The following is a 265,260-nucleotide window of genomic DNA, read 5'->3' as shown; positions in this document are numbered from 1 at the left end:
GCCGGTAGCCATCAGCCAACCCCTCTGCCTGCGCCGTCTGTGCCGCCACCACCAGCAAGTGGCCCAGGAGCTGCGGGGGGTGGGGGGGGGGGGCGACAGGGTCAGCACCGTGTGTGTGTGTGTCCCTCCATGTCCCAGGGACCCCCCAGGACTCACCTCGGTGTCCTGGGGACCCACGCGGCTGAGCCGGGGGATGGGGCGCTTGGGGATCACCAGGAAGTGGACGGGGGCTTGGGGGGCCACATCGCGGAAAACCAGGCACTGCCGGGGAGGAGGGGGGGAGCAGGGTGAGCCCCGCGCCCGGGGGCGCTGCCACCCGCCCCGCCCCGGGAGGGGACACGCGCGCTGCTGTCCCCGCTACCTTGTCGTCTTCATAGAGGATGGCGGCGGGCACGCTGCGGGCGATGATCTTGCTGAAGATGGTGGGGGCCCCGCCCGCCCCCTCGCCGGCCGCCGCTGCCCGCCGCGCCTCGCCCACCTCCCCGTCCTGCCCGCCGGCCGCCGCCACGCACCGCTGGGGGGGACACACGGGGCCTTAGGGGACCGCGGGGACGGCGCGGCGGGGGGGACACGCGTGGAGGGGGGTGTGCGGGCGCGGGGCAGGCGGGGGGGACGGAGGGGGCAACCCGGAGTGGGGGGGGATGCACACGGTGCTGTGCCGAGCCGTGGGGGTGCGCTCGGGGGGGGCTCACGGCCCCCGCGGACCTTGCCCGGGGTGGGGGAAGCAGCAGCGAGCGCGGCGCAGGGCGAAGGCCCGGCCGGGCCCCCCCGTCCGCCCCCCCATTCTCCCGCCGCTGGCCCGTGTCCCGCCCCCGGACCCGTCCCATTGGCGCCGGCCCCCGCGTCACCACCGCCGCCATGGCCGCCGCGTCGGCCTCGCCCCGCCGCCCCATTGGCTGTCTCTACCGTCACTCCCGCCCGACACACCCACCTCCTTCACGGCGCGTTAAAGCGCCCGCACGCGGAGCCCCAAGACGGGGAGTCGGGGGGTGTCGTGACCCCGCCCGGGCCGCCGCCGCGCCTCTTCCCCCGCTCCCGAGGCCGCCGGGGGGGGTCGTTGGGCGCTCAGGAGCTGGCTCTGGGAGGGGGGCGCAGAGCGGGAGGGCCGGGGGGGCTCGGCCCGCAGCCCCAGGTGGTCCCGCAGCGGGGCTGCCGTCCCGTGCCGAGCTCTCCCGTGGGAGCGCGGGGGGGCAGCGGGGGGCCCGCACGGCTCAGCCCCGACGGCTCGGAGCGGCGGCTGCGGGAGCAGATGGAGCGGCCGAAAGGCTGCCCCGGCCCCGGGTCGCTTGTGCCGCCGCTCCCGCGGCCGCTGCGCCATGCTGAAGCTCGTCCTCCCTCCCACCGCCGGGCCCGGTCCCGGACCAGGCCGCCATGAGGCGGCTGCTCGGGGGGTCCCCGGGACACCCCGCCGGCTCCGGGGGCTGCGGTGGGGCCGGGGGGTCCCGGCGCTGGGTGCGGCCCCTTCCCGCATGGCCCGGCGCAGCCGCTGCCGTGCCCGCCCGTGCAGGGCGCTGGGGCCCGCCGGCGCCTCCGGCTCTTTGCGGGTGCAGAGGCGATTCCGGCTGGGGAGGGGGCACCGGGCGTGCCGGGGGGGCTCCCCGCAGCCCTCGGGAAGACCCTTCAGCCAGCGGCCGGACCGCAGGGCCACGGCAGGGCCGGGCACCGCTGGGGAGGGCCGGCGGCTGGGCCAGCGCTCCCGGGGCGGTTCCGCTTCCTCCGGGGCCGCTGCCGTGCCCGCTGCCGCCTCCGCCTCCTCCTCTTCCTCCTCCTCCTCCTCGCCTTCATAATTGGCTCACGGTCGGACGGCTGGAAATTTTGTTTTTCCTCCTCCTCCCCTTTGATAATTACCCACGGACGGAGATAAAATACTTGTTTTGCGTGCTCCGCTTAGATAATTACCTCACGGCCAAACAAAAGATATGTTTTGCCTACTCCTACTCCTGCTCTTCTTTCCCTTCTCCCTCGCTGCCCGGGACCAGCCGGCCGCTGGCTGCAGCCTCGAAGAAGGGGAAGAGCCGGGGGCTGCCGTGGCCTCGTCCCCCACCACGGGCACAGGGGCTGCGCTGCCTCGTGGCTCGGCCTCTGGCAGAAACATCCCCGGGCTCGGAGAGCTGGAAAACCAGCAGGGACTCCTGCAGCCTGTCCTCCTGCAGTGCGACGGCCAGCCCTGCGGGGACAGGGAGACATTGCCACCGGGGGCCCTGCCCTGGGGCCTGGCCAGCAGTGGGGGATCCCTCCACCCCCAGGTGCACTCACTGCTGGCTCCCACCCCCTTGTCGTTTTCTGGGCCATGAATCTCTTGCACAGGGTTGTTCAGGGCTTGGCCTTTGCTGTTGCAACCACCAACCCACCAGGGCACAGCAATAGCTGTACCCACCCCACCCCCCCTCCCCAGGACCTGCTGCACCCCAGGGTGACAGGGGACATGGCTCAGAGGGGCTCACCCCAACATGCCGGGGCAGCCCCACTCAGTCCCCCACAGTTGCTGGGAACTAGCACTGTGCCAGGGTGTCCCTCCTGGCCCTGGCTGTCCCCCAAGGTGTGTTGAGACTCCCCTGGGTCGTGACAAGGTGCTGGGAGAAGTGAGCCTGTTACTGATTTATTATTACTTTGACCTGATTCTAATGATGGTGATTTGGATTTAAATAAGGAATGATTTAGAGTAACCATACAACCAGTTATGCTGCTACAAAGCCCTTTGTAAAGTCCCAGGCTAAGGCCGCGTAGGCTGGTAATAATCATTAACCACATTTCTATTCAAAGAATAAGACTCATGAGAGGTACTATTGTTAGGCTGTATTGCATTTAGGGTGAGAATAAATTTAGTAAAAGCTAAATCCCCTTGCGTTCAAGCCAGTGCTCAGAGATTAGAGGCGCTAGGGGCGGCTGGACTTATCTCTTAATAGGTATGCCAGTTGGGGCCGTAACTATAGGTCTGACCCGGATCCCTGAACAGTCCATATGCTGTAGGTGCAGTTGCATTCAAAAGAAGCCGTCAGATTCACGAATAGTGCGGATTAGTGGCCGTCGCTATAGGTCTGACCCAGCCCAAACAGCCCATACACTGTAAGTCTGGTTGCATTCAAGAGAAGCAGTCAGATTCACAAATAGTACAGTTTGTTTTTATGCAACATCTACAGATTCTTTAAGACTGCCTACGATAAATGCACAAACTGCAGGTTGGCTATAGAGCACTGCACAAAAAAACCCCAATTGCAATCACACACACTTAGTGTTAGTACACACTTGGCGTGGCCGAGGAAATCTTACCAAAAGGTGTCCCTTCTGGGGGGGGGTGAGAGCACAAACCCGTCGATCTGTCCCTCTGATTTGGTGTTGGATTATCATCCCTCCAAGTTAGGTACAAACTTGGGGTAGTACTTATCTTAGTTTGTATGTGTGAGTGGGTGGGACTGTAGTCAAGCCATTATCTTTTGAGTAACGACACAGCACATTCTTTGGTACCAGGGGTACAGCTGGTTTTTTGGGGAAAAAAGGGAGGATGAGAAATAAGGTCAGCTTGATGCAAGGGGTGCAGCTGTTTTTTGTGAGAAAAAAGAGAGGATGAGGAACAAGACTGGCAGGCTACTGCAAAGAGCAGGAGATAAATCTGTCCTTGAAATGAAAGAATGGGACCACGCGGCCTACACCCCGCTTCGCATTCCTCCTTGGTGCCACGACAAACACAAATCACTGGACCTCCATCCCGTCCTGTGCTTGCTCTGGGCACCCTGTGTCAAGGAAATACGTGTTTGACAGATTTCTCACTGTTTTGCTTTTCTCACGTTTCCAACACCTAACACTTCCACCCCGTGACTACAGTCACACCCACACACTTGAATGTGGTCTCTAATTAAGGTTGTCAGGACCAGGGATATCAATTGGGTTCTCCCCTCTAAAGGGATATAGTTAGTTAGTTGAATCATTCTTATGTTAACAGTTTTCATTATGGTTGATTTTATGCAACTTACTGCTATGCCTAAGACAACTACAAGCACAATGAACATTTATATATGCTGTATCAAATTTTGGATCCAGCCGGTAACACCAAGTCCAAAAGAACTGAACAATTTCGAAAGCCAGCTGTCATTCATGGATTATTGTAGCTCTCGGGTGTCTTCTGCTACTTGTTGTATCTTCGTTAGCTGGATGTTGAGGTCTTATGTAACATTAGGGATGTAAACACAGCAGTCAGTACTGGAGAGGTTCAAATAGCCACAGAGTCCATTTTGATGTATGAGCATTAAGTCTAGTACCATGTGGTTCTGCAGAGCTAACGTTGAGGTGGCTTGTAATTGATTGTTGAGCAGATGCAGACTAGCGTTGGTAGCATTAGCTAATTTCTCTACTTGATAAGCTAATTTGCTTAACCATGTTTGCATTTGTGTGGTGGCATATCCAAATGTCCAAACCCCTTCTAGTCCCCAGGCTAGGCGAGTGGCCACCCCTGGGTCTTGCCATCCTACATTTCCCTCTAGTATTATTCTTGCCCCTAAGCCATGGGTGGTTTGGATAGGTGCAGTTGTTCATCATCAGTCTGGGGTACTGGCAACCTGCAAAAACAAAAGGAAGAATTGCTCGGTTTATATGTAGCCGGCGCACAGTGGGTTAAAAAGAGGGCATTATCCATCTGGTATTGATTCGATGGATTTTCCCAGACTTATCCTTTGCTTCTCAAGCACAGAGATTCTTTGGAGTGGTTAGTACCATTGCTACCATTCCAATCTGTGGTAGCTTGACTAACACAGGTTGTCCTGCGTGGAAACCCACAGGATATTCTCCAGGTTTCTTATGCACCTGTGGTGCTATAGTTGTAGCAGTAACACAAAAAGCTCTCATCTTGGGCAGCCATTTCCACTCCATCTATTGTTTAATTGATAGATGGCATTAGAGAGTCCTAAATGCCATCCAGTCTCAGGGGTTTTAGCAAATGCTTGACTAGGCCGTTTGAGTATACCATTAGCCTTGGGATAATATGGAGTGTGAAATACCCAGCGGATACCTTCTTCTTTTGCCCATTCTTGTACTGTTGCAGCAGCAAAGTGAGTCCCATTATCACTTTGAATCTCTTCTGGAAGGGGTAAGGTGCTAAACCATTCTCTCAGACTATGGACTGTATTTTTCCAGTGGCAGCAGTGACAGCTGTGGCCATGGTAATTCCTGAAATAACTTCTACTTCCACCAGGATATATTTTTTTCCTCCTGAGGGTCGTAGAGGGCCTATGTAATCTATTTGCCAGGTGTGCCACAGCGTTTTCCCATCCCAGATGTGTAAGGGAGGTGCTTTACCCGGATGATCTTTGCTGAGCTGTAAGCAAGAGTGTGAACAGGCAGTTACTATTTGCTCACATAATTTTACAGAAACAGGCCATCCGCGGGCTATACCTTCCCGATATAGATCGGCTTATCCAGTGTGGTCTCATTTTATGTGTAGTCACTTGAGTAAATGTTCCCATTCACAATCATCATTCACGATGTCCACTTGTCGCAACCTGGTAAGGCTGTTGACTTGCTGATTAAATCGAGCAGCTATTGATGTTGCTGGATCACGTCCTTTCACCCATCCGATATGTAATGTTCGCTGTTCTACTATTTCTAACAACTGTTTTCAGCTGTCAGTCACTTGCCAGTTGTTAACTGCCCAGTGGCCTATTCCATCTGTTGCTCCTTTAAAGACTGCGTATGAGTCAGTATAGATATGATCAGCACCCTGCCGTGCTGCTAGTAGGACTGCCCTGAGTTCTGCTACTTGTGCACTCCCTTTGCCTGTTTCGCTTAGCCTGTGTCCTGTAGCCACATTCAGTGCCACTGCCTTGTAATTATTTTGTCTGTAGGATGATGCATCAGTGAACCATACCCCTCTAAGGTCAGCGTCCTCCTTTAATGGAGGTGCCTCCTTAATGGGAGATGGTCTGCTTGGGGGGGTTTGAAATAGCAGATTGCTATCTATATCTTTTGGGGGTTTAGATATTTTGATGTTACCCTCTGTACAAGGCATGAGTTCATTAATGCTTTCCAAGGAAGCATACCACCTACGGACTGTTGGTTTCTGAGCAATGCCAGCGGGTGGCGCTGCGCCCTTTCGGATTACATCCAAAAGGCGGAAAGGTCCCCTGATAATTACACGTTGTTTCCGTCTAATCTGCTCTACTCGATTCAGGGCTCGTGCCAGTGATAACAGACCCTTCTCGAGATCTGAATACCTGGTTTCAGTATCACTGAAGGACCGAGAGCTAAATTTTAATGGCCTCTCTGGTCCTTCTGGTCCTCGTTGCCATAGATTGCAATGGGAGCCATGTTCACTGAATCCCATGTGGGTTGAATCACCTGGGTGTACAGGGCCTAGTTGCTGGAAAAGCCTTAATCCTTTAATCAGTAAATCTAATGCAATCTCATGTTGTTCAGTCCACTCCCATGATCTGCCCTTATTGAGTAGGTTGTACACAGGATGAGCAATAATAGAGAAGCCAGGGATGTGTTTACACCAATAACCTAAAGTCCCTAAAACTTGTTGTAATTCCTTTTTACTAGTGGGATTTTGTCCATTTTCTATTTTTTCTAAGGTGTCAGGGGGAACAGAGGCAGCTCCTTTAATCCACCAGACTCCTAGGAATTTAACCTCTTGTACTGGCCCTTGACACTTGGATGGCAGAATGTGCAGTTCCAGAGCTGTCAATCTTTGCTGTATATTTTCCATGGCATGCCTGATTTCGTCAGGGTTTTCCCCTCCTATTAGTATATCATCAATGTATCGATACACTGTAACACCTGGCAGATGAGAGATGTCTGCTAAATTTTTTGCCAAGACATTATGAGCAATGGTGGGGGAATGTTTGTACCCCTGAGGTAACCTGTTAAAGGTATACTGTATTACTTTCCAAGTAAATGCAAACTGATCCTTATCTTGTTCCCAAAGTGGGATCATGAAAAACATATCTTTAATGTCTAGTGTTGCCATCCAGGAATGAGATGCTCCCTGTATCTGAGTCACTAGTTCTGCTCTATTTAGCGCAGTGGCTATCAGTGGGGCAGTGTTAGCGTTCAGTCGTCTGTAATCGACTGTAAATCACCACTGTCCGTTTGGTTTTTCTCACTGGCCACACTGGAGAGTTGTAGGGGGAATGAGTGCAGGTAATAATATTTCTTTTTTCTAGGTCTGCAATCACCCCGTCAATATCAGAGTGTGTAGCTGACAGCAGGGGGTATTGTTTGACATTAGTAATTTTTGATGGGGGCAGAGGTATAGCTCTGGCAGGCACGGACCTGCGTTCAGTCAGATGGCTAGATTTATTTCGTTCTGATTTTTGTTCTAATACTCAAACCAGAGCTTGGAGCTCAGCTGTAGTCATGCCATTTAAAAGGTAACACGGTGCTCCTAAGGTTAGAGCTTGTCGCCATAAAGCATTCCGATCTGGATCGGATTGCTTCTTAAAGCCTGACCTCTGTGTATTAGCGTGAGTTTGATGGACTCATGGGGGACCTCAGGGGGTTTCCCTAAGGTCGGTCCAATCCCCCCCATACGGCGCTGGTAGCTCACCAATTCCTGAACAAATTCACTCCAGGTCAGTATATGAAGTTGCTCTCTAGGGGGCTGGGCTGCTGCAGCCACAGCATTCATAGCCTGATGTGCCTGAATACGATCTTGGACATTTGATACATGTATTTTCAGACTGTCTGGAAGGCCACAAATGATCCTATGGATCAATAGGAGCCGGCATTGGGGATCGACGTAATACATTCCCCTCATACACTGCTTGTATGCATGCTGCCTTTTGCACAGAGGCTGCCAGATCTGAAAATCCTGAAGTTGTAATCCTGAGAGAATCTCCCCTCTCCTGCGGGTCTATGCCACCAGCCCAATAAGCAGCTCGAGTAGTTATGGAATAATTATGATCTCCTGGAGTGGGAGTTAGGAAAACTCCAGGTCCCCAATAGTCTTCTGCCTCTTCTTCACTTAAGAAGACTCAATCTCCGCCCGTGAGGGAAACTCACCACACATACTCTGTTTCTGTTTCATCTGGGCATCTAGAATATTTTTCTTGTAATTTAGCTAATTCAGCGGGGGACAAAGGTATGGTACATGTGGTAGTTTGTGGCTCCCTGTCTCCATCATTAATTAACTCAGTCTTAATTACTGCCTGAACCTTTATAGGCTCTGAAATAAAGTCAGTGTCTTCTCCGAAATCACTGTCATCACACCAATTGTCCCAAGCCTCAGTACCATCACAGCGGGCTACTTTGTGAATGTGTTGGACTGAATTGAAATTGGAATATGTTTGATCAAGTAATTTATCGAACCTTTCCTGCAGCCGTTCCTCTTGTTTCCCAGCCTCAGCCAATAGCTTTTCCAGAAGTTCTGTTTTACTTAAAAGTTCATCTATCCCTTTTCCAATTTTCCCCGTGTCTCTCTCTCAAAAGCCAGTGATGCTTTAAGCACCTTATTTTCTGATTCCATAGACTCATATTCTACATTTGCAATCTGCCTGGGGGAAGGGGACCTTTTGATTTCCTGTTGTGCACATGATAAACAAGCCCCCAAATTGGCAAAAATAATTCCTTTGCCTTTTCTGAGTTTTATTTTTTGTTGATTCTTACACTGCAGTATTCATTCTACTATTTATCCTCATCCTTCCAAAATTTCTGGGCCTATTCCACCCCTGCCGGGGATGGAGCACACTTATGATCCTGCAGCAGTTTATCCATGGCAATCCTGTCCATGACGCCAATTTAATGTCGCATTTAGGGTGAGAATAAATTTGGTAAAAGCTAAATCCCCTTGCGTTCAAGCCAGTGCTCAGAGATTAGAGGCGCTAGGGGCGGCTGGACTTATCTCTTAATAGGTATGCCAGTTGGGGCCGTAACTATAGGTCTGACCCGGATCCCTGAACAGCCCATATGCTGTAGGTGCAGTTGCATTCAAAAGAAGCCGTCAGATTCACGAATAGTGCGGATTAGTGGCCGTCGCTATAGGTCTGACCCAGCCCAAACAGCCCATACACTGTAAGTCTGGTTGCATTCAAGAGAAGCAGTCAGATTCACAAATAGTACAGTTTGTTTTTATGCAACATCTACAGATTCTTTAAGACTGCCTACGATAAATGCACAAACTGCAGGTTGGCTATAGAGCACTGCACAAAAAAACCCCAATTGCAATCACACACACTTAGTGTTAGTACACACTTGGCGTGGCCGAGGAAATCTTACCAAAAGGTGTCCCTTCTGGGGGGGGTGAGAGCACAAACCCGTCGATCTGTCCCTCTGATTTGGTGTTGGATTATCATCCCTCCAAGTTAGGTACAAACTTGGGGTAGTACTTATCTTAGTTTGTATGTGTGAGTGGGTGGGACTGTAGTCAAGCCATTATCTTTTGAGTAACGACACAGCACATTCTTTGGTACCAGGGGTACAGCTGGTTTTTTGGGGAAAAAAGGGAGGATGAGAAATAAGGTCAGCTTGATGCAAGGGGTGCAGCTGTTTTTTGTGAGAAAAAAGAGAGGATGAGGAACAAGACTGGCAGGCTACTGCAAAGAGCAGGAGATAAATCTGTCCTTGAAATGAAAGAATGGGACCACGCGGCCTACACCCCGCTTCGCATTCCTCCTTGGTGCCACGACAAACACAAATCACTGGACCTCCATCCCGTCCTGTGCTTGCTCTGGGCACCCTGTGTCAAGGAAATACGTGTTTGACAGATTTCTCACTGTTTTGCTTTTCTCACGTTTCCAACACCTAACAGGCTGTTCAGGTAAGGACGATTTATTGCCCTGTAGACCAGGTGTTCTAAAAGATACAATGTGAAAGGGCCCCGAAGCATGTTAAAATTGTAATGTGAGCCAAAGTCCTTGAGACAAAGACATTGGAGGGCCTTTCTCAAAAGTCAGTAGTCTGTAGTGGTCACAAAAGCAGTCCCCCAACTCAATTCAGGACTCAAGTGCGCATGACTGGAAAGGGGTGGGAATAAGAAAATGAGTCATGGGAATTATCATATTTATGTATGAGAACTTGTTTATTATGTATTACTGTATCCTTTATAATCAGCACGCCACATGAGTTAGATGTGCGCTGTTGGTGAGATGACTCCCCTACGCACCCCGGCCGTTAATGAGGAGTGTCTGCTTATCTACATCACATTGGTGTCGATAAGCTCTTTTGTCCTGAGTGGTGACAAGCCCTGCCCAGGTACATTGGCAGCACCACACGCTCGCCCTGCTGACAGCCGGCTTCCTCGCCCACCTTGAACAACTCCAAGTGGTATCTCTTGGGGGCCTGCAGCAGCAAATTGGGGTGCCGTCAGCACCCCGGGCTGGGGGACCCTCTCCCCTGCCTGCCGTCAGCCCTGTGGTTGGCACAGCTTAGCATCTGTGGGCGGGCGGTGAAGTGACTTCACATTTACTAGTGGCCATGGTTAATAACTGTGCTAGTAGCCATAGTTACCACGCATATGGGAACAATTGTGAGGTTTTGAAGTCTGGCAGAGCAGGGCTTTGAAGCGTGGTCAAGTTGACCTTGATCAGTGATAAGAAGTTTTTTAAGAACAAGCTTTGATCTCCAAACCCTAGAAAATAAGCAGAACATCCTGGACCATAATAGAGAATATCTGGGATTGTGTTGATGATGAGTTATTTGACAATCTGGCAAAGCTACTATCCGATCACTTATCTTAGCAATGAAACTAACTTCTGAGTATCCTGGAAGTGAACTACCTTCATTAGAATACTAAAAAACACACACGCAGGTCAAAAAAGCCCCTGCCCAAGTTAAGACCGTTCCCCTGAGCATGCATAGTAGTAGAAGCATTAGTATTATAACTGTATGTTCATCATTAACCAAATGCTATCTCATAGGTATGCTTGCAAAAGTACTACCCTCTGATTTTTGTGTATAAAAGGAGCATGAGAACCTGCTGTTGGTGTGCTTGACCAGTGGAAAAGTCCACTGAGCACCCAGGCCTAAATAAAGGACAGGCTGAACAGGGACATGGACTGGGGACAGAGATAGGAGGCTGGGGGCCTGGGGCATGGTAGCTGGGGACAGACACACAGGCCTGGGGGCAGCAATATGAGGCTGGGGGCCAGGGGCCGGGGACAGTGATAGGGGTCTCGGGAAAGAGATATGAGGCTGGGGGACAGGGATATGGGGGCTGGAGACAGGGACATGGTCTGCGGACAGGGGCCTTGGGATGGGGACAGGGACACAAGGCTGAGGACAAGGATACAGTCTGGGGCAGGGATAAGGGCTGGGGTCAGGGACACAAGGCTGGGGGACAGGGGACATGGAGCCGGGATGCAGGTGGCCATGGGGTCCACAGGCTACAAGGGTGTCCTGGGTTTGGCTGCAATAGAGATAATTGGGGGTTTTTTCCTTCCCTCTTACTAGCTAGAACAGTGCTGTGTTCTGGATTCAGTCTGGGATTCGCTGTGAGAAGAACATTGACAATGTACTGATGGGTTTAGTTGTTGCTCAGAAATCCAGGACTTTTCAACTTCTCACGTCCCGCAAGTGCGCAGGTACACAAGAAGCTGGGGGGGGAACACAGCCAAAACAAGACCCCAGCTGGCCAGTGGAATATTCCACATCACCTAACGTCATGCTCAGCGTATAGAGAAGGGTTGGTTGGGAAGCTCCACTCAGGTGTTCAGGACGGTGGTTTCAGGATTCTCTCCTCTCTGGGATCACAAGCCAGGAATGGGCTGGGCATCGGTCAGCGGGTGGTGAGCAATCACATTGTGCATCACCCATTTGTATTTTCTATTATTATTATTGGCATTATTACGGTAACTTTATTTCAATTATTACATTGTTCTTATCTCAACCTCCGAGTCTCCTTACCCTTACCCTTACCCTTACCCCTCCCCTCCCCTACCTTACTCCCTTCCCCATTCCCCGGGGGCAGGGGAGGGGAGTGAGCGTCTGTGTGTGCTCAGTTGCCCTCTGGGCTCACACCGGGACAGCTCTGCAGGGCTGAGTTTTGCCCAGTGGTGCGGGCACAAGGGGGGGGCTGGGAAAAAGTTAAACAATTTAGTTACTATACAAACAAGAAGCCCCTGTGTATAATTGTATAAACTTTGTCTCAGCTTTGAAGGCAAGGCAGTCTGCGTGCCAAACAGACAAGGTGCAAACTAAACCGTAACAGGCCCCACTGTATAAACTTCATATAAACAAGGTCAATGAGGCTGCGTGCCTAACGGTGATCCAAACCAGGAATTACCATATATGGGTCTTTACCTAAAAAAGTCCACCAGAGACTACCAGAGACCCTTCCCCAATTTTAGTATGCTTGTGCAATGTCTTTACATATGCATTAGACTTAGGCTGCTACTTCCCGAAAATTACATGAATCTGTATTTCTTTTAATGTCTATAGTGAATGTGCCTTTGTCTTTCAGTGTGCATGTTAGGAGGAACAATCCCCTGTGTACCTGGTGCCCACCAAATAAAGTAATGCCTACTTTCTAATGCTAAACTGAGTGCTGGAGAGTTCTACATTTACCAGGATTTGTAACAGTTCTGGCAACCCAGATGGGACTCTGCATCTGAGACTACGTGGATCGACAGGACAGTGAGATCTCCAGTGCGCACCGAACGGTTTTCAGGGAGATCCCCCACTCTGTATAACCCCTGGGAATGGGTAAGGCATTACTTGGGTGATTTAAAGGGGAAGACATTTCTCAAGAGGATAAAGAACGGGAGGAAATATAGGAAATAGAATCCCTCTGGGAAGGGATCAGTGTGCAATCTGCAAGGAAAAGGGACTTTGGAAAAATGAATGCCCAAAGAGACAATCAGTTAATTGGGTACCCCTGTCTGCACCCGTACCGGAGGCAGACTTCCTTATGATTGGTACGGAAGACTTGGACTGACGGGGACTGGGGGTTGAGCAATTAAGACTCCCCAGCCGAACCCCTGGTTTCAGTTAAACTGGGGAATGAGACAGTTGAATTCCTAGTTGATACAGGGACAACATACTCTGTACTAAACAGTTGTAAAAGACCCAGGAGCAAATTCTCTGACAGTGATGGGTGCAGAAAAAAAAATCAGCCTTTTTACAACCTTTGAAGTTTGGAATTGGGAAAAGGGTGTTAACCCATCAATTTCTCTACACACCAGATTGCCCTATGCTGCTATTAGGACAGAATATATATATTAAGTAAACTGAATGCACAAATCACTTTTGAAAAAGGGAAAATCCAAATCCATGTTCCTGAAAATAAAGCTTTGGATGCCCAAGTCTTTATGTTACAGAAGGAAGCTGAGTTACAGGAGATACCAGAAGAATTTGAAAACACTGTAACACCTCTCGTATGGGCTTAAGGAACACCAGGGCAATCCCGAGCTGCAGAACCAGTAATCATCCAGTTGAAACCAGATGCTAAACCAGTAAGACAAAAGCAGTATCCAATTAAACTAGAAGCAAGAAAAGGACTAGAACCATTAAGAGAACAATTTATAAATTTGGGTTATTAAGAGAATGCCAATCAGAATACAGTACCCCTACACTGCCAGTTAGTTAAAAAGCCACATTTAGAAGAATATAGATTGGTTCAGCCCTTAAGGGCTATAAATCAGGTTGTGTAGGATGTCCACCTGGTAGTGGCAAACCCATATATTCTCTTGACCACCCTGAAAGAAACAGATAAATGGTTTACTGTATTGGATCTGAAAGGTGCCTTCTTTTGCCTCCCACTAGCAAATGAGAGGCAGGAGTTGTCTGCTTTCGAATGGGAAAGCCCTAAGACTGGTGGAAAAACTCAATTGTGCTGGACAGTATTACCGCAAGGGTTTAAGAATAGCCCTACAATCTTTGGAAATCTATTGGCCACAGAATTAGAAGACTGGCAAAAGATGCATGAGAATATCACCCTGCTGCGAACATAGATGGCGTAACTGCTAGCAGCAAGTAAAAAGCAGGATTCCACACAAAGGACAATAGACCTCCTAAACTTTTTGGGGCTGGCGGGGTACAAGATGTCCCAGAAAAGGCACAGATCACCCAGCAGAAAGTGACATATTTGGGGTTCACAATTTCCCAGGGCCAGCGTAGTCCTGGAATAAAAGGAATGAGGCTGTTTGTCAAATCCCCCAACCCCAATCAAAACAAGAGCTTAGAGCATTTCTCGGAATGGCCGGATGGTGTCGTCTCTGGGTAACGAATTGGGGACGCACGGCCAAACCCCCGTATGAACCTCCTCGTTTGGACTCAGGAGTGCAGAAATGCGTTTACAAAACAGTCCTTGATGAGTGCCCCGGCTCCAGGCCTCCCGAATTTAGAAAAGCCACTTGAACTAGTTGTACATGAGACACTGCATATTGCCTTTGGAGCGTTGACCCAGAGACTGGGATGGTGGAAAAGACCCGTGGGGCACTTTTCAAAACAGCTAGACAATGTCTGCGAAGGATGGCCAGCATGTTTCCGAGCAGTGGTGGCTACAGTACCACTGATCCCAGAGGCTCAAAAATTGATCCTCGGGCAAAAGCTAACTGTATTTGTGTCCCATGCAGTTACAGCAGTTCTAGAACAAAAAGGAGGACAGGTTGTCACTCAGGGGGATGCTGAAATATCAAGCTGTTCTTTTGGAACAAGACCACGTGAAGCTGAAAGTAACCACGATCCTGAATCCACCGACCTTTCTAACCACTGATCTGGTGTGGTGGTGCAATTCCCACCCCCCTTCCCCACTCCTGGGCCACATACCAACCTGCAGAGATAATGACTGCTGATGGCAGTACTCAGAGCGTTAAGATGCCCTTTTGAGGAGCCTGGCTCTGCCCTCCTTGTCACTTGGAAACTGTAACAGCCCATCACCTTGGAGAACAATAACAGAACTGCACACCCATCAAGTTCTTGGCAACTGGTCAGAACACCTCATTGTCTGTGCTGGGCCAGAGTGATAAGTATATAACAAAAGTGAATTATGGCCCCAAGCGAGACCCTTTGAAGCTCTCCTGGACCTCAGGGCTTGTGACCAGTATCTCCCCTGAGCTGGGACGCCTCTCAGGCATTAACTCCTCCAGGGACCGTCCACTGATAGAGCCAAAGGAAGGGCAGGGCAAAGTCGACCCGTTTGAGTCTCAACTTTGAGGAATGCCGATGCATTGTGAGTATTTAAACTCGAGGAGAGGGAAATTTTTACTTTGCCATAGCTTCTCTTTCACCCATCCGCTCTCTGCTTACCGATGTGTTTAGGTGTGCACAGGTATTTTTACGAGTGTGGGGACATACATATTTTACTGGACCCAAATACTTTTGTCTGTGTGTTTGTACATTTTGTATTTGTGAACACGCACGTATATATGTATAAAGTACCATATAGTAAGTTAGCGTGAATCTTGTCATCTTTGAATCTGTAGTTAAGTCGCTATTTCAATCATAACATATTTTACCAAATTATTTTGTAAATCTTTAAACTGGTTAATGATTAAGTGTTGCTAGTCATTAATAAATCTTGATTTGCTGCTAAATCATTACCCTGTTGATACTTTCATCTGCGACATCTGGGTGGAGAATTAACTCACAACTCTTTGCAAACGATGGAGCAGATATACTCCAGCAGAGCAGCCTTGAAAGACATGCCAATGGAACATGCAGACTGGGACCTGTTTAAAGATGGTAACAGCTTTATGCGGGACAGAACATGGAAAGCAGGATACGCAGTGGTAACCATTGAGGAAGAAATTGAGGCCAAAGCTCTGTCCTCTAACACTTCAGCCCAGAAAACAGAGCTCATAGCCTTGCTGAGAGCATTAGAGCTGTCAAAGGACAAAACTTAAATGTATGGACAGATGTTAATGTATGGACAGATTCAAAGTTTGCCTTTGGGGCAGTCCATGCTCATGGGGCCATTTGGAAAGAAACGGGATCCTTAACATCTCAAGGATCCCCAGTCAAATATGGGCCATGACTCATTACAAGCAATTAATCTGCCTAGACTATTGGCAAACAGACGTCTCCGAATTACCACGGCAAAATGGATACCAGTATCCTTTAGTAACGATAGATACATTTTCAGGCTGTCCCACCAACGAGGCAAAAGGACTATTAAAACTGTTACTTAAGGAAATAACACCGAGACTTGGGGTACCTATAGGACTATCTTCGGATAGGCATCCACACTTCATAGCAGAAGACGTTCAAAGTTTTGCTAAAGCATTAGTGGTAAAATGGGATCCCCACACCCCATGGAGACCTCCATCAAGTGGAAAAGTAGAAAGAACGAATCAAAGCCTAAAAAGACAGATAAGTAAAATTTGCCAAGAGGCTCAGATAAAGTGGCCAGATGCTTTGCCCTTAGCTTTGCTATGAATACGCATCCAGCCTAGAAATAAAGAAAAAGTTGGTCCCTTTGAAATCATATATGGTAAACCTTATCAGGTGATGGAAACCTACTTAATCCTGAAATCCTAGAGAAACATTACCTGAAAGAGTATGTTATCTCTCCAGGAAAGGTTCTGTCCTCTCTCCACAGGTATGTCACTGGGAGCTCACCACTATGCCTGGATGTGCCTGTGCATCCAGACCACCCTGGAGACTGGGTGTATCTGAGGATGTGGTCAGACAAACTGTTGAAAGAGAAACGGAAAGGACCTTTCCAGGTTTTACTCACCACCTACAGAACTGTTAGCTCAAAGGAGTCACTCCATGGACACATCAGAGCAGGATCAAGCCAGGCACCAGAATGAATTGTCCAACAAGAAGGACCTTTACACTTAAAATTAATCTGAGAATCATGAAGTTCTGGGTTATATCTCTTGTGGTGATCTCGGGAGGTGCAGAAGTTGATACAGACGGAGGGGCCGACACAGACTTAGATGGAAGCTTGATTCTAACTGTAATACAAGGGTTTGGTAGAATGTGTAATCTTACCAGTCTTACAGCATGTATCCCAATTCCTCATTCAGCAGGTCAGCCTGTCCCGTGGGGTATTATACCAATGAATTCACCTTTGTTAGGGGAATAAGATAACATCACAGCAGCCTTTAAACAGGCTAACGTTTTCTATTATTTAGACAAAGAGAAATTTGACGTGGCAAGTAGAAACTTTTGTCAAGAGCCACTCAAAAGGGGTTCCAAATTCTTAATAAACAGGTCTAAGCTAACACTAAAATGCCTTTACAAAATGGGCCAGCCTTAGACTTGCTACGAGTTCAAGAACAAGGGGGGTGTGGGTATCTTAAACTAGACAAGGAACACTGCTGTATTCACATTCCAACATCACTGGTAACCTGCAAGAACAATTAGACAGAATGAGAAAAGTAACAGAAGATAGCAGAGCAGAGAGGCAGTGGAAAATAATTGGCTCAGCAAAATCCTCCAAGGATTAGGTGGATGGTCTCTAAAACGATGGTCAGCCACATTGTTGGAAGGAATAATTTATGTGGTGGTATAGTCGTTATAGGAATCTGCTAGGTTCTGCTAAAAGAATCACTGAGAAAGATATATGGAAGTAGTAAGAAAATCTAACAATTTCCAAAGGGGGGATCGACACCAAAAACTTAGACAATGTACTTAGTATACAAACAAGAAGCCCCTGTGTATAATCGTATAAACTTTGTCTAAACTTCAAAGGTAAGGCAGTCTGTGTGTCAAACAGACAAGTGTCAAGGAGCAAACCAAACCATAACAGGCCCCGTTGTATGAACTTTGAAGGTCAGTGAGGCTGCGAGCCAAAGGGTGATCCAACCCAGGAGGTACCAGGGATGGGTAAACTGAGTTAGGGTCTTTACCTCGGAATGACCCCCAGAGGCCACCAAGACCCTTCCCCAGTTTTAGTATGTGCATTTGATTTCCTGGAAACAGGTGGGTAAATCTCAGGAATTACATTAATCTTCACTTTTTTCCTGTACACAGTGAGCACCCTTGTCCCTCGGTTGGGCATCAAGGGAAATCCCCCACACGCCCGGCGCTGTAAAAAACCAAGGTCGGATTTCTAAACGCTCCTTGGTTTTGGGGAGATTCCCTGGGGACAATTTTCGGTAACGTCCCCCGCGAAGGCCCGGCCCGGTCCCGCCCCCAACTCTGACCCCCACCCTCCCCGCTCTCTCCTCCGGTTCGTGTCCCGTCACCGGCCCAGCCCCATTCCCTGCTCCCCCCCCCGCCCCGTCACTCCCATCCCTGACACACCCGCCCACCACCCGGCGCCTCAAAGCCGCGCAGTTATTGTTTTAAAGGCGATGCTTTCGAATCTCGGGAATGGGAAACAGGGAAGCCAACTGCACGCGAGCGGTACAGGTTATGTTTCCAGAGAGGTTCCCCGCGAAGGGTCAGACAGGATAAAGGGACTGTTGGAAAAGTGAGAGAGCGGCGGCGGCAGAGGCGGGGGGCCCGCACGGCTCAGCCCCGACGGCTCGGAGCGGCGGCTGCGGGAGCAGATGGAGCGGCCGAAAGGCTGCCCCGGCCCCGGGTCGCTTGTGCCGCCGCTCCCGCGGCCGCTGCGCCATGCTGAAGCTCGTCCTCCCTCCCACCGCCGGGCCCGGTCCCGGACCAGGCCGCCATGAGGCGGCTGCTCGGGGGGTCCCCGGGACACCCCGCCGGCTCCGGGGGCTGCGGTGGGGCCGGGGGGTCCCGGCGCTGGGTGCGGCCCCTTCCCGCATGGCCCGGCGCAGCCGCTGCCGTGCCCGCCCGTGCAGGGCGCTGGGGCCCGCCGGCGCCTCCGGCTCTTTGCGGGTGCAGGGGCGATTCCGGCTGGGGAGGGGGCACCGGGCGTGCCGGGGGGGCTCCCCGCAGCCCTCGGGAAGACCCTTCAGCCAGCGGCCGGACCGCAGGGCCACGGCAGGGCCGGGCACCGCTGGGGAGGGCCGGCGGCTGGGCCAGCGCTCCCGGGGCGGTTCCGCTTCCTCCGGGGCCGCTGCCGTGCCCGCTGCCGCCTCCGCCTCCTCCTCTTCCTCCTCCTCCTCCTCGCCTTCATAATTGGCTCACGGTCGGACGGCTGGAAATTTTGTTTTTCCTCCTCCTCCCCTTTGATAATTACCCACGGACGGAGATAAAATACTTGTTTTGCGTGCTCCGCTTAGATAATTACCTCACGGCCAAACAAAAGATATGTTTTGCCTACTCCTACTCCTGCTCTTCTTTCCCTTCTCCCTCGCTGCCCGGGACCAGCCGGCCGCTGGCTGCAGCCTCGAAGAAGGGGAAGAGCCGGGGGCTGCCGTGGTCTCGTCCCCCACCGCGGGTGCAGGGGCTGCGCTGCCTCGTGGCTCGGCCTCTGGCAGAAACATCCCCGGGCTCGGAGAGCTGGAAAACCAGCAGGGACTCCTGCAGCCTGTCCTCCTGCAGTGCGACGGCCAGCCCTGCGGGGACAGGGAGACATTGCCACCGGGGGCCCTGCCCTGGGGCCTGGCCAGCAGTGGGGGATCCCTCCACCCCCAGGTGCACTCACTGCTGGCTCCCACCCCCTTGTCGTTTTCTGGGCCATGAATCTCTTGCACAGGGTTGTTCAGGGCTTGGCCTTTGCTGTTGCAACCACCAACCCACCAGGGCACAGCAATAGCTGTACCCACCTCCCCCTCCTCCCCAGGACCTGCTACACCCTAGGGTGACAAGGGACATGATGCCATGTCAGCCCCCCTCAGCCCCCCACGGGCACTGGGAGCCAGGGCTGTGCCAGGGTGTCCCCCCTGGCCCCTGGCTGTCCCCTCACTGAGACTCACCTGGGTGGTGATGAGGTGCTGGGAGGGATGAGCCCTGCCCAGGTACATTGGCAGCACCACACGCTCACCCTGCTGGCAGCCGGCTTCCTCGCCCACCTTGAACAAGTCAAAGTGGCATCTCTCGGGGGCCTGCAGCAGCAAATTGGGGTGCCGTCAGCACCCTGGGCTGGGGGACCCTCTCCCCTGCCCGCCGTTGGCCCTGTGTCCACCCTCCCAGGCTCACCCGGCCGTCCAGGCACCGCAGGCCGGTGCGGTCAGCACAGCTCAGCACCCGCGGGTGGGCGGTGAAGTCGCTCCAGCGCCAGGGCGAATGGTCCCGAAAAAACATGGTCTGGGGGTCATGGCGGAGCCGCTGCAGCCTGTGGGGAGAAGGCAGCGCTGACAAGGTGCAGAGCTGCCCCTCTTGCCTGGGCCCCACCCAAACCATGACCCAGGGGTCTGCGTGAGCCCCCTCCTGGCCCCGAGTGCCCCTTCTCACCCCGTCTCGACGTTCCAGAGGTAGACAGCTCCGCTCTGGGTGCAGACTGCCAGCTCCCCGGGGAGGTGAGGGCTGTGGGAAGGGGGCACAGCCTCACTGCGGGGGCGAGAGCATCCTCCGCAGTGGGGAGAGCTGCAGAGGCAGCAGAGCTCCCTCCTCGCAAAGCTCCGTTCCCTCAGCGCCTACCTGACGGTGAGGCAGGAGGCTGGCACGTCAGTGCGGATAACCTGCAGTGGCGTGGGGGCCGCCCCCGTCCTGCCAGGCACCCTCCAAACACCACAGTGATAGTCCGAGCGCACGCCGACGAAATCTGGCAGGGGACAGGAGGCTGCATGTGAGATGGCAGCACCCCAGGGGCTCCCTGCTGCCCTTCCACCCCACACCCTGCCCACCCCACGGTGCGGATCCCGGGGTACGGATCCCGCGGCTGCCTCACCTTCCCCATCCACCCGGGCGGCAGCCACTTGCCAGACGCGCCCGTTGAGCTCAAACTGCACCGGGGGGCCCTGGGCGCGAGGCAGCTCCTCCAGCACCACGTCCTGGAAATCTGGGGTGCTGGCTAAGGGCAGTGCAACACGAACCCCCCCTTCCCTCCCCAGGGCCACCCCGTGGGGAAGGATACAGAGGTGGTTCATGGCCTGCCCTCCGGGGCACCCCCATGTCTTCAGGGGGCAGCCAGGCCAACAAAGACAGTGGGGAGGCTGAGGATGTGCAGATGTTGGTCCCAAAAGGGAATCAGGTAAATGTAGAACGAAAGGATGGAAAAAACAAATCACAGGATGGTAGCGATAGTGAAGATGAAGGCCAGCTCACTTCCAGCTCAAAAGCAAGAAGTGAGACCTTTAATGTGTACAAAATTAATAGCTTCTATGCTGATTAACCGCAGGCAATGTCCGACACAGATTGCACAGGTGGGAGGAATGTCTGTATCATGGTTGATATAAAATAGCTTCAAGGTTTACAATAACAGAGATGAGAGAGAAAAGAGGGGGAAAGCATAAAGGACTAGAATTACAAGCCTGGCGGCTGGCAGCAACAATCACTGGGAGCCCCAACAGAGGCGGAGGATGCGGCCGAGTTGGAGGGAGAGGTAAATGGAATGGAGAAGGAGGATGGTTACCTCCTCAAACTGTATGCTTGTGCGTGATAATCTGTGGACTTTTTGCAGGAAAAAAGGCATGGAAAACATGGATGCCCACAGAGAAAAAAAATGATTTACTGAATCCTCAGGAAAAGGGGAGCCAGAATCAGATATTAAACTGATTATGCTAGGGACATCTGATACCGAATGAAGGGGATGGGGGGAGAGTATCAAGATCTCCACAGCTGATCCCCTGGTTCCCTGGGGAAAAAAGTTACAGATTTCGTAGTAGATAGTGGGCAACCCATTCAGTGGTAACTACCTGCAAGGGACCTTTAAGTAAAACATCTATGCCAACTGCAGTCACAGAGAAGCGAGCTTTAAGGCCATTTTTAAAACTTATCGAATGTACAGTTGTAAGTACTACATTAATTCATGAATTTCTACATGTGCCAGAATGCCCCCTCCCATTGCTGGGACATGACGACTTACAAAAATTGAGAGTGCAACTAACATTTTCTGATGAGTCTATTCAGCTACATGTGCTGGAGGAGACAGCATGCAGAGGCTGCAGGCCAATGTCTGCTCCTCTGGTGACCTCTGTGGGTGGCAGGGGGGCAGCCCTGCCATCTCACCATGGGATACAGGGGAGGTCTCTGCTCCGACACAGCTCCCCCCCCTTCCTCCCACTGACCTTGGCGTTCGCATAGATGCCCTTCTCCTAACGCCTCCTCACAAGTCCCACACCCCTCTCAGGTTGCCCTTCTTAAATATGGAATCAAAGAGGCGCAGTCACTGTCGCTAATTGGTGTGGTCTTGGCCAGAGGCAGGTCCAATGTGGAGCTGGGGGAGGTTTCAAGAAGCTTCTCACAGGGGGCTCATCGCTGTAGCCCCCTCCCCCACTACCAAAAACCCAGCCATACAAACCCAGCATGACTGGTGAGGCAGATTGTAAAGACGCTCAAGTGACTTGCAGCTGAGGGACCGAAAAACACGTATGTCACACTAACTGTAGCTTAGCCCTGTGTGCTTGATGGGTAGAAGATCTGCGTTTAGAGAACACAGACCTGTGAGAGACTCACAGGCACCTTACTGAACATCCTTGAGATTCCTGAGCTGCCGTGGGAAAAATCAAAGCACAGCGGAAAAGTATGCCTGCAAAAACCCCTGATACACACAGGCAAAAGCAGCAGGTTCAAGATCTTTCTCCTTCTTGCCTTTCTGGCTGGCAAGGACCGAGCTCCGTGGTGCCTGCGTCCCCGCTTGCGCACCTCTGCTCAGGTGCTGCTGCGGAGATCCCCCAGGTTGTGAGGTAATGGGACTAAATTTACTCTGAATTTCATCCACGGTTTTGCAGTTGTTCCAGCATCCTGCCTGTGCCAGCTCACACACCCAGAAACTAACCTTGGGACAATCTATCAGTTTTTGTACCACGGCAATGACAGCCATTAAGTCATGTTCTGATTTAGATTACATTCAAGGACTGGTTCCTCTGGTTTGTATACTGTTCACAATATTAATTCCTTTTGTGAGATGTATGTTTAGAAATGTCTATCAAGAACAAAGCGGGATTAGTCTGGGTGATACAGTACTGTATGGTAATTTTTCTGACTCAACAGGAACCAGGAAATCAGTGGGATCAGAATTTACATTTCGATCTGATTCAGAGGACCTTACAATTGCAAACTGATCTGATTGCTGGGTTTGTGCTCATTTTCCAGAACATGGCCAAAAGCGGATTCCTTTAATAGGAGTACCCATTCCTGCAGATATGTCATGGCAAAATCTGTGGAGTAATATTTCAGCTGCAATTGATAAAACTGGAAATGAGACTTCCAATGCTCTAAAGGCCCTGCAAGAAGAAGAGTCGGAGTTAGCTAAAACTGCTTTACAGAACAGGATGGCTCTCGATATCATGCTGACCTCTCAAGGAGTATGGACAGTTTTAGATACAAGCCGCCGAGTAGACGTAGCTCAAAGTGGAAGGATTTCCACTGATTTAAATGAAATTTGGAAACAGACTAATAGGCTTCATGAGATACAAAAGGTTAATACTTCTCATGGATTCGAAGAAACATTCAAATGGTTAGTTTCCCAGTTCCCTGATTCAGGTCTGTGTGTAAAGAAACACTTATGAACTTTAGTTACAATAATAACTGTGTTTGTATGCCTTTATGTACTCACCCAATGTACACGGAGATGTTACCTGTGTTTGGGTGGACAAACTGTGGGAAAGATGACACTTACCCAGATGAATTTAAGTTCTCTAGATGGTCTCAAAGGGGGGAATTGCAGCCCATACAAATATTCCTCATCAAGCACAAGGACCACTAATCACTGGTTCTATTGTGGAAGCCTGATCCTATCCAGGCCTTGCTAACGACTTCAGCAGTGAAGAAGAGCCAAGAGATTGGTAAGAGGAGAACCGCCTGCCCCAGAAGGCCACAGAGGCTAGATGATTGCCCAAGAGGTGTGAAGTCATCAAAAATCTGTGGTGAGTGGGGGAGCAGTAAAGGCTGCAGGGGGAGATTGTGACCACCAACTCAAGACCGAAAAAACTTGCCCACATCAACTTTAAAGCATCCAAACATGTCTGCGCCCCCATGTGACACATGGGTGGCACCGCCAGGTCCTCTGCAGGCATCCACATGCAGAGCCCACTCTGGGGTGGGGGGGGTGCGTGACCCGGTGGGGGTTATGGGCGCTCAGAAGCCCACGCGCGGGCGTTTGCGGTGGGGCTGAGAGGCGGAGGAGAGCTGGCTCTGGGAGGAGGGGGTGCAGAGCTGGCTGGCCTGGCTGCCAGGGGGCTCTGAGGGGTCAGGGGGGGCCTCAGTCCACAGCCCCAGGTAGTCCCGCAGCGTCTTCCGCCGCTCCTTGGGGATGCCGCGGCGGCGCAGGCTCTGGGAGGAGAGCAGGGCTTCGTCAGTCACTGGTGCTGCCGGAGGGCTGCTGTCCCGTGGGGAGTTCTCCCATGGGAGCACGGAGGGGCTGCTGGGGGAGAGCGGCGGCGGCGGTGGGGGGGCCACATCGCTCAGCTCTGACAGCTCAGACTGATAGGTGAGGGAGGAGATGAAGCTGGACGAAAGGCTGCACCGGCCCCGGGCTCGCTTGTGCCGCCGCCGCCGCTCCCGCAGCCGCTGCGCCATGTTGAAGCTCGTCCTCTCCTCCCACCACTGCCCCCAGTCCCCAGACCAGGCCGCCATCAGGCGGCTGCTCAGGGGGTCCTCGGGACACCCCGCCGGCTCTGGGGGCTGCGGTGGGGCCGGGGGCTCCCAGTGCTGGATGCGGCCCCCTTCCCGCATGGCCCGGCGCAGCCACTGCCGTGCCCGCCCGTGCAGGGTGCTGGGGCCCACCGGTGCCTCCGGCTCTTTGCGGGTGAAAAGGCGATTCTGGCTCAGGAGGGGGCACCAGACTTGCCGGGGGGGCTCCCCGCAGCCCTCGGGAAGAGCCTTCAGCCAGTCGTATGACCGCAGGTCCACGGCAGGGCCGGGCACCGCTGGGGAGGGCCGGGGGCTGGGCCAGCGCTCCCGGGGCGGTTCCGCTTCCTCCGGGGCCGCTGCCGTGCCCGCTGCCTCCTCCGCCTGCACCTCCTCCTCGACCTCCTTCTCCTCCTCGACCCCCTTCTCCTCCTCCTCCTCGACCACCACCTCCTCCACCTGCTCCTCCTCATCGATAATCACCTCGAGGTTGGACAAATAGAAGGTTTGTTCTTCCTCCTGCTCCTCTTCATTTTCTTCTCCCTCGCTGCCCGGGACCAGCCGGCCGCTGGCTGCAGCCTCAAAGAGAGGGGAAGAGCCGGGGGCTGCCGTGGCCTCATCCCCCACCACGGGCACAGGGGGCTGTGCTGCCTCGTGGCTCAGCCTCTGGCAGAAGACATCCCCGGCCTCGGAGAGCTGGAAAACCAGCAGGGACTCCTGCAGCCCGTCCTCCTCCAGTGCGGCCGCCAGCCCTGCGGGGACAGGGGAGACATTGCCACCGGGGGCCCTGCCCTGGGGCCCCTCCCGGGGCCTGGCCAGCAGTGGGGGGCTGCCTCCGCCCCCCAGGTGCACTCACTGCTGGCTCCCACCCCCTTGTTGTTTTCTGGGTCATGAATCTCTTGCACAGGGTTGTTCGGGGCTTGGTTTTTACTCTTTCAACCACCAGCCCACCCAGGGCACGGCAAGGGCTATACCCCCTGCCCCTCCTCCCCAGGACCTGCACCCCAGGGTGGCAAGGGACACTCACCAGCAGACGGGGTGCCGAGGTGCTGCCAGAGCAGGCGGTGGCGGTGTGGGAGCTGGGTGGGCAGGTGCTGCAGGCAGCCAGTGACGCTGTGCAGCTTCTCCGGAGGCCCCGCCAGCTGGCAGGCTGACTGGCTGCCCCCTGCAAAAGGACACGCCAACAATCGGGCAGTGAGCACCAATGCTGGGGCGGCAGCTGGTCCCAGTGGTGAGGAGACGCGGGCACAGAGGAGATCTGACCCCGCAGCACCCCCAAAGCCACATCTCTCACCCCGGTATTGCAGCAGCAGCAGCTCCTGGGTGCAGGATGTGCCAAGCAGCACCTTATGGCTCCTTCCAGGGCCACCCGGCAACAGGTGGGCAAAGAGAGGTGGGGCCTTCATCATGTGCGGCCACTTCAGCATGGGCACCAGCGGCAACCGCTCGTCCAGCACGTACACTGAGAACTGGGACGGAGGGACACAGCTCAGGGGTCTCAGCCCAACATGATGCCATGTCAGCCCCCCTCAGCCCCCCATGGGCGCTGGGAGCCAGGGCTGTGCCAGGGTGTCCCCCCTGGCCCCTGGCTGTCCTCTCACTGAGACTCACCTGGGTGGTGATGAGGTGCTGGGAGGGATGAGCCCTGCCCAGGTACATTGGCAGCACCACACGCTCACCCTGCTGGCAGCCGGCTTCCTCGCCCACCTTGAACAAGTCAAAGTGGCATCTCTCGGGGGCCTGCAGCAGCAAATTGGGGTGCCGTCAGCACCCTGGGCTGGGGGACCCTCTCCCCTGCCCGCCGTTGGCCCTGTGCCCACCCTCCCAGGCTCACCCGGCCGTCCAGGCACCGCAGGCCGGTGCGGTCAGCACAGCTCAGCACCCGCGGGTGGGTGGTGAAGTCGCTCCAGCGCCAGGGCGAATGGTCCCGAAAAAACATGGTCTGGGGGTCATGGCGGAGCCGCTGCAGCCTGTGGGGAGAAGGCAGCGCTGACACAGTGCAGAGCTGCCCCTCTTGCCTGGGCCCCACCCAAACCATGACCCAGGGGTCTGCGTGAGCCCCCTCCTGGCCCCGAGTGCCCCTTCTCACCCCGTCTCGACGTTCCAGAGGTAGACAGCTCCGCTCTGGGTGCAGACTGCCAGCTCCCCGGGGAGGTGAGGGCTGTGGGAAGGGGGCACAGCCTCACTGCGGGGGCGAGAGCATCCTCCGCAGTGGGGAGAGCTACAGAGGCAGCAGAGCTCCCTCCTCGCAAAGCTCCGTTCCCTCAGCGCCTACCTGACGGTGAGGCAGGAGGCTGGCACGTCAGTGCGGATAACCTGCAGTGGCGTGGGGGCCGCCCCCGTCCTGCCAGGCACCCTCCAAACACCACAGTGATAGTCCGAGCGCACGCCGACGAAATCTGGCAGGGGACAGGAGGCTGCATGTGAGATGGCAGCACCCCAGGGGCTCCCTGCTGCCCTTCCACCCCACACCCTGCCCACCCCACGGTGCGGATCCCGGGGTACGGATCCCGCGGCTGCCTCACCTTCCCCATCCACCCGGGCGGCAGCCACTTGCCAGACGCGCCCGTTGAGCTCAAACTGCACCGGGGGGCCCTGGGCGCGAGGCAGCTCCTCCAGCACCACGTCCTGGAAATCTGGGGTGCTGGCTAAGGGCAGTGCAACACGAACCCCCCCTTCCCTCCCCAGGGCCACCCCGTGGGGAAGGATACAGAGGTGGTTCATGGCCTGCCCTCCAGGGTACACCAGGCGGCCTGTGTGTGCCCCCATGTCTTCGAGGGGCAGCCAGGCCAGCGCCCCCCCCGTAGGGCTGTCATCAAATAGCAGGTCGGCCCACTGCAGCAGCAGCTCCTCGTGCACGCAGTCCGCCAGCAGCCCCAATGGCACCTCAAAAAGCCAGTTGCGGCAGAGGTGGGAGATCCAGCGCATGTGGCAGGTGTGGTGCTGCCAGGGGCAGCTGCTGTGGGGGTACAGACAGTGTCAGGCTGGGGGGAGCGAGCAGGAGCCTCCCTCAGCCCTCTCTATGGCAGGGAACATAGGGACACTTACCATCTGATCTGCAGACCGTTGACTTTCTCCTTCAGAGCTGTCATCCGAATGGTGCTGTCCTGGCCCTGTCTCTGCTGGGACAGGAGGGAGCAGAGGTTGGGGCTGGCAGCTGCAAGGGGAGGGGTGGGGGACAGCATTGTCACCCCTGGACAGACACTGACCCTCAGCCTGGAGTTGCCCAGGTAGATGTTCTTGTGCAGCAGCTGCCCCAGGGCGCCAAACGCATCTTCGGGGTGATCCACAAAGAAGTGGCCCAGCTGTGCGGAAAGGACAGGGAGGGGCTGGGACGTGCAGGGATCCCATGCCATCCCCCAGGTCCTCGGCGGGACACAGCGCTCCAGGCCCTACCTGTCTGGTGAAATTCAGAGCAGCCCCGGACTTGCCTGCCCGGAGCTTCATCCGCAGGGCACCGTGGTAGAGGATGTCCTCAGGTGCGAGCGAGGGGACCCAGCAGCCTGTGGGGAGAGGGCAGGGGCCGGCCGGTACCGCACACGTCCACCGCTGCAGCACCGCGGGGCAGCGGCTGGCCCATCCCGCTCCCTCCTGCGGGAGCACCCCCGGGGGGAGCCATGCCAGCGCGGTGCGGAGGTGTGTGTCCCCTCCCGGGGCAGCGTACCCCCCTCCCGCCCCCCGCAGCCCTCACTCGCGCAGGGAGGCAGGAAGGGCACGGCAGCCCCGTCGGCGGCTTCCCAGCTCTCGCCCGTCCCGCCGCGCCGGAGCACGAACGTCGACGCGGCCTGCAGGGAGAGAAAGGGGCGGGGGGGATGAGCGGGGCCCCCGCTCGGGCTCCCGGTGCCCAGCCCGATCTTCCCCCTGCCCCCCGGGCCCGGGCAGGGCGGGCTGCGCCAGGGACTCACCTGGCGGCGACTGGGGCCGGCTCCCAGCACCTGCCTCTGCTCGCCCCAGCCGGCGGCCCGAGAGGGACCCCCCTCCTCCCGGGGGGGGCCAGCGCTGAAATAGGAGGGGAAGAGAGAAGCCGGGAACTCCATGGCCCCAGGGGGGCGCTGGTCCCGCGTGGGGCGGGACAAGCCGGGTCCGGGGGGGTCCGGGGGGTCCCGGAGCAGCCGCTGACCGGTTGCCACTCGGGACCGGCGTCACCACGCGGCCGGGCCACGGGAGCCGCGAACGAATCAGCGCCCGGAAGGGATCGGGACAGAGCGGCGCCGCGGCGGCGGGGGGTGTCGGGGCACTACCGCCCCCTGGCGGCCGGAGGGACCGGGCGGGGGGGGGCGGGGGGCGGGGCGCGGTGGCGGCGGGGCAGGGGACACCCCGGGTCCCGCTGCGGGCACACCCCGGCCTGCAGTGGCTGCTGTCCCTCACACAGCGCTCGCCACCCGCTGTGCAAGAGCCAGGCTCGGCGCAGAGCAGAGAGAGCGGTTTGTTCCATGGCTGTGCAGAGGTGGGGGCTCGGTGGTAATTCCACAAAGCTGGCACAACACACAAGGGAACTGCAGCCATTTTTATTATGTGAATAGTAAAAACCTAAGTTTACGCTCCTTGGTCCGTAATTACCGTTCCATCTGCCATTGGTTGGTTCTATTTAAATTCGCCTCGCTTGCTGTGTAAATCAGCACGCAGGCACCTTGCAAGTGTTGAGGGGCAAGTTTTTTCGGTCTTGAATCGAGTCGGTGGTCGGGATGTCTCCCTGCTGCCTTTACTTCTCTCCCAGTTTCCACACATTTTTGCTGACTTCACGCTTCTGTGGCAATCATCCAGCCTCTGGCACCTTCTGGGGCAGGATGCTCTAACCTTATCAGTCCTTTATCAACGCAAGGCCTGGATCCTATGAGGCTTACACAACAGAGCCAGCGATTAGCAGTCTTTGTACTTGAGCAGAAACATTTGTACAGGCTACAAGGCTGCGTGGCCGTGGGGCACCCCCATCTGTGGGATGTGGGGCAAGGGGCAACCCTGTCCCCGCAGGGCTGGCGGCCGCACTGGAGGAGGACGGGCTGCAGGAGTCCCTGCTGGTTTTCCAGCTCTCCGAGCCCGGGGATGTTTCTGCCAGAGGCCGAGCCACGAGGCAGCGCAGCCCCTGCACCCGCGGTGGGGGACGAGACCACGGCAGCCCCCGGCTCTTCCCCTTCTTCGAGGCTGCAGCCAGCGGCCGGCTGGTCCCGGGCAGCGAGGGAGAAGGGAAAGAAGAGCAGGAGTAGGAGTAGGCAAAACATATCTTTTGTTTGGCCGTGAGGTAATTATCTAAGCGGAGCACGCAAAACAAGTATTTTATCTCCGTCCGTGGGTAATTATCAAAGGGGAGGAGGAGGAAAAACAAAATTTCCAGCCGTCCGACCGTGAGCCAATTATGAAGGCGAGGAGGAGGAGGAGGAAGAGGAGGAGGCGGAGGAGGCAGCGGGCACGGCAGCGGCCCCGGAGGAAGCGGAACCGCCCCGGGAGCGCTGGCCCAGCCGCCGGCCCTCCCCAGCGGTGCCCGGCCCTGCCGTGGCCCTGCGGTCCGGCCGCTGGCTGAAGGGTCTTCCCGAGGGCTGCGGGGAGCCCCCCCGGCACGCCCGGTGCCCCCTCCCCAGCCGGAATCGCCCCTGCACCCGCAAAGAGTCGGAGGCGCCGGCGGGCCCCAGCGCCCTGCACGGGCGGGCGCGGCAGCGGCTGCGCCGGGCCATGCGGGAAGGGGCCGCACCCAGCGCCGGGACCCCCCGGCCCCACCGCAGCCCCCGGAGCCGGCGGGGTGTCCCGGGGACCCCCCGAGCAGCCGCCTCATGGCGGCCTGGTCCGGGACCGCGCCCGGCGGTGGGAGGGAGGACGAGCTTCAGCATGGCGCAGCGGCCGCGGGAGCGGCGGCACAAGCGACCCGGGGCCGGGGCAGCCTTTCGGCCGCTCCATCTGCTCCCGCAGCCGCCGCTCCGAGCCGTCGGGGCTGAGCCGTGCGGGCCCCCCGCTGCCCCCCCGCGCTCCCACGGGAGAGCTCGGCACGGGACGGCAGCCCCGCTGCGGGACCACCTGGGGCTGCGGGCCGAGCCCCCCCGGCCCTCCCGCTCTGCGCCCCCCTCCCAGAGCCAGCTCCTGAGCGCCCAACGACCCCCCCCGGCGGCCTCGGGAGCGGGGGAAGAGGCGCGGCGGCGGCCCGGGCGGGGTCACGGCACCCCCCGACTCCCCCCCCCCCCAGCCCCGGCGGGGCCAATGGGGCGGCGGGGCGGGGCCTGCGCGGCGGCCATGGCGGCGGTGGTGACGCGGGGGCTGGCGCGGGGCTGGGCGGCGCGGGGCGTTCTGCGCGTGGGGCAGGTGGGCACGGGGGGGGGGGAGGGTCACGCGTGGGGGGGGACAGGGATGGACACGGGCCAGCGGCGGGAGAATGGGGGGGCGGACGGGGGGGCCCGGCCGGGCCTTCGCCCTGCGCCGCGCTCGCTGCTGCTTCCCCCACCCCGGGCAAGGTCCGCGGGGGCCGTGAGCCCCCCCCGAGCGCACCCCCACGGCTCGGCACAGCACCGTGTGCATCCCCCCCACTCCGGGTTGCCCCCTCCGTCCCCCCCGCCTGCCCCGCGCCCGCACACCCCCCTCCACGCGTGTCCCCCCCGCCGCGCCGTCCCCGCGGTCCCCTAAGGCCCCGTGTGTCCCCCCCAGCGGTGCGTGGCGGCGGCCGGCGGGCAGGACGGGGAGGTGGGCGAGGCGCGGCGGGCAGCGGCGGCCGGCGAGGGGGCGGGCGGGGCCCCCACCATCTTCAGCAAGATCATCGCCCGCAGCGTGCCCGCCGCCATCCTCTATGAAGACGACAAGGTAGCGGGGACAGCAGCGCGCGTGTCCCCTCCCGGGGCGGGGCGGGTGGCAGCGCCCCCGGGCGCGGGGCTCACCCTGCTCCCCCCCTCCTCCCCGGCAGTGCCTGGTTTTCCGCGATGTGGCCCCCCAAGCCCCCGTCCACTTCCTGGTGATCCCCAAGCGCCCCATCCCCCGGCTCAGCCGCGTGGGTCCCCAGGACACCGAGGTGAGTCCTGGGGGGTCCCTGGGACATGGAGGGACACACACACACACGGTGCTGACCCTGTCGCCCCCCCCCCTCCCCGCAGCTCCTGGGCCACTTGCTGGTGGTGGCGGCACAGACGGCGCAGGCAGAGGGGTTGGCTGATGGCTACCGGCTCGGTGAGTTGGTGGCCCCTGCTGTGCCATGGGGCAGGACCCTCACCGGTGCTCCCAGGGGTGTGGGGGTATTTCCTGACCCCTTGTCCCTCTCCCGGCAGTGATCAACGACGGGAAGCACGGCGCCCAGTCCGTCTATCACCTGCACCTCCACGTGCTGGGGGGGCGGCAGCTGGGCTGGCCCCCAGGCTGAGCACCCCCATTCACCTCCCCCTCAATAAAGCATCTCCCTGGCGGTGTCTTTGGTGGCTGTGTGTCATGGTGGCCCTCCTGGGGGTGGGGGTAGCCATCCTGGGCAGGGGTGGCCTCATGTGTCACAGCAGCAGGGGGACACAGGTGGGACTTGGTGCCCTGCTACTTGGATGCTTGGGGGGGGCTCTGGTCTGCCCACTTCCCAACCTGCCCATGCTGGAGATACTCTGGACCCCCCCAGTCGGAGCAAGAGGTTTTTGGCAGGCTCCAACATCCCACAAACAAAAGGCCCATGCTGGTGCCAGGTCGGGGGAGCAGGCTGGATGCCGCAAGGAACATCTCAGAATTGCCAGCAGCACCCCATGCCCCGGCTGCCCACCCAGCCCCACTGCCACCACCCAGCCCCAGCACCCCGGCTGCCCCCCAAGCACCCCTGTGTTGCTGCCAGAGCCCCACGCTGGGCACTGCTGTGTTTCTGCCTTGGGAAAGCCAGCTAATGGCACTAAATTGAACTACAAGCACTAGTTGCACTCTTATTGCTCCCCACCCCAAATACCATCCCACAACTCACTTCCCACACCACCGGCGCATGCATGCGTGCAAAATGCACTGCGCTGCACAGCCCAGGCCCCCCGCGCTTGCACCACTGTGCAAAACACTGTGCTGGGCTGAGCAGGGTGGCTCGGGTGGTCACGGGCAAAAGACAGACTCCTTAGGGGAAGTAAAAACTTCAATTTAATTCAAACACCACCACTTAACAGAGTAGGAGAGTGAGAAGCATTCCCACATCTTGGAAACACCTTCCCCCCACCCCTCCCTTCTTCCCTGGCTCCGCTTTGCCTCCCCATTTCTCCACCTCCCCATTTCTCCACCTCCTCACCCCCAGAGGCAACAGGGGGCAGGGAATGAGGGTTATGGTTAGTCCCACTGCTCCTTCCTCCTCGGGGGAGGACTCTGCATTCTTTCCCTGCTCCAGTGTGGGGTCTCTCCCACAGCAGACAGACCTCCATGAACTTTCTCCGACATCTTTCCAATGGGCTGCAGCTCTTCCCGAACTGCTCCAGCGTGGGTCCCTCCCACGTGTTCCAGTCCTCCCAGCACTGAACTACAACAGCAGGGCTTCCCACAGAGTCCCGACCTTCTTGGGCAGAGCCCCCTGCTCCAGCGTGGGGTCCTCCACGGGCTGCAGGTGGGCATCTGCTCCACCGGTGATGTCCATGGGCTGCAGGGGCACAGCCTGCCCTCTCACCATGGGCTGCAGGGGGGTCTCTGATCTGGCACACCTCCCCCCCTACCTCCTTTCTTCACTGACCTGCACAGGTATCTCCCTCACAACTCCTCCTTACAACTCCCACTCCTCCCAGGCTCCCCTTCTTAAATAAGTTATCACAGAGGTGCAGCCACCCTTGCTAATTGGCTCAGCTGTGGCCAGAGGTGGGTCTGACTTGGAGCCAGGAGAGCTTCAAGAATTATCATTCAAATCTATATTCATTATTGTTACGGAGGCTCCCAAATAAACAACAATCAAAAATTAAAAATTTATTATCAACACAATTAACTGGCCCCCTGCAACCATTCAACAGCAGGTTCGAATGCCTGTAAAAGGAGAACAAAACACCACTCCCTAGGGTTTAACAATCCCAAAACTCTCTATCACTCGCCTAACAATGAGGACTCTCAACCTCGAGGAACTTCTCAGGGCAGCATCCCGACCCATAGAAACCTCAAGGAGCTTCCTTGGGCAGCATCCCAACCCAAGGGGAGAGTCCTTGACCGCAGCATCCCACTCCAGGGGGGAACTAGCTCAAAATGGTTCCCCCAGGGGACTCCATTTATACCCATCCAGATCTGATCTGTGGTCAGTAGCGGCTCCCATTAGCCAAAGGCCCCAACTACCGTGAAGCCCCGAGAACAAGCACAATCAAGTAGCTGCTACACTTCAGCAGCCAAGAAGCCCTGTTTTCACTGGGGGGGTGCACCTGCCATACGATCCACCTCATGACCACAGTCATGATTTGGTTGGTTTCCTTGAAGTGGTGGTGCAGTCACCTCTTGCCTCCAAGGCTAAAAGGGAGCACAGTCCAGTGAGTTTCAATACTCCTTGTGGATCCTCATTCCTAGATAATTATAGAAACAAATCTCAGATACACCCATACTCTAATAGGACTCTACTACTTACACACTGATACAATCTATTACAATCAAAACTGTAGGAAGCTAATTAACCATTCTAACAAGGAAGATTCAAATATATCTAATCAACCAATTAATGCTTAATACAGTAACAATCGCCTCAAGTCTTTTGCCACTTCTTCATTTGTTGACCTAAAGTGTCATTAACATAACCCAAACATAAATACACTTTCCTCCCCCAATAGCACCAATAGTTCTGAAAGGTGCTAAGTTCACGAGATTCATTCACCACCACGTTGTCATCCAATCTTGGTTGTCCATCACCAGTACCAATCACGATACCAAAGTCATCTGTTTCTCCAAGATCAAAAAAAACCCAAGAAACAACTAGGCCTCAGATTAGAACCCGGGCATCAAGTTAAAAGTCAGGGATCATACTCTTTGTGTGCCCACTCTTGGACCACCCCAAGAAGTAAAGTGACTCCCCTAATCCAATTGAATTGTTTTGGGTGTGAGCAGGTAGCTAAATCATCGGTTTAACCCCTTCACCATATTTTCCCCAGTAAAGAACAAAACAGGGCTAGTAAGACAATACACATAATGACCCACTCAACAACCAAAACATAAGTCCTATGGTGAGCTTCTGAAAACCTGCAAAATACTGCTATAAACACAAACAGCGGGACAATTCACCAGGTATGAATTCGGTGATCCTTCCCGTGTGTGTCACTCACTGGCTTTCCACGGTTGAATGAGCTTTTCCAAGGCCATAGCAGGCATACAGTCTATTAAATCCTGGGAAATCTCTTTTTCAATTCCCTCAGCCCATAAGAAATTCCTTAAGTGTAGGGGTTGATCCTTAAGAGGGTTGTGCTCTCCTAATTGAGTGTGATATAAGCTACATGCTGAAATAATGGTGCTGCACAATCCCCTGGTTACAGACCATCCTCTGCTCGCTGCCTCTTTAAATAAATCTTTGCTCCCTGAGTGACCTCCCTTACCACTCTAGTAAGTGCTCCCATTTCTCTGCTTCCTTTGTACTAACTCCCCCACCCCAGCACTTCCCTCCCCTTCCGTCACCATTCCATCTCCTGCATTTCCACACCTTCCCCTCTCTCCTAGAGGACGCACCAGTGAACCACCTGGTTTTAAGGTGGGGCTCGAACGGAGCAGCAAGTTTTATGCATGAGGGAGGAGGCTCTCTGTCTGGGCGAGCAGAGGGCAGATCTTCTATTTGGAGCACTTCGGGTGTTCCCTCCCCATCTGCCCCGTGTGGCAATAATGATATAATAATGATATAATTGTACATTCACTGCCTGACTCCCACAGGAGGGGGGGTTCCAGGTATTTTAACCCCTTCTCCAGGCATGGTTTTGGGGAGCTCTTGAGCCAGTGCCTAGTGAGCAATTGTTGGCAAGTGCCGATATCCCTGGGGGAGACGTGTGACTGTAAACTGCACGCCTTCCCATGGCAGAGCAAAGCCATCTCTGTTTGCTTCCTGCAAAGGGGACCCCAAAGAACTCATCCCCCCATCCCAGGCCTGGTGGGCACGCTCCTGCAGAGCTGCACCCAGCCCAGCCACGCCAGGCCCCTCGGCGGCCAAAGGGCCTGGATGGGCATTCAGCCACCAATAAACAACTGGTAATCACCACCTTTGGTTTGGTTTGCCAACTGGCCACACTGGAGAATTATAAGGGGAATGTGTATTATTCATAATCTCTCTTTTTTCAAGATCATTAATCACCTCTACAACACCTCCTTTGGCAGCAGTTGGCAATGGATAGCAAGAGACACAGGTCACTTTAGATTGTGGTATTAAAGGAGCAACCTACAAAATTCTTACCTGAGTAAGCCCTGTCCCCTTACCTCCAAAATTCCACACTCCGCTGTCTGGTAAACACCACTGTTTACCTGCCAGAACATCAAACCCTAATATATTTCATTTTTAAGGACTTAAAGTCACCTCCACCGTTGTCATCCTCTTTTTCCCTGGTAACCAAAACTGCATTCACACTATGTGACATTTTTCTACCACCCTTGTCTCATACATCACCCAATGCAAGCCACCTTTTGTACTCCCTCCACCAATTCCAACAACCCCTTCACCTTAATGGTAACAGGTTCCTCCCCCTCCTTAGGGTGCACACCCCCAGCCCAGTAAGCCACTTGAGATGTCACCAACTGACTACCCGCTGGTCTGTCACTCCGGGACCCCAGAACCCTCCCGCTTCATCATCACTCAACAGAATTCAGCCCCCCCCCCATTAAAGAAACCCTCCACAAACACTTGGTTTCAGTTTCACCTGGCTTATGTGAAAACAACCTGAAGTTCGCTAAGCTTGGGTCCTGTCCAGAGGGTTGTACAGACAGTGGTCTGGGGGTTCTCATCCTGTGGGCCCTATGCCTTTCTGTTTTAAAGAGAGGTCCCACATTTCTTTCCTCCAGTTCCTCGATTTCCTCCAAAATACTTTCATCAGACTCTCCCCAGATGACTCATGCCATTCCTCAAAGCCCGCACTCATAATTAACTTTAGAACCTGAACAATACTAGGAGGCCTTTTGCTCGTGCCAACATAATTTCAACTTTTTTTTTTTCAATAACCACCTTCTCTCACTTTCTTGTAACAATTCTATCTTCAATCAATTTCCAACCACTTCTCTAAATTATCTTTCTTCACTACGACAAAGTAATCCTGCGCCTGAATCAAACAGCACCTGAGATGGCACACATTTTTCCTTCAGTTCGCCATCCCAAAAACTTCTGTGGCTCTGTTCCAACTTCCTCACAACTGTCACCAGATCCAACCACTTCTCCTTCACCCATCACACATCTGGGGGAGAATTGACACAACTATGCTTCTGTAATAGCTCCTCTATCAGCATCAACATATGACTACACCAATTAGTATGTTACAGAGGCTCCCAAATAAACAAACAACAACCAAAAATTAAGTATTTATTATCAACACAAATAACTAGCCCTCTGCAACCATTCAGCAGCAGGTTCAAATGCCCGTGAGAGGAGAACAAAGCACCACCAGTCCCTAGGGTTTAAGGACAACCCCAAAACTCTCTATCACTCACCTAACAATGAGGACTCTCAACCTCGAGGAACTTCTCAGGGCAGCATCCCGACCCATAGGAACCTCAAGGAGCTTCCTAGGGCAGTGTCCCAACCCAAGGGGAGAGTCCTCAACCACAGCATCCTGCTCCAGGGGGGAACTAGCTCAAAATGGTTCCCCCAGGGGACTCCATTTATACCCATCCGGATCTGATCTGTGGTCAATAGCGGCTCCCATTGGCCAAAGGCCCCAACTACCGTGAAGCCCCGAGAACAAGCACAATCAGTAGCTGCTACACTTCGGCAGCCAAGAAACCCTATTGTCATCGGGTGGGTGCACTTGCTGCACACCTACACGTGTTGGGGGGGCAGCATCTGGGCTGGCCCCCAGGCTGAGCCCCCCCTACCCACCCACCCCCCAATAAAGCATCTCCTTGGTGGTGGCTTTGTTTTAAGGGGCCTCAGACAAGAATGCACCCAACTGTGATAGGTACATCCTGGGGAGGGCAGATAAACCATCAGACACCTGTTGAAATCAAGATAAGGAATTTGAGAAACTCTACAAACAAAGCGATGAGCCAAGACAAAATTTTATATGAAAGAAAGACTTAAGAGTTCATGGAAAGCACACTAACAGACACCTCTTCAACAACCACTAGGGACCACCAGAGACCACTGAAGACCCCCATGGAAGACCCTTCAGAGACCCTTCCCCAAAGTTTAGTACTTTTGTGCAATGTATTAACATATGCATTAGATTCCTTGGAAATAGGTGGGTACTTCTTGGAAATTACATAAATATTAATTTTTTAAATTGTATATAATGAGTGTGCTTTTGTCTTTCGGTGTGCACGTTAGATGGAGCGATCCCCCCTGCATCCAGCGCGGCAATAAATAGAATGCCTGCTTCTGAATGGTACGCTGGTGTTAAGATGTTCATTCCTGATTTCAGTGACAGCTTTGGTGGCTGTGTGTCGGGGTGGCCCTTCTGGGGGTGGGAGTAGCCATCCTGGGCAGGGGTGGCCTCATGTGTCACAGCAGCAGGGGGACACAGGTGGGACTTGGTGCCCTGTTACTTGGATGCTTGGGGGCGGCTCTGGTCTGCCCACTTCCCAACCTGCCCATGCTGGAGATACTCTGGACCCCCCCAGTCGGAGCAAGAGGTTTTTGGAGGGCGCCCACATCCCACAAACAAAAGGCCCATGCTGGTGCCGAGCAGGGGGGAGCAGGCTGGGTGCCACAAGGGTGTCCCTGAGCTGGGGAACGTCCCAGGATTGCCAGCAGCACCCCATGCCCCGGCTGCCCACCCAGCTCCACTGCCACCACCCAGCCCCAGCACCCCGGCTGCCCCCCAAGCACCCCCATGTTGCTGCCAGAGCCCCACGCTGGGCACTGCTGTGTTTCTGCCTTGGGAAAGCCAGCTAATGGCACTAAATTGAACTACAAGCACTAGTTGCACTCTTATTGCTCCCCACCCCAGTGGGCCCTGCACACCCACATACCACTGTACCACCCACAACTCACTTTGTTAAAGGCTTTCACCAGACTGTGGGTACCTCTAGCCTGGCTTTATTAACAACTGAGTTGGGCCATCACCTCGGTGAGCGGCAACAGCTAACAAAAAGCGCCCTCTCTATACATGAACTAACATACAATACAAAGAGTCTTTGGTGATTTTCCAGGAACTTTCAGCTCTCGATTCATCATCAATTTCAAAAGTCCATTGTATTCCACAGTTTCGACTAGTTCTTATCGTTCCATTCTAATTTCTCTTTGGACACCACTGGTCATTGATGCAGTCTTTGGTCATCGTGGTTACTTATCTTCTGAACAATCTTCATCATAATTCACTTCTAGACTTCTGAGAAAAGACTCAAAATGTTCTATTTAACATATACTTAATCTATGTCTAGCTTTTCATTACCTAGCCTTTCTAAGTTGCTTAAACTGTCAGTATTGTTCCTAGAGCACCTGTGCTCTATTAATTAAGCCTATAAAACTATATCTATTTATTGATTATTCCTGCTATTAATAATATCCTAAGAGAAAAGAGTTTTCTAAAGCTTGGTCCTTTTACAACTTGCCACACCACTGGCGCATGCACCCCCGTGCAAAATATGCTGTGCTGCACAGCCCAGACCCCCCATGCTTGCACCACTGTGCGAAATATTGTCCTGCACTGAGCAGAGCCCTTGTGTGTGCACCACTGTGTCAGACAGTGCTGCAGACACCAGAGTCCCTGTGCATGCACCCCTGTGCAAAACACGCTGCGCTGCACAGTCCAGGCCCTGTGTGCTCGCACTGCTGTGCAAAACGTTACACTGCCTACAGCAGAGCCCCACGCGTGCACTGCTACACAAAAGGCATTGCACATCCCAGGCCCCCCCTTGTGCCCGCACCACTGGGCAAAACTCGGCCCTGCAGAGCTGTCCCGGTGTGAGCCCAGAGGGCAACTGAGCACACACAGACGCTCACTCCCCTCCCCTGCCCCCGGGGAATGGGGAAGGGAGTAAGGTAGGGGAGGGGAGGGGTAAGGGTAAGGGTAAGGGTAAGGAGACTCGGAGGTTGAGATAAAAACAATGTAATAATTGAAATAAAGTTACGGTAATAATGCCAATAATAATAATAGAAAATACAAATGGGTGATGCACAATGTGATTGCTCACCACCCGCTGACCGATGCCCAGCCCATTCCTGGCTTGTGATCCCAGAGAGGAGAGAATCCTGAAACCACCATCCTGAACACCTGAGTGGAGCTTCCCAACCAACCCTTCTCTATACGCTGAGCATGACGTTAGGTGATGTGGAATATTCCACTGGCCAGCTGGGGTCTTGTTTTGGCTGTGTTCCCCCCCCAGCTTCTTGTGTACCTGCGCACTTGCGGGACGTGAGAAGTTGAAAAGTCCTGGATTTCTGAGCAACAACTAAACCCATCAGTACATTGTCAATGTTCTTCTCACAGCGAATCCCAGACTGAATCCAGAACACAGCACTGTTCTAGCTAGTAAGAGGGAAGGAAAAAAAATCCCCAATTAGCTCTATCTCAGTGGAAACCAGGACAAAACACCAGACCACCCGGGCGTGCACCACTGTGGAAAACATTGCTGCTGCACACCCCAGACCCTTTGTGCACGCACTGCCGTGCAAAACACATTGTGTGGCGCACCGCAGACCTCCCCCCGCCCTGTGCGTGCAAAACACGGGCAGCGCTGCCCACACGCAGCAGCACTCACACACACACACACACACACACACACACTCTCTCTCTCTTGTTTACACATGTGGACCGCAGACACGTGCCTGCACGTGGCCATGTCCACCCCGTGAGGGGTGCACACACACACACATGGGGGCTCACAGGCACGCAACCGCGCGCTCGCTGCCGGCGCACAGCCATCCTGCTCGCTCCCTGCCCCGTGCCCCTTGTCTCTGCCGGCGCGCTGGGCCGTGGCCGAGAGCTGTGGCTATATTTAGCGGCGGGGGCTGGTGTTGGCGCTGTGCACGTCCCACCTGGCACCGCCGGCGGGGCCACCTGGGCCCCCGCCAGCCGCGCAGGGGACCGCAGCCCGCCGGGGAGAATGGTGGCTCTGTTTAGCCTCCGGCTCGGTGGCGCTGGCGGCGGGGGCCCCCCGGGAGCAGCGTGGGGCTGTGGCAGAGCCCTGTCGCTTTCCCCCCCGCTGCCAACACCCAGGATAGCATGGGGAATGTTTTCGAGGTGCAAATGAAGCTTAAAAATGTTGGATGATGCTGCTTCCCGCCTCTGAGACCTGCTTGAGCCTCAGCATGGGATGGAGCCACTCTTGGACATGGGACAGACTTGCCTCGGGGTTGGGGGCCCCAAAGAAGGGCTGAGGGTCCCTGGGGAGGTGAGGACTCCGAAGAAGGGCCAGGGTTTCCCAGCCCATCATCCCCCAGGGCTCACCTGGAGCAGACCCCCAGGGATGCCGTGCTCAGCGGAGGGCAAGTGTCAGCACACGAGATCAGGGGATGGACGTCTGCAATCACATTTCCTCCTGAGCCAGGTTTATTTTGTCAGTCCCCGAGCAGCCCCGGGACAGCACAGCGCTCACAGCCCCACGGGATTGGGCTGGGGTGGGGGGGACGACAGGGGCCAACGGCTGTTTTCATTCCTCAGCCAAAGACTATCACAAATGACGCAAGTTCCCAAAAGAACCGGGCAGGGGCGCGGCGGGGGATGCGTCAGCTGGTGAGAGGCAGCCAGATGTGCTCCAGCAGCTCCAGGGCTGCTGCCCCACGGTGATACTGCCAGGTTGCAGCCCCACAGCAATGGCCTGTGGTTGCCCTACAGTGAGTGCACACCCCAGGGCTGTCATTGCCAAGATCCCTGTCCTACTTGTGGTGCCTTCAGTGTCCCTTCGGTGTCACCCAGACACCCATGCTGGCTGCCCTGGGGACAACTCCACTCGTGTCTGGCGGGGAATCTGGGGATGCTCCTGTTCGGCAGCAGGGCTGCTGCGGGCCCACCATGGAGGGCCCCCTCTTTGCAGAGCCTGCGCTCTGCGGCACGTCTCTCCCTTCTCCCCGCAGCTGCGTGGCAGATGGGCTCAGAGGATCCCCTGCTTGGCGTGGGGCCGAGCGCCCGGAGGGAGGAGCAGTCCCCACTGGGGGCCCCAGCTGGCCGAGGCCAGAGGGGCCGGGCACATCCCCAGCCAGAAAAAACAAGAGGCCCCCAGGGCCGAGCACGCAGTGGCCCCGGCGGCACGCACCGCAGAGCTCTGGAATAACAGCCCTCGCGCCGGAGCATGCCGCGCGTTATCAAAGGGCCCTTCTTCTGCCCGGCCTCCGCGGGGATGGGGCCGGGGGCCCAGCGAGGGCGGGCGGCAGGGGAGCGGCTCCACACCTGCGGGGGAACCGACTGTGCCCAGCCAGGCACCGGGCCCGCCCCGCCCCGTCCCAGCCGTGGGGGTCCCTGGGGCAGGGGGCACACCCGAGCGGGCGTCACTCGGGTCGAGTCACGGGGAGCGGCGTGTCCCCAGGTGCCCAGTGCAGGGCACGTCCCTCCTGCCGCCCCAGGCGGAGAGCCTCTGGGGCCACCCCTGCCCCCAGGCCAGGCCCTGCGACCTCTCGCTGGGCTCAGAGCTCCTCCCCGGCCCCCGCCGGTGGCGGCTCCAAGGCAGCCCGGGGCGAGGGGGGGACACGGACCGCCCAAGAGCGGGGACACACGGCCCACGGCCCCCCCGCCCCCGATCCCATCCCGGGCGCAGCCCCGCGCCATACGCCTTCCCCACTTCCTGCCTTGGCCACGCCCCCTGCCACGCCCCGCCACGCTAATCCTCCCATTGGCCCCGCCCCGGGGTGGGCCATGACACGCCCCTTCAGGCTCTCCGCCAATGGGAGGTGCGCACGCACCCGGCGCCACCAATGAGCTTGCGGCCGAGGGCGGGACGCGGGCGGTGTTTACCGTCACCATGGAGACGGAGCAGGGTCAGCCCCGCTCAGGCGCCGTGGAGCCGTGAGTGCGGCGGCGGGGTGCCGAGACCCCCCGAGGGTGGGGGATTAAGGGGTGTAGGGCCTCAGGGTGACCCCCGAGGGAGACAGTTGCCGGGCAGGAGGCTGGGGGGGGTTGGGGGCAGAGCCTGGGGAGCACTGAGCGGACAGGGGGGCATTAGAAGATGGGGTTCGAGGTCATGGCGTGGTGGGGGGGGTCGCACCTGGGGAGGAGGTAAGGGGCAGAGCCAAGGTAAGGGGTGCTGGGGGTGCAGGGCCCCGGGGGGGGGGCACGGGGCGGGGGGGTGGCACTGGGGGGCAGAGCCTGGGCTGGGGACACTGGGGGGAGGATGTTGCTGGGGGGGGGGGGGCGAGCAAGGGGGGAGCCGGGAGTTATGGAGGGGGAGACCCCTCTGGAGCACAGACCCAGCAGCAGGCGCTGCGTCTGCCCCCCAAAGGGAGAGGAGTCACTTGTCCCCCACCACGGGGTGGGGGTGACACTGCAGGGGACCTGGGATCCCCAGCCTCAGCCTTGCCCACACTGACGAGGGCTGAGGACATGGTGGGCAAGGTGGGGGGTGTGTGAAGGATGTTCCCCACCCCCTTTCCTCAGGGACTGTCCCCACCTGCAGGGTGGCTCTGACCAGGCCATACATGTCCCATGTGCCCTGGGGAGACACCACCGTGCATGTTCAGGAGCAACATCCTCCTGCCTGAGGTGCTCAGGGAGAAGCTCCCGTGCCACAGGGAGACACTGACAGCCACAACCGAGGTACCCCAGGAGATGTCAGCCACAGCTGAGGTGCCCCAGGAGATGCTGTCAGCCACGGCCAAGCTGCCCGCTGAGGTCCTGACAGCCATGCCCAGCACAGTGCCACCCACTGAGGATGGGAAGGATCCCTGTGGGGTTGAGCAGCTGCCCTGCCCTGGAAAGTCGGGGACTTGCCCCAGTGAGGTGCCCCCCATCGTGGTGCCAGTGCTGCCTGCCTCCCTGCAGATGCCAGCAGAGCAGCACAGCCGGTTGGTGCCTCGGGGGAGCTGCTTGATCCACAACTGGCAGGAGGAGGTAACTCCCCACGACTGCCTAGGGAGCCATAAAGGGAAATGCCCCTCCAGACCTGCCCCATCATATCCCACGTGCTGATCCTGTGAAGACCCTCCACTCCTAGGCAGCCCTCTCTCTTTAAATAGCTGCCCTTGGCTTAGCTAGCGCTTGCTGGATGACCTTGAGCCCAACAGGATGGAAAAGGGATGAAATTCAATAGCATAAGAGCATGAGCAGGCATGTGGGGAGTGATGGCAAGGCTTTGGGAGGGGAGTGGGGAGCTTGCTGCTAGGGCAGCGGGAGCTGGGTGTCACAGCCCATTGCAGGGATGTGGGGATGCCTGCTTGGGCAAGCCAGGCTGGGGGGAACATGAGCCAAACCATGCCACAGCCTGAGGAACACGGTTTGTTCAAGTGCTGTAAGGGTGCTTGCCCAGCTGTAGGGCAGCCTGGGCACTCAGGGGTTGGGGCAGACGTATGAGGCTGGCTGACCCTGGGCAGGCAGGAGAGGTCAGCCCTGCCCAAGCTGCAGGTACCCCAGCTCCAGCTTTCCCGGGGAGTTGGCTGGTAGCACTGTCCCCTTCTTTTTGCAGCTTGTGCCTCCGCAGCTGCTCCCAGGGCTTGTGTCAGGCACCTGCCTGTGTGACATGTCCGTAGGTATGGGGCAGTGCCCCTAATTTGCGGATGCTCATCAGGAGGGGGTGACTCACCATCACCTCCCAACCCTGCCCAGAGCCCCATGGGACTATCAGAAGCCTAAAAGCCAGGAGTGGGCAGAGGCCACTGCAGGATGGGCTCCTGCCCCCTTCCCGCAGCTCCCACTGTTCATCCCCAGAGAGCCATGAACCACCTGGACTCCATACCAGGGTGGGAGCCGGGCAGCGAGGGCTTCACCTACCGGCATGGCCACCATGGGCTGCTGGTCCACCAGCTCCTCTCCTGGCCCACCGACAGCAGCACCACGAAGGACACCTACCGCCTGCCACACAGGGCCCTGCTGCTGGGGCGAGGTGAGGCTGAGCCCCCTCACCCCTCCGAGCTGTGTGACCCCCCCCAAAAGGCAGCAAGGGGATCCTAGCTGCGGGGCTGATGGCACCTTCCTCCCTGCAGGGCAGCGGAAGGCCATGCTGGAGTCCATGCTCTACCAGAAATACAGGCAAGCCCGCACCCCTGCGTGCCACCTACCTCTGGAGCCATGCCCCGGACAAGGGGACCCTGCTGCGGGTGCCTGCCCGGGGTGGGGGGAGACTCCAGCACTGAGGGGTGCAGGGTCTGTTCTGGCAGGAAGGAGATGCTGGAGAAGATCTGTCCCCAACGGATGCCCATGGAGTCGGTCTCCACCACACACCAGGACTACCACGCTGGGGGCTGCCAGTTCATGCCACTGCCCACCACCCAGGTACAGGCAGGGGACAGCACCCCCCTGCCCCCAGCTTGCAGCAGCCCTCAGGGAGCCTGCAAGGCTCCTGTGTCCCCCCTGTCCATGCTGTCCCCCCTGCCCACTGTCACATTGCTTCCACCTGCAGCCCCACAACTACTGCACGGAGCAGCCCTGCAGCTTCTGGCTGGAGCAAGCCCACCGACTGCCTGTAAGCACCCTGGCACCCTGCCCTGGCAGCACCCAGGGGACTGGGCTGCCGACAGGGACCTCTCCGCTTCCCTCCCCTCCAGGGTGTCACCAGCATCCGCAGCGGGGACAGTCCCTTTCGGAGGAATGCAGCCTTCTCTACTCCCATCACCGAGTACCTAGAGCAGCCCCTGCCCTGTGTTCCCCTGAGCAGCCAGCTCAGGCCCCAAAAGCAATAAAAAGCAGGGGGGCTCAGGTGGTCCCAGCGTCTTTGCCGTCCCAGGGTTGTCCTCAGGCTGGGTGTTGGGAGGGGGAACACGATGTCCCTGGCATCCTGATCCCTGTAGGGCCATGCAGCTCAGGCGTGGGGACACCCTCCAGCCCCTCTGCAAGTCACTGCTGCCCCAAAACATGCCATGGCCCCAAGCCTCCCTCCTTGGGCAGGGAGGGAGAACCGCTGGCACAGCCCCATCCCCCAGGCCGTGTCCTCTCCCGGTGCCCGAAGCGGGTGACTTGTGGCCCCCTGTAGCCAGGCACAGGTGGCTTCCAGTAAGAGGCAGCAGCATGGCCAGAGCATGAGCTCAGAGGAACGCACCGCAGTCCTCACGCCAAAGCAAACCCCGCCGCGGCGGTGCCTTCCCAGCACCGCCCCGAGCCCTCACCAGCCGCTGCTGGCTCCCCGTCCCCGCACCCCCACCCCACGCCGCAGCTGGACCCCTGGGGTACAATGCTCTGGGATGCTCCAGGCAGCCGTCCCCCACCCAGGCTGAGCTCGATGTTGGGGTCCTCCCCCACAGCTCCCCACCCCGCTTGGCGCTCCAGGGCAGAGCAAAGCAGAGGTCGGGGGACAGAGGGATTTGGGGAAGTTTGTATTTCAACAAAATAGTTTGCAGCGACTCCTATATTTACACCTGGGGGAGGGGGGGTATTTACATGACCCGGTGGGGCTATATACAGGGGAGGGGGAGACTGGGGAGGGGGGGAGCCGCGGCACTGAAGCCTGTCCTGGCCAAGGGGTCAGTCCTGGCAGGAGCCCCCGTTTCCCCCCTGCCCCGGGGAGGGGGTGACACAGGCACAACTTCTGCCAGGGGCCAGGTACTGAGAAGAGACGGCAAAGTGCCCTGCGGGGCAGCCAGGCCCCGGGGAGTGGCTCAGAGCCAGCTGAGCCGCGGGGGAAGAGGGCAGGGGTGGCAGGACCCCAAAGAGTTGGGGGATAGGGGGTCCTCCCCGGGCTGGATCGGGGCCAGATTTCCCCCCCTCCAGCAGAGGCTGCGGGGGGAGGTGGGCTTTGCTGGTGCCGATGGAGGGGGTCAGGCGGTGCCATGGCCGCCGGCCCCCCATGCCCAAGCCCTGCTGAAGCAGGGGGGCTGTGGTGGTGGTGGGGGGCTGCAGTGACAGGGGAGGTGCCGGTGCATCCCAGGGGGCCAGGCGCTGGGAAGCATGGTGGCCCCATTGGGGTTGGGGATTCTGCCACTGCCGCCGGGCTCAGATGACTTTGGGGTCTTTCCTCTCACCCAGCAGCCAGTATGTCCGCATCTTCCCCTTGCCCTGGGGGGTGGAGGGGGGCGTTGAGACCCTCCCCACCGCTGGTGCTGCTTCTTGAGTGCCATCCCCAGCACCAAGGGGGACAAGGGTTCCCAGCCCCAACACACCCACCCATCATGTGCCTGCCCCTGCGGCAGGAAGGGCTGGCACTCCACCAGGGTCCCCATGCTCTCACCTTCATCTCCACATCCCCGCGCAGCTCCAGCTCAAAGCAGCCAAACTCATCCAGGACCTCCTTGGTGGTGGATGAGACGTGGATCTTCAGGGCTGGGTGGCACAGAGGAGCAAAAAGGACATGGGTGGGTCCAGGAGTGGGGCATGACCCATGGCACCAGAGCAGACCCCAGCTGCCAGCCCCATGGCTCACCCTGGCCATTGGACTCCATGCGGGACGCGGTGTTCACCGTGTCCCCGAACAGGCAGTACCGTGGCATCTTCAGACCCACGACTCCGGCGCACACAGGACCTGCGGGCACAGAGATGCCCAGAGCTGCTGTAGGGTGGGTGGGCAGGCGAGCACCCCCCAGCCACAGTCCCGGCTGGCGCCAGGGCTCACCAGTGTGTATGCCGATGCGCAGGTGGAGCTGGTCGTTGGGCCGGTGCCGGATCTTGAAGGTTTTGACGGCCTCGAGCAGGGCCAGGGCCATACGGACGATCTCACGGGCATGCAGCTTCCCGTTGCGCACCGGCAGCCCCGACACCACCATGTAGGCATCCCCAATGGTCTCCACCTGCAGGGTCAGGGGAGCGGGTACACCCCAGGCTCCTCGCTGTCCGCCCTCACTTCGGGGGGCTGCACTTGCTCACGCCCCCCCCTCACCTTGTAGACATCAAAGTTGTCGATGATGGCGTCGAAGCAAGTGTAGAGATCATTCAGCAGTGTCACAACCTGGATGAAGGAAGGGTGTGTGTGGGGCTGGGAGTAGGCATGTCCCCCCAGCCCAAGGGACGGCACTGCCGGGGTATGAACCCTGCTGCCAGCCCCACAGAGGGGGTGGCCTCCCAGCCCTGCTCTCACCTGCATGGGCGTGCTCTCTGCCGAGAGGGCGGTGAAGCCCACAATGTCGCTGAAGTAGATGGTGACGCTGTCAAAAGCCTCGGCCCGCACGGTCTCCCCACGCTTCAGCTGCTCCGCCACGGAGCTGGTGAGGACAGGGGGGATGGTGGTGGGCTCCCACCCCAAACCTCCTGCTCCCCCTGTGTCCCATGCCCTACACCAGCATGGAGAGCTGGCAAGGGACCCCATGCTTGCACAGCAGCAGGTGCACGCTGACCCCATGCCAACCCCCAGACCCACACGCTCCCATCTCTCCCCCTCTCACTGGGGCAGAATCTGGTAGAGGAGGTTCTCTGCCTTGCGCTTCTCCTCCAGGTAGGCCTGTGTCCGCTCTTCCACTAGCTTCTCCAGGTTGTTGGCGTACTGCTCCATGCGTGACAGCAGGTTGTCCAGAATGCTGGTGCTGCCCTCCCTGCAGGGGTGCAGGCAGCTGACACCGTGGGAAGAGATGCCCTCCAACCACTGCCCCCATGGCTGTCCCTGCTCCTGCCCAGGGCCACCTTCCCCACTCGCCAGCCACTCACTTGTTGAATCTGCGGATGAAGATCTTGATCTGGCTGAAGTCGGGGCGCTCGGCCGGCTCCTGCGCCCAGCAGCGCTCCATCAGCACTGCCAGCTCCTCGCTGTGCACCCCGATGTCGATGGAGGGGCGGAAGAAGGGCTTCTGGCTATTACGCACCTTCTGCACTATCTCTGCCGGGGGTGGACAGTGGTGAGCACTGGACCACCCCTGTGGGGACAGGACCACCCTCCCTGCCCTCCACCCTCACCTTTGGGGCTCAGGTCCATGCCCTCGATGTAGAACGGTCCGTTGCGCAGGGCGACCTCCTGCACGATGATGCCGAAGCTGTAGACATCAGCTTTCTGCATGCCGGGGGTGGGCAGCCGCCCCTTCTGCAGCAGCTCTGGGGCTGTCCACAGCTTCTCTGGTGGGACACAGCCATGGGGTGGTGAGGCAGAGCCACCCCATCCCCCAGTGCCCCTGAGCAGGCACTCACTGGCATAGAGGGCATGCGTGTCCTCGCCATCGCAGGGTGAGCGGAAGCTGGCCAGCCCATAGTCGGTGATCTTCAGCACAAAGCGGCTGTCCACCACGCAGTTGGATGACTTGAGGCTGCCGTGGTGGCCGATGATGCTGTTGTGCAGGAAGGCCATTCCCTGGGACGGATGGACATGGTGAAGCTGGACATCTCTCAGGCACCTCCCCCAGCCCCTCATGCCCCTCGCTTGGGTACCTTGACAATGTCGTTGATGAGGGAGTAGCGAAACATCCAGTCCAGGTTGATGCTCTCATTCTCCAGGACATCCTGAGGCAGGATATTGAGTGGATCCCGCCAAGCACCCAGGGAATGGTGGCACCAGCACCAGCCTCACCAAGCACCCAGCTGCGGGGGGGCTCTGCAGCACCCACCCCCTCCCCTCCACCAGTCTCTGATGCCTGTTTGGGCAGCTCTGCTGTGAGTCATCTGGGGTTTGGGTGGCCACCAGCATCTACAGTCCTGTCCTCAACACCCAGCCCAGCAGGGTCACCAGGAATGTCTAAGTGTCACCCCTGGTGCCCCCAAGCCCCCCTACCTGCAGACTGCCCCGTGGGCAGTACTCGGTGATGATGCAGATGTTGGGGGGGTCGATGCATGCCCCAATGAAGCGGGTCAGGTGGTTGAACTGGATGTCCCGCATCTGGAGGTGGAAGTGGAGCCAAGATGGGCTTGAGCTCAGAGGGGACAGGCTGCTGCTCTCACCAGCCCCCCCCCCCTGCTAGGACCAGTCCCTGCACCCCCAAGAAGGGTGCCCACCCCGGCCCAGACCCCAAACCTACATGTTTCAGCTCGAAGAGCACCTGTCGCGTCAGCTCGATGCGCTTCTTGTTGATGTGCTTGATGGCCACCACGTTGCCCTGGGGTACCAGGAAGAGAGAAGAAGTGGTCAGCACACACCGGGCAGATTTGGGGAGGGGAGGAAGGTCCCAGCATTCTGTAGGGCTGGGGTGCAGCCAAGGGGGAGCACTCCAACAGAGCGGGGGGATTTCAGGAAGAGAGCTCAGCTCCCTGCCTGCTGCACTAACCTTGAAGTGGCCTGTGTTGGCAAAGATCTGGTACTTGCCATGGGTGGTCATCAGGGAGCCGTAGCTGGAGCCACGCTGCGGGGAAGGAAGGGGTTAGGGATGGGGACCCTTGGGCAGGGGGTGACAGACACCAATGGAGCAGGGCAGGGATATCCAGGGCTGTGCAGGGGATGGTGCAGACAAGCTCTGAAGGGTCAGGACAAGCTCTGCATGCTTGTAGGGAGGGTGAAGACTATAGGATGAGGTATGGTGTGCTGCAGGGGAGGTAGGGGATGGATAAGGTGTGGCTGTGTAGGGGATGGAGAGCCACGTAGGGGCTCGATGAGGTATGGTGCTCTGTAGGGGATTCAGGGCTGTGTAGGGGATGGATCAAGAGTGGCCCTGCAGGGGATGGAGACTCACGCAGGGGACGGATGAAGTGTGGCTCTACTGGGGATGGGGAACTGTGTGGTGCTGTGTGAGGCTGTGGCTCTGTAGGGGATGGAGGGACACATAGGGGATCAACAGGGGAAGAGTGTCATGCAGCGCAGGGGCACGGGCAGGAGGAGGGTGGTGCCCCCAGGCTGGCAGTTCTCACCAGGGACAAGGTGAGCCGGCTGCCTGCTGCCTTATGGTACCGTTCAGGACTCCCGAATTGCAGCTCATCCCAGCGGATCCTCCAGAGCATGCTGGCAAGCTCCTTCTCCAGCATCAGCTTCCTGGGGGGCACATGGGGGTCAGGCCCCCATGCCCCTTGCACTGTCTGCCCCCCCACCTGGCTGAGGGCACCAGGCAGAGGCTCCCCCAGCCCCAACTGACCTGAAGATGAGGAAGCTGGAGATGCCAAACATAACGAAGGTGAGGCCGGTGCCCAAAGCCACGATGGCCAGCATGGAGAGAGGGGCTGCAGGCAGGAGGGGATGTCAGCGTGGCCAGCTAGCCACAGGTACCAGGCTGCCATGCACCCACATGGAAAGGTGCTGGGGACCAAGGGATGTGGGGACCAGAACACCCACTTTTATCACAGGAGGGGTCATCCACATCAAAGACGCAGGGTGGGTTGTCCAAGGGGGGGGCCCCCTTCACCCAGGGGATGGGTCGTCCCAGCCAGTGGATCTGCTTCTCCACACCCGAATAGTGTCCCACCACCTACGGCAGAGAGAGCTCAGCCACCCCAGCCCCCAGCATCCCATCTCCCACCCCCAGCTGCCGGAAGGATCCCAGTGCCGGCCCCCACCTCATATTGTCCGCTCTCAGGGTCGCCCATGGCCCATAGGTTGAAGTCGGTGTCCCGGTCATTGTTGCTGTCCATGCTCACCAGCCCCGTCACCCCTGCGGGAAGAAACAAGACCCAGGTGGGACAGGGACCGGCTTCCACTGTCCCTGCAGCACCCAGCTGTCCCTGTCCCACCATTACCTTGGAACTTGCGGTCCCGCATCTTCTCGATGATGTGGGTGGCATTTTTCTTGGAGCCGCCCTCCCGCAGGGTCTCATTCAGCACCATGGCGTACAGCAGCATCCCATCATAGAAACACCCCGCCACCAGGTTCATCTGCCGGGGGGAACCTCAGCACCCCCGCAGCCATGTGCACAGGAGCAACCCAGCCCCAGGACTCCCACACCAGGGCCAAGCACCCACCCATGGGCCCATAACCCCACTCCGAGGCCAACACACACTCTACGGGGATGGCAGTGCCTGTGGCTGTTCCCACCAGAGACAGCCCCTCTGGCATTGCCTGTGGCCATGTCCCACCCTCTGCATCCTGGTGAGGTGCCACAGCCCGGTGGAGAGGGTCCCCACCACCCCATCACACAGAGGGACTCACTCACCAGAGAGTAGTTGAGCTGCACCCCAAATTTCTGCTTCGCTCGCAGGATGAGCTGGGTTTGGAAGTGCTGGTACTCAGGGTTTTGGGGCTCATAGTAGGTGATCACCAGTACCATCTGCAAACCGAGCACAACACCTCGGATCACACAACGGGGTCAGGCCGAGGAGGTCCCCATCGCCAGGCAGGCAGGCACAGCTCACCTGGAAAGCCTCGCGCAGCCCCGAGTCCTGTCCTGGGCTCTGCTGCCAGGGCTTGAATGGGTCATGGGAAGAGTCACCCCGCAGGCTCTCCCCGAAGACGTCCAGGTAGAAGAAGACGTAGTCGCCGTTGGTGAGGTTCTCCCGCTGTGCCAGCTGCATGATCTGCTGCAGCATCTCCGGCGGCCCGCAGAGATACACCACTGCCGGCAAGACGTGGGGCGTCAGGTGGGCAATGCCACCCCACCCCAGGGCACCCCACGCAGGTGTGGGGAGGGCCGCTTTCCCTTGGGGTGATGGGGCAGAGCAACTCCAGGGGCACAGTTGGTGGCTGAGGGGAGGATGGAGCAGGCGGATGGGGCAGTGCTTGGCTCACCACCTTCTCGTGCCACATGCCCCAGGGACACAGAGCCCACTCAGCCCCACTGCCCTCGCTGTCCCTGACCTGCTCTTGCCACATCAACCACCTTCGGCTGAAGGGGTAAAGGAGAACAGGGGAACCCTTCCTCGAAAATATGAGGCAGACACCCCACGCACAGACCCCACGCGCCCTGCTCCAGCATCCATGCGCACCCTGCTCCAGCAAAAGCCACCCATGGGATGTCTTCCCCATCATCTTCCCCAGCTGCTCCCCATCAGCCCAAGCCAGGGGCCGGGGGGGGCCGGGAGAGGCATCGGGGCTGTGCTCCAGAGGCCCCTGGGGAACTCAGGCTGGGGAATGGGACAAACCCATGTTTGGGTTCGCGGCCGGCCAGCCCTGCGGCAGGAATGCGCAGGTTCCCGGATTCCAGCACCTTCGGCGGCCGCCGGCGTTAATTGGAAACAGAGCATCTCGCTGGTGCGACCCACACGGCAAGGGGGTGCCCGGGCCCCGTCTGGCCGTCCCGCATGCCCCCAACTGCTGCTGGGAGCTCATCCAGCTCTGATGGGATGCCCACCCGGCGTGCTGCGTGGGGCTGGTGTGGGGCTGGCACAGAGCACCACAGGCCGTGGGGACGGGTGCCTGAGAGTGTCCGAAACCCCCCCGAGCAGGGGCCCTCCTTGCCCTTGCTGAGGATCCTGCCACTGCCTCCTCCCTCCCCCCGGAAAACCAGGGCCCCTGCTCCAGCCAGCCTGGCTGGGAACCCAGGATTGAGCAACGGAGGAGGCGGCGGCGGCGGCGGCGGGTGCTGGAGGAATGTCACGCTCGGGCGCTGGCCCCAGCACACAGCCCTTCTGCATGGGGCCCAGCACCCCAGCCAGATATGGAGCACGGGGAGAGGGCTGGGGACAGCAAGGAAGCTCCTGCCCTGGGATGGGGTCTCTGCTGCTGGAGGGCACCCAGCCATGCAGGCAGGAGGGCTGACAGGGTCACCCACAGGGGCAGAGAGGCAGCCCGTGGGTGGGAGAAGAAACACAGCAGAGCCACCTTGGGCACGGGGAACCCACAGTGATGTGGGGAGCTGCTCCTGGGCATGGGGAGAGGGAAATCACAGCAGCTTGGGCTGTGCATGAGCAAAAGCCCGTTTCAGGGTCTGAAATGGTTTCCCTCTGAGTGCTGCAATACCTCAAATAAACACTCTTGGCTTCCTCACTTTGCTAGTCCCACACCCAGAAATGTGCCGTCCCCAAATTTCTTGGCCAGGATGGGCAGCTCAGCATCTCCCCGGCACGCAGAAGCTGAGGGTCCCTCCATGGGAACACAGCACAGAACCCTCCCCATCCCATCGCAGGCGCCAGGAAAAGGCAGCCCGCGGCACCACACGAGCTGGAGAGCCACAACAGCTGGTGACAGATGGTGGGACACCCCGTGCAGTCGGCCCCCGCGGCGGCGGCGGCAAAAGCCCGCCTGGTCAAAGGCCACCGAGCAAGGGGATCGATGGCGCCTGGACGGCTCCCCGGGGACACGTTGCAGGAGCTGTGCAGAAGGAAAGGGTCAAAGCTCTCCATGACACTGGCAGCTGCCTCCAGCTGGCAGCCTCCTGCCTGGCCAGCAGCACCCCTGCCTGTTCATGCACCCCCCAGGGGGTCAGCGAATGGCTAAAGGCAGCCTCAGCGTCACCAAGCCAAGGGGAATGCGGTCCTGCGAGGCTGGGGTGCATGCAACCCCCAGGCATTTATTTAGGGGGTGCCTGTGATGCAGGAGGCAGAGTGCACAGCCCCAGGGGATGGGCAGGACCCTGCGCCTGCAGATGGGATGGCAGGACACTGCCTGAGCCCTGCGTGATGAAAGATAACCCTAAACTGAGAGCGAATCCTGATTTCAGGCAGCAAATCCCTGCAAATCCCAGTTTTGAGCAGCCCCACCAGCACAGGGCACTGCAGTGCAGAGACCCTTGCCCTGGCCAAGCAGCTGTCCCACGCCCAGGGGTATTGTGGGGGTGAGGACCAAACACACTCCCCTCCCAGCGGCAGCACCCAGCCATCTCCCCAGGCAGGGGACCTGGGCTTTGCAGGCAGATGCTCTGGTAATTCCCTCAACCACAGCTCTAATTATATCAGTGCTTTTGCAAGTGGCAGGAGAAACGTGGGCCTCTGCACGTCACCCAGACACCGGTGAGAGGGGCAATGAGAAGTGCGAGGTGGACGTACACATGACAGGGCGATGCACCCACATCCCCCCGTGCCCACTCTTTAGAGCCATGAACATTGGGGATCGGCAGCGTTGGGGTCACACGGTGGGGCAGGGAAGCAGCTTCCCCCAGGGAAGGTTTACCAAACCCTTGACTATCACCTGGGAGAAGGGAGGTGATGCCAAGAGTGATGACATGTGGTGTCATTGTAGGGCATGGACATGGACGTGGCTGTGACTGAAGCTCCTGCTTCCCTCTCCATGCCATGCCAGGCAGGGGTGGGCACCCCTGGCACAGACTTGCAGGGTCCCCACTCCCTGCCCCATACCCCCGGGTTAGGAAAGCACCTAACATCAGCATCACAGCCCTGAGCACCCATCCCTGTGGGGCCAAGCACTCAGCCCCACACCCTGCCCCCATCTCTGGGCTGTCACCAGAGGGGCCCAGATCCCCCTGCATCCCGGCTCAGAGGGCTCCCAGGTCTCTGCCCACGCCTGGCTGCCTCCCCCAGCAGTCATGACCCCCTGCCTGCACTAGGAGGGATTGATTCCCATCGGGGTGATTTACGGCACCAGGCCGGAAATGTTGACGGGACTCGCTGATTTTAGCCTTTTTCCCTGCACAGCCCTTTGCCCCTGCCCCACGCAAATCTCTACACCCCACGGCTGGTGACAGCACACACAAGGGACCTTCCATCCCAGCCCCTCAGCCAAGCAAATGAGAGGGTCAGCCACAAGCTTCTCAGCTCCTGCAGCCCACCATGGGATGGCCAACCCCGTGGACGCAGCCCCACTGGCATCAGCCCAGCCTCAGCGACCCCAGTCCAGCACCCTAAGGCGCCCCAGCCATGTGCCCCCAGCCTGGTCCCACACAGCCTTGGCTATGTCTCCCGTTGGCCCATCTGGCTCCACTCGCCCCAGCTCGATGTCCTTCTTAATGACACAGCATCTCAGGATCCATTAAGAAGCATCGTGGAGCGGCTGGCTCCGGGATCGATACATCCCTCTCATCAATAATGAAAAAGCATCAGGCTGCCCTTGCTCTCCAGCTGCCTCCGTAAGCCCCTCCATTTCCTCCCACTCCCAATATAGCTGCTCTCCTGGGGCACTCACAAGGCACCAAATTGATTTATCCCTCCATCGGCAGGGTGGGGCCATCCCCAGCCCCGTCCCTGGGGCACAGCAGGGACAGGCACAGCCTGGGGCACCCAGGTGCCAGGCTGGGGGGCTCTGCCTGAGCATGGCACGGCCGCCTCGGCGTGTCAGCACCAGGCTGCTTGGGGCACGTAACCACAGCCAGTGCTGCCCTTCAGACGGCCACGTCCACACCATCACCTTCACCCTCCAAGGAGGCGGCTGGGTCCTGCCTGCCCCCGAGGAGGCCCCAATCCTGCTAATGCAGATGGTGGGGTGGCCCCAGTGCCGCTCACACCACACGTCCGACCAAGATGAGGGCCCACCCTGGCTCTCCCCCAGCACAGGGTGACTAGGCTGGGCAGCAGGGAGGGGGACCCTGTGCCCTCCCCGGCTCTGGACCCCCCCACTGGCACTGGGGTGGCCTGGGGTTCTCAGGTCCTGCCTTGTCCCCTGTGCACCCACTTCCCCGTGCCGGTCCCACTGCTCCCCCAGCCCCACTGTGACAAAATGTGCCCACCCCTCGCTGTGCCCTACATCCAACCTGTTTTGCCCACCCCTCCCCATGCCCCACAAGTCTCATGGTGCCCTCTGCCCATCCTCATGCCCCACACGGGTCCCACTGTGTCCCCGGCCCTTCCTTGTGCCCCACACGGGTCCCGCTGTGTCCCCGGCCCCTTGCCGTGCCCCACACGGGTCTTACTCTGCCCGCCCCCTGCTGCACCCCACATGGGTCCCACCATGTCCTTGGCCCCTTGCTGTGCCCCACACGGGTCCCACTGTGTCCTTGGCCCCTCACTACATCCCACACAGGTCCCAGCCGTGTCCTCAGACACTCACGTGCCCCACAAAGGTGCCACTGTCTCCCTGGCCTGGTGCTGTGCCTCACAGGGATCCCACTGTGTCCCACCTTGCTGTACCCCACACGGATCTCACTGCCCTCTTAGCCCCTTTCTGTGCCCTGCATGGATCTCAGTGGCCCCCTAAACCCTTGCTGTGCCTCAGACAGGTCTCACTGCCCCCCTGACCCCTTGCTGTGCCCCACATGGGTGCCACTGCGCTCTTGGTCCCTCGCTGCGTGGGTCTCATTGTGACCCCATCCCCTTGCTGCACCCCAGGTGGGTGCCACTGCACCCTCAACCCCTTGCTGTATCCTACGTGTGATCCACAGCACCCCAGTCCCCTCACTGCACCCCAGTCAGGTCCCACCGCACCCCCAGCCCCTTGCTGTACCCTACGTGTGCCAAACAGCACCCCCGCCCCCCCACTGTGCCCCACACGGATCCCACCGCATCCTCCGCCCCTCGCTGTGCCCCGCGGAGGATCTTACCTCCTCCCCGAGCCCTGCGCGGTTCCCCCGCAGGAAGCCCGCTCCGCGACCCCCCTCCCCCTCTCCGCGGGCGCTCAGCCTTGTCCCACGCCCCCCCCCACCCCCACCCCCGCCCCACGCCGCGCCGCCCCACGCACCGCGCCCGTTGGCCTTGATGAAGTGCACGGCGGTGTCGGGGCCGCCCTCGTCGGGGGAGTAGATGTGGTGGCGCACGGTGAGGTTGCTGCCGTCCTGCAGCTCCTGGTAGACCCCCTCGACGGTGAAGTAGTAGGGTCGGTCGTCGGTCTTGCGGTCCACGTAGAGGAGGACGGCGCGGGCGCTCCAGTTGAAGTGGGCGTGGAGGTGGGAGACGAAGGCGCCCAGTTTAGGGGCCGAGGGTCCGGTACGCACCGTCGTGCTGTAGTGCTCCCGTTTGCGGCTGAAACCCGCCGCCACCGCCCCGCCGGTGATGAGCGGCAGCCGCCAGTGCGAGGCGAAGCGCCCCACGGAAGCGGCGGGGTAAACGCATCCCGGCCCGAAAAGGACGTCGGGGTCGTGGTAGAGCTTCAGGTCCACGGCGTTGAGCGGTGCCACGTACTCGGAGCAAGCGCCCTCCAGCTCCGAGCTCATGAACTCGACGCGCACCGAGAAGGGCCGCGGCAGCAGCGGCGGCTCGCCCCGCTCCAGCGCTTCCAGCGCCAGGCTCAGCGCCGGCCCCACGCGCGGCCAAGCCCACGCGTAGCTCACGTTGCGCTCCGGCAGGACCACCGCCACCGTCAAATTGGCGACCGTCCCGTCGGGGGTCACCGCTCGTCGCCGCCCCCCTCCCGCCGCCGCCGGCACCGGCAGCACCGGCAGCAGCAGCAGCAGCGGCAGCAGCGGCGGAGCCATGGGCCGCGCTGGCTCCTCCGCCCGGCCGCCGCCCGCGGCTCCTGCGCCCCGCCGCGCCCCCCGCCCCGCCGCTCCCCGCCCTCCCCGCGGCGGCACCGCCCCGGGCCGGCCAGCGCCCTCTGCCGCCGTTCGCCGCCCGACCGGACGGCACGGGGATGGGCGGCACCGCGGGGCGGGGGCGGTGTCCCCAAAGAACGGGGCTGGGGAGGGGTGCGCCGGTGCGGAGGGAGGGGAGGGGGGCGGGGGTGTCCCCGGTAGAGGGGAAGGGCTCTGGGGTTCCCCGGGGCGAGGGGAGGGCTCTGCGGGTCTCGTGCCCCCCCCCCTCCCCCAGCTGGGAGGGATTGAGGAGGGGGTGCCCCGGTACCGGGGGGTCCGGGAGGGGGAGCTGGGGAGGGAGCATCCGGGTTCGGGGTGTGCCCAGTGGGTGGGGGGTTGAGGAAGGGGTACCTCGGTTCTGGGGAGGGGAGACCCAGGTTCTAGGGGGCCCCACTGGCTTGGGGGATGGGGAGGGGATGCCCCATTCTGGGGGTCTCCGCCAGGGGTTGGGGAAGGCCCTGGGCCGTGGGGCGCAGGGGGTGTGTGAGATGGGGTCTTGGCAAAGGGGTGCCCTGGAGAGGGGTGTCCCCATGGCGGGGGGATCTGAGGAGGTACACGGCTGTGGGGTGCAGCCGACTGACAGGGGAGGGGCCATCCTGGGTGCGAGTGTCCCCACCAGGGATTTCGGGGGAGGTCTTGGCTCTAGGGGTGCCCTCTTTGGGGGGACATCCAGTGCCCTGGGTGTGGGTATCCCCACTGAGGCTGGAGGGGGAGGTCCCTGGCGATTTGGGATGCAGGGGGGGCAACTGGGGAGCTGGGCCCTGAGAAGCGGGGTGCCCTGGGGATCCAGATGTCCCTGACACCCAGGACGTCCCCCCAGCAGCGGAGGGTGCGAGTGGGAAGCCGTCCCACAGGGATCTGGTGTCCCTGCTGCCCGTCCCTGCTCGACACATGGCTTGGCAGGGGTGGGCAAGCAGGGGGGGCTGAGGGCAGGGGATGCCGGGAGGCTGGAGGCAGCGGGCATGTCACCACGGTGGGTTTTAAGGCTCCAACCCCTGTTCTATGGGACATAGGCCAGTGGGGTGGTGGGGTAGGAGGGTGGGGGGCTGCGAGGGGAGCAGAGGGAGTGGGGGGACAGCCCGTGGAGCACAGGGGAGCGCTTTGGGAGGCAAGGGCTGGTTCTGGGGCAGGGAACCCTGCGCAACCCCCCCTCCTAGGACGCCGTGGGGGTGTGATAACCTGGGCAAAGGGGACTGCCAGTCCTCCCCGGGGATTTGGGGAAGGACCCGAGGGGATGCCTGCCCTGGCTGCCATGGGGGGCTGCCATGTGGGGCTGCCCCAGCCCTGGGGAAAACAGAGATGCCCTGTATTTGCAGAGGGGGCCTCGGTGGGGCGCGGGGGGGGGGGGGCTCGGTGGGGGCAGCGTGCCTGTGGTGCATTCCTCGCATTCCCAGTCTGCTGCCTGCTCCCATCGGGCCGGGCGGGGGGGGGGGTGGGGTGAGTGGGGCGGGGGAAGTGGGAGTAGGGGTGTGGGTGTGTGTTGACTGTCTCTGCCCCACGTCTCGGAGCTATGGGGGGACAACTTGCACGTGTGGGGCACAGAGGGGAGCACAGGGGGGAGTCCAGTGGCTGCACGGGCACCCCGTGGGTCTTGCAGGTACTGCTGGTCCTGTCAGGTCCTGCGGGGATGGGATGTAGGAGGGACAGTGCACTGAGCAGCGGGCAGGGGGTCCCTGTCCCCTCCTGGGTTTTGGGGCAGGCCCCCAGAGCAGAGCAGAGCTGCGGACATGACACCCCAGGGTGCCCCGGCACGGGTCCCTCCGCAGCTGGGGCTGCCGGCAATCACGGCTCCTCTCGCTGCAGTGTCCCTGCCACGAGTGACACGTCCTTCCCGTTGTGGGGTTGCGGAGCTCAGCTGACCCAGCCCAGCACACCCGAGCTGGGGGGATTGGGTTGCCGGCTATAAATACCCCGGCCTGGTTGCGGCACGGAGCCGTCAGCGGTGCCTGAGCTGGAGGACGGTGCTGCCGCAGGATGGTGAAATCCCACCAGCAGCGAGTATAGGCGGGAAAGGAGAAGCTGGAGGGGTCTGGAAAGGCTTCCCTGTGGGTTGCGGGGCTGGGCATGGTGATGGTCCCATCAGGGACCACAGCCTCTGTGAAGCGGCCCCTGCTGCCGGGAGCTCACAGGGTGCTGCTGATGGTGCCAGGTCCTGTGCCCTCCACGGGCCCCCACGCCGTGCAGCCCAGCCCCGGGGCTTGTGTCCTGAGCCACAGTGGCATCGCCAAACCTTGGGCTGGGCTCACCTGGTGGCACAGGCCAGGGTGCAGCGGGGGGCAAAGGGGCTGGCAGCAGCCTGGGTGGGGAAAAGCCTTTTCCGACCTGTCCTCTCCGTGCCTGCAGTGGGCAGGGAGCAGGCAGCGAGTCACTCATCTGGGAGGCGGTGATGCTCTTGCAGGATGTGCTGCAGGCAGGATGCAGCCAGCGGAGAAAACGACCCTGGAAAATTTAAAAAAAAAAAAAAAAAGAGATGAGGGGGAAAAAAAGCGGAGAAAGCTGGAGGGAGTGTGGGGTCAACCCAGGGAGGACGCACTGCAGACAGGATGGGGAGCCCTTGGCGGGGGGGCGTGGGTGCTGGGGCACCTCGTGTGTGCGTGTGTGTGCCAGCAGAGGGGGCCCGGTCACCGCTGCCTGTACACCCTGCACCCTGCACCCCCACAGTCGGGGGACACCGGCTGCAAGCTACCGGGCTGTACCGGCTGCCACTCGGATACCCAGGCAGCCGGAGAGCACATGGTGCGGCTGTCCCGGCTCTGCGACCTTTGTCGGACCAGGGCACCCCCCCACAAGTGCGATGCGGGGAGAGGGGCCGAGGTGGGGATGGGGTCTCATGGGGCTTGGCAGGCTTGCTCAGCCTGCTCCCTGGGGCACATGGGGCGGGGGGTCACCGTGCTTTAGGGTTTCTGTAACCCCATATCACCTTCCCCGTCCCCCAGTCTCACGATGAGTTTTAGCCTCTCTGCGCTTGGCATCCCGCATCTTGGAGCTGACAAGTTTTCTTCGCACGTGGCTGTGCCCAGCACCCTGATCTTGGTGGTCTGCAGTGGTCCATGGCAGTCTGTGGCAGTCTGTGGTGGTCCATGGAGCCTATGGGGGTCTGTGTGGCAGTCCATGGAGGTCCATGATGGTCTATGGTGGATTGTGGTGGTCCATGGTGGCCCATGACAGTCCCTGGCTGTCTGTGGTGGTTTGTGGCAGTCCACTGCAGTCCACAGAGGTCTATGGTGAACTGTGGTGGTCCATGGTGATCCATGGTGATCTGTGGGGATCCATGACAGTCTATGGTGGTCCATGACAGTTCGTGATGGTCCATGGTGGACTGTGGTGGTCCATGACAGTCCACAGAGGTCCATGATGGTCTATGGTGAGCTGTGGTGGTCCATGGTGGTCTGTGGTGATCCATGACAATCTGTGGTGGTCCTTGGTGATCCATGTCAGTTTGTGGTGGTCCATGGTGGTCTGTGGTGGTCCATGGCAGTCCACAGAGGTCCATGATGGTCTATGGTGAGCTGTGGTGGTTCATGGTGATCTGTGGTGATCCATGACAATCTATGGCGGTCTGTGATGGTCCATGACAGTTTGTGGTGGACTGTGGTGGTCCATGGCAGTCCACAGAGGTCCATGATAGTCTATGGTGAACTGTGGTGGTCCATGGTGGTCTGTGGTGATCCATGACAATCTGTGGTGGTCCTTGGTGATCCATGTCAGTTTGTGGTGGTCCATGGTGGTCTGTGGTGGTCCATGGCAGTCCACAGCCGTCCATGATGGTCTATGGTAAACTGTGGTGGTCCATGGTGGTCTGTGGCAGTCCGCAGCAGTCCATGGGGCCCATGGTAGCCCTGGTGGTCCTCACACTGCACCAGAGCATGGTGGGCACCAAGGGCACAGCCATGCCCATCTGTCCCAGGGAGCTCATGCCCATGAGGTTCCCATCTTGTTTTCCATGTTCCCAGCAAGTGAAGCCAAGCCCCAGGTCTCCAAAGCTGACGATTGTTTAATTGCTAAAAAATGTTTTTCACCTCCTGGGATGCAGCAACACAAGCTAGTGAGCTGCAGAGCCCTGCCAAGCGCATTCACCTCTGCACTGAGAGTGGGGCCAGGAACCTGTCAGCCTCAGGAGGTGGCTGTAAAGAGCATGGCAGACACCACAAGTACCCAGCCTGTGACATGGTCAGCTTTGCCAGGGCCAGGTGAAGGAGTCATCCAGGCACTGCCATGACAGGGCATGTATGCCACTGGGTCATGGGGACATCTAGCATGGATGGGCAGCAGCTCCATCCTGCTGGAGGCTGGGGGCTGTACATGGAGTTGTGAAGGTGGGGCACAGGAAGAGGACAGGGATGGAGAAGGCACCACTGAGGGTCCCCATCTCTATCCAAGTGGGAGCCAGTGTCCTGATGGGCTCTCCATTCCCAGTGCTGGAGGAGCCACCCCATACCAAATTTGAGAGGAACATCTCCAGAAGGTCTGGGTAGTTTTGGCCAGGTGGGTGCAAAACACACAGGGATGGGTGCAGGCATGCAGGATGACCTTTGCACATCCTGTGCTCCTGCTGTCTGGGAAACCTGAAGGGCTCCTTGTTTGGGTTTGGGGTTTGTGTGCCAATAGTGGAAAAAATGGAGCAGAGGCAAATATTTTAAAGGAAGAAACATGGTTAATGTGGCAGCTATGTCATCTCCCTGGTTCAGGGCAAGGACTGTTCCAGTGTGTCTGTGGGGAAATCCCCAGCACCCACACCTCTCTGTGCCCCAGACCCATGGTGTGATCCTATGAGTATCCTTGCAAGGCACCAGGACAGGACACATCACCCATGACCCCCTTCAGGCGGGTGCTGCCTGAGTCGAGCTGGCGGCACCTGCTGTGTTGCTTTCCTCTCTGTCTGCTCCAGGACTCCCAGGCCAGGTATGAGGCATCCTGGCCCCATATCCAGGTGTTCTCTTCCACCATTAAGCCACCAGCCTTACATGACTTTTACTGTAGGGTGGCCCTAAAGCAGGGTAGCACCCAAGGATGCTCCCATGGGTGCCAGCCAACAATGTGGGTGCCAGGATGGTGTAGGGTGCAGGGGGGATCTGTTTTTCTGATTGCAGAGAAAGGCCAGAAAAGATCTGTGGGATCTATCCAGGACCCAGAAAGTCCCAGTATCTCCTGGGGCTCTCTGTGTTCCTGCATCCCACTGAAGCATGGTGCCCAGGACAGGTCTGGGAGTCCCCAGGGGCTCCCAGCACATCCCAGAGCAGGGTCAACACCAGTGGCACAGCACTGCCGTGGCAGTCCCCTCCATTGCGGGGTGCCTGGACCCCTGACCTCCCCAGCAGGTCCCCAGGCCCAACAGGCTCATGGTGCTTTTTTGGCTGGTGCAGCTCCTGCATGGCCCAGGAATGATCTCCCAGGGTTATTTCTGACTCACAGGACAGGAAACGTTTCGGGGTTTAAGCCGAGCTGAATAATGTGCTCATTTCCTTGTGCCGACTACAAAGCACCTGCTCCGGGGGATTTATGGAGTGCCGGCCTCTCGCACTCGCTGCGTGGCTGCCCGCCCGGATGTTTTTATTTTCCCGGGATGGCCAGCAAGTGCCAAGGCCTGTTTTCCTAAACACCCTGCACCCTCCCGGCACGTTTCCTTGAGGGGAGCCTGGGCAGAGCCACGGGCTGCAACACACCTAGAGTGCTGGGGTACCTGGGGTGCTGGGGTCGGTGCCAGCACCCTGCCAGGGCTGAGAGCAGTGGGGATGGGTGGCTAACCCACTAGTGCCAAAACCTGGCCTGGGATAAATGGTCAGGGAGAGTGCCAAAGGGTGATGGAGAGGTATGGAGCATGGGGGCGAGCAAGGGAAGATGAGACTGTGAGAGAGGGCAAGAGGGCAAGGGAGCCTGAGGGAGCCATGGCGTGGGGCTGCCTGGGCTGTGGAGCCCTGCCTGCCACCAGCTGCGGGGAGGAGACACCCAGCCTGGGGTGGGCAGAGCCTGTCCCATAGCTGGGGATCCACGGACACCATCCCACAACAGAGCCCATCCCACGGCTGGGGACCCACAAACACCATCCAACCCAGGCTTGTAGAGCCCCTGCAAAACACTGCGCTCAGCTCATGGGGTGGAAACAGTTCTCCCCTGTGAGGAGGGTCAGCGTGTGGGTGCTAAGGCACCTGTGGGACACCCGTGGGAGATGCAGGGCATGCCAGCACGCCTCCCAGCCCATGCTCTGCCGGTGGCACCAAGCTCCATCCAGCAGGTAGCCAGCCTGCAGGGTAAGGTGACATGAAGGTTTTCATCATGTCCTCTCTGCTTGGTCCACTTTTTGGAGCAACAGTCTCATTGCTTTAGTCCTGGTGGGGTCATCTCTGATCCCACCTGTGTTTCCAGCCTCTGGGAGCTATCTCATTTTGCTTACCAGCTGTGGGACAGAGGATGGAGTGAGCTGACTGTCATTCCCTGGGTAGCCCTTTGTCCACTCTTGTCCCCCTTCCCAGCTTCTGGTTGCCCAGCTCTCTCTGACCCTCCTTGCTCGTCCTTCCCCAGGGTCTGACCATTACAGTGAGTGTTCAGGTGAGCAGACATAACTCAGAGCTGGCATCTACCTGCCCGCTGCCTGCACCCTGCCTGCACCTTGCCTGCACTCTGCCCTGGTGCCCTGGGGGCTCTGGGACTTGAAGCATCTTTAAGGCTCTGGGCAAGGAGAGATGCCCACATCCTACAGCCACCCCAGGGCCTGAGGCAGCACCAGGGCAGCTCAGATCAGTGATAAGTTGGGGTTGGTGGTGATTTTTTTTTTTTTTCTGTTTAGAGAGAAAATAAAGCACTTGTGGGGAGCAGGAGCCAAGCTCCCCAGTGCCTAAAACAGCAATCGCAGCACTTCCTTGGATTTATGGTGTTTGCTTTCACAATGCCAGCCGGGATCCTGTTTGCTTCCTGCTCTGCAGCTGCAGTCCCAGCTGAAGGCTCAGGAGATTCAGGTTTTATAACTCTCCTGGATCCTGCTGATGGCAACTTGTCCAGCATCGTTTATTACCCCCACGTCTGCTGTGGGGCTGGGGTGGGCTGTTGTCACCCCATCCCAGCACCCACTGGTGTGGCTGCTCACCCCTGCCCACCCCCAGGGTGCCATCCTCTGGCACCGGGAGCTTGAACAGCAACTCTGCAGAGGAAGCACCCAACCTTTGCTGGAGAGGAAGCCAGCAATGCTGTGCCCTCGGTGCGGTGCAGCACCCAGCTCTTCTCAGGCACAGCTACAATCCGACAGCCAGGCCAGGCAGGAGCAGCTGTGTCCTGCTAGGGGGATGCTGAGACATGGATGTAACCTTCTATGGGGTCCCGGGATGCTCAGGGGTGGTGACTGTTCCTCACCAGCATGCTTGGACATGCAGTCAGTCCCTGCTGTTGGCCTCTGCCTGACAAATCAGTGACTGAACTTACAGCGAGGCGCTTCTTCCCTGGGTCTCAGTTGCCTCTCCAAGACCTGAGCACCAAAACCTGTTGCCCTCTTTCACTCTCCAAGGCAAAACCTCCTCTGGGATGCACTGGTTAGTGCAGCCAGAGAGGGTGTCAGCTCCTCCAGCCATGGCATCTCTTGGGTACCTAAGCTCTTGAGCACCGAGACCAACTTCAGCTGCTGCTTTCCAAGCTACAAGGACCCTCCTATATGAGCCAGACCGAAATGCTCCGGACCCTCCATGGGGCATGTGCTGGGGCCAGGCGAGTACCCAGTGATGCAAAAGTGGGGAAAGAAGAACAACCAGGAGAGGGAAGAGTGGGACGACAGGCTGTGGGTGACCACCAGCCTGTCCCATGCACAGCCACAGCATGGAGGATGCTGCACTGCCCAGGTCTCTCTGCAACGTGCTGGTGGGTTTCCTGACCCCCTTTGCTCCTCCTCTGCACTTACCCAGGGAACTGCTTCGATGAAATACCCAAAGGCCATGAGTGGGCTGGTAGCCTTAACCCACTTTCTGGGAAACCAGAATGGCTACAGAAATCCTGTGAAGGCCTTCCCATGTCCCCGACGGAGCAGGGGCAGTGCCCCTCCACAAGGCCAAGAGATGCTCTCCCCCTAGATTTTTAGCACCCTTCTGGAAGCCTGGCCAAATCATGCAGGCCTCCAGATAAAACCCACCACTTTTGTTTAACATTTGCTGTACTCAGTGATGAAACCATGATGGATTATTTCATTGTGGTTACTAGCGCGCCAGACTTCTTTTTCCAAACACACAATAGGAATGCTCATTTACTGCTCTGGCTACAAATGCTTTTATCCTCCTTATATAGTAAGAACTCTGCACCAGAGGGTGAGTTTTGTTTGTCACTGATACACTTCACCATCCCAGCTCACAGCCCTGCGGTCAGCAGGTTATTCATGAGTGCCCCAAACTTCTCTGATTTATTATCAGCCTTTTCCAACTGATCCCACCCTCACTGCCACCTGGCCACCCCACCCAGAGGGGCATAACATCATCCAGGGTGCTGTGAGAGGGCTGGGGTAACTCGCCAAGAGGGAGAGGGGATGCAAAGCTGGGGCTGCTCTCTCAGAGGTGAGAACACAAGATGCAGGATGAGGATGCAACAGAATGGCGAGGGGGCCCAGAGCACCAGCGTGAAGGGACTATGCCTTCAAATCTGAAGGTGGTGAATTCAAAGCGGATAAAAGGAAGCGGTTTTTTTTGTTTTTTTTTTTTTTTTCACTGCCTGCTTAATTAGGCTGCCACAGGAAAATGCTCGGGCCAAAATTTAGCGGGATTGAAGGAGGGATTGGGCATTTATGAGGATAACAAAAATATTCAGCTATAATAGCGGATGCCAACACAAATTCTGGAAGGGATATTAAGCCTCACGCGTCAGGGTGTAAACCTATCCCAAACTCTCAGAAAGCAGGGAGCTTAACGCAGGGGCAGATGACCCACATATGCTACCGCTACCGCCACCGCCTCATTGCCGGCACGGCCCCATGCTGGCCAAGCCACTGGCTGGACCGTCCCCGGAGCCCCGTTTCCTGCTGCCGGCAGCACCTCTGACAAGGGCTGTGAATTTCTCTTGGCAATTCAGCCTTTTGCTTGTAGCTCTCAGGGGCCGTGTGGCTCCCAGGGCTCTGACCTCCTCCATCTCGCCCATCCCCTTGCTTTGCCAGCTGATAACAGTCTTATCACTTCAACCCAGAGGCAGTCCCTCTGGGTAAGGGTCTGTGTGGACTACAGGCATGTCCCTGGGTGGTGTGGCATCTTCCCACGGCTTCTTGCTTCCAGCCAAGCCTCTCATTTCCCTCCTAGGTCATTTGTTGTGTAAATGCACCTTCACCTCCTGATTTCATCCCTCCTATTCCCTATTTCTGCTGGGGCCGGTCTCCAGCCTGTGGAAGGTGCTGCTCTGCATTTCGTGGGTGCTGCACATACACTGGCACAGCCCCACTTTTATAGGCACTGCTCAGAGGAGCTGTGGGTCATGCCTCACGCAGAGCCTTTGTCACCTGCTCTGCATCAGTGGCAATTGCCAAACTGCCTGCTCTTGGCCAAAAAAACCTGCTGTCACCCCCAGCCCATGCATGGCCACAAGCTTGACATGGCTGCAACCTGGGCTGGGGTGAAACAGCTGTGTTGTGTTACCCAGGCTGGTGCAAACATCTCCATCCCCACCGAGGACAGTGCCATTGCATCCCTCACTGGTTGTTAACAGGATGCCTGTGCCTCTCTGGTCCCTGCAAGATGGGATGCTCCCAAAACCTTGGCTGCTGTGAAGGATCAAAGCCGGCTCAGTGCGACCAGAGGAGAGCCTGGAGCTCTCCTGGTCAGGGGCCAGGGGCTCCTGTGCTCGCTCTGTGCGTGCTCACCACCCTGCCGAGGGCAACCCCACTGGGGTCCCTTGGATCTCCCCTTGGTGCGGAGCCTTGCACCCACAGGGGCTTCCAACTGGAGACATTTCTGGAGGGCATGAATCAGCTTTTCACAGCTTGTTAAAAATCTTGATCCTACCTCTTGTTTTCATGCCTTTCAAATCAGGAAATGAGTTTTACAACTTTTCCAGTGGGGCACAGCTGGTGGCCAGGGTCGTAAAGCTGAACTTTATAAATATCTCTTGTTGGGATCAGGGGAAGAGCATTAAAAAGGCAGAGAGAGAGAGAGAGAGAGAGAAAGAGAAGGGAAAGGAGTAAAGGCAATAGAGAAGCAAGGCAACCTCGGCAAAGAAGCCCAGCTCAACGCCGGCCATGGCCATGCGAGCGCAGAAGATGGGGTGTGCTTGGGGCAGGCTTTGCCTGCTGCTCTCCCTCCTCCTCCAGCTGCCGGTCTCCCAGGCCAAATGTTACTTCCAGGCTAAAGGTAAGTGGGGAGGTGAGATGGGAAGAGGCCAATGGGAAGAGGAGGCCTCAACTTTCCCTGGGCCAGTGGGGCTCTGCCCTGTGTGCCTGCGAAGTGCAGAAGGGACTGTGCCGAGCTCAGGAGTGCGATTGTGGGCCAGTGATGAGTGGAAGGAGCAGTCTATAAACCACAGAACAGCTCCCCAGGGCTCTGGCTGAGAAACAGCTCACTGGGCCATGAAGAGCTCCTGGCAGGAGCCCGGCTGGGGCCGAACACGCAGGACTAGCAGCAAAGGGAGGAGGGCTGCCCATCTTTCTCCTGCTGCCTCCTTCCAGGGCTGCAGAGAGGCTCAGACCCCAAGGGGCATTGGATATGCCCACTCCAGGGAAGCAAGAGCAATCTGCCTCTGCTCTAGGCTCCTGGGGTAGCGGGGAGAGCTGCAGGGCATGGCCAGTAGAGGATGGATGGGAGCATTGCCCTTGGCAGATGCCTGGGCAACCCATACCTGCAGGGTGGCAGAGAGGCCACCAAGTATCTTCTGTACCACAGGGTGGGTGGGAGGTCATGACATCTCCCCTGTCCCCTCTTTCAGGGCACAGGGGTGCCAAGGAGGCTCCCACATGCCCGGCGCATGCCCACGTGTGCTCATCATTACCATTTTCTTTACAGCTCCCTGCGAGTACGAGGGGAAGCAGTTCTCCCTCGGGGAGTCGTGGCTGAGCGCCAACTGCCTGCTCTGCACCTGCCTGCACCCCATTGGCGTGGGCTGCTGCGAGACGTGAGTGAGGGGCCGAGGAGTGCTGGGGGTGGGCTACCGCCCGCAGTGGCGAGGAGGTCGTGTGGGTCTGATGGCTGCAAACACAGCCAAGCAAATCTCAGAGCCCTGGGGGGCTGTGTGGTGCCAGGTCCTGGGGGACAAGGGCCAGAGGTGGGCAGGAGCCCACCAGCATGTTGAGGGTGGTGGGGTGAGTCGGGGAGACAAAGCAGGGGCTGGGGGTGTCTCAGCACAGAGAGATGCTGGGAGCTGTGGCCCAGCCTGCCCAAACTGGCCTGGGAGACACTCCTGCTGGGGGGCTGGCAGCAGAGGAAGCCACCCGGCCCTGCCAACAGCCCCCCGGCACAAACCAGGGGAAGCTGATGGCGCCATGCCCTCTCCTGCAGCACCCAGCACCCCATCGACTTCCCTGACTGGTGTGAGGCCCACTACGACTCGCAGACCTGCCAGATCTCAGTGGTGCAGAAGGCCAACCCCAGCCTGCCCTGCGTGAAGAGCATGGAGCACGAGTGGGGCTCAGCCGGCACCCCTGAGCCGCTGAGCAACAAGGTGCTGGGCGCGGGGCTGAGCAGATAAAGGCTTGGCAGCGCCCCGTGCCCCCCGGCATCATCCTCCCTCCTCCAGAGCACACCTCCCGCATGCTCCAGACCTGCCCTATCCCGTAGAGATGTCACTGCCGCCACCTTCGAGGGAAACCACTATCCACACCAATGTGTTAACATTTACACCCTAGCGCTGCCACGGTACGGCTTTGCTTTTGCCTTCAGCTTCCTGAATTGAACTGGGGCCCCCTCCCTGCGAGATGCCCTGCACACCATGGGAATGCAGATCCTCTGGGATCTCCTCCCAGGTGGGTAGGAAGCCTCCAGCTACTAAAGAAAGGGCTACAGGACCGCATCAGCTGCATCACAACAGTCTTGTAGTCCCACATCCAGCCTCAAGCTAAGCAGCTCCTCCCTCCCTCCCAGACCCCCATCCATCCCCCTGCACGGCAGCCCCTGGGAGCTCGCTGGGGAGCACCACGGCCCTTCCTGCAGGAGCCAGGCACCCCGGCCAGCCTCTTCTCTGCCCCGGAGCGCGAGGGGCACAACCCACCTCTGGAACCACTAACGCCCCTGTTCCTGCAGCTCCAGGTGCCAGAGGGGGTCCCTGGCACTGCAAGCCAGCCCTGGGCAACACTGCAACAGAGCCAGCCCGGGGTGGGCGGCAGAGGAGGGGGAACCACTAGAGATGTCCCCAGGGGAGGTCCCCCCCCACCCCAGCTGCAGGGGAGCAGGGCAGGGAGCTGGGCATCCTGCCAGGGTTCAGGGAGCTGAAGCGATCCACATGTGTCAGGGCGGAGCTGGCTGCCCTGGCAGCCTGCCCCAGCTGGTGCCATGCCTGTGCTGTGCAGAGCTTTGTGTAGATGTTTCTGTTCTTGCAATAAAGATATTAAACAAAGAGGTCTCCAGCCTGTGACTGGCATGCAGGGTGGGCTCCATCCACCACCGGGAACGGTGTAGGAATAAGGCTCTTGGGAAGGCTGAGTTTTTCACTTTCAGATGTTTATTAGATTTCCATGCAAAGAGGAAGTCTTTGGAAGGTACGGTAGCAATGGGGAGCTGGCTGTTGAGCAGGGAGACCTCCATCCCAGCTCCTGAATACGCAGCAGGCATCCACTCCAGCTCCCCAAGGATCCCAAGACCAGCAGGATGCCCTCACACCCAGGAGTGCAGGCAAACAGCCCAGGCGCTGAGTGCTTCTCAGTTTTGGATCATCGCAGTTGTGCTGTCACAGCATGCGGCCACGTCCAGGACACCAGCACATGCCGGCCTGCCAGGACCTGCCTCCTTTGGGTGAGGGTAGTGGGGGGCACGGGGGGGCTGTGCGCAGGAGACACCCCTCACAAGAGGCAGGACACGTGCCAGGGCAGGAGGGCAGGCTCCCACCCAGCCCAGGTGACTCACCTGGATGCCAGACCTCTGCTTGTGGGGTCTTCTCTCTGGGGGGGGACGGCCTTCAACCAAGGTTGGTACCAGGCTTCACTGAAAGAGCTTCCCTCTCCTTTCCCTAGGCTGGGCTTTTCCCTCTTGGAAGCCCCTCGTGGGGTAAAGGCACATCGGGCTGTTCCCTGGGAAGCAGATTTCTTTTTGGTGAGTGCTGGGACTTGCACCTTCGCCCAGGCAGGAAGGGTCCAGCTCCCAGCCGAGGGCTGCAGCACCAGACACCGCAGCAAGCACAGTGCTCCTCCGCCCACAGGTGGGACCGACCTGCCCAGTGCCCGCCTGGGTGTGGCAGATGAACCCAAGGGGACAGGGGGATGCGTGCCCCGCAGCATGCTGGTAACAGTCCCGCCTGCCATGCCCACCGGCGGCACACGCTTGCAGCACCACTGGCCCCTACAAGCTCTCCCCACTTCAGATGGTGATGGAGTTAGTGCTGGAGAACTGAGATACGTAGGAAGCCAGGATGGGGTTGGTTGGAAGGACTTTGATGGGCAAGTCCCAGCTGAAAGTGTCCACTTCCATCTGCTCCACCCCAGTCCAGGTGACGGCCTCCGACTGGCTCCCACGAACCAAGCACGTCCCTGCCGACTCCCCCGAAGTCACAAACTCAAAGTGCAGCCTCCACTTCAGGGACACTGTGGGCAAGAGGTGGGGTCAGCAGCCAACACCACAAGGGACGGGGACAGCAGCTGCCTCAGCACCGGCTGTCCTGGCAAGGGGACATGAAAATAAGCCCACTCACGCAGGCCAGCTCTCCCTCCCACAGGACACAGCCCCGCTGAACAAGGGCAGGGCTGGGGACATCGCAGTGCCCCTGCGGTGACAAGCAGGGGTGGGTCCCCTCCCCAATGGCCACTAACCGATGTTGGTGGTGAATCCTGGGGTAGAGCTGAGCGGGATGGGCAGGCTGAAGCTGCTCTGGGCCGTGTGTAGGCAGGCCTCCTGATGGCGGGCATGCGTGCTGAAGGAGACCGGCTGCCCCCGCCGGCGCTGGAACTCCTCCTGGATGCTCTCCTCCGTCTGCAGGCTCACGGAGAACTGCAGGGCCATCGGCAGGGTGCTCGCTCTCATAACCTCACACAGCGCCGGTCCAAAGTCCCAGGGCCTCCATTTCCCAAACAAGCTCAGAACTGGAGCCCTTCCCCACCTCACACCCCAAGTGGAGCTCAGCTGGGTCCCACTAGAAACCCTCAGTAGAAACCCCACAGCAGCCCAGTGCCACCTCAATCCCTCCTCCCTCTCCCCCACCCAAAGCCTCTGCCTCTCCCCGCAGTGACGCCAAAGCCAGCACTGACCTGCAGACACGGGATGTCTCCTTCTGAGAAGTTAAAGGTCCCAATGACATCCTCTCCGATCTTATACACAGTCTTAAAGATGCAGAATGATCCCACTTTCCCACGAGTGTTGCTGATGTTATATAGGTCTGTGGAGCAAGAATAAGAGGGGAAAGAGCTGCAGCAGGATGAGGCTCTGCTCCATACAGTGCTCTGGGTTAATCACAGAGACCAGCAGACATGACCCCACACTTGCTGCTTGGGTGTGAAGGACAGTGCCTGGAGGCAGCATTCCCTTTGGGAAACGCTTGCGGTGAGCAAGAGCAAACCACAGGCTGGCTACGATCTGCTGGGGAGAGGGTGTCTCTAGCTGAAGAAGGAAGAGCCTGAGACTGGCTGGGAGGAGTCCATGGGAAACTAACCCTGACAGAGCTGTCCACAGCCCCAGTCGGAGCTTTGCTTTGTCAGTGAGAGATTTTCACAGCAAGCCCTGAGCCCTTCACACCCAGGTTAGGACAGCAGGTTCAAGCAGGGGATATGACCTACGCAGGCTGCGTCGGGAAGTGGCCACCATGAGCAGTTCCGTCGCCAGGTCTGCCAGGCGAGAGTCTTTCTTCAAGCCCTCCTCCTCCTCCAGGAAGGGGTTTGAGGGTGCAACGGCCTCATCCTGTGGGAACTGGTAGTCCTTGAGCCCTGGGGAGAAGGCCAGAGAGTCACCAGGGCAGGGTGCAGCCAGGCCTGCGTCCACAGGCACGCATCTGCAGGCATGGCCTTACCGTGCAGCACGAGGACACGGAAAGGTACACGCAGGAGCTTGATGGGGGAGTTGACGCGCTGGCAGCCGATGGTCAGCTTGTACACGTACTTCACTGACTGTCCCCGGAAAGAGGGAGGGCCGTCTATGGGCAGCGTCTCACTGTACGAATCTGCAAGGAGCACAAAAAAGATTGCTTTCCAAGGCCAAAAGGAAGCTCCCAGAGCTGTTGCTCACAGGCTCCCTGCACCAGGGGCGAGGACCAGCAGTGGTGCTGAGGTACGGACAGTGCCTGGTGCTTTCCCTGTCTCCTCTTTCCCCCAGCGGGCCAAGTGCATCCCTAGCTTCCCTGCACCAGCACACTGATCCTCACATCACATGCGCCATCATCCAGACATTGCTTCCAGCACATACAACCACACACACAAACTCTGCCTCAAAAGAATGTGCAAGATGTAAAATCCAGGAACACAAACACTTGAGAGCTAAACTTACTCATCACGAGTTCAACCTGAATTTGCCTCTCCGCACTTCCTTTGCATGCCGCTTTCACGATGCAGTCACACGCTGCAGCCTCTTCAGGGCTCATGCGGCAGAGAGGTGCCGATCAATACCTCATGCCTCTTTTGATATTTGCTTTACGCAAACCCCAAACTCAGCAACAAAAATTAGTTTCTTCCTGTGTTTTCCTCTGAAGCACTGGGTCTAAATGGCCAAGAAACAATTAGGAGACCTTCACAACAACCTGTGGCGTATGCCCCGTGACAGACTGATGACAGACCACAAAGCCTCTGACTCTGAGACCTCTGAGATGCCGGGGCCTGGCTTTACACCACATTCAGCCCTCTCAAAGCCCCTTGGCCACCACACAAACCCCAATGCTTCCCGACCCAGCATGAACGCTTCTGCAGCTTTCCCAAACCGCATGCTGTATAATAAGGCGCAAACATTGAACTGTGGAAAGTCTCCACCTCTCTGGCTGGCCCACCATAACGCAGATACACCCTGCCAGAGGAAGGGAAGCATCCTGCTGTGAAACCACAGATCCTTCCCCATGTCTGGCACATCCTAAACATTGAGGCTTAGATTAAAAGCTAGGGCTACATTTTAAATATATTTTCTAGATTTAAAATAACAGGACTGGCAGGAAGAAAGAAGTCCGTGCTAGTGTGTAGCAGCCACAGGCTGTCACACCTTAAAACACAAGGCTGTCCTGCTGGACCAGGGTGCAGATAAAGCTGAGAACTGTCCTGACAGGGAGGAAGATTACGTATTTCCAAGGAAGCATGCAGACTGTTTTAACACTCTGTACCAGGCTTAACAAGAGTGCTCACAAAGAACTGGATGCCCAGTGAGGATAATCTGAGCAGAGACCACCACTGTCTGAGGAGGATGAGCAGTTTGCTACCTGGCACAGGAATGCCGAGACTCAGGAAGTCCCAGCTTCCATGCACATCCCAGAAGGAAGCACATTCCTGGTGCTATGGATGCCTTCCTTACCCACCCGCTGTACCCTCTGGCTGGGATCCCGGCCTGTGTCCAGGCTGCTTCCATTTCCTCCCCTCTCTGTGATCTACCAAATATTTAAAGGTATTACAAAACTGGAGAGGAGGCAAAAACAGCCACAGAAATGACTTGAGGGCTTGAGAAAATGTTTTATGGTGACAAATTTAAAGAGCTCAGTCTGGGCATCATGTCAAAGGGATGGGAGACGAGTCAACTTCAACATATAGGCACCATAACAAGAGGAAGATATTGGGGAACAAGCTGGTCAGCAACTGAAAACAAGGTCTTTTATCAAGAGACAGCCTGACACAACCGTAGCTGCATGTGCCAGCTCTGGCTACAGTTTAATAACATAGTACTTTGCTGAAGCAGAATTAAGATTTCTTGGGGGTTTTTTTTGCCTTTCCAAACTGTGCAGAAAAACTCAAAACTTCTGAAAAACAGGAAATGAAGAATTAAGATACACACCCACACAGCCTTAACTCTGCCTCCACAGAGCTGGCAGGAGCCCCCAGGAATGATCTGCAAGCGTGCCAGCTGCAGTCTCGCAGGAGGAGCAGCTCCGCAGGCCGACGAGATTGGTGTGAGCAGCCTGGCAGAGATGGAGCTGTGATACGGGGGCTTCAGTGCTAGAAATCCCAGTGCCACACTCAGCGGCATCGCACGTGACGGATGCAGTGGATGTCTGCATCACACAACCAAGGGGAAAGGCTGTAACATGCAGCCGAGGAACTTCAAAGCATAGAACAGTTTGTGTCCTTCCCATGGAGCTGCATCCAAGTGCAAAGCAGAGGCAGGCTGCTTGTGCCAGTGTCACACAGTGGCAGAGCGGACACGCACACACACACACAACATCACTGGGAAGGACAGACTATCGCTAGCTTAGCTGGGGGCTGAACAGCTTCTGCCTGCAAAGCCAGCAGACAGGGAAATCCTCTCAATCCATCCCAGCCACCTGGAGGTGACCATGTGTCCACTTTTAGAAAGCACAGAAGACATGTGGCAGGACCAGCTCCTTCCCCCTGCATGCTGCTGTAGAATAGGAAGTAAATAGCAGCTCCTTGGTCTCACTTGCAGCTCTCCTCATGCCTTCCCAGAGCTCAATGCTCCAGCAGAGCTCCTTCCGCCACAGGCACTGCCCCTCCGCTCCCTCTGCTCTGTGACTCAAGAGGTCCTTGTCAACCATTCCCAGCAGATCCCTAGGACAATCCAAGGGAGGTCCCCACGTGCAGGCTGCAACACCTAACGTTATGCTGCCGCTAGCCCACGGGCCACTGGAACACAAAGGAGATCCAACATGAACTGACGGGCTGGGTCACGCAGCCACCGACCAAGAGACAACAGCACATAGCTGTATTTTCACAGCTGTCTAATCAGGTAGAAGCTGCCTGGAACAATGAAGAGGTATTGCTGCAAATTCCCTGTGAAAAGGATGAAATTTTCTCTGAACTACAAAAGGGAAAATAGTGATGGAGAGCTTAGAGGACCCACTGGAAGGACACTGTTTGACAGCTCTGGAGATGTGGAGAGCTTTGCACAGAAGAGAAGTGCTCAGTTTTACAGTAGGAAAATTAGAACTGGCAGACGACTGCAATCTCCAGGACAGCCACAACCTGAAGAGGAAGCTTAGACCTTCGGAAGATGCCAGCCTAAATCCCAAGAATACTCTAGTGTGGCTGAAGAAATAAAGGCAGGGAAACACAGGTGTGTCTAAATGTTCCTTCAGCGGCAGCCAGGTTTTTAAAAACGTTTTATGCCTTGCAGCTATGCAACGGACCTGCGGCAAAGGATGCGGGCCAGGGGCAGGACTGAGGGACACGCTGCAGAACACAGCCCTCATACGGTGGAGAACAGACTCTGGATGATGCAGCAGTTCCTTAGCACTCACGCTCCCACCAAAGCACCTTGCCTTCTGCGAGCACCAGGGTCTCCCACTCGCAGCACTCAGGTCTGCAAAGCCAGCTTCGAGAGCGGCGCTCCCCAGAGGCAAGTTCTCTGAGCGGGGGAAGAGAAGACAGGACTCACAGGACTTTGACTCCCCGGGATCCAGTCGCAAGTCACAGAAGAGAATCTTTGGTGGGGTGGACAGGATACACTGACCCCGCTCTCCTGGAAGAGAAGAAGAACCACGTGAATGCTGCCCAGCCTCGGTGCCCAGGCTGAGGGGGACACTCACTGTTCCCAGGCCAGCCAGGCCTTATCCTCAGGGAGTGTAATGGGGAGGAGAAGAGGCTGAGGAGGAAACAACTCATGCCCTGGTCAGATCATAAGACATTCCCAGAACAGCTGGACAGACAACCCTCACATTTTGCTCCAAGCTAGTGCCACTCTGATCTCAACATGAACAGGGTCCTGCAGCAGCCATGACCAGGGACTCACACAAGGAAAGCAACACAGACCTCCCACTCCCTTCTAAGCTTGCTGCCCTCAAGACAGACATTATAGTCTGCTTGATTCCTGCTCACTGTGCTCTCACCGTCCCTACCCGGGGTTACAGGAGTAGCACTCACCTCTGTTGGGGACGAAGACAGTCTCGTTCTCTGCCTGCACATCATGCTTGCTGCCATCAGAGGGAGGGAGCACCACCCGGTTCTCGCTGGCATGAAACTGGCAGTGGATCTGGGCGCTGGCCCACGCCAGCATCTCACTGAGAGCAAAGAAGAGCAACACTCATGTCTGTGCTTTAAACCTGGATTACAGCAAGCACAAAGAGGGACAAAGCAGCTCTTGCTGCTCAGATCCAGGCAGGACTGCTTGTCTGGAAGGATGAAGGCCTTGCTTCACTGTCACTGAAGCCACTCTCACAGCCCACTGTCAAACAAGTCTTCGGAGCCAGCTTGAGCTGGGGTACTGACCCGAAGCCACTTCCACCCCAGATGCTGACAGCAGTTTCACCCAAGGCCTGGCTCTGTGGCCTGAGGGCTCTTGTTTAACAGCAATATTTGCAGTCTGAGCCACACCACCTTGGGCACAGCACAGACATGGAGCGAAGAAACACCCCTGCCCCGAGATGCCCGCTGTACACACATGGCTGAAGACAGCAAGGAGCACAGGTCAGCAGCCACCCCTTCCACGGGGACAGAGACAAGGTGGCCTGTGCAGAACCTCACAGGGACCTTCCAGCAAGCACACTGAGGTCAAGCGTCCCAAGATCCCATCCAAAGCCTCACTCACTTGGTCATCTCTCAGCTCTCATCACCCACAGCTTGGGGCTGGCCCCAGAGAGGACACCTTTAGCTGTCATGCACAGGCCAGGCCTGGCAGAGGACTTTTAGCCATGAAGAGCTAAGTCCCAAGCCAGAAATGACACGCAGAGCAGCACTCTGAGGCACCTTGGATAATAACACAACCATCAGGGAAGTGGGCAAATTCAAAAGCAACAGATATCTACAACCTTGGTTCAGCTGCCCCTGCCCACAGCTCCCAAGCTGGACACTCCTTAAGGCAGGCAGGGCACAGATCACAGCACATCCCCCTCAATAACATCAACTTCTGGTTGTGTCAGATCAGAGAGGGGTGTTGCTAGGTCCTTCATAAGGATCTATTTTCTCCTCCTGATGTAAGGGATTGTGTCTATAGGGGAGGCGAAGGTGTCATTTTGCCCCCTCTCTGTACAGCCACAAGAATTGGTTGCATCCATCATGAAAAATAGTCTCAAGTTTTGGACTCTGCTAGGACCTCAGCCATTCCACAGGGCATTTCCCATGGCATTACTGACACCTTTCAGTTTACAAAACAACTATTTTTCTTTCAATAGTGGTCTCGTTAACTTAGCCAGTGCATGATTCCTCTGACGTTTTCTAACATCGTGATCTGATTAGTAAGCACTGATACCAGAGTTTTAGGTGGCACAGGAATTTTTTGTGGCGCACAGGTATCTCTTGATGTGACACATCAGAGATATGTCTAGACGTCTTAAACATCTAGACAAACCAGAGAAAAAGGCGTGCTGCATTCGTTTCAGCTGACTAACCGCCTCTTTTGCATGTGCTGGCTGTCTTTACCCAAACATGTGTTGGTTACTCTACGCAGTTACCTCTAACCCCACAATTGCAATTCTGTATCTTCAGAAGTACCAGCATGGATTTGCCATAAGGGCTGCCATAAAGTTTCCCATTGTAACGTATCTGCTATATGGAAACAGAGAAATCCTCTTGCTTTAGAGACAATGTTTTCTAATTTTATATAAGCTTAGTATGATTACACTACCTTCAAACACTGTATTTTAAATCTTTTTTTTTTTCCTTTTTTCCAGTATTGCCCAACAATATGCCACTGGATTGTTTTCATTTTTTTAACCCGATGCCCAAACAAAATTTGCATGTGCCTTCCTACCGACAGACCTGGCTTGTCCAGGTGGCAGGACGCAGAAGGATCCTGCGCAGCTGCTGAGGTCACTTCCCTCCTCTCTCACCTTCCCCTACAACTCCTGTAGCCCACACAGGCCGTTCTCCACACAGCTTTTGGGCAGAAAAGCTTTGTTTCTTGTACGCCTCATACACCACAATCAAATTCACTTTCTGCCATTTCTCTACTGTCCTTCAGTCCTGTCCCTGTGCTTGCAATGCGTGCCTCTCAGTTCCTCCACCGGTGCTGCAGCTTTTGCCAGCCCTGAAAGCTTCTAGTCTCTGACAGGTCTATCTGCCTGTTGCAGTCACTGTGCTTTGATCTGGCTCCTGCCTTTACGCAACCCACAGCTTCTATTTCCAAACCACCAATCTATTTGGTGTTGCCACTCATATGACTTAGCTAGGTCTTGTCAGTTTGGTTACCTGCTTTTTTATTTTAAAAACTTTCCTTGTTCCAAGAGGCAGTTTTCTATGGACCACGATACACCTGAAGTTCCCAAATGAAGCTCCTGTAACTGTGCTGCAAATCTCCAAAACTGCTCCACTGGGTACACTTGCAGTCCCACATGTTTCAGAACCCAGAAGAACAGCACTGGCACTGCACAAGACAAAACTCTGGAAAGCCAGCTGCTTATGCCACAGCTTAATTTGAAAACTGAATTCAGCAGGCAAGAGGAATCAGGAAGAAAAGATGGAAAGTTAAGTAAGGCAATAAACAAAGAAGCCCTACAGCAGTAATACAAGAGACCGTTTTGCTGCTGCTGAGACTGCAAGCACTGGAAGTGGGCCTACCAAAACAATCACGTGTGAAATGCATACTGGTGATGAAAAGATGCTGAACCTGACAGGGCTGGAAACGGACACTTCCCAGGAAGGACTCAAGATGAGAAAGCACCCTCCACCCTCTGGAGACTCAGACAAAGCCACAGACTCAGCAGAGACAGAGGCTTCAGGTGACTACTTATGATGTAGAGTCACCCTCTGTGAGCCAATATAGGAAGCTCCCACCATCTCACATTTCCTCAACACCTATTTCAGGCACAGTAACGATAAGGGGACATGCAGCGCACAAAGGCTGGGCCACAGAAAATGCAGCCACAAAAGGCTGCCTCCTTCTGCCTCTGGGCAGTGCTTACCCCCTTGCCTGCCAGCTCTGCAGGCAGGAATCACACTGATATGTCAGCGCACTGCTGGACAGAGAGAGCTCCTTCCACAAACGTAGGAAATAATGACGTCTGGATGTTGCCCTGTGAGACTGTCACCCTGGTGTAACTAGATATCCTGCTCTGACAGCCAGTTTGGCTTCATTTTCTGTCGGTAACTGTGTCGCTGAGGGCTCACCTGAGAGGCAGTTAAGAGCATCTCTAACTGCATACTTTTTTTCTCGTCTCTTTCTTGGGGGCAGACAAGCAGAATAATTACCTCAGTTTCAGCCCTGAAATGGAGATGGCGCAAAGCACCATTTAAGGGAGTACCTCAGGCAGGGAAGTCACCAGTGGCTGAGTTGGCACCATTGCCCCACAACCCAGTCATGACTACATCTGGCTGCTCAGGAGGGAGAGAGAGCTGCTCCCTGTGGAGGGACCCAGACAGCTCTGCCACTTCCAGGCTTCATGCACAGAAGGGCCCACCGGCACAGGCCGCCGTACCTGCTGGCAGATGTAGACGAGGCCGATAACGGGTTGGTGAAAGTGATCACGCACTCAAGCACCTCTCCTGCCAGGAAGACGGGCCCGCGGCCCAGCTTGGCCAACACCTCGATCATGGCTTGGACAGCCCTGCTGCGCACCTGCCAAAAAAAACCCCAACGGTGGGCACAGAGAGAGGTCTGGGCGCTGTAACAGAGGGGGGACAGCAACAGCCAGGCCGGGCATATGCACGGGGTGGGTCAGAGAGAGCCCCATCTCTAGGGGCAGCACACGGACACATACAGCGGTCAGGGACAGCCCTGGCCTTGTGCACACACACGGAGACACACACACGGGCGGGGGGGGGCAGAGGCAGCCCCCGCCACACACACACACACACACACACACACACACACAGGTGTGCAGGGAACACACGCCCAGCCCTGGCCACACACACACATACACCCCCCACCTCCCTCGGCCCGACACAGACATCGCGGCGGTCAGGACATACCTCGGGGGGTGAGGGACAACCCTGCCACCCCCAACCCGGGGGACTCAGGGGCAAACACACAAACGTCAGCGCCCACCAGGGACACAGGCCCGCACGCCCCGCGCAGCGCCCGCCCCAGGCCGCCCCGGCCCCACTCACCGCCCCGCACAGGCCCCGCTCGCCGCCCCGCGCCACTCCGGGCCCGGCTTCCCCTCGGCCGCTCAGCGGCTCTCCCGACGGGCTCGGCGGGACTCGGGGTCTGCTCGGGAGCGCTCGGGTCTCGCTCGGGAACTCTCGGGCAGCGCTCGGCAGCGCTCGGGAGCTCTCGGCAGCTCTCGGGCAGCGCTCGGGAGCTCTCGGGCAGCGCTCGGGCAGCGCTCGGCAGCGCTCGGGTAGCGCTCGGCAGTTCTCGGCCACCGCTCGGGAGCTCTCGGGCAGCGCTCGGGCAGCGCTCGGGCAGCGCTCGGCAGCGCTCGGGAGCTCTCGGGAGCGCTCGGGTCTCGCTCGGCAGCTCTCGGCCGGCGCTCGGGCGCCGCTCGGTCGGTCGCCCCGGGGATCGCCGGTGTGGCCGGCGGCGGGGCGGGCCCGGGTTTCCGGACGCGCTCGGCGGCGCGCGGGGCGCCGTGCCCCGGGGGCGCGGGCGGGGCGGGGCGGGGCGTGGCGCGGCGGCGCGCGCGGTGAAGAGGGCGCGCGCGGGGCGGGGGTGGCGATGGCGGCGGCGGCAGCGGCGGAGGCGGCGGCGTCGGGGCCGCTGGTGCGGCGGTACGAGGGGGCGGCGCGGGGCCGCGGCGTGGCGGCGGCCGGCTGGCGCGTCTGCCTGGCGCACCGCTTCGAGGAGCCGCGGCAGCCCTACGGCGCCGCCGACGTGCCGCTCCGCGACGTCCTGCGGCATATCGGCCTCGGCTTGCGGTACGGGGGGGTGGGTGGGGGGAAACGGGGTCCGGGAACGCCCCGGGAGCGGGGAGGAAGGGGCAGGGGGTGTCGCGGGGGGCGGTGTGGAAGCGCCGCGCCGCAGGCGAGCCCCTCGGTGCTGCGGGCGGCTTGTACCGGGGAGGCAGCGGCGATGCCCCGGTGCACGGAAGGCAGAGTCCGGCGGATCACGGAAGGCCCCGGGCTGGCGGGAGCCGCTGTCCTCCCGCCCCGAGCTGCCGGCACCCACCCGCCTGCCTGGTGCCAGCACTGGGAGCACTGGTGCAGACTGGGCAAAGCCGGCTTAGGGGCAGCACCCAGCGCTCGGGCTCCCCAAAACCGAGCAGCGGCTGGGAGGGGTTGGGGCATCGCTTCTGGGGGCGAGGGGGAGGGGGGGAGCACCCCGAGGCTTGTTGCCGGTGCCCATCATTGCCACATCTTCCCTGGCCAGTGTCAGGAGCTCAGCCCCTTGCATAAGGTGCCTTTCAGCAGATGGAGATTAAACTTGAGGTTAATTGGGAGGATTTTGCAATGCTGTGCACTATAGCAGGTTTGGGAATGGGGACTTCTCCTGACTTTGTGTTGGGGTGAGCTGGAAGTAACCAGGAAAAACGCATGTGAGAAACAACAGTGTTATTTTAACCTTTAGAACTGCTGCCCGGGTGCTGGCGGTGTTTGTGTACCCATCAGGCTGAACATTGAAACCGATGACAGTGTGATTTATTTCCTTGTGCTTGCTTTATATCTCCTGCCTCCATTTTCTGAGCTTTTTTCCTGCTCAGTGTCCTTGGAGGTTGCTGCTTGCAAAGCTGGTTCCTGCAAAGCCTGATGAAGGGGCAGATAGCCAACTGCTTCGGGGTGCATGGCATGCAGGTCTGACCTAAGACATCCTGGCTTGCGCCTGGACATCCGGGGTGGGAAAGCATGGATCCTGAACAGGAGATAAAAGCTGCTGGAACAGCCACCGTGGCCGGTTGGGGATGAGTGTGAAGTCCTGGTGGGGTGAGCGGGGTGGAGAGGTGACCGCCTCTATGCCAGCCTGGGGAGGCCACTCCCGGCCTGTTCCCATTGGGGTCTTGGAATGGAAGTGGCTTGTATCAGTCCTAGAAAAAGGTTTTAAGGTTCAAAACCAACAGCTAAAAGTCAAACTACTGCCTCTTCCCCTGTACAAATTCTAGGAGGTAGAATGGTTGTCACTTCAAAATACTTGTGCAGGGCAAAGCTTTCTGGTAAGGAGACTCCAACCTAGAGAGTGAAGGAGAGGAAGGGCATGGTGACAAGAAATACCCGTGTGGGTTTGAATTAAAACATTAGGGCAGCAGTGTTGGTTGATGAAGGGCAGCTAATGCAGGGATGCGAGGAAGTGTGGGAGGCTGCATGCTCCTGGCATTGGTGGGCACCCGTGTGTCTGCGTGGTGGAGGCAGCCAGCGGATGGAAACCTGGGTGCCTGTACTGCAAGAGGAGCCAGGAGCTCAGTCCTGTGGCATGGCTCGTGGAACTGGACCTCTGGAGCCCTGCAGGTTGGCGTGCTCTCTCCCAAATGACCCATGATGAACAGCACCCCTCTCTCGGCACCCATCCTAGGGGTGCTCTCAAAATCTGGTATGGCTTGGTGCATCAAGTGAAACGTCATCTGGTGCAGGTGCTCGTACCTCCTGAGACGGCTGGGAGCGCCTTGGGGTTGCTGCATATCTTCAGCAGAGGAAGTCTAGGACCCACAGAGGAGCCACCACATCCTGGGTTGATCTGGTGTCCTGCTGAGTTAGACCTCTGGCTGATGATGGTTGTCCTCTCCTGCAGGCCCAGTCCCTGCTGCAGGTGACGTGGCTGGGGGTGTTGACAGCCCTGGGGTGGGATTTTTGTTAATCGGGGCTCGTCAGGGAAAATCCTTCGTGGGAACAACCACAGCTGCAAATCTGGAAAGAAAAGGTTGTGTGGATGTCTGGACTGGGGCTGGAGGAGAGGTGCAGGCAGGTTTTCGCAGCGGTGGCTGGCATGCCCCGGGAGGGGGTCATGGCACGGATCTGGCACAGCTGGGTGATGCCTGGACAGGTTTTCATTCCACTGCCAATTTGAAGGGAAAGAAATGCCCTCCAGCCCTGGCAGAGCTTTTGGCGCTGCAGAACGTGAAGACTTTCTCCTGGTTATTCTGCAACGCTGGCAAAGCTGTTAACAGCCAGCAACTGGGCATCGACCACCTTCTCCTCTTGGTTTGTGTGATTTTTTGGGAGAAGCTGTCAGGGGAAGAGTTTGCTATTGAGATGGCAAACAGCTCAGGCAGTGGCTGGCTGTAAATCCCAAACCTTTCCTACTGCATGCTCCTGGAAAAACTGCTTTTTGAAATCCCTCCATCACTTCCTTTCCAAGGAGCCAGGATGTCCCGACGTGCCATGCCACAGCCGCTCTGCCTGGGCACCTTATTTTCCATCACTGGAAACCTGCTGGGGAAGCAGCTGGGTTGGTTCCCTGACGCTGGGTTGAAAAGAAAATAATTTCCTTGAGAGAGAGAGAGTGCGCACACTGCCAAAACCTTGTCTCGGCAGCATAACGCCAGGGCTGTCTCAACTGGGAGAAGAGCAGTCACAGCAGATGTAGCTTGAAGATAGAGGCAGGCCCTGATTCAGGGCGGTCGTGCAGGACGGGCTGGTTCTTGTGGTGCTCTGGACCTCTGCAGGCAAAATGTCCTTAAACAGTCAAATGTGAAGGTGAGTACGTAGGAATGGAGAGTGGGCTGCAGTCAGGTCCTGTGAGACTGCAACCTGGAAAATCTTACACTGAGAAGGATCTGGGGACCTCAGATGTTGGTGAATGAAGGTGAACGTCCAGTGACCACGCAGCCAAAAAGGCAAATGTGGGTTGTTTTTGTTAGGGAGGAGTGTGTAGGAGCAGGGGGTGTCATGGAGGAGCCTCTCCCCCTTGCTTCTGGGGGTACATGTCCCAGGGAATTAGTGCTCACCCATTGTCCATTGCCTGGGCTCTGCATCCCATGCGCCATCGGAGCAGGACAGGCTGTGTGCTCCTGGCTGGGGTGGCTTTCTCTGCTCGGCAGTACGGCGTCAGTGCCTGCAGATAGCTCAGGGACATTGCCCACCCCAGGGGCTCCTCTGCCCCTGCCACCCACCTGGCACCCAGGTTGGGTCTTGCCTGTCTGTTTGCTGGGGGAAGTTCAGCAGCTTATTCTGGTCTGGTAACTGGTTTCCATATGCTAATTGTCTCTGTATGGAAGATTTAACTTGGGGCGGTTCATTAGCAAAAGCCAGTCCTTTACGAGCGCTGACTCGGAGCCCAGCCCTGCTCCTCTTGCCCGGAGTGGTGCTGGCACACCCAGGTGCAGGTGTGACCCTGTTTGGGTGTCTCTTGATTCCCAGGCCTTTGGGTGAGAAATTATCTGATGGGCAGTGCCTAGCTGCACAGCTGACATGCGAGTGGAGGTGAGTCCCCAGGATCCTGCCAGCTGCAGACAGCATCACCTCCTCCAGGGCAAGGCTGCCCCATGCCATCTGTCCCCAGCGATGTGGCACTGGGATGGGGCAGGGCTGTGTGTGACAATGAGGATGTGGAGGTGGAAGAGCAAGGCTCATGTCCCTGGAGCAGCGTATGGCTTCTCTGGGTTCGTGCCTCTGCTCCCAGACCTTACTTAGCAGGACATGCCCTACCAGTCATGGAGGTGGTGGTGGCGGTGGTCCTTGTGTGCATTCCCACTTCTCCATGGGCATCTGGAAGAGCCTCCTGCCCCTGCACGAACTTGGAGCCCTGCTCTCAGGTATTGGAGTGCTCTGTTTTCACACTGTGCCCTTGCAGGCCGCCCTGAGCTGCCAGAACTCTGCCTGCTTGTGTCTGCTGACTGACAATGTGCGCCCTGGGACACAGGTTCCCGTGGCTCATCTCTACAAGAGAGGCAACTGCAACATGTGCTGGTCACATCCTACACAGTTACACTGAAGGGACAGTGACACCTACTTTCATCTTCTTTCATACCTCTCCTTCCCTTGCAGATACTTCAGGTGGTGGTACAAGAAGACCCGCATAGAGAAGAAATCTGCATTCATTGACCTCTTGTGTGCCGTTCCTCTGCAGCAGATCTATGGTCAGCCTCCAGTTTGGGCACTGGGGTGGTGCAATGCCCAATGTGCTGGGTGGGCAGGGATTCACATGGGGCCATCAAGGTGCTAGACCAGGGAGTGGGTCAGGGAGCTGCTGCGGTATGGGCAGTGCTGAGGGGTCCTCAGGGCTGCATGGGGGGTCCTTGAGATAGATCCCACCACGGGGAGGAACAGGAGTGCTAATTTCTGGTGTTTTTGCCAGGGTGCCCGCTGGGCGGGATCGGAGGAGGCACCATCACCCGTGGCTGGCGGGGCGAGTTCTGCCGCTGGCAGCTGAACCCTGGCATTTATCACTACGAAACGGTCATCGCTGACCAGGTAGGTGCGGCAGGGTCTGCAAGGGCTGCAGGTGGCACTGCAGCAGCCTGGGTGGCTGAGGCATCTGCTCTTGGGCTCATCTCACCCCCTCCACATGCTCCTCTTTTCCCCAGTTCACCGTGTGCCTGCGTTGCAAGGGACAGACGGTTTACCAGCAGGTCTTGTCCGTGGAGAGACCCAGCACTCTGCAGGGATGGAACTGGGGCTACTGTGGCCACTATGCCTTCTACCATGCCCTGTACCCCCGTGCCTGGATGGTCTACGAGCTGCCAGGGCAAAACGTGGTGCTCACTTGCCGCCAGGTCTCTCCCGTCATCCCCCACGACTATAAGGTAAGGAGGTGGTGGCTCCTCGCTGGTCAGCCTGTCCCCATGGGAGCACCGGGCCACGCTGCCTCGCAGCAGCACGGCTCTTATGGAGCAGGTTGGCAGGGATGTGGCAGAGCTGCCTGCATGGAAAGGGGGAAAGGTTTGGCACAGCAGAAACAGGGCTGTACTGTGTGATGCTCGATGTGTACCGTTTTGGTAGCAGAGGCTTGGAGCTGGTGAATTTTTGACCCCAGAGCATGGCCTGTGCCTCTGGGGATGCTGCAGTAGAGGAGTTCCTTGTCCTTCCTGCCCAGCTCAGCATTGCCTGAAGACAATCAGGCTTGCCAACTTGTTAATGTTCTTTCCCAGCCTGGTCTCTTCCATCCTAAGACCCTGTCCCTAGTGCTAGCTACCAGGTGTATAGCAGAGGGACCCTGGAAGGCTTTACCCCTCCTGGGACAGTTGGTGCTGGAAGAGTTATCCCTTTTTCCTTCTGCTTAGCTCTGGGAGCTGCTCCTTTCTCCTCTGACTTATGCTTTGACTATTTGTATTGCTTGTTCCCTGCTTTTGGTTTTGTCCTGTGACTATCCCAGCACCTGTCCACCTGGAATGGCAGGTCCAGAGCTGTGGCCTTACCACCCAGAGGATCCGGTGGTAGCATTCTGGGAAACCCTCAGCCTGTACTTGTGGGTTGGTTTGTCAGCTGAGTGTTCCTGAGAGTGTTTTTGCTGGCTTTTGCCTGCCATCCCCAAAGGAAGAGCTGCTTATTAGCTGGGCTTTCCCAGCTGGGCTTTCCCAACATTTTTAACATGTCTCAGCTCAGCAATGCTCCCAGGCAGGAGGAACCCCCGCAGCAATGCGGAAGCTCGGAATGGCAGCAAGGGATGCCTCGCTGCTCCTGCATGCTGCTCCTGCTTGCTCCCAGCCCTGGGCAAGGGCGTCAGGCTGCACTGCTGACAAGGCTGACCTTCCTCTTACCCCAGCAAAGCACGTGAGCCTGTATCAACCTGTTGAGCAGATGGGTGGTGAGACACCTGTCTGAGCCTTAAACATTGCTTTCCATGTGTGTTGCGCTGTGTGGGGTTTGCTAGGCCAGGGCTTGCGATCTGATTTTTGTATTGCCTGCCCCCTAAATTCCTCTGCTTCGGCTGCTGCTTCCCAGCTTGGCAATGGACTCCAAGACTGAGTTGTTCCTGGTGCTCTTGTTCCCGCTGCATCCTGCGTGGTCTCCCCAGCAGCGGGAGAAGTGATGCTCTGATAAGTAACCATGGAGCACCAGCCCTATACACAGCATTGTCTGTCTCTGCCAGGACTCCAGTCTGCCGGTGGGAGTATTCATCTGGGAGGTGGAGAATGAGAGGGATGAGGATGTGGACGTTTCCATCATGTTCAGCCTGCAGAATGGCACGGGAACAAAGGAGGACAGGAGCGGAGGGCACTGGAACGAGCCCTTTGCCTTTGAGAAGGAGGGCGAGCGGGTTGCTGGAGTCCTGCTGCACCACTGCACACGCGTGAACCCCTTCACCCTCGCCATCTCCGCCCGGGAGAAGGTAAAGGTCTGGCACCGCTGATGTGGCTCCTGTTGGAGGAGGTTGTACAGCCCTGCTGAATGTGGCAGAGCTGCTTCCAGGCAGCTGGTAAAGGATGGATGTGTGATGGGTTGGGGTCAGCATCGGTCCTCAGCGCTTGCCTGACTGCAGGAGCAGGAGTGGGGACATTCCCTGAGGGCACCCTTTTTGGGGGTGGGTGCAGGAGAGAAGCTATGGGTGAAGCTTTCAGGACAGCAGGTGAGTAGGTTTGGAGTTAGCATTGCTGGACAGAACGTGGGGAGTGAGTGTGGGGTCCCAGAGTTGTTGGGGGTGGGACCTGCCTCTGCCCCTCAAAACTACTGGCCCCTGATGATGCTCTTCCCTTCCCCAGGCTGGCACAGGAGTCACCCACCTCACGGCATTCAATCCCATGGGATCAGGTAGAGAGGTGTGGCAGGACCTCCTGCAGGATGGCAGGCTGGATTCCCCTGCCGGTGAGTCCCTCTGTCCTCCGTGGGACGGTTGGAGGGGGAACTGGTGGCCACGCTGGTCACGGGGCACAGGGCACCCAAGCAAGAGTGGATTTCCCTTCCTCTAGCCACCTCGGTGCCATTGCAAAAAGCTCTCACTGATGCTGCGGCTTGTTTCCAGCTTTGGGCTGTATCCAGATTTGCCATTGCTTGTCACACTGTCCTTGTTGTGGTTCTCCATTAGCTGTTTGCATCACCTAAGGGCTGTTCTCGGCCATCTTAATTGCACATGCCAGTATCTTCTTAGTCTGTGTAGGGTTGCACACTGGGTTGAGATTTCTACTGAGTAGCCAGGGTGATGCTCAGCCACCTTCCCTGAGTTCCCATTGCCAGATCTGCGAGCTGGGCCCGTCAGATTTGTTCTAGTGGCCATCTAGCACTCCTTGGGGTTTGGTGATGCCATCACTTGCTGTCCTCTTGTTACTGTATCAGTTCCCTGAAAGTCTCTCATATTACCTTGATACTTCTGCGTCATCCTCAGTTGTCTGCTCGCTCCCTTGGCAGAAGCCTTGAAGCAGGGTGGCATCTCCCAGCCCTTGCTGCTAACCTCTTACTGCGATAAAGGGTGACCATTTGCGTAACGTCTCTGCCAGCTTTTGAGCAAGGATGATGCTGGCACTGGGCCTTTGAAAGATTTCTTGAAGCTTAAATCATGTCAATAAAGCGTTTACATAAATATTTCCGGAAAACTAAGTTTCCTGCCTAGATGCATTCAGCTCTCCAGGCTATTGGGATGTGGTTTTCCTTCATGCGTGCCAGGCATTATCATAGTCAGGATCAGTGCTTCTGTTAAAATTGTTGCTTTAATGAGTTTACCTGGTACACATGTCAGAACTAGCATATAATTATCCAGCCGCCTCAGGGCCTTTCTTAAATACGGGCACAGTTCAAGCACCCTGCAAAAAACTGGAAACGATGACTGTCACTAGAAAGTCACAGTGTCTCTGTGTAACTGCAGTGCAGTAACGAAGTCATGGGATGCTGTCCCTTCCACTCGTGCCTGGTGGCTTTTCCTGCCTGATTTGTTCCTGTGCTTTGATGACTTACTTTTTTAACCCCTCCACCCATGGCAGGTATTTTTTCCTGCTTGCAAAAAGCAGTTACTCACGTGCGGTAATGTCATCCCTTAAAACCCTGGGGATGTACCCTCCAGGTGGCAAGGGGGCTGGGGCATGCCCAAATAGTCTTGTCCCCCTCAGGGTGTGTGGGAGCATCAGTCATCCCACCATAAGGCTTCCTTCGTCACTTGTGAATATTTTTTTTTTTTTTTTCCTGACAGGTAAAAGCAGCCTGACAGAGAAGGGGGAGGTGATGGCGGCAGCAGTGTGTGCCAGCTGCAGGGTGCCCGCCCGGGGGCACAGGACGCTGGAGCTGGCCCTGGCTTGGGACATGCCCCGTGTTCACTTTGGCTCCAAGGAGAAGCTGCACGTCAGGTGGGTGGGTTGTCTCCTGTGGGACTTGGCTCATGTCCCCAAAGCCCCCTTCTCCCTGCCTCTGGGCTTGACTAACTGCCTGGGGAGCCTTGTGCCACCCACTCGCTGTGGCTGTGGCTCTGCCAGCTCACGGAGGGGACCCTCTCCCCAGCCCCTGTGCCTCAGTGCCCCTGCTCGAGCAGTCGAGTTTTTCTGGTGTTCACTATAGTCCAGCCCTCTCCTGTGGCTGGTGGGCCCAGCCTGAGCCCACAGCGTACTCACCAAACCCCCACTTGGCAGGCGGTACACCCGTTTTTTTGGCAGTGGAGGTGATGCTGCTCCTGCCCTGTCGCATCACGCCCTGACGCGCTATGAGGAGTGGGAGAGGAAGATCGAAGCGTGGCAGAAGCCCATCCTGGAGAACAGGTAGGGTAGACGGGAGCACCTTCCCGGTGGCCTCCCGGGGCTGGTCAGAGCAGGAGCATCATCACCTCGGCTGCGGTGGTTGAGTTTCCCTGTTGCCCACAGCCAGCTGCCTTCCTGGTACAAGTCAGCCCTCTTCAATGAGCTGTACTTCATGACGGATGGGGGGACCATCTGGGTGGAGCTGCCCCCGGACTGCCGTGCCGAGGACCTGCAGGGGCCGGAGGGGGCTGGCCTCTCCCACCTCCTCCCTGTCCTGCGGGAGTACGGAAGGTTTGCTTATTTGGAAGGTAACTTGCAGGGATGTGATGGATGGTCCCAACTCAACCCCTCCCCGTTGCTGTCACCAGGTGCTTGTAACCTGCCATGGGGATGCTTTTCACACCCTGATGGGTGGGGAGCAGCTCTGTTCACAGCAAAACCCCTTGCAGGACCAAGTCCTGTAGGATATGTCATGAGATCTTCTCCAGACCCCTGGGTGCTATATATAGAGAATAAAACCCACTTTGCGTGGGAGCCCCTGCCTGTGGTGGGAAAGAGCTCACCCTCCTGGGCTGTGTGGGAGGGAGGACTCCCCCTCCTTTCCTTTCCCTGTGGCAGGTCTCCCATCCCTCACTGTCTGTCCGGTCCTTCAGGCCAGGAGTACCGGATGTACAACACCTACGATGTCCACTTCTACGCCTCCTTTGCTCTCGTCATGCTGTGGCCCAAGCTGCAGATCAGCCTGCAGTATGACATTGGTGAGTGACCCAGGAGACCCTGGCCCTGGAGACCCTGGCTTGATGCCTGCTGATGCCTTCACCTAAGGAAAAGACGGAGGATTTGGGACAGCATCGTCCATAGAAATCTGTGACATGGAGCCAGTGTCCCCTTCCAGCTCCTCTGCTGGGCCCAGGACTTGCAAATCCCCAACATGCTTCTCAGCATCTCTCTGTCCAGCACTGGGATGCCGTCTTGCCGCATTGGGGGTGCACAGCTGGCTCTACCTGTCCTGGGGGAGTCCCTGGTTTTACCAGCTCTCTCCGTGCCCCTTGCAGAGAAGCATGAAGCTGTTTGCAAGACCCTGGTGCTTTGGGCGGGCTTGGAGGCTGCTCAGTGGTGGAGCACAGCCCTTCGACGGGCTGTGGGAGGGCTGAGCCCACTGAGGTTCCCTCCCAGCCCGGGGTGCTGCCACCACCTGGCTTAAAGGGGTGGTGACACTTGCATGTCCCCTGCTGAGGGGAGACGGGTAGCAGCCTGGTGTCCCCTCAGCCCTTTGCAGAGGGCTGTGATCTTGCAGCCGGAGCCCCAAAGGGCAGCCTGGCATGCTGGTGCAGGTGGTCCTGCCTGTGCTTGGATCTTGCTTCTGCAGTGCCTGCTGCCTTTCTAATGTCTTTTGCTCTGTGTCCTCTCCAGCTGTCACAGTGGTGAATGAGGATGTCCAGCCCCGGCAGTACTTGATGTGTGGGCAGACAGCCCAGGTGAAGCTGAAGAATGTGGTGCCACATGACATTGGGGATCCAGGTGAGGGGTCTGGCCAGGCCTGCTGAGGGGCAGAGGGGGTGCAGGACTGCTCACACAACTTTTTCAGGGTAGTTAACTCCCAAGCTGTGGGAATGAGGTATGGTGCATGGAATACACTGTTTTCTGGGAATGAAAAGCTTGGATGGTTTGGAATGGTGATGAAGACCATGCTGCATGGAGCTTGTGCAAGGCAGACAGCAGGAAGCTGAGCCGTAGTGGGAAGGCTGCTCTCACTAGAGATGGCACAGGGCACACATATTACTGTAGTGCTGTTTGATCATAACACTCTTGGGACCTTGCTCCTGGGTAGGAGAGGGGATGTTCATTGCTTGCAGCCCTGCTGCATCCGCTCTGTCCTTGCTTAGGTGACGAGCCGTGGCAGCGTGTCAATGCCTACCTGATGCATGACACTGCTGACTGGAAGGACCTCAACCTGAAGTTTGTGCTACAGGTGTACCGCGACTACTACTTGACACACGACTCCCTCTACTTGCGGGACATGTGGCCAGTTTGCCAGGTACTGGGAGGAGATCAGACCATGGGGCATCCCCCGTCTCCACTTCCCCGGGAGACATGGGACATCCTGAGAGGATGGATGCTCCCCAGCAGAGTGTGAGGGGGTGCCAGGATGCAGGGGCTGCATCACCATCTCCTGCCTCTCCCACAGGCTGTGATGGAGTCAGAGCTGAAGTTTGACACAGATAATGATGGACTCATTGAAAATGGTGGCTTTGCTGACCAGACGTATGATGCATGGGTGGTAAATGGAGCCAGGTGGGCAAGAGAGGCAGGTGGGGGTTGGAGATGGGGGGTGTGGGGTGGAGAGGTAGCTCAGAACTGGGACCATGGTCCCCATCTGTTGTGGGAGGTCTGTGCAACCCGTGGGGTATCCCATGTTGCCGATGCTTCTCTCCTTTGGCTCTGGCAGTGCCTACTGTGGTGGGCTGTGGCTGGCAGCTGTCTGCATGATGTGCAAGATGGCAGAGGTGCTCGGGGATGCAGAGATCCAGCAGAAATACACGGACATCCTGAGCAAGGGCAAGGAGGCGTTTGAGAGGATGCTCTGGAACGGTGGGTCCTAAGTGGTGGGGAACCACGCTTGGCTGACCACATGTCCCTTGGGAAGGGGATGGCTCCTCCTTGGGTCACGGAGCCTGGCAGAGGATGGGGGAAGGAGGAGAGATGCCATCCCTCCAAGCAGAGGGGAAGGAGCAGATACCAGGGAGGGAACAGAAGGGGTGTGATGGTCTGGGAAAGGAAGAAGAGAGCCTTCTGGGAAAAACTGCTGTGCTCCTGCCTCAGAGGGAGGAGTGTCGGGATAACACACATGAGTTGGGGTCCTAAACTATCAATTTCATACCGTTTCCTGCCTTTTCCAGGAAAATACTACAACTATGACAGCAGTGGGAGTGAAACCTCCAGCAGCATCATGTCAGACCAGTGTGCTGGACAGTGGTTTCTTGGGGCTTGTGGCCTGGACCAAGGGGAGTTTGAGGTAAGAGAAGGGTCAGCCTGGTGTGGGTTGGGGTAAGACAAGACCCACAACAGGAGGAGAGCAGCAGCAGGGCTTGCATGTGGTGTGGGCTGTGTGCTGGGGACTGGTGCGGGGGTCACCCACCTGTTCCCTCACAGCAGTGTGTGCTTGGGTGGAGGCTGTTGGATGCACATTGATGCAACCTGCCTTAAACCAAACTCTGCTCGTGGAGAGGCCGTGCAGCAGGGGTGTGTAACAGCGGTCAGCTCTGGCACGCTTGGAGGAAAGTCCCACTGGGGTTGCTTTCATCAAGGAGCTATTTGTTTGAAATAAGGAATGAGGAAAAAGGTGTATGAAACTTTCCATGTGCTATTTACTGCCCAGTTTAAATTCCTGAATGAGTATATGAGGGAAATAAGGCTTATTTGGGGCCCTAAAGTCTTGCTCTTCAGTTGCAAGAGAAGAATTGTGTGAAGACTCCTCTTGTCTGATGGGATGGTAAGAGCAGGTGCTGGTGGTGCAATACCTGGAACAGAGCTGGCAAGTGGAGAGCCATCGTATGGATTATTTCTGACCCATAGACAGTTGTCAGGCCAAAGTTGCCAGACCGTAGATAGTTGTCTGTGGTGGTAATGGAGATGCAAATGCTTTGGGTGACTGAAGGAAGGAATGACTCTTGGCTGTGTGAGAGTCATGGACTGTTTCACCATCTGTTGGTATCAGAGGGAAGCTTCAAGCAACCTTTCCTGGGAGCAGCTTGTGGTGAACACTGCAGGATTTAATGAGAAATGGGTGCCTGGTCTTGCCCTCCTGCATTTATCCCAGGGTGGATCCTGGGGGACTGGGGCTGTGCCTGGGGGTCCAGGCAGGATCTGTCCCAGACCTTATGCAGTAATACCCATAGATCCCGTTTTGGGGGAAAACAGTAAACCTGGTGCAGTCCAAAAATCTCACTTGCCTTTCCATAGCCTTGGACTTTTGTTGCTGAAGGTGGCACTTGTGGCTCACTGCCTGGTGAGCTTTGAACTCGCTGGAGATGGGGCTGGTGAACTTCTGCTAGTCTGACCATGGAAGGGTTTTTCCATGTATTTTGATCCCTTGCCTGCCTGGCAGCATTCATGTTTGCAACCTCATTAACGCCCTCCTGCTGTGTGCACAGGTCAGTAATGAAATACAAAGTAAGAAAAGCCTGTGACTCCAGTCCTGAAGAAACTGTGCCCTGAAACCTTCTGCCAGAGATGGCTGCTTCACACCACCCCTCTGCTGACACCTGCTCCCTAACAGCACTTGGGCTTATCTGCAGAGCCACACCAGGAAAAATGACTCAGACACATGGCTTTAGGGTAGATTAAAGGGATCTGCTGCCTTTCCTTAGAGTCTACCAAAGCTGTCTGGTTGGACCGCCCAGCCTCCCTTGGCAAGTTTCTGCCTGGTGTCACCGCACATTTTGTTTCCCCTGGCCCTGGTGGCACCAGACTGGCAAGAAAGGTCTGGCACGTCCCCAGGCTGCACTGATGAGCTGGGAGCTCTTCCCTTTCTTGCAAGTAGGTGTCACAGTTACTCTGTGACATGGCTCCTGATCTTGGTCACCCTGCAAATTTATTGTTAAGGCTTTTTCACTATTAGGTGTGTGTGGGATGGAGAGGAGCCAGCACTCCCTTTGCCACATCACTGAGTTTTGAGCTTTGCTTTTCTGACCAAGGCAGTGACTTCTGCTGCATTGACACTTCCTAGTTTTATTGCCAATAATGAAAGCAGTGCAAAAGCTTTATTTACTTTCAGCTGTGCACAGAGGCTTTTCATCTTAATGCAGTCCTAGCTGTGTTGCTGCTCCACTGCTTTTTGTTTGGTCAGCAGGTGTTTTTGTGCTCAGGTGGGGTTGGTTGGGATTTTTTTGTTTGTTTGTGGGGTTTCTTTTTTTTTTCTCTTTTTCAGTAAGAGCTTACTCAGCATGATACTTCAGTCTGTTCTCGTAACTGTTTTGAGCTCATAACCTTAGTTTGTTGAACAACTTTTTTTCCCTTATTGAAGGGGGAAGGCTTTTACTTCCTCCTAATAATTTCCTGAATTGGCTGTTTATACAGCGAGCACTGTTGACCTTTCATGAGTCTTTAACTTTCACTTGGGTTAAAAGTCAAATCCCTCCTGCCAGACACGGAAAACCATTAGGCACCCTGTGCATCTCAGTCTAACCTCTTCATCCCCAGGCTCCCCCTCCTCTGACCCTGAAGTCCCCTTAGTCCAGGCCACAAATTCTTGCATCACCACCTGATTACAAAACTGAAAGGATTAAAGTGCTTTTGAAATCACTCAAAGCTAAGCCCTGTTCTTGTTTTTCCCCTGAAATGAAGCTGAACTCTTTTCCCCTTTTTTCTTCTTTTTTTCAAGATTCCCAGCATTTACTCAAACAAACATACCAGTATCCACAACATTCACTTTGCAGCTGCAATGTGCGTTCTGATGTCATCAGACCAGCTTTGCCATGATCTTTCCCTTTGGCAGGAAGGTACCTCCAGCCTCACTGATCCCAGACCTTTCCTTGGCCACCTCTGGCCAGTGTCCCATCTCTTGTAGGCGTTGCAACGCCTCTTGTAGCTGGTACAGATGGGCTGAGAGAACAGTACAGTGGTCTTACCAGGAGAAATTCTGGGCCTCATAGTCGTTAGCCTGAGAAATGAGCAGTGGTGACCATAAACCAAAATGAGGATGGTGTGGTTGTCCAGGTCCCCAAAGCAAACTCCAAAGAGATGTGGGGGTTTGACCAGTGACTGAAAGTGAGAGGCTGTTTATGGAGACGCGGTGGTTGGATGAACTATCAGCCTCCCCAGGAGAGAGGTGGCATGAAGTTCGGCATCTTTTCTGTTGAGCAACTGCTTTTTTTTTTTTTGTGTCTTCTGGGAAACAGGCTTTTTCACTTCCTCCTGTTATTTTTCTGAGGTAGCTATTTACCCAACGAGCAGTGTTGACTTCTCTTTCATGGAAAACTTAACCCTGCTCCATGGAGACCTGAGGGGTCTGCATGAGCACTGAGCCCAGAGCCCTCCCTCTCTTGCTTTCTCTCCACACAGGTATTCCGCAAGAGTCATGTTGTCAGTGCGCTCAAGACCATCTTTGAGAAGAATGTCATGAGTTTCGCTGGTGGCACCATGGGAGCGGTGAATGGCATGAGACCTGATGGTGTGCCTGACACCTCCAGTGTGCAGTCCAATGAGGTGTGGATTGGTGTGGTCTATGCCTTGGCTGCCACCATGATCCAGGAGGTGAGTGGTGATGCTGCACCCCTCAACACTTGCCATCTCCTTGCACTCTGTGGATGTGCTGATGGTCGTCTTCACTCTGCTGCAGGGGCTGGTGGAGGAAGGCTTTCATACAGCGGAGGGCTGCTACCGAACGGTTTGGGAGCGGCTGGGCATGGCTTTTCAGACACCAGAGGCCTATAGGGAGAAGAAAGTCTACCGCTCGTTGGCTTACATGCGGCCCCTTAGCATCTGGAGCATGCAGCTAGCCCTGGAGCGCAGAGCTGCCCGGGCACCAGCACCCGCACCACCCCCACAGGTCCCCATCCACCCTTGAGCCTGGTGGGTAGTGAGCAGGGCTGGGGGGCTTCAGCTGGCGGGCAGGGACTCTTCCCTCCCCCTCTTTGATAATATTCACATTGCTGTTTTCCTTCCCTACCTCCACTACATGCCCTTCACCTCAGGGGGCTTCCAGCCAATGATGCTGAGCATGAGGGGGAACCAGAGGTGCAGGTGATGTCTCCTCGGAGAGGAGTGGGATAAGGAGGTGCTGCTGGAGCCTGTGCCTCCCCTTCCCTATCACTCAGGGCTTTGACAGCCTGCAGGACCCCCAGCCATCCTCCACCGGAGCTGGTACCTTGCCCAGGAGCCCCCTCTCCTGTGGTCACCAGACTGAGGAAAGTGGGAGCTGGTCTGCAGGGCAAAAAGTTGTGTGGGTGTATGTGTGTGTGAGGACATTGGACTCGTGCGTGCAGGCACATGGATGCTGCAGTTGTTGCTCCCTTGTGTGACACTGCAAATACAGACTGGCTCTACCCCAAGGCACCAGCCCCAGGAGAGCCTGAGGCAGATACAATCCCCAGGGGAACTTCAGCTTCCCAGATGGTGACAATCGGAGCCCAAGCAGCAGGTCCTGGTCTGGTACCGTGGCACGCCTCCCTGCTGGCGCTGGGGGCGGACAGTGGAGCATGGTTTAGAGGATGAATCATTTTAATATCTTAATAAATTTGTCCAGCTGTCTATCCTTCTTGTGTGTCTTCTCTGCCATGGGGGCAAGCTGAAGGAGGGAGCCCCTCTTGCTCCCCCTTTTCTTCCTGGGCTGGGGATGCAGGGAGGGGGCAGTTGCTAATTGCAGGCTCCTCTGGTAGGGTTTTGCTAATGGGAGCAAGAGTACCTTCCCCCTACGTGGGATGGCAGGTGAGACCTACACCTTTTCTCTCTCTTGCCTGCAAGGCAGGGGAAGGCAAGGAGGGGAGCATTCCTCCTGAAAATGCCTCTGTGGGGAGAGGCAGTGCCCCAGCCCTGGCCCTTGACCGAATCGTGTCCCTTCCCAGACATGCTTGAGTGCCTTGCTTCCTTTTCCTCCTTTTTCTGCCAGTACAGCATTTGAAGGCTGTTCCTGCCTGGTGGTGTGGTGGGGGGAGGAAGCCCAGCCCCCAGGTTTAGCTACAAGGTCTTTCTGCCGCTTCACTGCTTTTTGCTCTAAAGCCCATCCTTAAACCCCCTCAGGGCTGGTGTGGGAAGGAGCCTGTCCTCCCCCCTGTGACCTATCTGTGTCATGTTTCCCTCCCCCGCCTGCCCCAGCCCTCGCCTGCCCTGGGAGCTGGTGCACAGGTAGGGCATCGCTGCGGTGGCCTGATGCTGCCAGCGGGTGATAAATGGCCTTTTCTTTGCTCCCTGGGGGAGTGTTCCTGCATCCGGCTGGGCAGAAGAATAATGCTATCCGGGAAGGGCAGGTTGTCCCGGATGCGACCCCTGCCTGGAGGAGCTGGTGCCAGGTTCCCATGGCAGAGTCCACAGCTGATGGAGAGGGACTGAGGTGCTCTCCCTTAGGGTCACTGTGGTGAGGCTGGAGGGGGAGATGGGAGTGCCAGGACACCAGCACAGCTCGCCTGGGCTGCCCACCTCCGTTTGTTTTGTGTTGGCAGCCACTGGGGACAGCGACGTCCCAATCCAGCTGGCAAGGGACAAAAGCAGGTACTAAAGCCAGCACAACATCTGACCAGGCTGGATTTTATTGCTGCAACCTGTCAGCATCACTCCTTAACCCCAGGCGCTAGGCTGCCTGCAGACTTTCTGTCAAAGGTTGGGGCGTTCAGTCTGTACCAAGGGATATTTCTGCTCTTTTGTCCTCTATTGATTGTATCACTTCAATAAAACTTGTATCTGATACACTCAACTTTCAGCAGCTTCTGCACGGGCACAGCTGTGGGCTGGAAGGACAATCCTTGGTTAGAGATATTATTTTCTGTAACATTTGCCTGTGCTACTGTTTTTCAAGGCTGACTCAATCCCAGCTTAAGCAGCAAGTTTAATTATTCATTAACCCTTTCTTCTTATTATTCATTAACCCTTTTCTGACCCCCGATGTACATGGCTTTAATCCAACTTTTGACTTTTTCCCTGCCTGCCCATTCCCCCTTGTACGCTCCCTGCTGTGACAGGACTCAGGCATGGCATCTCAGGGTGTAGCTGTGGTAATTATTGCCAGCCCCAAGCCACTTCACTGGCTGCCCTTTGGAGGGTGCAAACCGCTCAGAGATACCCCAGCTCTTGGCTTGTTTTATATTTGACTCGTCTGACACTGGTCGAGAAATCTGCCTCCTTGAGCACTGAGCTGATCCCTGCACCTGCAGGATATGCCGCTGGAACAGGGATTATTAAATGCAAGACAAATAAAGATTATAAGCAGGTAGCACTAATACTGGTTGTGTGATGCTAAAATAAATCTATGTCTGTAAATGAGCTATGGGTTGCCATCAGCAGCGGTGCCAGCATGGAGACCTTGGGTTGCCCCTCCCAGTGCCCACCAACGGCCACAGTGTCCCTGCAGAAGATCCCTGAACCAAGGTGATGTCAAGGGGGTGATGGCTGCCCCTCCTGCTCCCTACAAACTTCCTAGACAGACCTTACTCATTATCACAAACCTTGAGCATGCTTCAGGCAGTACCTACTTGCAGCCAAAACAGCCAAAGCAAACAGGAGCTGTGTGGGAAAACATACCTTGATGTGCAGTTAATTTCTAAGACAGAGGGAAGCAAACATTGGGGCAAGAATTTCCCAAGGACAACCAGCTCTCTGGATGGGGAGCTCTTGCAGGCTGTAGGGCTCCTGCCGAGAGGAAAGGGGGGTGTTGAAATGGCATCTGCAGAAATGCAATGCTGCCCAGCTTGGGTAGAGATGAATTTTACTGTCAGAGAGAAACTGGGGTTCAAATGTGAAATAAAAAGGAAAGCAAAATTTGGGAAGTATTTCTAAAGTATTTGGGAAGTATGTTGCAAAAAATTGCCTTGTCTCCATTTTAAGAAAAGGAGCATTTTCTGATGAATAGGTCTCCATCAGCTCTTGCTGTGATGACTGGGGGAATTAAACCACACATATTTAAGGAGACTGCCCTGGAAATCACTGAGGAATGGGTGAGAAAAATATGGTGTGAACTGAGTTACTTCAGCCTCTCTGGCCAACAACAACTATAGTATAAGGGGAATTACATAAATACATACTTAAATTTATTTAAGAATCACTGTGTAAATACAATTTTTGACAGCATTAAAATGCGACATTCAAGATATTTGAAGAATGTCTGTTTTTCATAAACAAAACAATTTCCCTCCAACAAAAGCCAGCTTGTAAAAACAGCAGCAAACTTCATGCCAGCCCTGGGCAAGAGGAGACTGGGTGCTTTATAGCCCAACCTGCAGCTGCTTCAGTACCAGGGCGGGGGGGGATAAAGCAAAGCCCCTAAAAGAGCTTGGTGCTGGGTGGGTGTGCAAAAGGATACCTCGTGAGGAGTAGGGTGAGGCTGTGTGCTGCAGCTGATCCTGGGGTGCACTGGGGTTAAGGTTCCTTGGCACCCCTATGCACCCCAGCCACAGCAGTGGGGTGCAAATGGGTGGCAGAAGGGACAACAGCCTCCAAGAGGGGTTTTCCCCAGCTGAACATCTGTCCTGGCCGTCACCAACCTGCGGGAGCCGGGGCCTCCCCACGAGGTGCCAGGGAAGTGTGAGTAAGGAGGGACAGTTTCAGCAGGCGCTTCTGGGAATATCTGCCTGCAATCACCCTCTCCTACAGCTGACAACTGCAAGCTTAGAACCACGCAGATTGCACAATGTCCTGGCATGAGCTGTAACCCACAGCCCTGGCAGCAATAAAAAGGCGAGAGAGCAGGCACATCACCAGAGCCCTGCGAGGAGCACATCCCCAGGTACGCCAGCTGTCTGCCGCTGCAGAGATGGTGCAAGCGACTCCCTTCCTGCTGGTGCTCAGCCTGGCCCTGATGGCTCATGGCCTCTCTGAAAGAAAGGTAATGGCAGGTCTGGGAGGCATGGGGCAGGGTGGGCAGGGGGACTGTGGCTCCGGGGATGCACCTGGGCTGTGCTGCAGCACCAACTCTAAGTCCCCTCCGCTCCAGTGCATGCTGTCCGGGCGCTGGATCAACGACCTGGGCTCCAACATGACCATCGGTGATTTGAACAGAAAAGGTGAATTTGCTGGCTCCTACCACACGGCCGTGACCGCCACCAATAATGAGATCCAGGTGTCACCACTGCAGGGGTCCCAGCACCGCACGATCCAGAAGAGCCAGCCCACCTTCGGCTTCACTGTCAACTGGAAATTTTCAGGTACTTCTCCTTTTGCAGCCTTTCTGCTGTGTCCCCAGAGCTCCCCTGCCCTCCCTGTGCTGTGCCTGATCCTCTTCTGCCCTTCCCTGCAGTACCCATGATGATACCCTGCAGTGTCCCCAGTGCTCCCCCATCCCCTGGGCTGTCCCTGATGTTTCCTTCCCCCCTCCTTGACCCTGGAGCTCCTTGGCTGGTGTCACCTCCCAGTCCCAGGGCACAGAGGATGTGCTGGGGGCTGAAGCCTGCTGCTGCCTGCCCATCTCCAGGCGAGACCCCAGGCCCTCTGACCCCTCCTGCCTGCTTTCCCCATCACCGCTGTCCCCAGAGGGCAGGGACAGCCCGGGTCTCCTGTCCCCTGTGCTGGGGGCTTGGCACTAACCTGCAGCCCTGGCCACGCTCCCCTCCACCTCCTGTCCTGTTCCCACAGACTCCATCACTGTCTTTACGGGCCAGTGCTTCGTGGATGATGACGGAAAGGAGGTTTTGAAGACCATGTGGCTCCTTCGGTCACGTGTGGACAACATCAAGGATGACTGGAAAGCCACGAGGTGAGCCCCCTGTCCCTGCCCTGCACAGGTCCCCTGCGCATCCCCAGAGGGGTCGGGGCTCTCCCACCCCGTGGTGCTCAGCACCCCGCAGAGCTGCTGCCAGGGTGGGGGTGACCGAGGATGGGGTGCTCGTACACAGCCTCCCCGGGGGTCCCGCCAAGGTGTAAATGCTGTGGGGGGAGATGGGGCTGGGTGGGCATTCGGCCCCGGGAGCGTGTGTTTGCCCCGTCCAAGGCTGCATTTCCCACCCTTACGTCTCCTCCCTCTCTGTCCCTGCAGAGTTGGCATCAACATCTTCACCCGCCTGCACTCGCAGAAGGAGTGAGGGTGACAGCGCGGGGGTTCCCAGGCTGGTGGCAGCTCCGGGTGTGCTCCCCCCCTCCTGCCCCCCACCTGCTTCTCCCAATAAAGCTTCGTTGCAAACACCTGCCCGGCTCCTGTCGTGTCACGGCTCAGCACCCGCGTTGCCCCGTCCCCCCCACGGCATCCCATGGCCTCTCCTGTCCCCACCGCCGAGGCCCGGTGTGTGTCCGCTGCCGTGAGCCCCCCGTGGCCCGGGCTCCTCCGTGGGGGCCGCCACCCCCCCGCCGTGCGCCCTTGGCACCCCCGCCTGGCCCGGGGGAGCAGGATCCCGCTCAGTCTGGCGCGGTGGCTGGTGGCCCATCTCCCACCGGGCTGGCCCTTGGCAGGAGGCCCGGCATGGGCGGCCGCTGCCCGGCTGCAGCCCCCTCCGCCATAAAAGGGGCCGAGCGGGCGCGGGGCGGCAGCAGAGGCAGAGTCCGGGCACCGCGCACGGCCGCCACCGCCATGGGGAGCCTGGGCTGCTGCCTCCTGCTCGGCCTGGCCCTGCTCGGCCCCCGCGCTGCTGCTGCCAGCAAGGTAAGGGCAGCCTGGGGGCAGCTGCCCGCTCCTGCCGTGCCGGGCCGGGCCGTGCCAGGGCGCAGGGTGACCGGAGGAGGGGCTGCACGCCCTGGGTGTGCCGTCTGTGCTCTGCCCTGATGTGCTGTGCTGGGCTGTGCTGTACCATGATGTGCTGTGCCGTGCTGTTATGCGCTCTGCTGTTCTGTGCCGTGCTGTGCCGTGCTGTGCTGTGCTGTGCTTTGCTGTTCCATGCCATGCTTTGCCGCCCTGGGACACTGTGGCCATGGCTGAGGGGGTTACCTGCTGTCACTCCGCCATGCCGTGCTGTGCTCGGCCATCCCAGCACACGCTGTTTGTGCCTGACGGGCTGCAGGCTCTTGCTGTGCTGTGCCGTGCCATGCCAGGCCATGCCAGGGTGCAGCGTGCGTGACCAAGGGGGCTGTCAGCTCCAGCCGTGCTGTCCCTGGGGCTAGTGTTGGTCACCTCCCCTGGTATGGGGGGTACCCAGCACCCCCAGATCTTCCCTGCCCTGCCCAGGGAGGATGAGGTGCTGGCGCAGCCGGTGCCCATGGCACCAGTCCCAGCTGCCGTGCGGAGGGGCCGTGCCAGCCCCAGACACGCGGGGCACACGTCCCACTGCCCAGGCAGGCTGGAGCGTGGTTGTGACTTGGCACTGCCCAAGTCATCTCCCCTGGTCCCCAGTGTGACCTGCAGGGTCTGTGGAGGAACGAACTGGGCTCCAACATGACGCTCTGGGGCCTGGATGCAGCCGGGACCTTCTCGGGCTCCTACCACACTGCTGTGGCGGCCACCAACAAGCAGATCCTGGTGTCACCCCTGCAAGGGGCCCAGCAGCACCCCAGTGCCAAGGGGCAGCCCACCTTTGGCTTCACCGTGCAGTGGCTGTTTGCAGGTACAGCTGTACCCGGTGCAGCATCCTGGGCCAGCCAGCGATCCCTGCCCGTGCTGGGGTCGAGGTGCTCCCCTGCCTGGTCCCCCATACTCCCTGTGGCACCCAGAGAAACCCTGGCTGTGGCCACAGACTGGCCACATGCACTTGCTCCTGCCATGGGACATGGTGGGGGAGGGCTGACTGTCTGGCACAGGTGGCAGGGGTGTCTGAGTGTCTGGGAGAGGTGGCGGAGTGTCTATGTCTGTCCAAGGAACGTGGCAGGGGTGGTGCCCATCTGTCTCTGCAGGTGATGTGGAAGCGACTCATCTGGGCAATCTGGCAGAGAGGTCCATCTGTCTGTCCAGGACATGTGGCGGGGGCATCTGTCTGTCTGTCTGCCAGGATCAGGTGGCCCAGGTTCCCCTGTCTGGAGGCACGGGCTCTGAGGTCCCTCTGCCCTGCTTGAACCCCACCAGACTCCACCACTGCCTTTGTGGGCCAGTGCTTCGTGGACAGCCGTGGGAAGGAGACACTGGAGACCACGTGGCTTCTGCGGGAAGAGGTCCCATCACGCAGGGACTCCTGGAAAGCCACCAGGTAGCCCTTACCCTGCCCTCTTCCCCCACAGCCCTCCCTCCCCTCCTGCTGATATGGCTTCCCCGCAGGGTTGGCACCTCTGTCTTCACCCGCATCAAGTGATGGGGATGGGGACCGGAGCTGCCTGCACCCTGCTGTCCTGCCTGCAACGCCGAGGCTCTCTGCTGCCCCGGTTCCTGGGCTGGGCTCCTGCCTGTTCCCAGCATCCTGGCTGGGCAATGCACCCTTGTCATGTCCTGCTTCCTCCCAGTGCCTTCCAGTGCCTCCCAGCAGCCTGCTGGCAGGGCCCCCCCTTCCCATAACTTGCTGCCCCCACACATGGAACCAAATAAATCTTTCTCCACCTGGCAGAGAGCTATGACCAGTGTGTCCCTGGGGTGCCAGAAGCCACTCTGTTGCCGTGGGCAGAGTGAGGTGGGGTTGGGTCGTGGCTGGAAGGGATGGGGCTGGGGGACAAGGAGGGGACAGCAGCTGGGTCATCCCATTTCCTGACCATGGCTTTGGGCCTCGGCAGGTGCCTTCTTGCCTGTGCACCCGTTTGGGGCATCCACAGGGCCCTGGGGGGTGGCCCCAGCAGCAGCCCTGGTGTGGAGCAGCAGGATGCCCCACGGCCGGGGCTTGGGGTGAAGGCTGTGTGCAGGCACGCAGCACGCTCGCCTGGCCTCACCCTGCATCTCTGCACCCCAGTCTGCCCCGTCTTGTTCCGTCTAGTTCCAGCTACTGCTCTGGCTGGGGGCTCAGTCCTGGGTGCCCGTATGGGGGAGGGCTGAGCACCCACCCCCCACAGAGGGGACCATGGCCACAAGCTGGGAGCCTGGGGTGTTGGGGTGGTCCAAAGCCCAGTCCAGGTACTCCAAAGCCCAGGCAGCTGCTCTGTACCAGCAGCACAGCACCAGTAGCTGCAGCACATGCAGCCCCAAAACTCTTCCTAGGGAAATGTGTGTGATTTATTGGAAAGCAGACATCCAGAAAATCCAGCAAAAAGGACAGGGAGGGATGTCGCACCCATTACAGTCACAGGCAAAAGACAGGCTCTGTGGGGGAAGAAAAAAGAACATCACTTTAATTCAAAACACTAAGGATAACAACACTTAACAGACAGAGTGGGACAGTGAGAAGTGTTACCATATCATAAAAACACTTCTCCCCACCCCTCCCTTCTTCCTGGGCTCAGTTTTATTCCTGATATTTCCACCTCCTCACTGAGTTGTGCCGGGGCAGTGAATGGGGGGTGCAGTCACCCATCGCTTCTTCCTGCAAGGTGGGGGGAAGCACTCTTCTGCATTCTTCCCCCTGCTCCACGTGGCATTGCTCTCACGGGAGACAGTCCTCCATGAACTTTCTCCGTCGTGGGTCCTCCCTACGGGATGCATTATTCTCGAGATGCTCTGGTGTGGGTCACCACCACATGTTGCAGTCCTCCCAGTGTGAACTACAAGAGCAGGGGCTGCTTCTTCCCACAGTATCCTGGGGGTCCTCCACAGGTCACGGGCAAATCTCTGCTCCTCTGGTGACCTCCATGGGTGGCAGGGGGGCGGCCCTGCCAGCTCTCCACGGGATACAGGGGGGGTCTCTGCTCTGACACAGCTCCCCCCCTTCTTCCACCTGCCTTCCACTGACCTCGGTGTTCCACAGGTGTCCTTCTCCTAAACCCTCCTCACAAATCCCCCCAACCCCCTCTCAGGTTGCCCTTGTTAAATACATTATTACAGAGGCACAACCAATATCGCTAATTGGCTCGGCCTTGGCCGGGGTGAGTCCGACTTGGAGCCGGGGGAGCTTTGAGAAGCTTCTTACAAAGGCCACTGTAGCCTCCACCTGTGCACCAGAAACTCTGCCACACAAACCCAGCACAGCAGTGCTGGTGCTGCCTGAGTCACCACTTCCAGCCAAAATTAATGATTTTCAGGAAATTCAGCAGCAGGTCGGAATCTGAAACTTGGCTCTCAAGCTGTCCAGTTGCAAAATAACCCCAGATGGATCTGCACACCCCATGCTGGCACCGTGCCTGGGATTTGAGCAGCCTAAAGGGAGGAGTGGGCTGGTGGGACTGCCACCTCCTGCTGCTCCCCTGGTTTTCCTGCCCCGAATGCCATGGAAGAGCTTTGCTAACGGCATCCAGGGCTTTAGCAAGTTTTCCACCTGCTCTGTGTTTTAGCCCACCTTATTGCAGACTTGCATGTGGTTTGCTCTTCACATTTTAATCCCTTGGGTCCATATTCTGCTTCTGGAGCGATGCTGCTGTTTCCCTCTCGGTGCCTCCCTGGAATTTCTGCAGCTTTGTTCAGATCCCTTACCACCTCTCTGAGCAAAATGCCTTTTCACCAGCCCTCTGCTATGGTGCCCTTTGGTCTGTGCAGCCTCCTACCTGCTTTAGAGGAATGTGAGAATTAGGAAAGAGGGTGGCAGGGGGACCACAGGACTCTGCTCTCACCCCAAAGCGTGGCCAGCTCAGCCATGGGGTGTCCTGCTGAGCCTTACTGCGTGCTTCCTCCTGGCTTTGTCATTGCCTTCCTGTCAACATTTCCCCAGGACAGGGCTCCCCAAGGCTCTGCAGCAGTCCTGGGGTGCTCCAGCAAGGCAGCAGTACTGACCACAGTTTGAGCAGTCTGCAAAGCCCGGCAGGCAGCCACGGTGCTGCTGAGGAATGCGGCGGGCATGGGCTGGCAGAGCTGTTGGCAAGGCCAGTCCCTATATGAGGGCACCCAGCAATGCTGCGACTCATCCAGCATCTTGGTTTTGGGGTGGCGGGTGGTAGGACGTGGTGTGCCAGGGGTGCCCACAGCTGCCTGGGGGGGCTGTGGCTGAGGATGCTTCCCCGTGGGCGTTGGGCATTCATCAGCTCTGGGTTTTACCCAGCTGCACGACCTGCTCGCAGTGCTTCATGCACTGCTCGTGTCTGCTCTGCCTCTGAGCTGCAAAGGCGTTTCTATTTGCCTCCTTCCAGCTCGGGCTCAGTGGCAAGGCAAAGGTGAGCAGTGGGAGCACCTGCCTGCTCCTGCCGTGCCACCCCGTGTTGTGCTGTGCCCTGCTGTCCCCAGGGTGCAGGGTGACTGGATGTGGAGCTGCACAACCTGACTGTGCCGTGCTGATCTGTGCTGTTCTGTACCATGCCATGCTGTCCCATGCCGTGCCGTGCCGTGCTGTGCTGTGCCATGCCGAGCTGTGCTGTGCTGAGCCGCCCTGGGACACAGTGTCCATGGCTGAGGGGGCTACCTGCTGTCACTCCGCCATGCCGTGCTTTGCTCGGCCATCCCAGCACACGCTGTTTGTGCCCGAGGGGCTGCAGGCTCTTGCTGTGCCCTCCTGTGTCGTGCCGTGCCGTGCCAGGCCATGCCAGGGTGCAGCGTGCGTGACCAAGGGGGCTGCCAGCTCCGGCCGTGCTGTCCCTGGGAGTAGTGTCAGTCACCTCCCCCTGGTATGGGGGGTACCCAGCACCGCCAGATCTACCCTGCGCTGCCCAGGCAGGGAGAGGTGCTGGCCCAGCCAGTGCCCATGACATGGTCCCAGCTGCCATGCCGAGGGGCCATGCCAGCCCCAGACACGCAGGGTACACGTCCCACTGCCCAGGCAGGCTGGAGGGCTGTGGCACAGCACCTGTGCTGAGTCCCCTCCGCTCCAGTGCGTGCTGACTGGGCGCTGGATCAACGAGCTGGGCTCCGACGTGACCATCTCAGCCATGAATGGGAAAGGTGACTGCCGGCTCCTACCACACGGCCGTGACCGCCACCATGGACCAGGGGTCCACTGCAGGGGTCCCAGCACTGCATGTACCAGAAGAGCCAGACCACCTTCAGCTTCACTGTCAACTGGAGTGGGGAATGAACAAGAGGACATAGAGACATGCACACACTTACTGGTGTGATGGAGACGTGGTGGGAGGGCCCGTAAGACTGTAGTGTTGGAATGGAAGGATACAGGCTCTTTAGGAAGGACAGATGGGGGAGACGAGGAGGGGGTGTCACCCTCTGTGTCAGTGACCAGCTGGAGTGCAGGGAGCTCTGCCTGGGGATGGGTGAGGAGCCGACCGAGAGCTGATGGGTCAGGATCAAAGGGAGGGCAGGGACAGGAGACGTTATACTGGGGATTGGCTACAGGCCACCCCACCAGTAAGACCGAGCAGACGAGGCCTCTATAGACAGATAGGAGCAGCCTCATGTTCACAGGCCCTGGTTGGAGGGACAACAGTGCAGTGCACCAGCAATCCAGGAGGTGGAGCGCAAGATCCTTTGGGCAGTAAGGAGGATGCACAGCAAGCTCAATGCCCTGGACCACAGGAGAGCAGACTTTGGCCTCTTCAGGATTCTTCTTGGCAGAGCAACATGAGATAAAGCCCTGGAGGGAAGAGGACCCCAAAAAAGCTGGTTAGTATTCAAGGATCACCTCCTCCAAGCTCAGGAGAGATGCATCCCAACAAAAATGAAGTCAGGCAAAAAGACCAGGAGTCCTGCATGGGTGAACAAGGAGCTCCTGGACAAGCTCAGGCACAAAAAGGAAGCCTAGAGAACATGGAAGCAAGGGCAGGTAGCCTGGGAGGAATACAGAGAAACTGTCTGGGTGTCCAGGGATCAGGTTAGGAAGGCCAAAGCCCTGATGGAATTAGATCTGGCCAGGGATGTCAACAAAGGCAACAAGAAAAGCTTCCATAGGTATGTCCAAGGAAGACTAGGGAAAAAGCAGGCCCTCTGCGGATGGAAACGGGAACCCTGCTTACCTGGGACATGGAGAACTCTGAGGTACTTAATGACTTTTTTGTCTCAGTCTTCACCAGGAAGGGCTCCAGCCACACTGCCCAAGTTGCAGAAGGCAAAGGTGGGGACTGGGAGAATAAAGAACAGCCCACTGTAGGAGAAGATCAGGTTTGAGACCATTTAAGCGACCTGAAGGTGCACAAGTCCGTGGGACCTGATGAGATGCATCCATGCATCCTGAGGGAACTGGCGGATGAAGTGGCTGAGCCACTACCCATCATATTTGAGAAGTCGTGGCAGTCTGGTGAAGTTCCCACTGACTGGAAAAGGGGAAACATAACCCCCATTTTTAAAAAAGCAAAAAAGGAAGAGCTGGGGAACAACAGGCCAGTCAGTCTCATCTCTGTTACCAACAATATTATGGGACAGATTGTGCTGGAAACTATGCTAGGGCCTCTTGAAAGAACATTACTAATTTAATCAGCAAGGATTGTTTGGGCCATTTTATCTTGGAATGTACTCAAGAACACTTGTCAGAAGTAGATGAGTAATCAAGAACTGTAACAATCAGAACTAACAACCACTATTGAACACTAAGGACCCCCAAAGACCCCTTGGAAGCCCCTCAGCGACCCAAGCTGCACTTGTAATGACTATGTAGTTATGATAACTAGTTCCAGGAAATTCAATGCATATGTATGTAACAGAGTGATGTAGGTTTTGCCTCAGGCAACATATGGTGGACACATTAGGTGGAATGATACCCTCATGTCCCCAGCCTGCTCATTAATGTGAAACCCAACGTTAAGGAGTTTTATTCCTGATTTGGTGACAATTTGGTGCCACTGAAGGTTTTTTGGGGAGATCCTCCAATCCCCTGGTCCGGTGAGTTCACAGCAAGTTCCCTGGGATTTGTTAAAGTATTACTGAAAGATCTACCTGGGAATGGTTTCCTGCTGGATCGGGCTATAAGGGATGTGAGGGGGTCAGGATGAAAAATAAAGGCTTGATTGCATGAGGAGTGCCAGCCATAGAAACAAAGCTTGCCTGCAGAAGGGGTGCCAGCCAGAGTATTGGTTACTGTCAAGCTTGTAACTGTAATTTGTATGTTTGTTTTTGTTAGATATTGTAGTGTTTGTGTGTGTAACTTGTTTGATTTGTTCTAATATGGGGTCCAGTCAATTGTCTAAAGGGTCTGAGGATGGTATTTTAAAGTCACCTCTGGGACGTATATTAAAACATTGGAAAGATATAAGGAGTGATCCCCTTACCAGGAAACAATTATTTAAATACTGTAATCATTGGTGGCCAAAGAATGGGACCTTGAAGTATAATACTATGTTACAATTAATGTTGTTTTGCCAGCAGGAAGGGAAAAAGGATGAAGTTGCATATATTGATTTGTTTCTGTTTAAGATGTGATCATGAAACTTGTAAAAGAATGTAGGTTGTTGATGGATGACACTGATGGAATGTATGTATTGACAGAAAGTGTTACTGAAAAGAGAAAGAAAAAGGACTGTTGCAGAAGTTATTAAATTGGAAAAAGAATGTAAAAAGAAATGTGTTAAGGATGGTGGGGAGACTAAGAACGTGCAGATGTTGGTCCCAAAAGGGAATCCGGTAAATGTAGAATGAAAAAGAAAAAAAAAGAAGAAAAAAAAAAGAAAGAAAAAAAAAAAAGAAGAAAAAAAGAAGAAAAGAGAAATCACAGCATAGTAGCAATAATGAGGATGAAGACCAGTCCAATTCCAGCTCAGGAGCAGGAAGTGAGAACTTTAATGTGTACATACTAACTAGCTTCTATGCTGATTAACTGCAGTCAATGTACTGAACTAACTGAAAAAGTGGGAGGAATGTCCATATCACAGTTGAGAGAAATAACATACAAGGTTTGCAGTAATGGAGATGAGAGAGAAAAAAGAGGGAAAGACTCAAGGAGAAGCATAAAGGAATAAAATTACAAGCCTCGCTGCTGGCAGCAATGATCCTCGGGAGCCCCAACGGAGGCGGAGAAAGGGGCTGAAGTAGAGGAAAGGACACTGGAAATGGGAATGTCTGAGAAGGGAGGGAGTTGGTGGAACCTTTGCTGAACATGCTGTGAGATTAATGACTCTGGAATGAGAAATTAGATTTCCTAGTAGACACTGGAGCTGCATATTCTGTCTTAAACACCTGTAGAGGAGCTTTTAGTCAAGATACTGTGAATGTAGTTGGTGCCACCAGGAAAGGGGAGAATAGGCCATTTTTCCAACCCCTGGAATTCAAAATAGGTAAAAAGTGTTTAACACATCAATTTCTTTACACGCCAGACTGTCCGATGCCTCTACTAGGCAGAGACGTACTAAGTAAATCAGATGCTTGAATAACTTTTGAGAATGGACAAATATGGGTACATATTCCAGAGAGTAAGGCTCTGGATGCCCAAGTTCTTATGTTACAGCAGATGGAGTTGGAGGAAGAGATTCCAGCAGAGGTTGAAAATGTAGTCACACTGTTAGTTTGGGCCACCGATATTCCAGGGAGATCAAGAGCAGCAGAACCAGTAAGAATACAACTGAAACCTAATGCCCGACCAGCAAGGCAGAAGCAATAATCTTTAAAATTAAAAGTAAGAAGGGGATTGGAGAATTTAATTAATAGGTTTATGCAATATAAATTGCTGCCATTCAATGTGTCAATCAATTTACAATACTCCCATTTTGCCAGCAAAGAAACCCCATTCGGAGGAGTACAGATTGGTACAAGATTTTAGGGCCGTTAATCAGATAGTGCAGGATACACACCCAGTAGTAGCTAACCCTTATACCCTATTAACAATGAGCAAAGAAAATGATAAATGGTTCACAGTATTGGATTTAAAGGATGTTTTCTTCTGCATACCTCTGGAGCTGGACAGTCAGACACTTTTTGCGTTTGAATTGGAAAGACTGAGTACAGGCCAGAAGACACAACTCACTTGGACTGTATTGCCACAAGGGTTCAAAAATAGCCCTTCTTTGTTTGGAAAGCAACTAGCAAAGGAGTTAGAAAAGGAAAAAGGAGAAGGAAAAAGGAAAAAGGAGAATGAAAATATAACTGTCCTTCAATATTGGGATGACATTCTGATAGCTGCTCCCTTGCAGAATGAGTGCATTCAGATAACTATTAGTCTGTTAAACTTTCTAGGACAAGCCAACTATTAGGTATCCAGGAAGAAAGCACAGATAGCAAAGACCCAGGTCCTATATCTGGGATTCACCATTTCATAAGGACAGCAGAGCCTAGGAACAGAAGGAAGCAATTTGCCAAACACCAGAACCGCAACTGATGCGGGAGTTACGTGCCTTCTTGGGAATGGCTGGGTGGTGCGAGCTGTGGATTCCTAATTATGGACTAATTGTGAGGCCATTGTATGAAACGCTCAAAGAATCAAAGAAGATATTGCACTAGATTCCTGAGTGCAGATTTGCCTTTCAGACCCCAAAGAAGGTTTTGAGGCCTGATTTAATCAAACGCTTCAAACTCTGTACACAAGAGATTCCATCAAGCTCCGGGAATATTAACTCAGAGATTGGGATCCTGGAAGAGAAGCATAGGATATTTTTATAAACTGCTTGATAATATTAGCAAAGGAGGGCCAGTGTATTTAAGGGCCATGGCTGTCACTGTTCTACTAATTCAAGAAGCCCAGAAATCAATAATGGGAAAGAAAATTACTTTTTACATGCCTCACATAGTGGTTTCTGTAGTGGAGCAACAGGGGGGCCACTGGTTGTCTGCAAGGAGGATGTTAAAGTACCAAGTGGTCCTCCTAGGGCAAGAAGATGTGGAACTGAAGACAACTACTGCCCTTAATCCTGCAATGTTTCTAGACCCTATATCTGGAAAAGAAGAAGTGTTACTACATGATTGCCTCCAAACCATTGAACAGGTCTAATCAAGTCAAAAAGACCTAAAAGACACTCTGATAGAAGACCCCGAGGAGGAATTATTTACAGATGGTAGCAGGTATATTAGCGAATGGAAACGAAGAGCTGTCATAAACACATCAGCCCAAAAAACAGAACTAGTAGCACTACAGTGGGCATTAGAACTATCAAAAGGAAAAAGGGTTAACATCTGGACAGACTCCAAATATGCATTTGGAGTGGTACTCGCCCACGGAGCAATATGGAAGGAAAGAGGACTACTATCAGCATAGGGATCTCCAATCAAGTATGAGGATGTTATCAAGCAATTACCAGAAAGTGTGCAGTTACCAAGAGAAGTAACCATTACGCATTGTAAAGCCCATCAGTTTGGACATAGTCCAGTCAATACAGGAAATCAATTAGCAGATAAAGCAGAAAAGGAGGTGGCAGAGAAAAGCATCCTAGTTTTTATTGCATCCAGACAAACAAACTTACCTAAAGGGGGACCTGAATATCAAAGCCAGGACAATCAATTGGATGAAATAGTAAAAGCTCATGGGAATCCTGAAGGATGGTGGGTAACTACAGATAAGCAAGTCATACTACCGCAAGCCATAATGAAACAACTAGAAGAGGGATGTTCCCGGGGGCAGGCCACCCTCCTGTCTGAGAGGGGAGAGAGGAGAAGAGCCCATCACCCTCCTGTAAGCTCATTCTCACCCGGGTGGTGCTGAGGAGCCAGACAAGTGTCGCTTGACTAACAGTTGGACTAGATGATCTTCAAGGTCTTTTCCAACCTGGATGATTCTGTGATTCTGTGAGGACAAACATAACGCAACACATTGGGGGGACAGAAACTATTGTAGGTAGTTTAAGAAACCAAGTGCTCACCATGAGGATGACAGGAATTGTTAAAATCGTGGTAAGTAAATGCAAGATCTGATTACAAAATGACCCCCATTCATATAGAAGACCCCCTTTAGGGACCACAAAAAGAGGCAATTGTCCTGGAGAATACTGGCAAATAGATTTTTCAGAACTACCTTGGCAAGAGGGATATCGGTACCTGTTAGTTTTGGTCCGTACCTTTTCAGGATGGCCTGAAGCTTTTCCCTGTTGCACCAACAAAGATAGGAAGGTAGCAAAAGCCCTATTAAGAGAAATACTACCCGGATTTGGAGTTCCATTGGGAATGTCATCAGAGAGAGTACTTCATTTTACAGCAGAGGTTGTGCAGAACTTATCCAAAATAACGGGTATCAAGTGGGACCTACATATCCCATGGAGACCACAGTTTAGCGGAAAGGTGGAAAGAATGAATCAGAGCCTAAAGAGACAAGTGAGTAAAATCTGCCAAGAAACATCACTTAAATGGCCAATGACTCTTTCTTTAGCTGTGAGAGATGAGAAGCCAGGCTTGCGAGAAACTAAGAAAAACAGCCTGAGAAAGCAAAAGTTGAGGCTGGTCGAAGAAATGCCTCAAACACTCCCAAGATAAAACTACGAGTCACAGGGTGGATGGTGTGGAGGGTGAAGCTGATAAGGCTGCCCCAATAACACAGGATGCAGCTGGAGAAGGGAGACCTGTGGAGGCAGGACAGCTCTGCTGTGGGGCACCTGGACAAATTTCAAGGACCATCTGTCCTTTGCTTCATTATCCGTGAAATGCATATTAAAGTTAACACCCCTCAATATGCTAACGAGGGCTAACATGATCATGCTAATTACATCATCCCATGAAACACCTTACCCCTCCCCGTACATGGAATACGTAGGTATGTGGGTCGACCTTGGGGACGGACCCAAGGAAAGTGGGTATAAATCAAGGGGGGGAAGGAAGGGGGAGGGCGTTGGAGAGTACAGTGAAGCGAAGAAGACGGCTGCAAGCGAAAAAGACGGCTGCCTCCTGGAACCCTCACTGGCAGGATCAGTGCAGGAACCCAGACCGGTGATCTGTATTTCCCCATTCCCTCTATCTCCCTCTTTTCCCTTTCCTATTAAGCAATGCAAGGCATATTGTATTGCTTGCCACAACCTGCTATATACTTAGCCAATTATCGTGTGTTCAATTAGTACATTGTGGGTAGTTAATAAATGTTTGGACTTGGAGACCTGTTGTCTGCTCCATTGGGGATTTGCGAATCTGAGTCACTTGTCTCCCTCGTCTGAGCGGGACGTGACATTAGCCTTATTAAGAACAAGAGTTCAACCAAATTCCGAAGAGAAGGTGAGCTCCTATGAAATCCTATACTTAAGGCACTACCAAATAACTGTTTTTCCAGGGGAGAGTCATATAATAGGAAACCATAGTTTAAGGGAATATGTAACATCTTTGGGGAAGGTACTCTCATCCTTATATAGATTTGTTGTTTTAGCTTCCCCAGTGACCCTAAACATTACAGTGCATCCTTATCATTCAGGAGACTTGGTATACATCTGGACCTGGGGCAATCAACCTCTTAAAGAAAAGTGGAAAGGACCATTCCAAGTCCTCTTGATCACCCATACAACAGTCAAAGTGAAAGGGATCAACTCATGGATACATTTCACACAAGTAAAATCGATCCCAATGCTGGAGGAACCTTAGTGGAGAGTGAAATTAGCAGAGTATCTACAGATAAGACTGACCAAAAGATGAGGACATTTTTCATGTTATGTATTTCAGAATGGGGTGTAGTGGGGAAAGATACCATAATCGACGGAGTTGGTCATGACAACACAAATGAGAACCTAAAACTCAGCTTTGCAAAGACAGTGAATGTGACTGATTTTGGATTTGTTCGCAGGTAATGACAGGGGGAACAAGGTTTCCCTGGAGGGTCATTCCTTTATGTTGGCCAGAGAGCTGAGCCAAATGGACCAATAATGGAAGTTGTATGTCCATAGAAGATGGTTTTAAAATCCAACAATCGGGAATATAATCTGTTGAAAAGGCAGTACAGGGTTGGGAAGAGACGAAAGAGAAATCCTGGTGGTAATGGCTTACTTCTTGGTTACCAAGTCGCCAATGGTTTAAGGAACTATTTACAGTCATACTGGGAAGAGCAGTGATGTGCATATTATGTTGTATTGTGATTCAACGCATTCCGCTTATTACCCAGTGTTTAGCAAAGATGAGTAGGGTTCCCAGACAAGATAAGCATTACTATTATGGGTAAATGTAGAATGAAACGCCCAAGAAAATTCTTGGAAGTCTCAAAGGGGAGAATTGTTGTTAGATCCTTACTAAGTCAATCAGCAAGGACAGTTTGGGCCATTTTATCTTGGAATGTACATAAGAAAACTTGTCAGAAATAGGTAAGTAATCAAGAACTGTAACAAACAGAACTAACAACTGCTAATAATGCTAATAACTGCCAAAGACATGATGGAGAGAAGAGATGTCATCCAGAGGGATCTTGACAGGCTTGAGAGGTGGGCACGTGCAAACCTCATGTAGTTCAACAAGGCCAAGTGCAAGGTCCTGCACATGGGTTGGGGTAATCAAGAATAACTGGAAAGCCACAAGGTGAGCCCCCTGTCCCTGCCCTGCACAGGTCCCCTGCGCATCCCCAGAGGGGTCGGGGCTCTCCCACCCCGTGGTGCTCAGCACCCCGCAGAGCTGCTGCCAGGGTGGGGGTGACCGAGGATGGGGTGCTCGTACACAGCCTCCCCGGGGGTCCCGCCAAGGTGTAAATGCTGTGGGGGGAGATGGGGCTGGGTGGGCATTCGGCCCCGGGAGCGTGTGTTTGCCCCGTCCAAGGCTGCATTTCCCACCCTTACGTCTCCTCCCTCTGTGTCCCCGCAGAGTCGGCACCGACACCTTCATGCGCTACCACCCGCAGAAGGAGTGAGGGTGACAGCGCGGCGGTTCCCGGACTGGTGGCAGCTCCGGGTGTGCTCCCCCCCTCCTGCCCCCCACCTGCTTCTCCCAATAAAGCTTCGTTGCAAACACACCCCCGGCTCCTGTCGTGTCACGGCTCAGCGCCCGCGTTGCCCCGTCCCCCCCACGGCATCCCATGGCCTCTCCTGTCCCCACCGCCGAGGCCCGGTGTGTGTCCGCTGCCGTGAGCCCCCCGTGGCCCGGGCACCGCGCACGGCCGCCACCGCCATGGGGAGCCTGGGCTGCTGCCTCCTGCTCGGCCTGGCCCTGCTCGGCCCCCGCGCTGCTGCTGCCAGCAAGGTAAGGGCAGCCTGGGGGCAGCTGCCCGCTCCTGCCGTGCCGGGCCGGGCCGTGCCAGGGCGCAGGGTGACCGGAGGAGGGGCTGCACGCCCTGGGTGTGCCGTCTGTGCTCTGCCCTGATGTGCTGTGCTGGGCTGTGCTGTACCATGATGTGCTGTGCGGTACCATGATGTGCTGTGCTGTGCTGTACCATGATGTGCTGTGCTGTACCATGATGTGCTGGGCTGGGCTGTACCATGATGTGCTGTGCAGAGCTCTGCTCTGCCATCCCGGGGCACAGTGTGCATGGCTGAGGTGCTCTGGGGGTGAGGAGGGATGGGGCTGGAGGACAAGGAGGGGACAGCAGCTGGGTCATCCCATTTCCTGACCATGGCTTTGGGCCTCGGCAGGTGCCTTCTTGCCTGTGCACCCGTTTGGGGCATCCATAGGGCCCTGGGGGGTGGCCCCAGCAGCAGCCCTGGTGTGGAGCAGCAGGATGCCCCACGGCCGGGGCTTGGGGTGAAGGCTGTGTGCAGGCACGCAGCACGCTCGCCCGGCCTCACCCTGCATCTCTGCACCCCAGTCTGCCCCGTCTTCCCATTACACACATTTCCAGCTACTGCTCTGGCTGGGGGCTCAGTCCTGGGTGCCCGTATGGGGGAGGGCTGAGCACCCACCCCCCACAGAGGGGACCATGGCCACAAGCTGGGAGCCTGGGGTGTTGGGGTGGTCCAAAGCCCAGTCCAGGTACTCCAAAGCCCACGCAGCTGCTCTGTACCAGCAGCACAGCACCGGTAGCTGCAGCACGTGCAGCCCCAAAACTCTTCCTAGGGAAATGTGTGTGATTTATTGGAAAGCAGACATCCAGAAAATCCAGCAAAAAGGACAGGGAGGGGTGTCGCACCCATTATGGTCACAGGCAAAAGACACGGTCTGTAGGGGAAGAAAAAAGACATCACTTTAATTCAAAACACTAAGGATAACAACACTTAACAGACAGAGTGGGACAGTGAGAAGTGTTACCATATTGTAAAAACACCTCCCCCCACCCCTCCTTTCTTTCTGGGCTCAGTTTTATTCCTGATATTTCCACCTCCTCACTGAGTTGTGCCAGGGCAGTGAATGGGGGGTGCAGTCACCCATCGCTTCTTCCTGCAAGGTGGGGGGAAGCACTCTTCTGCATTCTTTCCCCTGCTCCACGTGGCATTGCTCTCACGGGAGACAGTCCTCCATGAACTTTCTTTATTGTGGGTCCTCCCCACAGGATGCATCTTCTTGAGATGCTCTGGCGTGGATCACCCCCACGTGTTGCAGTCCTCCCAGTGCTGAACTACAACAGCGGGGGCTGCTTCTTCTCATAGTGAGAATTAGGAAAGAGGGTGGCAGGGGGACCACAGGACTCTGCTCTCACCCCAAAGCGTGGCCAGCTCAGCCACGGGGTGTCCTGCTGAGCCTTACTGTGTGCATCCTCCTGGCTTTGTCATTGCCTTCCTGTCAACGTTTCCCTGGGACAGGGCTCCCCAAGGCTCTGCAGCAGTCCTGGGGTGCTCCAGCAGGGCAGCAGTACTGACCACAGTTTGAGCAGTCTGCAAAGCCCAGCAGGCAGCCACGGTGCCGCTGAGGAGTGCGGCGGGCATGGGCTGGCAGAGCTGTTGGCAAGGCCAGTCCCTATATGAGGGCACCCAGCAATGCTGCGACTCATCCAGCATCTTGGTTTTGGGGTGGCGGGTGGTAGGACGTGGTGTGCCAGAGGTGCCCACAGCTGCCTGGGGGGGCTGTGGCTGAGGGTGCTTCCCCGTGGGCATTGGGCATTCATCAGCTCTGGGTTTTACCCAGCTGCACGACCTGCTCGCAGTGCTTCGCACACTGCTCGTGTCTGCTCTGCCTCTGAGCTGCAAAGGCGTTTCTATTTGCCTCCTTCCAGCTCGGGCTCAGCGGCAAGGCAAAGGTGAGCAGCGCGGTCTCCTTCAGCGCCGCTGCAGACCTTCCTCTGGGAGGAAAACCAGCCGTTGCTGCTGCATGGCAAGCCTTGGTCATGGCCATCCACGCACTGTGGCGGCCTTCAGGGGCCCGGGGAGCTGGAGGAGGCAGGAGGCCCCTTGCAATCACGCACAGCGTGTGGCCGCTGCCGTGTCTGTGTTGCACAGGTGCTCACACATAGCATATCACCGAAAGAAAGAGAAATATATTTATTGGGGTCTTGGCATGGGGTAAATCCCTCCAACTGTTGGTCACTGTCAGAATGGAGAAGGAGTCTCAGCTGCACGGGTCCTCCAGCACTTACATGTCTCACCACATGTCCTGTGCGACCATTCCTGCAGGGGCTGTTCCTATTGACTGTTTGCAGATGTCTCAACACCAAACAGCTCAAGTGCCCAACATCTCTCTCAGTCCAGCTGTTGTCCCACCTAAGCAGATGGAGCCGGGCAGTTCCCAGGTCACCCACGCAGTCCCTGGCTGGTCGCCTGGGGTGTGTGCACAGGCAAATTCTGGTACCCAGCCATGCTGCAGCAATGACAAAAGATTAAATGTGATTTTCAAGCCTATAACTTCACTTACAAATGAAGTGCCATAGATCCTGCTCCCTCCACCATGTCCATGTGGTCGTCACTTCTGCCAGCCCCCTGGTCAGGACCGCACACCCTGCTCTGCTCCTCCGCCTTTCTCCTTGGTCCAGCTCTGCCTGCAGCCTTGCTGAGCACGGACCGTCATCCTGGGAGGATGGAGGAGCTCCTCGGCAGGTCCTCAGCCCCTCCTGGGGCTGGCTGGGAATCGGGGCACAATGCCAGCTGCAATCTGCCTCCCCAGCCCATGGCTGAGCTCATCACACCTGGCAGTACATCCCCTTGGGTGGACGGGGCACCTGTGGCTCGTCCAGCTTCCCCTTCTCGATTCCCAGGGGTGCCCTCTCCTGCTGCCCTCTCCGTATGCCAGATGTGCTGCAGCACCGGTGCTGAGTCCCCTCCGCTCCAGCGCGTGCTGACTGGGTGCTGCATCAACGACCTGGGCTCCTACGTGGCCATCAGGGAACTGCAAGGAAATGGTACCTTCAACGGCACCTACCTAACGGCCGTGTCAATGACCCGAAGAAGATCCTGAAGTCACCGCTGCTGGGGTCCCAGCAACACACAAACCAGTCTAGCTTTGGCTTTGCTGTCAACTGGACCTTTACAGGTGCTTCTCCTTCCAAGCCTCTCTCACTGTGCCCAGAACTGCCCTGCCCTCCCTGTGGTGTCCCCAGAGATCCCCTGCTCTTCCTGTGGTGTCCCCAGATCCCCCTGCCCTTCCTGTTGTGTCCCCAGAGTTCCCCTGCTCTTCCTGTGGTGTCCCCACAGATCCATTGTGCTTCATTGTGGTGTCCTGAGACCTCCCCCACCCTTCCTGTGATGTCCCTGATGCTCTTCTGCCCTTCCCTGCAGTATCCTTGATGATCCCCTGCCTTCCCTGCAGTTTCCACAGTGCTCCCCAATCCCCTGGGGTGACAGATGATGGGGTGCTCGTGCACGGCCTCCCCAGGGATCCCGCCAAGGTGTAAATGCTGTGGGGGGAGATGGGGCTGGGTGGGCATTCAGCCCCGGGAGCGTGTGTTTGTCCCGTCCAAGGTTGCATTTCCCACCCTTACTTCTCCTCGCTCTGTGCCCTCGCAGAATCGGCATCAACATCTTCACCTGCCTGCACGCGCAGAAGGAGAGAGGGTGACAGCGCGGGGGTTCCCGCTCCTGCCGTGCTCTGCCGTGCTGTTCTGTGCCGTGCTGTGCCACCCTGGGACACAGTGTCCATGGCTGAGGGGGCTACCTGCTGTCACTCCGCCATGCCGTGCTGTGCACGGCCATCCCAGCACACGCTGTTTGTGCCCGAGGGGCTGCAGGCTCTTGCTGTGCCCTCCTGTGTCGTGCCGTGCCGTGCCAGGCCATGCCAGGGTGCAGCGTGCGTGACTGAGGGGGCTGCCAGCTCCGGCCGTGCTGTCCCTGGGAGTAGTGTCGGTCACCTCCCCCTGGTATGGGGGGTACGCAGCACCCCCAGCTCTGCCCTGCTCTGCCCTGCCCAGGGAGGGAGAGGTGCTGGCCCAGCCAGTGCCCATGACATGGTCCCAGCTGCCATGCCAAGGGGCCATGCCAGCCCCAGACATGCGGGGCACACGTCCCACTGCCCAGGCAGGCTGGAGGGCTGTGGCACAGCACCGGTGCTGAGTCCCTGGGTGCTGATTGGGCGCTGGATCAACGAGCTGGGCTCCTACGTGGCCATCTCAGCCATGAATGGGAAAAGTGACCGCCGGTTCCTACCACACGGTTGTGACCGCCACCATGGACGAGATCCAGGGGTCACCGCTGCAGGGGTCCCAGCACCGCATGAACCAGAAGAGCCAGACCACCTTCAGCTTCACTGTCAACTGGAGTGGGGAATGAACAAGAGGACGTAGAGACATGCACACACTTACTGGTGTGTACAGACCAGCTGGAGTGCAGGGAGCTCTGTCTGGGGATGGGTGAGGAGCCGACCGAGAGCTGATGGGTCAGGATTAAAGGGAGGGCAGGGACAGGAGACATTATACTGGGGATTGGCTACAGGCCACCCAACCAGGAAGACCGAGCAGATGAGGGCCTCTATAGACAGATAGGAGCAGCCTCATGTTCACAGGCCCTGGTCCTCATGGGGGACTTCAACCACCCCAGTATCTGTTGGAGGGACAACACTGCAGTGCACCAGCAATCCGGGAGGTTCCTGGGATGAGTTGATGATAACTTCCCTCTCCAAGTGATAGAGGAGCCAATGAGGAGAGGTGCTGTGCTGGACCTTGTTCTCACCAACAAGGAGGGGCTGGTGGAGAGTGTGAAGCTCAAGGGCAGCCTTGACTGCAGTGACCATGAAATGGTGGAGTGCAAGATCCTCAGGGCAGCAAGGAGGGTGCACAGCAAGCTCACTGCCCTGGACTACAGGAGAGCAGACTTTGGCCTCTTCAGGGATCTGCTTGGCAGAGCAACATGGGATAAAGCCCTGGAGGGAAGAGGGGCCCGAGAAAACTGGTTAGTATTCAAGGATCACCTCCTCCAAGCTCAGGAGAGATGCATCCTGACAAAGAGGAAGCCAGGCAAAAATGCCAAGAGGCCTGTATGGATGAGCAACGAGCTCCTGGACAAGCTCAAACACAAAAAGGAAGCCTACAGAGGGTGGAAGCAAGGACAGGTAGCCTGGGAGGAATACAGAGAAAGTGTCTGGGTATCCAGGGATCAGGTTAGGAAGGCCAAAGCCCTGATAGAATTACGTCTGGCCAGGAATGTCAACAAAGGCAACAAGAACAGCTTCTATAGGTATGTTGGTGTTAAAAGGAAGACTAGGGAAAAAGCAGGCTCTCTGCGGAAGGGAACGGGAGCCTGCTTAACTGGGACATGGAGAACACTGAGGTACTTAATGATTTTTTGTCTCAGTCTTCACCAGGAAGGGCTCCAGCCACACTGCCCAAGTTGCAGAAGGCAAAGATGGGGACTGGAAGAATGAAGAACCGCCCACTGTGGGAGAAGATCAGGTTCAAGACCATGTAAGGGAGCTGAAGGTGCACAAGTCCATGGGACCTGATGAGGTGCATCCACGAGTCCTGAGGGAACTGGCAGATGAAGTGGCTGAGCCACTACCCATCATATTTGAGAAGTCGTGGTAGTCCGGTGAAGTTCCCACTGACTGGAAAAGGGGAAACATAACCCTCATTTTTAAAAAGAGAAAACGGAAGAGCTGGGGAACAACATGCCAGTCAGTCTCATCTCTGTGCCTGGCAAGATCGTGGATCAGATCCTCCTGGAAAATATGCTAAGGTGCATGGAAAATCAAGAGGTGATTGGTGACAGCCAACATGGCTTCACTAAGGACAAATCATGCCTGATGAATTTGGTGGCCTTCTAAGACAGGGTTACAGCGTTGGTGGATAAGGGAAGAGCAACTGGTGTCATCTACCTGGACTTGTGCAAAGCATTTGACACTGTCCCACACGACATCCTTGTCTCTAAATTGGAGAGATGTGGATTTGAGAGATGGACCTCTTGGTGGATAAAAATTGAGTGGATGGCCACTCAAAGAGTTGTGGTCAACAGCTCTGAGTGGAGAGCAGTGACGAGTGGTGTTCTTCAGGGGTGGGTGTTGGGACCAGTACTGTTTAACATCTTTGTTGGCAACTGGGACAGTGGGATCGAGTGCACCCTCAGCAAGGTCACCAGCGACACCGAGCTGTGTGGTGCGGTCGACACGCTGGAGGGAAGGGATGTGCCATCCAGAGGGACCTGGACAGGCTGGAGAGGTGGGCCTGTGTGAACCTCATGAAATTCAACAAGGCCAAGTGCAAGGTCCTGCACATGGGTCAGAGCAATCCCAAGCCCAAATACAGGCTGGGTGATGAGTGGATTGAGAGCAGCCCTGCGGAGAAGGACTTGGGGGCATTGGTGGATGGAAAACTGACTATGAGCCAGCCTTGTGTGCTCGCAGCCCAGAAAGTCAGACGTGTCCTGCGCTGCATCAAGAGAAGCGTGGCCAGCAGGTCGAAGGAGGTGATTCTCCCCCTCTACTCTGCTCTCGAGAGTCCCCAGCTGCAGTGCTGTGTCCAGCTCTGGGGCTCACAGTGTAAGAAAGACATGGATGTGCTTGAGCAGGTCCAGAGGAGGCCACAAAGATGATCAGGGGCTGGAGCACCTCCCTTATGAGGACAGTCTGAGAGAGTTGGGGTTGTTCAACCTGGAGAAGAGAAGGATCTGGGGAGAGCTTATAGAGGCTTTCCAATACTTAAAGGAGCTACAGGAAAGATGGGGAGGGACTCTTTATCTCAGGGTGTAGTGACAGGACGAAGCATATTGATTTTAAGCTGAAAGAGGGTAGATTTAGATTAGATATTAGGAAGAAATTCTTTACTGTGAGGGTGGTGAGACACTGGCACAGGTTGCCCAGAGAAGCTGTGGCTGCCCCCTCCCTGGCAGTGTTCAAGGCCAGGTTGGACGGGGCTTTGAGCAACCTGGTCTAGTGGAAGGTGTCCCTGCCCATGGCGGGGGGGTTGGAACTGGATGATCCTTAAGGTCCCTTCCAACCCAAACCATTCTGTGATTCTATGATCCTGGGGTGCACTGGGGTTAAGGTTCCTTGGCACCCCTATGCATCCTGGGCATGGCAGTGGGGTGACAAATGGGTGGCAGAAGGGACAACAGCCCCCAAGAGGGGTTTTCCCCAGCTGAGCATCTCTCCTGGTAGTCACTAACCTGTGGGAGCCAGGGCCTCCCCACGAGGTGCCAGGGAAGTGTCAGCAGGTGCTTCGGGGACTGTTGCCTGCAACCACCCTCTCATACAGTGACAACTGCAAATTTGGAACCACGCAGATTGCACAATGTCCTGGCATGAGCTGTAACCCACAGCCCTGGCAGCAATAAAAAGGCGAGAGAGCAGGCACATCACCAGAGCCCTGCGAGGAGCACATCCCCAGGTACGCCAGCTGTCTGCCGCTGCAGAGATGGTGCAAGTGACTCCCTTCCTGCTGGTGCTCAGCCTGGCCCTGATGGCTCACGGCCTCCCTGAAAGAAAGGTAACGGCAGGTCTGGGATGCACGGGTCAGGGTGGGCAGGGGGGCTGCAGCTCTGGGGGTGCCCCCTCCTGTCACCCTGCCTGTGCCTGGGCTGTGCTGCAGCACCAACTCAGTCCCTTCCCCTCCAGTGTGTGCTGACCGGGCACTGGATAAACGACCTGGGCTCCAACATGACCATCCATAAATTGCAAGAGAATGGTTCCTTCAACGGCACCTACCTAACGGTCCCGTCAATGAGCCCAAAGAAGATCCCGCCGTCACCGCTGCTGGGGTTCCAGCAACACACAGACCAGCCCACCTTCGGCTTCACTGTCAAGTGGAAGTCTACAAGTACTTCTCTTTTCCAAGCTTCTCTCACTGTCCCCAGAACTGCCCTGGCCTCCCTGTGGTGTCCCCAGTGTTCCCCTGCCCTTCATGTGGTGTCCCCAGAGTTTCCTTGCCCTTCCTGTGATGTCCCCACAGATCCACTGTGCTCCACTGTGGTGTTCCAAGAGCTCTCCCACCCTCCCTGTGATGTCCCCGATCCTCTTCTGCCCTTCCCTGCAGTACCCTTGATGATCCCCTGAGTGTCCCCAGTGCTCCCCCATCCTCTGGGATGTCCCTATTACTCCCCTGTCTGGAGTCGGGGGGCTGCTGCCTGCCCATCTCCAGGTGAGACCCCAGGCCCTCTGACCCCTCCTGCCTGCTTTCCCCATCACCGCTGTCCCCAGAGGGCAGGGACAGCCCGGGTCTCCTGTCCCCTGTGCTGGGGGCTTGGCACTAACCTGCAGCCCTGGCCACGCTCCCCTCCACCTCCTGTCCTGTCCCCACAGACACCATCACCGTCTTCACGGGCCAGTGCTTCCTGAATGACGACGGAAACGAAGTTTTGGACACCATGTGGCTCCTGCGGTTGGATGCAGACAGTGAGAAGCACAACTGGAATGCCACCTTGTAAGCCCCCTGTCCCTGCCCTGCACAGGTCCCCTGCGCATCCCCAGAGGGGTCGGGGCTCTCCCACCCCGTGGTGCTCAGCACCCCGCAGAGCTGCTGCCAGGGTGGGGGTGACCGAGGATGGGGTGCTCGTACACAGCCTCCCCGGGGGTCCCGCCAAGGTGTAAATGCTGTGGGGGGAGATGGGGCTGGGTGGGCATTCGGCCCCGGGAGCGTGTGTTTGCCCCGTCCAAGGCTGCATTTCCCACCCTTACGTCTCCTCCCTCTCTGTCCCCGCAGAGTCGGCACCGACACCTTCATGCGCTACCACCCGCAGAAGGAGTGAGGGTGACAGCGCGGCGGTTCCCGGGCTGGTGGCAGCTCCGGGTGTGCTCCCCCCCTCCTGCCCCCCACCTGCTTCTCCCAATAAAGCTTCGTTGCAAACACCCGCCCGGCTCCTGTCGTGTCACGGCTCAGCGCCCGCGTTGCCCCGTCCCCCCCACGGCATCCCATGGCCTCTCCTGTCCCCACCGCCGAGGCCCGGTGTGTGTCCGCTGCCGTGAGCACCCCGTGGCCCGGGCACCGCGCACGGCCGCCACCGCCATGGGGAGCCTGGGCTGCTGCCTCCTGCTCGGCCTGGCCCTGCTCGGCCCCCGCGCTGCTGCTGCCAGCAAGGTAAGGGCAGCCTGGGGGCAGCTGCCCGCTCCTGCCGGGCCGGGCCGGGCCGTGCCAGGGCGCAGGGTGACCGGAGGAGGGGCTGCACGCCCTGGGTGTGCCGTCTGTGCTCTGCCCTGATGTGCTGTGCTGGGCTGTGCTGTACCATGATGTGCTGTGCTGTACCATGATGTGCTGGGCTGGGCTGTACCATGATGTGCTGTGCAGAGCTCTGCTCTGCCATCCCGGGGCACAGTGTGCATGGCTGAGGTGCTCTGGGGGTGAGGAGGGATGGGGCTGGAGGACAAGGAGGGGACAGCAGCTGGGTCATCCCATTTCCTGACCATGGCTTTGGGCCTCGGCAGGTGCCTTCTTGCCTGTGCACCCGTTTGGGGCATCCATAGTGCCCTGGGGGGTGGCCCCAGCAGCAGCCCTGGTGTGGAGCAGCAAGATGCCCCACGGCCGGGGCTTGGGGTGAAGGCTGTGTGCAGGCACGCAGCACGCTTGCCTGGCCTCACCCTGCATCTCTGCACCCCAGTCTGCCCCGTCTTCCCATTAAACGCCATTTCCAGCTACTGCTCCGGCTGGGGGCTCAGTCCTGGGTGCCCGTATGGGGGAGGGCTGAGCACCCACCCCCCACAGAGGGGACCATGGCCACGAGCTGGGAGCCTGGGGTGTTGGGGTGGTCCAAAGCCCAGGCCGGGTACTCCAAAGCCCAGGCAGCTGCTCTGTACCAGCAGCACAGCGCCGGTAGCTGCAGCACATGCAGCCCCAAAACTCTTCCTAGGGAAATGTGTGTGATTTATTGGAAAGCAGACATCCAGAAAATCCAGCAAAAAGGACAGGGAGGGGTGTCGCACCCATTACGGTCACAGGCAAAAGACAGGCTCTGTAGGGGATGAAAAAAGACATCACTTTAATTCAAAACACTAAGGATAACAACACTTAACAGACAGAGTGGGACAGTGAGAAGTGTTACCATATCGTAAAAACACCTCCCCCCACCCCTCCCTTCTTCCTGGGCTCAGTTTTATTCCTGATATTTCCAACTTCTCCCCCAGAAGTGCAGGGACAGGGAATGGGGTTGCAGTCGCCCATCGCTTCTTCCTGCAAGGTGGGGGGAAGCACTCTTCTGCATTCTTTCACCTGCTCCACGTGGCATCCCTCTCACGGGAGACAGTCCTCCATGAACTTTCTTTATTGTGGGTCCTCCCCACAGGATGCATCTTCTTGAGATGCTCTGGCGTGGATCACCCCCACGTGTTGCAGTCCTCCCAGTGCTGAACTACAACAGCGGGGGCTGCTTCTTCTCATAGTGAGAATTAGGAAAGAGGGTGGCAGGGGGACCACAGGACTCTGCTCTCACCCCAAAGCGTGGCCAGCTCAGCCACAGGGTGTCCTGCTGAGCCTTACTGTGTGCATCCTCCTGGCTTTGTCATTGCCTTCCTGTCAACATTTCCCCAGGACAGGGCTCCCCAAGGCTCTGCAGCAGTCCTGGGGTGCTCCAGCAGGGCAGCAGTGCTGACCACAGTTTGAGCAGTCTGCAAAGCCCGGCAGGCAGCCACGGTGCCGCTGAGGAATGCGGCGGGCATGGGCTGGCAGAGCTGTTGGCAAGGCCAGTCCCTATATGAGGGCACCCAGCAATGCTGCGACTCATCCAGCATCTTGGTTTTGGGGTGGCGGGTGGTAGGACGTGGTGTGCCAGAGGTGCCCACAGCTGCCTGGGGGGGCTGTGGCTGAGGGTGCTTCCCCGTGGGCATTGGGCATTCATCAGCTCTGGGTTTTACCCAGCTGCACGACCTGCTCGCAGTGCTTCATGCACTGCTCGTGTCTGCTCTGCCTCTGAGCTGCAAAGGCGTTTCTATTTGCCTCCTTCCAGCTCGGGTTCAGTGGCAAGGCAAAGGTGAGCAGGGGAGTCTCCTTCAGCACCGCTGCAGACCTTCCTCTGGGAGGAAAACCAGCCGTTGCTGCTGCATGGCAAGCCTTGGTCATGGCCATCCACGCACTGTGGCGGCCTTCAGGGGCCCGGGGAGCTGGAGGAGGCAGGAGGCCCCTTGCAATCACGCACAGCGTGTGGCCGCTGCCGTGTCTGTGTTGCACAGGTGCTCACACATAGCATATCACCGAAAGAAAGAGAAATATATTTATTGGGGTCTTGGCATGGGGTAAATCCCTCCAACTGTTGGTCACTGTCAGAATGGAGAAGGAGTCTCAGCTGCACGGGTCCTCCAGCACTTACATGTCTCACCACATGTCCTGTGCGACCATTCCTGCAGGGGCTGTTCCTATTGACTGTTTGCAGATGTCTCAACACCAAACAGCTCAAGTGCCCAACATCTCTCTCAGTCCAGCTGTTGTCCCACCTAAGCAGATGGAGCCGGGCAGTTCCCAGGTCACCCACGCAGTCCCTGGCTGGTCGCCTGGGGTGTGTGCACAGGCAAATTCTGGTACCCAGCCATGCTGCAGCAATGACAAAAGATTAAATGTGATTTTCAAGCCTATAACTTCACTTACAAATGAAGTGCCATAGATCCTGCTCCCTCCACCATGTCCATGTGGTCGTCACTTCTGCCAGCCCCCTGGTCAGGACCGCACACCCTGCTCTGCTCCTCCGCCTTTCTCCTTGGTCCAGCTCTGCCTGCAGCCTTGCTGAGCACGGACCGTCATCCTGGGAGGATGGAGGAGCTCCTCGGCAGGTCCTCAGCCCCTCCTGGGGCTGGCTGGGAATCGGGGCACAATGCCAGCTGCAATCTGCCTCCCCAGCCCATGGCTGAGCTCATCACACCTGGCAGTACATCCCCTTGGGTGGACGGGGCACCTGTGGCTCGTCCAGCTTCCCCTTCTCGATTCCCAGGGGTGCCCTCTCCTGCTGCCCTCTCCGTATGCCAGATGTGCTGCAGCACCGGTGCTGAGTCCCCTCCGCTCCAGCGCGTGCTGACTGGGTGCTGCATCAACGACCTGGGCTCCTACGTGGCCATCAGGGAACTGCAAGGAAATGGTACCTTCAACGGCACCTACCTAACGGCCGTGTCAATGACCCGAAGAAGATCCTGAAGTCACCGCTGCTGGGGTCCCAGCAACACACAAACCAGTCTAGCTTTGGCTTTGCTGTCAACTGGACCTTTACAGGTGCTTCTCCTTCCAAGCCTCTCTCACTGTGCCCAGAACTGCCCTGCCCTCCCTGTGGTGTCCCCAGAGATCCCCTGCTCTTCCTGTGGTGTCCCCAGATCCCCCTGCCCTTCCTGTTGTGTCCCCAGAGTTCCCCTGCTCTTCCTGTGGTGTCCCCACAGATCCATTGTGCTTCATTGTGGTGTCCTGAGACCTCCCCCACCCTTCCTGTGATGTCCCTGATGCTCTTCTGCCCTTCCCTGCAGTATCCTTGATGATCCCCTGCCTTCCCTGCAGTTTCCACAGTGCTCCCCAATCCCCTGGGGTGACAGATGATGGGGTGCTCGTGCATGGCCTCCCCAGGGATCCCGCCAAGGTGTAAATGCTGTGGGGGGAGATGGGGCTGGGTGGGCATTCAGCCCCAGGAGCGTGTGTTTGTCCCGTCCAAGGTTGCATTTCCCACCCTTACTTCTCCTCCCTCTGTGCCCCCGCAGAATCGGCATCAACATCTTCACCTGCCTGCACGCGCAGAAGGAGAGAGGGTGACAGCGCGGGGGTTCCCGCTCCTGCCGTGCTCTGCCGTGCTGTTCTGTGCCATGCTGTGCCACCCTGGGACACAGTGTCCATGGCTGAGGGGGCTACCTGCTGTCACTCCGCCATGCCGTGCTGTGCACGGCCATCCCAGCACACGCTGTTTGTGCCCGAGGGGCTGCAGGCTCTTGCTGTGCCCTCCTGTGTCGTGCCGTGCCGTGCCAGGCCATGCCAGGGTGCAGCGTGCGTGACCGAGGGGGCTGCCAGCTCCGGCCGTGCTGTCCCTGGGAGTAGTGTCGGTCACCTCCCCCTGGTATGGGGGGTACGCAGCACCCCCAGCTCTGCCCTGCTCTGCCCTGCCCAGGGAGGGAGAGGTGCTGGCCCAGCCAGTGCCCATGACATGGTCCCAGCTGCCATGCCGAGGGGCCATGCCAGCCCCAGACATGCAGGGCACACGTCCCACTGCCCAGGCAGGCTGGAGGGCTGTGGCACAGCACCTGTGCTGAGTCCCTGGGTGCTGATTGGGCGCTGGATCAACGAGCTGGGCTCCTACGTGACCATCTCAGCCATGAATGGGAAAAGTGACCGCCGGTTCCTACCACACGGTCGTGACCGCCACCATGGACGAGATCCAGGGGTCACCGCTGCAGGGGTCCCAGCACCGCATGAACCAGAAGAGCCAGACCACCTTCAGCTTCACTGTCAACTGGAGTGGGGAATGAACAAGAGGACGTAGAGACATGCACACACTTACTGGTGTGTACAGACCAGCTGGAGTGCAGGGAGCTCTGTCTGGGGATGGGTGAGGAGCCGACCGAGAGCTGATGGGTCAGGATTAAAGGGAGGGCAGGGACAGGAGACGTTATACTGGGGATTGGCTACAGGCCACCCAACCAGGAAGACCGAGCAGATGAGGGCCTCTATAGACAGATAGGAGCAGCCTCATGTTCACAGGCCCTGGTCCTCATGGGGGACTTCAACCACCCCAGTATCTGTTGGAGGGACAACACTGCAGTGCACCAGCAATCCGGGAGGTTCCTGGGATGAGTTGATGATAACTTCCCTCTCCAAGTGATAGAGGAGCCAATGAGGAGAGGTGCTGTGCTGGACCTTGTTCTCACCAACAAGGAGGGGCTGGTGGAGAGTGTGAAGCTCAAGGGCAGCCTTGGCTGCAGTGACCATGAAATGGTGGAGTGCAAGATCCTCAGGGCAGCGAGGAGGGTGCACAGCAATCTCACTGCCCTGGACTACAGGAGAGCAGACTTTGGCCTCTTCAGGGATCTGCTTGGCAGAGCAACATGGGGTAAAGCCCTGGAGGGAAGAGGGGCCCAAGAAAACTGGTTAATATTCAAGGATCACCTCCTCCAAGCTCAGGAGAGATGCATCCTGACAAAGAGGAAGCCAGGCAAAAATGCCAAGAGGCCTGTATGGATGAGCAACGAGCTCCTGGACAAGCTCAAACACAAAAAGGAAGCCTACAGAGGGTGGAAGCAAGGGCAGGTAGCCTGGGAGGAATACAGAGAAAGTGTCTGGGTATCCAGGGATCAGGTTAGGAAGGCCAAAGCCCTGATAGAATTACGTCTGGCCAGGAATGTCAACAAAGGCAACAAGAAAAGCTTCTACAGCTATGTTGGTGTTAAAAGGAAGACTAGGGAAAAAGCAGGCTCTCTGTGGAAGGAAATGGGAGCCCTGCTTACCTGGGACATGGAGAACACTGAGGTACTTAATGATTTTTTGTCTCAGTCTTCACCAGGAAGGGCTCCAGCCACACTGCCCAAGTTGCAGAAGGCAAAGATGGGGACTGGAAGAATGAAGAACCGCCCACTGTGGGAGAAGATCAGGTTCAAGACCATGTAAGGGAGCTGAAGGTGCACAAGTCCATGGGACCTGATGAGGTGCATCCACGAGTCCTGAGGGAACTGGCAGATGAAGTGGCTGAGCCGCTACCCATCATATTTGAGAAGTCGTGGTAGTCCGGTGAAGTTCCCACTGACTGGAAAAGGGGAAACATAACCCTCATTTTTAAAAAGAGAAAACGGAAGAGCTGGGGAACAACATGCCAGTCAGTCTCATCTCTGTGCCTGGCAAGATCATGGATCAGATCCTCCTGGAAAATATGCTAAGGTGCATGGAAAATCAAGACGTGATTGGTGACAGCCAACATGGCTTCACTAAGGACAAATCATGCCTGATGAATTTGGTGGCCTTCTACGACAGGGTTACAGCGTTGGTGGATAAGGAAAGAGCAACTGGTGTCATCTACCTGGACTTGTGCAAAGCATTTGACACTGTCCCACACGACATCCTTGTCTCTAAATTGGAGAGATGTGGATTTGAGAGATGGACCTCTTGGTGGATAAAAATTGAGTGGATGGTCACTCAAAGAGTTGTGGTCAACAGCTCTGAGTGGAGAGCAGTGACGAGTGGTGTTCTTCAGGGGTGGGTGTTGGGACTGGTACTGTTTAACATCTTTGTTGGCAACTGGGACAGTGGGATCGAGTGCACCCTCAGCAAGTTCACCAGCGACACCGAGCTGTGTGGTGCGGTCGACACGCTGGAGGGAAGGGATGTGCCATCCAGAGGGACATGGACAGGCTGGAGAGGTGGGCCTGTGTGAACCTCATGAAATTCAACAAGGCCAAGTGCAAGGTCCTGCACATGGGTCAGAGCAATCCCAAGCCCAAATACAGGCTGGGTGATGAGTGGATTGAGAGCAGCCCTGCGGAGAAGGACTTGGGGGCATTGGTGGATGGAAAACTGACTGTGAGCCAGCCTTGTGTGCTCGCAGCCCAGAAAGTCAGACGTGTCCTGCGCTGCATCAAGAGAAGCGTGGCCAGCAGGTCGAAGGAGGTGATTCTCCCCCTCTACTCTGCTCTCGAGAGTCCCCAGCTGCAGTGCTGTGTCCAGCTCTGGGGCTCACAGTGTAAGAAAGACATGGATGTGCTTGAGCAGGTCCAGAGGAGGCCACAAAGATGATCAGGGGCTGGAGCACCTCCCTTATGAGGACAGTCTGAGAGAGTTGGGGTTGTTCAACCTGGAGAAGAGAAGGATCTGGGGAGAGCTTATAGAGGCTTTCCAATACTTAAAGGAGCTACAGGAAAGATGGGGAGGGACTCTTTATCTCAGGGTGTAGTGACAGGACGAAGCATATTGATTTTAAGCTGAAAGAGGGTAGATTTAGATTAGATATTAGGAAGAAATTCTTTACTGTGAGGGTGGTGAGACACTGGCACAGGTTGCCCAGAGAAGCTGTGGCTGCCCCCTCCCTGGCAGTGTTCAAGGCCAGGTTGGACGGGGCTTTGAGCAACCTGGTCTAGTGGAAGGTGTCCCTGCCCATGGCAGGGGGGTTGGAACTGGATGATCCTTAAGGTCCCTTCCAACCCAAACCATTCTGTGATTCTATGATCCTGGGGTGCACTGGGGTTAAGGTTCCTTGGCACTCCTGTGCACCCTGGGCATGGCAGTGGGGTGACAAATGGGTGGCAGAAGGGACAACAGCCCCCAAGAGGGGTTTTCCCCAGCTGAGCATCTCTCCTGGTAGTCACTAACCTGTGGGAGCCAGGGCCTCCCCACGAGGTGCCAGGGAAGTGTCAGCAGGTGCTTCGGGGACTGTTGCCTGCAACCACCCTCTCATACAGCTGACAACTGCAAGCTTAGAACCACGCAGATTGCACAATGTCCTGGCATGAGCTGTAACCCACAGCCCTGGCAGCAATAAAAAGGCGAGAGAGCAGGCACATCACCAGAGCCCTGCGAGGAGCACATCCCCAGGTACGCCAGCTGTCTGCCGCTGCAGAGATGGTGCAAGTGACTCCCTTCCTGCTGGTGCTCAGCCTGGCCCTGATGGCTCACGGCCTCCCTGAAAGAAAGGTAACGGCAGGTCTGGGATGCACGGGTCAGGGTGGGCAGGGGGGCTGCAGCTCCAGGGGTGCCCCCTCCTGTCACCCTGCCTGTGCCTGGGCTGTGCTGCAGCACCAACTCAGTCCCTTCCCCTCCAGTGTGTGCTGACCGGGCAATGGAAAAACGACCTGGGCTCCAACATGACCATTGGGGAATTGCAAGGAATTTCATTACCTTCAATGGCACCTACCTAACAGCCGTGTCAATGAGCCCAAAGAAGATCCCGCCGTCACCGCTGCTGGGGTTCCAGCAACACACAGACCAGCCCACCTTCGGCTTCACTGTCAAGTGGAAGTCTACAAGTACTTCTCTTTTCCAAGCTTCTCTCACTGTCCCCAGAACTGCCCTGGCCTCCCTGTGGTGTCCCCAGTGTTCCCCTGCCCTTCATGTGGTGTCCCCAGAGTTTCCTTGCCCTTCCTGTGATGTCCCCACAGATCCACTGTGCTCCACTGTGGTGTTCCAAGAGCTCTCCCACCCTCCCTGTGATGTCCCCGATCCTCTTCTGCCCTTCCCTGCAGTACCCGTGATGATCCCCTGAGTGTCCCCAGTGCTCCCCCATCCTCTGGGATGTCCCTATTACTCCCCTGTCTGGAGTCGGGGGGCTGCTGCCTGCCCATCTCCAGGTGAGACCCCAGGCCCTCTGACCCCTCCTGCCTGCTTTCCCCATCACCGCTGTCCCCAGAGGGCAGGGACAGCCCGGGTCTCCTGTCCCCTGTGCTGGGGGCTTGGCACTAACCTGCAGCCCTGGCCACGCTCCCCTCCACCTCCTGTCCTGTCCCCACAGACACCATCACCGTCTTCACGGGCCAGTGCTTCCTGAATGATGACGGAAACGAAGTTTTGGACACCATGTGGCTCCTGCGGTTGGATGCAGACAGTGAGAAGCACAACTGGAATGCCACCTTGTAAGCCCCCTGTCCCTGCCCTGCACAGGTCCCCTGCACATCCCCAGAGGGGTCGGGGCTCTCCCACCCCGTGGTGCTCAGCACCCCGCAGAGCTGCTGCCAGGGTGGGGGTGACCGAGGATGGGGTGCTCGTACACAGCCTCCCCGGGGGTCCCGCCAAGGTGTAAATGCTGTGGGGGGAGATGGGGCTGGGTGGGCATTCGGCCCCGGGAGCGTGTGTTTGCCCCGTCCAAGGCTGCATTTCCCACCCTTACGTCTCCTCCCTCTGTGTCCCCGCAGAGTCGGCACCGACACCTTCATGCGCTACCACCCGCAGAAGGAGTGAGGGTGACAGCGCGGCGGTTCCCGGACTGGTGGCAGCTCCGGGTGTGCTCCCCCCCTCCTGCCCCCCACCTGCTTCTCCCAATAAAGCTTCGTTGCAAACACACCCCCGGCTCCTGTCGTGTCACGGCTCAGCGCCCGCGTTGCCCCGTCCCCCCCACGGCATCCCATGGCCTCTCCTGTCCCCACCGCCGAGGCCCGGTGTGTGTCCGCTGCCGTGAGCCCCCCGTGGCCCGGGCACCGCGCACGGCCGCCACCGCCATGGGGAGCCTGGGCTGCTGCCTCCTGCTCGGCCTGGCCCTGCTCGGCCCCCGCGCTGCTGCTGCCAGCAAGGTAAGGGCAGCCTGGGGGCAGCTGCCCGCTCCTGCCGTGCCGGGCCGGGCCGTGCCAGGGCGCAGGGTGACCGGAGGAGGGGCTGCACGCCCTGGGTGTGCCGTCTGTGCTCTGCCCTGATGTGCTGTGCTGGGCTGTGCTGTACCATGATGTGCTGTGCTGTACCATGATGTGCTGTGCTGTACCATGATGTGCTGTGCTGTGCTGTACCATGATGTGCTGTGCAGAGCTCTGCTCTGCCATCCCGGGGCACAGTGTGCATGGCTGAGGTGCTCTGGGGGTGAGGAGGGATGGGGCTGGAGGACAAGGAGGGGACAGCAGCTGGGTCATCCCATTTCCTGACCATGGCTTTGGGCCTCGGCAGGTGCCTTCTTGCCTGTGCACCCGTTTGGGGCATCCATAGTGCCCTGGGGGGTGGCCCCAGCAGCAGCCCTGGTGTGGAGCAGCAGGATGCCCCACGGCCGGGGCTTGGGGTGAAGGCTGTGTGCAGGCACGCAGCACGCTCGCCCGGCCTCACCCTGCATCTCTGCACCCCAGTCTGCCCCGTCTTCCCATTACACACATTTCCAGCTACTGCTCTGGCTGGGGGCTCAGTCCTGGGTGCCCGTATGGGGGAGGGCTGAGCACCCACCCCCCACAGAGGGGACCATGGCCACAAGCTGGGAGCCTGGGGTGTTGGGGTGGTCCAAAGCCCAGTCCAGGTACTCCAAAGCCCACGCAGCTGCTCTGTACCAGCAGCACAGCACCGGTAGCTGCAGCACGTGCAGCCCCAAAACTCTTCCTAGGGAAATGTGTGTGATTTATTGGAAAGCAGACATCCAGAAAATCCAGCAAAAAGGACAGGGAGGGGTGTCGCACCCATTATGGTCACAGGCAAAAGACACGGTCTGTAGGGGAAGAAAAAAGACATCACTTTAATTCAAAACACTAAGGATAACAACACTTAACAGACAGAGTGGGACAGTGAGAAGTGTTACCATATTGTAAAAACACCTCCCCCCACCCCTCCTTTCTTTCTGGGCTCAGTTTTATTCCTGATATTTCCACCTCCTCACTGAGTTGTGCCAGGGCAGTGAATGGGGGGTGCAGTCACCCATCGCTTCTTCCTGCAAGGTGGGGGGAAGCACTCTTCTGCATTCTTTCCCCTGCTCCACGTGGCATTGCTCTCACGGGAGACAGTCCTCCATGAACTTTCTTTATTGTGGGTCCTCCCCACAGGATGCATCTTCTTGAGATGCTCTGGCGTGGATCACCCCCACGTGTTGCAGTCCTCCCAGTGCTGAACTACAACAGCGGGGGCTGCTTCTTCTCATAGTGAGAATTAGGAAAGAGGGTGGCAGGGGGACCACAGGACTCTGCTCTCACCCCAAAGCGTGGCCAGCTCAGCCACGGGGTGTCCTGCTGAGCCTTACTGTGTGCATCCTCCTGGCTTTGTCATTGCCTTCCTGTCAACGTTTCCCTGGGACAGGGCTCCCCAAGGCTCTGCAGCAGTCCTGGGGTGCTCCAGCAGGGCAGCAGTACTGACCACAGTTTGAGCAGTCTGCAAAGCCCAGCAGGCAGCCACGGTGCCGCTGAGGAGTGCGGCGGGCATGGGCTGGCAGAGCTGTTGGCAAGGCCAGTCCCTATATGAGGGCACCCAGCAATGCTGCGACTCATCCAGCATCTTGGTTTTGGGGTGGCGGGTGGTAGGACGTGGTGTGCCAGAGGTGCCCACAGCTGCCTGGGGGGGCTGTGGCTGAGGGTGCTTCCCCGTGGGCATTGGGCATTCATCAGCTCTGGGTTTTACCCAGCTGCACGACCTGCTCGCAGTGCTTCGCACACTGCTCGTGTCTGCTCTGCCTCTGAGCTGCAAAGGCGTTTCTATTTGCCTCCTTCCAGCTCGGGCTCAGCGGCAAGGCAAAGGTGAGCAGCGCGGTCTCCTTCAGCGCCGCTGCAGACCTTCCTCTGGGAGGAAAACCAGCCGTTGCTGCTGCATGGCAAGCCTTGGTCATGGCCATCCACGCACTGTGGCGGCCTTCAGGGGCCCGGGGAGCTGGAGGAGGCAGGAGGCCCCTTGCAATCACGCACAGCGTGTGGCCGCTGCCGTGTCTGTGTTGCACAGGTGCTCACACATAGCATATCACCGAAAGAAAGAGAAATATATTTATTGGGGTCTTGGCATGGGGTAAATCCCTCCAACTGTTGGTCACTGTCAGAATGGAGAAGGAGTCTCAGCTGCACGGGTCCTCCAGCACTTACATGTCTCACCACATGTCCTGTGCGACCATTCCTGCAGGGGCTGTTCCTATTGACTGTTTGCAGATGTCTCAACACCAAACAGCTCAAGTGCCCAACATCTCTCTCAGTCCAGCTGTTGTCCCACCTAAGCAGATGGAGCCGGGCAGTTCCCAGGTCACCCACGCAGTCCCTGGCTGGTCGCCTGGGGTGTGTGCACAGGCAAATTCTGGTACCCAGCCATGCTGCAGCAATGACAAAAGATTAAATGTGATTTTCAAGCCTATAACTTCACTTACAAATGAAGTGCCATAGATCCTGCTCCCTCCACCATGTCCATGTGGTCGTCACTTCTGCCAGCCCCCTGGTCAGGACCGCACACCCTGCTCTGCTCCTCCGCCTTTCTCCTTGGTCCAGCTCTGCCTGCAGCCTTGCTGAGCACGGACCGTCATCCTGGGAGGATGGAGGAGCTCCTCGGCAGGTCCTCAGCCCCTCCTGGGGCTGGCTGGGAATCGGGGCACAATGCCAGCTGCAATCTGCCTCCCCAGCCCATGGCTGAGCTCATCACACCTGGCAGTACATCCCCTTGGGTGGACGGGGCACCTGTGGCTCGTCCAGCTTCCCCTTCTCGATTCCCAGGGGTGCCCTCTCCTGCTGCCCTCTCCGTATGCCAGATGTGCTGCAGCACCGGTGCTGAGTCCCCTCCGCTCCAGCGCGTGCTGACTGGGTGCTGCATCAACGACCTGGGCTCCTACGTGGCCATCAGGGAACTGCAAGGAAATGGTACCTTCAACGGCACCTACCTAACGGCCGTGTCAATGACCCGAAGAAGATCCTGAAGTCACCGCTGCTGGGGTCCCAGCAACACACAAACCAGTCTAGCTTTGGCTTTGCTGTCAACTGGACCTTTACAGGTGCTTCTCCTTCCAAGCCTCTCTCACTGTGCCCAGAACTGCCCTGCCCTCCCTGTGGTGTCCCCAGAGATCCCCTGCTCTTCCTGTGGTGTCCCCAGATCCCCCTGCCCTTCCTGTTGTGTCCCCAGAGTTCCCCTGCTCTTCCTGTGGTGTCCCCACAGATCCATTGTGCTTCATTGTGGTGTCCTGAGACCTCCCCCACCCTTCCTGTGATGTCCCTGATGCTCTTCTGCCCTTCCCTGCAGTATCCTTGATGATCCCCTGCCTTCCCTGCAGTTTCCACAGTGCTCCCCAATCCCCTGGGGTGACAGATGATGGGGTGCTCGTGCACGGCCTCCCCAGGGATCCCGCCAAGGTGTAAATGCTGTGGGGGGAGATGGGGCTGGGTGGGCATTCAGCCCCGGGAGCGTGTGTTTGTCCCGTCCAAGGTTGCATTTCCCACCCTTACTTCTCCTCCCTCTGTGCCCCCGCAGAATCGGCATCAACATCTTCACCTGCCTGCACGCGCAGAAGGAGAGAGGGTGACAGCGCGGGGGTTCCCGCTCCTGCCGTGCTCTGCCGTGCTGTTCTGTGCCATGCTGTGCCACCCTGGGACACAGTGTCCATGGCTGAGGGGGCTACCTGCTGTCACTCCGCCATGCCGTGCTGTGCACGGCCATCCCAGCACACGCTGTTTGTGCCTGAGGGGCTGCAGGCTCTTGCTGTGCCCTCCTGTGTCGTGCCGTGCCGTGCCAGGCCATGCCAGGGTGCAGCGTGCGTGACTGAGGGGGCTGCCAGCTCCGGCCGTGCTGTCCCTGGGAGTAGTGTCAGTCACCTCCCCCTGGTATGGGGGGTACGCAGCACCCCCAGCTCTGCCCTGCTCTGCCCTGCCCAGGGAGGGAGAGGTGCTGGCCCAGCCAGTGCCCATGACATGGTCCCAGCTGCCATGCCGAGGGGCCATGCCAGCCCCAGACATGCGGGGCACACGTCCCACTGCCCAGGCAGGCTGGAGGGCTGTGGCACAGCACCGGTGCTGAGTCCCTGGGTGCTGATTGGGCGCTGGATCAACGAGCTGGGCTCCTACGTGGCCATCTCAGCCATGAATGGGAAAAGTGACCGCCGGTTCCTACCACACGGTCGTGACCGCCACCATGGACGAGATCCAGGGGTCACCGCTGCAGGGGTCCCAGCACCGCATGAACCAGAAGAGCCAGACCACCTTCAGCTTCACTGTCAACTGGAGTGGGGAATGAACAAGAGGACGTAGAGACATGCACACACTTACTGGTGTGTACAGACCAGCTGGAGTGCAGGGAGCTCTGTCTGGGGATGGGTGAGGAGCCGACCGAGAGCTGATGGGTCAGGATTAAAGGGAGGGCAGGGACAGGAGACGTTATACTGGGGATTGGCTACAGGCCACCCAACCAGGAAGACCGAGCAGATGAGGGCCTCTATAGACAGATAGGAGCAGCCTCATGTTCACAGGCCCTGGTCCTCATGGGGGACTTCAACCACCCCAGTATCTGTTGGAGGGACAACACTGCAGTGCACCAGCAATCCGGGAGGTTCCTGGGATGAGTTGATGATAACTTCCCTCTCCAAGTGATAGAGGAGCCAATGAGGAGAGGTGCTGTGCTGGACCTTGTTCTCACCAACAAGGAGGGGCTGGTGGAGAGTGTGAAGCTCAAGGGCAGCCTTGGCTGCAGTGACCATGAAATGGTGGAGTGCAAGATCCTCAGGGCAGCGAGGAGGGTGCACAGCAATCTCACTGCCCTGGACTACAGGAGAGCAGACTTTGGCCTCTTCAGGGATCTGCTTGGCAGAGCAACATGGGGTAAAGCCCTGGAGGGAAGAGGGGCCCAAGAAAACTGGTTAATATTCAAGGATCACCTCCTCCAAGCTCAGGAGAGATGCATCCTGACAAAGAGGAAGCCAGGCAAAAATGCCAAGAGGCCTGTATGGATGAGCAACGAGCTCCTGGACAAGCTCAAACACAAAAAGGAAGCCTACAGAGAGTGGAAGCAAGGACAGGGAGCCTGGGAGGAATACAGAGAAAGTGTCTGGGTATCCAGGGATCAGGTTAGGAAGGCCAAAGCCCTGATAGAATTACGTCTGGCCAGGAATGTCAACAAAGGCAACAAGAAAAGCTTCTACAGCTATGTTGGTGTTAAAAGGAAGACTAGGGAAAAAGCAGGCTCTCTGTGGAAGGAAATGGGAGCCCTGCTTACCTGGGACATGGAGAACACTGAGGTACTTAATGATTTTTTGTCTCAGTCTTCACCAGGAAGGGCTCCAGCCACACTGCCCAAGTTGCAGAAGGCAAAGATGGGGACTGGAAGAATGAAGAACCGCCCACTGTGGGAGAAGATCAGGTTCAAGACCATGTAAGGGAGCTGAAGGTGCACAAGTCCATGGGACCTGATGAGGTGCATCCACGAGTCCTGAGGGAACTGGCAGATGAAGTGGCTGAGCCGCTACCCATCATATTTGAGAAGTCGTGGTAGTCCAATGAAGTTCCCACTGACTGGAAAAGGGGAAACATAACCCTCATTTTTAAAAAGAGAAAACGGAAGAGCTGGGGAACAACATGCCAGTCAGTCTCATCTCTGTGCCTGGCAAGATCATGGATCAGATCCTCCTGGAAAATATGCTAAGGTGCATGGAAAATCAAGACGTGATTGGTGACAGCCAACATGGCTTCACTAAGGACAAATCATGCCTGATGAATTTGGTGGCCTTCTACGACAGGGTTACAGCGTTGGTGGATAAGGAAAGAGCAACTGGTGTCATCTACCTGGACTTGTGCAAAGCATTTGACACTGTCCCACACGACATCCTTGTCTCTAAATTGGAGAGATGTGGATTTGAGAGATGGACCTCTTGGTGGATAAAAATTGAGTGGATGGTCACTCAAAGAGTTGTGGTCAACAGCTCTGAGTGGAGAGCAGTGACGAGTGGTGTTCTTCAGGGGTGGGTGTTGGGACTGGTACTGTTTAACATCTTTGTTGGCAACTGGGACAGTGGGATCGAGTGCACCCTCAGCAAGTTCACCAGCGACACCGAGCTGTGTGGTGCGGTCGACACGCTGGAGGGAAGGGATGTGCCATCCAGAGGGACATGGACAGGCTGGAGAGGTGGGCCTGTGTGAACCTCATGAAATTCAACAAGGCCAAGTGCAAGGTCCTGCACATGGGTCAGAGCAATCCCAAGCCCAAATACAGGCTGGGTGATGAGTGGATTGAGAGCAGCCCTGCGGAGAAGGACTTGGGGGCATTGGTGGATGGAAAACTGACTGTGAGCCAGCCTTGTGTGCTCGCAGCCCAGAAAGTCAGACGTGTCCTGCGCTGCATCAAGAGAAGCGTGGCCAGCAGGTCGAGGGAGGTGATTCTCCCCCTCTAGTCTGCTCTCGAGAGTCCCCAGCTGCAGTGCTGTGTCCAGCTCTGGGGCTCACAGTGTAAGAAAGACATGGATGTGCTTGAGCAGGTCCAGAGGAGGCCACAAAGATGATCAGGGGCTGGAGCACCTCCCTTATGAGGACAGTCTGAGAGAGTTGGGGTTGTTCAACCTGGAGAAGAGAAGGATCTGGGGAGAGCTTATAGAGGCTTTCCAATACTTAAAGGAGCTACAGGAAAGATGGGGAGGGACTCTTTATCTCAGGGTGTAGTGACAGGACGAAGCATATTGATTTTAAGCTGAAAGAGGGTAGATTTAGATTAGATATTAGGAAGAAATTCTTTACTGTGAGGGTGGTGAGACACTGGCACAGGTTGCCCAGAGAAGCTGTGGCTGCCCCCTCCCTGGCAGTGTTCAAGGCCAGGTTGGACGGGGCTTTGAGCAACCTGGTCTAGTGGAAGGTGTCCCTGCCCATGGCGGGGGGGTTGGAACTGGATGATCCTTAAGGTCCCTTCCAACCCAAACCATTCTGTGATTCTATGATCCTGGGGTGCACTGGGGTTAAGGTTCCTTGGCACCCCTATGCACCCTGGGCATGGCAGTGGGGTGACAAATGGGTGGCAGAAGGGACAACAGCCCCCAAGAGGGGTTTTCCCCAGCTGAGCATCTCTCCTGGTAGTCACTAACCTGTGGGAGCCGGGGCCTCCCCGTGAGGTGCCAGGGAAGCATCAGCAGGTGCTTTGGGGACTGTTGCCTGCAACCACCCTCTCATACAGCTGACAACTGCAAGCTTAGAACCACGCAGATTGCACAATGTCCTGGCATGAGCTGTAACCCACAGCCCTGGCAGCAATAAAAAGGCGAGAGAGCAGGCACATCACCAGAGCCCTGCGAGGAGCACATCCCCAGGTACGCCAGCTGTCTGCCGCTGCAGAGATGGTGCAAGTGACTCCCTTCCTGCTGGTGCTCAGCCTGGCCCTGATGGCTCATGGCCTCTCTGAAAGAAAGGTAACGGCAGGTCTGGGATGCACGGGTCAGGGTGGGCAGGGGGGCTGCAGCTCCAGGGGTGCCCCCTCCTGTCACCCTGCCTGTGCCTGGGCTGTGCTGCAGCACCAACTCAGTCCCTTCCCCTCCAGTGTGTGCTGACCGGGCAATGGAAAAACGACCTGGGCTCCACCATGCACATCCATAAATTGCAAGAGAATGGTTCCTTCAACGGCACCTACCTAACGGTCCCGTCAATGAGCCCAAAGAAGATCCCGCCGTCACCGCTGCTGGGGTTCCAGCAACACACAGACCAGCCCACCTTCGGCTTCACTGTCAAGTGGAAGTCTACAAGTACTTCTCTTTTCCAAGCTTCTCTCACTGTCCCCAGAACTGCCCTGGCCTCCCTGTGGTGTCCCCAGTGTTCCCCTGCCCTTCATGTGGTGTCCCCAGAGTTTCCTTGCCCTTCCTGTGATGTCCCCACAGATCCACTGTGCTCCACTGTGGTGTTCCAAGAGCTCTCCCACCCTCCCTGTGATGTCCCCGATCCTCTTCTGCCCTTCCCTGCAGTACCCGTGATGATCCCCTGAGTGTCCCCAGTGCTCCCCCATCCTCTGGGATGTCCCTATTACTCCCCTGTCTGGAGTCGGGGGGCTGCTGCCTGCCCATCTCCAGGTGAGACCCCAGGCCCTCTGACCCCTCCTGCCTGCTTTCCCCATCACCGCTGTCCCCAGAGGGCAGGGACAGCCCGGGTCTCCTGTCCCCTGTGCTGGGGGCTTGGCACTAACCTGCAGCCCTGGCCACGCTCCCCTCCACCTCCTGTCCTGTCCCCACAGACACCATCACCGTCTTCACGGGCCAGTGCTTCCTGAATGATGACGGAAACGAAGTTTTGGACACCATGTGGCTCCTGCGGTTGGATGCAGACAGTGAGAAGCACAACTGGAATGCCACCTTGTAAGCCCCCTGTCCCTGCCCTGCACAGGTCCCCTGCACATCCCCAGAGGGGTCGGGGCTCTCCCACCCCGTGGTGCTCAGCACCCCGCAGAGCTGCTGCCAGGGTGGGGGTGACCGAGGATGGGGTGCTCGTACACAGCCTCCCCGGGGGTCCCGCCAAGGTGTAAATGCTGTGGGGGGAGATGGGGCTGGGTGGGCATTCGGCCCCGGGAGCGTGTGTTTGCCCCGTCCAAGGCTGCATTTCCCACCCTTACGTCTCCTCCCTCTGTGTCCCCGCAGAGTCGGCACCGACACCTTCATGCGCTACCACCCGCAGAAGGAGTGAGGGTGACAGCGCGGCGGTTCCCGGACTGGTGGCAGCTCCGGGTGTGCTCCCCCCCTCCTGCCCCCCACCTGCTTCTCCCAATAAAGCTTCGTTGCAAACACACCCCCGGCTCCTGTCGTGTCACGGCTCAGCGCCCGCGTTGCCCCGTCCCCCCCACGGCATCCCATGGCCTCTCCTGTCCCCACCGCCGAGGCCCGGTGTGTGTCCGCTGCCGTGAGCCCCCCGTGGCCCGGGCACCGCGCACGGCCGCCACCGCCATGGGGAGCCTGGGCTGCTGCCTCCTGCTCGGCCTGGCCCTGCTCGGCCCCCGCGCTGCTGCTGCCAGCAAGGTAAGGGCAGCCTGGGGGCAGCTGCCCGCTCCTGCCGTGCCGGGCCGGGCCGTGCCAGGGCGCAGGGTGACCGGAGGAGGGGCTGCACGCCCTGGGTGTGCCGTCTGTGCTCTGCCCTGATGTGCTGTGCTGGGCTGTGCTGTACCATGATGTGCTGTGCTGTACCATGATGTGCTGTGCTGTGCTGTACCATGATGTGCTGTGCTGTGCTGTACCATGATGTGCTGGGCTGGGCTGTACCATGATGTGCGCTGCTGTTATGCGCTCTGCTGTGCTGTTCTGTACCATGATGACCTGTGCTGTGCTGTTATTTCCTGCTAAAATAGGAAACGTCATAATAGATTTTTGAATAGATAGCAGAGCTACGCATTCAGTAATAATCTGGAGCTCCAGGAGCAGGTGCTTGGTAGACTGGTTGCGGGGATACTGGAGGGATCCCTGCTGTCTATATGTACATATGCATGCATTTCTCACTAAGTGGCTGTCACCTGATCAGCCAGAGGGTGGAACAGGATAAGGCTCCTTTTGGATGGTCATATTCACAGGACAAAGTCACCTGGACATTAAACTTTATTTTATCAGCTTATTAGGAAAGAAAACAAGTAAACACATGAAACAAGGGCCCAATGCCCTTTGCACGGACCCATCTAACACGTGAACTCGTTCATTCATCACTTCAGCAACTCATGAAGTTTCTAACTCACAAGTTCCTTAATCCATAACACGCAGCTCCTCACTCAGGTGCCCCCGAGCACCCTGGGGAGAAGCTGTGTGGGCAGGGAGAGGCGTGAAGGGCTCGAAGGAGGGTGCTGCCTGGGGGCTGCAGGGCTGCCAGGGGAAGAGACTGTCAGATGGGGCAGGGACTTTGGGGTAGCAAGCACACAGTGCCACAAGAAAGTGTCAGGGCCTGTCCACCATCCTCTTCCTCTCGCAGTGTACCCACCTTTCCCCAGCCTTCCTCAGTCTCTGCTCCACTCCCTCTTTCCCTGCCAAGCTCTGGGGCTGCTTTCAGCCCCCTGCGCTCCTGGAAGGAGCACAGAGCAGACCCTGTCCAGGGTTAGCCTGTACTGGCTGAGCCCAGCTGGCTGATGTCTGGCTTTCACTCAGAAGCCACCCATGCACCCTTATCCTCACCCCTGAATCCTCATCCTCACCCCCACAGCCTCATCCTCACCCCTGTCTTCCACACACAGCCCCTCCGTGCAGCCCTGTTGCACACTGACATCCTTGGCCCTGCCCTGACCACACTGGGCTTGTTCTTGCATTCACCCTCCCCAAACACCCACCCTGGCTGTCACCAGCATCATGAGGGTATTAGAGGAAGCCAGCACTGACAGTGGCACGGCCACCGCCCCCCAAGCCATGCTCATCAGCTGTCCCAAACATCCCCCATCCCAGCCCCACTTCCCATTCAGCCCGTCCTTGCCGCCCCAGCAGCCGTTCTGCTCCCCTGCAACAACAGCCCAGCCTGGTTTGGTCCTGCCCCGACGTTTGCTGCCCCTTTGCTCTCTCCTGGTCCGTGTGACCAGCGCAATGCCCCGGGGGTTTCCTGTTGCTGTGGGGGCAGGTTTGCTTCCTCTGTCTCCCACATCCCCATAGCCACTGCAGATCGCCAGCTGTGCCCACACACCTACCCTCGCCCTGTCCTCATGACTCCCCATTCTTCTGTTGTCCCAAAAGCAGGGATCTTCACTCGGTGTGCAAAGAGCCAATTAACACAGGGAGTCAAGATATTTGTATTTATTACAGTTCTGTGCAGAAAAGGGTGCTCTTCATCCAAAGTGGACAGCACACCCAGTCACAAACACACACCATATTTATTTGATCCTGAACACACAAGCGCACTCCTCTCTACATCACAGTTGGTTAGTATTTTATCACAATATCATCTACTGGCTAGTTTTATTCCTCACTTTCATTTAAAGTCACAGTATCTACCTATTCGTATACGCATGCTCAAAGGGTGAAGGGTTTCATGAAGAGGTGGGTAACTTAAGCTTAGAGAGGTGTGGTTTTCATATGAGAATGAGCTAAGTTCACCTAAAGGACACAGAAATAGGTACTTTGTACAGCATGGTTTCAGATCACCATCCTGTTGGTCAGAGATCTGAACAATACAGTAGTTCTATCCTAGAGCTAAGCAACTGTAAATTTGTTTATAGCAACGGTGATCCTGCTTATAAAACAAAACTTAGATTCTGAGCAGCAGATCGTGAGAGAAACATTGCTGTTTTGTCTTTTGATCGATATTTGCTGTTTTATCCTTTTACAACAATTCCCTGCTTTGAGGCTTGTGAAGTTTATACAAGTTCTCATAAGTCTCATCTTTTGCTGAAATTCTTCCAGCTAAGCAAAAGGAAAACATGTTAACAGTATATCTGGCTAGATTTTCTCATACATTCTGTGCTTGATCCCATTTCTGAAAGAACAGAGCAGATTCTATAACTTGGAAGAAGAATAGAATTGGATTGGTCCCACAGCTGTTGTTTTTAATTTTTCTTTCTCTCTAGATTCCGACAGGTAAGCTTGCTTGACTTGTGTATGGTGGATCCAGAAATTGATTCCTTCTATTTTCAACACAGTATAGATGGTTAATAGTATCATGTACGGTTCTTTCCACTTTTCAGTTAATGGTTCTAAGATCATACGTACACCAAGTCCCTGGGTCAGAAATTACATACTGGGGAGTCCAGACGTAGAAGGGCTCATTGATTGAGATACCTATGCAAAAAGGATAATATGCGCAAAAGAGACAGCAAGTAATTTTTTGACATTTATTCCCTTCTCACATGCATTTGGTCACTTCTATCTCCTATAGTGTTCACTGGGTATGGTTTTCCATACAGTATTTCAAAAGGATTCACCCCTTCTCTAGCCCAAGGGGTAATTCTAATTCTCATCAGAGCAATGGGTAAAACATCTATTTATTTTAGCTGAGTTTCTTGACACAATTTTGAAACTTGCATTTCTAGGCCAAGATCTCTTTGTCCTTTTGACACTCGAAGCCCGAGTGTTGGACTTTTTCTTTTGCTGTTTGTGCCTTTTTCTGGGAAACTCTGTACCCTGCTAGTCCTAAAAATTCAGTAAACTGATCATGGCCTCTATGCAGTCCTCTTCCATGTCAGCTCCTATTAACAGATCATCTACATATTGCAGTAAAGTAACATGATTGTTGTTACCTTGCCATTGTTCGAACTCTTTTGGCAATACGTTACCAAATAGAGTAGGACTGTTTTTGAATCCTTGCGGGAGTACTATCCAGCACAATTACACTTTTCTTCCTATTGAGGGGCTTTCCCATTCAAAAGTGAAGATTGCTTGGCCACTGGGATACAAAAGAAGGCATCCTTTAGCACAAACCAGTAAAATAAGTGTTAGATTTAGGTACAGCAGCTAGCAGGGTCTAAGGATTTGCTACAGTAGGATATGCGATTTATAGCTCTTAAATCCTGAACCAGTCTGTATTTTTGAGTGTGGGGCTTCCTTACCACTAAGGTGGGAGTGTTAAACTCAGATTGACATTCTCTAAGCAGTCCATAGTATATAAAAGTATTTACTAGGGGTTCTAGTCCTTTTTGTGCCTCCAATCTGATGGGGTATTGATTTACCCTGACCAGTTTAACTCCTGGCTTCAGTTCTGTTTTAATCAGGGTTACATCCTTTGCTTTGCTTGGTTTCTTCGACGCCCACACCAAAGGGATTACCGCGTTCCGTATCATATTTGGGATACTGTTTTCAGGTTCCCCTGAAGTCTTGTCTGTCAGCAAGCAGATCAGAGCCTTCCACGCTGTTTCTTTAGGAATATGTAGCTGTACAGAATTCTCAGAAAAAGTTACTTGAGTATTTAATTTGCATAATAAATCTCATCCTAACAAAGGGAGTGGGCATTCTGGCATATATAGAAACTCATGAGTCAATTTAGTATCTCCAATTGTACATTCCATAGGTTGCAAAAATGGCCACAAAGTTCTTTTTCTTGTTGCCCCAACAATTGGTATTATAATTTTACTAAGTGGTCCTTTACAGCTGGTTACTACTGAATGTGTTGCTCCACTATCCAAAAATTTATTGTTTCATTTCCTATTTTGACAGGGATTAACAGGGTCAGTTGAGAAGGCTTCTATACACTTCCCTATCCCTGCCATTCCATTTTGCTTTATTCAGTCTGACCCCTATAGAACCGCTACGAGAACATCTTCTGGATTTTTCTTCCTCCCTCCTGAGCGACACTCAGTCTTTCAATGTCCTTCTTGCCTGCATATAGCAAGTTGATTAGGATTTAAAGGAGGGTTTTGCATTTTCAGACCCCTTTCATTTTGACTTCTACTTTTTTCCTCCCTCCAGCAAGTTCCTCCCCATCTTCTATCTACTACTGCTGCAGCCAGGAGGGAAGCCTGTAACTTCATCTTTGCCTGACCCTTCTTTTCTCTCCTTTTCTCTCTCTATATAAGCAATCTCAGCTAATTGTGAAATGGACATTCCCTCTGCCCCATCCACCTTTGCAACTTCCTCCTAATATCCTGTGATGCTTGGCTCATAAATAACATGGTTCGTATCATCCTCTGGGTTTGAGTCTGTCTATATCTTGGCTGTTTTACACAGCCTTTCATAAAAATCAGAGGGATTTTCATCATGTCTTTGTTTGGCCTCATATAATTTAGATAAAATTTTTGGCTTTGGGTCCCCATGCTGGATTCCATAAAATATCAGTTGCTGATGTTGTTTTAATTTCTTCTTCCCATATGCCATATTCAGGTTTCAATCGGGATCCTCCCTCAGGGCTAAATACTGATGAGGGTTTCTGGTTCTGTTTCTTTTTTCTCCTTCTGCCCTGGCTTTTTCTAAAACCATTCTTTTTTCTTCTGCTGTAAGGAAGGTATTCAATAATGCCTGCCTATTGCACCAATTTGGGTTGTGAGTCAGCATGATAGTTTCCAAGAGCTGATGCATTATTTCAGGATTTTCCCTGTAAGTACCAACATTTGTTTCCTGTTCAAGAAATCAGAGGTAGTGAATGGCACATGTACAAAGATCCATGTGCCATCGGCACCCACTGCTTTTCTCAAAGGTGCCTGGATTATTGGCTGGGTCCGTCCCCTAGTATGAATGGCAATAGGACTAAACCCTTGATTTCCCATGTGTTTTTTTATTTTCCTCACTTTCCTGTTTTCTGTCTACCTTACTTTCCCCCATATTGTATGGAGACAGGGAAGAAGGGACCAACATTTGTACATTTTCCTGTTCTTCCATCCCCAACAAATTATTCCTTGTTTAACCTCCTTTTGATCTAAACATGGCATAACCATATCCCCTAATTTACATTTCTTCGAATATCTCATTTCCTATATGAAGTCATAAATGAGTTGAAATATGGAACCTCATCCCATTTACCCAGTCAACGGCAAAGTAACAGCAGTTGCAATATTGCATTAAATTGTAAAGATCCATTCTCTGGCCTTTTTTCACCATTATCTAATTTATAATTTGGGCACCATTGGTTACCATGTCTTTTCATTTTCTCTTTAGTCACTGGGTCCCCACCAAACTTATTCCAATTTTTCAAAATACACCCCAAAGGGCTACAGCAAGGATTAGCATGACCCCATCCTACCCAAATACAGTCAGCTGTGGCCCCCTCCACAGCCTACCCCAGCAGACACTCGGTTCTGACACCACTAGTCTATTAAGACATCCCTTGCCATGTCTGCATGCAAGAAATATTAATATTCTGTGGAAGTAAATTTAAATAGGATAATATCCAATCCAAGAATCCTCCCCCCTTTTGCCCTGGCACAAATATCTCTTCAGTGTGGCAGCTTTGAGTCACTCACTGCCCGACACTGAAGGGGGTGCAGAGGAATCCCCAGACAGCAAGTAGGTGTGCACTGAAGTTCTGTCCAGTCCAATTCTCTGCTGTCAGGTGTGGCAAGACAATCCAGGCAAGGCATTATGGCTGTCCCATCGGGGTCACGAGAATGTTGTCCCAAAAGCAGGAATCTTCACTCGGTGTGCAAAGAGCCAATTAACACAGGGAGTCAAGATATTTGTATTTATTACAGTTCTGTGCAGAAAAGGGTGCTCTTCATCCAAAGTGGACAGCACACCCAGTCACAAACACACACCATATTTATTTGATCCTGAACACACAAGCGCACTCCTCTCTACATCACAGTTGGTTAGTATTTTATCACAATATCATCTACTGGCTAGTTTTATTCCTCACTTTCATTTAAAGTCACAGTATCTACCTATTCGTATACGCATGCTCAAAGGGTGAAGGGTTTCATGAAGAGGTGGGTAACTTAAGCTTAGAGAGGTGTGGTTTTCATATGAGAATGAGCTAAGTTCACCTAAAGGACACAGAAATAGGTACTTTGTACAGCATGGTTTCAGATCACCATCCTGTTGGTCAGAGATCTGAACAATACAGTAGTTCTATCCTAGAGCTAAGCAACTGTAAATTTGTTTATAGCAACGGTGATCCTGCTTATAAAACAAAACTTAGATTCTGAGCAGCAGATCGTGTGAGAAACATTGCTGTGTTGTCTTTTAATAAATTTTTGTTCATTTATACTTCTACAAGACATCTGTCTGTCCCCTGTGTGACCAGAGATGGTTTGGGGAACAGGGGCTCCACGTCCTGCCCCATCCCTACAGAGACCACTAGCGACTTCATGGGCCAGTGCTTCCTGGATAGGGAGGGAAAATAGGTTTTGAAGACCATGTGGCTCCATGAGGGTCATTGGAGCCCAGTTCGTTCCTCCACAGACCCTGCAGGTCACACTGGGGACCAGGGGAGATGACTTGGGCAGCACCAAGCCACAACCCTGCTCCAGCCTGCCCGGGCTGTGGGACATGTGCCCCGCATGTCTGGGGCTGGCACGGCGCCTCCGCACGGCAGTTGGGACTGGTGCCATGGGCACCGGCTGGACCAGCACCTCTTCCTCCCTGGGCAGGGCAGGGCAGGGCAGATCTGGGGGTGCTGGGAACCCCCCATACCAGGGGGAGGTGACCAACACTACCCCCAGGGACAGCATGGCCGGAGCTGCCAGCCCCCTCGGTGACGAATATTGCACACTAGGATGGCCAAGGAGCTCCTCCATCCACCCAGGATGCCCTTGACACCAGCCAAGGAGCTCCAGGGTCAAGGACAGGGGAAGGAAACATCAGGGACACCCCAGAGGATGGGGGAACACTGGGGACACTGCAGGAGAAGCCTGGGGATCATCAAGTGTACTGCAGGGAAGGGCAGAAGAGCATCAGGGACATCACAGGGAGCTCTGGGGACACAGCAGGAGGTGCAAGGGAAATCTGGGGACACAATAGTGGACAGCAGCGGAGGTCTAGGGACACCACAGTGGAGCACAAGGGATCTGTGAAGACACAACAGGAAGGGCAGGGGGCTCTGGGGACACCACAGGGAGGGCAGGGCAGTTCTGGGGACACTGCAGAGAGGCTTGGAAAGGAGAAGCACCTGTAAAGGTCCAGTTGACAGTGAAGTTGAAGGTGGGCTGGTGTGTGTGTTGCTGGGACCCCAGCAGCGGTGACTTCAGGATATTCTTTGGGCTCATTGACACAGCCGTTACGTAGGTGCTGTTGAAGGTAATGAAATTCCTTGCAATTCCCCAATGGTCATGTTGGAGCCCAGGTCGTTTTTCCAGTGCCCGATCAGCACACACTGGAGCAGAAAGGACTGAGTTGGTGCTGCAGCACAGCCCAGGCACAGGCAGGGTGACAGGAGGGGGCACCCCTGGAGCCGCAGCCCCCCTGCCCTGTACATCGCAGACCTGCCGTTAACTTTTTCAGAGAGGCCATGAGCCATCAGGGCCAGGCTGAGCACCAGCAGGAAGGGAGTCACTTGCACCATCTCTGCAGCGGGCAGACAGCTGGCGTACCTGGGGATGTGCTCCTCGCAGGGCTCTGGTGATGTGCCTGCTCTCTCGCCTTTTTATTGCTGCCAGGGCTGTGGGTTACAGCTCATGCCAGGACATTGTGCAATCTGGGTGGTTCCAAATTTGCAGTTGTCAGCTGTATGAGAGGGTGGTTGCAGGCAACAGTCCCCAAAGCACCTGCTGATGCTTCCCTGGCACCTCACGGGGAGGTCCTGGCTCCCACAGGTTAGTGACTGCCAGGAGAGATGCTCAGCTGGGGAAAACCCCTCTTGGGGGCTGTTGTCCCTTCTGTCACCCATTTGTCACCCCACTGCCATGCCCAGGGTGCATAGGGGTGCCAAGGAGCCTTAACCCCAGTGCACCCCAGGATCGTAGAACCACAGAATGGTTTGGGTTGGAAGGGTCCTTAAAGATCATCCAGTCCCAACCCCCCTGCCACGGGCAGGGACACCTTCCACTAGACCAGGTTGCTCAAAGCCCCGTCCAACCTGGCCTTGAACCCTTGCAGGGAGGGGGCAGCCACAGCTTCTCTAGGTAATGTGCCACTGTCTCACCACACTCACACAATAAAGAATTTCTTCCTAATATCTAACCTAAATCTACCCTCTTTCAGTTTAAAACCATTATGCTTCATCCTATCTCTACACTCCATGATAAAGAGTCCCTCCTCACCTTTCCCGTAGCCCCCTTTGTGTACTGGAAGGCCCTCAGAGCCTTCTCTTCTCCAGGCTGAACAGCTTCAACTCTCTCAGCCTGACTTCATAGGGGAGGAGTGTGGCTGGAGCCCTTGACAGTGAAGACTGGGGCAAAAAAGTTGTTGAGTACCTCAGCCTTCTCCATATCCCAGGTAACCACAGAGGGCCCACATTTACCCTAGTCTTCCTTTTATCACTGACGTAATTATAGAAGCTTTTCTTGTTGCCCTTTGTTGTGGTTTGAGACTAGAGGACAACGAGCACCACGCAGCCGTTCACTCACCCTTTTACCCCCAGCACGTGGAAGGAGAAAATAAAGCAAAAGGCTCAGGAGTTGAGATAAGAACAGGGAGGGGTGTCTCACCCATTATGGTCATGGGCAAAAGACAGGCTCCTTACGGGAAGACAAAGCACATTACTTAATACACAGAGTGGGACAGTGAGAAGCATTACCACATCTTAAAAATACCTCCCCCCACCCCTCCCTTCTTCCCAGGATCAGTTTTGTTCCTGATATCTCTACCTCCTCCTCCAGCAGTGCAGGGGCAGGGGATGGAGAGTTTTTGGTCAGTCTACTGGTCTTTCCTCCTGGGGGGGAAGCACTCCTCTGCATTTCTTCCCCTGCTCCACTGGCTCCCTTCTCATAGCAGACAGTCCTCCACGAGTTTTCTCTGTCATGAGTCCTCCCCACAGGATGCTGCCTTTCCTGTGCTGCTCTGGTGTGAGTCACCCCCCCGTATTGCCGTCCTCCCAGTGCTGAACTGCAGCAGCGGGGGCTGCTTCTCCCCGCAGAGTCCTGGCCTCCTCTAAGCGCAGCCACCTGCTCTGGTGTGGGTTCCTCCACAGGCCACAGGTCGGCCTCTGCTCTACCCTGGACAGGGTGGCCCTGTCATCTCACCGTGGGATACAGGAGGGGTCTCTGCCCCAGCACACCTCCCCCCCTTTCTTCCAATGACCTCGATGTTCACAAAGGTGTCCTTCTCCTAACGCTTCCTCACAAGTCCCAATCCCCTCTCAGGTTTCGCTGATTAAATACATTATTGCAGAGGTGCAACAAGTATCGCTAATTGGCTTGGCCTTGGCCAGAGTTGGGTCCAGCTTGGAGCTGGGGGAGCTTTGAGAAACTTCTCACAGGGGCCATCGCTGTAGCCCACTCCCCCGCTACCAAAAACCCCACCCCACAAACTCTGCACACCCTTGTCGACATCCCTGGCCAGACATAATTCCATCAGGGCTTTGGCCTTTCTAACCTGATCCCTGGATACCCAGACACTTTCTCTGTATTCCTCCCAGGTTACCTGCCCTTCCTTTCATCCTCTCTAGGGTTCCTTTTTGTGTTTGAGCTTGTCCAGGAGCTCGTTGCTCACCCATGCAGGACTCCTGGTATTTTTCCCTGGCTTCCTCTTTGTCAGGATACATCTCTCCTGAGCTTGGAGGAGGCGATCCTTGAATATTACCAGCTTTCTTAGGCCCCTCTTCCCTCCCATGTTGCTCTGCCAAGCAGATCCCTGAAGAGGCCGAAGTCTGCTCTCCTGAAGTCCAGGGCAGTGAGCTTGCTGTGCATCCTCCTCGCTGCCCTGAGGATCTTGCACTCCACCATTTCATGGCCACTGCAGCCAAGGCTGCCCTTGAGCTTCACACTCCCCACCAGCCCCCTCCTCATTGATGAGAACAAGGTCCAGCACAGCACCTCTCCTCGTTGTCTCCTCTATCACTTGGAGAAGGAAGATATCATCAATGCACCCCAGGAACCTCCTGGATTGCTGGTGCACTGCACTGTTGCCCCTCCAACAGATACTGGGGTGGTTGAAGTCCCCCATGAGGACCAGGGCCTGTGAACATGAGGCTGCTCCTATCTGTCTATAGAGGCCCTCATCTGCTCGGTCTTCCTGGTCGGGTGCCCTGTAGCAGACCCCCACTATAACATCTGTCCCTGCCTTCTCTTTAATCCTGACCCATCAGTTCTCGGTCGGCTCCTCACCCATCCCCAGGCAGAGCTCCCTGCACTCCAGCTGGTCACTGACACAGAGGGTGACACCCCCTCCTCGTCTCCCCCATCTGTCCTTCCTAAAGAGCCTGTATCCTTCCATTCCAACACTACAGTCATACAGGCCCTCCCACCACGTCTCCATCACACCAGTAAGTGTGTGCATGTCTCTACGTCCTCTTATTTGTTCCCCACTCCAGTTGACAGTGAAGCTGAAGGTGGTCTGGCTCTTCTGGTACATGCAGTGCTGGGACCCCTGCAGCAGTGACCCCTGGATTTCATCCATGGTGGCGGTCATGGCCGTGTGGTAGGAGCCGGCAGTCACCTTTCCCATTCATGGCTGAGATGGTCACGTAGGAGCCCAGGTTGTTGATGCAGTGCCCAGTCAGCACGCGCTGGAGCGGAGGGGACGCAGCACCGGTGCTGCAGCACATCCGGCGTGCAGAGAGGGCAGCAGGAGTGGGCATCCCTGGGAATCGAAAAGGGGAAGCTGGATGAGCCACAGGTGCCCCGTCCACCCAAGGGGATGTACTGCCAGGTGTGATGAGCTCAGCCATGGGCTGGGGAGGCAGATTGCAGCTGGCATTGTGCCCCAACTCCCAGCCAGCCCCAGGAGGGGCTGAGGACCTGCTGAGGAGCTCCTCCATCCTCCCAGGATGACGGTCCGTGCTCAGCAAGGCTGCAGGCAGAGCTGGACCAAGGAGAAAGGTGGAGGAGCAGAGCAGGGTGTGCGGTCCTGACCAGGGGGCTGGCAGGAGTGATGACCGCATGGACATGGTGGAGGGAGCAGGAGCTATGGGACTGCATTTGTAAGTGAAGTTATAGGCTTGAAAATCACATTTAGTCTTTTGTCATCGCTGCAGCATGGCTGGGTACCAGGCTTTGCCTGTGCACACACCCCGAGCGACCAGCCAGGGACTGCGTGGGTGACCTGGGAACTGCCCGGCTCCATCTGCTTAGGTGGGACAACAGCTGGACTGAGAGAGATGTTGGGCACTTGAGCTGTTTGGTGTTGAGACATCTGCAAACAGTCAATAGGAACAGCCCCTGCAGGAATGGTCGCACAGGACATGTGGTGAGACATGTAAGTGCTGGAGGACCCGTGCAGCTGAGACTCCTTCTCCATTCTGACAGTGACCAACAGTTGGAGGGATTTACCCCATGCCAAGACCCCAATAAATATATTTCTCTTTCTTTCGGTGATATGCTATGTGTGAGCACCTGTGCAACACAGACATGGCAGCGGCCACACGCTGTGCGTGATTGCAAGGGGCCTCCTGCCTCCTCCAGCTCCCCGGGCCCCTGAAGGCCGCCACAGTGCGTGGATGGCCATGACCAAGGCTTGCCATGCAGCAGCAACGGCTGGTTTTCCTCCCAGAGGAAGGTCTGCAGCGGCGCTGAAGGAGACCGCGCTGCTCACCTTTGCCTTGCCACTGAGCCCGAGCTGGAAGGAGGCAAATAGAAACGCCTTTGCAGCTCAGAGGCAGAGCAGACACGAGCAGTGCATGAAGCACTGCGAGCAGGTCGTGCAGCTGGGTAAAACCCAGAGCTGATGAATGCCCAACGCCCACGGGGAAGCACCCTCAGCCACAGCCCCCCCAGGCAGCTGTGGGCACCCCTGGCACATCACATCCTACCACCCACCACCCCAAAACCAAGATGCTGGATGAGTCGCAGCATTGCTGGGTGCCCTCATATAGGGACTGGCCTTGCCATACACAGCTGAGACCCCACACCTGCCTGCCCCGGGGCTGCCTCAGAGCTGGGGAGGGGCTCCCAGACAGCTTGTTGGGGTGTGGAAGGACCGGCATCAAGCAGGGAAGAGCCAGGGCTGGCCCATGCTTGGTGTCAGAAGGTCACTCTGGGTATGCACCATCCCATTTGGGCTGGAAAAGGGACGTTCTTGGGGACAGTCTCTTCCCAGAATAACAGGCTGAGAGCTTCACCCCACACCCACTGCAGCACTTTAGCCCAGCCTCCCCAGGCCATATCCACAGACTGCACAAGTTTGAGTTTAAAGGAAAAATTTTTACTTTTATTTGGGTTTTGGGGACATTTTTCCCCAGAGCGGATAAAAACTGTGGTGCTGGTACACACTGATGCTGTTGAGGGGACACCCAGTCTGCCAAGCCTGGCTGATCTGAGACGGTTCTCCATCCTCCTTTCAGCACATCCGAGTGAAGGTGTTTTGGCCAGTTCTACAGGGAAGCAGAAGCCCATTGGTGCCCGGCTGGGGGAGGGGTAGGGGTCCCAGCTGGGCTGGGTGTCCCTTGGCTCACCTGGTGGCTTTCCAGTTGCTGGACTGGGAGTCAACCTTCTCCCGCAGCAGCCAGGAGGTCTGCAGGATCTCCTCACCTTCCTCAGCAAAGCACTGGCCCACGAAGACAGCTGTGGAGTCTGGAGAAGCGGTGGCTGTGAGCATCCCAGCAGGACCCCAGCTGCTTCTGGGGCTTCCCAAGCACCAGCAGGTTTAATGCTCACGGAGCCCGGGTGGGTTCCAATGTTTGCAGGGAAATGCTCTGCGGCAGAGATGCTGTCAAAGCAACTCTCGATGCCACCTAGCCCAAACTGTGTTTCAGGAGGTGTCCTGATGTCTGCAGACATCGCTCAGAGTGGGGACACATCAGGGAGGGACAGACTGGGGACAGGAGAGGGGACAGAGAGATTGGGGTGGGCGCTGGGACCTGCCTCAGCTCCCCTCTTCATCCTACCACCCCATCCAGGCACAGCTGCTGCTGCAGCTACCGACCAGAAAACTTCCAGTTGACGGTGAAGCCGAAGGTGCACTGCCCGTCCTTATCCAAGTGCTGGGAGCCGACAAGTGGGGAGGTCTTGATGGGTTTCTGGGCACTTGACACGGCAGTGTGGTACTTGCCCAAGAAGTTGCCGTTGTCGTCCACCTTAGACACGTACATCTCGGAGCCCAGGTCATTCTTCCACAAGCCAGCCAGGTTGCATTGCTGGGGGATGAGCAGACGTGTCCCCAAGGGCTGCCTGCACACAGCCCCTACCCCTGCCCCACAGGCTGAGCCCCCTGCCTGCACCCCCCCGATGACCACAGGGTGCTGGCACTCACCTTGTCATTCCTTGTGGGGCATTTCTGCTTTTTAACTGGCCACCACTTGGTGTTGGTCATCTTTTCCTCCTTCACACCAGCCTCTTCCCCCTTGGGGATCTCGGCTGCCTGGCAGAGGAGCTTGGAAAAGAAAGAAACACGGGGGCAAGCTGTGGGGAGCAGCACAGCAGCATGTCTCTGGAGCCCCACCAGTGCTCAGGCCCTCGTCTTTAAGAGACACGATTATAAAGCTTCAGCCACGTCAGGAGGGCCAAAAGCTGGGGTGAGCCGAACACACGGGGAGAGGTGAAGAAGAAAAGCTAAAGGCAGGAGCCTCACATAGGCAGGAGTACAGGCAGGACCCCCCCTCCAGCCCTGCCGGGTGAGCTGTGCAACCCCACGACACATCTGCCCGTGCCTGCGGGGACGCGTGCTGTGCTCGGCACTGGTGTGTGGCACGAGTGGGGAGCCCACTGGGACGGGCAGAGCCTCAGGGTCACAGTGGGCTCCTGCACGGCCAAGGAGCCGGCACAGCCAGAGCCCCGCGGCATCCCACCTGCAAGGCTCCGTCTCCACCTCCCAGCACTGCCCGTCCTTTCCCCCACCACACCTCCCCGGGCACGGGCAACTCTCCCCCCACCCGGGGCAGGGTCCCCAGGTTACACTGCCCCGATTTCCCTGCATGTCCCCGCGGGCGGGGGTCCCCACATGCATGCCCCCCGCACCAGGGAAGGCATCCCCATGCACATCCCTCCCGGGGACATGGACAACGCCGGAGCATTTCCCCCCCCCCGCCCCTCCCGGAGCACCCCACTGGGCCGGAGCGTCCGTCAGTGTCCCCCCTGGTGCACGGGGTCCTCCTGCTCCCGGGGATTCCCCCCACGGAGGGGTCTTCCACGCGTGTCACTCCCCCTCAAACGCTGCATCTCTCACATCTGACACACGCTCCCCCCCGCCCCTCCTCCCCGCCGGGCTGCGTCTCCCACGCGTGTCCCTCCCCGGACCCCGGGACCCCCCGGCAGGAGCTCCCATGCGCGCCCCCATCCCACCTGGTTCCCCACCGCGGCCGCGGCCAGGGCCGCCCCGACGGGGAGGGCGAATGTGGAGAGGAGGCGGCGGCTCATCGGAATGCAGCGGCGAAAGCGAATCCGACGGTTCCGCGGCCGCTCGTCTCTTTATAGCACAGCCCAGTCCGGCCCGGCCCTGCCGATTTCCCGGAAAGCCCTGGGAGGCACCGGCGGGGTGACGGGGACGGGGATGGGGATGGAGATGGGACGGGGATGGAGATGGAAACGGGGACGGGGATGGGGACGGAGACTGGGAAGGGGACGGGGAGGGGAACAGGGACGGGAATAGACATAGAGGCGGGAACGGGCACGGCCAGGGGGATGGGGACTGGAAAGGGGTATGGACAAGGACGGGGGTGGGGAGGGGGATATAGATCGGGGTGCTTGGGGGTGCCCACTGACCGTAGCCCAGCCTGGGGGTCCCTGGCGCGGAGTCTCCTGGATGAGCTCTGTGCCTGGGCTGCAGTCCTGCCCTGCAGGAGCTCCTGCTCCCCAAACCGCCCCTGGTCACCGCAGTCGTGAGGGCGGGGCGAGGGTAGGTGTGTGGGCATGGCTGGCGATCTGCAGTGGCTATGGGGATGTGGGAGACAGAGGAAGCAAACCTGCCCCCACAGCAACAGGAAACCCCCGGGGCATTGCGCTGGTCACACGGACCAGGAGAGAGCAAAGGGGCAGCAAACGTCGGGGCAGGACCAAACCAGGCTGGGCTGTTGCTGCAGGGGAGCAGAATGGCTGCTGGGGCGGCAAGGACGGGCTGAATGGGAAGTGGGGCTGGGATGGGGGATGTTTGGGACAGCTGATGAGCATGGCTTGGGGGGCGGTGGCTGTGCCACTGTCAGTGCTGGCTTCCCGTAAAACGTATTTTGCTTTCTGTTTCTGTTCCTTTATTTAGCAAGAGGGCTGCTTACATCATCTCCTTCCCGTGGGCTGCCTTGTTAGGAGGCTCCAAGAGGCAGGGAATCTGCAGCCATGGGAGTGATGAAAAGGATGTGGTGACAGCCAGTTAGTGGGAAACGAATGAACATGCAAATATAGCTCTGGGGGGAAAAGGTCCCCAAAACGCAAAAAAAAGTAAAAATTTTTCCTTTAAACCCACCCTTGTGCAGTCTGCGGATATGGCCTGGGGAGGCTGGGCTAAAGCGCTGCAGTGCGTGTGGGGTGAAGCTCTCAGCCTGTTATTCTGGGAAGAGACTGTCCCCAAGAACGTCCCTTTTCCAGCCCAAATGGGATGGTGCATCCCCAGAGTGACCTTCTGACACCAAGCATGGGCAGCCCTGGCTCTTCCCTGCTTAATGCCGGTCCTTCCACACCCCAACAAGCTGTCTGGGAGCCCCTCCCCAGCTCTGAGGCAGCCCCGGGGGCAGGCAGGTGTGGGGTCTCAGCTGTGTATGGACTCCTGGCAGGCGTCGAGAGCTGCTGCGACCCAGCAGCACAGCGCCAGTAGCTGCAGCACATCCAGTCCCAAAACTCTTCTTACAGAAATGGGTGTGATTTACTGGAAATCAGATATTCAGCAAATCCTGGCCCGATCCACGTCCTGCTGGGCTTGGTGACTTAGTCCAATGGGCAGTGCTGGTGCTGCCTGTGTCACTACCCCTCTCAGCTGAAAATAATGATTTCCGGAAAACTCAGCTGTGTTTCTGAATCTGAAACTTGATTCTCAAGCTGTCCAGTTGCAAAATAATGACTGGCACCTTGCTTGGGATTTGAGCAGCCTAAGGGAGGAGTGGGCTGGTGGGACTGCCACCCTGGTTTTCCTGCCCCGAATGCCATGGAAGAGCTTTGCTAACGGCATCCAGGGCTTTAGCAAGTTTTCCACCTGCTCTGTGTTTTAGCCCACCTTATTGCAGACTTGCATGTGGTTTGCTCTTCACATTTTAATCCCTTGGGTCCATATTCTGCTTCTGGAGCGATGCTGCTGTTTCCCTCTCGGTGCCTCCCTGGAATTTCTGCAGCTTTGTTCAGATCCCTTACCACCTCTCTGAGCAAAATGCCTTTTCACCAGCCCTCTGCTATGGTGCCCTTTGGTCTGTGCAGCCTCCTACCTGCTTTAGAGGAATGTGAGAATTAGGAAAGAGGGTGGCAGGGGGACCACAGGACTCTGCTCTCACCCCAAAGCGTGGCCAGCTCAGCCATGGGGTGTCCTGCTGAGCCTTACTGCGTGCTTCCTCCTGGCTTTGTCATTGCCTTCCTGTCAACATTTCCCCAGGACAGGGCTCCCCAAGGCTCTGCAGCAGTCCTGGGGTGCTCCAGCAAGGCAGCAGTACTGACCACAGTTTGAGCAGTCTGCAAAGCCCGGCAGGCAGCCACGGTGCTGCTGAGGAATGCGGTGGGCATGGGCTGGCAGAGCTGTTGGCAAGGCCAGTCCCTATATGAGGGCACCCGGCAACTTTGCAACTCATCCAGCATTTTGGTTTTGGGGTGGCAGGTGGTAGGATGTGATGTGCCAGGGGTGCCCACAGCTGCCTGGGGGGGCTGTGGCTGAGGGTGCTTCCCCGTGGGCGTTGGGCATTCATCAGCTCTGGGTTTTACCCAGCTGCACGACCTGCTCGCAGTGCTTCATGCACTGCTCGTGTCTGCTCTGCCTCTGAGCTGCAAAGGCGTTTCTATTTGCCTCCTTCCAGCTCGGGCTCAGCGGCAAGGCAAAGGTGAGCAGCGCGGTCTCCTTCAGCGCCGCTGCAGACCTTCCTCTGGGAGGAAAACCAGCCGTTGCTGCTGCATGGCAAGCCTTGGTCATGGCCATCCACGCACTGTGGCGGCCTTCAGGGGCCCGGGGAGCTGGAGGAGGCAGGAGGCCCCTTGCAATCACGCACAGCGTGTGGCCGCTGCCGTGTCTGTGTTGCACAGGTGCTCACACATAGCATATCACCGAAAGAAAGAGAAATATATTTTTTGGGGTCTTGGCATGGGGTAAATCCCTCCAACTGTTGGTCACTGTCAGAATGGAGAAGGAGTCTCAGCTGCACGGGTCCTCCAGCACTTACATGTCTCACCACATGTCCTGTGCGACCATTCCTACAGGGGCTGTTCCTATTGACTGTTTGCAGATGTCTCAACACCAAACAGCTCAAGTGCCCAACATCTCTCTCAGTCCAGCTGTTGTCCCACCTAAGCAGATGGAGCCGGGCAGTTCCCAGGTCACCCACGCAGTCCCTGGCTGGTCGCCTGGGGTGTGTGCACAGGCAAATTCTGGTACCCAGCCATGCTGCAGCAATGACAAAAGACTAAATGTGATTTTCAAGCCTATAACTTCACTTACAAATGCAGTCCCATAGCTCCTGCTCCCTCCACCATGTCCATGCGGTCGTCACTCCTGCCAGCCCCCTGGTCAGGACCGCACACCCTGCTCTGCTCCTCCGCCTTTCTCCTTGGTCCAGCTCTGCCTGCAGCCTTGCTGAGCACGGACCGTCATCCTGGGAGGATGGAGGAGCTCCTCGGCAGGTCCTCAGCCCCTCCTGGGGCTGGCTGGGAGTTGGGGCACAATGCCAGCTGCAATCTGCCTCCCCAGCCCATGGCTGAGCTCATCACACCTGGCAGTACATCCCCTTGGGTGGACGGGGCACCTGTGGCTCATCCAGCTTCCCCTTTTCGATTCCCAGGGATGCCCACTCCTGCTGCCCTCTCTGCACGCCGGATGTGCTGCAGCACCGGTGCTGAGTCCCCTCCGCTCCAGCGCGTGCTGACTGGGCACTGCATCAACAACCTGGGCTCCTACGTGGCCATCTCAGCCATGAATGGGAAAGGTGACCGCCGGCTCCTACCACACGGCCGTGACTGCCACCATGGATGAAATCCAGGGGTCACTGCTGCAGGGGTCCCAGCACTGCATGTACCAGAAGAGCCAGCCCACGTTCGGCTTCACTTTCAGCTGGAGTTATTCAGGTGTTTCTCCTTTCCCAACTTTCCTGTGATGTTCCCAGTGCTCCCCTGCCCTCCCTGTGATGTCCCTGATGCTCTTTTGCCCTTCCCTGCAGTATCCTTAGTGATCCCCTGCCTTCCCCTTTGGTGTCCCAAATGTTTCCCCATCTCCACAGTGTCCCCAGAGCTCCCTAGCCCTCCTTGTGGTGTCCTTGATGGTCCCCTGCCCCCCCTACAGTGTCTCCAGTGCTCCCCTATCCCCAACATCAGAGCTGCATGGCTGGCAGCAGCTCCTGGCCCCCACTTCTGGCTCTTGTCCAGGCAGGTCCTGCCCAGGACGAGTCAGGGCAGAACTGGATGCAGGCTCAGCTGGGCTCATCCTCCCATGACCTGGGTATCCCATGCCCATCTACTGCCATGCCCCTGATCCTAGCAGGGCAAGAGGCTGGGGAGGGAAACATCACACACCCTGAGGAAGCGTTTCCCACTCACAAACTGGCAAGCTATGTGCCTAAGAGGGAAAGCCCCATCTCAACATCCTCTCCCACCTCCCACCCCATCATGGGCCAGTCTCCACCACCACCTCCATGGTCCAGTGCTTCATGAACAAGGACAAGACCATGTGGATCATGCAAGATGAGGTTGACAGCCTCAAGGATGACTGGAAAGCCAGTGGGTGAGCTCCCAGCAGAGCAGGGCTGCAGGACATTTCTCTATCCCCACACTGTGCTGGGGCTGCACCCATGGGTGCAGCATGGAACCTCCGGGGGGAGCGCTGAGCCGTGAGGGTGGGTGCTGATGCTGGGAGCCAGCTGGGCAGCAAGCAAGGGAGAGCGGTGTTTTTGGAGCAAGTCCCCAGGATGGGAGCTGAAGGCAGCTACTATGATTTTTTAATTTAAAGCAAAGTGCAATTTGCACATGGGCATTGCCAGATCCTGCTTCCCAGAGAGGAGAGTGGCCCTCCTAGTATCTTCAAGCCCCAGGGTAAACGTGTCTCTGGAGGATTCTTAAAGCAGATGCTCATCTCCTGTGCTGGGCAGAGGCCAGAGAAGTCCCTCCTGACCTGGACACAGCCAGGTGCCAGCTCTGTCTTCCCCTGCAGCATCAGCAGTGACATGCTCACCCAGCTAGAGAGATATCTTAGAGGAGGTGTCTGTGCTGTGTCCCTGTGCAAGCCCCACGTAGTCCAAGGAACCCTGGCCACCTGTGTATCCTCAGAGACCCCTTGGGAGGGCTCAGACAGGGCTCAGCCCTGGAGCTGTGCCCTGCCAAGCCTCAAAGAGCCATGCATGCAGCATCGCCTGCCATGGGGTCTGTGCAGGCGGGCACCATGCACAGGACATCCCCTCCCAAAGGAACTAACAAACTTTAATATCTACATATCTTCCAGAAAAGCCCTTCTGCACTTACAAGAGGGATTAATTCAAGGGTGCCCAAGAGTTCCTGCCACAGTGACAGTCACAGCTCCCAGACCCAGGGAAAGCCCAGCACAGCCGGAGAAAAAAACAGCATAGAAACAGCAGCAGAAACTTGTAACGCAGGAGGGGACTGTCATGAGGACAAACACCTGCAACCAGACACACCACCCTTCAGTGCAATGAAGAGCTGGTCAGGCTGTACTTGCTGTAGCACTGTCTTTGGATGTCAGCACTGGGACAGTGGCAGTGAGAGAATGCCAGGCTGTGCCCACCGCAAGGACTCCGTCACAGAGGAAGGAATGGGCTGGCAGAGCCTCTTGGATAGTGGCTGTACAAACCATCCCTGCGACCCTGCCTCTCTCCACAACCGTGCTCATCCCTGCATTCCTCCGGCACTGCCCAGGTCACGCAGACCTCCTCGCTTCGCCTGTCCCAGGCACTCTGCCATCAGGCCACCCACCCCACAGCTGCCAGCCCGCTGCCTGTGGGGCTCTGGTTACAGCCCTATAAAGGGGGCCGGGGTGCAGGACCGGGAGGGAGCTGTGCTGGGCTTTTTGCAGCCCCGTGGCCATGGGAAGCGGTGCTTTCACCCTGGTCCTTGCCCTGGCCCTGGTGGCATGCATCACTCCTGAGGAGAGGAAGGTACGGGGACAGGTGATGGTGGGGATGTGGCAGATGTAGCACAGGGATGCAGTGTGGGCAGCCAGCGGTTCTCTCTTAAATGCCATTTCAGACTGGGACAAGCAGGAGAACTTTGCAAGCACTTAGTCCAGGCAATGGGCAGGGTATCACTGGGTCACCCCCAGCTCCCTGGTACCACCTCCACAAAGCTTTGCTCCCACTGGGGCACCATGTGCAGGGCATTCCCACTCATGGGGTCTGTGTTTGGGACACCATGCACGGGGCATCCCTTCCTGTGGGGTCTGTGCTCAGGGGCACCATTCATGGAGCATCCTCTCCTGTAGGGTCTGTGCCTGGGCGCACCATGCATGCTGACGGACTGGCAGGTGTTGGCCTTGCTGCACTGTCCACTCAGCAGCCAGCAGCACCTCGGGTAGCATTTCCCCAAACTGGGGACGGGAAGAGCCCTGCCCTGCAGTTGCACTCGCAGCAGGGCTTGCAGCTCTGGCCATGGGGCGGCAGGAGGGATGGGGTCCCCCTCTGCACTGTGCGCAGGGGCAGAGGGCCTATCACCATGTCCTTTCAGTGCCAGCTCAGTGGGCTGTGGAGGAATGAGCTGGACTCACTGATGGAGATTTCGGCAGTGAGGGACAACGGGGACTTCCAAGGGAAATACCTCACGCGGGTCACCCTTGCCGGCGGCTGTGCCCGTGCCTCCCCCCTGAGAGGCACCCAGCAGCAGCCCGGTGAGGGGGGCTGGCCCACCTTTGCCTTCACCGTGCGCTGGGACAAGTTCTCCAGTAAGTGCTGGGACATCTGGGGATGGCACCACGGGGGGACCGGGAGCTGTGCAAATGGCCAGCAAGTCTTTTCTAATGCTGGGAAGTCTGCTGGGTGATGCTTTGGTGCAGCTAAGCAGAGGGAGGCAGCGGTGCCTGACCAGTGTGGGGCTAACGCACGATGCTGGGTTTGCATGGGGCAGCCCCCCCTCACCCAGTGCCTTTGCACCCATCCCTGCCGGGCAGCCCGAGATGAGTGTGCTGGGTCCAGACCCCATTACGGCATGGGGGATGTGGTGCCACAGAGCCTGCCTTGCCTGAGGGAGCCCCTGGGGAAGGGCAGGTCCCCCCAGCAGAGGTTGGGGGGGTGCATGGCTGTTGGAGAGGGAACACAGCTGCAGCTGAAAGGACCCTGGGGAGGGGGAGGCAGCCAACAAGCATGGGTGCTGTCCCCATCGACTCCTCATCAAGCACGTCCCCAGATGTTACCACCGCCTTCGCGGGGCAGTGCTTCGTGGACACGGGTGGAAAGGAGACGCTGACTACCATGTGGCTGCTGCGTGAAGCCGTCGGGTCCCTTGAGGAGGACTGGAAAGCCACGAGGTAGTGGAGGGGTGTGGGGGGCAGTGTCCCTACAGAGGGGCTGTCCCCAGGACCCCTGGGAACGAGCATCCCCATGGGCAAGGGGACCACCCCTGGGAACTCCCCAGCATGCGTTTGCAGGGGGGATGCCAATGCCTGATGGCAAAGGGCTTGCCCTAGCCAGGGGCATCTGGCAGCCGCTTGAGGCAAGTTGGGGGGCATTTAGGGACAGCCCTGTCATCTGCTAGCACTGGCAGTTCTAAGTGAGCAGTGTGTGCGGGTTGTCCCACAGGAACTCTCTGCTTCCCATAGGGTGGGCAGAAACGTCTTCACGCGCAAACGCATCCGAAAAGGAAAGATCCTGCCGAGCTTGTCCCCGTCGTGTGAAGACACATCTTCGCCTGCCCCATGATGGCATGCTCTGGCTGTAGTCCAGCCCCCGCCCCAAGACAAGCAAAACCAGCCTCTCACATAAAAATAAAATTAAAAATCATGTCAGTTGTCATTGTCTTTTTTAAAAAACTGCCCCTGCTGCCCCTCTGAGGCAGCTTATGTCCCCTTGGGTACCCCTGCAGAGGCAAGGTCTCACCACTGCCCTTCCCCAGGGACATCTGGATCCCTCCCTGATCCCCCCCATCCAGCTCCCTGGGTTCATTTCCCACCTCATCCTAACCCACACTTCCACCCTGTGCCACCACTCCCCCCTGCCTGCCAGTGACAGAGGTGGCATCAGCATCCTGAATCCACTGCCTTCCTTGCAGTGCCTTCATATCCATCCCCACCAGACGCCTTACCAGTCCCAAGACTTCATGCTCCATAGGGTTGGGTGGTGGAAGTAACAGTATCAGCAGATGTGAAATGTTGATAAAGTGTTTCCTCTGTGCTGCACCGCACTCAGAGTAAAATGTGCATAATTAGAGCCCCCATCCCATCCCATCCCATCATGCCCCCCTGGGTTACAACCAGGGATTTTACCCTTTTTTGCCACTGCATTTCAGCAGTGCCACTCTATCTCCCTCTGTGGACATCTGCCAAGCCTAGTCAGCTCTTTCCATTCAAAGTTTTTGACAGGTCCACGGGTGAAGACGAAGCCTCTTGCACAAGTGGTACAAATATAACCTAGCCCTGGGGATGACAGCACAGTAACCGTGCAGTCCGTTGAGCCTGGCCCAGCCCCAGCAAGGCTGGTGCACGCTGTCATGTCATGGAGTGGTGACTGCCACCTCCCTGGCACCTCAAACAGGGCAGCTTGTCCCTGCCAAACAGCACAGAAAGGCAGGGGCTGGTGTCAGGCTGAAAGGATGAAGCGTGACATCCAGGGCAAGAGCAAGAGATCCCCTGGCGGGGAGTTCTCAGGCTCCTGTGATAAGCTCATGAGTTTGGGACTGTAAAAGTCAACAAGGAGGAGCGATGTGATAGGAGAGGGTTGATTTCCACTCACCCCAGACTTTGGAGCCATCCAGACAAGAGGGACAGGTGCTGAGCAGCAGCAGCAGTGGAGTGCTGGGCTGTGCCGGGGCTTGTGGCAGGCACTGAGCAGTGCTGCTCTGGGCTGCGGCTCCCCCACCCGCAGGACACACATCCCAGCTGTGCTGCCATCCAGTGACCCAGACAGTGCTGTCCTAGAAACAGCATGTGTTTATGAAGTTGAATCCCACGTTAATTTTCAGTTGCCCATAGCCCCATGCCTGCTCCAGGCACTGCAGCGAGCAGAGAAGCAGCTCAGGAACACGGGGACAGTGCAGGCTGTGTTTTGTACATCCAAAGCCCCTAAGACCAGCACATATAAGGAAGAGGTGCAAATAAAAGTCTGGTTAATGTGTTTTTGTGTGTTGAGCGAACACACTCGCTTGGACCTCATTTCCTCTCTGGTTACTTCTTCCTTCAACTCTTGTGAAAGCAAAAGCAGCAAAATTAACAGCTGAGATGCTGGGGAAACGTTATTGCTGCTAAAGCAGAAGGGAGGGCAAGCCTTCCCTCCTGTGCAGTGCTGCAGCCGCAGCAGCTTGCCTCTGCCAGGGATGCCCTGACGCCACATGGGTGACACCATGGTCAGGCAGTGGCACCATCAAAGCAGGGACCAGTTAAGTGTTTAAACAAGTAATTATTTCCAGCTTGCATGCACAGGAGGCGGATTCTCAAGGAAGGTAGTTGATGCTTTCCAGGCCACTATAAGGGCCTCAAAAAAAGCCCATGCCCCCGCCTCTCTCTCTGCAGCTGTGCTCATCCCTGCGTTCCTCCGGCACTGCCCAGGTCACGCAGACCTCCTCGCTTCGCCTGTCCCAGGCACTCTGCCATCAGGCCACCCACCCCACAGCTGCCAGCCCGCTGCCTGTGGGGCTCTGGTTACAGCCCTATAAAGGGGGCCGGGGTGCAGGGCCGGGAGGGAGCTGTGCTGGGCTTTTTGCAGCCCCGTGGCCATGGGAAGCGGTGCTTTCACCCTGGTCCTTGCCCTGGCCCTGGTGGCATGCGTCACTCCTGAGGAGAGGAAGGTACGGGGACAGGTGATGGTGGGGATGTGGCAGATGTAGCACAGGGATGCAGTGTGGGCAGCCAGGGGTTATCTCTTAAATGCCATTCCAGACTGGGACAAGCAGGAGAACTTTGCATCACCACTGCAGAGAGGAAGGTATGGGCACGGGTGGCGATGGGGGCATGGTACTCGCACCCTGCTAGACCCCAAAGGCTGCTGCTGGGACTGTGGTGCTCAGCAGGGAGCTGGGGCTGGGCTGCCAGAGCTGGTGGGACCATCACTACGCAGTGCTGAAGGAAGCTGCGGAGGGGCTGGGAGGGAGGGACTGCTCCTGCAAGGATGCTCCTTACTGTGGGAATCAGTCAGAGACAGGCAAACAAAGCCATGCCCCAGAGAAACCCCATTTCCCACCAAGTGTGGATGGAAAGCAGCACACCCTCTACTTTAACACAGGTAGGATCCACCCTCCCCTGGGTGACAGCAGCAAACAGCCCCGAGCAGTGGCTGTGCTGAAGACAATCAGTGCCATGGGTGTGATGCTTGTGCTGAGGTGGCGATGCCAGTAGCATCAGCGTCACACAGGGTCCTTGGTGTGTACCCCAGTGCTGCAGACATCTCTGGGCAGAGCCAGGGTGGTGGGGCAGCAGCAGGATGCCCCCCTTCTTGGCTGGGCCCCCCAAGCGACAACACTGGCCTTGCAGTGCCTCCTCTCCGGGTCATGGCGGAGCGACACTGGCTGCCGGATGGTTGTGTCCTTCCTCAGCAAGGACGGCAGCTTCTCCGGTTCCTACCTGCCGGGTCCTGCTGCTGGTGGCTCTGAAATCCTCACCTCACCACTGGAGGGGACCCAGCAGGATGCAGGGCTGGTCCCACAGCCCACCTTCTCCTTCACCGTGCGCTGGCAGCTCCGAGGTAGGCAGGAGGGAGCCATCACCCTGTAGTGGGGATGCCAGCGGGATGCAGGGGAGTGGCTTCATCCCTTGTCACCCTGACTCATGCCACCTCGGACCCTTCCAGACTCAGAGACAGCCCGGACGACCGCCTTCCTGGGCCAGTGCTATGTGGGCACCAACGGGGAGGAGACCCTGCACGCCCTGTGGCTTCTTCGAGAGGCGGCCAACAGCCCCGATGAGGACTGGAAAGCCACCCGGTGAGCACCAGATCCTGGCCACTGCTGTGCCAAGAGATATCCCATGGGATGGGACATGGCAGGACCGGGAGGGTGAATTGGGTTTGTCACTCGTGACAAGCAGGGGCTAAGGAACATCCCTGTGACCTGGCCAGCCCTTGCATCCCATGTGTGCCCCAGGGTGGGTGACCCCAAAATGGGGTTGATGACACCCACCCAGGACTCTTCTTGCACTCTCCCTGTCCGGGAGATGATGTGAGCACCCGGTGCAACCTCCGCTACAGTGTTGGAGCCCAGGGCATCCCACTCAGCACCCAGTGAGGCAGCAGGCAACGCAGTGCCCCACCTCAGGTTTCGCCTCTGTACCCTTCACCACAGCATAGGTGATCCTAGCTGGGTGAACCACAGTGATTTGGGGTTTCCTGCAGGATTGGCACCAGTGTTTTCACCCGGATAAAATAACAGCAAGCAAGGAAACCTAAGAGGCCCATGTCGGCAAGGAGATTGGACTTCCCCCAGGAGGCTCTGCCCACGCTGATGTGTTGCATTTCAACAGCTGTCAGCCCACAGGTTCATGCTTTCCCAGGCAAGTTCAGCCCAGTGTGAAGGCTGAGCACCAGGTGCAAAATAAAGGGTTTCTGTGAGGATCCAGGGCTTGGATCTGTTTTCTGCCCCGTCTCAAAGCTGCAGGGTTTGTCTTGCCTCACAACCACCTTCCTATGGGGAGGCTTCGTGCAGCATCGCTGAGGGCAGCAGGGTCCCTGGGGATGGGGTCTGTCCCATGTCCCCTCCCTGACAGTGTGCAGCAGTGCTGTGCCTGCAAACCTGCCACTGTGCTGTGGGTAACTTGTCCCTTGGGGTCCCTCCCAAATATCCCCAGGGGTGCGGGGCAAACCAGGCTGTGACCAGGCAGCAGGATGAGGCACAGCCTTGCTGGGATGCCATGGGCAGCAGGTCCCAGCACTGCAGGGCAGGCTCCAGGCAACGTGTTCCTCGTGTGAGCAGAGCAGAGGAAGTTTTTCAGGCGCCTGAACACGCAGGACAGCTGCAAATGGCTTTTGCAAACCCGACAGCCTCCTGTTCCCAGCTCCAGCAGATGCACTGTGGTGGCTGACTGCCAACCACCCTCCTGCCCCAGGGGTGGGGAAAGGTCCCAAAGAGCCTGTCCCAAGAGAGACCCCTCCGCACGGTCATGTCCCCTGAGCAATGCAGATGTGGGGGTCTCCAGTCAAGCCCCTGCTGCACTATGTAAGGCCAGGAAAAGGGAAGAGGGGAAGGATGCATCTGGCACTGGCTTTTTTTGGGCACCCCTGGCTGACCTCTCCGCTTTCTGCCTCAGACACCTTGCCAAAGTGGTTCTGACATGACCAGTGCTCCTGGGGGTTCAGCAGCCCTGGGGCTGAGGTGCCTGGTTTTGGGAGCTGGAGGAAGGCAGTGGCTCCAGTGCTATGTTTCCAGATGTTTTTTTTAACTGATTTTTTTTTTTTGGCGCTGATTTCTGCTACTTTTTCTGTTTCCACCAATATCCAGCAGCTGGTGCTAGTGAATAAAAATACATGGGGTTTTGTTTTCCCTTGAAAAGAAGGGTATGTCTTATTTCTGTAACTAACTGACATTCCCACCTCTCCAAGAAACTCCGATTTCTTTAAAAAAAACAAAAGCCTGTTTCCTTTAAAGACGTGAGCAGGAGGTGTTCTGTACCAGCCACAGAGCACAGGCCCTCTTCAGCAACAGGAGACAGATCTTATTTCCCACTTTCATAACTTTCTTAACTTTCAGTATGTTGCTACCATGGAAGGGAGATGGCACTACTGACACTCGGGGAGTCACTAAACAAAAAAGAGAAGGTTTCCATTTGGCAACACCCATACAGGACAGAGCAGAATATTCTGTCCTGAAAGGCTCATGGTTTTGGTCTGTCAGTGTGCTCCCACAATGCTGACGCAGTCACCTGCCAGGACATGTGTAGTATGTGTGTTAACCTTGGGACTAACAGAGGGAACACAGTGAGGAGGGCAAGCAGGGACCCTAACACCAACCTAAGCCGGAGTGCGGGGCTGTGTGTGTGTGCAAACACAGTGCTGATGCACACATGGCCTGCATTCTGATCCCTGTAGCATGCAAGGGAAAAAGATGTCATGGAGGGTCTGCAGCAAGGAGAAGGAGGAGGATGGCAGAAATACCAGGCGCCTCCTGTTCCTCTGTTTGATAGAAACAAGGTGCAAGCCTCCTCAGCTGAAGGACTCATGCCAGGCACTTTCATCATGGCCGCCCTTTAACCCAAGGTGAGGCCCAGGCTGGGCTTCCTTCCTCTTGCTGGCTCAGAGCCACTCGCTGTGGGACTGACATGAGAACACAGAAAGAAATGAAAAATAGCAGCCCTGGTGTGGTGGTGTGCTCCTCCGCAGCCCTCCACTTTCTGCTTAAAGCAATAGCCACCAGTGGTGGTCACGATGGCTGCATCTGGTTTAAGCTGGACTCTGGAGAGACAGATAACAACACAATAGATAAGGGCCATAAATCTTGCTCAACAGCTGAGGACTAGTTGAGCATGCACCAACTGAAATACAGCTGGTCTGAAAATAGAAATCAATCAACTTACTCCATAAATAGTGGATAGCCTCAGGGCCTGTTGAGCTCTCCTGCACAGCAGCAGACTGCACGCCAGGGTCTCCCTTTGAGTAGTGATGCCTCTCAAGGTTACTCCTTGAGACTCCTTAGCACAGCAGATACTAAGTGAATTAACAATAATAAAATTAAATGCCTCTCAAGGTTAGTTCTTGAGATTCCTTAGCAATCTCAGATAGTGAATTGGGAATAATAAAATGAAATGAAAAGTGAGAACAGGGTCCTAGACCTTCCTGACACCGTGCATGGCTCCTGGAGAAAAAGGTCCAGTTTCCTGGGGATGCTCGCTGGCTGCCTGCCCCGTCCAGGGCAGAGCTGCGACCTGATCCTGTTATGAATGTGCTTCTGCCTGTCTTGAGTCAGGGCCCATGGGTGAGCAGCCCCTTGGCTGTCTCTCCTCCCCAGGCAGAAACACATTTACCTGCACAAGCACCCTTTTGCTTCCTGGGTGGGTTGCAAGCATGGTTCTGCCTGCAACCATCACCTTGCTGGGCCCCGCACCCCCAAACCCCCTGCTGGACTCCACAGTCTGAGCTCAGGATCTGCTACTGCCTCCCGTGGACCCAGTGATCCCAACCAAACCCAGGGCCCAGCCTCGATTCAGCAACCACCCAACAGGCCAGGCCCTCCCCACGACCCCCAGCCCACCCTGGCTCTGCTCTGCTTCCTGCAATTGTGCAGCTCCCCGTTACAAAAGCAGTGGTGGGGGCAGACACCAGCTCCTTTCCTTTCGGGGAAGCTGCTTGCTTCCGCAGCGCCTGCTTGGGTGCATCCAAGGTCACATGTGGGCGCCGGGTGCTCACAACATTCACTCGTCTCCAAATGTGGTTCAAGATTGTTTTCGCACCCTTGAAGGGGGGGTGAGAGCAGAGCAACTGCCCCACAAACTTGGATCATGCCTCAACGAGCCCCTCTGCACAGCCGCAGCCATGGGAAGGGAAGGCAGCACGCATTCCCCTTCATTAGGCTGCGAGACTGATCACCCCCCAGACCCCCAGGTTCCTCACGCAACGCTCCCAGCTCCTGGTGCAGCCCCCAGCCTCCACCCAGCAGCCCGGACCCTCACTGAAATGAGCACAGAAGACATAGTCACACACCATTAGTATTTATTTAGATGTGGTTACTAAGAAAATGATTAACTATTATCCGTATCTAGTAGAAGATGTTTTTGTCATTGAAGGAGTGTCGGACTGTATGACATTTAAAGGTCCATTCTAACCTAAACCATTCTAAAGGATTCTATGAAATGTCCTAAAAATAGCATGAGGAGTGATGCTCAACAGGTACTACTAAATTGCCCTCCAGGAAATACTGTTCACCAGCTCAAAGTGTTTCTGCTCAGCCCTGGCGAGCAATGACAGCTGATTGCCTCACCAGCCAGCACAGCAAAGCTCAGGCATAAGAGGACACAGCTTTGAAACCATCCTGTGGCCAGGAAAGCCTTCGGAAGAGCAAGCACTGCTGCTGCTCTCTGCTCCACACCCCGACAGCACACCGGCTGAAGGCATGCCTTCCCCCTGAAGCCCAGAAACCCCACTCCCAGGGCTGCGGAGATGAAAGGCTCAGACCCTATGGAAGGGAAACAGCGCACATGGCTTGGGAAGGACTCCACATTACCTTCTCTAGCCAGGCTGTGCCCACGGCTCAAAAGCTAGCAGGAACAGGCGACAGAGTCTGTCGCAAAGGCAAGACCACTCCCTGTGAGGGCACTGAAGATCAGCTCACTATCTTGCACCTAGAAATCAGGCAAGACTGCAGGATTAAGGGGAAGGGACAATGGACTGATGCTTGCAGCCACCAGACACAGTAACAGGTGCAGGACCTAGCCTGTTCACCTCCATCTGGGCAGGGAAAAAGCAGGACAGTGGCCTCCATCACCCACTGCACCCAGTCAGACCAAGTATGGGCCAACCACCTTCACCCTCCGTGCCACAATCCATCCCTGCAAGCCACAGGACGCACCACATGCTGCTAGCCATGTCCGCAGCATAGCAAAGTTCCCAGAGTTTCCTACCCCTTCTTAGATAGGGTCCTTCTAAAGATAGAGAGAGTAGAGCGTCTGACAGGTCAACTCTAAAACAGTTCCTCCCTGGTAAACCCTCTGAGCTGCCAGCAATTGGGAGAGTATTCAGAAGAATCTGCTTTGATAGATTATGTTAATGCAGCTCTGTATGTCCCTGCCTGGCAGGGTGCTCGGCTTCACCCCAAGAAGCAGGAGGTGGTGGTGTTCATCTCATCAGCATGCTGCTGCTCGATGACAACTGGGACAGCATGCTCCACCTCCTCCCGCTCCTTGGCTGTCCACTCCACTGGCACCTGCAAAATGTAGGTCTCCGGGCACTGCTCCTGAGGCTGAGGAGTGCCCAGCTCAGAGCCCGCTGCTGCAGGAAGGTCGGAGGATGAGATGCTATTGAAAAAAGATGCGGGATCAGTGTTGGATTGACTCTGCAACACTTCCCATAACTGACTGAAGATGCCTGACATCGAGGGGTCCTCAGGCACTGGGGTCACCTCCTTCATCACAGCATCCTCCTGTACAACAGCCACCACCTGGTTTGGGAACTCATGGTTCTGCTGTGGCAGCACTGCAAAAGAGGTAGAGCCAGCCCCGTCATTCCCAGCCTCTCAATGTCCTGCTCCGAGCACGGGCTGACACAGAGCCCACAAGAGGGGAACAAACTGTTCAGCTAAGGGTGCCTCCTCCCAGGGGAGGTGGCGAGAGGATAATGCACAGCTGCCAGGCACAAGCACAGCTTGTGCTCCAAGAGGGACTGGATCCTCCAGTTCTTGTACCACCCCTGGCCCAGGCAGGCCTCTGCAACAGGGCTGAGGAAGAGTCCAGAGCTGGGGTGAGACAGCAAAGCCAAACCTGGTGCTCTGCCCCAGAAAGCAGCATTTAATCTGGAGCCATGCCTCAGCCCCCAGGCACTCACCGCTCGGGTCCAGCTGTTGCTCAGTGCTCTCCAACGCAGAGATGTTGTGGGAGAGAAGCAGGTAGAGGGATAGAATTATAACCTGGAAACAGAAAAATCAGCACAGATCTCACCAAAGGACATGGATAGCCATCAACAACTGCAATAAATACCTCTCTCCCAAACTTATAAGGACAGCAGAGACCCCATCACAGATGCTGAGGCTGAAGCCACTCACCATGGTTTTCACTGTGGTAGTTCTGTTGGCAGACTGTCTCACCAAGGCCTGCAGTTTCTGCAACTGCCTGAGCAGTAACCTGCAGGGAAGCAGGCAAAGCAGGTTAATGCAGTGCTGAACCAGGAGCTGCAGGCTCCTCTCCCCTCCTCTTTGCAGCCCAGGACAGGCCACAGTCCCAAGAAGAGGAACAGCCTTCCTCACCACATCTCTTGCCATGTCCAACAAGAAGAACTCACCTGTTTTGCTCCTGCAGCAGCTGCACCTTCTTCTCCAGCTCGTGGTTTTGAGCTGCCATCCTTCCCAGGAAAGAAGAACAGCATGGGGGAAAAACAGAGAAGTTTTGTTAGTCAACAGCAAGAACTTCACCAGAGTCTCTCCTCAGCTAATCAGCCACCACCTCTGGGTGGCTGGGGCAGATGAAATTGCTCCTGGGGTCTACCTAGCACCATCAGGAGCAAAGCCCAGAGAGCAACATCTCACAACAGGTTTGGGGAGGGGCAAGCCCTGCCCAGTCCCACAGAGAAGAACCAGACTAATGCATAAGGATGCTCACTCCTAGCAGCACACCAGCCCTGCAGGTCCACGACATCAGGCTGTATTGCAAACTAGTCTGATCTGGAGAACGGGCTGGACCTGGCAGGCCAGCACCTTGGCTTGAACAGAGCAAGCTCTGGGCTATCTCCAAGTGTAAGAGAGCAGGGCAGGCAATGCCTTGAGCTTCTGAGATCCCTGAGGAGACCTGCTGCCCCACAGGGTCAGCCTCACTTTCTGCCCAGAGTGGCAGGACCCCAGCAGTGGCAGAGCACAGCTGCTTCTGACCAGTCCCCCCTGCTCCCGATCCCTGGCAATGTGGTTACCACAGCTAATGCCATTTTATGAGGTGAGCAGCCATTCTTTATGACTGGTCACATGTTCATTCCTGTCCCTTCATTATCAGGCCCTGAAGGTTCTCCACACCAAGTAGACAAACCAAAGAGATTTCTTCTTCCCCTCCCTACCAGCATCAAGGTTCCTGGGTTCCAGGCTGGTTATTCCCTTCCTTACCGGCCTTGAAGATCCCAGGCACCCCACCAGCCCAGTATTGTTGATGACCCTGTCACAGAGCAGGGAAGTGTAACAGCACACAGAGCTGTCAATAGCACAGAGCACTGTCAATAAAATTGAGCAGTTACAAGACCTAAGGGGGAACTTGGATCGGAGCTGCTGCTGGACAGTGAGACCTGGGACCCTCCTGGCCAGGCACACCTCCACCATCGTCTGCTTCCTCTCATGACCGAGGGAGTCACTCATATTCCTTTATATCATTTTCAAGTCTAGATTACGAACATTATATTGATACAGCAAACCATGTATGAAGATCTGACCTGATCTGCAGAGGGTCCAGGTGATTAGAAATCATAAATTAGGTTGTATTAGGATCTAGGTGATTAGAAATCCTAAGTTACATTGTATTAGGATCTAGGCAATTAGAAAATATAAGAAGCTGTATTATAAATTCTGTATTACGCTCCTTGTACATTGTACTACATTGATTCTGCTTGTAGAAATCCTATGCCATTCTAATAATAAATTCTGTCGTATAATAATCATAACATAACAAAGCTTTAATGGGAAATACAATTTAATGCCATCATCATTCTGCCAAGGATCCCTAAAAGGACCTGTCTGTCTTCTCAGTGTCGGGTGACACTGCTGTCTGTCTGTACCTGTTTTCCAAGCCATTCATGTTGCTCTTCTTCCTGCGACGACCACTCTGGGCTGGCTGCTTGTTCTGGATCTTCTGACACATGTCCTTCAGAAGCTGGTCTTCAGCCTGCAAGGACCATTTCTTGTTAGCAGTAACCCTAGGGCATTGGCAATCCAGCCCTCACAAACCCTGTGTACATCTCAGTGCTCAGACTGCATGCTGTTGTCCTCTGTCCCTCCCACACCACTGAATGAACCGCAGGAGCTGCCAGGCAAACTCTGGCCTGCTGATGCAGCCAGCAGCTTCCCTGGTGTAGCAAAAGTGAGGCATACCTAAGGGAGATGAAAAGCATGCAACTCACAAGCCACTAAGCAAGCAGGAAAAAGTAGGTTGGAGGCACTTCTGGTGTAACTGCCTCCTGCAAGCAGTCATGAGTGGGGAGACTGGCAGCAGCCAGGTCTCGTTGCTCTTTGTATCTACCTGATTAGCACAGCAGAGGCTGCTGGCACGTGGACATCCCCCAGGCCTCAGAAGGAGGAAAAGGACTCCAAGCCCTGCTGCACACTGCCCTGAACACAGCACCTGGGCACCAATGCTCTCATCAAGGCACCATCCTGTATTTTCAAACCCCTAGTCTGGCTGAAGCGTTCGAGAGGTCCAAGTGTGATTGGGAGTGACAGGCTGTAGTGAGGACTTACTTTGCCCAGTGACAGACAGGCTGGTAATGAAAGACCTTCATTCTCCAGGAACTGTCTCTCCTCCTCTGTCAGGAACAGCTCTGGGAACTCAAACTAGAAAACCGCAAAAACATGCCTGCTGAGAATGCAAAGTAAAGGGAGTTCATCCCATGGCAGAGAGAGATGCAGAGAGCACACAGAACCGGGATCAGCTCTCCCAAAGCAGCATCATGCTTTCCTCAGAGATATCCCTCACAGAAGCCAAGCCAGGAGAGAAGGGGAGATGTGAGCAGAAGCAACAGCTGGGGCCTACACGCATGGCAGTCAGCACCTGCATAGTGGCTCCAGGCACAAGCTGGTGTTCGGCATCCCCAGCAACAGCAGTGGGGAAACTGGAGCTCTGTCCCAGTGTCCTGCTTGGATCTTCCAAACACATCCATGTCCCTGGGGAATAAGAGTCAAGTGCTGGGTGTCAGTGAGGCAGCACCTGATCTGCCAGCCTTGAGTAGCACAAAACCACAATTTTACAGCAGCAGAAAGCCACTAAACTTGGCGCTCTGCATTGCTGCCTGGCACCCACCCAAAAAACTCCAATGTAACACTGCTTTTGGGCCTGTAGGCAGGACAGAAATCGCCCACGCACATCACTTACCGAGGTCAACGGAACCATCTTCTGCCATGTCAGACCTCATGCTTTCCAGCATAGGCCAATCCAGATGGCAGGAATAACTGTGATCAACCTGCACGTTGTGGTTGATGGCAAAGTTGCTGCTAGAGCTTTGGGACAGATGCTGATCCTCAGAAATGCTGCTGTCACTGTCAATAGGCAAACAATCCTGCAGCGTGCTTGGTTCATCTTTTAACTCTCTCAGCATGGAGTTGATCATATCATCAGTGTCCTTGTCCAGGAGCTGCGGAGAAAAAGCTTTTACTCAGCAGGGAGCCAAACCTCCTGAACCACAACCCAGCAGCGATTACTCCCAACGAACTCACCTCAGGGTCTAGCAGGCCACAGCCTTCCAGCAGATTGTTCTCCTCCCCTGGGATTTCAGGGAAGGGAGTACCATCCTTCAGGATGAAGTCAAGAAGGTCCTCATCTACCAGGGCAGACAGTTCTTCTAGGTACGACATCTGAGCAGGACAGCCAAACTGAGCACATGCACAGGGGGAGACACCAGCCCTCCTTCAAGATGTCCCTCAGTCCGTACAGATAAAGTCTTTCTGTGCAACAGCAACAGCTGTCAGGGCCCTGCAGCAACAACCAGCCCACAAGCACTTCCCCAACAAGGCTACTATGCCAGCACCAGTGGCCCCACCACACCAATCTCCTCACCAGCCTACTTGGACCCAATCACAGGAGCCATGCTCCACCCAGAACACAAAAACTTCACGAAGGAGAGGGAAAGTGGAAGGGTCCCAGGCTTTCTGCTGTGGAGAGCAGGCAAGACCCTGCTGCTCCACTGAAGCCCCAAAGGGGCTATACCCCCAGTGCGAAGCCATCGGAGCCAGCCTCTTCTTGCAGGCAAATTATTAAGAGAAGTCATTATTGTGGGGTTAACTAAAAGTGTTTTATTCATGATTAAAAGATGATCAAATGATAATTAATCAATGAATGAATGGAAATAAAATGGTAATCAAACAGTGATTAAGTGATCATTGAACAGTAATTAAACAGTGATTTGACAGTGATTTAAACGATGATTTAAACAATAATTTAGACAGCAGTGAAACCTCTACTACTTACTACGTTTCCATATATATCCCAGTATAGCTTAATTATTACATGTCGCTAGCATACAATAGACTTTCAGACCAAATGTAAGAAGGCTGCTTACCTCGCTGTAGATATCAGGTGCCGGCTAATGGATCTCTCAGCCTCGAGAAGTAACCTTGAGAGCGTCTCTGCTGAAGAGGAGATCACTGCTGTGCAGCCTGCTGCCGTGCAGCCTGCTGCCACGCAGGAGAGCTCAACGGGCTTGAGGAGGCTACAGGTATTTATAGTGTGAAGTGATGGACTGTAGTCAAACCCCGCCTTGGTGTCTGAGTAAGTCTGTAGCAGGGGCAGCTTTAGTTTTGTCTAGTCTCAGCTCAGGCTGATGCTGTTATCTCCCGATAAGATGTAGCCCAGAATCCTTGGTGCCCGAGATCTGGCCTCGCACTGTTCTCACAGTTTGCACCACAGGGCTGGTATCAGTCAGGCTTGCTTGTTGGTGATGCCTGAACCAAAGAACTGCTCACTCAGCCAGACTGGGGGCAGCTGCCACACCTCCCCATCAGAACCGTTACACTTTCACATCTAGCTGGCAAGTGTCACAGTCTGAAAAAAACCCCCACACCAAAAATCCCAAAACCCTCCAAAACCAAAAAAAATCCCACCCAAAACCAGGCAGCCAGGGCAGGCCCCAGTCACAGGGCTGCTGTGCCAGCTGCCTAGCAGCAGGATGCTGGTGTGCGGGGCGGCTCTGCCCGCCGGGCACGGTGAGCAGGGTCTCACCAGCAGAAAGCAGAGCAGCGAGAGGAAGGGGAGCGGGGCAGACCCTGGGCAACACCAGGGCCCGTTGCTTCCACAGACACCGAGGACTTTCCACCCAGGAAGCACGCACTGGGCAGGCAGCAAGGGGAGAATGAGAACCAAGAGGAGACAGCAGCCAGCGAGGCCGAAGGAAGGGTGACCGGAGCACGCTGGGCAGGAACCGCTCCCCTCCGCGCCTGGACACCCACCCGAGGCTGTCCACCGAGCCAAGAAGCCTCTCACAGCCCCAGCCGTGACACCACGGCGTGCCGCTGCCCGAGGCACAGCCGCTGCCCGCACGGACCGGACAGCGCACCCCGCGGCCTGACAGCGCGGACGGAAGGACCCCGGCCCCAGGCGGTCCACCGGCGTGCTGTCAGCGCCGGGACGCCCCGAGACAGCCAAGTTCTCCCGGCCAGCAGCGCCCGGTCCTGCCCTCGTCCTGCCGCCGGCCGCCTCGCAGAGCCCGCCCACCCCGGCCGGGGCGAGGGGAGGGCGGCCGTCCCGCACCCCCGGTGCCCCCCATCTCGTGCCGGCTCTCACCTGAGCGCGCTGCCGCCCGGCCACACCGCTGCCACCGGACCGGTACCGACGCCACCCGCCGCCCAGCAGGTCCCGCGCGTTCGGCGGCGGCGCCGCCCCCCCCGGGGGCTCCTGCGGGCGCCCATTGGCCGGCGGCGGGGGCAGGTATAGGGGGCGTGGGGGGGCCGGAGCTCACGCAGAGTGGCCGGGGGCTGCGGGACAGGGGTGGAGGGGGGCCGGGACAGGGATGCCCACGGAGCGGTCGGGGGCTGCGTGCCCAGGGCGGGGCGGGGGGCGACCGGGGGCTCCCGCGGAGCGGCTGGGAGCTGCGGGCTCGGAGGGGGGGAGAGAGGAAGGGCGGGGCTGGGGGCTCCCGCGGAACGACCAGGGCCTGCTGACCCGGGGGAGGAGGGGCGGGGCAGGGATGCCCGCGGAACGACCGGAGCCTGCGGACCCGGGGGAGGAGGGGAGGGGCAGGGATGCCCGCGGAACGACCGGAGCCCGCGGACCCGGGGGAGGAGGGGAGGGGCAGGGATGCCCGCGGAACGACCGGAGCCCGCGGACCCGGGGGAGGAGGGGAGGGGCGGGGATGCCCGCGGAACGACCGGAGCCTGCGGACCCGGGGGAGGAGGGGAGGGGCGGGGATGCCCGCGGAACGACCGGAGCCTGCGGACCCGGGGGAGGAGGGGAGGGGCAGGGATGCCCGCGGAACGACCGGAGCCTGCGGGCTCGGGGAGGGGGGGGGTGGCCAAGGATGCCCGCGAAGCGGCCGGCACTTGCGAGTTTGGAGGAGGAGGGGGGCGGGAGAGGAAGGGTGGCCGGAGGCTCCCGTGGAGCGGCCAAGGGCTGCGGGCCCGGGGGAAGAAGGACGGGACAGGGATGCCCGCGGAACGGCCGGGGTCTGCGGATTTGGGGCGGGGGGGGGGGGGGGGAAGAGGAAGGCGGCCGGGGGCTCCCGTGGAGCGGCCGGGGGCTGCGGACTCCGGGTGTCCGAGCAGCGGGCGAAGCACGGCCCCGGTGTGCGGGCGCGGGGCCGGGCTGCGCGGGTACCGAGCGGCGCGTAGCTCCGGGCGGAGAGCAGCGCCGGGGTACCGAGCCGAGTCGCTCCGTGCAGGCCGGCGGCGGGCGGTGCCGCGGCGCATGCGCGGCGGCGGGCGGCGGGGCGGGAAGCGGGCGGTGCCGCCCAGCTCCCCACAGCCTCAGCGGGGCCGCCGCGCTGCTCCTGCTCGCTCCCAGGTACGAGGACGGGGAACGGGGAAGACAGGGGGTCCCGGTAACCGGGGAGGGGAGGGAGGAGAGGGGAGGGGAGGGGGGGGGACCGGTTCATGGGGTCCCGGTGACCGGCAGTGCCCTGGTTTCCGGGGGGCTACCGGAAACGGATGTCTCGGGGGGAGCCCCCCCGTCCGCCCACCGGGGGCGCTGGGGGGAGGAGCAGCGTCCCGGTTACCGGGGCCTCCCGGCTGCCACCGGGGCATCGCCCTCAGGCTGCCGTGACCCAGGGGCTTCCGGGGGTTGGTCACGCCTTGGCCTAGTTTTGGGGCGCGCCCCGTCGCCCGCGGGGCTTGGCAGCTTCCCGAGCGCCGACGCCCACCGGAGGGCCCGGGGCAGCACGGGCAGCCACGGCCGGGCTGGGCCTGGCCCCGTTAATCCCGGCCCTGTCCTAACCCTGCCCTAAAATAGCCGCCACCGCTGCAGGCCTCGGCCCGAAGTCTGTGCTCGCTAGGCCCGGGCCAGCATCCCCCGCCGCGGGGGTCCTCGGGGACGGAGTGGGAGAGGCCCGGGCGGGCACGGACCCTCCGACCGGGGTGGGGACGAGCTTTGGTGCCGGCCGGGTATGTCGGTGAAGCTCTCCCCCTGCCCTTCCTGCCCACCCTGCCTGTACGCTGGGGGAAGCAAGTGGGAAGTGAGTCTCCGGCCCGCGGCGCGGTTTTGGGTGGGGACGCCGGAGGACACAGTCCCCACGGCCATGCCGCAACCGGGGCGGGGGAAGGTCACCCCGGCAGCTCCCGCCGATCACCCCGGGAGAGGCAGAGCTGGTCGTCGCTCCCTGGGATGGGACGCTGGGATGGGACACGTGGGGCTAGGGTGGGTGCTGCGGGGCATGACTGAAGCCCCGTCGGGGAAAAGCCTGGGTCCCCACCGTGCCCTGGCTGGAGCAGCTAACCGAGCAAGGGAAACCCTTCCCCATCCTCTGTTCTCTGCCCAGCCCCGCGCCCTGTCAGATTCTGCCCGCGCCCCTGCGAGCTCCCCGGCCCTTTGAATCTGCCGGCAGGATGTCTACATGCTTCTGCCGTGGCTTCATCGCTCGCTGTTAGACCCATATTTGGTAGCAATAATTGTTTACTCCCTTCTCCTCTCTCCCTGCGCCTCGCTGCTGAGAAGGGGAGGGGACATAGTTTTGGGATCTTTGGCTTTGCTGTAGCCCACGGGCTGCCTGGTAAAGGGTCCAAAAACCATGGGGTGAAACCCCCCACTAAGCGCTAAAGGAGCAGGCAACTCTGTGTGGTCAGCACTGGCCCCAGTGCGCAGCTTGCTCACCAAACAACAGCAGTGGGAGCTTAGAGCATCCCAAAGTGGCACATCCCAGCAGATTTGGAGGACGGCAGCAGGAAGGCTGGGGAAGAGGGAACAGGAACCTTCAAGGTGCCCTCCTTTTTTGACCTGAGCTTTGCAGACTGCTGGGTGGAGAAATGCCCCCCAAAACCTGACTGTGCTCTCCTCTCGCTTTCCCCTTTCTGTCTGGCCAGTGGCATGGCATTGGGCAAGTTTCTTGCCCTGACAAGCACAGGTGCCCAGATTTGGGCACCTGGTGGTCTTCAGAGGCTGTGGGAGCACCCGTTGCCCCCCGAGCACTGCTTTCGGGGTGCTGTGCTTGGAGGGCCAGCTTGCTACGGACACAGAAGAGGCCATGGAAAGCAGTGCCAGCCAAGTACACTGTCCTTCTGCCCTTGCTCGTCCTGATGCCTGCCTTGGTGGTAGGCAGCCTGGGGGCGCTGCTGTTTGTGCCCCCTCCTTTTGGAGGGCAGGGGATGCCCGGCATGAGCAGACAGGCCTGGGGATGTGTGGGAAATACAGCAGTTAATAGCCAGAGCTGCTTCACCCCAGCATGGGTGAGCTTGCAGGCAGGCTGCGGTTATGCCCCCGCCGCCCATCCCCTGCCTGTTTCCCACACGGAGCAGGGCTGCCCTCCCTGTGGGGGCAAGAGGATGCTCCCGCCCCAGCGATGTCTAGCAACTGGCTGGTCACAGGGGTGCCGTGGGGGGTCCTGGGCTGGGCTCGCTGGCTGCTTGCACTGCTGAGGAGTGACCTCAGTCTCGGCTGGAAGAAACCATCTTCCCGTTTGACACGGACGTGCAGCTGGGAAAGAGGAACTGGGCTGAATGGGCTCTGCAGCGTGCAGCACCATCAGCAGCTGCTCAGCCTTACCACTGGTGTGGGGCTGAGGTACCCACTCCCCCCGCCTTTCCTGGTGCCTGCCGTGGCTGTGTATACTGGTCCCATACTGGAGAACCTGGTCGGAGCGTGGTCCGGCTTCTTACCAGATTAATTTTTGACCCAGTTCATCGTGCTGTTGTGCAGATGCCAATGTGCCAGCAAAGTCAGTGCTGGCAGGCATCGCGGTGGCCTGGTACCTGCCTGGCTATGCCTGGTTGGCAGCCCCGTGCCTGCATAAAACCCCAGCAGTGGGGCAGTTTGCAGCTGATAAAGCTTGCTGCAGCCAGCTCCCAGTCTGGGGCTGATCCAGAGTGGGGTCTTTCCCAAGTGAAATTTGGCATTGCCATAAAAAAAATAAACAACCAACAAACCCAAACCTCTTCCGGAGTCTCCCTTAGAAAGAACATGTTAAAAATGGCAAAATTGTTGCATTTGAAGTTTTGCAGCTTGTTCTGAAAATTCACTGTGAGTGTGCCGGCAGGCTGCTATTGAATTTTGGTTGATTTTTTTTTTTTTTTTTTTGAGATATAAACCCTCCTCTGTAACCATTCTTGCAATGCTAAACTCAGCCGATACAAATATAGCAGTTACGTCACGTGACAGAAAATTTGCTCTCAGTGGTCCCAGCAATGACACAGTGGTTCCTCGGGCTGACGCGGCCCTGCTTGCCTGCGGCCAGCCCTGCCTCCGCTGCCCCTGCCTTTAAACAGAGCCCCGAGACCTCCACCACCGTGATGGTTTCCTCACCTAGTGCAGGGTGAGATGAAGGCAGCAGGACGGCTCCTTAGGGGGTGGGAACCCATCAAGAAAGCACCCCCCCATTTTGGGATTGGCTCAGGAGCGTGCTCATGGCTCAAAGGGTTACACACAGCTTGCTATAAAATGCAGAAGTGTGTTGATTTGTCTGCCGGCTGGCCAGCTCACTGCTCTGATGCCTTATCTGCCTTTGCATACTGACAACTGATTGAGAACGGGTTTGCTTGCTCTGGAGGTGAGCCAGCACAGAAATTTGGTGTGTGTTCATCAAAACTTGGGTTTGTTTGGGCTTTTTTTTTCTTTCCAGAGGGACAACTTGAATTTGGTTGTTTATTTTTCTGGTTTGCAGCACTGGGCTCCCACACTGTCTTATCTGTTATGTCTAGTCTGGCTTTTCCTTCCCCATGCAGTACCTGGAGACAAGATGTCTGCAGGGACCAAGCCCTCACAGGAGGCAGCAGATTTGCAAACCCCATGAGATTAATTGCCATGTTTGCTGACAAATCTCTCCAGGGTTTGAGGAGGTATACTTCTTATGCAGCAGAGAGCATTTCTGCTTTAAACATTGATACAGGCAAAGTTCAGCTGCTGGAGCCTGAACTGTTTCCCTAGAATATGGGAATCAAAATGAACCATCTCCCTTTCCTCTGAGGGCTTCCTTGACGTCATGAGCCCCTTCCCTGTTGAGCTCTGTCATTTGTAGGAGCTCGGAAGTGGGAAGGCTTGAGCAGTCATCCTCCTTCAGGGCCTTGAAAAGCACGGTGGCCCCCTTGAAGGGGGAGTGCTAAGGGATGCCTCCGGTGCAGCACCTGATTTTGGGTGGCTTTGGGAGGGCAAGAGGAGGCTGCAGAAGTGGTCAGTCATGGCCTGGCTCCTCTCAGTTCCTCTCTGCCATCCGGTGTCCTCCCCTCCCCTTCCTCCATGGTCTCTGACTTTGTCCTGGCAGTGGCATGTTCTTCTTTTCCTGTGGAGGGACTGAAAGCAGCTTTATGCTCAACTCAAGAATATTTTTAGATATAGAGAAGATGGCCTGGTGACCGCAGCAGCCAGCCCTACATATGAAACATTCGAAAAGTCCTTTCTAGGGCAGGGTGTTCCTTGTCCCTTTGGCTCTGCAGCTTTGCTGGTGCTTCTGGATAGACAACAATGGCACAGGCGAGCACCTCTGCTGCCTCCTTCCCGCTGCCACCGGGGTCCCTCACTCCGGACCCGAAATGCATTTCATTTCTTGTCAGCGGAGCCAGTGAGGGCCGCGGGCCTCCGCAGAAACATTGCTGAACAGCTCAGGAATGCGGAGCTGGAGCTGCTCCATGTGCTGGCGGAGGCGGCATGCTCCTCTGTCTCTGCCTCCCACCCTGCACCACCAGCATGGTTTTATGGCTCTGCAGGAGCAGGACCCCTGCCCCCTGACTTGCTCCTGGCCAAAATTGGATGCAGGAGCCTTTTATTCATTGCAGATCCTGCCCTTGCCCACTCAGGTCCGTGGTTGGGAGCAGCCCACGCTGGTGTACCCCCTTCCATGAGGGACGGGAGCTGGCAGCACCAGGCAGGGATGCACAGGCTTGTCGTGTGCCACTGCAGTGCGAGGGAGGCTGCCAGCAAGCCTTGCCCAAGAACCTTCCCGGGCCAGGCTGAGGATGCACGTGATTGGTAACCTTTCCTTGACAGCCATAATAGGAGGCCTGGTAGGATAAAATCAATCTAAAAGAGAACAAGCAGATGTGGTGCATCCCACCAGTGCTCTTGCATCCTCCCACCAGCTGAGATTTAAGGACAAGGCGGCCTGGGTCAGTGTGGAGCAGGGGACTCCTTCCCCAGGAGCAGGCTCTCAGGGAGAGGAAAAGGCATGTCACTGCTGGAGAGCATCGGGTTGAGGTTGGCCAGGGGCTGAGAATGCTGAGAAGGGCAGGGAGCAGTGGGGCAGGGCAAAGAACCTGATGCAGGGACCCCGAGGTGTGTGGCAACCTGGGAAAGCACTGAAAGCTGCTGCACAGGGGATAAACCCAAAGGAAAGGGCTCTTACAAGCCATACAAGCTGTGTCAGGCAAGTGGGCGGCTTATTTGCCACCTCCTGTTGCTTCTGTTAGTTCTTTTCGATTTCACTCTGCTATAAAAAGATCATAGTTCTAACTAGGTGGCGTTAAACCTGGTGGTTTGGAGCCCTGTTGCAGGGTGCTTGGTCTGAAGCTGATTTACACAATCCTTCAAGCTTGAAGCTGATCCTTCAAGCTGGACCCAGCTTGGGGCCTGTTTCAGATGGCATGGTGCTGCTCTCGTGCCCTTGCAGTGACACCTGCAGTGGCTGATCCTCTTGCCCTCCTGCACATCATCCTGTGCGTCAGTTCCCTGGCCCTGGGTTTGTGCAGTACCTGCTGCTGTGGACCCTGATCTCTGAGCACTCACTTGATGTGACTGCTGCTTTCCTCAGGTAATTATTTTTAACAGGCAAGTTCAGTGTCTGGTGCCCTTATCTCGCCACCCCGGGCAGCTCTGGGCTTTTCCATCCCTCTGAATCCCTCTCTGCTCAGGCTGCCAGCTCAGCACCATCCACTGGTGATGTGGGGGGCCCTGATAGCTGGGTCAGGGCCCTGCCAGCTCTGGGTCAAAGCTTGGTTTTCCTCTTGTGGCTTCTGTCACAGCAGGTTTAATTATAATCCCTTCCGTCACGCTTTCCCAGCTTATCTCGTGCGCTGCTGCACACTCACTTCCTCCTTGCTGGCAGCATCTCCGCTGGGTGCCAGCTGCTGTCACTCCCACAGGCGAGTAAAATTGCCTTTGGGACCGGGAGACAAGGGTCCCCAACGCTGGCCGGAGACCCCAGACTCAGCACAGCGCTGGAAAGCGGGACCCTATCACGGTCTCACCAGCGCAGGGTGCAGCCCTTGCTTGCCAGTAGAAGCTGGGTTCCATCTTTTGGGGAGCAGAGGTGCTGCCGGAGGGAAGGAGGAGGAAGGACCCTGCACACCAGTGGGGCCAGCAGCCAGAGCTAACCCATCTGATCTCCTCTGGCAGGTGACGCAGGAGTGGGGACAGCCCAGCTGCCACCATGGTTGCCCTCTCGCTGAAGATCAGCATCGGCAATGTGGTGAAGACGATGCAGTTTGAGCCCTCCACCATGGTGTACGATGCCTGCCGGATGATCCGCGAGCGGGTGCCCGAGGCTCAGATGGGACAGCGTAAGTCCACTGTGGGGCTGGCCCCTGCGCCAGGGCCACACCGGTTTAGCTCCTGGCATTCCACCGATCTCCCTTTCCTCTCTAGTCCCCATGCCCATCTGGGCTTTCCCAGAGCGGGTGGGGGGAGCAAGGTCCAAGTCCTCCTGCCCAGTTGAGGTGAGGGGCTGAGCTCCTTGGGCTCCCTTCTTGACACCCTGGAAGAAATTTGCAGGGTTGTAAGGTAGGAAACCACGTTTGGAAGTGAAATACTCTCTGAGCAATTTGAGCCTGCTGTCCTTTCTGTCTCTGCTCCTCTCTCCTGCTTGCATCCATCAGCACTAGCCAGGACTAGGTGGGTTTAAACAGTTGCAGGGGTTGTAGTGAGCATTAGTAAACCATATAAGTTAGTTTCTCCTTTCTTGGGGGATATATTGTCCTCCATCAGGTCTGTCCCCCCATGGCAGTTCTCTGCCACACCCATGCTGGTGCTCTGTTACCTTGCTAAGCCTTCTCAGCTCTAATATTTTCCTGCTGCGGCCAGGCTCAAAATTAAGCTTATGGCTCACGAGCTCATGATGTGACTCACGCCTACGCAGATGTGGCCTGTCCCTGTCGTGGATGGGGGGGCTTGGGCTCTGGGACATCATCTTGGAGGCTCTCCTGAGTCCCTGCTGCCCCTGAAAGCATCTCTGCCACGGGGAAGAGGCAGCAAACAGGAGGTCAGGAGTCGTGGGAAGAGGAGGGGGAGCGTAGTGACATCTGGGAGCAGCAAATTCCTCGAGGATAAAAGGAAATGCCTTCTTGCACCATGCCCAGCTGGCCAGTGGACCACAGCTTTCGGTTTCAGAGAGGGACTGGATGTTTGTGTGGATGCAGGGCTGTAGCAGCATTGGAAGGAGCATTGCATTTCCTGCTCCTGGGCGTGAGCCAGCCTGCTTATAAAAAAAGTCAAGGGGAAAGCCTTGAAGGGAACTGCTTTATTCCCAAGTTCCTTTCCAGTTGCTCATAGCTTTTCTTTTCATATCAGTTCCTTGCAGCTTTTGTTTCTCTTTGCTCTCCTTACCCAGTGGCACTTGGGGGTCCCTCTTTGAGCTGCTCTGGTTTTTTGTCACCTCTGGACTGGGGGAGTTTCTATGCAGGTTTCCAGCTCAGCTCTTGCTCTGACTCGGGAAGCGCCTCTCCCCACCCAAGTTATGGATCTGGGTCAAGCTGCTCAGTTTTCAGTGCTTTAGAGTTATGCTCTTGGAATTTGCTTTGAAAATAGCTTTTTTTTCCTGTAATTTAAAAATAAAATGGCAAGCCTCTGTGATTTTTCTGCTCCCTGTTTAGTAGGATCCTAACGGCAGTGTTAGCCAGGCAGGAGCGGGGCGGCTCAGGAATTTGTTCCTCCCCGCAGAGAGCTGCCAACAAGATGACGCATTATAAGCATAGCCAGCCAAGACAGCCTGCGGCGTGGGGTTGTTACAAAGGTGGAGAAGGACCTTTCCCAAGGCAAAACCAGGCATGATCCTGGCCTCTTGCAGCAGGAAAACGGGGCTATCCCGGTGGATCTGCGCTGGAGTGCCACTGCCTGGGCTCCAGCAGCAGCACTTTCACGAGGTACCCCAGCCCCAAGGGAGCAGGGTTTGGTGAACAGCACTTACTCACCACCGCTGAGACTCTGTAAGCCTTGATCCCATCCTCCTTCAGCCTCCTCCTCTCCAAATGGAGGAGTCCCAGCTCCTTTAATCCCTCATGCCAAGGCTCCATCAGTTAAGTTGCTTCTCTCTGTATCTTTTCAAACCCTGCTGTGTCCTTCTGGGGAGGTGCAGACCACACCATCATGGAGTACTCGAAGTGTGGATGTGTCTTAAGTTTTATAGACCAGTTCCCAGCACCCTTCCTGGTGACTCCCAGCATTTTGTTACTTTGCTTTTGCTGCTGCTATACGTTGCACCAAAGATTTCAGAGACCTGTCAACCACAACTCCAAGCTCTTCCTTCTGTTGTGACTATCAGTTCCAAATTCAGCATTGTGTAGGCATGCTTCAGATGACTTTTTTCATAGATAACTGTGATAAAACATGTACCTCAAAGCCTGCTTGCCAGCTTTGTTGCCCACTCATTATACTTAGGCTCCAGCGTTCACAAGTGGTGCTGTGCTTCATGTGCTGGGCTGCACCCGTATACATCCTTGGGCACAGGCTGGCGTCTTGGTGGCCCTGTCCTGCTCAGGATTACCCTGGCAGAGGCTTTTACCTGTTTTACAGCCAACGATTTTGGACTGTTCCTCTCGGATGAAGACCCAAAGAAAGGGATCTGGCTGGAGGCTGGAAAGGCTCTGGACTACTACATGCTTCGCAATGGGGTAAGCATCCATCCAACGTCTTTCTAGCTGGTACCTGCCTTGGCCCTGCGGTTGGATGTGCTCACAGTGTGGAGGTGGTGTGGGTGCCTGCCCTGTTGCCTTGCATCATGCCCTGCAGCAACACCCCCCCCCCCGCCCCACAATTGCACTGGGGGGACAGGAGCTGTTGGCAATGATGGGATGCAGGCACCCTGTGCCAGTGCCGCTGCTGGGAGCTGTCCTGTGCTGTGCCCACAGGATACCATGGAGTACAAGAAGAAGCAGCGGCCCCTGAAGATCCGGATGCTGGATGGGACAGTGAAAACAGTGATGGTGGATGACTCCAAAACTGTCACAGACATGCTCATGACAATCTGTGCCCGGATCGGTGAGAGGAGGGGGCAGCCACAGCGGGGAGGAAGCGGGGTGGGGAGGTGGGGAAAGGTGGCAGCGTCTCCTGGGGGTACTGGGGATGCAGCAGATGGCCTGGCAGCAGGGGTGTCTGAGGGGTGTGTGATGCTGGGGAGGGGAAACAGCTCTGCACCCCTGTGTTGCACGAGGCTCTGTGTTTGGCAGCAAAGTCGTGCTAAGCTTGGTGCTCTGCTCTCCTGCAGGCATCACCAACTACGATGAGTACTCGCTTGTTCGGGAGATTATGGAAGAGAAGAAAGAGGAGGTTACAGGCACCCTCAAGAAGGACAAGACCCTGTTGCGAGATGAGAAGAAGATGGAGAAGCTCAAGCAGAAATTGCACACAGATGATGAGTGTAGGTGCCTGGCGTGCTGGGGATGGGGTCAGCCTGGGCCAAGGGGAGCAGGGGCCCCTGCAAGGGGAAGAGCCAGTTCAGGGGAGCGGAGAGGACTGTGATGAGGGAACATGTGCCCACACTCCCTGGAGTGTCTCCTGCCTGGAGGCCCAGGGCAGAGGGGTGAGAGCCAGGATGCACCAGACAGACACCCATTTCTCACTCCGTGTGAGCAGTCCTGGAGCTGGGTCTGGCCTGGCCTTGGTGCCTGTCCCTGCTCACGCCCTGTCGTTGCCTGCAGTGAACTGGCTGGACCACGGCCGGACCCTGCGCGAACAGGGCATTGACGATAACGAGACACTGCTGCTGCGGCGCAAGTTCTTCTACTCCGACCAGAACGTGGACTCGCGAGATCCTGTGCAGCTCAACCTGCTCTACGTGCAGGTACAGCTCCCTGCAGCGCCCGGCTCCACTGCCCTGTGCCAGCCCCTTGCCAGAGCTGGTGGCTGAGGGTTTTGGCCAGGGGCCACCATGGGGGGCACTTCAGGCTACCCAGTTGTCTCCTGGGTAGGAGCCAACGCTGGCAATCTCAGCCCTGCCCTCTGTGTACTCCAGAGCTCCCCAGGGGATCCCATGTCTCCTCTGCCTGATGGGAGCCATCCTGAAGTCCTGCTTCTGTTCCTCTCCCAGGCTTGGTGGTAGTCCCTTTGTGGGACAGTCTGGTCCTAGATCCTCCTCTTTTTCAGGGCCGCTTCTTTTAAGTCTGGAAAACAGGTCCTGATTGGTGTGGAGGGGAGTGGTGGAAGGGCTGCCTGGCTGCCCAGCCCACGGTGGTGTCTTCTCTTCCCACACAGGCTCGCGACGACATCCTGAACGGTTCCCACCCTGTCTCCTTTGACAAAGCCTGCGAGTTTGCCGGCTACCAGTGCCAGATCCAGTTTGGGCCGCACAATGAGCAGAAGCACAAGCCAGGCTTTCTGGAGTGAGTGTCCCAGGGAGCCCCTGGGCTTGTCTGGAGGTGGCTGAAGCAGCTTGGCAGCCCCCAGCAGTGCACTGGCACATGGGGCTCCAGGGCTGCATTTGCCTCTGGTGTGACCGGTCTCCTCCCTGCAGCGCAGTCCCCACGCGTGGAGGTCCACGCTGGCTGCAAGGGGTGCCAGCCCCCCATCCTGCTCCCTCTAGCACCCCCCAGGGACATGCAGCAGCTCTGATGGGAGGGACCCCAGGCCATCATATGGCCACGCCTGATGCTGCACAAGGGGCTGCATCCTCAGTATCTCCACCCCACTTTCAGCAGGGCAGCTCCTGGGGCAGCTTTCATTACTTCTGCAACCTTCCTGCTTCCCAAAACTCCCAGCCCATGCCCTGGCAGGGGTTTGTCCAAGGCTCTGGGTTGGGCCTCTTTGTAGTCAAAGGCATTTGCCCTGGCTTTGGGCTCTGCTGCTAACAGCTTGACTTGGCTGTCTCTTGACAGACTCAAGGATTTCCTGCCCAAGGAGTACATCAAGCAGAAAGGGGAGCGCAAGATCTTCATGGTACGTGCAGGGGGGTTTTTGAGAACTGGGCTTCTTGCTCCTCCTTGCCAAATGTGGAGGCTGCTCTTGTCTCTGGAGGCAACATATAGCAGGTTGACAGGTGAGAAACAGGATCAGGAAGCTGTAGGTGGGCAGACAAGGCAGCTCCCGAGGTCCCAGAGATCAGAGGGATGCTGTAGCAGGGACAGGGGATGCTGGTGGGATGGAGAGAGCCTGGGAAGGCTGTGACAGGGTGATGGTGACACAGCCAGGGGACCATGGAGCTAATGTGATGTTCTGTCTTTTCTGTTGCAGGCGCACAAGAACTGCGGGAACATGAGCGAGATTGAGGCCAAAGTTCGCTATGTGAAACTTGCCCGTTCCCTCAAGACCTATGGGGTCTCCTTCTTCTTGGTCAAGGTCAAGCAGCCCCCCTGGTCCCACCTCTCATCGACCAAAATTCCTCTTCTACAGCATCCCTCCGTCTGTCCTGTCTCCAGCTGCTACCCCTCAACCCATGTTGCTCCAGTTTTCCCTGTGTCTCCACTGCCCACCTTCTTCTTGCCTTTCTCTGTGCACTGCCTTCCAACTCCTCAATTCACGCTTCTTCTCATTTTCAAGCCCCATGTCATGGTTGTAACCATGAGAGAGTGGCCTGGCGGGTGTTTGGTAGCCACAGCAGGCCTCAAAGGTGTCCCAGGGACAGCTCACACCCCTTCTGTCATGGCCTACAGGAGAAGATGAAGGGGAAGAACAAGCTGGTGCCACGGCTGCTGGGGATCACCAAGGAGTGTGTGATGCGTGTGGATGAGAAGACCAAGGAAGTGATTCAGGAGTGGAGCTTGACCAACATCAAGCGCTGGGCAGCCTCACCCAAGAGCTTCACCCTGGTAGGGACCAGCCCTGGTCCTCCAAACCCCCCGTCCCAGTGGTGCCCCTGTGGGGGGCTGCTCTCACACTGCCCCTCTCTTGGTTATTGCCCCACGGTGGCACAGCCTTGCCTTCCTCTGGTGCCTCTCCTGGCTCTTGTTTTGGAGGCCGGCACTTGGGCGCTTAGCACATACCAGAGGGGCTCAGGATGGCTGCCAGTGCCCTGCTCCGGTGCTACCCTGTGCCCTGTCATTGCAGGATTTTGGAGATTACCAGGATGGTTACTACTCAGTGCAGACGACGGAGGGGGAGCAGATTGCCCAGCTGATTGCTGGCTACATTGATATCATCCTCAAAAAGGTGAGGCCATGCTGAAAAGGGCACTGATAACTGGCTTCTCTCTGGTGAGGGGTACAGGTTGCCCCTTCCAGCTGCCTCCAGACAACCATTGGCACACAGTGCTGCTGGGGGAGCTGGAGACAGGGCAGGGGGACCCTATGGCCCCAGTACAGTGCCTGGGCTGCAGGAGGAGGAGAAGTCTGTCTGACACGTTTTTTCTTTCCCTCTACAGAAAAAGAGCAAAGACCACTTTGGACTGGAGGGGGATGAGGAGTCCACCATGCTGGAAGACTCCGTGTCTCCAAAGAAGTAAGCCCTCCAGGACCAAGTTAGCTGCCAAACAGAGGTTGATTGGAGAGCAGGCTCCAGCCAAGCTTGCAGCACAGTGTGTCTGGAGGAAGAGCTGCCAGTCCTTTGATAGCAGCTCTCTCACAGAGCTTGGTGCCAGGGCTGTGAGCATCCCTTGACCTGGTATTTCTTCTCATTTCAGGTCAACCGTCTTGCAGCAGCAATTTAATCGTGTAGGCAAGGCGGAGCTGGGTTCAGTGGCCCTGCCAGCCATCATGCGGACAGGGGCTGGAGGGCCAGAAAACTTCCAGGTGGGCACGATGCCACAGCCTCAGCTGCAGATCACCAGTGGCCAGATGCACCGAGGGCACATGCCTCCCCTGGTAAGCGCTCCTATGCCCACCATAGGACACAAATTCTGAAAGGTGCCCATCAGGCTCACCTAGACCCATCCATTTGGGCCCATGGCCTGGTGTTGGCTTGCCGTGAAGAGCAGGGGCTCTGTGCCGCTGGCCTTGTGTGCTTGCTGGCCTGGCTGAGCTGGCGTCCTCCCTCACTGCTCTGCAAACTTGAGCTACACCCTGGCGTTGCACCCTGGCCGGCAGCCACAGCCTCTCCTTCAAGTTGAGCTGCCCCAATCTGCTGTGCCTGGCCAGCCCCACCAATGCTGTGGTTCGCAGCGGAGCCCTGTGCCTGGCTTTGATGTCCCCCATGTCCTCTGCAGCTGGAGAATCCCTTGGAAAAGGCCACGAGGAGGCTGTTTTCTTTGGCCCCGCTCTGCCTGCTGTGGGGCTTGCTGTAAAAGCGTTGTGGGGTCCCACTGCATCTGCTCCCCACTCCCCAAGAACTGGTTAACTGTGAGACTTGCTTGTACCCACAGTGGGATGGGGCATTTCCCAGTGGGAGGTGCACAGGGGAGACCCCCTTTTTCCTAGGTGCATCCCACGTTGTGGAGGCACCTACCTAGAGCACTGTCACCGTGTTACACCATGTTGCAGGGGTTTGTGTGAGCCAAACATTTAGCCTAAATTTTGAGCCTGCAATGTACCTCAATCTGTCTCTGTGTTGCAGACTTCAGCCCAGCAAGCCCTGACTGGCACCATCAACTCCAGTATGCAGGCGGTGCATGCAGCTCAGGCCACACTGGACGACTTCGAGACTTTGCCACCCCTCGGGCAGGATGCTGTAAGTGCCGAGTGAAGGTGGAGTGCTGGTGGGGACATTGCTGGAGGTTGTTGGCTGGGCTGAGTGAATCTGGCCGCATTCCCAGGAAAGGTTTCAGCAGCTGCTGGGAAGATCTGCAGCCTGCAAAGAGGTGGGGTTGTATCCCACTCTTGGGGCAGGAGTGGAGGGGACCCTGGATCATGTTGCTTGGTCAGGATGGGCTGGGAAGTTTTGGGTGGTGACAGCTGCTCTTTCCCTCTTTCTTGTCTCCTCTTTTCTGCATCTCCCTGTGTGAACATGAGTGCAGCTACCCACCATCATCTCCTGACCCTGTCCTCCCCATTTCAGGCATCCAAAGCTTGGCGCAAAAACAAGATGGATGAGTCGAAGCATGAGATCCACTCCCAAGTGGATGCTATCACTGCTGGCACAGCCTCAGTGGTCAACCTCACTGCAGGTATGTGGACGGCTGGAGAAGAGGGATGCCCCATTTCTGGAGAAAGTTTGGCCTCTCTTTTCTGGCTGAAGGTCATGGCTCCTGCCCTCCATCAGAGACTGGAGGAGCCAGCCTGCCCCAGCTAGAGCTAAATCAGCCCCAACTGCTGCTAACGTGCATGTAGAGCTGGCCATGCCCCCACAGTTTGCCCTGCCTTTAGATCCCAGCCTGTGGCCAGCCCAGTCCTCCTCCCAGTCCTTGGCTGACCAGCCATCTTCTGGACCAGAAGCATGTTGTCTAGTCCCGCCATAGCTCCGGGCCTGGCCATGGCATGGTGCAGCTCTTTTTCCCCAGGTTCTCCTGCCCAAACTCAGCTTAGGAGCCAGAGGGTCTCTCCTCCCACTCCCAGGAAGGAGAACCACATCAGTGACAGGCACAGGAATTGTCTTGGAGCATCACTTGAAGCTCATGCCATCCTGACTCATCTCCTCCCTGTGCAGGTGATCCAGCAGACACGGACTACACTGCTGTGGGCTGCGCTGTCACCACCATCTCTTCCAACCTGACGGAGATGTCCAAGGGTGTGAAGCTGCTGGCTGCGCTGATGGAGGATGAGGGAGGCAATGGACGGCAGCTTCTGCAGGCAGCCAAGAACCTGGCGAGCGCTGTCTCTGACCTGCTGAAAACGGCACAGCCTGCCAGCGCTGAGGTGGGGGGCAGGAGGGGCCCTGGGGCCAAGAGGAGGGCGGAAGGCAAGGGGGAACCATTGGGTGAGGTTTTAGGACTTGCTCATGAGCCTGATGTTGATTTTGCCTTGTGCCTTGCAGCCTCGTCAGAATCTCCTGCAGGCTGCTGGTCTCGTGGGCCAGACTAGTGGGGAGCTGCTGCAGCAGATCGGGGAGAGTGACACTGATCCCCGGTTCCAGGTGAGTGCACCCGGTGGCAACCGGCACACCCACTCACTAAAAATCAGCCTTTGCAGAGGACCTGACAGGAGGGCGCCAGGCCAAAGCTCGGTTGGTGACTGGTGGTGACTTTGCTGAGGGGGGCGACAGGCCATTGCTCATCTGTCCTTAGAACCACTGTGATATAATGCCTTTTATCTTGTGGATTCCCATGTAGATCCAAGAAAGCCGGCGTGCTTGGATCCTGACTGCCTCAGACCCAAAGACGGTAAAAGCAGGCTGTAGGCATGGCTTGGTGGTCCCTGCTCTCTCCCGTGTGAGAGATGCTCCTCTGGGAACTGTTAGCTGAACTCTCTGGAGAAGGGCTCTTGTCAAAAAATCTGTTTTTCTGGTGGCTGGCTCTTAGAAGTCCATGCACTCGGGTCGCTACTTGGACGAGCGCTGCTCTGGGAGTCCTCCCTTGCAGCTGCCTTGGCTCCTGCCTGCTGTTTCCTGCCCGTGGGAGCTGCTTGCCTGCCCCCACCAGAGACCCAGGGTGGCTGGAGCCTCATGGGGTGGTTTGTTCTGGCTGAGCTGACTTCCAGCTGGCTTGCTTTCCCACAACTACTCCTTCCAGCACAAGGGAGATAGCATACTGTGCTGGGGAGGAGGATCCAGCTGCAGTACAGACCAAAACAGACACCAGAAAGAAAGGGTTTCTGTCCATGGCGGCCACATAGCCTCAACATGAGCAGAACAGCCTGGACAGATAGCCAAGGGGAGCAGAAGAGCTAGCACCAGGGCAGGAAGCCATGCTCAGTCACTACAGGGCAGCCCCAAGGGGTGGATTTAGGACCTGGAAGACAATTTGCACACATGCAGCAGAATGCTCTGCCTCGCGGCTGCCAGACCCGAGTGTATCTACTTCCCTCCTTGGGCTCACATGAAGCAGTCTGGGGACTCTGGAGCTGGGTGCATGCACTTTCTGGTTTCCTCTCCTGTCTGGAAAGGTGGTGGGTTGCAGCAGGAGTAGTCTTGGCTTGCAGGAGGTGAGGGGGTGCTGTGACACTTCTGGCTTGGTGGCCGGAGGCTTAACTGTCATGGGGTGTGGGGCCACTCGCTGTGAGCACGCACACGACAGGAGGACTGCAGGCACTGCAGGCAGAGAGTGTTGCCCTGTGTACCAAGGTTTTTGCCCCAAGCATTTGCTGTCTAGCACTGGTGCTGCCAGTTTTCACTGGCAGCGTGCTGCAGGAGCTAATCCTGAAGGCTGCAGCGTGCTGTCACGCCTGATGCCCTGCGGGAAAGCAGTTTGCCGCCTGCTGGTCGCTGCCTGTTGTGTGCTGGCAGGGCGGTCCCGTGCCTTCCCTGCTGCCCCTGGGGTAGAGGAGGCTGGTTGCTGCGTCATACCTCTCCTTTAGCCCCAGGAATGACAGCAGAGATGTAGCTTCTCACTAACGAGCTAGAAAATAGCGAGCACGCCTGCAGTACAGGTGACCAGTGTGGGCAGCATCTCCTGCTCACCTGTTGCTGGTGGGGTAAGCCTGTGGGCCAGCAGCTGCCCCTGGTGTGGCTGTGCCATGGCAGGCTTCTGCCTGCCATTTGGCCGGAGGGGTTTGTAATTTTTTTGCCAATCCACGCAAAGCCAGGCAGTGCTTGCGGTGCCTTGCAGCAGGTTGTTGCTACGGTACAGTCAGGGACTCGGGGCAGGTTGTTGCCTGGGGAGTGGGAAGTGAGTGGGCCATGGGTGTTGGGTGGTGCTGAGTGTTGCCCAAGCTGCTCTGGGCAGTGTTCATGGCCGTGCCACAGTGCAGGCTGCAGCTCGAGGCCAGGTTACAGCCTCACCGCCGGCTATAGCACACCATAGAGATGTGGTCAAGGTGTGGCCAGCCGCTTCAGGTGTTCGGTGCTGCCAGTGCTGGACTGAGTGGATGAAAGGCCCCGAGAGCTCACGTTTCCCCGCTGAATATTTCACGAGAGCTCTGCGGGCTGCCGGTGCTCCTGCTGCCATGACTCCCGCGCTGACCCTCTCCGTCCCCCCCAGGACATGCTCATGCAGCTGGCAAAGGCAGTGGCCAGCGCAGCCGCAGCACTGGTGCTCAAAGCCAAGAACGTGGCTCAGAAAACAGAGGACTCGGCCCTGCAGACGCAGGTGATCGCTGCTGCCACCCAGTGTGCCCTCTCCACCTCCCAGCTGGTGGCCTGCACCAAGGTAAGCAGTAAGGTTAACACCTTGCTGGTGGCAGCTCCATGGTGGGGTTGTAGGTGTGCCAGGACCACACGTCCTCAGGCCAGACATTAGGGATCTGGCACCAGAAGCATGGGCTGCCTCCGGCTGGGGTCCCTGCCACTGTGCCCAAACATTGGATATCCTTTTTGGAGGAGCAGAAGTTGGGGACAGCTGTTCCTGCACAGCTCCTACAAGGAGCACACCATGCTTGCTGCCCAGCCTTTCTCCTCCCCTCCAGGTAGTGGCTCCCACAATCAGCTCCCCAGTCTGCCAGGAGCAGCTGATCGAGGCCGGCAAGTTGGTGGCCAAGTCAGCGGAGGGCTGTGTGGAAGCCTCTAAGGCAGCTACCAATGATGACCAGCTCCTGAAGCAGGTGGGGGTGGCAGCCACGGCCGTCACCCAGGCCCTGAACGACCTGCTGCAGCACATCAAGCAGCACGCCTTGGGCGGGCAGCCCATCGGGCGCTACGACCAGGCCACCGACACCATCCTCAACGTCACTGAGAACATATTCAGCTCCATGGGCGATGCTGGTGAGAGTGGCTGATGGCACCTGGGGCAGAGCACAAGGGATGGGGAGGTATCAGGGAGCCCGTGGGACTTGCTAATGGACTACCCTTCCTTTCTGTCCCAGGGGAAATGGTTCGTCAGGCTCGTATTCTGGCCCAGGCCACATCTGACCTTGTCAATGCCATCAAAGCCGACGCGGAGGGAGAGACAGACCTGGAGAACTCACGCAAGCTGCTGAGCGCAGCCAAGATCCTGGCTGACGCCACCGCCAAGATGGTGGAGGCTGCAAAGGTCAGTGGTGTGGGGGAGGATGGGTGCTGGTTTTTGTCCCCAGCCCTGTCCAATGCAGTCAGCTCGGTGCTGGGGAGGGAACGAGCAGCACCTGGGTGGGGAAGTTGTTCCCAGAGCAAGGGGCTGCATGGAGCCAGGGACCTGTGTAATGGAGTGGGGCTCCTCCTGGAGGTCGTAGCAGAGGAGCTGTTAGCTCTTCTGCTGTTGAGCTCTCCTGGAGAGGCTTTGGGCATCTCCCCAGCACCGTAAGCAGCCGGGCTGCCTTGTGGGGGACTCCCTGGCATCAGGCCAGAGCGCAGCTACTGCTTCAGGAGGACAAGGGACCCTGTAGTCCCTGCAAGGTGTGATGGGTTTCCTTCTTTCTCCAGGGAGCCGCAGCCCACCCAGACAGTGAGGAGCAGCAGCAGCGGCTGCGCGAGGCAGCAGAGGGGCTCCGCATGGCGACCAATGCTGCAGCCCAGAATGCCATCAAGAAGAAACTGGTGCACAAGCTGGAGGTGAGACGTGGGGCAAGGGGCCACAGAGGACAAGGAGGCATGGTCAGTGAGTGACACCTGACCGGGAGCCTCTGCATTCCTGCACTTTCCAGAGGGATAAAGTCCTTTTCATGTACAGAGTCCATGCTGCGTTCCTCAGAGAGCTCCCCACTGCTCCCTTCCCTTACCTTGTGTGCACCATGTTGCTTTGTCATGCTGGGCATCGAGAGTTCTGGGGAAGCTCCAGTGTTGCAGGTGGAGGCCCAGGAGAAGAAATTTAGGGGCAGCTGAGCCCCAGTGTATGGCAGGGAGGCTCAGGGCAGGCTGCTCCGCCGCCAGAGCTAACCCATGCCTCCCTCTGCCAGCACGCAGCCAAGCAAGCCGCCGCGTCCGCCACCCAGACCATCGCTGCCGCACAGCACGCTGCCTCCTCCAACAAGAACCCTGCTGCACAGCAGCAGCTCGTGCAGAGCTGCAAGGTAAGGGCCCAGGCTGTATCCTGGCATCTCCTGCGCCACCTCTCCCTGTCCCTTCTCCCATCAGCCGTGCTGGGCCTCCATGCTTGGCCACAGTGAGCAGGCAGTACCTTCTGGTCCTCACACAGCTCCCCTGGGAGCCGACCTTTTGGTCACTTGTCCTGGATTAGATCTGTCTCCTCTTGACTGAGCCCCTCCGGTGACCCTTCTCTCTGGCAGGTGGTGGCAGAGCAGATCCCGATGCTGGTGCAGGGCGTGCGAGGAAGCCAGTCCCAGCCGGACAGCCCCAGTGCCCAGCTGGCTCTCATTGCTGCCAGCCAGAACTTCTTGCAGGTACCCACGCTGCCCAGAGCCTCCCGTGCCGGCTCTGGCACTACAGCTTTCCTACTGGGAAGCCTGCTGCACATGGGTAGCAGAGAGATACTGCATGTTCGTCCCCTTCTCATTGCTTTTTCTTTTGGCCCGTCAGCCTGGTGGGAAGATGGTAGCTGCAGCCAAGGCCACTGTCCCCACCATCACAGACCAAGCCTCTGCGATGCAGCTCAGCCAGTGTGCCAAGAACTTGGCCGCAGCTCTGGCTGAGCTCCGAACTGCTGCCCAGAAGGTGAGAGGCTGGGTCCCGTCCTGCGGTGGGACCCTGGCTGTGCAGAGCACGGGGAAACAGTGGGGACGGCCCGGTGCCAGGTCATGATCTCTGCCATGGCAGGGTGAGCTCAGCGGTCGCCTCACTCACCTTCCCTTCTGTCCCATCGCAGGCTCAGGAGGCGTGTGGACCCCTGGAGATAGACTCTGCACTGGGTCTGGTGCAGAGCCTGGAGAGGGACTTGCAGGAAGCCAAGGCAGCTGCCCGTGATGGCAAGCTCAAGCCTCTGCCGGGAGAGACGGTGAGGACGCAGGAAAGGGCAGTGCAGGGTTGTGTGGGGTGGGCACTGGGGTGGAGGAGCCATGGGATGGAGGCTGGAGGTACAACCCACCAGCATATCCCTGCTTATCTCTCCGCAGATGGAGAAGTGTGCCCAGGACCTGGGGAACAGCACGAAAGCCGTCAGCTCCGCCATTGCTCACCTCCTGGGAGAGGTGGCCCAGGGCAATGAGAACTACACAGGTACCAGCCTCCGCACCAGGGCTGGGAGGGGGGACGGGGCCGTGCCAGCAGCCACTGACCTCTCCATCCCCCCAGGGATAGCTGCCCGAGAGGTGGCCCAGGCCCTGCGCTCGCTCAGCCAGGCCGCCCGTGGCGTGGCAGCCAGCACCCCTGACCCACAGGCACAGAGCGCCATGCTGGAGTGCGCCAGCGACGTCATGGATAAAGCCAACAACCTCATCGAGGAGGCGCGGAAAGCAGTGGCCAAGCCTGGTGATCCAGAGAGCCAGCAGCGCCTGGCCCAGGTGGGGAGAATGGGTACCCTGGTGTTGCCCGTCAGCCCGTGGGAAGGGCATGAAGCTGGCTGGTGGACGGTGACCGCTCTTTGCTTCTCTGCAGGTGGCCAAGGCAGTGTCGCAGGCCCTGAGCCGCTGCGTTAACTGCCTGCCGGGGCAGCGAGACGTGGACGCTGCCATCCGCATGGTGGGAGAGGCCAGCAAGAAGCTGCTGGCGGATTCGGTGAGCTGAGCCGGGGTGGGAGGGGAAGGGGGAAACCTTGTAGGGATGCAAGCCGGTCCATCTACACCGGGTTCCTCTGTAGCATATCCCCAAGTATGTGCCAGGCCTTCATCCTCCGTCTTTATCCTCACTGCCTCTCCTAACCCCTTTTCCTGCTTCCAGTTCCCTCCCAGCACCAAGAGCTTCCAGGAGGCGCAGAGCCAGCTGAACCAGGCAGCCGCAGGGCTCAACCAGTCTGCCAACGAGCTGGTGCAGGCGTCACGTGGCACCCCTCAAGACCTGGCCAAGTCCTCTGGCAAATTTGGGCAGGACTTCAATGAGTTCCTGCAGGCAGGAGTGGAGATGGCCAGCCAGTCTCCGGTGAGAGCAAACACCTGTTGGGGGATCCTGGGTAGAGTGAGAGGTTTGGGGTGCCTGGGAGGGTGACTGACCGCAGGCATGGTGGCCAGACACCAGTGGTTAGGGTGGTTGTGGCCAACACAGCTGGTGAGATGGGATCTGGAGCTGTGCAAAACTGCAGCAGCAGGGAGAGAGTGGCTTGGATTTGTCCAGCAAGTGTTGCTGCTGTATCCTTGCTGTTGGCAGATGAGTTAGATGAAGGAAACTGGCTCAGCTTGAAAACCACTGGAGAAGACCCAGGGTGGGCGTGGAGTTTGGAAACTGCTGCATGTAACTCTTCTTGGCTTCTTTCAGAATAAGGAAGACCAGGCACAGGTGGTGTCGAACTTGAAGAGCATCTCCATGTCCTCCAGCAAGCTCCTGCTGGCTGCAAAGGCGCTCTCTGCCGACCCCACGGCCCCCAACCTCAAGAATCAGCTGGCAGCAGCAGCACGGTAGGGGGAACCGCTCCCTGTGAGCTGTTTGCTGTAGCGTGAGTCCAGGTGGCGGAGCTGGCGTTGATCGCTGGGGTCTTTCTCCCCTGTTCCCGGCAGGGCCGTGACCGACAGCATTAACCAGCTGATCACCATGTGCACCCAGCAGGCGCCGGGCCAGAAGGAGTGCGATAACGCCCTGCGGGAGCTGGAGGTGAGAAGCCACATAGTGACGAGGCAGTGGAGGGGCTGAGGTGGCTGTGTGCTGAGATGGTGGGGAGTGGGGAGCTGTACCCCGCCGTGAGGGGCAGGAGGGAAGGAGGGAGCAAAGAGGAGGTGCAAGTGGAGGGCGCGGACCCTTCCCTTGGATGTGACACCTGTGTCCCTACAGACAGTGAAGGAGCTGTTGGAGAACCCCACCCAGACTGTCAACGATATGTCCTACTTCAACTGCCTTGACAGCGTTATGGAGAATTCCAAGGTGAGTCCTGAGCTGGAGGTGGAGGTCTGGGGAAGGATTGGGGAGGTTTGGGAAGGATGTCGGGGCAAAGAGAAAGGTGGTTCCTCCCCTGTTGATGAAGCACAGTTTGCTCTGAGCCTGGGAGCACAGTGAGGGAGCAGGAGGTGGTCTCTAACCGATACCCGGTGTGTCATGTAGGTGCTAGGCGAGTCCATGGCTGGCATCTCCCAGAACGCCAAGAACAGCAAACTGCCCGAGTTCGGCGACTCCATCAGTGCCGCCTCCAAAGCTCTCTGCGGCCTCACGGAGGCAGCTGCCCAGGTGAGACATGCTTGGTCCCAGCCCTGAGCATTACCCCTGGTGCATAGTTGCTGTACGTGCCTCTCCCCTGCCCCTCAAAGCCTGGCCCTGTGGTGTGGAGTTGCCAGCCTACTCTGCAGCCCATGCCTGCTCTGAGCCTCTCCCCTGTGCATGAGCTCTCACTACCTCTCTCGTGCTCCTAGGCTGCCTACCTCGTGGGGGTCTCGGACCCCAACAGCCAGGCTGGACAGCAAGGCTTGGTAGACCCCACTCAGTTCGCCAGAGCTAACCAAGCCATCCAGATGGCCTGCCAGAACCTCGTGGACCCTGCCTGCACCCAGTCCCAGGTGAGTATGAGCTGGAGCATCACTATGGGCATTTTCCTGCACGAAGGGGAGAGAGCGTGAAGCTAGTTGGAAGAGCTGCAACCCAGAAGTTGGCCAAGATTATGGCTTGTGTCTCATCAGACCCCATCAGCTGTACTGGGAACCAGCTGGCAGCTTTGGTGCTATGGTGGCAGTCCAGATGGGGGGCTGTATGGTTGTGCAGGACCTTGGTGATCTTTCTTGGGTCCCAAGAGGGACCTCTGTGCTCACTGGTGGCCCACGTGGAGCTGCGGAGATGGGGAGTCATGGTGGATCCTGCCTCACCTTGCTCTTCCCTGCAGGTGCTGTCAGCAGCCACTATCGTAGCGAAGCACACCTCGGCCCTGTGCAACACGTGCCGCCTGGCCTCCTCCCGCACCGCCAACCCTGTGGCCAAGCGCCAGTTTGTCCAGTCAGCCAAGGAGGTGGCCAACAGCACAGCCAACCTGGTGAAGACCATCAAGGTGAGGTTTCCCTGCTGGGGTACTGTGGCGGGGATGGGATTTAGGACACGGTGGGGGCTGGATAACTGCTCTGGTCTCTCTGCACCAGGCCCTGGATGGCGAGTTCAATGAGGAGAACCGGGAGCGGTGCCGTGCTGCCACCGCCCCTCTCATAGAGGCTGTGGATAACCTGACGGCCTTTGCCTCCAACCCGGAGTTTGCCACCGTTCCTGCCCAGATCAGCCCAGAGGTGGGATGCTGCAGGGGCAGGGAGGATGTGGCCTGGCTCTGACGGGGGCTGCTGTAGGGTGGGGAGGAGCTGTGCCTCCCCTGAGCTTGGGATGGAGTCCCAGTGTGGGGCTGGTGCCTTGTGGGGGTGTGATGGGGAGATGGCAGCAAGCCCTGGGGCTTCGAGGGGATGTGCCGGCAGGGAGGATCCTGGGAGAGGGAGTGAATTCCCATGCACAGTGCCTTGCCTCACCAGCCTGTTGTCTCCCTCTGCAGGGGCGCAGAGCCATGGAGCCCATCGTCTCTTCAGCCAAGACCATGCTGGAGAGCTCTGCTGGCCTCATCCAGACCGCCCGCTCTCTGGCTGTCAACCCCAAGGACCCGCCACAGTGGTCAGTGCTGGCTGGCCACTCTCGCACTGTCTCAGATTCCATCAAGAAGCTGATCACCAACATGAGGTGAGCAGAGTCCTGCCCACTTGGCTGTGGCCCTCTCCCTGCTGGCAGGTACCCCTTCTCTGAGTGACCATCACTGGGGACGGAAGATACTGTCCCTCCTGTCTTGCACGTGAGCTGCTCCAGCCCTGCCGTGGGTTGATGGGAACATGTGCTGGTGTGCCTGGGCCCTATGACGCTGGGTTGCCCCAAACCCCAGGAGAGGGGTCCTGCCCCTCACCGGCACCAGCCGAGGCTGGGGACAAAGGCACCTGCCAACACTGGTCTGATCCATCATGTCATGCAGGGACAAAGCTCCAGGACAGCGGGAGTGTGATGAGGCCATCGAGGTCCTGAACAGATGCATGCGGGAGGTGGACCAGGCTTCTCTCGCTGCCATCAGCCAGCAGCTGGCTCCTCGAGAAGACATCTCCCAGGAGGTGGGTCAGGGGCGCACTGCTGCAAGCTTAATGGGGGCGAGTGTCCTTCCCCCCAGCTCCCAGCAGCATGGGGTGACTCCAGCCCTGCTGCAGCCTCATGCAACACCCTCTCTTTGCAACAGGCTTTGCACAACCAGATGATCACGGCTGTTCAGGAGATCAGCAACCTGATTGAGCCCGTGGCCAGCGCGGCGCGGGCCGAGGCCTCACAGCTGGGGCACAAGGTAACACAGAAATGGGGACAGGGAGCTGTTGCTGAGGCAGTCAGTGTGTGTGGAGGAGCTCACGGCAGGAGGAGAGGCACAAGGTAGCTGGGGCTGGAAGCTGCTGGTGCTGATGGTGCTCTTCCCTAGGTGTCCCAGATGGCTCAGTACTTTGAGCCGCTCATTATGGCGGCTATCGGCGCTGCCTCCAAAACACCCAACCACCAGCAGCAGATGAACCTCCTGGACCAGACCAAAACGCTGGCTGAGTCTGCCTTGCAGATGCTGTACACAGCCAAGGAGGCTGGTGGGAACCCCAAGGTGAGCAGGAGGGGCACATGTCAGGAGCGTGCTCCCCTTCATGTGTGGGTGCTGCGTGGTGCACACGGGTGTGCCAGACACGGAAACCCAGGTCAGGTGTGCAGCATTCCTGTTGGGAGGGGAGCAGCTGCCCGCCTTCCCTCACTCTGCCTTGTCTTTGCAGCAAGCTGCACACACCCAGGAGGCTCTGGAGGAGGCCGTGCAGATGATGAAGGAAGCAGTGGAGGACCTGACCACCACCCTGAATGAGGCAGCCAGTGCTGCAGGTGTTGTGGGGGGTATGGTGGACTCCATCACCCAGGCCATCAACCAGGTGAGGGGAGCATGGAGAGGACCTGGCCAGGGCTGGGGGTGAGAGAGAGGAAGAGCCAGGGTCAGGCCCTACAAGGTCTTTGGACTGCAGCTGGAGCCAGGGTCTCCTGATGGTCTCTTGCAGCTGGACGAGGGGCCAATGGGTGAGCCAGAGGGGACCTTTGTGGACTACCAGACCACGATGGTGAAGACAGCCAAGGCCATCGCAGTGACTGTGCAGGAGATGGTGGGTGCAAGCAAGCCTGTCACTGCAGAAAGCACTGCCTGCCACCCAGGCAGGGTGAATGCTCTCCTTGCCTGCCCATCCCAGTGCAGGGCCCCTCTAACTCTTGCTTTTCTTCCATCGGCAGGTCACCAAATCCACCACCAACCCGGACGAGCTGGGCACTCTGGCCAACCAGCTCACCAACGACTACGGGCAGCTGGCACAAGAGGCCAAGCCGGCTGCCCTCACCGCTGAGAACGAGGAGGTGCGAGCGTAGGGGAGAGTGCTGGAGTGTGCTGCAGGGCAGCACAGGGTCTGCTGAGTGTGAGAGCAGAGGACGGGGGCACTCAAACCTCCTGTTGGAGCTGCGGGCAGGCAGCATTCACACCTCGCCTGCAATATGGTGTGGAAACATGGAGTAAATCTGTGTTTCCTTTTTCCACCTCCTGAGTGGGAGGATTGGGAGAGAAGAGCTGGGTGGGGGTGGCTGGTGTTTCCCAGTGGGTATCATGGATGCAGGGCTTAGTTCCCTGCTGGATCTCTCACGCATGTGTTCCCCTCCAGATCGGGTCCCACATCAAGCGCCGGGTGCAGGAGCTGGGTCATGGCTGCGCTGCTCTCGTCACCAAGGCTGGAGCCCTGCAGTGCAGCCCCAGTGATGCCTACACCAAGAAGGAGCTGATAGAGAGTGCGCGCAAAGTTTCCGAGAAGGTGAGCAGCCCAGAGAGGGGCGATGGCGTGGCCAGGTGGGAGGGGTGCTGGACTGAGCCATGTGCCCTTGGAGCTGCCACTCTTGGTTCTCCCCTGGTCCTGTTGGCTCTGTTGGCTCACTCAGCCATGCTCGCCCTGCGCAGCTGGTGAGGTGGAGGATGGATCCCCCTCTCCAGGCACCATAACAGCAGCTGGTGCTGTGATGGGTGTAATGTTCAGGTGCTGCCTGTTGATGTGTGATGATGGCCTGCCAGGGGAGACTGAGTTACACACTGGTGGCAGCCCAGGGCTCTCCAAACTGGCTCTTGCAGTGGTGGCCGGTAGCATTTGCTGTGTCTCCGGCCAAGCCTGTAGCTTGTGCTGAGTGATTGATCTCCCCTTCATCTTTTGCTGGTGTGGTGGAAAGCATCCTGTCCACCAGTCAATCTAAAAAACATAATTCTGAATAACACGTGAAAACATGGCTAAAAAACTCTAGTTGATAAAGCAGCAATAGAGCGGCAAGGCTTGTAAGCAAGAGTACAAAAGCAAAACATTTGTTCAGAGTGCCTGGCATGTGCTTGCACGCTCGGGACCTTCTTCAGGTCCTTCCTTTTCAAGATTGCTTTTCATCAGGAAACGTGTTCTTCTATGAGTGCTTGCCCATATGCAGAAATTGAGTTTAGCAGCTAAAGGAATGAGCTGTGATATTCTGATGCCCATCATACAAACCTTATTCATTTGGAAACTAGCAGAGTCCCATATCTCCTGGACCCCCAAACACAACAGGTACAGGGTGAAAATTAAAAAAATAGAAGCTAAGAAGGGGTGTCCAGACCACATGATTCCCAATTCACCTCCTTGGTGTGAAGTGGCTCCATCCCGGGAGGTGTCGGAGGATGTGTGTGGTGGGGGATTGCCTGAACCTGCTCTGCTCCCCAGTCACCCTACTTGCACCCTGCAGGTTTCTCACGTGCTGGCAGCCCTGCAGGCTGGGAACCGTGGGACGCAGGCCTGCATCACAGCAGCCAGCGCTGTCTCTGGCATCATTGCTGACCTCGACACCACCATCATGTTTGCCACAGCAGGAACCCTCAACCGGGAGAACTCAGAGACCTTTGCTGACCACAGGTACCCGGGCACCTCATCTGGCCTCTGCTCAGCCAGAGATGGGGGCGGGGGTCAGGCCATGTCCTGTGGTCTCCCATCTTTCTGAGCTGTGGACCAGCTCCAATGAGAGCTGCAAGTTCAGGTCACGCTGGCTCTGTTTCCCCACCAGCTTGTACATACAGAAGGCAGGGTCCACAGTCTCTCTACACCCGCAAGGATCATGTGTGCGTGTAGAGGGCTGTGTCCTCTCTGACTCCCTTCTTCTCCCCAGGGAGGGCATCTTGAAGACAGCCAAGGCACTGGTGGAGGACACCAAGGTGCTGGTGCAGAATGCCACGGCCAGCCAGGAGAAGCTAGCCCAGGCTGCCCAGTCCTCTGTGTCCACCATCACCCGCCTGGCGGAGGTGGTGAAACTGGGTGCCGCCAGCCTGGGATCTGAAGACCCGGAGACTCAGGTGGGTCGGGAGGTGTGGGGTGAAGCAAGCTCATAGCTTGCTTGAAGGGGCTGGGGGTTGAAGGTGTTGTATGATGCTCTGGGCTGGATTCTGCGTGTCAGGGAGAGGGCTGGCTGGGCTTTGGCTTGTGCTGCGTGTGCTGTATATTGTGTACATATATACTGTGTGTCCTGGAGTGCCCAGATCTCTTGAGTGTGACGGTAGCCAAGCAGTTGTCCTTGTCTTGCTCTCCCCAGGTAGTCCTGATCAATGCTGTGAAGGATGTGGCCAAGGCACTTGGAGACCTGATCGGTGCCACCAAAGCAGCTGCTGGCAAAGCTGGAGATGACCCAGCTGTCTACCAGCTGAAGAACTCTGCCAAGGTCTGAGCTGGGCGTGATGGGAAGGAGGGGATGGGGCAGGAGGGGCTGGAGGAAGAGCAGTGGGGCTTCTCTCCCTGTCTGAGGGCAGGAGGACAACTGGGGGGCAGTCAGAGAAAGGCGGGGGAGGAAAGGGCACAAGGGATGAGGCACAACATGCAGAGGAGGCATTGTTGGGAGGCCAAGATGAGGTGGTGTGAGTGTAGTATGGGGACAGGGCCATTTTGGACCAAACCATGAGGGAGGAACAGGTGCCAGCAGTAGCCCCAAACCTTGCATGGGTCTTCACTTGGCTCTTCTCCCTTCCACAGGTGATGGTGACGAACGTCACTTCCTTGCTGAAGACAGTGAAGGCTGTTGAGGACGAGGCCACGAAGGGGACGCGGGCACTGGAGGCCACAATAGAGCACATACGCCAGGAGCTGGCAGTGAGTACAGCCACGGTGCCCTGGCTGCTGTCCCTCCTGCCGACTGCCCCACACCTCACCACTGCCTCTCGCCTTGCAGGTCTTCTCCTCCCCTGTGCCTCCCGCCAAGGTCTCTACCCCAGAGGACTTCATCCGTATGACAAAAGGCATCACAATGGCCACAGCCAAAGCGGTGGCTGCTGGCAACTCCTGTCGGCAGGAGGATGTCATTGCCACAGCCAACCTGAGCCGCCGCGCCATTGCGGATATGCTGCGCGCCTGCAAGGTGGGGCGGGCAGGGGACGTGGGTCTGGCACGGGTTTGTGGGTGGCTGGGGTGCTGGCAGGGATGGTGCTGGATATGAATCGGGGCTTCCCTGTCTCTGGGTTTCAGGAAGCCGCCTACCACCCGGAGGTGAGTGGGGACGTGCGGCAGCGTGCGCTGCGCTTCGGCAAGGAGTGTGCCGATGGCTACCTGGAGCTGCTGGAGCACGTGCTGGTGGTGAGTGTCCCTACCCTGGTTCCCAGGGTGCTCCCCAAATCCCCAAGGTCCTCTGGGCTCTGCACCTCCTCCCACTGAGGTCTTTGCACGGTCCCCTTCGCTGCCCGTGCCCGCACAGCACATGGCTGAGCCCTGACCACGGAAGCAGATGTTAGAGAGATGAACAGGCTCTGAAGAAAGGTATTTGGCTAACAACAGATGGAGATCTGACCATAAACAGATGAAGGCTGGAAATTCAACAACATGAGAGCAAAATCCTGAAGCAGTTTCCAGTAGAAGTGGTGGGAGTAAGAAACTTCAGGCACTGTAATCCCAGAGCTTGTTAAGCTCACCAGAGTGTGGGAGACAGACAGCACCCGTGACAGCAGAGGTGATGACCACAAGCACCAGCTGCACCCTTTTGATCTGGTGATTCCCGAGTCCTTCCCAGGACTTCAGCTGGCTGCTTTGATTAGCTGTCCTACAAGATGAGTGTAGTTTACAAGAAGCATAATAAGACCATAGAGTGGTAGAAAGGATCCAGTGAGGTCCTTCCAGTGGTTTGCATTCTTGGCAAGCTCACAGAGGTAGTCAGGGGTGCTGGAGAGATGCGCAGACCCAGCCTGCAGAGCTGCGAGAGCCCTCGAGCTGGGGTCAGGACAAAGATCGAGGGTGAGTCAGCTCTGTGGCAAGGTTTCACTAAGGTGGTTAGAAGGGCTTGGTGAGAGTCTGCCATTCAAGTTCACCAGGTACAAGGCGGTTGAGCTCAGGCTCTGGTTTCCTGCAGGGAAAGCCCCTTTAAGGCAGAGGGTAACCAGCACTGGCAGCACAGTGGCTAGAAATTGAAGCTGGGCAGAGAGAATGTCAAAGGGTGTTTTTATCCAAAGGAGGTAACCACCGGGGTGCAGTTCCAAGGAAAGCAGTGAGTTTTCCATCCTCTGCATCTAGATCAAATGTCTGAAAGATGCTTTAGCCACAGGTAAAGTCGTGGCAGCGAAGGCCGGAGTGCTGAGGAGAAATTCTCTGGCTGACCTGTTGTTAACAGGTAATCGGGCTGATGACTTAGTGTGGCAGTGCCCGAGGTCAGCCCACTTGCAGGAACATGCTATTCTGCTGTGTTTTGGGTGTAACCATCCAGATGCAGTGTGATGTCTCTTGAATATCAAACATTGGTACATCCCATGAAATGTTCACTGGAGGTGCATCATAGCTGCCAGGGTGCCTTCAGCTCCAGACAAACACCATTTAGCAGTTTTAAACACGTTTTCAAGAGCAGAGAGTGGACTTACGTGGCATTTGGTCTGGATGCGCTTATGAGGGTAAACCAGCCATCGCTGCGTGCCACCAGCTCAGGGACTCCGAGCCACATGCAGCATCAGTGACTTCACTGGGATGGTCCCACGCAACTCCTGGGTAAAGCCATGACACACACACACCCCCCACCCCCGCCCAGCCACCACAGCACTCTGGTCTGTGAAGACAGGAACGAAGCTCATGGGTCCCATTTATCAGAGGGCAGCAGGTTCCTGCAAAGCCGCAAGCAGGAAGGATGTAGGGGAATGGGAGGGGAGATGGTGGATGCAATGCTGCCTTGCTCCCCAGCAGCAGCAAGTCCATTGCTGTACGCTGGGTCCCCATGGGAAGCAGTGCCTTGCACGGAGCATGTGCAAGCATGGCTAGGGTTCAAGAAAGAGAGTTGTTTGACTCAGGATGGAAAACGTAGCTCGCAGCAGAGGAGTGGGAAAGTCTGCATATTTCACTGGGGAGGGGAAGGAACTTGAACCTCCATGGGGACTTGGTGTGTGGTAACGATAGGTCTCTCCCTCCAAAAGCAGAGAGATCCCATGACTGAAAACTGCAGTGAAGCAATTCAGTGTGGGAGGAATAAGGTGTAAAGGGGGACAAGCAAGAGAGCGGCTCGATGGCTGCTCTGGGTATAGGTGGCTTCTCCAGCTGTGGGAGCCTCATCCCACATCCAGTGTCCCAGCTCCCCCAGCCCTGCGAGGCTGGAGTATGAGCTAATGATGGCAGCACAGCTCCCCACCCAGGACCTCTGATCCTTCATTCCCACCTCTCCTCTTGGCTGCCCTTCACCCCTCACTGGAGAGCACCCACCTTCCCCTGCCCTCCCCATGCCCCCCATCCCCAGCACCTGCGTGTCCCAGCCAGGGCGTTCACTGCTTTCTTCTCTTTCTTCTCCCTCCCTCCCTGTCAGCCGGTGAGTAAGGCGACATTGGGGTGCCTGCTGGTGTCTAACCTCAGCATGAGCCTTGCTCACGGTGTGTCTGCGTGCCCAGCCCAGTGCTGGGGTGGCACTTGCGTGTGTCCGCAGGGACCCCAGGGTCCGTGTGTGTGCGTGTGTACTCACACCCGCTCTAGCTGATGGGCAGCTGCTGCCTGTGCGGTGCGAGTCGGGCCAGCGGTGAGCTCTGCTTGTGCGTATGGACCCTGTGTGTGTACACACATGTGTGCTGTGGTGTGTGCATGTGTCCCCCCCAGCCCTGGCGAAGGGACCCTCATGGCTCTGCCTACCACCTTGTCCCGGCGGGGTCAGCCCTCCTGGGCTGGAACGTGGCTCCAGGGTCCCCCCCTATGTCCAGCTTGTGTTTGCAGACAAATCTCCAAAATGGAGACAGCGAGTGGGAAATGCTACTGGAGCTTGAAATGCTTGGGGGTGAGGAAGAAATCCTGGAGTGGTAGCTGCTGAGTGCAGGAAGGCTTGCACTGAGGGTCTTGTGTCTGCCAGATGCCCCAGAAGCTGTGGATGCAGAAGGACTAAGGGGAAGCTCATCCCATCCTTGGGCAGGAGGAGACTAGCCAGGGTCACTCGAGAAAGCATCACAGACAACGTCTGATGTGTACACATGTGTGGGGGAGCTGGGGGATCCCACCCTCTTTCCCTGGGGAGCGCACTCCAAACAGACCTATGAGGACCCCCTTCTCCAGGTGCTTACATCTGCTCCTTCCCCACAGATCCTGCAGAAGCCGACTCATGAGCTGAAGCAGCAGCTGGCAGGCTACTCCAAGCGCGTGGCCAGCTCTGTCACTGAGCTCATCCAGGCGGCTGAGGCTATGAAGGGTAAGGAAAGGTCCTGCTCAGAGGGGCAGCATCGAGGGCTGGGATTAGGGTGGAGGGCTCAGCAGCTGATGGAGGAAGTAGGGCGAGTCAGAAATGAGGCCCCATGCAGGTTTAACCTGCCTTGCTTCCTGTTTTTTCTAGGCACAGAGTGGGTTGACCCAGAAGACCCCACTGTCATCGCTGAGAACGAGCTGCTAGGGGCAGCAGCTGCCATTGAGGCTGCAGCCAAGAAGCTGGAGCAGCTGAAACCAAGAGCCAAGCCCAAGGTAGTGGTGCTGAGCCTTGGCTGACCCCTGTGCTCAGCTTGGGGTGGGCTGGGGCCCTCCTGCCATGTGTAAAGCCCCATCCAACAGCTGGTCCCTCTTTCTGCAGTCCCACTGCCTCCATCCTCAGCTGGACCTTCCTGAGGCAGCCCATGTCCTCCTGCACCTCACAGCTCTTAATCCAACTTTATATGTGCCCCTCAGCCCCCTCCAGCCATCATCCTGCTCTGTTTTGTCTGTCCCAGCACCCTTGACTGGGACTTACACCCTGCTTTTGCCCACAGCAAGCAGATGAGAGCCTGAACTTTGAGGAGCAAATCCTGGAAGCTGCCAAATCTATTGCTGCAGCCACGAGCGCCCTGGTGAAGGCAGCTTCAGCAGCCCAGCGAGAATTAGTGGCCCAAGGAAAGGTAAGGCTGGTAGAGGAAAAGAAATAAGAAAATGTAGGGCTGTGGTGAGTTCTCCCTTCTCCCAGAGCTGCTTGTAGCCCTCGTGCCCTGTGGCAAGGGGTGCATGGGGCGGTAAGCCTCACTCCTCCTCTCCCTTCTCACAGGTGGGCGCCATCCCCGCCAATGCCGTGGACGATGGACAGTGGTCCCAGGGACTCATTTCAGCTGTGAGTATTAAGGTCATGTTCAGGGGAGGTGGGGGGACCCTCCTTCTGGCTCCTGCTGCAAAGATTCTCCTCAGTGGAGGAAGCACTCATGCTTCTTGCTCCCTCTCCCACCGGCTGAGACACGGCATGGAAGCTGGTTGTCGCCATCCTATGCACCACAACCTCCTTGGGGCCTGTCAGGGCATACCTTCCCCGGGGGAGGCTCCCGAACCCCCTCTGACAGCCTCTCTTGCTGCAGGCACGCATGGTGGCTGCTGCCACCAACAACCTGTGCGAAGCCGCCAACGCAGCGGTGCAGGGCCATGCCAGCGAGGAGAAGCTTATCTCGTCCGCCAAGCAGGTGGCTGCCTCCACAGCGCAGCTCTTGGTGGCCTGCAAGGTGAAGGCCGACCATGACTCGGAGGCCATGAAGCGGCTCCAGGTGAGTCCTAGGCTGCCCTTCCAGCCCCAGCTGCCTCCTCCCAGCTGCTCGAGGGGTGGGTGGGAGTGGGGTGAGGGCATGTGGGTGTTCTCCGGGGCTCACGCTCCCTGCCTGCGTGCCATCAGCAGGAGGCTCACTGGAGCACAGGCTCCGGGTCACTTGGACTTCACTACCAGCTGTGTGCCAGGCCTGTGAGTGATGCTGGGCTGCTGAGCCTGGCAGCATTCAGGGAGGATGAACTGACAGGAATGCCTGAAATGCATGCACTGCATCACTGGCATTCAAGAGGTTAATGTTTGGGGGGCATATTTTGTAGCACACTTAATCCTCAGAGGCCATGGCACAGAAGAGGTTAATGCCCATGCGTTGGGGAGTTAATGTGGGGTCGAAGAGCTGGTCCCTCGGGGCGGGCGGGGGCGGGGCGGGGGGGGGGGATCCTGCCCCATGGCTCAGACAGGAGCCAGAGCCCGCTGGGAGCAGCAGCGCCTGAAATGGTCATGAGCGGGTGGCAAGGCATCGAGCCATGTAAAGGAATCCCTGCCTGCAGCTCCCAGCACTCCTGGCTGCCTCTCCTGCCTGCCAGCCCGGCCTGGGGCAGGGTTTTTGCACCCCCCCGGGCAGCAGACCTACCCTGGGGCTGTGACTTAACGCTGCTGCCCCTCCCTTCCCTGCTGCAGGCCGCTGGCAACGCGGTGAAGAGAGCATCTGACAATCTGGTGAAGGCAGCACAGAAGGCAGCTGCCTTCCAGGACCACGACGAAACGGTGGTGGTGAAGGAGAAGATGGTCGGGGGAATTGCACAGGTGAGGAGTGAGGTTGCTCTGATGGGGCAGAGGTGGCTCTGGCTGCCACCTCAACTTGTGTGTGCCCATCCCAGGAGCGTGTCCTACCACCGCCACCAGCACAGGGCTCCAGAGAGCCTCACGAAAATGCTGTGGGTGCACCCATCCCACCCAGTCCCAGTTAAACACTGACTTCACACTCATCCTGCCACGGGTAGCAGTGGGCACAGCCGGTGATGATGCACACTCCCGGGGGTGTAGTAACACCCTGGCTGCTTCTTGGTGCAGTGCCCACACGATCCCTGTGTCCATGACCCCTGTGGAGGGCAGAGCATCGGGTAAGGGGTGAGAGCTGCCTGGTACCGGCTGCCACAGGTCCCAGCGCTGCCTCCTGGCCACGGGCTATATGCGTGTGGGGCTGAGCCCCAGGAGCTGTGCTGCTCATTGTCGCCAGAGGACTGTGGTCCCACCACAGGGACAACAGCTCTCATGCCCGGGGCCACAGCAGCCCAGGGAGGCTGTGGCTGTGATTGGGGGGAAGCAGCAGCCAGAGAGCCCAGCTCTGGGGTCAGCGTTGCCGCAGCAGAGGCTCCTGCCATCCCATTTGGAGGCGGCCGTGACCCCAGGGCTCTCTCCCGGCAGATCATCGCCGCCCAGGAGGAGATGCTGCGCAAGGAGCGGGAGCTGGAGGAGGCGCGGAAGAAGCTGGCCATGATTCGGCAGCAGCAGTACAAGTTCCTGCCCTCGGAGCTGCGGGACGAGGAGCAGAACTGAGCCCCGCGCCCTCCCGCCGCTCACCGCACAGACTGCTGCCCGCCCGTCCGCTCCTATTTAAGACAACCCGCCTCAAGCGAAGGGCTGCCTGGGCTAGACCAGAGCTCTGCCCGCACCCAGAGCACCGGGACTAACCCAGCTGCTACTCCAAGCTGGCGCTGCACCAGCAACTCCGCTTCGCCGCCCAGCCCACCTTCCCACGCGCACCCACGGCACAGCCAGAGCGCCCGGAGGGACCCGGCTGGGGTGGGAGCCGGGGCTGTACTAACTAGCTCAGGGCTTGCCCGCCAGCCCTGGGCTGCGGGGCTGGAGAGCCCCATGGGGATTTTTATGCAGGGGATTTTTCCATGTGCCTTTGTTGTTCCCACTTGTGCTCCTTGCTTCGCTCTCCTCCGCGCAGGATGGGGAGAGGCGGGCAGCTTGCCCTCTCCTGTGTGAGGGGTGCAGGGAGCAGCATGGTCCCTCGCTCAGCTCTTGCACAGAGCCGCCTTTCACCTCCAATGCCTTATTGCTGGCTGAATCTTCCTCTTCTCCTCTTCCTCCTTCTCCGCAGCTTCCTTGGGAGGCACTAAGCCCCCCCTCCCCAAGCATCTTCTTCAGCCTGGCCCTCTCTGGGAAACGGCAGGGCTGGAAGCCACAGTGCCTCCACTCAGGATGGGGGGGATGCAATGGGTTCATCCCTGAGCTGCTCTTTGCCTTCCTGCAGGGCTTCCCCCCGCCCGTGGCCCCAGCCAGCTCTGCCCTCCTCCTCCTTCCCAAGTGCCTGCATCGTTTTCCAAGATCTGCAGTATTTTTGTAACTTTTCCATTTCTCTAGTATTGAGCCTGCAGCTTTCAAAGTTCATTTATTCCCGCCTCCCCAGCTTGTGCCTTGCCCACTAACACGAGCTCTTGCCGGGGTCCCACTTCCTTGGCTCCAGGACCCCCATCCCTCCCCCTTTGCACTCGCTGAGGCTTCTTTCACTATTTTGATACTTTAAGCATCCCATACTAAACATTGAAGGAAAACAGCTTCCCCTAAGGCTCCGGAATGGAGTGGGGGTTGCCGATGTCTCCTTGGACAGACATGTTTATCAAATAAAATCTGGTTTTCCTGCTTTCTTGCCACCTGGTTATCAACAGGACTGCCCAGGAGAATGGGAGGGCTGGTGGGCAGGGGGGCGGCGGGCACCTGCCCTCCTGGCGGAGGCGCGGGGGAACGTAGCATGGGTGCTTATACAGCACGGAAAATATTTGAGGCATGTCCAGCCCCAGGCACCGGGCAGGCCCGACCCCCGCTGCCAGCCATGTGCCGGCCCTCGCAGGTGCTGCCGGGGGGCCACCACCTCAGGAGGGGGCCCTGGGGATTTTGTTGCTGGGGGATTTGGGCTGCAGGGCAGGGTTGGGGTTGCAGCTGGGCCCCTGGCCCCATCCCTGCTGCCAGCAGAAAATATCCCTGTGTAGGGTGCTACAGGGGTGCAGGTGGGGGACCCCCTGGTTACTGGTGGCGCACCGGTGGGGAAGCGGCCGCCCTTGGCGTGCTGTGGGTCCGGGAATGTGGCCGGAGCCCTCCCGGCTGCCGGCGCTGAGCTCACGCCCCAAAATAGCCCCCTAGGGCCGACCTGTGCGGGCAGCAGCTGCCCCGAGCGTGTCCCCACCTGTTCCCACCCCGTCACTCAGCAGGGGTTCGGGGGGCCTGAGCGGCGGCGGGGCGAGCAGGATGCTGCGGGGTGGAGCAGGGCCGCCAGCACATGTCCCCTGCCTCTGGGAGACGTCTGCAGTAGCGCGAGCTACGAGCATCACGAGCAGCGAGGGCAGCACCCCGCAGCATCCCGGCCAGTGACCCCTGTCCCCCTGCGGGCGCGTCCCTGGGGGTGAGGAGGGGCTGTCCCCCCTGGGACGCTCACCCCTGGCCAGGCTCCAGGGTGGATTTGTGGCTCTTGCAGGCATCCCAGTCCTCCCAGCTGTCCCCTGACAATCTGCGCCGGCCTGACCCAGCACCCGGCTCTCACCCAGGTACCGGCTGGGCACGGGGCCCCTCTGAGCAGCCAGCAAGGACAGTGAGCTGGCACAGTGTGGCAGCGGCCCCAGCCTCATCCCGGCATCCCCGGGCCAAGGGAGCTCCGGCACCCCCGGCACAGGGCTGCAAGTGCACCCACTGCTGTGTCCTCCCGGCTGGGTACAGACAAGAGGTGGTGGCATCAATGCCAGGGGAGGGACATCGGGTGTGATTCACCTCGGTCCCCTAAATCTCGCCTTCCGGAGTGAGGGGTTATTTTGGCAGGCAGGCTTGGGCAAGCACACATTGACTTGGAGACTTGGAGGTGGGACGCCACAGTCATGAGGCACCACTGCCTCCACAGGGACCCAAATCCAGCTAAATTGGAGGCAGAGAGGGAAGACACAGCCCAGCTTCTCAGGGAGCCCAGGGACAGGATGGGAGGATGCAGCATGGGTTGCACCTGAGAAGTTCCCTTTAAATGGCAGGACAAGCCTTTCCCAGGAGTGCAGGGGGATCCCGATCCTTGGAGACCTTAGCCCAAGGCAGAGCTGGGCATGGGGCAGCAATGGGAGGGATGCACACCCACACGCCTCTGCACGCCCTTGTCCCAGAGGTCACCCCAAAGGACAGCCTTGAGGGCAGACTCATGGGCCTGGGCACCAGGATGGGCCCAGCTGGGCCAGTTGGACGTGGCTGTGATGTCTGGAGCAAAGGGTAGTGGGCAGCAAGGGAAAACTGCATCCTCGAGGAGACATCTGAGGGTTTAAGCCCTGCCTGGCTCCAGTGCAACTACCTGGCCGCTTGCACCATGCACAGCATCATCTTTCCCCCGTGCGCCAAGCCCATGAATTTGCTCCAGGCCAAAGCATCTTGCAGAAAACTATCCATCCTCATCCAGGAATGACTTGAGATGGATCTTCCCCCTCCCCTCAGAAGCCGTGGGCTGGTGGTTACTGACTCTCCTTGTCCAAATATGTGCCTAAATTGTCAGTATTAATAGCTGCTCTCCAGAGTCCAGCAACGGCTCTTCTGCTGCTTTCCCCATGGCGTCAGCAGCCCCTCGGCTCCTCCCGTCCCTCCTATGCCCCCCACAGCCGGGGGCTGAGGGCTCCTAGAAAGCCACTTCCTCCAACTCTCAAAAACTTCTTGCTCCTCTCTGCTTGCACCACTGATGCCAAAAAGTTGCAGCAGGCAAGGGCTGGATGCAGCCCTGGGGCGATGGGCCAGGGGAGCCTGCACCCCCCTCCCGGGTGTCCCAGTCTCATCCCATCCTTCCCACGTGCCGCACGGCTCCTGCGGCCCCTCTGTCGGCTCTTTCCAACCCCCCCCGGCCTAGAGCCCACCCTGCAGCTGGGAATGCGCCAGAAGCATTTACGAGCATTATTAAAGCCCGGGTTATTTTTGGAGGAGACGGGATCTGAAGGGTTTGCATTTTTTTGCCTGTGGAATACACTTTATTTAGAGCAGAAAGATGGAGAGGGGTGGTGGGCTGCCCATGCACCCTGTGTCACCCTGAAATGCCATCCTAGCGGCTGCACATGTGCCAGGTGTCCCTGTGGGTGCCGGGGACGGTGGCACCAGGGTGCAAGGCAGTAGGGAAGTGGATCCTGCATGGAGCTAGGGCCCCTCCTGCCCCACCATGATGCAGGAGCTGGATGAAGAGGTCAGGGACTCTGCATGCTTCTCTCCTGGGGGATTCTCCCCACATGGGCAGTGCCAGCCCACAGTGTCCCTAAGTGCAACCACAGCCCATGGGTGTCCCTGAGTGTAATCACAGCCTGTGGGAGTCTCTGCAGTGCCAGCCTGTGACGTCCCTGATTGCAATCATAGCTTATGGGTGTCCCCCGCTGCAGTCACAGCCCGTGGGCATCCCGGAGTGCAACACAGCCTGAGAGTGTCCCCAAGACATCAGTGCCAGCCCACGGGTGTCCCCAAGTGCTATGCCAGCCCCTGAGGTGCCCCCAAGCCAGTGCCAGCAAGCAGGGTCCCTCAGGCCCCGGGTGCAGTGACAGGGCATGGGGTGTGCCCAGGGCAGTGCCTCCAGTGCGGGGACAGCCCTGGCTGGAGCAGAGGCAGGTCTCAAACCCTGGGGGTGAGTGGCTGATGGTGTCCCTGGGGCACAGTAACAGCATGCTGCCAGCCCATGCAGTCCCCAAGCCCAGGGCCAGACACAGCATGTTCCCCACAGTGGTGAGAGGCCACAGGGGTTCCCCCCAGTCCAGTGCCACTGGGGAAGTGCCACCAGAAATGCCCCTAATGCAGTGGTCTGGGGTGTCCCTAGCACAGTGTCACTGGGCTGTCCCTAATCCAGTGCCCCCAGGGTACCCCTAGCATAGTGCCACTGGGGTGTCCCTCACCCAGTGCCACCACGGTGCCCCTAACGCAGTGCCCTGGTGTGTCCGTAGCACAGTGACCCTGGGGTACCCCTTCTACGCTGGCCCGGGGTGTCCGTTGCCCAGTGCCACTGGGGTGTCCCTAGTCCAGTGCCCTGGGGTACATCTAGTGCAGCACCACTGGAGTGTCCCTCACTCAGTGCCACCGGGGTGTACCCTAGCACAGTGCCAGCTGGGGTAGTGCCCCAGGGTGTCCTTCCACAGTGCCCCAGGGCATCCCTCGCACAAGGGTGTCTCTCACCCGGTGCCACCAAGGTATCCCAGTGCAGTGCCACCAGGGTACCCCTAGTGCCGTGCTCTGCAGTGTCCCTTTCACAGTCCCCCCGGGTACCCCTAGCGCTGTGTGTGCGCCGGGGTGCCCCTCGCACAGGGATGTCCCTCACCCGGGGCACCCCTAGAGCATTGCCCCGGGGCGTTCCTTGCCCGGTGCCACAGGGGTACCCCGTGTGCCCCTCTCGCACTGCCCCCGGGGTGCCCCTAGTGCAGTACCCCGGGGTGTCCCTCGCTCGGTGCCCCCGTGGGTGCCCGGCGCCGGGGCTGCGGTGGTGCCCGCGGGGGTGCCGCCCCTCCAGCCCCCCCCCGCCCCGCTCGGTGCGGCGGCCGGTGGCGAGCCTGTCCCTAAAAGGTGCTGGCGGGCGGCGGGGGAGTTGCCGGGGCGGCCCCCGCCCGGCGCGGCCCCTCCCCGGCTCTTAGGCGGCGCGGCGGGGCGGGGGGCGCAGTGCCGGTGCTCCCGCCGCCCCCGGTGCTCCCGCCGCCCCCGGTGCTCCTGCCGCCGCCGCCCCGCGCCCCGCCGCCACCATGGAAGCCATCAAGAAGAAGATGCAGATGCTGAAACTGGACAAGGAGAACGCCATCGACCGCGCCGAGCAGGCGGAGGCCGATAAGAAGCAGGCGGAGGACCGCTGCAAGCAGGTGGGTGTCCCACGGACTCCCCCGGCATTGCCTGGGGACCCCTGCCTTAAGGGTTGCGAACCCGGGAACCCCCTCCTGTGGGGTGTCCAGGCTGGAGACCATCCACTCTGGGGGTGTCCAGCCCTGGGGACCCCCTCCTGCTGGGTGTCCAGCCTGGGGACCCTCTGCCCTAGGGGTGCCTAGCTCTGGGGACTTCCCCACACTGGGTGTCAAGCCTGGGGACCCTGTTGTAGGTGTGTCCAGCCCCTGAGACTTCCCAACACAGGGTGTCCAGCTTGGGGACCCCGTCCTAAGGGTGTCCTGCCCTGAGGACCTTGTCTCTCTGGGTATCCTGCCTGTGGGTCACAGCTCTAGGGATGCCCAGCTCTTGAGACCTCACCCCACTGGGTCCCCACCTCCAGGGACCTCACCCCGCTGTGTGCCTGTACCTGGGGACCTCACCCCGCTGGGTGGCCATCCCCAGGGACAGGCGCCACAGCCTGTTGCTCCTGACCACTACGTCGGTCCCCCCACACATGTTGTACCTCAGTGGGACACCCCGGTGCCACTTCCATATGCCTCTGACAGGGAGACCCTTAGGGACAGCGTACTCCCACCCCAGCTACACAGAGATGGGGACCTTCTTGGTGTCCCCCATAGCTGCGTCCCCAGGTTGGGCTCTCTCCAGTTCCCTACAGAGGGAGGGAGCTCACCACCCCCTTACCCCCAGTGGGGGTTGCTGGGGTCTGCTCTGGCCCTGGGGACCAAGGGCTCCCTGAGGACATGTGGACCCAAAGTTGACAGAGGGAGCATGTCTGTATGTTCCTGCTGTGCCCCCAGCTTGGGTGGCCCCAGGAGGAGGGTGACAGTCCACCCCCAGCCCTGGGGACACTGCCATCCCCCCTGACACCCGTCCTCCGTCCCTTCCCCAGCTGGAGGAAGAACAGCAGGGCCTACAGAAGAAACTGAAGGGCACAGAGGATGAGGTGGAGAAGTACTCTGAGTCCGTCAAGGAGGCCCAGGAGAAGCTGGAGCAGGCGGAGAAGAAAGCTACAGACGTACGTAGGCATGCCAGCAACTCCTCCCATGCGCGGGTGCCGGACCTCGGGGGGGGTGAAGGAAGAGGGGGGCCTTATATGGAAAGCGTCCGTGGGGAAGACTCTCAGGATCCCATTCCTGCGATGCTGACACTGAACCAGGCGGAGATGCAGGGCAGGGCCAGATGGATCCTGCTTGGGGTGCAGGGCCCAGGCCAGCTGCAGCGGGCACCGCTCGGGTCGCTGGTCCCACCTGGAGCTTTGTGGGCAGCTGCCTGCCCAGCTCTGTGGAGCTAACAGGGACGAGTGTTCCATTGTCACTGGTCCCCAGGCATGCACCTCCGCAGTGCTTGTAGGAAAAACTCAGTGGCACTTGCTAAACCGGGGCAGGAAAGGGGAAAAGAGTAGAGAAGTGGATAAAGCTCTTGCCATGGCCAGCTGCCGAGTGCTGGCTGCAAGGAAGGATGCTTGGGATGCATGAGGGGGACTCAGTCATTTTGGGGTGCAATGTGCCACCCTGTACCCTGGGAAGGGCAAGGCCAGAAAGAGTTTTATTTAGTGCCATGACTGATGCTTCTCCTGGAAAATGGATCCCGCTGGGGAGATGTTAGGAAGGTGTTGAAATTGGCTTGTGCCCGGCCAGGATGAAGGGTGGAACAGCTGTGTGCGGCCACGGAGACGCTCAGGAACAGGGTATAACGACCTGCAGTGCCACACAGGGTATTTGACACCCTATAAATAAATCCTCCTTTTGATAGCCAATCCTTCTTTGATGAAAACCAACCCTGGAAACTGGAGGAGAAGTTAAAGGGGAGCCGGCTGGAGCACAGCCAACATGGCATGGCCAAGCTTTTTAGGATTGAGAACAAAAAATTCAATCCCAGCTGGTTTATGGAGCTAAATGGGGGAGATGCGTCAAATCTTTGAGGTGGCCGCCAAGGACAGGGGTGAGCAGACAAGGACGAGCAGCAGCAGCACAAGTCTCTGGGGCAGCCTGGAGCCCCCGGGGCATTGCCAGGCAGCTCCCCAGCCTTGTTTGCTGACCCTACGGACCTGCCCTGTTTTAATGAGATACTAAACCAAGTAGTTAAAACATTGAAAATCCTCTGGAAATGCACATTTATCCTGGCATGGGGTAGGCATGTCTTGCTGAGCAGGGTGGTTGCTGTGTGTGGTGGTGGTCATGTTGGTCTGACTGGATCCGTGCTGGTGTAGGATGGGGCAAACTCAGTGTGGGGTCTGGCTGAGCGTGGATGGAGGCTCAGAGGAAGGAGCAAACAGTGGCACTGGGCAGACGTTGGCCATGGGGTGCGGAGTCATTTGCTGCTGGCAGCGGGCCATGTGATGCCGTCCTGGGCGGGGAGGGTGTGTTGCACTGCTCTTGGTCCACAGCAGCTCAGCAAGTCTGCAGGCTTCGGCACGGAGAGTCCCATCGCAGAATATACGATGGATGGGAGCCACCGACCCTGCCAGGGAAGGGCTGGAGGGGGGGCATGGTGAAGGAGTAGCGTCAGGGAGGGCAGGCTGGCTGCAGTGGGTGCTGCGGACAGGGCTGGGAGTCCATCACCAGCACAGCCACCCCGGGTCCATGCCGAAACCTGGACAGACTGCGCTGTGTGCAGGGTTCTGGGACGCACCAGGTCCCTGCGCCAGGGACCTGAATGTGCTGACAGCACTAAGTGCTAGGGCTGGTGTCACCTCCTCCTCGGGACAAGGAGCAGTGCAGCTCCCAGCTCCAGCAGAGGAAGAGCAGGGTAGACCCCCAGAGCCCAGCCACTCACCTCCCCAGGGACCCATGTGCTCCCCTTGGGTGCCAGGACAGCATGTTCCTGTGAGCACAGAGTGTTCCCATCCCTTGGCCAGATCAGGGCCCATCACAGTGACCCAGGCAGGCTCCTGCTCTCAGCAAAAATGTCAACAAATACCTTAAAAGAATAAATCTCTCCCTGTTCTGGCACTGCCCTGACTCCAGCATGGGGTGGCAGTGCATGCAGGGGCTGCACTAAGGGGTGTGAATGCGACCACCTGGGCACTTGGAGGGGGGATGGATGGTGGCACAGACCGGGGAGCACCTGACCCCTGATTGACAGTCCCATGGTGCTGGCAGCCCCTTCCCAGCAGTTCTGCGAGGGCACCGCGGCCCCATCACCTCTTGTCCCCAGGAGGGACAGCCCGCGGTGCCCTGGGCAGGATGTGGGCAGGGGCTGCTGGACACGGTGCAGCCAGGACACCAGGTTTAGCCAGAGTGGCCCCCTCCAGCCCCCCACATCCCCAGCTGGTGGCCTGTCCCCAGCCACACCAGCAAGGCCCAGGGAAACTCCGCTGTTCCCAGGCCATGATCCCGAAAGCTTCTCCCCGAGTTCCCGCCCCGGTTGCTCTCCCCTGCCGAGACTTTGCTCTTATTTGGCGATTTCCCGAGCCGGTGGGAGGGAACGGGGCTCTGCTGGGAAGTGACTGCATCCCTGGGTGGGGCCAGAGCAGGAGGCACCCAGCCTGGCCACTGTGGGACAAGGGTAGCTGCCCCCCAACCTGCCCCCCGCCTGCCTGCAGCCAGCTCACCCTGGCCCTATTGCTGCCAGGGAGCCCCGTTTCTGCTCTGGGCCCCTTGTGCCAGCTTGGGAGCACTCTTGGCACCCAGGTGTTGGGTTGGGAGCGGGACAGGATCAGCCGAGACCAAGACTGAGCTCAAGGCCATGTGCTCCCAGGGGACCCACAGTGCCACATCATCCACCGCTTGGCAGGGGGATGTGGGGCTGCAGGGCGCAGCCAGCACTGTGGCCGGGTCCCCCCCAGGACCCCTGGCCCTGGAGTCGAGGGCAGCTGGTGGAGTCAGCGTGGGAATTAGTGTCCCTGTTGTGAGGTGTGAAGTGCAGCCGGGGCTGCCCACGAGCTGTCAGAGCTCCTTAAGGGAGGATTGAGTGCTGCCAGCACCAGCCCCTCCTGATGGATCAGGGCATGTGCCCCGGCCAGGATGCAGAGCCAGGAGCTGGGGGACTGGCCTCCCCCCTAGGGCAGAGCCCCTAGGGCAGCGGGGGGTGGAGGGGGCTCCGTGGGCCCCATGGATCTCTGTGGATACAGTGCTCCTGTGCCCGTGGGGACTCACAGGGGCCGGGCTCTGGCGCTCCCAGACTCACCGGACCCGCCTTTTCCCCAGGGAAATGGACTCCCGGGGCTCCTCTCCATCACTCTGGAGGATTTCGGTGGGACTGTGCACCCCAGCCTGTGGGGCACCATGTACCCCGCCCAGGGAGGGGACTATGTGCCCTGCCTTGGCAGGGGGTGGGGGGGAGCTGTGTCCCTTATCCTGGGGGGCACTCTGTGCCCTGCCTGGGGGTTCCGTGTGCCCTGAGGATAAGTCCTGTGCTCCCCTGCCTGGGAGGGCACCATGGCCCCTGCTCGGCGTGGGAGGGGGACAGTGTGCCCTGCCCAGAAGCCACTTTCCTTTGGGGGGGCAGTTAGGGACAGTGACCCCTGCCTGGGGAGGACCATGTGGTGGAGTGGGGGGGAGCGTGCACCCCTCCTGATGCGGGGACTGTCCCTGTCGGGAGTGGGCACCGCGCACCCTGCCCGGGGGTCTGTGTACGCTGCCCGGGGGGGAGCGGCGGCCCAGGTCGGTCGGTGGCAGCAGGAGGAGGAGGAGGAGGAGGAGGAGCAGGAAGGGATGGAGGCAGGGCGGGCGGCGGGAGCGGCCGCTGCCTGAGCGCTTCCTGCCCGAGCCGGGCGGATCCCACAAAGGGCTCTCGGCGGCGCGGCCTCCCCGCCGGCAGCCCCCCGCCATGGCCGGCATCAGCTCCATCGACGCCGTCAAGAAGAAGATCCAGAGCCTGCAGCAGGTGGCCGACGAGGCGGAGGAGCGCGCCGAGCACCTGCAGCGGGAGGCCGATGCCGAGCGGCAGGCCCGGGAGCGGGTAAGGGCCGGCCGGGGTGGGGTGGGGTGGTGGGGGGCACGGCGCCGTGGGGCGGGGGGAGCCCCGGCAGCTCCCCGGGATGCCCCACCAGCTCCGGCCCTCCCGCCGGCATCCTTCCCTCCGCGGGTTGGCCCCGGCCGCCTCCCCCAATCCCCCCCACCACCTCTCCCTGCCCCGGTAGCCGGGCTGGCTGTCCCCCCCCGCCCCGGTCGCAGCGTTGGAGGTCCGGGCGGGGCTGGAGGGTGCTGCCATCCAGGTGCCGCGGCAGCTGGCGAGAGCCCCCCCCCTGGGGCAAGGGGCTTCGGGCAGCGTCCCGGCCTCCGGGCTGCCTCCTCCAGCTGCTTCCTCCGTGGGTCTTGCGAGGGATGCTCCGTGCGCCGGGGACTCCCCGGGGCTTCCCCAGCTTGAGGGGGGGGCACCGGTCAGCAGCCAGCGGCCAGCTCTGCCTTGGCTCTGCGTGGGGCCAGGCAGATCCTGGGAAATGATCCCCTGCTTCAGAGGCCGGCGGTGTGCACTGCTAAATATCCCACGCCCAGGCTCTTGTCTGGCTTCCAGCGGGCTCTGCGGTCTGGGCCGCAGCAGTCACAGAGCCTTTGACTCTCCAGGCTGTCCCTTCATGGGGACAAGCCACCCCTTCATGCTGCCACAGGCCAAAATTTCCACTCTGGCAGTGGGACGGCATTTCCAAGCTGCAGCTTGTTCCTGGTTTGTCTTTTTTATCGTTGTTGGGGCTGGTTTTTTTTTCTTTCTTTTTCCTATGCCCACTCTTTTAACATCCTCACCATATCAGGAGCGGCAGAGCTGGGTGCGGTACCCGGGTTGTTGTCACTTGGGCTGTATGCGGAGGAAATGGCCCCTTCCTGCAGCTGCAGATCGGGTTCCCCGGTCACTGGGAGCTGCTGGAGAGCTCATGTTCCCAAGTGTCCATCTGGGCAGCTCTGACCCACTTTGGGGGTGATTCCCTGGGAGGAAAGCTCCCAACAAGGTGAGGCAGATGCCACAGACAGAGCATCACCCTGCAGGGGCCTGCCCCAGCTCCCCGTTGGGCAGTCTGGCTAGGGACAAACCCTCGCTGAGCCCGGAAAAAGGGTGTTAACGGAACGGAGATGGCTGTTGTGCCAGCCGTGGGGCTGACTGCCCTCCTGGGATGCTGCCAGGCTGCCCTGCTCGGAGGGGTGCCGGCTGCGCCCGTCCTCACCCTGCCGAATAACCACGGGGGACGGTGGGTGCTCAGTGGGGCCACACAGGGTGACAGCCCCTCGCTGCTCCCACAGTCCTCCTGCTTGGCCGATGTCCCCCAGGGCATTCCCGGTGCTGGAGCACAAGGCCAGAGGGGGCTGGGTGCTGCAGCTGGCCAGGCCTGGTCATACCTGCAAATAAGCCAAAGGTTGGAGCATGCCTCCCTGCCTCTTGGTGCACGGGGCTGCGCCCTGTGGTGAGGTCTCATCCCCACCCATCCCTTTGCACCCGGGGTTTGTCTTCCCCACAGTCCTCCTGGCGGGGAGTGGGGCCAGGAGCTGCTGAGGCAGCGTTTCCCAGCGGTGGCGATGAAGCTGGAACCTTTACCGAATGGGAAGAGTGCGAGGCCAGGCGTCAAGGGGCTGGCGGGAAGCCAGGGTCACTGCTCCTGGCTGGTCCGAGCTCCCAGCCCCACGCGTGGGGAGCCTGGGAAAGTGGGGAGCCCCGGTCTGGTGGGGCCTGGCAGCCACAGCTTGGCCATGTGCCGGCCTGCCGAGGGCAACTTGCTCCATTGCCCTCATCACTGTGCTGAACATCAGCTGGGGGGCGCTGCCCTTGGCTTCAGGCAAGGGGCTGGGGGGGTTCCCGCAGGAGAGGCTCCCGGCTTGCTCTGCTGCCTCCGTAAACAGGAAATCCACAAGCAGCTCTGATCTCCTTTTCAGGAGTGAAGCCGCACAGGGCATTCCTCCCCCTTTACTCACTGCTCTGCAAACCCCAAATACCATCCCCGTGACGGCACGGCTGCTACAGCCACCCTACCCCAGCGAATGCCCCTTGTCCCTCCCTGGGGCGGGAGCCAGAGGTGCGAGGATACAGTGGAGGGGCCGCACGTGCTGGGCTGGGGTTGCGTGGCTGGGAGGAGCCAGTGTCAAATGGGGTGGTAGGGATGGAGAAAACTTGTTGTCCCTATAGAAAGGCAAGGGGATGGATGGTCGGGCACCCCATTCCAGTGAGCCCTGGCTTGTTGCACAGTGCCAACGGGTGTTCTGAATAGCGAATGCAGAAGTAACCACTGAAGATCCTTTTTTAAAAATACACAAATATATATATATATGTGAGACATGGGATGATTGAGGGGTTTCTGCTCCCCTAGGCTGAGGCTGAAGTGGCTTCTCTGAACCGCCGTATCCAGCTGGTGGAGGAGGAGCTGGACCGAGCCCAGGAGCGCCTGGCCACCGCCCTGCAGAAGCTGGAGGAAGCTGAGAAGGCGGCTGATGAAAGCGAGAGGTGGGAAGGGAAGGGACAGCGGCGGTGGTATCAGGTCCCTATTGATTACAGGCAGCCCCCATGGTATCGCCATGGGGTCCCTCTGAAGTGGCATTATGGGGTTTGTGTTGGTTTTCATAGAATGGTTTGGGTTGGAATAGAGATCATCCAGTTCCAACCCCCCCGCCATGGGCAGGGACACCTTCCACTAGACCAGGTTGCTCAAAGCCCCGTCCAACCTGGCCTTGAACACTGCCAGGGAGGGGGCAGCCACAGCTTCTCTGGGCAACCTGTGCCAGTGTCTCACCACCCTCACAGTAAAGAATTTATTCCTTAGATCTAATCTAAATCTACGCTTTTTCAGTTTAAAACCATTACCCCTCATCCTATCCCTACACTCCCTGATAAAGAGTCCCTCCCCATCTTTCCTGTAGCCCCTTTAAGTACTGGAAGGCCACTATAAGGTCTCCCCAGAGCCTTCTCTTCTCCAGGCTGAACACCCCCAACTCTCTCAGCCTGTCCTCATAGGGGAGGTGCTCCAGCCCCCTGATCATCTTTCTGGCCTCCTCTGGACCCACTCAAGCAGGTCCACGTCTTTCTTACACTGTGAGCCCCAGAGCTGGACGCAGCACTGCAGGTGGGGTCTCATGAGAGCAGAGTAGAGGAGGAGAATCCCCTCCCTTGACCTGCTGGCCACGCTTCTCTTGATGCAGCCCAAGATGCAGTTGGCTTTCTAGGCTGTGAGCATACATTACTGGCTCACAGGGCTGTTCTCAATCCACTCATTGCCCAGCCTGTATTTGTGCTTGGGATTGCCTTGACCCATGTGCAGGACCTTGCACGTGACTTTGCTGGACTTAATGAGGTTCACACAGGCCCACCTCTCCAGCCTGTCCAGGTCCCTCTGGATGGCACATCCCTTCCCTCCAGCGTGTCGACCGCACCACACAGCTCGATGTTGTCAGCAAACATGCTGAGGGTGCACTTGATCCCACTGTCCATGTCGCCAACAAAGATGTAGGTCCCAACACCGACCCCTGAGGAGCACCACTTGTCACTGCTCTCCACTTGGACATCGAGCTGTTGACCGCCACCATCCAGCCAATTCCTTATCCACCGAGTGGTCCATCAGTCAAACCCATGTCTCTCCAATTTAGAGACAAGGATGTTGTGTGGGACAGTGTCAAATGTTTTGCACAAGTCCAGGTGGATGACACCAGTTGCTCTTCCCTTATCCACCAACGCTGTAACCCTGTCGTAGAAGGCCACCAAATTCATCAGGCATGATTTGTCCTTAGTGAAGCCATGTTGGCTGTCACCAATCACCTCCTTATTTTCCATGGGCACTAGCATATTTTCCAGGAGGATCTGATCCATGATCTTGCCAGGGACAGAGATGAGACTGACTGGCCTGTTGTTCCCCAGCTCTTCCTTTTTTCCCTTTTTAAAAATGGGGGTTATGTTTCCCCTTTACCAGTCAGTGGGAACTTCACCAGGCTGCCACAACTTCTCAAATATGATGGATAGTGGCTTAGACACTTCATCCTCCAGTTCCCTCAGGATGTACAGAGACATCTCATCAGGTCCCACGGACTTGTGCACCTTCAGCTCCCTTAGATGGTCTCAAACCTGATCTTCTCCTACAGTGGGCGATTCTTCATTCTTCCAGTCCCCACCTTTGCCTTCTGCAACTTGGGCAGTGTGGCTGGAGCCCTTCCTGGTGACGACTGAGGCAGAAAAGTTGAGTACCTCAGCCTCCTCCGTATTCCAGGTGACCAAATGTCCCTTTTCCTTCCAGAGAGGGCCCACATTTTTCCTAGTCTTCCTTTTATCACCGGCATAATTACAGAACCCTTTCTTGTTGTCCCTTGATGTCCCTGGCCAGATTTGATTCCATCAGGGCTTTAGCCTTCCTAACCTTATCCCTGGATACCCAGACACTTTCTCTATATTCCTCTCATGCTACCTGTCCTTGCTTCCACCCTCTCTAGGCTTCCTTTTTGTGTTTGAGCTTGTCCAGGAGCTCCTTATTCACCCATCCAGGACTCCTGGTGTTTTTGCCTGGCTTCCTCTTTATTAGGATGCATTGCTTCCCAGCTTGGAGGAGGTGATCCTTGAATATTAACCAGTTTTCTTGGGCCCCTCTTCCCTCCGGGGCTTTATCCCATGTTGCTCTGCCAAGCAGATCCCTGAAGAGGCCAAAGTCTGCTCTCCTGTAGTCCTGGGTAGTGATCTTGCTGTGTGCCCTCCTCACTGCCCTCTTGCAGACCCAAAAGGGAGAGAGCAAAGCCATGACACAGAGAAGTCCCCCAGATACAGACATTCTTAAAATGGCTTTGAAATTTCCAGGGCACCCATAAGATCTTAACAATTTGATCTGATGTTTATACAAATATCAGGCCATAACCAAAGTCAGAGGGTGCTTGGAGCCTGTTTTCTGCCCCAGAACAGCTTCCTACACTCAAGGGCTGAACAAAAGCCCAAGAGATGACATCTGTGCCTGGGAAGAAAGGTCAGCTTTTGAGAACAAACCAGCCTGGTTCAACAAACCAGTCCTGCAAAGTGTGTTGCCCCATTCTCATGGCAAGCAGGTTTCCCAGGCAGGAGCTGCGCAGGTGAGGGCACTCAGGTTCTATGGGAGTGCCTGGACATGTCACAGCGTTCCTCACAGTTGTGTGATCTCTTCCCTCCATTGGCAAAGACCAGTTTGAGCAACAGCATCCAAGTGAGAGGAGAAGAGTCTGCAGGACTACCTGCTGCAGGGGTTCACAGGGGTTTGGTGACCCTCTGCTTGTGAATGAGAAAAATCTTTGCCACAGGATGTTTTCTAGCATTTCCTAAAGGTTGCTGGCCTGTCAGGCTGCTTTTGTGGAGGTTCTTGCTGGCTCATCCTGGGCTGCACACATTTTCCTTGCCAAATTATGGGTTCAGGACTTGCCTGGTTGAGAGGCACCGTAGCCACATTTCCTCATTCTGGAACATGGCCCTGGAGCCAGCTCCACTGCTGTAATTGTGTGCACGACCATCCTTGGAGTATCACTGATGTGACCCTACTGTGTGGGGTGGCCAGCGAGTGCCAGCATTTCCAGGCGATGTCCCGTGTGTCTGGAGCTGGATGATGGTGGGGTTAGGGTACAGTGGGCAGGCAGGAAGAGCAGGTGCCACCTTGACCCATGGCGTTAACATCATCTGGCTTGGGCTTTCCTCAGAGGCATGAAGGTCATCGAAAACAGGGCCATGAAAGATGAGGAGAAGATGGAGCTCCAGGAAATGCAGCTGAAAGAGGCGAAACACATAGCTGAGGAGGCCGACCGCAAGTATGAGGAGGTGTGTGCGCCCCTTCCCCCGTCCTGAAACCCCAGCAGCACCCAGGGCTGCCTCCTCGCAGCCCTGTGCACCCAGCCAGGGTAAGTGTGGGGTTGACACGTGCCTCTTGCTGCCATCAACAGGTCGCCCGCAAGCTGGTCGTCCTTGAGGGAGAGCTGGAGCGCTCAGAGGAGAGAGCAGAGGTGGCGGAGAGGTGAGCGGAGCTCCTGGCGGGCAGCGCGCGGGGGTGCCACGCAGCCCTTGCCCCAGATCCCTGGCAGCCGTGGGGACGGGGATGTCTGCATGAGGATGGGGATGTTCCTCCCTGGGAGCAGCAGAGTCTGCTGTCAGGATGGTCCCTGGGCTCACAGGCTGGGGGCAGGGGGATGCCAGCCCACCAGCAGCACATCCTTGACCCTGTTCTCTGCTGTCCCCCCCCGGGGTGCCCCTCTTCCACCCCAGCCGAGTGAGACAGTTGGAAGAAGAGCTGCGGACCATGGACCAGACTCTCAAATCCCTCATTGCCTCAGAGGAAGAGGTACTGGGGCAGGGGCGTGGGGCAATGCGCAGCAGCCCCCCTCTCTCTGTCGCTGTCTCTCGAACCACGCGAGCCACCTCTCTCCTCTGTGCACCGCTGCCTCCACCACCGACCTCCCTGCGCCTCCTTCTCCAGCGGGCACTGGCTGGGCACGCTCCGCCATCCCTCCATGCCTGTTCTCCTTGTCAGTGGGGCTGGTGGGAGCCCGGCCAGCGGTGATGCACGGAATGTCCGTGCAGGGAAGCACGAGGAATGGATGAATGGATGTGTCCCGGCAGCTCCCGCTCACAGCGGCTCTGCTCCTTCTCCACCTGCGCTGTTTTCTCCTCTCTCAACTTGTTTTCTCTCTTTCTTTCCTCCTTCCCCGCACCTGCTCTTTCTGCTCCCCCTCTCTCCTGCCCACCCCGGGCCCCGCTCCCCCTCCTGGCGGCCCCTGCTTGGGATGTAGTAAATGTGGTGACCTAGAGGAAGAGCTGAAAATTGTCACCAACAACTTGAAGTCCCTGGAGGCCCAGGCTGACAAGGTAGGACCGGGCGGGGCTGCTGGGGCTGGGCAGTACGTGGGCTGTGGGGGTGCTGGGGTCTCCTGATGGGGTGAAGGATGGATGGAGGCATCCCATTGGGCTCATGGGTGCCTGTCTCTGTCTCTGCAGTATTCTACCAAGGAGGACAAGTATGAGGAGGAAATCAAGCTTCTAGGGGAAAAACTGAAGGAGGTAAGGGGTGCGGGGCTGGCGCGGCATTGCTGCAGGTATGAGTTTGCCATCCCATGTGGGTTTTGACTAGCAATTAAACACCATGCAGCTGCTCACTCACTCCTCCCTGCCCAGTGGGATGAGGAGGAGAATAGGAAAAAAAAAAGTAAAACTTATGGGTTAAGCTAAGGACAGTTCAATAACTAAAATAAAATAGAATAACAACAATAACAATTAATAATAATAGTAATGAAAAGGGATGTAACAAAAAGAGAGAGAAATAAAACCGGAGGAAAAAAACAAGTGATGCACAATGCAATTGCTCACCCATCAGCCTGCTCTAGTTTAGGGTGTGGGTGTCCATGGGCCCCTTGTCCCTTGCCTTTCCCAGGGAAGGGCTCATGGAGAACGGTACCAGAGATGCAGATGGGGCAGATATGGGGTGTGGTGCAGCCTGCACATCCTCATCATGCCCTGCAGCTCACCCTGACCCCACTGTGCTCCCACAGGCTGAGACCCGGGCAGAGTTTGCGGAGAGATCTGTGGCGAAGCTGGAGAAAACCATCGATGATCTAGAAGGTAAAATGTCCCCACTGGCAATGTGTCCCTCTTTGCTGGGCAGCGCTGGCCACAGAGTGCCCCTGGTAGGGCTGGACAGGGCTTGGGTGGGGTTGAGGGGGTGGGCAGGGGTCCTGAGAGGGGGGAGGCTGGATGCCGTGGTGTCTGGTATGGGAGTGCAGAGCTGCTGGCATCTGGGCTCTGCCCTCGGGTGGGGAATAAGGCTGCATCCACGCTGCCTGTGCCCATACGCTCCCGTCACCTTCAGCCCCCTGCTCACAGCTACTCTCTCTTTCTCTGCTGCCCACTCCCCACCCTGCTCCACCACCTGCCCCCCTGCCCACCCCCTGCCTGCAGACGAAGTGTATGCGCAGAAGATGAAGTACAAAGCCATCAGCGAGGAGCTGGACAATGCACTTAACGACATCACCTCCCTCTGAGCCCCTCGCAGGGCACCAGCACTGCACCCCCCCACCTGCTTCTCCCTTCCCCAGCTCGGCCACTTGCCTGCCCGCCCGTCCTATTGCTCTCCCTGCCCGCTCTGTCCACCTCTGACCTTCCTAGCCTGTGCCTGTCCGTCAGCTCCTATGGGACAGGAGCTGGCCTGGGGTGTTCCCGCAATACCCCTCTTTGTGGGGAGACAAGGTGTAGGTGCTTAGGGGTGTTTGGCAGGGCAGGGAAACCCCACATGCGGGGCGGACAGTGCCTGTGTGGTTGCAGGTCCGTGCCCCAGCATTGCCCAGTGGGGAACACGGCTGTGCCCAGGAGCCCTTCCCTCCAGCAGCCCCCTCCTTGGCTCCCCAGCAGCAGAAGCACCGGGGATGCTGCAGTTCTGGGCCCACCTGCTCCCCACATCCCCCGGGCAAAGCTCCCCCGTGCTGCTTGTGGGGCCCAGGGTGGGGGACAACCCGCACAGGGGAAGCAGCACCTCCACTGCCAAAGCTCAGACCCAGGGGATAGAACATCGGGTCTGGCTGTGCAGGCAGCCCTTTCCCAGGCAGGCAGGCAGCCCCAAGACCCCTGGCTCCTCCCTTACCCCTGCCTCCTTCCTGTCCTCTGCACATCGCTCTTCAGTTTGCATTTCATGACTTTTCTTTTATGTTCTGTCCCTCTGGGTTACTGAGTTGGTCTCAATAAAGCATTTTCTTTCCTTGGTTTCTCTTTCGTTTTCTTCACGCCACTCTGTCCCTCATCTCCTGCCTGTCTCACACGGGTGCTGGCAGCGGGGTGGTAGGAGGTGGCTGCAGGCAGCTGGCAGCCATGGGACCCCCCAGGTGGCCGTGGCTGGGCCCCGAGTGGCTCCCACACTGCCAGGCTGAGCAGGACGGGGCCCTTTGTGCCTCGGCCTGGGGGATGACCCCCACCACCCCCTGGCTCTCGTACACAGCTTTCCTCATCTTGTGCCATCTTCTCCATGACTCTTTTGGCCTGAAATAGCAGGGTTAGACCTGGTCCCATTCATTCCTCATCCCCACTCCCAGACACTGCCTGCAAGCAGTGACCTCAGCCCTGACAGCTCTCCTGCATCACACTCCCTCGATGAAGGGGCTGACTCTACCCTTCAGCAGCGATCCCTAAATGGGTCCCTGATTCCTCCTCCTCCTCCTTCCTCAGCATCCTACCCTGCCTCAGAACCCAGCTCCCAAACTGATGGACCCTCAGCCCCATCCGTGCCCCGGGACCGGCTGCCTCCTCCTGCCAGTCCAACTTGTCCCCGCTGCTGGCTGGGCAGCTGCGGGATTTCCAGTGAGGGCTTTGGGGAATGCTGTCTCTTTTCACTAACTCGCCTTTCTCTCTCTTCTCTCTGCTGTGCTGACGTCTCTGTTTTCTCTAGAGCGTTCCCGGCAGGAGGCCGAGAAAAACCGCGTTCTCACTAACGAGCTGCGGGTCATCCTTACCGAACTTAACAACTGAGCTGCCCAGAGCTCCTGGTCCCAGCCCAGCCACCCTGCTCCATTTTGGCCAGGCTGGCTCAGGGCTGGGAGCCCCTACCTGGTCCCTGCCAGGACTAGGCAAGGTGTGGAGCCTTGGTTTATCCCCCTGGGGGCAACCGCCCTGCTTGGGGGGCACAAGGAGCCCCTCTGGAGCTGATCGGTTTTTCTTGGGAGAGGAATGAGGGGTTTTGTGATGTCCTGGGATGCCCACGCAGTGATTGCTGTCCCGCGGCATGAGCCTGGCCCTGCCGGGGAGGGATGCAGTGGTTTGGATTGCTGCCTTCCTCCCCTTGTCCCAGTCGGTGGCCAGCCTCTTCCTCCTTGTTCTGGTCACCCCAAACTGCGCAGGGAGGATCCTCTCAGAGCGGGGTCCCTGCAGGGTGCTGGGAGGGCTGGGATATGAGCTGGGGACCCAGCAGCACCTGCTGCCCCAAATTTGAGGCAGGGAACAGGGAAGAGCCCAGGAGGGAGTGCTGGAAGATGGGGCTGGGTAGGCAGGGCTCTCATCCCATCCTCGTCTCTAGAGGGAATGAGGGTGCCATTTGGAAGCGGACACCAGAGGAGGCTGCCTGGCAGAGCCCATCCCTGCAGCCGTGTTAGATCTGCTCCTTCTCTCTCTGCTGTCCTCCTTGCCTGCCCTCCTGGGCTGCTGTCTCACTCCTTTTCTTCATGGAGCACTGCTGGGTCATGCAGCAGGCACTGGCTCTCCTCTTTTGCTGGCCGAGGGTTTGTGCACGTGCCCACAGCCAGTGATGATGCCCCAGAGCAGGATGTGCTGGTGGCTGGCCAAGGAATGGTACCCACCACCAGTACCTGTGCTGTGGAGGGCCCAGCCATGGGCAATGGGGCACCATGGGAGGGTGGAATGCTGAAAAGCGGGGACTGCCTGCCCCCAGTGACCAGCCTGGCTGTCCCGGCAGGTCCCAGAGCAGCTGGGCTCATTCCTGCCAGTGACAGGGGTGCTTGCGTGGACTCTGCTCCGCAGGGTCACCCTGCTTGGCTGGAGGCTGTTGCCATACTGAAACGTCCATCTGTGTGTGTGTCTGTGCTTGGTGTGGTGTGTGTGGGTCCGGCTGCACCTGGGTATGCTTGGGCTGTGTCTGTGTGTGGCTGGGCATCCCTTGTATTCACAGAGAGTCTGGCCAGTGCCAAAGAGGAGAACGTGGGCATCCACCAGGTCTTGGACCAGACCTTGTTGGAGCTGAACAACCTCTGAGCTGCACTGGGGAGCCCCATCCCTCTTCCCTACCCTCCACGTGCACCCCACTGGCATGCTCAGGACATCATCAGCTGAACTGCATCTTGGCCAAATCCACACATCCATTGAGAAGGGAAACCCTGCAGCCCTACACTGTGGCTCAGGGACATCTTGTCTGTGCACAGCCTGACTGGCTCTGTCCTGTCTTCATGTCCAAATATTAAAGCAGTTTGACAAGATGGACGGGTGCGCTTGGTCCTTGTGGGCGGGCACAGGCACTGGGAGATGTGGTGGGGGTTTCCCTTCCCAGTCCGTGCAAGGAGGTTCTTCCAGGGCTTGGGTCCAGGGTGGGTATGGCCGGTGTAAGGATGTCCTCTGTGGCTGTGGGGGGCTGGGAGCAATAATGCACACGGTTTGGGCTGAATTCCCTTGTCCCTATCGCTTCCTTGTGATGCACAGGAAACCTCCATGTCTCGAGCTCAGTCCAAACTCACCATCCTCTTCAAGTGCACAGTGATAGACATATGTCACTGGTGTGTCCCCTTCCACAGCCAGCATGTTACCTGCCTGGCACCTGGGAAAGCCACAAGGTCTTTGATCTCTTCATGGTTTGTGACACCATCTGAAGATGCTTACAAGCATGTGACCACGCATGCACTCATTATTAGTTATCAGAGTCTTCTCCAGGTCTTATCCTGTGTACTAGTTGCATTTTCTATTATCAGTTGCTGAACACCTGCCCGAGGGACAGCTGTATAAACTAGCAAATATTAATGCAGTAGGCAACCACTTCCTAAAGTGTTCAGGAAGTTTCATCCTGGCTTGCTGTATTTTCTCCAACACAAAGAGCGGAGCAGCAGGATGTGTCTCATCGCTGTCACCAAAACGGGCTGGATTTCCTGGGGATGCCCAAAGTCATGATCTAGTCCTGCCCCCTGGTTCGGGCCCCTCCATGATGTGCGCTGAGGCCTGTTGTCCCATGCTACCCGGCGGATATCCCTTTAAAAGCACAGCCTCATGCTGCCAGGAAACATAATTCATGCTGACCCCTTGCCGAGCCGGGCCATTGCCCCATCGAGTGGCCAGCAGGGATAGCTTTCGTTATCTGCTTTCCTCTGTTTGCTGCGACTCTCACCTCAGGAAAGGAGAGTGGTGAGATTGCATCTCTTTCCTGCTCAGGTGCTGCCGGTCTCCTGCCTTCGCCCTGGCCCAACACCTTTGGTTTGTCACTCCGAGATCTTCTCCTACAGGGAAAAGGGCTGCACTTGCATGGGATGTTCATTTTCTGGTTGTTCTCCCAGGGTGTGAGACCCACTGTGAGCTGCAGCCTCCTGCCCTGGACGTGCTGGAGGGAAGGACAGGCACGGCTGTCCAGGCCCGCCGAGCTGGCCCTGTGCAAGGGTTGGAGCTCCTCCTTGGGTCCGCCTTGCTTTTCTGCAAAACATCAGCTGAGCCACTCTGTTGTTTGGTTAAAGCACCTTCCAGGCAGGGGCTTGTCTGGCTACGAAAGGAACAAGAGTGTAAAACCACCTCTTTTGCAGGAGCCTGCACCCTGCACTGCAAACAAGCCTGCCCTGCGTTCCTATCAGGGCGAGTCCCCAGTGCCCAGCCCCTCTGCCTTCCTGCTGGGACAAAGAGCCCTTTCACACCGTTTTTCCCCATTAGCTGCTGCTGCCTCCTAGTTTGGACCAGTACATTTAACTTAACTGTTTACATCCTGCTGCAAGGCCCTTTTTTTCACTTTGAACTTTCTGCGGTTTGGCAGTGAGATCCTGGCTGCTGTTCCTGAGTGATGCTCTGCCCCAAAGACTGTTTTTCATGTTTCATCAAAGCTTTGTGTTTTCTCCATCCTCCCACCCATCTCCCTCCCACTGTGGCCCTGGAGAATGACACAGGCTGGGGGAAGCTCTGGGAGGCCAGGGCACTGTGGAGCTGCAGGCAGGAGAGCTCGACATGGAGGCACATGTCCCCACATGTGTCACTCAGACTCACGCTGAGGACCACAGTGCCCAGTTCCATCTATCCCTGCCCCTGCACTCTCCCATTGAATTTCAACCTTTGTATTTGTTTATCTTGACCTGACAGACCAAAGATCTCCCCAAAGTGCTTTCAGCCCCGTTGTGGGCTGCCACCCCATTGATAAATCACCACATTAACCTCTAGCAGCCTCTCACCTCCATTCTCTTCTCCAGTTTTCTCATCACTCTGGTGCCTCATCTCATCTCTGAATGCCTCCTGTTCAATACCCTTGAACTACACGCTGGAGGGGAAGGACCACACGAATAGAGTTGCAGAGACATTTTGATGAAGCATGTTGAGCCATGCAGAGCAGACACAGACCACCACCACCCCCTAGTCCCACATTCCCCAGTCCCTCTATTTACAGATCGAGACGTTTGGGTGAGGGCAGGACAAGCCATGTTGCAGAGCTGTGTGGGTTTTGCAGGGCTCTGGGTGATTTCAGAACAGGTCAGCCTGCCTAAAGCCAAGTGCTGCATAAAGCTCACAGTCTCCAGATCGATATTACTGATTTGTTGATCCCAGCAGAGGACAAGGCAGCCAGAGGAAAACATGGACGGCTGTAACAACACAGTGCTGTCTCATTTCTGTACGGGTTACGTACCCTGCATGCAGTGCTTGCTACTGCACCCCGCATGGGGGCTGTGCTGCCTGAGCTGTCAGTGAGGAGCAGGCAGTGCAGGAGACCTGCAGGGGGTCTGAGAGCAGCACCAGAGCCCCCCTGCAGCGAGGAAGGCCTATGGTGGGTGACAGGCAGCTAGGGACCCTTGAGGACAGACAGCACACCTCGCCTAACCACCAACACTCTTGGCTGGCCCGCATCCTGGGGGCAGCACAGGGCCCCCCTCACTGGGGGGGCCCCTGTGAGGGCACTGGTGACAGGACCAAGCTCCCCTGGGTGCTCGCCGTGTCCCCATGGTACAGGCCGTGTCCCTCCATGACAGGACTGGGTCCCATCCCACGCAGGCTCTGGCCATGTCCCCCCAGTGCTGGCTGTACCCCCAGTCACAGACCAGGCCCTGCCCCCTGAGAGACCCCCCAGTGCAGCCCTTGTCCCCTGTGACAGGCCTGAGCCCCCCAGCGCAGGCCATGCCCCTTCATGACAGGCCCAGGGACCACCCCGTGACAGGCCCGAGCGCCGGGGTTCAGGCCGTGTCCCCTCAGCGCAGGCCGTGTGCCTCACCCCGCACCGTGACAGACCCAAGCCCCCGCCGCACGCCGTGCCCCGCCATGACAGCCCCTAGCCCTGCCATGACCGACAGCCCCTAGCCCCGCCATGACTGACAGCACCTAGCCCCGCCCACAGCCCCTAGTCCTGCCATGACTGACAGCCCCTAGTCCTACCATGACTGACAGCCCCTAGCCCCGCCATGGCAGCCCCTAGCCCCGCCCACAGCCCCGCCCGACACCCTTAGCCCGCCCCATCCCGGCTCAGGCCACGCCCCCACCCGTCGCTTCCGGCGGCGGCGGCGCGCGCAGGCGGCGTGTGACGTCAGGCGGCCCCGGAAGGGCAGGGGAGGGGAAAGGGGCCGCGGGGCCGGTCCGGGCCGGTCCGAGCCTCCGGGTCCCGTCCCCGGTCCCGCCGCCATGACGCTCGCCGTCTTCTTCGGGTGCACCTTCATCGCCTTCGGTCCGGCGCTCGGCCTCTTCCTCTTCACCATCGCTCGCGACCCCCTCCGCATCATCATCCTCATCGCCGGGTCAGTCCCGCACCGGCACCGGGAGGGGCACTGGTGCCACTGTGGGTACTGGTGTGGTTGTAATGGGGGCACCGGCACTGGTACCAGTATGGGCGCGACGGCGGTACTGGTACCACTATGGGTCTGAGGGGGTGCCGGTGCCAGTGCCGGTACTGGTACCGGTATGGGTGTGACAGGAGTGCTGGTGCCAGTGCTGGTACTGGTGCCAGTATGTGCGCGACGGGGGTACTAGTACCACTGTGGGTCTGACGGGGGCGCTGGTACCGGTGCCGGTAGTGGTACCGGTGTGGGTACGGCGGGGGTGCTGGTACCGGTATGGGTCTGATGGGGGCGCTGGTACGAGTGCAGGCACTGGTACCAGTATGGGTGCGATGGGGATGCTGGTACCAGTGCTGCTGTTGATACCAGTGTGGGCATGACAGGACGCTGGTACCAGTGCCAGTACTGGTACCAGTAGGGATGTGATGGGACGCTGGTACCAGTGCCGGCACTGGTACCAGTAGGGATGTGATGGCGGCACTGGTACCAGTGCCAGTACTGGTATGGGCTTAATAGGCTACTGGTACTAGTATGATGTGATGGGGGTGCTGCTACTAGTGCTGGTACCAGTATGGACATGACAGAGGGGCTAGTACCAGTATGGACAGGACAGTATGGGTGTGACAGTGACATTACTTATACTGGTGGAGGCAGAACTGGGCGATCAGTACCAGTGCTGTTGTGGGTACATCGGGGACACTCATTGCAGGATTGGTGGTGTTACTGGTGCATGTGTGCAGCAGGGGCACTGGTACCAGTACTACTGTGGGATCAGTCAGGTATAGTACTGGTACTGGTGTGGGTATGAGCCTGGTACTGGTGTAGGCACAATGCGGACACTGGTGCCAGTTCTGGTTACCAGCAGAGGAGGAGTGCAGGCGCAGCAGTAGTACTGGTGCAGGCACCACCTGCCCAGACTGGTACCAGTAGGAGAGCGGGGCACAGCTGCCAGTGCCGGTACCAACACAGAGGGGTGCAGGCGTAGTGCCGATGGGCCTGGGCTTGGCACCGGCACTGGCACGGCACTGGTCCCAGCACAGCACTGGTGCCAGCAGGCGCTCTCTCTCTTGCAGGGCTTTCTTCTGGCTGGTGTCCCTGCTGCTCTCCTCCCTCATCTGGTTTATCGCGGTTAAAGCCAGCGACCCCCGGGATGAGCCGTTGCAGAAGGGGCTCTTGATATTTGGGGTGATGTTCTCTGTGCTGCTGCAGGAGGCCTTCCGCTTCCTCTACTACAAGCTCCTCAGGTAAAGGGCATCTCCCACCCTGCTCCAGCACTGCCCGTCCTCCTGGCCGTGGTGGGTGCCAGATTTTGGCTGGGAGCTCCTGGGCTGGGGGGTTTGCCAAGTGTGGCACCAAGCCGCCTCAGTCCTCGTTGGGAGCCGCGGGTGGTACCTGTGTTGGTATGTTGACCTCGGGTGGGTCTCAGGTGGTGGAGCAGAGCAGCCCTAAGGTCTGGAGGACTTAGGGCTGAGGTGGCTGGTAGCATCTCCCTGAATTTGGGACAGGTAGGCTGTGGGTTTAGGCTGCTGCAGGACCTGTCACATCCTCTCTGCCCTGGTGACTAGAACCAGCAGTGCTCCTGCAGCTCAGGGGAACGCCGTGGGGATGCCAGGCACCGGGAAATGCTTGCTTTGCTGCGTGGGGGACAGAGAAGGGATAGGGATCTGCCGTCGCCTCCTGGCAAGTCTCATTCCTTTCTTAGGGACAGTTTTGTGTGAGCAGGGACAGCCTGAAGGTGGTTTTGGGGCTCTGTGGGGTGACAGATCGCCACCAGCCCTGTGCTCAGTGCCCTGGCCAGCCCAGGGCAAAGTCTCAGCGCAGCCTCAGCAGCTTCCGGCCTCCCTGGCGCCACCAGCCCAGAGCGAGCACGCACTGCACCCCCCCGTCCTGTGTTCGGACAGACGGACGGATGGACACTGCGCTGGGGCTGGGCAGGCAGACAAGGGGAGGTGGTGCTGGGTTTGGCATCCCTCATATCCCTGAGCCTTCCTGGCCAGCTGGGTGCTGGCGAGGGTTTGGGGAAGGCCGTGTACACTGGCTGGCACCGCTCCCTGCGGCAGGGCACTGCCAGAGGCAGGCAGGCAGAGGGTAGCAGAGCTCCATGGAGTTTCAGCACCACTGCGTTTCAGTTGCCCTGCGGATCTCCACTTGCAAGCGCTGCTGTCCTCCCCGGGCTGAGGAGCCATCAGGCGTCCTCCTCACCCACCACACCTCTAGCTGATAAAAATGATGAATCCCACCTCTCCCAGTTTCTCTCCCCAAAGAATTTTCCTAGCTTTTTGAGCTCTTCTCTGCACCCCCTCCATTTTTTTTTTCAACATCTTCTAAAGAGTATAAATGCCAGGATCAGGTACACCCTCCCAGCATGCACCTCCCACGCCTGCACTGGGGCTGCTTTCCGTGCGGGGGTGCTGCTTGCTTTGCACCCGCTGTCCCGCTCCCCCAAGCCCTGCTCTGCGGGGCTGGCTGGCACTCACATTCCTCTGTGGAAAATCTTGCTATGTGGCTTTGCGTGGTTTTCACATGCGTGGTTTGTCTGATGGTTCAGGGTGGTCACGCGGAAGCTCTCCATGGTGGGCGGTTACCGGGAGGGTGCAGAGTGAGACCCCGGTCCCGTCTGCTCCATCTTGGTGCTGCACCATGCCCTGGGAGGTGGCCGGGCTGTGCTGGGCTCCAGCATGCTCTCACCCCACAGGAAGGCCATTGAGGGGCTGGTGGCCCTCAGCGAGGACGGCTGCTCCCCCATTTCCATCCAGCAAATGGCATATGGTAAGTGCTGCACAGAGCAGAGCACCCCGACCGCGGGGCCAGGGGCAAGCCCAGGCAGGGCTGGGCACAGTGCTGGGGGGAAAGGGAGGTTTCAAAGCTGGCTGGGAGGTGCCTGGGGTGGCCCTGGGAGGCTCAGGGCCTGACAATGTCCCTCTCCCGGCAGTGGCTGGTGTGGGATTTGGGCTTATGAGTGGCGCCTTCTCCATGATCAACCTCCTGGCAGACGCGTTAGGGCCCGGCACTGTGGGGATCCATGGGGACTCACAGCTCTACTTCCTGACCTCAGGTGAGTGACTGGCACCCTTTGCCCATGTCTCTGCCCCACCACAGAGGCAGCAGACCTCAGGGGTTGGAGTTTCCCCTCCGTTCTGCACCCTCTACCTATTGGAGCCCCTTACAGTCCCCTATCACATCTCTCTGTGCCAAACCCATCTGTCTCCTGTGACCCTCCCTGCTCCTCTCCCCTATCTGTCCCACACTCAGGGTCTGCCCCAGCACCCCCCAGTCCAGCCCAGCAGTGCCTGACTCCCCTTTCCCAGATCCTCTCCATCCCTCCTTAAGCCTGCAGGCCAGGTCAGGGCGGGTGGTTCCCTGGTGACACTCCTCTGCTGCTCCCTGCAGCTTTTATGACCATGGTGCTGATTTTCCTTCACACCTTCTGGGGAATCCTCTTCTTCCATGGCTGTGAGCATCGGCGCTGGTGGGAGATCACGGCAGTCGTTGTCATGCACCTTGCTGTTTCGGGGTCGGTGAGTAGCTGGGACAGAGCTCTGCGCCAGGACCTACATTTGGGGATATCTGTGGTGTGTGCTGGTCCCTGTGCCAGGGGAGGGGAACAGCCTTTGGCACTGGCAAAGCAGTTGGGTTTTGGGGATTTGCAGCTGCCCCTTCACAAACTGAATCCTGGAGCTGGTGTCCCCTGTCCTGCTCCACTCATCAAGGCGGTGATTCTCTCTCTCTCCTCTCCTGCCTGCTAACCCCTCTCCTCTCCCACCTCTCTCCCCAGACGTTTTGCAACCCCCTGTATGTGGGCAGCCTGGTACCCTCCTACCTGCTGATGGCCACTGCTGCTGCCTGGGCTTACCTGCTCTCAGGGGGATCTGCCCAGAACCTGTGGCGCTTCCTGCTATGTAAGTCCTGCTCCGTAAAGGGGATGGGGGACCCTGTGGGTCCCTCTGGGTACCAGGACTGGCATTGGGAGGGGCAGAGGGTGGCCCCAGGGCTGGAACGAGGTTGTCATCCCCTTGGAGACTGGAGAAGCTGGATTTTGGAGCTATAGTCGGGTTGTTGCCTCTCCTGGGGTAAGTGGATGGATAAGGAGTCTGTTGAAAATGACCCCCTCTCCTCTTGGTTCCTGCAGGTCTACGGAGTGGACCCAGCCCCCAGCCGGGATCCTGAGGTCCTGCGGGACGTTCCTGTCCCCAGCCATCCCCGCCCCTCCCTCCATCCTGGTGGCAAGAGTGGCCGTCACCTTCTCTGCAATATCTTTTCTCCTCGACTGGGGGACCCTAGCCAGTCCCTGTGGGGCAGGCACTGGGGTCCATCTGTGGCAGCCAGCCAACTGGTGTGGCTTGCTCTGACACCGCTTTGGGAGCCCCCAGAGAACAACTCAGTTTTGGGGGAACCCAGCTTTGCTGGCCCCGCTGCGAGCGGAGTCCCAGTTAGCCTGCCTGGGAAGAATGCTACCTTGCACTGCTGGAGGCCTGAGCCCAAAGAAACCCATCACTTCTCCCCCCGGCCGCAGAAGATGTGCTGTCCCCTGTGCCAGGCAGGGGGCCCCCGCATCCCCTCCTCACCGCAGGGTGGAGGAAGCAGCTTCGCAAAGTGCTGCCGTGCTCTGGGTTGGGGCTGACTGCTGTGGTGCTACTTTCTCCGCCTCTTTGCCCAGCCTCGCTGCCCTGGGAGCCTGCAGCCCTGGATTGCAGTAGCTGCAGGGAGCTGACGTCCTGGTGCAGGGAGGATGGTGCTTGGGGCCCAATGGGCCTGACAGCACCTAGGATGGGAGGAGGATGGGGAAAAGACAGTACCCAAAGGGCCCAGCAGACATGGAGGGTGGTGGAAGGCTTAGGAGGAGATGCAACCCTGCAACTGGTGCTGGCACAGCTTGGGGAGGGGGTTCAAGGGGCCATTCCAGGGGATAATTGCCCTCTCCTGCACTTGGGGATTTTCAGGCGGGCACCAGCCCTGATGCTGTGCCGCAGGGCTGGGTGGGAGAAGCTGCCATCAGGCTTCGAAGGCAGTTTTATCCACAGTGGGCTTTTATACCAATAAAAAGAAGTACCACAGACAAGCGGGGCTGCGTGTGGCCAGCGGTGCTGCCCTCATGGGGAGGGTGCAAGCACCCTGCAGCAGTGGCTTGTGCTGGTGTGGCTGGCAGGGGGGGCGGTCTGGCAGTTGCAAACCCCCATTGCTTGGGGGTCTTGGCTCCTGCTCTGTCCATCCTAACAGGGGCTGGGCTCCAGTTTCACAGCTTTGGGGTGGAGGCTGGTGAGAGCTGGACACCTGCAGGTTCCTCCCCTCTCCTGGACCTGGCCTGTTTCTCTTGGTTTTGGTGTGGCCATAGAGTTCTGTGGGGCCACCAGGAACGGTGGGAGGCAGCCATGGATCTGGGACCACCCCAGCTACGGTAGAGCCAGAGGGGAGCGGGGTGGGGGCTGACCAGGGAGGAAGCAGCGGCTCTGCCACCTTCAGCTCTGCCTTTCTCCAGACCTACGAAGATGCGGCTATGTTTTTCCAACGCTTTGCATAAATAGGAGGAGGAAGAAGTCCCAGAGCGATGGAGGGCAGGGCTGGGCTGTACAAGGAGCCCTGCACTGCTTGCTCTGGAGCTCTGCCCAGGGCATGGAGGCCAAGGCTGTCTCTGCTGCTCGGGAAGGGGTCCCTGTGTGCCCCTCTCTGCTGTGGGTCCAGCTCCACCAGTGCTCTTTCCTGCCCCTCGGCTTCGCACAAGGACAGCAGAGAGGACTGGCACCATGGGAGGCTTTTACTTTTTTTTTTTCTCTCACATTTTTACCTTTTTTTATAACAAAAATACCTACTGGGGCCAGATGCTGCCCCAGGCAAACAGTCCGTGTGAGCAGCCCGTGCAGCAGAGGGATGCTGGAGCAGTGGCCCTTCCTTGGCCCAGGGGGGCAGGGAGGGGATGTGGGATGGCAGACCGAACCAGCGGGGCTGGGACCACAGCAGAGGTGCACAGCTCACGCCGTGTTCTCCGTGGTGGCTGCTGTGTAGATGACCTTGGATTTGGTTGGCGAGTCCAGCCTGGTGGGGGAGGAAGGGAGGGAGTGTTAAGAGCAGGCTAATCCACCTTGCTGCCCAAGAGGCTGCTCTTAACCCCTACTTCTTATGCCCCAGACCAGTGCTACCCTGCTGAGCCCTCTCCTCCTGCAGCTCCCCATCACTCACCGTGTGTTCTGGCTGCGGTGCTTGTAGATGTATAGCAGGAAGGCCAGTGCCGTGATGGCAAAGAGTACCCCGAAGAGGACAGCCAGCACGTCCCCTGCAAGCCAAGCACAGGCATGTTACCCTGGGGATGGTCACCTGAAGCTACTGGCTGAGGGATATGGGGCAAAGCTGAGGCAGGCCTGTAGCCCAAAAGGACGCTTACCTGCGTGAAATGAAGAGCTGGAGTGTCCCTCTGCAAAGGAGACAAAGATGAGAGGATGAGAACCAACTGCACAGATGCTAGGGCTGCCCCACAAAGCCACTGTGGCTGCCTGCCCCCCAGCTCATCACACACTTGCCAGGACCCCCCTTCCCCGGCAGGTACACCCCCCAGCCGCTTTCCCTCCTTCAGGCCAGCCCCTCACCTACCTGTTGCTGCTGAGCCATCATTACCTAGAAGAGAGACAGCATGGTCAACAGGTTGCCTGAGGTGTTTGGGGAGGGAAGTGTCAAGCCTGCAGGGCTTCATGCCTCGCCACCAAAGCAGGGCTGCCTGCAAGACTGCCCATCGCCCGTAAGCAGGCAGGGGAGAGCGGCCTGCCAGGTCCCCAGCAGCTCGCAACGTCTTGCTGCAGGAAGCCTAGCCCTGACACCCTGCCAGAAGCATTGAGGGAAGGTGGAAAAAAAAAAAGTATCCCTGAATCACAGCCCACACAAAAGCCTTGCTGAGCCCAGTCAGAAACGCCCCCATTGCTGTTGCCACTGCCCGGGAAGCAGGCAGGGAGGGTGCAGAGCGCTGCAGCACCCCATGAATGCACCAAACCCTGCAGGAGACCCCGGAGAGGAACATGGGGTGAGCCCAGCAGGCAGCAACCATGGGGACAGTTGCCTGCAGCGAGATGGTGAGCAGCTGCCCAGGAGGAGGTGAGCAGCTGTTGCCGACAGGGCATCCTGCACGGGGATGGCTCGGTGGCCCGACATGCTGGGCAGGAGCTGTGCTGGGCTAATATTTACCCAGCGTGACAGCGTGGCTTTTAAACAGCTGCATTATCATCTGTACACGGCTCGGGTATTGCGCACAGAGTGGCACTATCTGTGGGCTGTATTCAGCTGCATAGCCACTGCGGGGAAGCCGCCGCCTTCACCCAGCAGCCAGGGGCAGGAGTGGCTGTTCTGAACTGGGGGTGACTGGGGAAAGACCAACAAGCGTGGGCGCAGGAGGTGCAGCTGCAAGTGGAACAATATGTGACCCCATAGCACTCCGTCTTGGTGCTCAGTGGCCCCAGGGATAAAGCAAGCAGTTATCAGCACCGAGGTGAGGAGAACCCCAACAGCCTCATGCATGCAAGGTGGGGTCCAGTAACCTCACCCAGGAGTACTGGGACAGTGTCCTGGCACTCCAGGAATAAGGGCTTCGTGGCTTTGTTAAAGTGGGAGTTGTTGGATAGAAATAACAAATAAGGAAAGGGGAAAAAAAAAAAAAGGTGAGCTGGGTAACTACCCCCTCACCCCAGCCTTGGCAGCTGGAGGCTTTGGAACAGCTTCTGCATGAAAGTGGTAAAAGAAAGGCTTGGAGGTAAATGGAAAATATGATAAAGTATCTAACAGGTTTACCAAAGATAGAGCATGCCAGCCTAACCCGATATCCTTCTTTGATAAGTGATATTCTAGACAAAGAAAATGTGGTAGATTTTATCTCTCCCGACTTCAGTGAAGCATTTGATGCAGTGCCACATGGGAAACTGCTAGCCAGGCTGAAGACCATGGTGATTAAAAGCCTTCAGCTGTTAGCGAGCTGGCTGCAGGTGGGACGGTGAAGGGAAGTGCCTTGCACCACGGTGTGTGGTTACGGAGGCATTGCCCAAGGGCCTGGGACCAAGCCTGTGTGCTGCTTCTATTAGTCACCTTGACACAAGGTGTAGAAAATGCTATCAAAACAGAAAAGGAACAGGATGTTGGGACAGAAAAACCCCAGTGACCTCAGAGAGCAGCAACAGGCAAGAATTCAGTGATGCAGAGCGATAGTCACACCTAAGTATTAACAGGAATTTCTACTCATCACTGGAAGCCACTAATGCAAGAAAGGCCTTCGAGGACAAACCGAGGATGGGCAGACAGGGATGCCTCAGGCAGGGGACCATGTGCCTGGCCAGATGGCTGCATGGCCCCACTGGCAGAGCACAGCCTTAAGGAGGGGTCCCCTGCACTGCCCTTCCCACAGGGTTTGGCGGTGGGGTGCTTGCTGCAAGCCCGTACCTCTGCAGCTCTTACTGAATTTAGCTATTGCGTTTGGGGATGAAGCTAGCTGGGATGCTAGGACCTTGATGATACACACCCCCTAGTCCCACTACTGTTATTTCTGCAAGGCCAAGGATAAAATAGTTCCTAGAAACCAATCTTCCCCAGGCAGGGTGAGAGAAGTGCAGAAATGAGGGAGAGCAGGACACCAAGACCAGTGCTGCAGTAAGTCACCTGCCAGGCAGGGCTACCCCATGCAAATGCTGCACTTTTGTAGGAGACGCCAAGCCTTGACTCCTGCTCCTCACTCCATCTCTGCACCCCTGCAGCTGGGTGCAGCCTGAGCACGCTCACATGCTCCTTACCAGTAGGCAGCTGCTTCGCTGAAGAGAGGGTGGTCTGGAAACTCGCCAGCACCCGTCGCCCGTGCATGTCCTGCACCATCCGGTAATTGTTCTGCAGAGGTTTGTTGTCGTCATTTCTCAGGCTCATCACCAGTATTGACATCTGTAAGGAGAACGGCGTGAGCAGAGCAGGGTGCATCCTGCTTTTGGGAGCCAGGTGAGCCCCAGGTGACTGGCACGGATGGTGCACACCTGCAGGGAGAGGCTGAGCTCATTGCTCTGACGGACCTGTTCATGAGAGAGTAGCATGGTCTGGTTGAAGACCGTCCACTTCACCGTCTGGTAGCAGGGAGGGGTGGTCAGAGAGCCGTTGTAGTGAAAGTAGAGTTTCAGGTTGGTAGGCAGCAGACCTGCAATGTTGAATCCAGACACCAAGACTTCCTCACCTGGGAGAAGAAACACCATGGGAGTGAGATCACGGAAACCCCTTGGAGGGCATCAGGCAGGACCAGCACGGGGATCCCAGGCAGCCCAGCACTGCATGTGCCAGGGTCCACACTGCTGCCACTGCTGCCCTGGAGAAGGAGCAGTGGGTTTGCCCTGGAGGCAGAGGAAAGCACGTGCGAGCAGAGGGCACCTTGGAGAGCTGTTTCTGTACAAGCTGTACAATGCTCCCCTTCTCACATACACACAGCAAACGCCTGCCACAGCCTCTCTCTGCCATGCAGCAGGTTGCTCTGCTAGGCTGCAGCCCCTGAGACACGTACTAAGTGGGGCAGGGCCTTACCTTCTTTTTGGATTTTGTGCAGATGCTCAAGTATCTCCTGATAGTATGGGTTCTCCCTCGGCCCAACCTGCAACACAGAGACCCCACAGTAATGACAAGGACAGGGGCTGAGACTGGCTGGTGATGGCAGTGCCAGCAGGAAGGTGTCTCTCCCTGTGAGAGGCACCCTAATCCTCGTGACCCCTTCCTCCAATCAGGGCTGCTCTGCCCTCTCAACTGCCCTCTCTCCCCTTCTCCCCAGGAGCATTTGCACCTTTGTCAGTCCCCAAAACTGTGCCTGACTCTGCCCATCCCAGTCCTGCCTTCTCTCTGTTCACCCAGGGATGATCTATGGAACTCACCTCCAGGAAGGCTCCCAGTACAGCCAGGCCATCTGGGTGGACCATTGCCTCCTTAAAGGTGTCATACTTGGTGTTGTAGTGGACCACATGGATCTGGAAGGGAACCGTGCAATCCCGATGCAGGACGGGCACCTCCAGGAGGTGCTCACCACTACAGGGCTCCAGCCTGCCAGAGCAAGGGCCAGAAGAGACATGCACCCATAATGAGCACCCTCTCCTAAGAGGGGAATATGCTGGTGGGACCAAGAAAATGTGATGCTGCAAAGCAGCAAGCATGAAGGTCTGCCTGCAGGAACTTCCCTGGTCAGGGAAAGCAAACCAGCACTCTGCCCTAGATACCAGGGGGTCATACTGCAGAGTGAGGCTCAGTCTGAGGACAGCAGCTAGAGAAGGAGAGATAAAACCAGATGGGAGCTGGCAGAGCAGGAGGACAGTGTGTACAGAGTAAACACTCCCTGCAGCTCCCAAAGCAGGCTGCTCACAGCCGCCTGGGGAGCTGGCTCCCCCAGCCCAGGGACTGCCGCAGCTCCTGCTCCATCAGCCCAGGGCCAGGCTGCGGCATGGGGACAGGCTGCACCACTCACACTCGCCCAACCCCAGCCCACCTGCGGGCAGAGCATCCTGGAGGGTGGTCTCCCACTCGCTTCTGCACCACAGGCCGCAGCGTGAGTCTGGCTCAGCACCAAAGCTTGGCCTCCTACACTGAACTCTACTGCTGCAGAGCTGCCCAGGGAGAAGGGATCCTGGCCAGGGGTTACAGCGTTCATCCAGTGACAGTCAGAGCCCTGGGCTAGGAGCAAGACAGCACTCCAGTACCTTCCCTGCCCAGCGCCAGGAGAGGGGAGGATGCATCCACCACTATGAGGGTTCCTTACCTCTGCAGCAAAGCGGCGCCCATCGATAGTGTGCTCTGAGCCAGGTCCCGACGAGGAGCCCCAGTGCAGGTGCAGCTGCACGGCTCGGTACTGCTGGGCATAGCCGCCAGTGATGGCCAGTGATTGGGGCAGCTCAAGGAGAACTGCAGAAACAGAAGGAAGAGGTTGGTCAGTAAAACACAAAGCCCAGTCCATCCCACAGGTACACAGAGGAGATATCTCAAGGGAGAGAGTCACCCTCAGCTTCTGGAAATTGGTCACAGCAAACTTGCTTTCCATCTTTCATGAGGCTACAGGCAAGCCAATACCCAGACCTGTGCCAATGCAGCAGGGTTCAACTTTCAACTTCAGGTTGCAGGACATCTCAGTACATACATAAGCTTCAAAAATAGCTGCTATGAAAACGCTGAAAAGGGAAGAGCCCCTCTGCAGAGACTCACAGGGGCCAGCTCCAAGTCAAATGTTATCCAACAATTTATTCAGTAAGTGAGAATAATATAAAAAGAGATCGTGGACAAAATTCATGGGGAAAGATACTGGCAGAGTGATGAATACCTATAAGAGCAGGGCAGTTGGACAGAGTGCTGCAGCACTTGTCAAGCTGGGACCTTTCACATAAAGCAGCCTGTGAGTGTCTGACAGCACTGGTGGCACAGAAGCATTAAATCTTTTGAAAGCATTAAGAGCTAAAATTTTGCCGCTTTGGGCATGGTAAATATATACTTGGTTTTACCTTTTACTTTCATGTGGTTTAGCCAACTATCTTGGACTCATGCAGCAGTGTGGCAAATCTAAAAGCTGAGTTACCCGGACACATGGCAAAAATACCAGAAGCATTCTTGGACCTGAGAAAGGCTTCTCAGCACCTTTCTAGGTGCTTCTAAGCACCTTTTCCTCATTTTTAATATCAACACTTTTCCTTTCTCCCTCTTTATAGGTGAAGTGTCCCTTAGTCACATCACCGAGCTAGGGCACAGATTCAGGATTATCTACGTAACAGGGCTGTGATGAGTCATTTGTCCTCTCCTGTGTTCCCTGCCACTGGGTTCAGAGATACAAAACTCAAATACAGGAAGTGGGAGACTGCTCCCTACCTGGGAATTTATACAAAAGAAATGTAAAAGCAGATATCTAAATCACTGCATTCCTTCTACTAGCTACCTGAGCCATTTTCAGGACCTTGAAAAAGCTTACACAGCATACACACTTTATATTACAAAAAGGAGTGACTGTACAAGTATCTTACTGGACTTGCAACTTTTTATTTATTTATGGCTTTTCATAAAGCAGACAGCTAGTTGCCAGAATAAAAAAAGGCATCTTAAAGCATGTGAGAAACTACTTCCCCACCCCAATGAAAATGCTTTTCTAAACACCAAGCAACACCAGATGCCAGGGTGTCTAAAATAGCAACTACTGAGCTCAACTTGTTTAACTCTGCAGGCACGCTAGGGCAGAAGGCCATAATATAAAGCTCTGTGCATGCAGAGTGCGGCTGATCTGACCATGCACGGCAAGTCCAACCTGTTGAGTTTGCTGTATACACAGGTCAGCTCCATTTTGCTAGCTACCAGGGCAAGGGGGTGCCTTATCACACTGTCAGTGAGTTTTCAAGTCCCTTTCTCCACCACCTTTTCTTAGCTTGGGGACTGGCAGACACCAGCGTGCACAAAACACTCGGCTTGCTCCCAGAAAAAGCTAGTAGCAACCAGGATCCCCAGCTGTGGGGTGCTGAGAGGGAAGATGTGGTTTTCCTCCATATCTGGCATGGTGAGACTGACAATAAAATACTGTGAGTTGTGTCCAGACCTTCCAAAAAAAATTATAAAACTGGACATGGGAAACAAAAGACCTATAAAAATTTCTTAAGATCTTGAGATAGCAACCTGAAGCACAGAGTTAAAGAAGTTGGCCAATGATGTGTCCTAGAAGACTGAGAGATAGGTACCTTAAAGGCTAAGTCACATCAGATACTGACTAGTCCTTTGAAAGTGAAATGCAGGGGAGGAACAGTGACTGCCAACCCACATCAGAAATACCAGGGACACATTTTTAAAGGAAACGTGGGTTTTAACAAATTCCTGGAGCCAGCTCCCAAAGGCAGTGAGTGGCAAATTCTCCATCTCCTGGTTTCTCCCTCCAGCCAGGACAGCATATGGACCTGTGAAGGTTCAACAGCCCGATGCTTCCCTTTTGGCCTTGAAGGCAACATGACTGCAGCCTGCAAGAGAAGCCCCTTCCCAGAGCCCAGGGGAAGGGCATCAGACAAGCCCCGTTCTGCTGGGAGATGCTGAGCAGCCTCTGCTTGCGTTCCAGCCTCTGCCTGTGTCTTTGCACCCACCTGTGTGCCCGTTGTTCCTCAGGCTGAGCTTTTCATTGGCGGGCAGGCTGTAGCCAGAGAGCTGGATCGGCCGCAGCTGTGGGCTGAAGATGGTCTTGGCTGTGTCAATGTTGATCGGTGACTGCACGTTGCCCCCGCAGTCCAGGTAGTCCACACCCCAGTGCTCCCGGTCTGGTACAAGGAGGAAGGGAGGGAGTGCCAGTGAGACTGCCCGGGCAAGGAGCCCGCCAGAGATGAGGTTTGGTGGGTGGTGGGGAAGGGGACAGGCACTGGCCAGGAAATAAGCCATGCATGTAAGGTTAGTTTCCATCAAGCAGCTCTGTGCCACCATGTGACTGCATGCAGCTGTATCGGGAAAGGTCTCGGAGCATGGTGAGTGCCAGGAAAGTCTATTTTTGGGGTGTTTGGAAAGAGTGCGAGAAGATCATTTACAAGTGGACTTGGCAAGCTGAGTAGCTGCTGCTCTGCAGCTCATCACACGCTTGCTGCCTTGCACAGCCTGGCCCCTGGCAGGTATTGACCCACCGCTTCACCAGCACTGCTACTCAAGCGAGGTACCACAGTGTCGCTGGGATCACGCAAGCCCACAGCCACAGGACAGGTTCCCGGCTGTTAACTGCACTGATACAGTCCTGCAAAGGGCCAGCTCACATAGCTGTGGTGGCTGTTTAAACTGTCACCTCTTCCCAGTGCCATAGCTCGGATAAGCACGGCTGATGGCCCAGAAACTTCTCCGTGCACTGCAGGGGGCTGCTTCTAGCACACCTCAGTGCAAACCCAGGATCATGCCCAGTCCGGGCCCTTGCAGGAACCCCATAAAAATGGAGCTGGGCATTAGCAGGTCAAAGCCAGGCCCTGGTCCCAAGCAGAGTGACAGTGCTGGGGCCTGGCCCACCACTGCAGCAGGAAGGGATGTGTTTGTGCTAGCACTGCAGTAATGCCCATCATGGGGGCTGTGGAGAAGCCCTCCAAGCCATGATGGGTGGGCAGGGCCAGGCAGGGTGGGGAGGGAGGGTGACAGAGGACAGGGGTGAGGACACAAGATAATCCCTGGGCAGGTCAAAGTCCCAGCATGGGCTGCAAGTCCAGTCTGGAGAGCCCAGCTGCTTTCCCACTTGGCACAGGATCAGGAGAGCTCCTGTTCAGGGAGGAGCCTTGCCCAAGGAGCATTCCCCCCACACCCAGGGGGCTGGGGAAACCCTTGGCGGAGCCGCTGCTTCCTGCTCAAATCAGAGCAATCCCCAGCTCTTCAGCCCATCCATGCCCAGGTTTGGGCACCGCTGAAGCATCAGGGTCAGGTAGGTGGGAAGGGTGAGCCATGGAGTGCGCACAGGAGCCCTGTAATCATTAACCGTGGCTGGCTCAGGCCCAGAGTCTGCCAGGTGGTAGGAAAAAAGCAGGAGTAACTGCAGGGTATTTACCTTCATAGCTCCAGTGACTGTGGCCAGGACCTTGAAAAAAAAAAAAAAAAAAAGGAAAAAAACACATGAATGGAAGGGAAAGGTTGGCAGCAAACACACCTCTGCGAGGCAGTGCTCCCAGCCCTGGCAGCAGGTCTCGGGCTCCCACTGCCTTCAATCCCCCTCCCTGCCTTCGCCTTCCCACTTTTCCCCCTGCCCCAGCAAGGGGGATACTCCTAGAGGGCACTGCCTCCTCTTAGCAGGGCCAGGTCTCCCGAAGTTGTTGGCCAGAAGGAAAACTCCAGGGTTTGACACTTTGTTATCATCCTTATAATGGAAAAATCAGAGATACTGGCTTCCGTCACTGAGCAGCTGTACCAGTGCTCTTGCAGCTCCGGAGCAGCCAAAACATCCCACATCCCAAGACAAAGCACTTTAATGAGGCAGGCAGGTCTGCAGCTTCCCTGTTCAGGTTCTGTAAGCAAGTGCAGCCAGGGAAGCGGCTGTCCTGGTGACACTCCTGCAATGCTGAAGCACTGGAGAGGGTGTGGGGAAGAGCAGCTCCCACACCATAAGGAGCTTGAGCAGCAAGCAGCATTGCACTGTGCAGACACCCTCCTCCCACCAGAGAAAGCAGCCCTGGGACTCACAGCAGAGGAAGCAAATCAGCACCAAAACCTTGTCTTCTTCAACAGCGAGTGCCCCTACGATGGGGGCAGACTGCCACAGGAAAATGTGCCAGACCAAACACCCGGCTCCTGTCACAGCAGCCTCCTGCCCCAACTCACTCGACCACCCAAATCCCCATGCAGAGTTACATGAGGGTCCTACCATGCACAAACCCTTCTCTAGGAAAAGCAGGAGAGGGGATGGAGGAGCCCGTGCCAGGACCTCTGCATGTCCCATGTCCCCCATGGAGCACCCTGTGGCCATGGCAGGCCCTGGTGTGCCCTGAGCCTCCCACGGCTCAGGGTGTCCCCAGTCTGCAGATCTAGAGGGAGCAAAGCCCTCCTGGGGCAGCTCCTGAGCGTACAGCAGTGCTCCACACACCAGCCCTTGCACCATCACTCTCCTCTAGAGCTGCCAGCACAGCTCAGGCTCCCAGCATGTTGCTAGAGCTGGCCTTAGAGATGCCTCAGAAACTCTTCTCAGATGCCCCTGACCAAAACACCTTGGCTGTCACCAGCCCTTCTGCATGCAACCAGCTCCAGGCAACCCTTTGCGGGGGATTTGGATTTGCGGGGTTTTGGATGCAGGGCTTGCATTTACAGAGAAACCTGGCCCATAAGGATTATGCCCCTGCCCTGACTGGCACAACAGGTAATTCACGGGCTCCTCCCCTGACCTGTCCTTATGAGCATGCTCGTCACTGCGGACAAGGCTGTTGGCACATCCCAGTCCAGAAGGGCACGAATGGAGGGTGCCAGGTCATGACAGGCTTGGGGTGAAGGGTTGCATGCAGTAAGGGGCAGCATCTACACCCAATTCCATCAGCTCCCCAGGGTGCAGGGACATGAAGGCGCATTTAGCAGGTACAGTCCAGCCCTGATACCATCTCTATTCCTTGGTAGGGCCAGATGCCTGCCAGCCTGCCCAGGAGGCAGGAGGGGCTCAGCAGGCACTGCTCCCATCCCCATCGTTGTTGCTGACAACAGCTATCGACAGCCACTTGCTATTAATAGAAGCAGATTCCAGCTCAGGGGTGAGAAAGGAAGAGGCACACTTTCCCAGGCCCAGATGTCCTATACGAGGCCCAAGCCCAGCGGGATCCTGCCCTCCTCGCAGCAAGGATCCAGGCATGGGTGCTGCTGGGGACCTTTGGTGGAGCTGCTGCCTCGGAGAGTGGATGGCCACAGCAAAACTGGGCTGGGAAGGGCTGGAGGGTGCTTAGGGGCACTGGGAGTTGCAGAGATGGGAACAGCCCTTGGGGTTCCCTCCAGCATTGCCAGTGACTCATCCCTACAGCGGTTCTGACGCTCAGGATTCACTTGCCCAGGCACGGGGTACTCCCAAAGGCATATAAAGAAGGGGCAGAAAGCAAAGGGCTTGGGCAAGCCACGGCTGCCTGCATCAGGCAGGAACACGTGAGCTCTGGGACAGGCTGCAGTGCCCTCTCCATGCCTACAGCGCTGCTCTGGGATGCACCCAGCTGTGCTGCAGCAAGCTGAGATTCATCCTGCCCACCCTGCTCACACAAAGGTAACCTGCTCTCCGGTCACTGATTACGCATCAAAATTGAGACTACACCGACCCTCCTCTGGAAACACCCTATATCTTCCCTCACCCTGTCCCCCCTCTCCTGCCCCACCTGGCACTGTCTGCATGAGGTGGTCATGGCTTGCACACAAGAGCCACGTTTGCTGCTTCCTACGAGAGTGCCTATTGGCATGGGGAGCCCCCCCAAGGGGCACTCACATCGGGGCAGTCCTGGCACAGGTAAGGCACAGCAGCCTGGGTTTGGCACACAGTGCCTTGGCTCACTGCACATGCCTCAACCGGCACGGCCCGCCCCAGCACCTCGCCTTCTGCTCACCTCCAGGGACGCTGCCTTGACAGAAAGCAACTCAAACTTCGTATCGTAGATTAGAACAATGGCACCGTGCTGGCACCTGCCCTGCTGTGTCAGCACTGTGCCATCCACCTCAGGCTCCCACGTCACCCTGTGTCTGTCTGTTCCCACAGCCAAGGGGGTTCCAGACCCTCCTTGCAGCTTCCTGCCAGCTCAGCGCAGCAGCTTTGAACACCCCGAAGGCTGCAGTGCACCCAGGAGTTGGATCGATCCACCACAACGCAACAGACTTTCCTGGGCATCAGAGCCAAGAGGACCCACGAGAACTTATTTATGCAGTGAAGCCACACAAATATGTTTTCCCCATCCTGTGGATCTGTGCGCAGCTTACAGCACAGCCAGGTCACCCACTCAGGAAGGCATCTCCCAAGCCCAGCTGTGAACGGTTGGTGCCCCTTGGCATATGCACCGAGCGCTGCAGGAGAGGATCGAGGCGAGTCCAGCCCAGGCGGTGAGTCGGGCTCTCAGCATCTGCCCCGACCTCAGTGTGGTTCGGAGGAGCCCTGCAATACTCCGGTCCCTTCCACGTGGGGGCATTTGCAATCTCACAGCCCTTTGCCATGAACATTAACCCACTGCCCTGCCCAAATGTCGATTTGCATAATTTCAGACTGCCTCCCACGCTCCCCGCCGGAGCACGTCTTCTCCCTTGGAAAGCTGTGTGGTGCCAAGTCTCCTTTCTGCTGAACTGCTGCCACTCACCACAACAGATGTGGCTGCACCTCAGCAGTGGGTGCTGCAGCTCTTTGCACACCTTGCCCTACCTCTGAGCACCCACAGGCCTGGGAGGGACTACAAAGCACTCCCAAAAGCGTGGGGGGACCTTGCTGCTGCTGTGAGCACACTGGGATGTAACATGCAAGAAGAGGACTCCTTGCAGGGGTCCCAGCAGGAAAACGTAGTAGGGTATCAACAGGAGCTGCCTGCCCTTGCAGGTGAGAAATCCTCCATGCTCAGTCACACAGAGTCCCTCCAGTCCAGCTGAGCACTAAATGCGACCCCCCTTCCCCCAGCAGCCTGCAATCCAGCCGAGTCTCCCCCTTTCACTCACTCCCTCCTTCGTGCTTTCTCCCGTTGCTCACGCCCTCTCGGCCCTCCCATTTTGGGATACTGGCGCTGCCGAAGCGCCAGCTCCCTTCCCTCCTTGACATCTAACACCATCCAACAACACTTTCCTGCCGCGTCCAGGCAGACGCTGCCATTACCAGCGTGCTGCTCAGCATGTCCTGCAGCTGGGGAGGAAGGGTAGGAGCAGCTTTCGGCAGGGTGAGGAGCCAGCACAACCGCAGGCCGCTGCTAATCCCACGTAGGAAAGGCACCAATGCAGCAGGCTGCTCTGGGAAACCTCACCATGGGGACATAGGGATGGACCCAAGGGACTCAGGATCATTTGCACTAAGCAAGAGATACCCCTTGGCAAAGCCAGGCATAAGGAGGGAGAACAGAGGGTCTGCCCTACAGGTCTGACCCCTCCATCCTCAGCTTTTGACATTTTAGGGGGTACACAGCCTGAAGCTGCTGCAGGGTACCTGACAACACTGAAACATGTCTGCCATTCACCACGTGGATGCTGCCTGGCACCAACACAACCATTGGTGCTGCCTGCTCGCCTTGAATTCCAGCAAAAGTTCGATGGCTTGTGTGTGGTGGGCAGGGCAGCGGGCTTGTGTCTAGCTCAGACATCCCGCTCTCCTATCGACTGGGCACACCATGCCCTGAGCTCAGTCACTGGGAGCACTGGGATACTGCCAGAGCCTCTTCTCCCTGTTGGGACCCAGCTCTGGGCCAGACCTGGGTCAAAGCCCTGTGGGATGAGGCCAGTTCGCAGGGGATGCCAGGGCAGGACCACCTTGCTGTGCCCCTGAGTAAGAAGCCCTGTCTGCAGATCAGTCCCAGGTTGTGGGGGGACCAGTGGAGCCCATGGCCCAGAGAAGAGGGAAAGCAGGATGTTATTCCTGATGCGGAGCCAGGAGGTACCAGGACATGCAGAGATACACAGAGTGCAGGTCCCAAAGCAGGGACCAGCCACAGCAGCCAGGTCCCAGCCTACAAAAGACATCCAAGCATTGAAAGCAATAACCTGATCATGGTACCCAGGCTGTGTCACTGTGCTCATGCTGCCCACAGCCAGCTCCTCAGGCCAGTCTGTGGCAAGCACGGCACAGGCATGGGATCCAGGCAGTGGGGTGTACAACCCAACATCCTTCTGCCAAGCACCATGAAGAGCCTCTCTATGGGAGAGCTGTGCCATCCCAGCCCTACATCCACCAGCACAGCCCTGGCTTCTCCATCCAGACACATGCCCCATGCAACATCCATGCCCTTTCAGCCCAGAACACCATCCCATGGGAGCACTGATCCCTCCCAAGCCTGGCTGCATTAAAGCCCCTTTGTGTTTATAAACCCTGACCCACTGCAAGCCTTTGGGATCAGCCTTTAATCTGCCACTGGTAGCACAGGTCACTGTGGGGATTGTTCTTTGTGCTCCCCCCTCCTGGGGGAGGGCTGCTCGGGCTGCAGGGCCCAAGACTGGGCCAGGTCCCCCCACAAAGCGGCAAGGGTTTGGGTAGAGGAAGGCATAGGGCAGGCTTTACTCCAGGGCACATTCCTGCTCCCTGTGAACCCAACTGCCCCAACAAGTGGCAGGGGAAAGAGGAAACAATCACGGAGCGCTGCAGAGAAAGGGCCACCCCAGCAGAAGGGATAAAAATGGGGAAATCCCAGATCAGTGCTTGGAGCTGGGGAATGAGATGAGTAAGGAATATTAAGCAAGAGAAATGGACTCAGCGGCAGAAAAAGGGCATCAGGGAATGACCAAGAAGACGACATGGAGAGCAGGATACGTCTGAATAGGAGGGGGAGAAGAAACAGGCTGCAGTGTGAAAGGGAGTTATGGTATCCCAAAGACATCCACAGACTCAGGTCTCTAGGCAAGTCAGATGCTCCTCAGAGAGCAACCCCATGGCAAAACCTCAGTGGCAACCCCACCCCGGCTTGTGTTGAGCACCCAGTCCTGGGGGACCACCAGCCTTGCCTTGTGCACAAGCCTCGAGGAAGAGTGAGCCAGCACGTCGCCCGGCAGTGGTACTATGCAGCTTCTAGCGCCCGGCAGGAGCCTTGGTGGGTGCCTGCCAAGACCTGCTCCTTCACAGGACTCCAGCCAGATCTTCATCCTCTTAACACTGGTACAAGCATGGGCCAGGCTGTCTGTTCCCTACCTACCTCCCTGCCACTTCCCACCCTTCACCTCCTTTTCCCATCTCCATCCCAGTCTCCCCACCCACCCATCCCAAACCCCATGCAGTGCCCAACCACTTGCTGCCAGTGCACCACACCGGTATGCTGAACGACTGATGCCCTCCCACCCTGTGGCCTGGGTTACTTCATCTCTGTGGCAAGGACCATCCGCGTCCCCATCTCTGTCCAGTGCTCAGCCCGGCAGGAGCAGCTCTAGTAAGAAATGTGATTCACTGCAATAACAAAAGCAGCTCCTGGCACCAAACAATTGTCGGTCGTACCACAGGGCAGCTGTCCTGGCACAGGTCAGAGCAAGTCCTTACCAGAGGCAAAACCAAGGACACACTATGAGGCTGAGCCCGGGAAACAAACCCACAGGCAAAGCTGGGACAAGGAGCGTAGCCAGGGACAGGATCATCCCAGTGCAGCGTTCAGCCTCACGAGAGCAAACGCATGGCACTGCCCCAAAATCCCTGCCGAGTGCTTGGCAGTGCCACAGTACCGAGTCAGAAAAGGGACAGAGACCAAAGACCCAGGACTTCTATCCCAAAACAGTGACCCTGAAATCTGAAAGCCCCCACACCACCAGCAAAACTCTTGAGGAGGGGGGGGCACACAACACCACCCAGCCCTGAGTTCAGGCACGTCCCCCATTCCCCATCGTCGGCCATGGAACAACCTCGCAGTGGGGTCAGACGCCGTCCTCGCTGGGCTGTGGGGGGGCAACGTGGATGCAGGGCCAGGCACAGTGGACCCCGCTGGGAAGAGGCCATGCTGCAGGACAAAGGGGACCGGCTGCCGTCCCGCCACACCGGGGTCCGGGGCTGGACCCTCCGGGCAGTCCCGGCAAGGCGCTGCTTGTTGCACAGCCCCGGCTACCCCCACACCAGCCGCTGTGAGCCCCCTAATCTGATGCAAACGGGACACAGTGGAGGAAAAGAGCTGCACAAAAGGCGGGGGCCCCCAGCCCCTGGGCAGGGGTCGGGCCGCACAGGAGTTGGCGGGAGCGGGGACAAAGGCAGGGACGTGCTGGGGGGCGGGGGGAGGCAGCTCCCGCAGCTGGGCGATGCGGGGGGGGGGGGGGGGGCACAGCCCCACAGGAGCACCCCAGACTTGGGCCCCTAACAGGGGTGCAGCAGTACAGCAGCCCCCCCCCCAACCAAGCAAAGGGAGAGCTCCCCAGCATTGGGGACCCCCCAAAACATTAGGCATCCCGAACCCAGCACCCCATGCATTGGGGTACCCCATGCATCAAGGATCCCAAACCCAGCAAGGGGAGAACCCCATGCATCGGGGCACCCCATACACCAGGGACCCCAAACGCAGTATTGGGGTGCTCCACGCATCAGGATGCCCACGCACCAGGGACCCCAAACCCAGCATCCGGAGCGCACCGTGCATCAGGGTGCCGCGTGCACGGGGGACCCCAGACGCAGCCGCGGGGTGCTCCACGCCTCGGGGCGCCCCGCGTACGGGGGGACCCCCGCTCACCTTTCTCCCGGGAGTGCGGGGGGTCCTCGCCGCCGTGCTCCTGGTCGTGCTCGCTGCCGGCGCGGCCCAGGGCGGCCAGGAGCAGGAGGGAGACCCGCAGCGCGGCGCGGCTCATCTCCAGCAAGTGCGCGGGTGCGGGACGGCCGGCGGCGGCTCCGTGCCTGCCTGGCCGCGCGTACGTGAGAGCAGGCGGGGAGGAGGCGGCGGCTCTGACTCACTCCGCCGTTACCTTTTATAGGGGCTGGAGGCAAAGTCTGCCGTCGCCCGGCCCGGCCCGGCCCGGCCCGGCCAGGTGAGACGCGGGACTCGAACCGGGGACCCCGCCGGGGGCCGTCCCGACCCCAGCCCGGGGCCCCGCCGGCACATTCCTGGGGCCCCTGCGCGGTGGGCGGGGGAGCCCCGTCGACTGAGCGGACCCCTCAGCCTGGGTGTCCCCTCTCCTCAGCGGGGGTGAAGGATCCCTCAGCCTGGGTGTCCCCTCTCCTCAGCGAGGGGTGAAGGATCCCTCAGCCTGGGTGTCCCCTCTCCTCAGCGAGGGGTGAAGGATCCCTCAGCCTGGGTGTCCCCTCTCCTCAGCGAGGGGTGAAGGATCCCTCAGCCTGGGTGTCCCCTCTCCTCAGCGAGGGGTGAAGGATCCCTCAGCCTGGGTGTCACCTCTCCTCAGCAAGGGGTGAAGGATCCCTCAGCCTGGGTGTCCCCTCTCCTCAGCAAGGGGTGAAGGATTCCTCAGCCTTGGGTGTCCCCTCTCCTCAGTGGTGGGTGAAGGATCCCTCAGCCTGGGTGTCCCCTCTCCTCAGCGAGGGGTGAAGGATCCCTCAGCCTGGGTGTCCCCTCTCCTCAGCGAGGGGTGAAGGATCCCTCAGCCTGGGTGTCCCCTCTCCTCAGCGAGGGGTGAAGGATCCCTCAGCCTGGGTGTCCCCTCTCCTCAGCGAGGGGTGAAGGATCCCTCAGCCTGGGTGTCCCCCCTCAGCATCAGGTGAAGGATCCCTCTGTGGTGGTTGTCCCCTCAGCAGTGGGCAATGGACCCCTCAGCAGTGGGTGTCTCCTCAGTGGTGGGTGAAGGATCCCTCAGCAGTGAGTGTCCCCTCTCAGTGATGTACACTTAAGAAAAGCATTTCTTGAGGCTAGAGGAAGACACAACTCTGCTCTGGGCAGAAGTCTTGCCTTTCTGCTCTTCCTCAGAGGTGGCAGGAAGCATGTGGGTGCAGCTCAGTGTATGTACATAGTGTGCTTGGATCCCAAAAAGCTTTGAACAAGGTCCTGCACCAAATCTTCTTAATCCATCTCATGTTATAAGATGCTGGTCTCCATGGTTAAGCAAACAGGCAATGGAAGGTAGGATAACAGGTCAGTTTTCAAGGGGAAGGGAGGTACCTGAGATACTTTCCTCAGGAGCTGCACTAGGGCTTGTGCTTTTCAGCACTTGTGCTTTTCAGCATCTTCATAAATTGTCTGACAAAGAACACGAGCGGTGGTGGGACAGAATTAGTTGCGACACTAAGGCAGTAAAGGACTGAAGCTGCCTTGGAGAGTTCAAGGGGGCAATAATGGTGCTGAGTGACGGGGCACATCAATGGCAGATTGCAGTCCATGTTGGTAGAGGCAAAGTGATGCACAGGTGGTGTAATCAAGGATGGACGGCTTGAGGGTGGACTTAAATTAGCTAATGCAACTCACAGAACAGAGATCAGAGAGTCATGGTGATGTCAGCTCACTGCTTGCCAAGAAAAAAAGTGAAGTAAATCTCAGGGATTATCGAGAAAGAAAGCACAAAACAAAAAACCCGTGTCCTGCTGTTGTACAAATCTTGGGTGAAACCTCCTCTCAGTTATTGCCCATGGTTTTGTTTCTCCCGTCACAAAAGGGTCAGAATGAGAAACAGCAGGTGTGGGGCCTCAGGGCTGTTCGGGGGCAGGGGTGGTTTTCAAGCAAGGAAGGAGCAAAGCTGTCCAGATGGGTGAAGTGAAGTCTGTGCCTGTAATATCCCAGCTTGTACGGGACTGGGGAGCCGGGAATGAGCACTTACTTTCTCAGGATAGCGGATTTATAGCACAATCAACTGAAATCATCAAACAGGAAGCTTGAGTCCAACCAGCAAAATATTTTTTCATGTGGTGCAGAAGGGAATGGAGGAACTCCTTTTCCCAAACATGCAATTTGTGCACATGCAAGAAGATATTGGAAAAGTTAATGGACTCCTTGCCCCATGGTGCTGCCACAGTCCCAGCTCTGTGCCATGCCCCATAGGCCCCACACCTCTGCTGAACCAGTTTGCCCAGCTGTTTCCCAGCCCATATCACTGGTCATCCCAGCATCTTCCTTTATGAATGTGCTCGGCATAGCCCATGTGAATACATCTGCAGCCACAGCCCTGCCATCACTGCAAGAGGGCTCAAGACCTGTCAAGCAGTACAGAAGATTCTGCTAGGGCTGGGGCTGGATTTTGTGCCAAGCAGAAGAAACCTCTCCTGAGAAGCTGGCAGCTGGGAACACAAGCCACTGACTCTTGGCAACCTGGCACCATGGGCTCCAGCCCTCTGCTTCACCAGAGACATTCCCTTGTACCTGGCCTCTCCGGAGAGCCCTGTCTCCTGTGGTGACCTGCAGATAGGATCAATGCACTCTCAAACTGCAGACTTTACCCTGATTCACCTTGTTCCTTACAACACCAGA

The 265,260-nt window shown here is 57.4% G+C and overlaps 22 protein-coding genes across 55 annotated transcripts in view; 14 read left to right on the top strand and 8 right to left on the bottom strand.

Moving 5' to 3' along the window:
- LOC141918181 (adenosine 5'-monophosphoramidase HINT2-like) overlaps positions 1-863 on the bottom strand; it is a 1,344-nt gene extending 481 nt beyond the window's left edge. Inside the window, exons 1-4 of the mRNA XM_074812307.1 lie at positions 849-863; positions 362-514; positions 157-261; positions 1-70 (exon numbers count right to left, since the gene is read on the bottom strand). The exon at positions 1-70 is cut by the window's left edge and continues 481 nt beyond it. Of these exons, the coding sequence (XP_074668408.1) occupies positions 1-70; positions 157-261; positions 362-514; positions 849-860 (340 nt within the window). The 5' untranslated portion in view covers positions 861-863. The remainder of the gene's footprint in view (positions 71-156; positions 262-361; positions 515-848) is intronic.
- A 20,050-nt stretch (positions 864-20,913) lies between these two features.
- TAF1C (TATA-box binding protein associated factor, RNA polymerase I subunit C) lies at positions 20,914-28,556 on the bottom strand. Of its 8 annotated transcripts, none has more exons than XR_012621591.1 (14): positions 28,305-28,556; positions 28,091-28,184; positions 27,796-27,902; positions 27,609-27,704; positions 27,448-27,521; positions 26,925-27,358; positions 26,675-26,798; positions 26,489-26,560; positions 26,234-26,369; positions 26,011-26,139; positions 25,694-25,868; positions 25,427-25,564; positions 23,450-25,151; positions 20,914-23,054 (listed from the first exon to the last, which is right to left on the bottom strand). XR_012621591.1 is itself a non-coding variant. In XM_074812318.1 (14 exons), the coding sequence occupies exons 1-14, from the start codon at positions 28,434-28,436 to the stop codon at positions 23,908-23,910; spliced, it is 2,880 nt and encodes a 959-aa protein (XP_074668419.1). In that variant the 5' UTR covers positions 28,437-28,556; the 3' UTR covers positions 20,914-23,907. The 8 variants fall into 8 exon arrangements, 7 of the variants coding, with proteins under 7 accessions (XP_074668419.1, XP_074668420.1, XP_074668415.1 ...); XM_074812318.1 differs by having other exon boundaries at positions 20,914-25,151; positions 26,925-27,035; positions 27,111-27,358; XM_074812319.1 differs by having other exon boundaries at positions 20,914-25,151; positions 26,925-27,035; positions 27,111-27,358; positions 27,448-27,518.
- A 1,495-nt stretch (positions 28,557-30,051) lies between these two features.
- Positions 30,052-31,777, top strand: LOC141918186 (uncharacterized). Of its 3 annotated transcripts, none has more exons than XM_074812323.1 (5): positions 30,052-30,630; positions 31,027-31,179; positions 31,280-31,384; positions 31,467-31,539; positions 31,638-31,777. In XM_074812323.1, the coding sequence occupies exons 1-5, from the start codon at positions 30,067-30,069 to the stop codon at positions 31,727-31,729; spliced, it is 987 nt and encodes a 328-aa protein (XP_074668424.1). In that variant the 5' UTR covers positions 30,052-30,066; the 3' UTR covers positions 31,730-31,777. The 3 variants fall into 3 exon arrangements, with proteins under 3 accessions (XP_074668424.1, XP_074668422.1, XP_074668425.1); XM_074812321.1 differs by having other exon boundaries at positions 30,052-30,687; XM_074812324.1 differs by lacking the exon at positions 31,027-31,179 and having other exon boundaries at positions 30,052-30,687.
- A 10,592-nt stretch (positions 31,778-42,369) lies between these two features.
- SPAG8 (sperm associated antigen 8) lies at positions 42,370-45,236 on the top strand. Of its 3 annotated transcripts, XM_074812981.1 has the most exons (8): positions 42,370-42,395; positions 43,003-43,217; positions 43,368-43,436; positions 44,250-44,424; positions 44,525-44,570; positions 44,699-44,813; positions 44,941-45,003; positions 45,086-45,236. In XM_074812981.1, the coding sequence occupies exons 2-8, from the start codon at positions 43,032-43,034 to the stop codon at positions 45,218-45,220; spliced, it is 789 nt and encodes a 262-aa protein (XP_074669082.1). In that variant the 5' UTR covers positions 42,370-42,395; positions 43,003-43,031; the 3' UTR covers positions 45,221-45,236. The 3 variants fall into 3 exon arrangements, with proteins under 3 accessions (XP_074669082.1, XP_074669079.1, XP_074669080.1); XM_074812978.1 differs by having other exon boundaries at positions 43,003-43,436; XM_074812979.1 differs by having other exon boundaries at positions 42,390-42,431; positions 43,003-43,436.
- Positions 45,237-45,871: 635 nt separating this feature from the next.
- On the bottom strand, positions 45,872-57,539 carry NPR2 (natriuretic peptide receptor 2). The gene is made up of 22 exons (XM_074812032.1): positions 56,807-57,539; positions 51,658-51,857; positions 51,459-51,572; positions 51,045-51,180; positions 50,865-50,959; positions 50,644-50,776; positions 50,447-50,531; positions 50,226-50,346; positions 49,649-49,723; positions 49,403-49,480; positions 49,159-49,263; positions 48,819-48,890; positions 48,582-48,741; positions 48,354-48,509; positions 48,108-48,276; positions 47,849-47,995; positions 47,545-47,668; positions 47,347-47,415; positions 47,083-47,257; positions 46,894-46,992; positions 46,702-46,793; positions 45,872-46,529 (listed from the first exon to the last, which is right to left on the bottom strand). The coding sequence occupies exons 1-22, from the start codon at positions 57,537-57,539 to the stop codon at positions 46,467-46,469; spliced, it is 3,201 nt and encodes a 1,066-aa protein (XP_074668133.1). The 3' UTR covers positions 45,872-46,466.
- Positions 57,540-67,824: 10,285 nt separating this feature from the next.
- Positions 67,825-69,266, top strand: MSMP (microseminoprotein, prostate associated). The gene is made up of 3 exons (XM_074813458.1): positions 67,825-67,936; positions 68,585-68,693; positions 69,077-69,266. The coding sequence occupies exons 1-3, from the start codon at positions 67,825-67,827 to the stop codon at positions 69,264-69,266; spliced, it is 411 nt and encodes a 136-aa protein (XP_074669559.1).
- Positions 69,267-70,217: 951 nt separating this feature from the next.
- Positions 70,218-81,195, bottom strand: RGP1 (RGP1 homolog, RAB6A GEF complex partner 1). Of its 3 annotated transcripts, XR_012621516.1 has the most exons (10): positions 80,839-81,186; positions 80,208-80,347; positions 76,720-76,856; positions 76,235-76,318; positions 72,726-72,875; positions 72,496-72,642; positions 71,971-72,098; positions 71,536-71,713; positions 70,940-71,310; positions 70,218-70,800 (listed from the first exon to the last, which is right to left on the bottom strand). XR_012621516.1 is itself a non-coding variant. In XM_074811631.1 (9 exons), the coding sequence occupies exons 2-9, from the start codon at positions 80,321-80,323 to the stop codon at positions 71,087-71,089; spliced, it is 1,164 nt and encodes a 387-aa protein (XP_074667732.1). In that variant the 5' UTR covers positions 80,324-80,347; positions 80,839-81,186; the 3' UTR covers positions 70,218-71,086. The 3 variants fall into 3 exon arrangements, 2 of the variants coding, with proteins under 2 accessions (XP_074667732.1, XP_074667733.1); XM_074811631.1 differs by having other exon boundaries at positions 70,218-71,310; XM_074811632.1 differs by lacking the exon at positions 70,218-70,800 and having other exon boundaries at positions 71,169-71,384; positions 80,839-81,195.
- Positions 81,196-81,386: 191 nt separating this feature from the next.
- Positions 81,387-97,445, top strand: GBA2 (glucosylceramidase beta 2). 2 transcript variants are annotated; one of them, XM_074811629.1, is made up of 18 exons: positions 82,024-83,109; positions 83,232-83,407; positions 85,585-85,676; positions 85,895-86,010; positions 86,124-86,342; positions 87,629-87,868; positions 88,239-88,341; positions 89,657-89,810; positions 90,090-90,215; positions 90,318-90,502; positions 90,848-90,952; positions 91,608-91,715; positions 92,081-92,232; positions 92,383-92,489; positions 92,644-92,786; positions 93,095-93,210; positions 96,258-96,449; positions 96,535-97,445. In XM_074811629.1, exons 1-18 carry the CDS (start codon positions 82,942-82,944, stop codon positions 96,760-96,762), a joined length of 2,730 nt encoding a protein of 909 aa, XP_074667730.1. In that variant the 5' UTR covers positions 82,024-82,941; the 3' UTR covers positions 96,763-97,445. The 2 variants fall into 2 exon arrangements, with proteins under 2 accessions (XP_074667731.1, XP_074667730.1); XM_074811630.1 differs by lacking the exons at positions 82,024-83,109; positions 83,232-83,407 and adding an exon at positions 81,387-81,588.
- A 3,125-nt stretch (positions 97,446-100,570) lies between these two features.
- On the top strand, positions 100,571-120,386 carry LOC141918310 (avidin-like). Of its 2 annotated transcripts, none has more exons than XM_074812616.1 (4): positions 100,571-100,728; positions 100,837-101,047; positions 101,475-101,595; positions 120,318-120,386. In XM_074812616.1, the coding sequence occupies exons 1-4, from the start codon at positions 100,657-100,659 to the stop codon at positions 120,367-120,369; spliced, it is 456 nt and encodes a 151-aa protein (XP_074668717.1). In that variant the 5' UTR covers positions 100,571-100,656; the 3' UTR covers positions 120,370-120,386. The 2 variants fall into 2 exon arrangements, with proteins under 2 accessions (XP_074668717.1, XP_074668719.1); XM_074812618.1 differs by lacking the exon at positions 120,318-120,386 and adding an exon at positions 101,875-102,022 and having other exon boundaries at positions 100,572-100,728.
- On the top strand, positions 102,280-104,295 carry LOC141918309 (avidin-like). The gene is made up of 4 exons (XM_074812615.1): positions 102,280-102,474; positions 103,159-103,369; positions 103,825-103,945; positions 104,014-104,295. Exons 1-4 carry the CDS (start codon positions 102,295-102,297, stop codon positions 104,045-104,047), a joined length of 546 nt encoding a protein of 181 aa, XP_074668716.1. The 5' UTR covers positions 102,280-102,294; the 3' UTR covers positions 104,048-104,295.
- A 3,716-nt stretch (positions 120,387-124,102) lies between the features above and the next one.
- LOC141918311 (avidin-like) lies at positions 124,103-129,453 on the top strand. 2 transcript variants are annotated; one of them, XM_074812619.1, is made up of 4 exons: positions 124,103-124,222; positions 124,351-124,552; positions 125,035-125,155; positions 129,391-129,453. In XM_074812619.1, exons 1-4 carry the CDS (start codon positions 124,151-124,153, stop codon positions 129,440-129,442), a joined length of 447 nt encoding a protein of 148 aa, XP_074668720.1. In that variant the 5' UTR covers positions 124,103-124,150; the 3' UTR covers positions 129,443-129,453. The 2 variants fall into 2 exon arrangements, with proteins under 2 accessions (XP_074668720.1, XP_074668721.1); XM_074812620.1 differs by lacking the exon at positions 129,391-129,453 and adding an exon at positions 125,435-125,583.
- A 3,733-nt stretch (positions 129,454-133,186) lies between these two features.
- LOC141918312 (avidin-like) lies at positions 133,187-138,541 on the top strand. The gene is given in 5 exon segments (XM_074812621.1): positions 133,187-133,297; positions 133,426-133,485; positions 133,488-133,629; positions 134,112-134,232; positions 138,488-138,541. Coding segments are annotated over 5 exon segments (447 nt in total). The 5' UTR covers positions 133,187-133,225; the 3' UTR covers positions 138,540-138,541.
- A 3,742-nt stretch (positions 138,542-142,283) lies between these two features.
- Positions 142,284-143,752, top strand: LOC141918314 (avidin-like). The gene is made up of 4 exons (XM_074812623.1): positions 142,284-142,394; positions 142,523-142,724; positions 143,207-143,327; positions 143,607-143,752. The coding sequence occupies exons 1-4, from the start codon at positions 142,323-142,325 to the stop codon at positions 143,650-143,652; spliced, it is 441 nt and encodes a 146-aa protein (XP_074668724.1). The 5' UTR covers positions 142,284-142,322; the 3' UTR covers positions 143,653-143,752.
- A 7,373-nt stretch (positions 143,753-151,125) lies between these two features.
- On the bottom strand, positions 151,126-151,898 carry LOC141918833 (avidin-related protein 1-like). Its single transcript, XM_074813679.1, is given in 4 exon segments — positions 151,126-151,217; positions 151,456-151,597; positions 151,600-151,659; positions 151,780-151,898. Coding segments are annotated over 4 exon segments (363 nt in total). The 5' UTR covers positions 151,849-151,898.
- A 4,664-nt stretch (positions 151,899-156,562) lies between these two features.
- On the bottom strand, positions 156,563-159,419 carry LOC141918077 (avidin-like). 3 transcript variants are annotated; one of them, XM_074812106.1, is made up of 6 exons: positions 159,080-159,406; positions 158,660-158,834; positions 157,632-157,751; positions 157,305-157,515; positions 156,835-156,952; positions 156,563-156,753 (listed from the first exon to the last, which is right to left on the bottom strand). In XM_074812106.1, exons 2-6 carry the CDS (start codon positions 158,732-158,734, stop codon positions 156,720-156,722), a joined length of 558 nt encoding a protein of 185 aa, XP_074668207.1. In that variant the 5' UTR covers positions 158,735-158,834; positions 159,080-159,406; the 3' UTR covers positions 156,563-156,719. The 3 variants fall into 3 exon arrangements, 2 of the variants coding, with proteins under 2 accessions (XP_074668207.1, XP_074668208.1); XM_074812107.1 differs by having other exon boundaries at positions 158,660-158,813; XR_012621562.1 differs by having other exon boundaries at positions 156,722-156,753; positions 156,835-157,193; positions 159,080-159,419.
- A 5,104-nt stretch (positions 159,420-164,523) lies between these two features.
- LOC141918313 (avidin-like) lies at positions 164,524-166,347 on the top strand. Its single transcript, XM_074812622.1, has 4 exons — positions 164,524-164,595; positions 165,161-165,374; positions 165,836-165,956; positions 166,248-166,347. Exons 1-4 carry the CDS (start codon positions 164,524-164,526, stop codon positions 166,345-166,347), a joined length of 507 nt encoding a protein of 168 aa, XP_074668723.1.
- A 2,008-nt stretch (positions 166,348-168,355) lies between these two features.
- Positions 168,356-169,999, top strand: LOC141918164 (avidin-like). Its single transcript, XM_074812273.1, has 4 exons — positions 168,356-168,427; positions 169,110-169,320; positions 169,426-169,558; positions 169,966-169,999. Exons 1-4 carry the CDS (start codon positions 168,356-168,358, stop codon positions 169,997-169,999), a joined length of 450 nt encoding a protein of 149 aa, XP_074668374.1.
- Positions 170,000-173,251: 3,252 nt separating this feature from the next.
- On the bottom strand, positions 173,252-181,585 carry CREB3 (cAMP responsive element binding protein 3). 3 transcript variants are annotated; one of them, XM_074813202.1, is made up of 11 exons: positions 180,735-181,585; positions 179,515-179,896; positions 178,673-178,900; positions 178,332-178,590; positions 178,011-178,123; positions 177,701-177,793; positions 177,022-177,128; positions 175,552-175,611; positions 175,316-175,394; positions 175,099-175,180; positions 173,252-174,750 (listed from the first exon to the last, which is right to left on the bottom strand). In XM_074813202.1, the coding sequence occupies exons 3-11, from the start codon at positions 178,808-178,810 to the stop codon at positions 174,365-174,367; spliced, it is 1,317 nt and encodes a 438-aa protein (XP_074669303.1). In that variant the 5' UTR covers positions 178,811-178,900; positions 179,515-179,896; positions 180,735-181,585; the 3' UTR covers positions 173,252-174,364. The 3 variants fall into 3 exon arrangements, with proteins under 3 accessions (XP_074669303.1, XP_074669301.1, XP_074669304.1); XM_074813200.1 differs by lacking the exon at positions 180,735-181,585 and having other exon boundaries at positions 178,673-178,810; positions 179,515-180,715; XM_074813203.1 differs by lacking the exons at positions 177,701-177,793; positions 180,735-181,585 and having other exon boundaries at positions 179,515-180,715.
- A 281-nt stretch (positions 181,586-181,866) lies between these two features.
- Positions 181,867-217,266, top strand: TLN1 (talin 1). 4 transcript variants are annotated; one of them, XM_074813412.1, is made up of 57 exons: positions 181,867-181,949; positions 187,917-188,080; positions 190,308-190,405; positions 190,643-190,772; positions 190,999-191,151; positions 191,432-191,574; positions 191,985-192,112; positions 192,605-192,665; positions 192,960-193,064; positions 193,379-193,534; positions 193,773-193,874; positions 194,086-194,162; positions 194,344-194,524; positions 195,213-195,326; positions 195,654-195,762; positions 196,242-196,450; positions 196,569-196,667; positions 198,670-198,837; positions 199,094-199,388; positions 199,490-199,656; positions 200,025-200,153; positions 200,498-200,611; positions 200,828-200,941; positions 201,078-201,212; positions 201,364-201,492; positions 201,611-201,713; positions 201,789-201,997; positions 202,092-202,211; positions 202,374-202,571; positions 202,905-203,044; positions 203,144-203,237; positions 203,415-203,504; positions 203,682-203,804; positions 203,987-204,130; positions 204,451-204,612; positions 204,701-204,841; positions 205,096-205,277; positions 205,561-205,693; positions 205,816-205,917; positions 206,047-206,217; positions 206,381-206,530; positions 206,654-206,755; positions 206,880-206,999; positions 207,299-207,445; positions 208,389-208,555; positions 208,806-208,989; positions 209,226-209,351; positions 209,660-209,776; positions 209,856-210,041; positions 210,149-210,256; positions 213,209-213,314; positions 213,456-213,580; positions 213,862-213,987; positions 214,131-214,193; positions 214,432-214,614; positions 215,292-215,417; positions 216,039-217,266. In XM_074813412.1, exons 2-57 carry the CDS (start codon positions 187,951-187,953, stop codon positions 216,168-216,170), a joined length of 7,626 nt encoding a protein of 2,541 aa, XP_074669513.1. In that variant the 5' UTR covers positions 181,867-181,949; positions 187,917-187,950; the 3' UTR covers positions 216,171-217,266. The 4 variants fall into 4 exon arrangements, with proteins under 4 accessions (XP_074669513.1, XP_074669516.1, XP_074669517.1 ...); XM_074813415.1 differs by lacking the exon at positions 181,867-181,949 and adding an exon at positions 182,350-182,616; XM_074813416.1 differs by lacking the exon at positions 181,867-181,949 and adding an exon at positions 187,316-187,332.
- A 3,992-nt stretch (positions 217,267-221,258) lies between these two features.
- TPM2 (tropomyosin 2) lies at positions 221,259-237,292 on the top strand. Of its 11 annotated transcripts, none has more exons than XM_074813419.1 (9): positions 221,259-221,455; positions 222,367-222,492; positions 228,712-228,845; positions 232,034-232,151; positions 232,274-232,344; positions 233,117-233,192; positions 233,322-233,384; positions 233,873-233,942; positions 236,989-237,292. In XM_074813419.1, the coding sequence occupies exons 1-9, from the start codon at positions 221,342-221,344 to the stop codon at positions 237,069-237,071; spliced, it is 855 nt and encodes a 284-aa protein (XP_074669520.1). In that variant the 5' UTR covers positions 221,259-221,341; the 3' UTR covers positions 237,072-237,292. The 11 variants fall into 11 exon arrangements, with proteins under 11 accessions (XP_074669520.1, XP_074669521.1, XP_074669526.1 ...); XM_074813420.1 differs by lacking the exon at positions 233,117-233,192 and adding an exon at positions 232,593-232,668; XM_074813425.1 differs by lacking the exon at positions 236,989-237,292 and adding an exon at positions 235,756-236,970.
- Positions 237,293-240,552: 3,260 nt separating this feature from the next.
- On the top strand, positions 240,553-245,870 carry LOC141918561 (gamma-secretase subunit Aph-1b-like). Its single transcript, XM_074813204.1, has 7 exons — positions 240,553-240,772; positions 241,885-242,055; positions 243,507-243,580; positions 243,744-243,866; positions 244,202-244,329; positions 244,587-244,710; positions 244,941-245,870. The coding sequence occupies exons 1-7, from the start codon at positions 240,660-240,662 to the stop codon at positions 244,976-244,978; spliced, it is 771 nt and encodes a 256-aa protein (XP_074669305.1). The 5' UTR covers positions 240,553-240,659; the 3' UTR covers positions 244,979-245,870.
- A 675-nt stretch (positions 245,871-246,545) lies between these two features.
- On the bottom strand, positions 246,546-262,781 carry LOC141918632 (carbonic anhydrase 9-like). The gene is made up of 12 exons (XM_074813328.1): positions 262,588-262,781; positions 255,312-255,341; positions 253,891-254,061; positions 251,550-251,692; positions 250,675-250,767; positions 250,334-250,400; positions 249,835-249,992; positions 249,568-249,709; positions 247,394-247,417; positions 247,188-247,217; positions 246,986-247,079; positions 246,546-246,841 (listed from the first exon to the last, which is right to left on the bottom strand). Exons 1-12 carry the CDS (start codon positions 262,700-262,702, stop codon positions 246,778-246,780), a joined length of 1,131 nt encoding a protein of 376 aa, XP_074669429.1. The 5' UTR covers positions 262,703-262,781; the 3' UTR covers positions 246,546-246,777.
- Positions 262,782-265,260: the final 2,479 nt, after the last annotated feature.

This window comes from Strix aluco, chromosome Z (genome assembly GCF_031877795.1).
Source record: "Strix aluco isolate bStrAlu1 chromosome Z, bStrAlu1.hap1, whole genome shotgun sequence".
Classification (NCBI taxonomy): Eukaryota; Metazoa; Chordata; class Aves; order Strigiformes; family Strigidae; genus Strix; species Strix aluco.
The sequence above is the reverse complement of the archived record's forward strand: the minus strand, read 5'-3'. Positions and strand labels throughout refer to the sequence as shown.

What these genes read in the sequence shown, in the direction of transcription:
- TAF1C (XM_074812314.1), bottom strand. Translation starts at nt 28,436, where the DNA reads ATGGAGTTCCCGGCTTCTCTCTTCCCCTCCTATTTCAGCGCTGGCCCC. An exon ending in GCCTCCTGCCTCACCGTCAG is followed by an intron (nt 26,561 to 26,674) that starts GTAGGCGCTGAG and finishes CCCTTCCCACAG; the next exon opens with CCCTCACCTCCCCGGGGAGC. An exon ending in GCTGCTGCTGCAATACCGGG is followed by an intron (nt 25,565 to 25,693) that starts GTGAGAGATGTG and finishes GTCCTTTTGCAG; the next exon opens with GGGGCAGCCAGTCAGCCTGC.
- LOC141918186 (XM_074812321.1), top strand. Translation starts at nt 30,067, where the DNA reads ATGCGGGAAGGGGCCGCACCCAGCGCCGGGACCCCCCGGCCCCACCGC. An exon ending in GCGTTCTGCGCGTGGGGCAG is followed by an intron (nt 30,688 to 31,026) that starts GTGGGCACGGGG and finishes TGTCCCCCCCAG; the next exon opens with CGGTGCGTGGCGGCGGCCGG. An exon ending in GGCTGATGGCTACCGGCTCG is followed by an intron (nt 31,540 to 31,637) that starts GTGAGTTGGTGG and finishes CTCTCCCGGCAG; the next exon opens with TGATCAACGACGGGAAGCAC.
- SPAG8 (XM_074812978.1), top strand. Translation starts at nt 43,032, where the DNA reads ATGTGCCCTGGGGAGACACCACCGTGCATGTTCAGGAGCAACATCCTC. An exon ending in TCCACAACTGGCAGGAGGAG is followed by an intron (nt 43,437 to 44,249) that starts GTAACTCCCCAC and finishes GTTCATCCCCAG; the next exon opens with AGAGCCATGAACCACCTGGA. An exon ending in ATGCTCTACCAGAAATACAG is followed by an intron (nt 44,571 to 44,698) that starts GCAAGCCCGCAC and finishes CTGTTCTGGCAG; the next exon opens with GAAGGAGATGCTGGAGAAGA.
- NPR2 (XM_074812032.1), bottom strand. Translation starts at nt 57,539, where the DNA reads ATGGCTCCGCCGCTGCTGCCGCTGCTGCTGCTGCTGCCGGTGCTGCCG. An exon ending in CATCAAGGCCAACGGGCGCG is followed by an intron (nt 51,858 to 56,806) that starts GTGCGTGGGGCG and finishes TCTTGCCGGCAG; the next exon opens with TGGTGTATCTCTGCGGGCCG. An exon ending in CTCTACCAGATTCTGCCCCA is followed by an intron (nt 47,669 to 47,848) that starts GTGAGAGGGGGA and finishes TGTCCTCACCAG; the next exon opens with CTCCGTGGCGGAGCAGCTGA.
- MSMP (XM_074813458.1), top strand. Translation starts at nt 67,825, where the DNA reads ATGGCCATGCGAGCGCAGAAGATGGGGTGTGCTTGGGGCAGGCTTTGC. An exon ending in ATGTTACTTCCAGGCTAAAG is followed by an intron (nt 67,937 to 68,584) that starts GTAAGTGGGGAG and finishes TTTTCTTTACAG; the next exon opens with CTCCCTGCGAGTACGAGGGG. An exon ending in GGCGTGGGCTGCTGCGAGAC is followed by an intron (nt 68,694 to 69,076) that starts GTGAGTGAGGGG and finishes CCTCTCCTGCAG; the next exon opens with CACCCAGCACCCCATCGACT.
- RGP1 (XM_074811631.1), bottom strand. Translation starts at nt 80,323, where the DNA reads ATGATCGAGGTGTTGGCCAAGCTGGGCCGCGGGCCCGTCTTCCTGGCA. An exon ending in CCGTGTCCTCGTGCTGCACG is followed by an intron (nt 72,643 to 72,725) that starts GTAAGGCCATGC and finishes CCTTCTCCCCAG; the next exon opens with GGCTCAAGGACTACCAGTTC. An exon ending in AGGATTCACCACCAACATCG is followed by an intron (nt 71,311 to 71,535) that starts GTTAGTGGCCAT and finishes TCTTGCCCACAG; the next exon opens with TGTCCCTGAAGTGGAGGCTG.
- GBA2 (XM_074811629.1), top strand. Translation starts at nt 82,942, where the DNA reads ATGCGAGGAAGTGTGGGAGGCTGCATGCTCCTGGCATTGGTGGGCACC. An exon ending in CAGCCTGCAGTATGACATTG is followed by an intron (nt 90,953 to 91,607) that starts GTGAGTGACCCA and finishes TGTCCTCTCCAG; the next exon opens with CTGTCACAGTGGTGAATGAG. An exon ending in TGGGTGGTAAATGGAGCCAG is followed by an intron (nt 92,490 to 92,643) that starts GTGGGCAAGAGA and finishes TGGCTCTGGCAG; the next exon opens with TGCCTACTGTGGTGGGCTGT.
- LOC141918310 (XM_074812616.1), top strand. Translation starts at nt 100,657, where the DNA reads ATGGTGCAAGCGACTCCCTTCCTGCTGGTGCTCAGCCTGGCCCTGATG. An exon ending in ATGGCCTCTCTGAAAGAAAG is followed by an intron (nt 100,729 to 100,836) that starts GTAATGGCAGGT and finishes CCTCCGCTCCAG; the next exon opens with TGCATGCTGTCCGGGCGCTG. An exon ending in TGTCAACTGGAAATTTTCAG is followed by an intron (nt 101,048 to 101,474) that starts GTACTTCTCCTT and finishes CTGTTCCCACAG; the next exon opens with ACTCCATCACTGTCTTTACG.
- LOC141918309 (XM_074812615.1), top strand. Translation starts at nt 102,295, where the DNA reads ATGGGCGGCCGCTGCCCGGCTGCAGCCCCCTCCGCCATAAAAGGGGCC. An exon ending in CGTGCAGTGGCTGTTTGCAG is followed by an intron (nt 103,370 to 103,824) that starts GTACAGCTGTAC and finishes GAACCCCACCAG; the next exon opens with ACTCCACCACTGCCTTTGTG. An exon ending in GACTCCTGGAAAGCCACCAG is followed by an intron (nt 103,946 to 104,013) that starts GTAGCCCTTACC and finishes GCTTCCCCGCAG; the next exon opens with GGTTGGCACCTCTGTCTTCA.
- LOC141918311 (XM_074812619.1), top strand. Translation starts at nt 124,151, where the DNA reads ATGGTGCAAGTGACTCCCTTCCTGCTGGTGCTCAGCCTGGCCCTGATG. An exon ending in ACGGCCTCCCTGAAAGAAAG is followed by an intron (nt 124,223 to 124,350) that starts GTAACGGCAGGT and finishes CTTCCCCTCCAG; the next exon opens with TGTGTGCTGACCGGGCACTG. An exon ending in CACAACTGGAATGCCACCTT is followed by an intron (nt 125,156 to 129,390) that starts GTAAGCCCCCTG and finishes GTGCCCCCGCAG; the next exon opens with AATCGGCATCAACATCTTCA.
- LOC141918314 (XM_074812623.1), top strand. Translation starts at nt 142,323, where the DNA reads ATGGTGCAAGTGACTCCCTTCCTGCTGGTGCTCAGCCTGGCCCTGATG. An exon ending in TGTCAAGTGGAAGTCTACAA is followed by an intron (nt 142,725 to 143,206) that starts GTACTTCTCTTT and finishes CTGTCCCCACAG; the next exon opens with ACACCATCACCGTCTTCACG. An exon ending in CACAACTGGAATGCCACCTT is followed by an intron (nt 143,328 to 143,606) that starts GTAAGCCCCCTG and finishes GTGTCCCCGCAG; the next exon opens with AGTCGGCACCGACACCTTCA.
- LOC141918077 (XM_074812106.1), bottom strand. Translation starts at nt 158,734, where the DNA reads ATGAGCCGCCGCCTCCTCTCCACATTCGCCCTCCCCGTCGGGGCGGCC. An exon ending in CGGCCGCGGTGGGGAACCAG is followed by an intron (nt 157,752 to 158,659) that starts GTGGGATGGGGG and finishes TTCTTTTCCAAG; the next exon opens with CTCCTCTGCCAGGCAGCCGA. An exon ending in GCCCCACAAGGAATGACAAG is followed by an intron (nt 157,516 to 157,631) that starts GTGAGTGCCAGC and finishes CTCATCCCCCAG; the next exon opens with CAATGCAACCTGGCTGGCTT.
- LOC141918313 (XM_074812622.1), top strand. Translation starts at nt 164,524, where the DNA reads ATGGGAAGCGGTGCTTTCACCCTGGTCCTTGCCCTGGCCCTGGTGGCA. An exon ending in TCACTCCTGAGGAGAGGAAG is followed by an intron (nt 164,596 to 165,160) that starts GTACGGGGACAG and finishes ATGTCCTTTCAG; the next exon opens with TGCCAGCTCAGTGGGCTGTG. An exon ending in GCGCTGGGACAAGTTCTCCA is followed by an intron (nt 165,375 to 165,835) that starts GTAAGTGCTGGG and finishes GCACGTCCCCAG; the next exon opens with ATGTTACCACCGCCTTCGCG.
- LOC141918164 (XM_074812273.1), top strand. Translation starts at nt 168,356, where the DNA reads ATGGGAAGCGGTGCTTTCACCCTGGTCCTTGCCCTGGCCCTGGTGGCA. An exon ending in CGTGCGCTGGCAGCTCCGAG is followed by an intron (nt 169,321 to 169,425) that starts GTAGGCAGGAGG and finishes GGACCCTTCCAG; the next exon opens with ACTCAGAGACAGCCCGGACG. An exon ending in GAGGACTGGAAAGCCACCCG is followed by an intron (nt 169,559 to 169,965) that starts GTGAGCACCAGA and finishes GGTTTCCTGCAG; the next exon opens with GATTGGCACCAGTGTTTTCA.
- CREB3 (XM_074813202.1), bottom strand. Translation starts at nt 178,810, where the DNA reads ATGTCGTACCTAGAAGAACTGTCTGCCCTGGTAGATGAGGACCTTCTT. An exon ending in ATGAATGGCTTGGAAAACAG is followed by an intron (nt 175,612 to 177,021) that starts GTACAGACAGAC and finishes TTTCCTGGGAAG; the next exon opens with GATGGCAGCTCAAAACCACG. An exon ending in GCAACAGCTGGACCCGAGCG is followed by an intron (nt 174,751 to 175,098) that starts GTGAGTGCCTGG and finishes CCTCTTTTGCAG; the next exon opens with TGCTGCCACAGCAGAACCAT.
- TLN1 (XM_074813412.1), top strand. Translation starts at nt 187,951, where the DNA reads ATGGTTGCCCTCTCGCTGAAGATCAGCATCGGCAATGTGGTGAAGACG. An exon ending in CACCCAAGAGCTTCACCCTG is followed by an intron (nt 193,535 to 193,772) that starts GTAGGGACCAGC and finishes CTGTCATTGCAG; the next exon opens with GATTTTGGAGATTACCAGGA. An exon ending in AGAAGCTGCTGGCGGATTCG is followed by an intron (nt 202,212 to 202,373) that starts GTGAGCTGAGCC and finishes TCCTGCTTCCAG; the next exon opens with TTCCCTCCCAGCACCAAGAG.
- TPM2 (XM_074813419.1), top strand. Translation starts at nt 221,342, where the DNA reads ATGGAAGCCATCAAGAAGAAGATGCAGATGCTGAAACTGGACAAGGAG. An exon ending in CGGAGAAGAAAGCTACAGAC is followed by an intron (nt 222,493 to 228,711) that starts GTACGTAGGCAT and finishes CTGCTCCCCTAG; the next exon opens with GCTGAGGCTGAAGTGGCTTC. An exon ending in TGGAGGCCCAGGCTGACAAG is followed by an intron (nt 233,193 to 233,321) that starts GTAGGACCGGGC and finishes CTGTCTCTGCAG; the next exon opens with TATTCTACCAAGGAGGACAA.
- LOC141918561 (XM_074813204.1), top strand. Translation starts at nt 240,660, where the DNA reads ATGACGCTCGCCGTCTTCTTCGGGTGCACCTTCATCGCCTTCGGTCCG. An exon ending in ATCATCATCCTCATCGCCGG is followed by an intron (nt 240,773 to 241,884) that starts GTCAGTCCCGCA and finishes TCTCTCTTGCAG; the next exon opens with GGCTTTCTTCTGGCTGGTGT. An exon ending in CCTGTGGCGCTTCCTGCTAT is followed by an intron (nt 244,711 to 244,940) that starts GTAAGTCCTGCT and finishes TGGTTCCTGCAG; the next exon opens with GTCTACGGAGTGGACCCAGC.
- LOC141918632 (XM_074813328.1), bottom strand. Translation starts at nt 262,702, where the DNA reads ATGAGCCGCGCCGCGCTGCGGGTCTCCCTCCTGCTCCTGGCCGCCCTG. An exon ending in CAGTCACTGGAGCTATGAAG is followed by an intron (nt 254,062 to 255,311) that starts GTAAATACCCTG and finishes TCCTTGTACCAG; the next exon opens with ACCGGGAGCACTGGGGTGTG. An exon ending in TGCTACTCTCTCATGAACAG is followed by an intron (nt 249,710 to 249,834) that starts GTCCGTCAGAGC and finishes TTCTCCTTACAG; the next exon opens with ATGTCAATACTGGTGATGAG.